The sequence below is a fragment of the Bufo gargarizans genome, chromosome 2 (assembly GCF_014858855.1).
Source record: "Bufo gargarizans isolate SCDJY-AF-19 chromosome 2, ASM1485885v1, whole genome shotgun sequence".
NCBI lineage: Eukaryota > Metazoa > Chordata > Amphibia > Anura > Bufonidae > Bufo > Bufo gargarizans.
This window is the reverse complement of record NC_058081.1, coordinates 46,203,670-46,492,027: the sequence shown is the minus strand read 5'-3', so window position 1 is coordinate 46,492,027 and position 288,358 is coordinate 46,203,670. Positions and strand designations below refer to the sequence as shown.

The 288,358-nt window shown below is 44.9% G+C and overlaps 2 protein-coding genes across 2 annotated transcripts; both read left to right on the top strand.

Moving 5' to 3' along the window:
- The first annotated feature begins 81,303 nt into the window (after positions 1-81,303).
- On the top strand, positions 81,304-128,112 carry FKBP8 (FKBP prolyl isomerase 8). The gene is made up of 9 exons (XM_044278873.1): positions 81,304-81,414; positions 90,604-90,938; positions 108,657-108,826; positions 110,066-110,154; positions 112,340-112,557; positions 115,772-115,944; positions 119,865-119,942; positions 120,952-121,083; positions 125,234-128,112. Exons 2-9 carry the CDS (start codon positions 90,635-90,637, stop codon positions 125,318-125,320), a joined length of 1,251 nt encoding a protein of 416 aa, XP_044134808.1. The 5' UTR covers positions 81,304-81,414; positions 90,604-90,634; the 3' UTR covers positions 125,321-128,112.
- A 21,843-nt stretch (positions 128,113-149,955) lies between these two features.
- ELL (elongation factor for RNA polymerase II) lies at positions 149,956-264,958 on the top strand. Its single transcript, XM_044278872.1, has 12 exons — positions 149,956-150,140; positions 180,220-180,267; positions 183,573-183,694; positions 198,742-198,905; positions 205,705-205,958; positions 239,289-239,413; positions 242,961-243,057; positions 253,182-253,644; positions 258,141-258,207; positions 258,297-258,468; positions 258,807-258,851; positions 264,431-264,958. The coding sequence occupies exons 1-12, from the start codon at positions 150,012-150,014 to the stop codon at positions 264,545-264,547; spliced, it is 1,803 nt and encodes a 600-aa protein (XP_044134807.1). The 5' UTR covers positions 149,956-150,011; the 3' UTR covers positions 264,548-264,958.
- The last annotated feature ends 23,400 nt before the right edge of the window (positions 264,959-288,358 follow it).

Sequence of the window (288,358 nt, the reverse complement as noted above, 5' to 3'; positions counted from 1 at the left end):
AGCTCGGTCCCGGGTCTGTGCTTATGTGCCGAGCTCGGTCCCGGGTCTGTGCTTATGTGCCGAGCTCGGTCCCGGGTCTGTGCTTATGTGCCGAGCTCGGTCCCGGGTCTGTGCTTATGTGCCGAGCTCGGTCCCGGGTCTGTGCTTATGTGCCGAGCTCGGTCCCGGGTCTGTGCTTATGTGCCGAGCTCGGTCCCGGGTCTGTCCTTATGTGCCGAGCTCGGTCCCGGGTCTGTCCTTATGTGCCGAGCTCGGTCCCGGGTCTGTAGTTATGTGCTGAGCTCGGTCCCGGGTCTGTAGTTATGTGCTGAGCTCGGTCCCGGGTCTGTAGTTATGTACTGAGCTCGGTCCCGGGTCTGTAGTTATGTGCTGAGCTCGGTCCCGGGTCTGTAGTTATGTGCTGAGCTCGGTCCCGGGTCTGTAGTTATGTACCGAGCTCGGTCCCGGGTCTGTAGTTATGTGCTGAGCTCGGTCCCGGGTCTGTAGTTATGTGCTGAGCTCGGTCCCGGGTCTGTAGTTATGTGCTGAGCTCGGTCCCGGGTCTGTAGTTATATGCTGTGCTCGGTCACGGGTCTGTAGTTATGTGCTGAGCTCGGTCCCGGGTCTGTAGTTTTGTGCTGAGCTCGGTCCCGGGTCTGTAGTTATGTGCTGAGCTCGGTCCCGGGTCTGTAGTTATGTGCTGAGCTCGGTCCCGGGTCTGTAGTTATGTGCTGAGCTCGGTCCCGGGTCTGTAGTTATGTGCCGAGCTCCGTCCCGGGTCTGTCCTTATGTGCCGAGCTCGGTCCCGGGTCTGTCCTTATGTGCCGAGCTCGGTCCTGGGTCTGTCCTTATGTGCCGAGCTCGGTCCCGGGTCTGTCCTTATGTGCCGAGCTCGGTCCCGGGTCTGTAGTTATGTGCTGAGCTCGGTCCTGGGTCTGTAGTTATATGCTGAGCTCGGTCACGGGTCTGTAGTTATGTACTGAGCTCGGTCCCGGGTCTGTAGTTATGTACTGAGCTCGGTCACGGGTCTGTAGTTATGTACTGAGCTCGGTCACGGGTCTGTAGTTATGTACTAAGCTCGGTCCCGGGTCTGTAGTTATGTACTTAGCTCGGTCACGGGTCTGTAGTTATGTGCTGAGCTCAGTCTTGGGTCTGTAGTTATGTGCTGAGCTCGGTCCCGGGTCTGTAGTTATATGCTGTGCTCGGTCCCAGGCCTGTAGTTATGTACTGAGCTCGGTCACGGGTCTGTAGTTATGTGCTGAGCTCGGTCCCGGGTCTGTAGTTATGTGCTGAGCTCGGTCCCGGGTCTGTAGTTATGTGCTGAGCTCGGTCCCGGGTCTGTAGTTATGTGCTGAGCTCGGTCCCGGGTCTGTAGTTATGTGCTGAGCTCGGTCCCGGGTCTGTAGTTATGTGCTGAGCTCGGTCCCGGGTCTGTAGTTATGTGCTGAGCTCGGTCCCGGGTCTGTAGTTATGTGCTGAGCTCGGTCCCGGGTCTGTAGTTATGTACTGAGCTCGGTCCCGGGTCTGTAGTTATGTGCTGAGCTCGGTCCCGGGTCTGTAGTTATGTGCTGAGCTCGGTCCCGGGTCTGTAGTTATGTACCGAGCTCGGTCCCGGGTCTGTAGTTATGTGCTGAGCTCGGTCCCGGGTCTGTAGTTATGTGCTGAGCTCGGTCCCGGGTCTGTAGTTATGTGCTGAGCTCAGTCTTGGGTCTGTAGTTATGGGTCCGGTCTGTAGTTATATGCTGTGCTCGGTCACGGGTCTGTAGTTATGTGCTGAGCTCGGTCCCGGGTCTGTAGTTTGTGCTGAGCTCGGTCCCGGGTCTGTAGTTATGTGCTGAGCTCGGTCCCGGGTCTGTAGTTATGTGCTGAGCTCGGTCCCGGGTCTGTAGTTATGTGCTGAGCTCGGTCCCGGGTCTGTAGTTATGTGCTGAGCTCGGTCCCGGGTCTGTAGTTATGTGCTGAGCTCGGTCCCGGGTCTGTAGTTATGTGCTGAGCTCGGTCCCGGGTCTGTAGTTATGTGCTGAGCTCGGTCCCGGGTCTGTAGTTATGTACTGAGCTCGGTCCCGGGTCTGTAGTTATGTGCTGAGCTCGGTCCCGGGTCTGTAGTTATGTGCTGAGCTCGGTCCCGGGTCTGTAGTTATGTGCTGAGCTCGGTCCCGGGTCTGTAGTTATGTACTGAGCTCGGTCCCGGGTCTGTAGTTATGTGCTGAGCTCGGTCCCGGGTCTGTAGTTATGTGCTGAGCTGGTTCTCGGGCTGTATATATGTTATAAGCTTTGGGGGACGTTTATCAAATTAGATTTGTGGCTTAAAAAAGTTGCAAGTCATGGTGAGTGCTGCATTTTCTGCAACATTTGGTGTTGAAAGACAGTTTTCAAAGTGATCTTTCTGTAAGTGAAATTTGACCTGGATTATGGCACATTTACTATGTGAGAGTTTTGCAACCCCCTGGTATACGTTTACACATATAGGTGTCAACCACATTACACCCACGCCAAATATCTGGTTAAGGTGCACCAGTTCATAAATTTGTTGCAGGCACACAAAGCTAAATCTGTTCTAGTGGCACAGCAGATCCACATCTGCATCGTAACTATTCGCTCAGTCCATTGATAATGCTGGCCCACCCAAGCTGGGACTACCTGCCACTTACTGGCCTCTCTGTTGCACAAGCAGTGAACAATTCCCAGTAAGGTGCGCATGCGCTTTAGGTTGAAAGATGCCACTGCCCACAGTTGTGGGTATTGTAGAACGCATGCCTATATTGTATGTATTATCTGTGCGTGTGATCCAAAATGAGGTGAGAGCCATTTGACATGACTTAAAGTTGCTGACAGACTCTTTTCAAAGGGATTCTGCCAGCAGATTTGTACCTATGAAACTGGCTGACCTGTTACATGTGCACTTGGCAGCTGAAGGCATCTGTGTTGGCCCCATGTTCACATGTGCCTGCATTGCTGAGAATGTTTTTAAAAGTTTTAATATATACAAATAAGCCTCTAGGAGCAATGGGGCGTTACTGTTACATACCTCCCAGCTTTTGAAAATCACAAAGAGGGACAATATGTGCGGTGCGCATCACGCAAACATTTTTCCATACTAGGCCACGCCTCTAACTCCGCCTAAAGCATCATTACTGACTCCATCACAACTGCATCGGTTAGGTGAGTGTAAGTTCCTTTTTTACAACATGTGGAGCCCCTGGGACAATTTTTTTTCTTTTGCTTTAATATTCATTTAAATATTAGCACATACATCATTGGATTGTTGATATTTTAAGGTCCAAATAACACAAAAGAATAAAGTTATGATATAATATACAGGTAAAACCATAAAGACACTTTAGTAAGCAGCAATTTAGTCAATTTAATAATGCAGATTTTTGCATTGATTCCTCAGGAAAAAGAGGGACATTTAATAATTGAAGAGGGCAGAGGGACCTGGGTCAAAAAGAGGGATTGTCCCTCCAAAAGAGGCATGCTGTTACACCTAGAGGCTCAGTTCTCTCTGCACCTACTGCATCCTCTGCACCTTAATTGACTGGGCCAACCAGTGTAAACATGGTCATGCTTGGCTCTGACTTCTCCTTGAAAGTGCAGAGGGCACATCAGTTGCAGAGAGAGTAGAGACTCTAGTAGTAAGGGCTCATGCCACCATTTTTTTTTTTTTAAATCCTCTAGAAATGTCTATATTTTTTGCAGGACCATGGAACGGACATACGGATGTGGACAGCATGTGGTGTACTGCACTTGTGAGTAGGGATGAGCGAACTCGAACTGTATAGTTCGGGTTCGTACCGAATTTTGGGGTGTCCGTGACACGGACCCGAACCCGGACATTTTCGTAAAAGTCCGGGTTCGGGTTCGGTGTTCGTCGCTTTCTTCGCGCTTTTGTGACGCTTTCTTGGCGCTTTTTGAAAGGCTGCAAAGCAGCCAATCAACAAGCGTCATACTACTTGCCCCAAGAGGCCATCACAGCCATGCCTACTATTGGCATGGCTGTGATTGGCCAGAGCACCATGTGACCCAGCCTCTATTTAAGCTGGAGTCACATAGCGCCGCCCGTCACTCTGCTCTGATTAGCGTAGGGAGAGGTTGCGGCTGCGACAGTAGGGCGAGATTAGGCAGATTAACTCCTCCAAAGGACTTGATTAACTGATCGATCTGCAGCTGTGGATCATTGAGCTGCTGATCCTCAATTGCTCACTGTTTTTAGGCTGCACAGACCGTTTGTCAGTCACATTTTTCTGGGGTGATCGGCGGCCATTTTGTGTCTTGTGGTGCGCCAGCACAAGCTGCGACCAAGTGCATTTAACCCTCAATGGTGTGGTTGTTTTTTGGCTAAAGCCTACATCAGGGTGAAGCTGTCACACCAAGTGCATTTAACCAGCAATAGTCTGTTCATTTTTTGGCCATATACAAAATCAGGGGCAAGCTGCGCCTGTCACCAAGTGCATTTAACCCTCAATGGTGTGGTTGTTTTTTGGCTAAAGCCTACATCAGGGTGAAGCTGTCACACCAAGTGCATTTAACCAGCAATAGTCTGTTCATTTTTTGGCCATATACTAAATCAGGGGCAAGCTGCGCCTGTCACCAAGTGCATTTAACCCTCAATGGTGTGGTTGTTTTTTGGCTAAAGCCTACATCAGGGTGAAGCTGTCACACCAAGTGCATTTAACCAGCAATAGTCTGTTTATTTTTTGGCCATATCCCAGTCTAATTCTGTCACTAAATCCATACCGGTCACCCAGCGCCTAAATACTAGGCCTCAAATTTATATCCCGCTAAATCTGTCCTTAGTGCTGTAGCTGGGCGAGTTATTTAGTGTCCGTTCAAGCACATTTCTTGTTCTGGGTTGAAATACAATTCCCAATTTAGCAATTTCATAATTTAGTGGTTTCTGCTATATCAGAGCTATTTGAAATCTATCCCTAAAAGGGTATATAATATTCAAGGTGCACATTGGGTCATTCAGAATAACTTCACACACACCCGCTACTGTGTATTTCCAAGTCTAATTCTGGCACTAAACCCATACCTGTCACCCAGCGCCTAAATACTAGGCCTCAAATTTATATCCCGCTAAATCTGTCCTTAGTGCTGTAGCTGGGCGAGTTATTTAGTGTCCGTTCAAGCACATTTCTTGTTCTGGGTTGAAATACAATTCCCAATTTAGCAATTTCATAATTTAGTGGTTTCTGCTATATCAGAGCTATTTGAAATCTATCCCTAAAAGGGTATATAATATTCAAGGTGCACATTGGGTCATTCAGAATAACTTCACACACACCCGCTACTGTGTATTTCCAAGTCTAATTCTGGCACTAAACCCATACCTGTCACCCAGCGCCTAAATACTAGGCCTCAAATTTATATCCCGCTAAATCTGTCCCTAGTGCTGTAGCTGGGCGAGTTATTTAGTGTCCGTTCAAGCACATTTCTTGTTCTGGGTTGAAATACAATTCCCAATTTAGCAATTTCATAATTTAGTGGTTTCTGCTATATCAGAGCTATTTGAAATCTATCCCTAAAAGGGTATATAATATTCAAGGTGCACATTGGGTCATTCAGAATAACTTCACACACACCCGCTACTGTGTATTTCCAAGTCTAATTCTGTCACTAAACCCATACCTGTCACCCAGCGCCTAAATACTAGGCCTCAAATTTATATCCCGCTAAATCTGTCCCTAGTGCTGTAGCTGGGCGAGTTATTTAGTGTCCGTTCAAGCACATTTCTTGTTCTGGGTTGAAATACAATTCCCAATTTAGCAATTTCATAATTTAGTGGTTTCTGCTATATCAGAGCTATTTGAAATCTATCCCTAAAAGGGTATATAATATTCAAGGTGCACATTGGGTCATTCAGAATAACTTCACACACACCCGCTACTGTGTATTTCCAAGTCTAATTCTGTCACTAAACCCATACCTGTCACCCAGCGCCTAAATACTAGGCCTCAAATTTATATCCCGCTAAATCTGTCCCTAGTGCTGTAGCTGGGCGAGTTATTTAGTGTCCGTTCAAGCACATTTCTTGTTCTGGGTTGAAATACAATTCCCAATTTAGCAATTTCATAATTTAGTGGTTTCTGCTATATCAGAGCTATTTGAAATCTATCCCTAAAAGGGTATATAATATTCAAGGTGCACATTGGGTCATTCAGAATAACTTCACACACACCCGCTACTGTGTATTTCCAAGTCTAATTCTGGCACTAAACCCATACCTGTCACCCAGCGCCTAAATACTAGGCCTCAAATTTATATCCCGCTAAATCTGTCCCTAGTGCTGTAGCTGGGCGAGTTATTTAGTGTCCGTTCAAGCACATTTCTTGTTCTGGGTTGAAATACAATTCCCAATTTAGCAATTTCATAATTTAGTGGTTTCTGCTATATCAGAGCTATTTGAAATCTATCCCTAAAAGGGTATATAATATTCAAGGTGCACATTGGGTCATTCAGAATAACTTCACACACACCCGCTACTGTGTATTTCCAAGTCTAATTCTGTCACTAAACCCATACCTGTCACCCAGCGCCTAAATACTAGGCCTCAAATTTATATCCCGCTAAATCTGTCCCTAGTGCTGTAGCTGGGCGAGTTATTTAGTGTCCGTTCAAGCACATTTCTTGTTCTGGGTTGAAATACAATTCCCAATTTAGCAATTTCATAATTTAGTGGTTTCTGCTATATCAGAGCTATTTGAAATCTATCCCTAAAAGGGTATATAATATTCAAGGTGCACATTGGGTCATTCAGAATAACTTCACACACACCCGCTACTGTGTATTTCCAAGTCTAATTCTGGCACTAAACCCATACCTGTCACCCAGCGCCTAAATACTAGGCCTCAAATTTATATCCCGCTAAATCTGTCCTTAGTGCTGTAGCTGGGCGAGTTATTTAGTGTCCGTTCAAGCACATTTCTTGTTCTGGGTTGAAATACAATTCCCAATTTAGCAATTTCATAATTTAGTGGTTTCTGCTATATCAGAGCTATTTGAAATCTATCCCTAAAAGGGTATATAATATTCAAGGTGCACATTGGGTCATTCAGAATAACTTCACACACACCCGCTACTGTGTATTTCCAAGTCTAATTCTGGCACTAAACCCATACCTGTCACCCAGCGCCTAAATACTAGGCCTCAAATTTATATCCCGCTAAATCTGTCCTTAGTGCTGTAGCTGGGCGAGTTATTTAGTGTCCGTTCAAGCACATTTCTTGTTCTGGGTTGAAATACAATTCCCAATTTAGCAATTTCATAATTTAGTGGTTTCTGCTATATCAGAGCTATTTGAAATCTATCCCTAAAAGGGTATATAATATTCAAGGTGCACATTGGGTCATTCAGAATAACTTCACACACACCCGCTACTGTGTATTTCCAAGTCTAATTCTGGCACTAAACCCATACCTGTCACCCAGCGCCTAAATACTAGGCCTCAAATTTATATCCCGCTAAATCTGTCCCTAGTGCTGTAGCTGGGCGAGTTATTTAGTGTCCGTTCAAGCACATTTCTTGTTCTGGGTTGAAATACAATTCCCAATTTAGCAATTTCATAATTTAGTGGTTTCTGCTATATCAGAGCTATTTGAAATCTATCCCTAAAAGGGTATATAATATTCAAGGTGCACATTGGGTCATTCAGAATAACTTCACACACACCCGCTACTGTGTATTTCCAAGTCTAATTCTGTCACTAAACCCATACCTGTCACCCAGCGCCTAAATACTAGGCCTCAAATTTATATCCCGCTAAATCTGTCCCTAGTGCTGTAGCTGGGCGAGTTATTTAGTGTCCGTTCAAGCACATTTCTTGTTCTGGGTTGAAATACAATTCCCAATTTAGCAATTTCATAATTTAGTGGTTTCTGCTATATCAGAGCTATTTGAAATCTATCCCTAAAAGGGTATATAATATTCAAGGTGCACATTGGGTCATTCAGAATAACTTCACACACACCCGCTACTGTGTATTTCCAAGTCTAATTCTGTCACTAAACCCATACCTGTCACCCAGCGCCTAAATACTAGGCCTCAAATTTATATCCCGCTAAATCTGTCCCTAGTGCTGTAGCTGGGCGAGTTATTTAGTGTCCGTTCAAGCACATTTCTTGTTCTGGGTTGAAATACAATTCCCAATTTAGCAATTTCATAATTTAGTGGTTTCTGCTATATCAGAGCTATTTGAAATCTATCCCTAAAAGGGTATATAATATTCAAGGTGCACATTGGGTCATTCAGAATAACTTCACACACACCCGCTACTGTGTATTTCCAAGTCTAATTCTGTCACTAAACCCATACCTGTCACCCAGCGCCTAAATACTAGGCCTCAAATTTATATCCCGCTAAATCTGTCCCTAGTGCTGTAGCTGGGCGAGTTATTTAGTGTCCGTTCAAGCACATTTCTTGTTCTGGGTTGAAATACAATTCCCAATTTAGCAATTTCATAATTTAGTGGTTTCTGCTATATCAGAGCTATTTGAAATCTATCCCTAAAAGGGTATATAATATTCAAGGTGCACATTGGGTCATTCAGAATAACTTCACACACACCCGCTACTGTGTATTTCCAAGTCTAATTCTGGCACTAAACCCATACCTGTCACCCAGCGCCTAAATACTAGGCCTCAAATTTATATCCCGCTAAATCTGTCCTTAGTGCTGTAGCTGGGCGAGTTATTTAGTGTCCGTTCAAGCACATTTCTTGTTCTGGGTTGAAATACAATTCCCAATTTAGCAATTTCATAATTTAGTGGTTTCTGCTATATCAGAGCTATTTGAAATCTATCCCTAAAAGGGTATATAATATTCAAGGTGCACATAGGGTCATTCAGAATAACTTCACACACACCGCTTACTGTGCATTTCCAAGTCTAATTCTGTCACTAAATCCATACCGGTCACCCAGCGCCTAAATACTAGGCCTCAAATTTATATCCAGCTAAATCTGTCCCTAGTGCTGTAGCTGGGCGAGTTATTTAGTGTCCGTCAAAGCACATTTTTTGTTCTGGGTTGAAATACAATTCCCAATTTAGCAATTTCATAATTTAGTCGTTTCTGCTATATCAGAGCTATTTGAAATCTATCCCTAAAAGGGTAGATCATATTGAAGGTGCACATAGGGTCATTCAGAATAACTTCACACACACGCTTCTGTGCATTTCCAAGTCTAATTCTGTCACTAAATCCATACCGGTCACCCAGCGCCTAAATACTAGGCCTCAAATTTATATCCCGCTGAATTTGAATACAATACATTGGGCCAAATAATATATTTGTTGTTGTGGTGAACCATAACAATGAGAAAAACATCTAGTAAGGGACGCGGACGTGGACATGGTCGTGGTGGTGTTAGTGGACCCTCTGGTGCTGGGAGAGGACGTGGCCGTTCTGCCACATCCACACGTCCTAGTGTACCAACTACCTCAGGTCCCAGTAGCCGCCAGAATTTACAGCGATATATGGTGGGGCCCAATGCCGTTCTAAGGATGGTAAGGCCTGAGCAGGTACAGGCATTAGTCAATTGGGTGGCCGACAGTGGATCCAGCACGTTCACATTATCTCCCACCCAGTCTTCTGCAGAAAGCGCACAGATGGCGCCTGAAAACCAACCCCATCAGTCTGTCACATCACCCCCATGCATACCAGGGAAACTGTCTCAGCCTCAAGTTATGCAGCAGTCTCTTATGCTGTTTGAAGACTCCGCTGGCAGGGTTTCCCAAGGGCATCCACCTAGCCCTTCCCCAGCGGTGAAAGACATAGAATGCACTGACGCACAACCACTTATGTTTCCTGATGATGAGGACATGGGAATACCACCTCAGCATGTCTCTGATGATGACGAAACACAGGTGCCAACTGCTGCGTCTTTCTGCAGTGTGCAGACTGAACAGGAGGTCAGGGATCAAGACTGGGTGGAAGACGATGCAGGGGACGATGAGGTCCTAGACCCCACATGGAATGAAGGTCGTGCCACTGACTTTCACAGTTCGGAGGAAGAGGCAGTGGTGAGACCGAGCCAACAGCGTAGCAAAAGAGGGAGCAGTGGGCAAAAGCAGAACACCCGCCGCCAAGAGACTCCGCCTGCTACTGACCGCCGCCATCTGGGACCGAGCACCCCAAAGGCAGCTTCAAGGAGTTCCCTGGCATGGCACTTCTTCAAACAATGTGCTGACGACAAGACCCGAGTGGTTTGCACGCTGTGCCATCAGAGCCTGAAGCGAGGCATTAACGTTCTGAACCTGAGCACAACCTGCATGACCAGGCACCTGCATGCAAAGCATGAACTGCAGTGGAGTAAACACCTTAAAACCAAGGAAGTCACTCAGGCTCCCCCTGCTACCTCTTCTGCTGCTGCCGCCTCGGCCTATTCTGCTGCTGCCGCCTCGGCCTCTTCCTCCGCCTCTGGAGGAACGTTGGCACCTGCCGCCCAGCAAACAGGGGATGTACCACCAACACCACCACCACCACCTCCGTCACCAAGCGTCTCAACCATGTCACACGCCAGCGTTCAGCTCTCCATCTCACAAACATTTGATAGAAAGCGTAAATTCCCACCTAGCCACCCTCGATCCCTGGCCCTGAATGCCAGCATTTCTAAACTACTGGCCTATGAAATGCTGTCATTTAGGCTGGTGGACACAGACAGCTTCAAACAGCTCATGTCGCTTGCTGTCCCACAGTATGTTGTTCCCAGCCGGCACTACTTCTCCAAGAGAGCCGTGCCTTCCCTGCACAACCAAGTATCCGATAAAATCAAGTGTGCACTGCGCAACGCCATCTGTGGCAAGGTCCACCTAACCACAGATACGTGGACCAGTAAGCACGGCCAGGGACGCTATATCTCCCTAACTGCACACTGGGTAAATGTAGTGGCAGCTGGGCCCCAGGCGGAGAGCTGTTTGGCGCACGTCCTTCCGCCGCCAAGGATCGCAGGGCAACATTCTTTGCCTCCTGTTGCCACCTCCTCCTTCTCGGCTTCCTCCTCCTCTTCTTCCACCTGCTCATCCAGTCAGCCACACACCTTCACCACCAACTTCAGCACAGCCCGGGGTAAACGTCAGCAGGCCATTCTGAAACTCATATGTTTGGGGGACAGGCCCCACACCGCACAGGAGTTGTGGCGGGGTATAGAACAACAGACCGACGAGTGGTTGCTGCCGGTGAGCCTCAAGCCCGGCCTGGTGGTGTGTGATAATGGGCGAAATCTCGTTGCAGCTCTGGGACTAGCCAATTTGACGCACATCCCTTGCTTGGCGCATGTGCTGAATTTGGTGGTGCAGAAGTTCATTCACAACTACCCCGACATGTCAGAGCTGCTGCATAAAGTGCGGGCCGTCTGTTCGCGCTTCCGGCGTTCACATCCTGCTGCTGCTCGCCTGTCTGCGCTACAGCGTAACTTCGGCCTTCCCGCTCACCGCCTCATATGCGACGTGCCCACCAGGTGGAACTCCACCTTGCACATGCTGGACAGACTGTGCGAGCAGCAGCAGGCCATAGTGGAGTTTCAGCTGCAGCACGCACGGGTCAGTCGCACTACAGAACAGCACCACTTCACCACCAATGACTGGGCCTCCATGCGAGACCTGTGTGCCCTGTTGCGCTGTTTCGAGTACTCCACCAACATGGCCAGTGGCGATGACACCGTTATCAGCGTTACAATACCACTTCTATGTCTCCTTGAGAAAACACTTAGGGCGATGATGGAAGAGGAGGTGGCCCAGGAGGAGGAGGAGGAGGAGGAGGAGGAAGAGGGGTCATTTTTAGCACTTTCAGGCCAGTCTCTTCGAAGTGACTCAGAGGGAGGTTTTTGGCAACAGCAGAGGCCAGGTACAAATGTGGCCAGCCAGGGCCCACTACTGGAGGACGAGGAGGACGAGGATGAGGAGGAGGTGGAGGAGGATGAGGATGAAGCATGGTCACAGCGGGGTGGCACCCAACGCAGCTCGGGTCCATCACTGGTGCGTGGCTGGGGGGAAAGGCAGGACGATGACGATACGCCTCCCACAGAGGACAGCTTGTCCTTACCCCTGGGCAGCCTGGCACACATGAGCGACTACATGCTGCAGTGCCTGCGCAACGACAGCAGAGTTGCCCACATTTTAACCTGTGCGGACTACTGGGTTGCCACCCTGCTGGATCCACGCTACAAAGACAATGTGCCCACCTTACTTCCTGCACTGGAGCGTGATAGGAAGATGCGCGAGTACAAGCGCACGTTGGTAGACGCGCTACTGAGAGCATTCCCAAATGTCACAGGGGAACAAGTGGAAGCCCAAGGCCAAGGCAGAGGAGGAGCAAGAGGTCGCCAAGGCAGCTGTGTCACGGCCAGCTCCTCTGAGGGCAGGGTTAGCATGGCAGAGATGTGGAAAACTTTTGTCAACACGCCACAGCTAACTGCACCACCACCTGATACGCAACGTGTTAGCAGGAGGCAACATTTAACTAACATGGTGGAACAGTACGTGTGCACACCCCTCCACGTACTGACTGATGGTTCGGCCCCATTCAACTTCTGGGTCTCTAAATTGTCCACGTGGCCAGAGCTAGCCTTTTATGCCTTGGAGGTGCTGGCCTGCCCGGCAGCCAGCGTTTTGTCTGAACGTGTATTCAGCACGGCAGGGGGCGTCATTACAGACAAACGCAGCCGCCTGTCTACAGCCAATGTGGACAAGCTGACGTTCATAAAAATGAACCAGGCATGGATCCCACAGGACCTGTCCGTCCCTTGTCCAGATTAGACATTAACTACCTCCCCATAACCATATATTATTGGACTCCAGGGCACTTCCTCATTCAATCCTATTTTTATTTTCATTTTACCATTATATTGCGAGGCTACCCAAAGTTGAATGAACCTCTCCTCTGCCTGTGTGCTAGGCCTAAATATATGCCAATGAACTGTTGCAGTGGTGGCTGACGTGAAGCCTCATTCTCTGCTATGACATGCAGACTGATTCTCTGCTGACATGAAGACAGATTCTCTGTTACGGGACCTCTCTGCTCTGCCTGTGTGCTAGGCCTAAATATATGCCAATGGACTGTTGCAGTGGTGGGTGACGTGAAGCCTCATTCTCTGCTATGACATGCAGACTGATTCTCTGCTGACATGAAGCCAGATTGTCTGTTACGGGACCTCTCTGCTCTGCCTGTGTGCTAGGCCTACATATATGCCAATGGACTGTTGCAGTGGTGGCTGACGTGAAGCCTGATTCTCTGCTATGACATGCAGACTGATTCTCTGCTGACATGAAGCCAGATTGTCTGTTACGGGACCTCTCTGCTCTGCCTGTGTGCTAGGCCTAAATATATGCCAATGGACTGTTGCAGTGGTGGGTGACGTGAAGCCTCATTCTCTGCTATGACATGCAGACTGATTCTCTGCTGACATGAAGACAGATTCTCTGTTACGGGACCTCCCTCCTCTGCCTGGGTGCTGGGCCTAAATATATGCCAATGGACTGTTGCAGTGGTGGCTGACATGAAGCCTGATTCTCTGCTATGACATGCAGACTAATTCTCTGCTGACATGAAGCCAGATTGTCTGTTACGGGACCTCTCTCCTCTGCCTGGGTGCTGGGCCTAAATTTATGACAATGGACTGTTGCAGTGGTGGCTGACGTGAAGCCTGATTCTCTGCTATGACATGCAGACTGATTCTCTGCTGACATGAAGCCAGATTGTCTGTTACGGGACCTCTCTGCTCTGCCTGTGTGCTAGGCCTAAATATATGCCAATGGACTGTTGCAGTGGTGGCTGACGTGAAGCCTCATTCTCTGCTATGACATGCAGACTGATTCTCTGCTGACATGAAGCCAGATTGTCTGTTACGGGACCTCTCTGCTCTGCCTGTGTGCTAGGCCTAAATACAGACGTGGACAAAATTGTTGGTACCCTTTGGTCAATGAAAGAAAAAGTCACAATGGTCACAGAAATAACTTTAATCTGACAAAAGTAATAATAAATTAAAATTCTATAAATGTTAACCAATGAAAGTCAGACATTGTTTTTCAACCATGCTTCAACAGAATTATGTAAAAAAATAAACTCATGAAACAGGCATGGACAAAAATGATGGTACCCCTAACTTAATATTTTGTTGCGCAACCTTTTGAGGCAATCACTGCAATCAAACGCTTCCTGTAACTGTCAATGAGACATCTGCACCTCTCAGCAGGTATTTTGGCCCACTCCTCATGAGCAAACTGCTCCAGTTGTGTCCGGTTTGAAGGGTGCCTTTTCCAGACTGCATGTTTCAGCTCCTTCCAAAGATGCTCAATAGGATTGAGGTCAGGGCTCATAGAAGGCCACTTTAGAATAGTCCAATTTTTTCCTCTTAGCCATTCTTGGGTGTTTTTAGCGGTGTGTTTTGGGTCATTGTCCTGTTGCAAGACCCATGACCTGCGACTGAGACCAAGCTTTCTGACACTGGCTAGTACATTTCTCTCTAGAATTCCTTGATAGTCTTGAGATTTCATTGTACCCTGCACAGATTCAAGACACCCTGTGCCAGACGCAGCAAAGCAGCCCCAGAACATAACAGAGCCTCCTCCATGTTTCACAGTAGGGACAGTGTTCTTTTCTTGATATGCTTCATTTTTTCGTCTGTGAACATACAGCTGATGTGCCTTGGCAAAAACTTCGATTTTTGTCTCATCTGTCCACAGGACATTCTCCCAGAAGCTTTGTGGCTTGTCAACATGTAGTTTGGCATATTCCAGTCTTGCTTTTTTATGATTCGTTTTCAACAATGGTGTCCTCCTTGGTCGTCTCCCATGTAGTCCACTTTGGCTCAAACAACGACGGATGGTGCGATCTGACACTGATGTTCCTTGAGCATGAAGTTCACCTTGAATCTCTTTAGAAGTCTTTCTAGGCTCTTTTGTTACCATTCGGATTATCCGTCTCTTAGATTTGTCATCAATTTTCCTCCTGCGGCCACGTCCAGGGAGGTTGGCTACAGTCCCATGGATCTTAAACTTATGAATAATATGTGCAACTGTACTCACAGGAACATCTAGTTGCTTGGAGATGGTCTTATAGCCTTTACCTTTAACATGCTTGTCTATAATTTTCTTTCTGATCTCTTGAGACAGCTCTTTCCTTTGCTTCCTCTGGTCCATGTCGAGTGTGGTACACACCATATCACCAAACAACACAGTGATTACCTGGAGCCATATATATAGGCCCAATGGCTGATTACAAGGTTGTAGACACCTGTGATGCTAATTAGTGGACACACCTTGAATTAACATGTCCCTTTGGTCACATTATGTTCTGTGTTTTCTAGGGGTACCATCATTTTTGTCCATGCCTGTTTCATGAGTTTATTTTTTTACATAATTCTGTTGAAGCATGGTTGAAAAACAATGTCTGACTTTCATTGGTTAACATTTATAGAATTTTAATTTATTATTACTTTTGTCAGATTAAAGTTATTTCTGTGACCATTGTGACTTTTTCTTTCATTGACCAAAGGGTACCAACAATTTTGTCCACGTCTGTATATGCCAATGGACTGTTGCAGTGGTGGGTGACGTGAAGCCTCATTCTCTGCTATGACATGCAGACTGATTCTCTGCTGACATGAAGCCAGATTGTCTGTTACGGGACCTCTCTGCTCTGCCTGTGTGCTAGGCCTAAATATATGCCAATGGACTGTTGCAGTGGTGGGTGACGTGAAGCCTCATTCTCTGCTATGACATGCAGACTGATTCTCTGCTGACATGAAGACAGATTCTCTGTTACGGGACCTCCCTCCTCTGCCTGGGTGCTGGGCCTAAATATATGCCAATGGACTGTTGCAGTGGTGGCTGACATGAAGCCTGATTCTCTGCTATGACATGCAGACTAATTCTCTGCTGACATGAAGCCAGATTGTCTGTTACGGGACCTCTCTCCTCTGCCTGGGTGCTGGGCCTAAATTTATGACAATGGACTGTTGCAGTGGTGGCTGACGTGAAGCCTGATTCTCTGCTATGACATGCAGACTGATTCTCTGCTGACATGAAGCCAGATTGTCTGTTACGGGACCTCTCTGCTCTGCCTGTGTGCTAGGCCTAAATATATGCCAATGGACTGTTGCAGTGGTGGCTGACGTGAAGCCTCATTCTCTGCTATGACATGCAGACTGATTCTCTGCTGACATGAAGCCAGATTGTCTGTTACGGGACCTCTCTGCTCTGCCTGTGTGCTAGGCCTAAATATATGCCAATGGACTGTTGCAGTGGTGGGTGACGTGAAGCCTCATTCTCTGCTATGACATGCAGACTGATTCTCTGCTGACATGAAGCCAGATTCTCTGTTACGGGACCTCTCTCCTCTGCCTGTGTGTGTGCTGGGCCTAAATATATGCCAATGGACTGTTGCAGTGGTGGCTGACGTGAAGCCTGATTCTCTGCTATGACATGCAGACTGATTCTCTGCTGACATGAAGCCAGATTGTCTGTTACGGGACCTCTCTCCTCTGCCTGTGTGTGTGCTGGGCCTAAATATATGCCAATGGACTGTTGCAGTGGTGGCTGACGTGAAGCCTCATTCTCTGCTATGACATGCAGACTAATTCTCTGCTGACATGAAGACAGATTCTCTGTTACGGGACCTCTCTGCTCTGCCTGTGTGCTAGGCCTAAATATATGCCAATGGACTGTTGCAGTGGTGGGTGACGTGAAGCCTCATTCTCTGCTATGACATGCAGACTGATTCTCTGCTGACATGAAGCCAGATTCTCTGTTACGGGACCTCTCTCCTCTGCCTGTGTGTGTGCTGGGCCTAAATATATGCCAATGGACTGTTGCAGTGGTGGCTGACGTGAAGCCTCATTCTCTGCTATGACATGCAGACTAATTCTCTGCTGACATGAAGACAGATTCTCTGTTACGGGACCTCCCTCCTCTGCCTGGGTGCTGGGCCTAAATATATGCCAATGGACTGTTGCAGTGGTGGCTGACGTGAAGCCTCATTCTCTGCTATGACATGCAGACTAATTCTCTGCTGACATGAAGACAGATTCTCTGTTACGGGACCTCTCTCCTCTGCCTGGGTGCCGGGGCCTAAATATCTGAGAATGGACTGTTCCAGTGGTGGGTGACGGGAAGCCAGATTCTCTGCTATGGAACCTCTCTCCAATTGATTTTGGTTAATTTTTATTTATTTAATTTTTATTTTAATTCATTTCCCTATCCACATTTGTTTGCAGGGGATTTACCTACATGTTGCTGCCTTTTGCAGCCCTCTAGCTCTTTCCTGGGCTGTTTTACAGCCTTTTTAGTGCCGAAAAGTTCGGGTCCCCATTGACTTCAATGGGGTTCGGGTTCGGGACGAAGTTCGGATCGGGTTCGGATCCCGAACCCGAACATTTCCGGGATGTTCGGCCGAACTTCTCGAACCCGAACATCCAGGTGTTCGCTCAACTCTACTTGTGAGCCCTCATTTGCATATGTTATAAAGATCGTTTTTGATGGTTTTATAAGTCCAGGATTGATGCCAGAGGTAATGTTTTTATTAACTGTAAGCATGCTAGGGAGCTGTGGGAAGGGTTAAAAAAGTGAAATGCTGATGACAGACTCCCTTTAAGAACAATAGATATATAATACGAGATTTTTATTTTTTTTTTACAGCCAGTGAATAATGAATTTCAAAAAATAGAAAATGTTCTATTTTGTCTGTTTTCACCAACCAACAGCACCCATACAATTGAAGGGGACCGTTTTTAACGTCCGTTTTTTCAGAAAGGAATTAGTGAAAAATTACCGGTAATCTAATTACCGGAAATGTTTAGTTGCAGTTATTGCTGCACAAGGGGGTCACACCGGAAACTGAAAGCAAAGGTTCACATACTTTTGCCACTCGCAGACATATGATATTGGATTAATTTCCTCAATAAATAAAATTAACAAGTCTAATTTTTTTTATTATTTTTATGACAATTTGATGTAGTTTTAGGTCAAATTGATACATAAATATATAAAATTCTGAAAGCACCACTGTATATGTAGATGGCAGTGTAGTTTATGTGGATTATCCATGCGGATTTCGCAGTGTTTGCTCACCAAATCAATGCCAAAGTCTGCATGTTACTTGCAGACTGTGTTGCAGAATTGCCCCAGATTTAGCTCTAGCAATGAAAAGGGTGAAATCTGCACAAATAATTGACATGCTCTGGATATCAAGATCTGCATCACAGGTCAATTTCCACACTGAAAATGTCTGTACTGTGTAGAGGAAATTTAAAAAATCTCCTCTATATAGCGGGTAGCAGTGGCGTACCGCCAATATAGGCAGACCACGCAGCTGCTATGGGACCTGTGGTGAGGGGGGGCCCGGAGCGCATGGAAGGCCCCGCCTCCTGCAGACTTACGATCACTAGTACGCTACACTACTAGCTAATATAGGACTACAAGTTAATATGAGGCTTACTTGTCTTCCATCCTGGGCCCTTCCCCTGTGCTCAGGGCCCCCCTCCCCCATTGTGAGCACAGCATGCTCTAAAGTCTCTCCCTCCCTGCTGCCGCTGTGTCTTCTGTCTGCTGGGCTTTACTGCAAACTGGCCAATCAGTATCGCTCGCAGCAGGAGCAGCGCAGCAGGCTCAGCAGTTGTGCAGGCGGGTGCGGAAGTTGTAAACTCCGGTCACGTGCTGCCTGCTCTGTCAAGCACCCACCAGACCGGAGAACGGACTGAACACAGCCCAGGCGCCCAGCTTTACCACCGCTGGCCCAGCAACACTGACTTTCCCCTGTTGTGTGCCACTGCCACCTGTCCACAGCCACTCAGCAGTGAACAGTGAGTGACTGTAAAAAGAAACGTTCATAGGGGGATTCTTGGTGGGGAGAAGACAGTGGGCAGCAGCAAGCAGAGTTCCTGCGGGGGTGGGGGGGACACTGTTGTGTATATGGCTCATAGAGGACTTAGGACAGTTTGCTCCAGCCCCCCCTCCATGAACTCTGCTTGCTGATGAATTGCTCATATAGAGGACAGCGTGCCCAGAAGCCTATCCAGCAACGTGGGGGACAGCCAATACCAGGCCGCAATGAGAATGAGCCTCCCTCGCGGATAACGCTAGGGATGTCCATTACCATCACGGTCTGCTATTGGCTGCCCCCCCCCCCCCCCGCCCCCCCAAAAAAAACAACGTTTTTTTAAACGTTTGGGTATACTTGAACTTCTTAAGTCAGGGATGTCCAAATTTCTGCCCTCCAGCTGGTGCAAAACCAGCTTGCAAAACACTTGAATGCCCTGTCTTGTAGTTGCAATAGATGTAGGGCCGCTGTTTGAACATTCCTGCTTTCATTAGGTTTTTTGTTTTTACGTTATCATATTTCTTCCGTATCTTCCTTGAGCCATAAATGGGGGGGTGGGGTGGCAGGGGAGGAGCCAGGGCAGGTGCTGGGATGGGCCAGGGGTGAGTAGTGGGCATAGTTAGGGGGCCCAATTCAGATTCTTGCTATGATTTCTATGTACGCCCCTGGCTGGTACTGTAATATTTTCTGCATACAGATCTGTTTATAATATGCACTGTATGCATGTGGCCAATGGGTTTCCCCCATTTGAGGTCTGAGTTTTACAGAGCTGCCATCAGAAATTTCAAGCCCCCCGGGGTCTTTTTCACAGCTGTAACTTTTTTTTTGTGTCAGGCCAATTTGGTTAAATAAAGGAAAGAAAGAAAAAAAAAGTGTGACATTTTTATTCACACCATAAATTATGCATTCACTATATTGTACTGATTATTATGATTACAGGGATACCAAATACTGTTTTATGATAGGTAATAAGAATTTTACCAAAACATTTTTGAATCCAGAGGGAAAACAAACCAGGCTGGTGTAGTGAGCTGCATTTATATTTATATAAGCAGATATATAACGCGAGTTTGACCGCGACGCGTGGTTGATTAAGTGTGTGGTTGCGTAAGTGTGTGACTTAAGATTAACCCCTTAAGGACACAGCCTTATTTCACCTTAAGGACCAGGCCATTTTTTGCAAATCTGACCAGTGTCACTTTAAGTGGTGAAAACTTGAAAACGCTTTAACTTATCCAGGTCATTCGGAGATAGTTTTTTCGTCACATATTGTACTTCATGACACTGGCAAAATGAAGTAAAAAAATTATTATTTTTTGCGTAAAAAAATACCTAATTTACAAAAAAAATTGAAAAATTAGCAAATTTCAAAGTTTCAGTTTCTCTACTTCTGTAATACATAGTAATACCCCCAAAACTTGTGATGACTTTACATTCCCCATATGTCTACTTCATGTTTGAATTATTTTGGGAATGAAATTAAATTTTTTGGGGATGTTACAAGGCTTAGAAGTTTAGAAGCAAATCTTGAAATTTTTCAGAAATTTACAAAAACCCAATTTTTAGGGACCACTACAGCTCTGAAGTCACTTTGCGAGGCTTACATAATAGAAACCACCCATAAATGACCCATTCTATAAACTACACCCCTCAAGGTATTCAAAACTGATTTGACAAACTTCGTTAACCCTTTAGGTGTTGCACAAGAGTTATTGGCAAATGGGGATGAAATTTGAGAATTTCATTTTTTTGCCTAATTTTCCATTTTAACCCATTTTTTCCACTAATAAAGCAAGGGTTAACAGCCAAACAAGACTGTATCTTTATTGCCCTGACTCTGCCGTTTACAGAAACACCCAATATGTGGCCGTAAACTACTGTACGGCCACACAGCGGGGCATAGAGTGAAAGGTGCGCCGTTTGGATTTTGGAAGCCAGATTTTGCTGGACTGGTTTTTTGACACCATGTCCCATTTGAAGCCCCCTGATGCACCCCTAGAGTAGAAACTCTATCTAAGAAACTACACCCCTCAAGGTATTCAAAACTGATTTTACAAACGTTGTTAACCCTTTAGGTGTTGCACAAGATTTAATGGAAAATAGAGATACAATTTCCAAATTTCACTTTTTTGGCAGATTTTCCATTTTAATATTTTTTTTCCAGTTACAAAGCAAAGGTTAACAGCCAAACAAAACTCATTATTTATGGCCCTGATTCTGTAGTTTACATAAACACCCCATATGTGATCGTAAAATGCTGTACGGGCACACAGCAGGGCGCAGAAGGAAAGGAATGCCATATGGTTTTTGGAAGGCAGATTTTGCTGGACTGTTTTTTTTAAACCATGTCCCATTTGAAGCCCCCCTGATGCACCCCAAGAGTAGAAATTCCAGAAAAGTGACCCCATTTTAGAAACTACGGGATAGGGTGGCAGTTTTGTTGGTACTAGTTTAGGGTACATATGATTTTTGGTTGCTCTATATTACACTTTTTGTGCTGCAAGGTAACAAGAAATAGCTTTTTTGGCACTGTTTTTTTTTTTGCTATTTAAAACATTCATCTGACAGGTTAGATCATGTGGTAATTTCATAGAGCAGGTTGTCATGGACACGGTGATACCTAATATGTATACAATTTTTTTAATTTATGTAAGTTTTACCCAATGATTTCATTTTTAAAACAAAAAAAGTTTTAGTGTCTCCATAGTCTAAGAGCCATAGTTTTTTCAGTTTTTAGGCGATTATCTAAAATAGGGTCTAATTTTTTGCAGGATGAGATGACGGTTTGATTGGCACTATTTTGGGGTGCATATGAATTTTTTATCGCTTGCTATTACACTTTTTGTGACGTAAGATGACAAAAAACTGCTTTTTTTACACCGTTTTTATTTTAATTTTATTACGGTGGTCACCTGAGGGGTTAGGTCACGTGATATTTTTATAGAGCTGGTCGATACGGACGCGGCGATACCTAATATGCATACTTTTTTTTAATTTATGTAAGTTTTACACAATGATTTCATTTTTTAAACCAAAAAAAGATGTTTTAGTGTTTCCATAGTCTAAGAGCCATAGTTTTTTTAGTTTTTGGGCGATTATCTTAAGTAGGGTCTCATTTTTTGAGGGATGAGATGACGGTTTGATTGTTACAATTTTGGCGTACATGCGACTTTTTTGATCACTTTTATTACCTTTTTTGGGGAAGTAAGGTGGGCAAAATTTCAATTTCATCATAGTTTTTTATTTTTTATTTTTATGGCGTTCACCGTTAGGGTAAAGTAACATGACCATTTTATATATCAGGTCATTACGGAGGCGGCGATACCAAACATGTGTAGGGAATTTTATTTTTTTCATTTTTAATCAGTGATAAATGTGTTTTTTGATTTTTTTACTTTTTTTTTCACTTTTTTTGACCCAGACCCACTTGGTTCTTGAAGATCCAGTGGGTCTGATGTCTGTATAATACAGTACTGTACTCTATATAGGGTATTGCACTGTATTTTACTTACACTGAACAGATCTGTTCAGCACCATGGACAGCAGGACGCCTGAGAAGGCGTCCTGTTGCCATGGGAACCTTCCCCGTCTGCCACAACTTCGCAGATGGGGAAGGGTGAGGACGGGGCTTCGGGGGGCTGTCTGGGTGCTCTCTCCCTCTCCCATCGGGGGCCTGCTATGGCACAGCAGCCCCCCGATCGGAGAGGGAGGGAGCTCCCTGAACTGTTAACCTTTTCCATACAGCGGTCCGTACGGACCGCTATATGGAAAGGGTTAAACGGCTGACATCGCATCACCGATGTCAGCCGTTTATACCAGGGTGTCAGAAATGTGCTGACACCCTGGTATACCCACTGTACACCAACGATTATTCAATGGGAGGCGGGCGGGGGATCGCGATCCCGCCTGCCGCACCGCCCGCCTCCCACACCGCCTGCACCGCCCGCAACCCCCCCTGCACCTCCCATTGGGCTAAAATCATTCAGAGGTGCAGGGGGGTTGATAAATATATATTTTCGCCACACTAAAGTTTCTGATCGCCGCGGTCAGGGACCGCAGGGATCAGAAACTGCAGAAATCACAACAAACCGCAGGTCTGAATTGACCTGCGGTTTGTTGCGATCGCGGACATGGGGGGTCACGGGGCCCCTCCCCCATCCCGCGCATTTAGCCGAGGTGCCTGCTCAATGATTTGAGCAGGCACCTTGTTCCGATCACAGCCAGCCGGGCGGCAGTGATCGGAACAACACATGACGTACCGGTACGTCATGTGTCCTTAAGGACTCGGGAAACATGCCGTACCGGTACGTCATGTGTCCTTAAGGGGTTAAGTGAAGGAGTATCTTAGAGCTAAATTATTTGTGGACATTGATGAGTGGCTGTATTTGACCTGATTTTGTGCTGTGATAACACTTTTTTTTTCCTTCTCCAGGGGTTGCACAGGTGAGTAACTAGGGTGTGGCTGTCTAATTAGGGTGTGGCTGTCTATTTAGGAGACTAGAAAAATTCTGTAGTGAGAGCAGCACAGCCTTTTTGAATCCAGAGGGAAAACAAACCTGGCTGGTGTAGTGAGCTGCATTTATATTTATATAAGCAGATATATAACACGAGTTTGACCGCGACGCGTGGTTGATTAAGTGTGTGGTTGCGTAAGTGTGTGACTTAAGATTAAGTGAAGGAGTTTCTGAGAGCTATATTATTTGTGGACATTGATGAGTGGCTGTATTTGACTGTATTGTGTGCTGTGATAACACTTTTTTTTTCCTTCTCCAGGGGTTGCACAGGTGAGTAATTAGGGTGTGGCTGTCTAATTAGGGTGTGGCTGTCTATTTAGGAGACTAGAAAAATTCTGTAGTGAGAGCAGCACAGCCTTTTTGAATCCAGAGGGAAAACAAACCAGGCTGGTGTAGTGAGCTGCATTAATATTTATATAAACAGATATATAACGCGAGTTTGACCGCGACGCCTGGTTGATTAAGTGTGTGGTTGCGTAAGTGTGTGACTTAAGATTAAGTGACTTTAGATTCAGGGACTTCAGTGGGGGACTGTAATTAGCCAGTTTCTTAGTACTACATTATAGTGTATTTTTCGCTTTTGTGGTGTAATCCCCATTTAGTGTCATGGTCTTACCTCCTTTCTGTTCCCTTCGTTTGACATGTGCTGGCGGCCATCTTGGTTTCTGGGTTTTCTTGTAGCCTCCCACCCTGCGGCTCCTCCTTCCCACTGGGAGGAGCTGGATGCCTAGCTCATATATATAGGAGGTCTGTGGCTTCAGTTCCTTGCTTGGTCCTCCTGTGTTCACATGCTTCCAAGACTGCTGCTGCTTCTGGTTCCTGATCCTGGCCTCGTCTGACTACCCCGTTGGTTCCTGATTCCGGCTTCGTCTGACTACCCCGTTGGTTCCTGATTCCGGCTTCGTCTGACTACCCCGTTGGTTCCTGTTCCTGGCTTCGTCTGACTACCCTTCTGGTTCCTGACCTCTGTCTCCGCAAGACCCTGCTTCGGTTTAGCCATCCGTTCGGACTTTGCTACGGCTTGCTCTTCAATAAAACCTTCTTATTTTCCACTTATCTCTTGTTGTACGTCTGGTTCATGGTTCCATGACATTAGGACCAAGCCATGAATTCTGACGGTACAGGGCCACCCTCGCTACCTACGCTGGTTGCCAGACTTGATCAGCAGGATCACCTGTTGGGTCGGTTCGCTGTGGCGTTGCAAACCCTGCTTGAACGCACGGCTCATTTAGCTTCCGTTGCCGATGGGTCGGTTGTCGCTCCTGGGCCCGCTCCTACTGCCGCTCCGGTTGTTGCGCCAGAGTCTACCCTGACACCTGTTGCTGCGCCTGTGGTGTTTCAGGGTATGACCGGTTCTGCCCCCCTTCCACAGCGCTTTGGGGGAGAGCCAACTCAGTGCCGAGGTTTCCTTAACCAGGTGGGCATTTACTTCGAGTTGCTGCCACATGCCTTTCCTACTGAGAGATCAAGGGTGGGCTTCTTGATCTCGCTGCTCTCGGACAAGGCCTTGGCCTGGGCCAGCCCTTTATGGGAGAACAACAATCCGGTGGTTGCCGAGTTTTCCGGTTTTGTTGCTTCTCTTCGGAAGGTATTCGATGTGCCGGCTCGTGCTGCCTCTGCTGCGAAGCTCCTTATGTCCATCAGACAGGGTTCACGATCCGTAGCTGAATACGCCATTGAGTTTCGTACCCTGGCAGCAGAGGTGGGCTGGAATAATGAGGCTCTGGTCGCTGCTTTCTCTCATGGTCTCTCGGATGCCTTGAAGGATGAGGTTGCAGCTAAGGACCTACCAGTGGAGCTCGAGTCTCTTATTTCTTTCCTGATTTTGATTGACACCAGACTCAGGGAGAGACCTTCCTTTAAGGAGAGCCTGCGGAGGTCTCCTAACAGATTGGCGCCTACGTTTGCTGTCCCACCCGTGCCTCCCTCTCCTCCCACGCCTCCTGGGGATGACTTGTCTGGGGGTGAACCCATGCAGCGGGGGTTTGCTCGCCTGTCTGAGGGGGAGAGGGTACTCCGGAGACGCGAGGGCCGATGCATGTACTGTGGTCTCGGTGGGCATTTTCGGTTGGCATGTCCGAACCGTCCGGGAGAACGCTCGCACCTGAGGTCCTGTCGGGGGCAGATCTTGGGTGGAGTCTCCTCGTCCCCGGTTTCCCGTGTTGACAAACCACTGATCACGGTTGTCCTCTCCTGGGTCGGGGGCTCGGTGACGACCCAGGCGTTGGTGGACTCTGGTGCTGGTGGTTTGTTCATTGATAGAGTGTTCGTTGCCGCCAATTCCATTCCTCTGCAGCCTCGAGGTTCCCCACTGGCTCTTGAGGCGATAGACGGCAGACCCCTTCTGCCGCCACACGTGACTCATGAGACCCTTCCAGTGGGGATGGCCATTGGTGCCGTTCACAGAGAGTCGGTCTGTCTCCAGGTTATTTCGTCTCCACACTACTCGGTGGTCTTGGGGTACCCCTGGCTCCAGAAGCATAATCCGACTTTCGATTGGAGATCGGTCGAGATCCTCTCGTGGTCACCGCAGTGTGGGGCTAGTTGCATCCATGGGCCTGTCAAGTTGCTGTGTACTTCCTCTGACTCTCTGTTGCCTCCTGAATACGAAGAGTACCGGGATGTATTCGATAAGGTGCGTGCGGTTGCCCTACCTCCGCACCGCCCATACGATTGTGCCATAGAGTTACAATCCGGTGCCGTTCCTCCTCGTGGCAAAGTCTATCCACTGTCAGTAGCGGAGAATGAGGCCATGGAGGAGTACGTGAGGGAGGCGCTTTCACGCGGACACATTCGCAAATCCTCGTCCCCGGCAGGGGCTGGATTTTTCTTTGTGAAAAAGAAGGGCGGCGAGTTGAGGCCTTGCATCGATTACAGGGGTCTCAATCGCATCACGATCAAGAACGCTTACCCGATACCCTTGATTTCCGAGCTGTTCGATCGCCTCAAAGGGGCCACGGTCTTTACCAAACTCGACCTGAGGGCGGCATATAACCTGGTAAGGATCAAGGCGGGCGATGAGTGGAAGACCGCGTTTAACACCAGGACCGGTCATTATGAATCCTTGGTTATGCCCTTTGGGTTGTGCAATGCGCCCGCAGTCTTCCAGGAATTCATCAACGATGTTTTCCGTGACCTGTTGCAGCAGTGTGTGGTGGTCTATTTGGATGACATCTTGGTATATTCTGCATCCATGGAGGCCCACATTCTGGATGTCAGACGAGTGTTGCAACGCTTACGAGAGAACAAGCTGTTCGGTAAGCTTGAGAAATGCGAATTTCACCGATCCCAGGTAACCTTCTTAGGTTACATCATTTCCGCTGAGGGGTTCTCCATGGATCCTGAGAAGGTTTCGGCTGTCTTACAGTGGCCCCAGCCCAGTGGGCTTCGTGCCCTGCAGCGCTTTTTGGGCTTCGCCAATTATTATCGGAAGTTCATCAGGGACTTTTCCATGCTAGCCAAGCCTCTCACGGATCTGACCAGGAAGGGCAGTAATCCTCAGGTCTGGCCGCTCGAGGCCATCCGAGCTTTTGAGGCTCTAAAGTCCGCCTTTGTGTCGGCTCCGATTCTGTCGCATCCCAACCCTGGGTTGCCTTTTGTCCTCGAGGTGGACGCGTCTGAGACGGGAGTAGGCGCCCTCCTGTCTCAGCGTAGAACACCAGAGGGTCCTCTGCTTCCTTGTGGGTTTTACTCCCGGAAACTGTCTTCCGCGGAGTGCAACTATCAGATTGGTGACAGGGAGTTATTGGCCATCGTGCAGGCCCTTAAAGAATGGAGGCACTTGCTCGAGGGCTCGGTGGTTCCGGTTCTCATCCTGACGGACCACAAGAATCTGACCTACCTCTCTGAGGCCAAGAGATTGACACCACGTCAGGCCAGATGGGCTCTGTTCTTGTCACGTTTTAATTACGTGGTCTCCTACCTACCCGGCTCCAAGAACATCAGAGCGGATGCCTTATCACGGCAGTACTCCAAGCTGTCCGGGGAGGAGTCGATTCCGACTACGGTCATACCCCCGAATCAGATCCTGGCCGCTATTCGCACCAGCCTGACTTCTCCTCTGGGTGAGCAGATTTTGGCGGCTCAATCTGGTGCTCCCTCTGGGAGACCCAACGGCAGATGTTTTGTGCCTGAGGAGTTGCGCACTCGGTTGTTGCGAACCTACCATAACTCCAAGGCCGCGGGGCACCCTGGAAAGAATCAGCTGTCCTGGGCGGTTTCACGTCTGTTCTGGTGGCCTTCTCTACGTTCCGACATCGCCGCATATGTAGCGGCATGCTCCGTTTGTGCCCAGAGTAAGTCCCCTCGGCACCTTCCGTTGGGCCTTTTGCAACCCATAGCCACCGGGGAGCGTCCATGGTCACACCTGGGGATGGATTTCATTGTGGACCTCCCTGCATCCCGAGGCCATACGGTCATTCTCATGATTGTGGATCGGTTTTCCAAAATGTGCCACTGTGTTCCTCTCAAGAAGTTACCCTCTGCACAAGAGTTGGCCTCGATTTTTGCCAGGGAGGTCTTCCGGTTGCACGGTTTGCCCAAGGAGATTGTGTCGGATCGGGGGAGTCAGTTTGTGTCCAGGTTCTGGCGCGCCTTTTGCTCCCAGTTGGGGATTCATCTCTCTTTCTCCTCGGCCTACCACCCTCAGTCCAATGGGGCCGCAGAACGATCCAATCAGGCCTTGGAGCAATTCCTTCGTTGCTATGTCTCCGATCACCACGACAATTGGGTTGACCTCCTGCCTTGGGCTGAGTTTGCCAGGAACACGGCGGTGAACTCTTCCTCTGGGACGTCTCCCTTCATGGCCAATTATGGGTTCCAACCTGCCGTGTTACCGGAGGTATTCTCTCCCCAGGATATTCCGGCTGTGGAGGATCACCTTTCCGTCCTACGTGCTTCTTGGGTACAGATCCAGAGGTCCCTTGAGGTCTCTGCGCAGCGCCAGAAACTCCAGGCTGATCGCAGACGAGCGCCCGCTCCTTCCTACCAGGTCGGAGACCGCGTATGGTTGTCCACCCGCAACCTCAACCTTCGAGTGCCCACTCCCAAGCTGGCGCCTCGCTTTGTTGGTCCCTTCCGAGTGCTTCGCAGGGTAAACCCGGTAGCCTATGCCCTTGCGCTTCCTCCTGGCATGCGGATCTCCAACGTGTTTCATGTCTCCCTGTTGAAGCCACTGGTGTGTAATCGTTTCACTTCCTCGATTCCTCGGCCTCGTCCGGTCCAAGTGGGCAATCGTGAGGAGTATGAGGTGAGCAATATCCTGGACTCACGCCTGGTCCGCGGCCGGGTGCAGTTTTTGGTCCATTGGCGTGGTTATGGTCCAGAGGAGCGTTCCTGGGTTCCCTCCGCAGATGTCCATGCTCCTGTCTTGCTCCGAGCCTTCCACGCACGCTTCCCTCAGAAACCGTTCCTTACTCCGCGGAGGAGGGGCCCTTGAGGGGGAGGTACTGTCATGGTCTTACCTCCTTGCTGTTCCCTTCGTTTGACATGTGCTGGCGGCCATCTTGGTTTCTGGGTTTTCTTGTAGCCTCCCACCCTGCGGCTCCTCCTTCCCACTGGGAGGAGCTGGATGCCTAGCTCATATATATAGGAGGTCTGTGGCTTCAGTTCCTTGCTTGGTCCTCCTGTGTTCACATGCTTCCAAGACTGCTGCTGCTTCTGGTTCCTGATCCTGGCCTCGTCTGACTACCCCGTTGGTTCCTGATTCCGGCTTCGTCTGACTACCCCGTTGGTTCCTGATTCCGGCTTCGTCTGACTACCCCGTTGGTTCCTGTTCCTGGCTTCGTCTGACTACCCTTCTGGTTCCTGACCTCTGTCTCCGCAAGACCCTGCTTCGGTTTAGCCATCCGTTCGGACTTTGCTACGGCTTGCTCTTCAATAAAACCTTCTTATTTTCCACTTATCTCTTGTTGTACGTCTGGTTCATGGTTCCATGACATTTAGTATGTGTTGCACAATTGACAACGCAGTCCAGTGCACATCTTGCATGATGTATGCAGTCCTGGAACAGCCATTCGAGGGTGTATATCTTTGTTCAAGATGTGAGCAAATTACCCGTTTGGAATCGCAAATCGAGTCTCTAAATGGGCAAGTTGCAACACTGAGAGGCATTGACAATTTGCAAAAGAGTTTGCTTCTTATCGAGCAAGCGCTCTTTGGGGTAGATGAGGGGGGAGGGTGACAGAGAGGAGGCTGAGGAAAGTGAGGTAGCTAGCTGGGTAACAGTTAGAAAGCGGGGTAGAGGGAAGAGTGCCAGGGAGGCACACCCCAACAAGTTTGCACGTTTGGCAGATGAAGGGGATGTCTGTTCATGGACAGCACTGCTGCAGCCGGACACTGCATCTGCCAGTCAGGGGAATTTCAACTCCAGGAAGCAGGGAACCAGGAGAGCAGGGCAGGCCAGACAGGTGCTGGTAGTGAGAGAATCCATTATTAGGGGAACAGATAGGGCAATCTGTCACAAAGACCGTGATCGCCGAACAGTGTGCTGTCTTCCTGGTGCTAGCGTTTGACACATCGCGGATCGGGTTGACAGATTACTGGGAGGGGCTGGAGAAGATCCTGCGGTCATGGTCCATATCTGAACCAATGACAAAGTTAGGGGTAGGTGGAGAGTCCTTAAAAATGATTTCAGGGATTTAGGTCAAAAGCTTAGGGCAAGGACCTCAAAGGTAGTATTTTCCAAAATACTACCTGTACCACGGGCCACACAAGAAAGGCAGCAGGAGATTAGGGAGATTAACAAGTGGCTAAAGAACTGGTGTAGGAAGGAGGGGTTTGGGTTCCTGGAGAACTGACTTCTCTATTGGCTACAAGCTCTATCGTAGGGACGGGCTGCACCTCAGTGGGGAAGGGGCAGCTGTGTTGGGGAAGAAGATGGCTAGAAGGTTGGAGGAGTGTGTAACGGACTGTTTCAGCAAACAAGGGGTTAAAATCCGTTTAGGCGATATGCCCCTTTCCGGGAGACAGGCACAGCTACTGCAGAACACCAACCTCCCGAACTGGATACAAAATAGCACTCCAAACTGGAACCTCACAAATAGCTGCCGGCAGACGAACAGGAAAAGCGTATCAGTCAGCTGATATGGCAATCAGTCTCCAACAGCATACAGGGAATCCCCCCAATAACGAGACAAGGCTCCGTCTTGAGGGTCAAACAGTGGTCTGACTGTACTTCAAGTACAGCCTCTTTTATTGATAAAAAACAAACATAGTACTGCCCACAGGGTTTTGAAATCCAACCAATCAGTAATTCACAACACACACAATGTAAATACAGCAACCAATCGTTCCCGCCCCCTAGAGGACCAGAAGGGAAACTGCGACACAGGACAGATACAACATATCCCCACAATGCATCATGGTTTCCTCCTCTGTCCCAGAGACAACCAAAGGCAATCCAATTATCTCTCAGGACAAAGGGGAGATCACCAATACACATGTGGAGACAACAGGACAGACATCACCATTTAAACACACAATGGCACACCCCCACAGCAAACACAGACATTTAACATATCCCCAGATAGCTCAAGTCTGAGTGCATATCATTAGGTGAATGGCACTCAGAATACACAAATACAATAATATTAGCTATCTGGGTGCCCTCACATAACATACAATTTAACCGAACGCATAATAACATAAAATACAATTCTACAGACAGATTTAAGCTGTGCGGCCGGTCTGTTTTCTCCTTTAAAGTTACTATGGGCCATAATCCTGAGGCAAGAGGCTTTTAAACAGCCCTCTCCAAAACCCAGTGGCGAGGTTGGTTTCGCCACACATCTCCCCCCCCCAGGGAAGACTAACCAGATACCTGACCTTACGCCGGTCGGTACCTGAGTTAGTCTGGCAGCCCACCCACAACCCAATACTGGACCTGTTGAATTTAGTAGGCTGTCTCTGTCCAGTGAATCCACCAAGGTTATATTGGTAGCTGGTACTCCCGGTCTCTGAGTTTCTCCCTGGCTTGGAGTGGAGGTTGCTTTGTGGGCAGGGATCAGCGGGACTCTGCCCTGGTGCCAGCACTACCACGGAAGAAGCCTGGTTGGAGTCTGGTTGTTGGAGGGAGAAACCGACTGTCTCCCCTTTGGCTAAACAGCCCTGTTGCTGGGGGGCAGGACCGACTGTCCCTACCCCCTGTGCTGTAAGTGCAGAGACCACGGCCCCATCTGCCCTGTTGTGGGGCTTACTGTCTCCCCCTGGTGCGTTAAGCTGCAGCTGGGGAGAGGTGGTAACGAGCTCCTCTCCCATACATACTTCCAGCCGCTGGGGAGGGCGACCGACCGCCTCCGCTCCCAATACAGTGTCCTGCTGCTGGGGAAAGGAGACTGGGTTCTCTATTCCCTGTAGGACACTCTGCCGCTGGGGGACAGGACCGACTGTCTCTGCCCCCTGTAACTCCGCCTGCCGCTGGGGAATGGAGACTAGGCTCCCAATTCCCAAAAAATCATGCTGCTGCTGGGGGGCAGGAACAACTACCTCTGCCCCCTGTAACTCAGCCTGCCACTGGGGAATGGAGACTAGGCTCCCAATTCCCTGCAGGACCGGTGGAGAGACCTCGGTCCCATCTCCACCGGCCACCTGGGGTTCTTCCCAGTAAACATCCACAATATCCTCCCAGCTGAAGGGCTCTGGACCTGGGTCTGACTTCTTGCTGTCCTGCTGAGCCTTCCCAATGGAGTGGAAGAGATCTCGGTAGTCCTGCTCCAGTTCCCACTCCAGGGTTGCTAGGTGAGCCAGGTCTTGCTCTACCTCATGGGGGTCATCCCACTCATGCCTAGCCTCCCTCTCATAGAAAATGTCCTGAAGTCTGGACTGTGCAGGGCTCCCGAAGTCAGGCTCTGCAAAGGACTCCCATAACAAGCCAGGACCATCAAACTCCTCTCCCTCTGGCTTGTCATGCTCAGCTGTCCAGGGTATAAACTGTGCCACATACCACCAAAGCGCCTGATAGGCATCCTCCAGCCATAGCTCCTGCCATACCCTGTGCTCTAGTTCCTTCACCCATTCCTCCAGGGGCTGCTCTCCCAGGAAGGGCATCCGCAGGGCCACTTGCTTCTGCAACCGCTGCTCTTCACTGGGGAGACTCTCACCCCGCTGGTATTGTACATTATCCAGGGCCTGGTACCAGATGCCTTTCCTTAATGCATCCCGGCCATCCAGGTCCTCCTCCTCGTATAACACTGCTGGTTCCATCCTGGTGCTTTTAGGGTCGCTGTACTGGGACATGCGTTGCCCTTAAATTGTAGAATCCACAGAAATGGTGTCTCTTGTAGCTGTCCTTCTGGCTGTAGGAACGATCCCGCTGCTTGCCACCAATGTAACGGTGTGTGGCGAAACCAACCTCGCCACGGTGTTTTGGAGGGGGCTGTTTACCAGCCTCCTGCCCTGGGATTATGGTCCCTTAAGTTATTGGGTCTTAAGGCACTTGGGATGGAGCCCTCTGTCCCTGGATTGCATCCTCTGCCTTACTTTCTTGGATGAAGCACATGGTGAGAACAATAGATAGCGGCCATTTTAACTCACAGACACTGTTCTGACTTTTCAACACGGTGCTATCTTGCCTGTATTTGGTGCACAGAGACATCATTCAGTAGTTTAAAACTACCAAACAGGGGACACATTTATTAGTGACTATTTTCTGTATAACTTGTATATTTTCAGTGTAACTGTATCTTCCAAACTACTGAACGGATGTGGGTGAATTTTGGACATGTGGTTCACCCAGATCCCCCGGTTCCGAGGATATATTGGTTATGGGGTTATTGCATGTTTTGGGATTCCTGTGATATGTTTTATAAAACTGTATTTCTCTGCCTTTGATAATTATATTCGCCCTTGTGTTCAAATAATCATCATCGGCAGAGGGGAGGATTTTGTGTGGGTGTGTTTCTATTGTCCCATTGTGTGTTTGAATGGTGATGTCTGTCCTGTTGTCTCCACATGTGTATTGGTGATCTCCCTTTTGTCCTGAGAGATAATTGGATTGTCTTCGGTCGTCTCCGGGACAGAGGGGAGGAAACCATGATGCATTGTGGGGATGTGTTGCATCTGTTCTGTATTTGCAAAACTGTATTAAAAACCAGGCTGAGTGTGCCAGCACATCAGAGCACTGCTTGACCCTCAACACGGAGCCTTGTCTCGTTATTGGGGGGATTCCCTGTATGCTGTTGGAGACTGATTGCCAGGAGTGTAAGCTGACTGATACGCTTTTCCTGTTCGTCTGCTGGCAGCTATCCGCGAGGTTCCAGTTTGGAGTGCTATTTTGTATCCAGTTCGGGAGGTTGGTGTTCTGCAGTAGCTGTGCCTGTCTCTCGGAAAGGGGCATATCGCCTAAACTGATTTTAACCCCTTGTCTGCTGAAACGGTCTGTTACAGAGTGTTTAAACTAGGGACTGGGGGGGAGGGAAATTACATTATAGGAGGGGAAGATAGTGCAGATAGAGACCGGGGGCAAGGTAGTAGGACTGGGGGAGGAATGGAAGGAGGGACTAGAACAGTTCAGAAGGAAAGGTCTAGGGTAAAAAATACACATAAACCTCTTAATTGTATGTATACTAATGCCAGAAGCCTGACAAAACTGGGGAACTTGAATTAGTGATGTGTGAGGAGGACTATGAAAGTGGGAATAACTGAGACATGGCTGGATGATAGCTATGACTGGGCAGTTAATGTACAAGGTTACAGTCTGTTTAGAAAGGATCATCAAAACCGGCGAGGGGGATGGGTCTGCCTTTATGTAAAGTCCTGTCTAAAGCCCACACTCTGTGAAGATATAAGTGAGGGACATGAACATGTGGAGTCACTGTGGGTAGAGATACATGGAGCTAAAAACAATAATAAATTACTAATAGGAGTTTACTATAAACCACCTAATATACCAGAGTCTACAGAAAATCTACTACTAAATGAGATAGACAAGGCGGCTAATCATAATGAGGTGGTTATTATGGGGGACTTCAACTACCCAGATATAGACTGGGAAACTGAAACTTGTATATCTCATAAAGGAAACAGGTTCTTGGCAATAACCAAAGACAATTAACTCTCCCAACTGGTTCAGGACCCGACTAGAGGGACGGCCATACTGGACTTAGTATTAACCAATAGGTGTCACGGAAGGTGTACAGAAAACTAGAAGACACAAATGAAGATCCGACTGAATTGATCCAAAACTAAGGAACAGGAGGGTAAGCCCTGTAAGAGCCCTAGCTCTCTCCCTTACTGCTCAGCCTATGCAAAAATCTCAATGGTAGAAAATTGCATATCCTCGTTCCTCGACTGTATGCACCTGAACACCCTATAATAGTGAGGGGACACGACCACCGGCTCCATACACTTAATACGAATATGTATCCCAATCATTAGCCATGCATATTCAGCGGTCTTAAGGCATTTCCGGACTTTATACACCTTATGTAAACCCCACTAAGGGTTAAGATTATTCGCCACACATTCGGACGGGCTCTGGTATTCTCTGAGCCGTTCTGGCAGGTTCGTTGCATAGGCTGATATAGCGCTTGGCCAGGATGCGCTGTGTGCCGGGTCACGTGGCGACGCGGCTACGTTTCCTTGGGAGGCGGGCTGGAACGCACGTTTGCGTTCCACCCCTCCTCCTGATGAATGCGGCGTCTCCATGATGTCCTCGGCGTACATCATCGGGCACAAGCGCTCGATAAATGAGTATCAGCTGAAGCATACTAATTAAAGGTGTAGCTGCATGAGGGGTATAAAGGGGGAGCCATGGCCTCACTCACATTAACCTCCTGACGAAGCTGAGGCGAAACGCGCGTCGGGGTTCCTTCCAGCCCTGTGTTCGGTGCTTCCACCCTCCATCATGTCTGTGGGTATGTTCACGTCCCCAGTGGATATCTTTTGTGTGGGAGTTTGATTGTACAGCCTGGTATCCTTGATTTATTGTATATGGGCAGACTGCATCTAGATGTATCTGATGAATGTCATGTGACTTTGTGCTCCATTGTATCATCATTTTTTGCTGTATTTTTTCACACTATAACCTCTCCCTGGGTTGTGCAGTGAGTTGAATATCACAGACACTTGTAGTGGATGTTTACTGACACTCTCTACTGGTGAATCACCTCACTGCACATCACACTGACATGTTTTTCACCTGCTTGGTGGGTGTTTGAGGCACCGACGGGGGGGACTATTGTTTCCAGTCTGTTTTGCTGATTATTCTCCATAGCATATCTGTGTAAAAAATATTTTATGAATTTTGGTGATCCATTGATGATCTAATAAAGTATTTATATTTCTACTGGGCATTCTATGGTTGTTTTTATAGCAGCATTTATAGGTTTAATTGATTGGTTCTCTGGTTGCCCTTATTTACGGTATTATAGTGAGGCCTCCTTTTTTCGGTTCTAACTTAATACGAATACGGAGGGAGTCAGGGTCACCTAGGATCAAGCCCACAGGAAAACAGAAATAAAGAAAACAGACTTATCTTGTGGATGCAGTAGTAACAGCTTCTAGCATCAGCACACTCCAGGAAGTTGTATAAACCGCAAAGTGATGCAGTATGGGAAGGGATTTAAAGGGATGCAATCAGTTCAACTACATGACAGCTGAGAGAGGCTAACGAGATGAGAAAATGAAAGCAAAACAAAAGGAACCTCAAGCAGGAGGTTCTGAAGAACATCTGTCAGAGCTTCTCAGATGTCTGGTGGTGACAATAGGCCTGTTAGAACAACAGATGTGCAGGTTGGGGGACACCTGGGAAATAGTGACCATAATGTAATAACCTTCTAATTATCATTCAAAAGAGCGTTTCTACAGGGAGGAACAAAAATACCAAACTTCAAAAAAGCTAAATTTAGCCAACTAAGAGAGGCCATAGGCCTAACTAACTGGGACAAAGTTCTCAAAAATAAAAATACAGCCACAAAATGGGATATCTTTAAAAGCATACTAAAATCTCATTGTGAGAGGTACATACTGTATGGGAATAAAAGGTTAAGGAACAAAAAGAAACCAATGTGGATAAACAGAACTGTAAAGAAAGCAATAAATGACAAAAATAAAGCATATAAAACACTAAAACAGGAGGGTAGCACGGAAGCACTGAAAAACTATAAGGAAAAAAATAGAACATGTAAAAAACAAATAAAAGCGGCCAAACTAGAGACCGAGAGATTAATTGCCAAAGAGAGTAAAACTAACCCTAAAATGTTCTTGAATTATATAAATGTTAAAAAGTATAAATCAATGTATTCACTGAGGAAAATAAACTGTCATATGAAATGCTGAATGTAATAATAAATTCCCCATTAAAAGTGTCCTGTCTGACCCAGGAAGAAGTACAACAGCGACTTAAAAAGATTAAAATAGGCAAATCGCCAGGACCGGATGGCATACACCCCCGTATCCTAAGGGAATTAAGTAATGTCATAGCTAGACCCTTATTTCTGATATTTGCAGACTCTATACTGACAGGGAATCTCCCACAGGATTGGCTTCATGAGGGATCGGTCATGCCAAACTAATTTAATCAGTTTCTATGAGGAGGGAAGTTCTAGACTTGACAGCGGCGAATCAATGGATGTCGTATATCTGGACTTCTCCAAAGCATTTGACACTGTACCACATAAAAGGTTAGTATATAAAATGAGAATGCTCGGACTGGGAGAAAACGTCTGTATGTGGGTAAGTAACTGGCTGAGGGATAGAAAACAGAGGGTGGTTATTAGTGGTACACACTCAGATTGGGTCACTGTCACTAGTGGAGTACCTCAGGGGTCAGTATTGGGCCCTATTCTCTTCAATATATTTATTAATGAACTTGTAGAAGGCTTGCATAGTAAAATATAAATTTTCGCAGATGACACTAAACTGTGTAAAGTAATTAACACTGATGAGGACAGTATACTACTACAGAGCGATCTAGATAGACCGGAGGCTTGGGCAGATAAGTGGCAGATGAGGTTTAACACTGACAATGTAAAGTTATGTACATGGCAAGGAATAATGCAAGTCACCCGTACATACTAAATGGTAAAACACTCGGTAACACTGACATGGAAAAGGATCTAGGAATTTTAATAAACAGCAAACTAAGCTGAAAAAAACAGTGTCAGGCAGCTGCTGCCAAGGCCAGTAAGATAATGGGTTGTATCAAAAGGGGCATAGATGCCCGTGATGAGAACATAGTCCTACCACTTTACAAATCATTAGTCAGACCACACATGGAGTACAGTGTACAGTTCTGGGCTCCTGTGAACAAGGCAGACATAGCATAGCTGGAGAGGGTCCAGAGGAGGGCAACTAAAGTAATAACTGGAATGGGGCAACTACAATACCCTGAAAGATTATCAAAATTAGGGTTATTCACTTTAGAAAAAAGACGACTGAGGGGAGATCTAATTAATATGTATAAATATATCAGGGGACAGTACAGAGATCTATCCCATCATCTATTCATTCCCAGGACTGTGACTGTGACGAGGGGACATCCTCTGCGTCTGGAGGAAAGAAGGTTTGTACACAAACATAGAAGAGGATTCTTTACGGTAAGAGCAGTGAGACTATGGAACTCTCTGTCTGAGGAGGTGGTGATGGCGAGTACAATAAAGGAATTCAAGAGGGGCCTGGATGTATTTCTGGAGCGTAATAATATTACAGGCTATAGCTACTAGAGAGAGATCGTTGATCCAGGGAGTTATTCTGATTGCCTGATTGGAGTCGGGAAGGAAATTTGTATTCCCCTAAAGTGAGGAAAATTGGCTTCTTCTCACAGGGTTTTTTATTTTATTTTTGCCTTCCTCTGGGTCAACTTGCAGGATAACAGGCCGAACTGGATGGACAGATGTCTTTTTTCGGCCTTATGTACTATGTTACTTATTGTAATGGTTTTTGCTCCGTTATTTTTTTTTTTTCTAATATTAACTTTGAAGAAAAAAAATTACTTTGCAGCTTTTCTTTTACCATAAAAGAAAAGCTAAAAAGTAAAAATTCTATTTTTCTGTCATAGCCTTGGATCCCAGACCTTCTGCAAGGCAGGTATTAAGCTTACCACTACACTGTAGAGCCACATTACAGATTTGTACCTATGTATCCCAAAATATCAATATAAACTATAGCAAAAAGTGAGCCTTTAGGACACATTCACATCTGTGTTCAGAGAAGGCTGTTCCGGCACAGCTGCCTTATCCCCATTGACTATAAATGGAATCTGTGGCGATGTGGCCGCTTCCAGGCAGAAATGCCGGCTTTCAGCTAGACAAAAAGTCATGCATGCAGGCAGGCTCAGACTGGCCCACCGGGGAGGCGGGGGATTGCTCGTTGGGCCCCCAGTCTCCTGCGCCCAGAGATAAGATGGAGGAGTAATTATTTCTCCTTTCTCTTTCCCTAACCCTAACTCTGCCTTAGGACCCCCAATGCCTTTGCTTTAGGTGAACCCCTATTAGTGCCACAGCTCCAGATGCCCCCCCAATGCCCCCACTCTAAATGCACCCCTAATATTGTCTCTTCTCCAGTTGCCCCCTAATACCTCTGATCCAAGATCACCACTATTACCCTGCCTCAGGCGACCCTAATGCCTCTGCTTTAGGTGCACCCCCATAAATACCCTAGCTCCAGATGCCCCCACTCTAAAAGGCACCGCTAATATTGTCTCTTCACCCGTTACCCCTGCTCCATTATCCCCACTATTATCCTGCCTCAGGTGGCACTAATGCCTCTGTTTCAGTTATGACCCTCCATTTGTGCCCTTTGCTCACGTTGCTCCTCTAGAACCTTTGCTTGGGCTTTGTTAAAGGTTATGACCTGCAAAGGGGGTTGGACTTATGACTGAAAATGTCTGTACAGTGCGTCACATTCTCCAGTATTGACAAGTATGGTTTATATGGTGGTAGTGATGATATTTCGTATTTACAGGCATCACTGCTGCCATGTAAAGAGATACTGGTGGAGTGGTGGAGGATTTAAAGGGGTTGTCCAGGTTTTCAAGTTATCTTCTCCACATCATAGGGCATTAATATATGATTAGTTGGGTCCGATTCTGTTCCCCCTTTTTGATGGTGTGGCATGCAACACACATGGCCTGCTGCTCCATTTATTCTCTTTGGGACCACTGGAAATAGCCAGAACTATACTCTGCCATCTCCAGCAACCCCATAGAGAATGGATGGAGAGGCAGGGCATATGCTCGACTTGCCACTCAGCCAAGAAGGGGGATCAGTGTGGATTCCAGCGTTCAGACCCCAACGGATCACTTAGTTTGACACATATTTTAGGACAGATTTAAATTTTATTTTATTTTTTGCATCCAAATAAAACCTTTAACCCCTTCTACCCCATGTGTCACTTTATGTGGTAATAGCTTTGGAACACTTTTATTTATCCAAGCCATTCTGAGATTGTTTTCACGTGACACATTGCACTTCATAAATTTGAGTAAAAATATTTCACCTTTACTTATGAAAAAATCCCAAATTTACCAAAAATTTTGAAAAATTAGCAATTTTAAAAATTAAAATTGTTATGCTTTTAAAACTTTCTGATACCTCATAAAATATTTATTACTTAAGATTCACCATCACCATATGTCTGCTTTATTTTGGCATCATTTTGTAAATGTTATTTTTTTTTTTTTAGGGTGTTAGAAGGCTTAGAATTTTAGAAGCAATTCTTAAAATTTCCAAAACCCACTTTTTAAAGACCAGTTCAGGTCTGAAGTCACTTTATGGGGCTTACATAGTGAAAACCCCCCATAAATTACCCCATTGTAGAAACTACACCCTCCAAGTTACTTAAAACCGATTTTACAAACTTTGTTAACCCTTTAGGTGTTCCACAAGAATTAAAGGAAAATGGCAGATTTTTGGGCAGATTTTCTATTTTAATCCATTTTTTCTTTAGGACATCGAGGGTTAACAGCCAAACAAAACTCTATATTTATTACCCTGATTCTGACGTTTACAAACACCCCACATGTGGTCGTAAACTGCTGTTCGGGCACACGGCAGGGCACAGAAGAAAAGGAGCGCCATATGGTTTTTGGAAGGCAGATTTTGCAGGACTGGTATTTAGATGCTATGTCCCATTTAAAGCCCCCCTGATGCACCCTTACAATAGAAACTCCCAAAAAGTGACCCCATTTTGGAAACTAGGGAATAAGTTGCCAGTTTTATTGGTACCAAAAAATGTCTGTTTTGGCACCATTTTTAATCTTTTACAACATTCATCTGACAGGGTAGATCATGTGCTATTTTTATAGAGCAGGTTGTTACGGACGCAATGATATCAAATATGTCTACTTTCTTTGTTTGTTTTACATAATAAAGCATTTTTGAAAAAAAATGTATGTTTTTGTGTCTCCATTTTCTGAACGCCTTATTTTTTTATTTGTATGCCGATCATCTTGTGCAGGGGCTCGTTTTTTGCAAGAAGAGTTGATGTTTTTATTGATACCATTTTTGGGTACATATGATTTTTTGATCATTCATTATTACACTTTATGGGGCAAGGGGATTGTCTTAGGGGCTAATTTTTTGTGGGATGAGGTGACGGTTTGATTGGTACTATTTTCGAGGGCATATGCCTTTTTGATTGCTCGGTGTTGCACTTTATGTGATGTTAGGTGACAAAAAAAGTCTTTTTTGGCACTGTGTTTATTTTTAATTTTTTACGGTGTTCATCTGAGGGGTTAGGTCATGTGATATTTTCATAGAGCTGGTTGTTATGGACACGGCTACTTTTCTTAAATTTATTTCACTTTAACACAATAATAGCATATTTGAAACAATAAAATAATGTTTTAATGTCTCCATGTTCTGAGAGCTATAGTTTTTCTTATTTTTTTAGCTATTTTCTTATGTAGGGGCTAATTTTCTGCGGGATGAGGTGTCTGTTTCATTGGTACCATTTTGTGGGACATATGCCTTTTTGATCGCTTGGTGTTGCACTTTTTGTTATGTAAGGTGACAAAAATGGCTTTTTTTATTTACACATTTTTTTTATGGTGTTTATTAAACGGGGTGGATCATGTGAAATATTTATAGAGCCGGTTGTTAGGGACGCGGTGATACCTAATATGTGTGTTTTTTCCTTTTTTTTAATATTTTTTTTGTTATAAAATCAGGGGGAAAGGGGCATGGCCTGGCTATGGTGGTGTGAGCATGCACTAGTGTGGAGCTCCCACCACGAGGCTGAGAAACTATCTGCCAACTCATTTTACAGAGGCACCTCCTCAGCAGGGATGCAGAGCGGACAGAGCGGCTTGGGCCGCTATTTTTCAGCGGGAGCCGAGCCAGCAGGACCGGCGGCAGGCTGCAACCCAGGAGCTGCGCCATTCCACCCGGGTCAGCAGCTTCCACACACTACGCCACCAACAGAAGCAAACACCACAGCGGCGTTGCAGACATCCACACCAAAGGGCACAACCAAAGCCCCTCTTATATCCAGCCCACCGATTCCACAGACTTCTCTGCCTCAGCGTCCCACAATGAGGTAGTCTCCATCTTGGAATACCAGCCCGAATCTGCTAGCACACCAAGGTATGGAGAAAATGCTCAATCACAAAGAATTAGTAGAGGGGGGCCACCCAGAAGAGCAGTGGGACTAGAAAGAACATATGAAATTACTCCCTACAAGACAAGAGATGGAGAAATTTATTGAGAGGTTAGAACACTCTGTGGGGGATTAGCTCTTCTTTGGGGGTCATTCTCACAGGTTACTTCACCAGACACGGATATAATGTCCAAACAGTGCATTTATTGTGCAACACCAGCAACAACAAAATGACAAAATAATAAACACTCGCCCGTCCAGGCTCTAACTGAACAAATAGATCCCTGACTCCCCTAAGTCCCTGTTCACACCCTGTGAACACATGCGGCTTTCTGAGCCAATGTCCCACAGCCTCCTGGCTGTACAGAGCACAGTACGCCCACTGTCTCCAGTCCAGTGTCTCTTGGGGAATCGTGGTCTCTCAGCCCTCCTGGCTTGGACCACACTGACAGAGCCTCCAGGCCTCTGTCCACAGGTAACACACTCCCCCTTGCTGACACCCTGGGAGGTGCTCTGTGCCAGCCTGATTACTTCCAGCTGGTCTCGCCTGTGGGTTGAGATCTGGTGACTGTGGGGGCCATTTTAGTACAGTGAACTCATTGTCATGTTCAAGAAACCAATTTGAAATGATTCGAGCTTTGTGACATGGTGCATTATCCTGCTGGAAGTAGCCATCAGAGGATGGGTACATGGTGGTCATGAAGGGATGGACATGGTCAGAAACAATGCTCAGGTAGCCTGTGGCATTTAAACGATGGCCAATTGGCACTAAGGGGCCTAAAGTTTGCCCAGAAAACATCCCCCACACCATTACACCACCACCACCAGCCTGCACAGTGGTAACAAGGCATGATGGATGCATGTTCTCATTCTGTTTACGCCAAATTCGGACTCTACCATTTGAATGTCTCAACAGAAATCGAGACTCATCAGACCAGGCAACATTTTTCCAGTCTTCAACAGTCCAATTTTGGTGAGCTCGTGCAAATTGTAGCCTCTTTTTCCTATTTGTAGTGGAGATGAGTGGTACCTGGTGGGGTCTTCTGCTGTTGTAGCCCATCTGCCTCAAGGTTGTGCGTGTTGTGGCTTCACAAATGCTTTGCTGCATACCTCGGTTGTAACAAGTGGTTATTTCAGTCAACTTTGCTCTTCTATCAGCTTGAATCAGTCGGCCCATTCTCTGACCTCTAGCATCAACAAGGCATTTTCGCCCACAGGACTGCCGCATACTGGATGTTTTTCCCTTTTCACACCATTCTTTGTAAACCCTAGAAATGGTTGTGTGTGAAAATCCCAGTAACTGAGCAGATTGTGAAATACTCAGACCGGCCCGTCTGGCACCAACAACCATGCCACGCTCAAAATTGCTTAAATCACCTTTCTTTCCCATTCTGACATTCAGTTTGGAGTTCAGGAGATTGTCTTGACCAGGACCACAACCCTACATGCATTGAAGCAACTGCCATGTGATTGGTTGACTAGATAATCGCATTAATGAGGAATAGAACAGGTGTTCCTAATAATGGTGAGTGTATGTGTGTATATATATATATATATATATGCAGAGAATCGGACAGCACTCCAAGACTTGAAAAAAGTAAATCTTTATTCACCCATGTGAAAAATAATTGCAACGTTTCAGCTCACAATCGAGCCTTTCTCAAGCCTTGAGAAAGGCTCGATTGTGAGCTGAAACGTTGCAATTATTTTTCACATGGGTGAATAAAGATTTACTTTTTTCAAGTCTTGGAGTGCTGTCCGATTCTCTGCATATATTAGAAGGTGAAAAGCTCATTCCTTTGGACATAGCACCTGAGCCAACAGACTGGTGCCGCCAAATCTCCTTTTCTGCTATATATATATATATATATATATATATGGGCCTATAACTGCCCATGTATGCCCCAGGTTTATAATGAGTATATGTGTATATAGATGCGCCCCAAGTATCTATATACATATATATATACTTAAATGCGGCCAATTTTATGCCTCCAGGTGGCGGCGACTTTAAAGGCTAAGGGATCAATAGATCTGAGGCCTTTTGTTGAGTTTCCCCAGCTTATCAGCCTAGTTACTATGCTCTCCCCCACCTTGTGTTTGTGACATGGCTGGGCATGTGGTGCTGCTAGACTCAGGGGGCCAACTGGGAGTCCTGAGTGTAGGCATACATCACAGTCACACTATGATGTCACATCCCTGAGGAGGGGGGAGGTGAGCTGTTTCTGAGGCTGATATATGAGCCCCAAGCCAGGAACAGGGGGCTCTTGGAACAGGACGACTAACAGAGATACATGGGAGAGAGCAGCTTCATCACGTTCCCCTGGAGAAGGCCTAGTAACCCTGGAAGGGCTAAGTATACCCCTGCAGCAGTAACCCTTCACTCATGCCCTGATTAACCCCTACCTGTCTAGCCCCTATCTACCCCTCACATACCCCCTATATCCCCAACAATAGTAACCCCTTCCCTGCCACCAACACATCAATCCCTATCCCTGCAGGCCCTGTCCTACATTACCCCTTTTACCCCTGCTTTACCCCTGTAACCCTGTGTCTGTGGCCTGCATTCACCCTTGCAGTGCCACCGTTAACCCTTCGTTCATAGGGATAGTTTAGAGGCAGGTTGGGTGGGCTGCTAATGAATGTATGTATGTAAGTGTATTGTATAGTTAGTTTGTGGGTGGAACTTGGGATTGTATAGTATATTTAGTGCTGTATTTATGGTGCTGTATTGTGTGTATTGTGTACTGTAGGTGATAATAAATATCTTGTATTATACCTACTGTGTAACGTGTGGTTATTAACGGTAGCTAGCTCAGTTAGGCGCTTGCAGCTAGTTTAGTGATTAGCGTAAGGCAAAGTGAAAGTATTATTCCTTATTTAAGGTATGAACAGGCGGAGTCATCGGTAGACGGCTCCTCCTATTTATGAATATTAATTAATGATATTTGCATAAATATTGGTAATTAATATTCCCCCTTTACAGCAACAAGAGTTTTTGCGGTTTCCACCGTAAGAAAAGGGTAGATTCTGGCTATATTCTTGAGGTGCAGATGACAAGAGCGTGTAAGTGATTGAATATGGGGAACAAAGGAAAGATCAGAGTCAAATATAGCCCCAAGACAGTGGGCATATTGCACAGGAGTTAAGATAGTGCTGCAGACCGAAATTGAAATATCAAGTTTAGGTGGGTTAGTAGCTGGGGGAAAGACAAGAAGTTCAGTTTTTGAGAGGTTCAGTTTTAGATACAGAGAGGACATGATATTAGAGACAGTTGCCAGACAATTACGGGTGTTTTGGAGTAAAGCAGGGGTGATGTCAGGGGATGAAGTGTATAGTTGGGGGTCGTCAGCATAGAGGTGGTATTGAAAGCCAAATCTAATGATAGTCTATCCGATGGGGTCTGTATAGAGGGAAAAGAGTAGAGGACCTAGTACTGAGCCCTGAGGAACGCCATCATCAAGAGGAAGAGAATAAGAGCCAGCAAATGATACACTAAAGGAGCGGCCAGAGCGATAGGAAGAGAACCAAGAGAGAACAGTGTCCTTAAAGGGACACTGACAGGCCCAATAAGCATAATTAAGCTATATATATGCATGCACAGGTCTTCCAATGTGCATTAAAAACATATAGGTATAACCCCTGTCCACCTTATGAATACAGTAAACTCATGTTTTATAACCTGAAGTAATCGCTTTTCTTTCTGCCCAAGGGGCGGCGTTTCAGCTCCACCTGCGCCCAGCCAGCCGCCCCCCAACCGCCGTTTTGAAGCGCTGCCCATCTCATCAATATTCACTTCGCTGGGCGGCTTCTGCTGTCCCCGACTGTCCGAGATCCGGCGCATGCCCAATAGAAAGGTATGGGTGCCGGGCGCATGCGCAGAAGCTGAAAGTGAGTCCGATGCCTATAGCTTTCTATTGGGTATGCGCCAGATCTCGGAAGGTCAGGGACAGCAGAAGCTGCCCAGCGAAGTGAATATTGATGAGCTGGGCGGCGCTTCAAAGCGGCGGTTGGGGGGCGGCTGGCTGGGCGCAAGTGGAGCTGAAACGCCGCCCCTTGGGCAGAAAGAAATGTGATTACTTCAGGTTATAAAACATGAGTTATTTACTTATATGTTTTTAATACACATTAGAAGACCTGTGCATGCATACAGTACAGACCAAAAGTTTGGACACACCTTCTCATTCAAAGAGTTTTCTTTATTTTCATGACTATGAAAATTGTAGCTTCACACTGAAGGCATCAAAACTATGAATTAACACATGTGGAATTATATACATAACAAAAAAGTGTGAAACAACTGAAAATATGTCATATTCTAGGTTCTTCAAAGTAGCCACCTTTTGCTTTGATTACTGCTTTGCACACTCTTGGCATTCGCTTGATGAGCTTCAAGAGGTAGTCACCTGAAATGACAACCTGTTCCTTCTGGATACGGAGGAACAGGAGTCTCACTGGCCAAGCTGCAAGGAATGGGGGAACAAATACAACATATAGATATGGCAGGAGAACTAAAGCAGTTCCAAACCTACCTGCCACAGCCACGCTGACTGGAACCCATGCATGACTACTGATGTCCACAAAACACTAAGGGACACAGCACACATCACATATCACACAGGTAACCAGGACATTCATAGTTGCAATAAACAGATAAACCATAAAGACATGATCTAACACCAGACATAAGGTTTATGACCACCAGGGTTGCCCTCACTGGCAGATGGTAAATAACCAGGAGGATGTCTCCAGCACTGCATGGCTGAAGAACCCCTCAGCTTCAGGTCTCCACAGAGACTATATAGCCCAAAGTGGCCACACCCACACACAGACACACCCAGTGCACACACACTGAGGGAGTTAACCCTTCCTTAACCAGGGAGTGTAGTAAAACCACATAAAGGGGAATAAACAAACAAACTCTCACTGCAGCTGTTACCGTCGACAACGACATGCGTGGCAAACGTGTCCTGGGAGCCGGCCAGAAGGCCGAGACACTGCCACCACATGTACAAACACCACACGTTGCCACGGGCAGCCACAGGCGAAGGGAAGCTGTCAGAGTGCACACAAAACATAAAACACAGTGCACACCAGACATACAGAGTGCACACCCACACAAACCAAAAGGCAACCGCACACATACCTGTTGTCCGCGGCAACCGCACTTGAGGCAAACAGCAAAGTGCCCCCAGCTGCGGTTGACACAACACCAGACCACGGGCAACTGTATGCGGCTCCCAAGGAGTCACGGCCATAAACATGGTCGTGACACTCCCACCCCTCAAAGCCCCCCCACCAAAGAAAAAAAAGGGAAACTGGTGAGGGACTCAACAAGGGGATGGGAGAAAGGGAATCAGCGTCAGTACCTGCGAGTCTCACCAGGACTGCTGCCGGACCCTGGAACAACACACAGGAACCTGGATCCGACTGCCAGCCTCTGGAACAACACACAGGAACCAGAGACCAGCAAAGAAACAGCCTGAGGAGACCGCACTGACACTGCGTCCCACTCTCTATTAACGTCCCCACTACAGTCGCTGTCAACAGACACTCCTACCCAGCACACAGCTGGAACACTAACGGAATGCTGCCAGCAGACGACCAGAGATAGGAACATAGAGAGGGACGAGGGATCACCAACACGGACACGGAAGGTAAGGTGGCGGGGAATAAGCCACCAACCGCGCCGTTAACGGTGATCCCCAAAACGCTCTCCCTCCGGAGAACGCGCATGCAGGCCAAAAGCAGATGGCACTGCATGCTGCACCCTCTTTCGAAGGTACCTGAGGGCTAGCAGGGACTTCAAGGTTCCGGAGTATGAGCCCTCCTACCACCAGGGTCGGCTCATACAGCTAGGAGTCAGGGTCAGATTAGGGATGCGATTAGGAGGTGACCTGCTGCCTAATTCTCTGTCCTGGCCTTGCAGCGACTCCATCTTCTGACACCGCACGGCTGAGGGTTTTCCCCATCCTCAGCCATGACAGTATGACCACCAGGGTTGCCCTCACTGGCAGATGGTAAATAACCAGGAGGATGTCTCCAGCACTGCATGGCTGAAGAACCCCTCAGCTTCAGGTCTTCACAGAGACTATATAGCCCAAAGTGGCCACACCCACACACAGACACACCCAGTGCACACACACTGAGGGAGTTAACCCTTCCTTAACCAGGGAGTGTAGTGAAACTACATAAAGGGGAATAAACAAACTCTCACTGCAGTTGTTACCGTCGACAATGACATGCGTGGCAAACGTGTCCTGGGAGCCGGCCAGAAGCCGAGACACTGCCACCACATGTACAAACACCACACGTTGCCACGGGCAGCCACAGGCGAAGGGAAGCTGTCAGAGTGCACACAAAACATAAAACACAGTGCACACCAGACATACAGAGTGCATACAAACACCCACACAAACCAAAGGCAACCGCACACATACCTGTTGTCCGCGGCAACTGCACTTGAGGCAAACAGCAAAGTGCCCCCAGCTGCGGTTGACACAACACCAGACCGCGGGCAACTGTATGCGGCTCCCAAGGAGTCACGGCCATAAACATGGTCGTGACAACAACAAGCAGAAGAAACTTGTTTGGGCTAAAGAACACAAGGAATGGATTAGACCAGTGGAAATCTGTGCTTTGGTCTGATGAATCCAAATTTGAGATGTTTGGTTCCAACCACTGTGTCTTTGTGCGACGCAGAAAAGGTGAACAGATGGACTCTATATGCCTGGTTCCCCCCCGTGAAGCATGGAGAAGGAGGTGTGATGGTGTGGGGGTGCTTTGCTGGTGACACTGTTGGGGATTTATTCAAAATTGAAGACATACCGAACCAGCATGGCTACCACAGCATCTTGCAGCGGCATGCTATTCCATCCGGTTTGCGTTTAGTTGGACCATCATTTATTTTTCAACAGGACAATGACCCCAAACACACCTCCAGGCTGTGTAAGGGCTATTTGACCATGAAGGAGAGTGATGGGGTGCTGCGCCAGATGACCTGGCCTCCACAGTCACCGGACCTGAACCCAATCGAGATGGTTTGTGGTGAGCTGGACCGCAGAGTGAAGGCAAAAGGCTAACAAGTGCTAAGCATCTCTGGGAACTCCTTCAAGACTGTTGGAAGACCATTTCAGGTGACTACCTCTTAAAGCTCATCAAGAGAATGCCAAGAGTGTGCAAAGCAGTAATCAAAGCAAAAGGTGGCTACTTTGAAGAACCTAGAATATGACATATTTTCAGTTGTTTCACACTTTTTTGTTATGTATATAATTCCACATGTGTTAATTCATAGTTTTGATGCCTTCAGTGTGAATCTACAATTTTCATAGTCATGAAAATAAAGAAAACTCTTTGAGTGAGAAGGTGTGTCCAAACTTTTGGTCTGTACTGTATATATAGCTAATTATGCTTATTGGGCCTGTCAGTGTCCCTTTAAGGCCAATTGAGTGGAGCATGGTGAGAAGGAGTTTATGGTCTACGGTATCAAACGCTGCAGAGAGATCCAGCAGAATCAGTAGAGAATAGTCACCATTTCTTTTTGCTGTTAGGAGATCGCTAGACACTTTAGTAAGGGCAGTTTCTGTCGAGTGAAGAGGGCAAAAGGCAGACTGTAAGGGGTCAAGAAGAGAGTTTGCAGAGAGATAGCTTATTAAGCGAGAGTAGACAAGACGTTCAAGGAGTTTAAAGATGAAGGGGAGGTTAGAAACAGGTCGATAGTTAGCAGCACAGGTCGGGTCAAGAGATGGTTTCTTTAGTAGTGGGGTTATAATAGAGTGTTTAAAAGAGGAGGGAAAGATACCAGAAGAGAGAGAGAGAGGTTAACATTTTTATTTAGGCGAGTGATGACAGCCAAGGACAGGGACTGGAGGAGGTGTGATGGAATAGGATCACTGCTACAGGTCGTGGGTCGAGAAGAAGAGAGAAGCCTGGAGACTTTTTCCTCTGTTATAGGGTCAAAAGAGGAAATAGAGCATGTGGAGGAATTGGAGGGAGGAGGATTGAAATTATTTGGGGACTGGGAGATTATTTCCTGCCGGATACTGCCAATCTTGTCTCTGAAGTAAGTGGCCATGCCATCAGCGCAGAGGTCAGTGACAGGTTCTGGAACTTTAGGACTTAGAAGGGAATGAAAAGTGTCAAAGAGTCATTTTGGGTTATTTGAGTGAGGAGATGAGAGAGGTGAAGTACTTTTGTTTGGCAATGTTGAGAGCCGAATTGTATGTTTTGAGCATAAATTTATAATGTAGGAAGTCTGCTGATATTCGCAATTTTCTCCATAAGTGTTCTGCACATCTGGAGCAGCACTGGAAAAAACGTGTTTCAGGTGTGTGCCAGGATTGCTGTGTTCTGTGTCGAGAGGGTCGGATGTATATTGGAGCTACTTCATCTAGGGTGGTTTTGAGGGTCTGATTGTAATGGTTGGCAGCCAAGTCTGGACAGGGGAGGGAAGTGATTGGGGTATAAGCTAGTTGTAGGGTGTTAATAAGTTACTGCCAGTTAATGGAGTGTAGGTTTCTGTAAAGTGTGAAAAGTAGGATTGCCATGAGAAAAGTGAGAGTTCTTTATGGTAAATTGTGGTCAGAAAGGGGAAAGAATAAGTCACTAAAGTTTGAGACTGAGCAGTGACGGAAGAATACTAGATCAAGTATATTGCCCTGTTCGTGCGTGGCAGAGGAAGTAAGTTGTGATAGGCCAAGAGAGGAGGTTAAAGAAAGAAAGTGAGCTTCTGATGGGGAGGTAGGATCATCAGTGGGGATATTAAAATCACCCATAATAAGAGAGAATAAGAGGGCTCCCAGAATCCACCAAAACAGAAGATCTGATCCCTATACTACAAGGTCTATTCAGCACCATCTTGGAGAAACCAGTTTCGGATCATCTGGAGATAGACAGAGCCCACAGAACCCTGGTGCCTATTAACCCAGACCCTGCCAAACCTATGGACGTAATTTGCCGTCTTCATTACTATGCAGTCAAAGAGGAGATCATGAAAAAGGCTTGCAGCTTCTCGACCATTGACTTTAATGGGCTACTTTAACAATCCTTTAAGACCTGTCGCAAGCTACCTTAGCCCAAAGGAGAGCCCTCAAGCCTTTATTAGACCTCCTTAGAGCGAATGATATTCCTTACACATGGGGGTTCCCGTTTCACTTAATAGTACGCAGAAATGGCCACCGCATAGAACTGCGAGATCCGGAGGATTTGAATACATTCCTCACTGCGTTGGAACTTCCCATAATCCAACTACCAGAATGGCAGACTATGCCTCCACTTCCCTCGCGCTTGTTGCTATGCAGATCTAGGAGTGACCATCAAAAGTGCAACAACTTATCCCACTCTACCTTCAGCTGAAGAGCATAATGGAAGAAGTCAATGTAAAGTCAAGGACTCTGCACTGACAAGAATAGGGACTACAAGCCTATGCAAGATCGTAGACTGAATTGTTGTGAAAGTCCCTCTCTGTCCAAATATCCCACCTACCAACGTTATATGTTCTTCATGATATTATGTTTCTCTAGACAGACCCCACTGCTGTGTTTCAGACATATGAGGGTGCGCTGGCACCTTGGTGGCTTAGACCTTGATAGAATTTAATAAATAGTGTCTCACTGACTGGGTAGATAGAGACACGGTGCTCACTCCACAACACACCCTATATCGCTAGAAGTGAAATAGGAAATATAATGATTGGAGGGCACACAAATATCCTGTGCTACATGGACTACTGTATATGTACTTTCGCATAAAATGTATTAAAACATATAAAAACAAATGTAAAATAACAACATCCAATCGGTACTTGGGCAATGACACCGTCCTAATAAAAGGGCAATGGAAGTGTCTAAGTATCCTGATATCTACAAACACGGTGGTACTAAGATGTTACGGTGGTACTTGTTATCATAGCAGAGTGGGTAGGAACAGTTAAACTTATATGTAGGATGAAAGCAATATTTGTAAATATCTCCTGGTGATCTTCTTATTATATCGCTGTATACCAAACGCGTTTCGGAACTTAAACGTTCCTTCAGTGGTCAACCACTGAAGAAGGAACATTTAAAGCGTTGATCGAAGTCTGACCACTTCCTTATCAACTGCCCTAGCGAAGGTTGGTGACAGCTATTACAGATCCTGATTTTCAGATGGAGAATCAATTGCTTTGGAAACAGAATTATCTGAGAAAGCAATCATCCATTTCATTTCATGGCCCCTCATTAAGAAAGAGAATAAAGACTCCCATTGCTTCCTTCCAATTAAGTTTTTGATTAACTCTCAGTGGATATCCACCTCTGCTATGGTGGACTCTGGGGCTAGTGGCAATTTCATGGACCTTGCTCAAAGGCATGGGGTTAAATTTCTGAAAAAACTCTCACAAGTGGTAATGGAGACCGTAGATGGATCTCGACTGAGCTCAGGGCCAGTGGATCAAGAGACGGAACCACTTGAAATCAATATATCACCCCATCACAGTCAAGTCCTATTGTTTCTATTGATCTCTTCTCCACATTTCCCTGTTATTCTAGGCCAGGGGTGCACAACGTTTCCTGGTTGGAGGCCACTGTCACCACCAGACATCTGAGAAGCTCTGACAGATGTTCTTCAGAACCTCCTCCTTGAGGTTCCTTTTGTTTTGCTTTCGTTTTCTCATCTCGTTAGCCTCTCTCTGCTGTCATGTAGTTGCACTGATTGCATCCCTTTAAATCCCTTCCCATACTGCATCACTTTGCGGTTTATACAACTTCCTGGAGTGTGTGCATGCTGGATGCTACTATTGAGTCTTCTACAGATAAGTTTTGTTCATTCATTTGTGTTTTCCTGTTTGCTGGATCCCAGGTGACCCTGACTCCCTCCGTATCAAGTGTAGGGAGCCGGTGGTCATGTCCCCTCACTATTATAGGGTGTTCAGGTGTTATACAGTCGAGGAACGAGGATATGCGATCATCTACCATTGAGATTTTTGCATAGGCTGAGCAGTTAGGGAGAGAGCCAGGTCTGTTGCAGGGCTCTCCCTTTGGTTCTTTAGTTTTGGATCCAGTCAGTCGGATCTTCATTTTGTGTCTTCTAGTTTTCTGTACACCTTCCGTGACAGCCACATTGCCAGAATGAACCAATGACGAGGGCCGAAATTAAAATTTAAAGGTGTATTAACAACTGAAATATTGTAGTTATCGCATATTGAACACACATTATATACCATTAATGTCTAGTTACACTTCCAGGACTCCCATCTAATGGCAGAAATACATGTAAGCAGCCACAAGACATAGGCATACATGTCTGTTACCAGATGGTTGGGGGCCGCACAGAATGGTATCAAGGGCCGCAGGTTGTGCACCCCTGTTCTAGAACCATGTAATCAAAGAAATAAGCTTTTCCAGCGGAGGATTTACTTCGACAGTTCAGTCTGAACAAGGCTCAGAAAATCCGGCTCAAGCTAATAAGGTAATAGAGTTACCCTCTGTATATAAGGAATTTGTGGACGTTTGCAATAAACAAAATGCGGACAAGCTCCCCCCACACCAACCCTACAATTGTCCCATAGAATTGCTTCCTAGTGGATCTATACCTTTTTTAAACATCTACCCTTTGGCAGGCCTTGAACTAAAAGCCCTCCAGGATGACATAGAAGAAAATCGGGCTGAGGGGTTTATCTACCCATCTTTCTCACCGGCGGGGGCTCCTATATTCTTTGTTAAGAAGAAGGATAGTTCTCTAAGACCTTGCATTGATTACCGAGAACTTAACAAAATTACAATCAAAAACAGTTATCCTCTACCATTGATCCCCCAGTTTTTGGAGCGAGTGCGACATGCAACATTTTTTACCAAGTTAGACCTGCGAGGCGCCTATAACCTGGTCCGTATCAGATCTGGAGATGAATGGAAGACAGCTTTTAGGTCACGTTACGGACATTTCGAATATCTTGTTATGCCTTTTGGTCTTTGCAATGCTCCGCACCTTTCAACATCTCGTCAATGATATCTTCAGAGATCTTCTGGACTAGTTTGTAGTCATCTATTTGGATGATATCTTGATCTTCTCCAACTCTATGGAAGAATATCAGAGACATGTGAGACTCATTTTGGAACGTCTAAGAAAGAATCCTCTTTACATTAAGATTGAAAATGTGAATTTCATCAAACTGAGATCCAATTCCTTGGCTATATAATTTCACCTCATGGTCTACACATGGACTCTAGCAAGATTAAAGCGACAGTAGACTGGCCTACTCCCAGGAGCATAAAAGATGTTCAACGTTTCATAGGTTTTGCCAATTTTTATAGACGCTTCATTAAGAATTTCTCAGAAATAATTACTCCTATTACACAGTTGACTAAGAAAAAAAATGTCTTTGCCTGGTCTCCCCAAACACAGGAATCCTTTTGTCTCCTAAAGTCCAAGTTCAGTACAGCCCCTGTATTAGTTCATCCCGACCCAGAACTCGCCTTCACTGTGGAAGTAGATGCTTCAGACTGTGCTATAGGGGCTATTCTGTCCCAAGGAACAGGAGACAAGGGTTTATTGTATCCATGTGCTTTTTTTCTCCCAACGTTTATCCCCTGCTGAGAAGAATTATGATGTGGGGAATAAAGAACTGTTAGCTATCATTGCAGCTTTTAAGGAATGGAGACATCATCTTCTAAGAACCTTACAGCAAATAATAGTTCTGACTGATCACCGTAATTTGGAATTCGTTAGATCTGCCAAATGTTTATCTCCTCGCCAAGCTCGTTGGAGTCTCTTCCTCAATAAATTCAAGTTTGTAATCTCGTACAGGCTCGGTTCCCGTAACGGCAAGGCAGATGCTCTATCTAGAATCTTTTCCAATGATTCCACTTCTACGATTCCGCTCAAGAATATTGTTCCGGAGTCTAATTTTGTGGGAGTAATCCATAATAAGGACTTGCTTGAAGAGATAAAAGAGACCTATGACACTGACTCCTTGCTGTCTAAACAACCTGATGATGTGCATTTAATGCTTAAGAACAAGGTGTGGACCCATGGGCAGCAGGTATATATACCCAAAGCAATAAGACTGACACAGTAATTTTTATCCCGTTTATTTTGGCGGCCTAATTATCAACAGGATGTAAGAAAATATGTCATGTCATGTGATGTTTGTGCTAGATGCAAGACTCCACGTTCTTCACCCATGGGTTTATTACAGCCTTTTTTGGTTTCCTCTTGTCCCTGGGGTTCTATTTCCATGGACTTTATCGTAGATCTACCTATCTCTAAGGGAAAAAATAAAATTCTGGTAGTAGTTGACCAGTTCACCAAGTCTGCACATTTTATTCCATGTACCGGCCTACCTTCTGCCAAAGATACCGCTGACCTTGTAGTTCAGAATGTGTTTAGTTTTCTTGGAGTTCCTGATGAAGTTATCTCAGATTGTGGGGTGGAGTTTACAGCAAAATATTGGCATAGTTTTTGCACAGCACTTGAGATTGATATTAATCTATCAACTGCCTTTCACCCACAAACTAATGGACAAACTGAACGCACAAATCAGACTCTGGAACAGTATATTCGATGCTATATCTGTCATTTACAAGATAATTGGGTCGATCTGCTTTCTGTGGCTGAGTTCTCTTACAATAACTCCCAAAATGCCTCCACCAGGCAAACTCCTTTCTTTGCAAATCTGGGGTATCACCCAAATATTCTTCCCAAATTACCTATTCCAGCAGTCACTGAAAGGATCTCTGCATTACAGCAAAATTTAGAGCTACTAAAAGGAAAATTACAGAGTGCTCAAGAAAATTACAAGAAGGCGGCAGATAAATTTCGTAGCCCAGCACCAATCTTTACAATAGGGGCTAAAGTATGGCTTTCCACTTGAAATTTGAAACTTAAGGTTCCTTCACCCAAACTAGGACAGAAGTTTGTTGGGCCTTATAAGATTATTGGGATAATTAGTCCAGTAGCTGTTCGGCTCAAGCTCCCACGATCTATGAAGATTCATCCTGTTTTTCATGTGTCTCTACTAAAGCCTGCCGTGCCTAACCCTTTTCCAGAAAGTGTCCCTCCTCCTCCCAGTGCCATCGCTAGATGGGCAAGAACAGTTTGTTGTAGAGAAAATCTTGAACTCCAGAATTTTCAGAAACCATCTACAATTCCTCATTAAGTGTCAGGGTTATGGGTCTGACGAGAATTCTTGGGAACCAGTGAGTAATATTAATGCTCCCCGACTGATCAAACAGTTTCATCAAAGACATCCTGGGAGACCAAGCCAGGTCTCGTCCAGAGGCTGCTGTTGAGGTGGGAGTAATGTCAGGAATCATCCTGTTATGTCGGTTTAGTTCAGACTGTCTTGCCCTTAAGTTTCCCTCAGTTAAGATGGTGGATTGTGTCTCATCTGGGTGCCATCTTACTTCCTGTTTCATATATAAACCTCTCAAGCCTGTTACTTATTCCTTGAGTATTGTGTTTTAGCTCCTGCTTGTGCAGTCCTCTCGCCTGGAACTTGCTTTCTGGTTTGTTCCTTCTCCTTGCGGTTTACCCTGCTACTCCTGGACACCTGCCACTCGCTCGCTGGGTTTCCCCCTGACCTCTCGTCTAGATCCCTGCCTTTATCTGCATTCCTGCTACCTCCTGTTCAAGACTCCGGTGCCTCCTGTGTTTAGGCATTGTCCTTGCCATTGGATTCCAGCAGTATTCCACTAGTATCGTGACACATTGTGCCCTTCTCTATAGAAGGGATTTTTTTATACTATCCCTCTCCTTTTCTCTCTATCTTTTCTTTCTTTATCTTTCCTCCATACCTTCCTTGTTTTCTCACCACATCTCCCTAATTAGACCTCCTAGTTTAGGGAATCGCACCACCTACTTAGGCACTCATTGGCTCACACACACCACAAGACCCTTACAGGTTTTCTACGCTCATTCTTTCTTCTTATCCTCTGCTCATAACCCCAATCTCATTATGTTGCTAAGATGCCCAGGAGCCTTAGACATCCTTATCTTGTATTTTCTTTGTACTCGCTTCTCTACCTTTTAACCAAACTACTACCTTCCTATAGTTGATCACTCGTTGAGACAATAGCTCCACCTAGTGTCAAGCTTGCCTCATTCTTTCGTCACATATTGTACTTCATGACACTGCTAAAATTGGGTCAAAAAAGTTAATTTTTTTGCATAAAAAATACCATATTTACCAAAAATTTTGAAACATTAGCAAATTTCAAAGTTTCAGTTTCTCTACTTCTGTAATACATAGTAATAACCCAAAAATTGTGATGACTTTACATTCCCCATATGTCTACTTTATGTTTGTAGCATTTTGGGAATTATATTTTATTTTTGGGGGATGTTACAAGGCTTAGAAGTTTAGAAGCAAATTTAGAAATTTTTCAGAAATCTTCAAAATCCCACTTTTTATGGACCAGTTCAGGTTTGAAGTCATATTGTGAGGCTTAGATAATAGAACCCTCCAAAAAATGACCCCATTCTAGAAACTACACCCCTCAAGGTATTCAAAACAGTTTTTTTACAAACTTTGTTAACCCTTTAGGTCTTCCACAAGACTTCATGGCAAATGGACATAAAATTTAAGAAGTTAGAATTTTTGGAAATTTTCCATCTAAGAAAGTACACCCCTCAAGGTATTCAAAACTGGGTTTACAAACTTTGTTAACCCTTTAGGTGTTGCACAAGAGTTAATGGCAGATGGAGAAACAATTTAGACATTTCTATTTTCTGGAAAATTTTCCAATATAATCAATTTTTTCCAGGAATAAAACAAGGGTTAACTGCCACACAAAACTCAATATGGGTTGCCCTGATTCTGTAGTTTGCAGAAACACCCCATATGTGGTTGTAAACTACTGTTTGGCCAAACGGGAGGACATAGAAGGAGGGGAACACCATATGGGTTTTGCAAGGCAGATTTTGCAGGACTGGTTTTGTTTATACCATATGTCCCATTTGAAGCCCCCCGTTGCACCCCTAGAATAGAAATTTCAAAAAACACCCCTCAAGGTTTTCAAAACTGGGTTTACAAACTTTGTTAACTCTTTAGGTGTTCCACAAGAGTTAATGGCAGATTGAGAAACAATTTAGAAATTTCTATTTATTGGAAAATTTTCAAATATAATCAATTTTTTTCAGGAATAAAACAAGGGTTAACTGCCAAACAAAACTCAATATGGGTTGCCCTGATTCTGTAGTTTGCAGAAACACCCCATATGTGGTCGTAAACTACTGTTTGGCCAAACGGGAGGACATAGAAGGAGGGGAACACCATATGGGTTTTGCCAGGCAGATTTTGCAGGACTGGTTTTGTTTATACCAGGTCCCATTTGAAGCCCCCTGTTGCACCCCTAGAATAGAAATTTCTAAAAAGTGACTCTATATAAGAAAGTACACCCCTCAAGGTATTCAAAACTGGGTTTACAAACTTTGTTAACCCTTTAGGCGTTCCACAAGAGTTAATGGCAGATGGAGAAACAAATTTATATTTTTTGGAAAATTTTCCATTTTAACCCTTACTTTATTACTGGGAAAAATGGGTTAACAGCCAAACAAAACTCTAAATAGGTTGCCCTGATTCTGTAGTTTGCAGAAACACCCCATATGTGGTCGTAAACTACTATTTGGCTAAACGGCAGGACATAGAAGAAGGGGAACGCCATATGGTTTTTGGAAGGCAGATTTTGCTGGACTGGTTTATTTACACCATGTACCCTTTCAAGCCCCCTGATGCACCCCTAGAGTAGAAACTCCATAAAAGTGACCCCATCTAGGAAACTACGGGATAAGATGGTTGCTGTTTTCGGACTATTTTAGGGGTAAATATGATTTTTGGTTGCTCTATATTACACTTTTTTGAGCCAAGGTAACAAAAAATTAAAATTCTAAAATTGTTTCTACATTCGCTATTTAGTTTTGTGGAACACCTAAAGGGTTAACATAGTTTGTAAAGTAACTGTTGAATACCTTGAGGGGTGTAGTTTCTTAGATGGGGTCACTTTTTTGGAGTTTCTAGTCTAGGCTACATCGGGGGGGGGGGGGCTTCTAATGGGACATAGTGTAAAAAAAAAAAAAGTCCATCAAAATCTGCCTTCCAGAAATCATATGGAGTTCCCTTCGTTCTATGCCCTGCCATGCGGCTATATAGCCATATACGACCACATATGGGGTGTTTCTGCAAACTACAGAATCAGGGCAATAAATATTTTGTTTTGCTTGGCTGTTAACCCTTGCTTTATTACCAGAAAAAAGGATTCAAATCGAAATTTTGCCCAAAAATGGGTGTTTTGGCACAGTTTTTATTTTATATTTTTAACGCTGTTCATCTGAGGGGTTTGGTCAAATGTTATTTTTATAGGGCAGATTCTTACGGACACGGGGCTACTTAATATGTCTATATTTTCAAATTTATTAGGATTTTACACTGTATTATCATTTTAGGAACCCCCAAATTTTTTTTTGTATCTCCATAGCCTGGGAGCTACATTTTTTATTTATTTGTTAGGCGACTATCTAATGTAGAGGCTCGTTTTTTGCAGGATGGGATGGCGGTTTTATAGGCACTAATTGGGGGTGCAGATGACATTTTGATCGCTTGCTATTACACTTTTTCTCATGTTAGGTGACAAAAAAATTGCTTTTTTTCCACCTTTTTATTTTTATATTTTGTTAACGCTGTTCATCCGGGGGGGGGGGGGGGGGTTGGGTTAAATGTTATTTTTATAGAGACGATTTTTACGCACGCGACGATGCCCAATATGTATGGCTCTCAGACTTTGGAGACACTAAGCAGGCATCCTAAAACTGTGGCCCTCCAGATGTTGTAAAACTACAATTCCCACCATGCCCTGCTGATGGCTGTAGGTCATCTGGGCAAGCTGGGAGTTATAGTTTTACAACATCTGGAGGGCCGCAGTTTGAGGATGCCTGCTTTCCGTGTCTCCAAAGTCTGAAAGCCATAGTTTTTTATGTTCTCTAGTGGACTGTTGGGGATTATAAAAATGTAGTACTCCATGGAAGTGTGATACTCCCTGAAGCAATCGATAACGCAGAGGCCCGGATGATCGGGGCAAGTGTCACACTGAGTTGTGGTGTCCTTCCGTATCTCCCTCTTGTGACACACTCTGCATCTTTTTGGGGTTCGTCCCTTCTTTCCAGTATGGGGGGACCACACCTGGAAAGTGTTGGCCAGGGACGATCCGGGCGCCTCCAGTTCCCGAGGTACTCCGGCCTGCTCTTTCCTGGTCCGAAAAGATCAGGTCTTTGAGGACTGCCTCATAGAATTGGAGGAATATCCCTGTGCTGCCAGCGCTTCGGGATAGTACAAAAGAGTTGTACAAGGCAACCTGTACCAAGTAGACCGCAACTTTTTTGTACCATGCCCGGGTTTTGCGCATAGCATTATATGGCTTGAGGACTTGATCAGAGAGATCAACTCCTCCCATATACCGATTGTAGTCGACGATACAATCGGGCTTGAGGACCGTTGCCGCGGTACCTCGCAGAGACGGGGGTGGTGCTGTTACCGTGGATTGTGGTAACCTGACCAGCAACAGGTTTTCACTGGTAAGTGCGCGGGTCTCACCCCTGGGGATAGGTACCTGGAGGGGGTGGGCAGGGAGGCCGCGTTGATTTTTCCGCACGGTCCCACAAGCGAACGTGGATCTGGCGGCAAGGGACCTGAACAAGGGAATGCTGGTATAAAAGTTATCCACGTACAAGTGGTAACCCTTATCCAGTAGTGGGTACATAAGGTCCCACACGGGTTTCCCGCTAACACCCAGAGTGGGGGGACATTCTGGGGGTTGAATACTGGAATCTCGCCCCTCGTACACACGAAATTTGTAAGTGTACCCTGAGGTACTCTCACAAATTTTGTATAGCTTCACGCCATACCTCGCCCGCTTTGTGGGAAAGTATTGGCGGAAACTGAGTCTCCCCTTGAACGCAACGAGAGACTCATCAACCGCAACCTCCCTTCCAGGTAAATAGGCCTGCTCAAATTTTGCCCCAAAGTGATCGATGACCGGCCGTATCTTATACAGATGGTCATAGGCAGGATCACCTCTGAATAATGCAGACATTTCCGGATGGCCTCAAACCGGGGACGTGTCATGACCATACTGTAGAGTGGGGTCTGGTATAGGACCAGTATTGCCTGACACTGGGTTTTTGCACTAGACCCATATGCAGCACGAGGCCCCAAAATGTCCTCATCTCGGCTGCACTGACCGGCGTCCAGCCACCGGGTCTAGCCAAAAATGAGCCCGGGTTTTGAGCGACGAACTGTTGGGCGTACAGGTTCGTCTGCTCCACCATCAGATTCACCAATGGGTTACTGAAAAAAAACCTAAAAAAGTCAATTTCAGTAAACCCCACTGTGGGAATCTGGATTCCTGGATTGCCAGCAAAATCCGGAATCTCGGGCTAAGTTCATCGGCAGGGGGCTCCGGTGGGCTTATTTGCTGGGCCGGGAAACCAGTACGAACCCCAGGGCGGCTCGTACTAGGGTGGGCCACAGCAGCCCTAGCATGTGGGGCCCCTGGCTCCGCCTGGCAGTGTCTCCACCGCCTTGGGGGCTCATCGTCATCAGATGATGATAAGGAGGATGCGGATAGCAAAAGGAACGTGGGGTCATCCTCATTCTCACTGGGGCTCTCGGAGTCGGAGGCAATCTGGGCGTATGCCTCCTCAGCCGAGAACATCCGGCGGGCCATGGGTGTCTGTGCGTGTATATGTGCGTGTGTGGAAACCTTTATTCTATGTGTGTGTGTTGGGGCACGGGTGTTCGCGTACTAAAAAGTCCAAGCAAAAAAATGGGCAAGTGTTAGGAAAAAAGAAAGTACAAAGTTGCTGATCATCGGTGGGGCAGGCGATGTGCTAAAAAGCTGAAACAAAGAAAGTTATGAATAAAAGTGCTTTTTTTTTTCCTAACTAACTTTTCCCTTCTTTCACTGCCTAACAGTGCCTCTCCCTCACTGACCCTAACCTACCTGGATGGCGATGGGTGCAGGACGGTGATGGATGGCGATTAGGGGGACACAGGAGCTGGTGCTGGACGGTGCTGCAGGGTGCTCGTGCAGAACAGGAAGAGGAGGGGAGAGAGGAGCGCAAGAAGTTTGAATCTCGCACCTCTATCCCCTGCACCAATCAGCACCCTGGACAGCAGCATTCAGCACCAGGGCCAGCACCGCCTCTCCAAATGCACGGACTGTGATTGGTGGTGTGTAATCACGCCACCGATCACAGTCTTTTTCCGGTTCATCGGGTCACCAGAGACCTGAATGGACCGGAAACGCTGAAAACCGCAGGTCTGAATTGACCTGCGGTTTTCTGTAATCGCCGATACGGGGGGTCAAATGACCCCCCCTGCGTTGTTACAGGATGCCGGCTGAATGATTTTTAGCCGGCATCCTGTTCCGATTAACCCCCGCGGCGCCGGAATCGCGATTTAAAGCCATGACGTACCGGTACGTCATGGGTCCTTAAGGATTCGGGAAACATGCCGTACCGGTACGTCATGCGTCCCTAAGGGGTTAAAGAAAACCTGTCAGCTACATTTTCAGCAGTCTGTCCTGGCATTCAGTACTTTTAAGCCTGTTTCACATTTGGGTCACGTTCCGCCAGAGAGTAGCTTGCCAGAGCTCTCTTATCCGGCATGGAAGGGCCCCCGTATGCTATGGCATCCATGCAGCATGGCAAAAGATAGGACATGTCCCATACTCCACCGTATCATGCAGACCACAGACCTATTGAAGCCAATTGGTCTGCACCATGATGTGGTGTGCACACAGCCGGTATGTATGTTTTACAGATCCATCCTTTGAGGGTCACAATTTAAATACTCATGGTCGTGTGACTGCCCCCTAATAAAGTTGTGCAGCTTAACCTTTCACGCACGTACTGAGAGCTGTACATGGGGATGGTCAGGAAGAGCAGAGATAAAAGGGCACATGCACATGATCTTTTTTTTTTTTTTATATATTTTTTTCATGTCCGTTCCGTCTTTGCGGAACCATTTACTTCAATGATGCCACAAAAAACTGGAAATTACTCCATGTGCATTCTGTGTCTGCATGGCCGTTCCGCAAATAGAACATGTCCTATTAGTGTCCGCATTACAGACAAGGATAGGATTGTTCTATTATGGGCCGAAAGTTCAGTTAAATGCAGAAGGCACATGGCCGGTATCCGTGTTTTTTGGATTCACAATTGGCATTCCGTAAAACAGGCAATGGTCGTGTACATGAGCCCTAACTGTATAATATATGTTTACTATAATACAGTCCTGATCAAAAGTTTAAGACCACTTGAAAAATGGCAAAAAATCATACTTTACATTGTTGGATCTTAACAAGGTTCCAAGTAGAGCTTCAACATGCAACAAGAAGAAATGACAGTGAGACAAAACATTTTTTGAGCATTCAATTAATTGAAAATAACGATTAAACTGAAACATGCTGTTTTTCCGCTGATCCAAATTTTAGGACCACAATCCTTTAAAAGGCCAAATCTGTGCAAAGATGTGAATTCATTGTCATTTTCTGTCAGGTAGTCACACGTTGGGATGGCAAAAGGCAACAAAACTCTCCCTTTTTGAACATGGTCGGGTTGTTGAACTGCATAAGCAGGGACGCAGTAAGACAGTCATTTGGTATTTCTTAAATGATCCTGAGGGTTATGGAACAAAAAAGTAAAGTGGAAGACCCCCAAAAATTTAATCAGCACTGAGCCGGAGGATCCAATTGGCTGTCCGTCAAGACACTGGACGATCCTCGACCCAAATTAAGGCCCTTACTGGTGCTGACTGCAGCCCCATAACCATCAGACGGCATCTGAGACTGAAGGGCTTCAAAAACAAAAAACTTCTTCAAAGACCTCGTCTCCTTGAACGCCACGGAACTGCTTGTTTGGACTTTGCAAGAGAGCACCAAACATGGGACATTCAAAGGTGGAAGAAAGTTTTATTCTCTGATGAGAAAAAAATTTAACCTTGGTGGTCCTGATGGTTTCCAATGTTACTGGCATGACAAGCATATCCCACCTGAGATATTTTCTACGCGCCACAGTGGAGGGGGCGCCATAATGGTCTGGGGTGCTTTTTCCTTCAGTGGGACAATGGAGATTCAGGAAGTACAGGGGCGTCAAACGGTCGCTGGCTATGTCCAAATGTTGCAGAGAGCATTCCTCATGACTGAGAGCCCTCGTCTGTGTGGTAACGACTGGGTTTTTCAACAGGACAACGCTACAGTACACAATGCCCGCAGGACAAGGGACTTCTTCCAGGAGAATAACATCACTCTTTTGGCCCATCCTGCGTGTTCCCCTGATCTAAATCCAGTTGAGAACCTTTGGGGATGGATGGCAAGGGAAGTTTACAAAAATGGACAACAGTTCCAGACAGTAGATGGCCTTCGTGTGGCCGACTTCACCACTTGTAGAAATGTTCTCACTCACCTTATGGAAACGCTTGCATCAAGCATGCCGAAACGAATTTTTGAAGTGATAAACAATAACGGCGGAGCTACTCATTACTGAGTTCATGTTTGGAACCCCCCAGGGTTTAGTTTTTTTTTTTGGGAGGTGTGGTCCTAAACTTTTGATCAGCTAAAAAACAGCCTCTTTTAGTTTATTCGTTGTTTTCATTAAATTGAATGCTCAAAAAATGTTTGGACTCACTCACATTTCTTCTTGTTGCATGTTGAAGCTCTACTTGGAACCTTGTTAAGATCCAGCCATGCTAAATATGATTTTTTGCCATTTTTCAAGTGGTCTTAAACTTTTGATCAGGACTGTAATATATGTTTTGTTTAATCTTTTCCAACAAAACTGTATATCAATCTGCTCAGCTCCTCCTGCTCTAGAACATGCTGCCTGCAGATTGCACTGCGTTTTGGGGTGACAGGGACTCTTTAACCCCTTAAGGACACAGCCTTATTACACCTTAGGACCAGGCCATTTTTTGCAAATCTGACCAGTGTCACTTTAAGTGCTGATAACTTTAAAACGCTTTGACTTATCCAGGCCGTTCTGACATTGTTTTTTCGTCACATATTGTACTTCATGACACTAGTAAAATTTAGTCCAAAAAATTATTTTTTTTGCACCAAAAAATACCTAATTTAACAAAAATTTTGAAAAATTAGCAAATTTCAAAGTTTCAGTTTCTCTACTTCTGTAATACATAGTAATACCCCCAAAAATTGTGATGACTTTACATTCCCCATATGTCTACTTCATGTTTGTAGCATTTTGGGAATGATATTTTATTTTTTGGGGATGTTATAAGGCTTAGAATTTTAGAAGCAAATCTTGAAATTTTTCAGAAATTCACAAAAACTCAATATTTAGGGACCAGTTCAGGTCTGAAGTCACTTTGCGAGGCTTACATAATAGAAACCACCCAAAAATGACCCCATCTAAGAAACTACACCCCTCAAGTTGTTCAAAACTGATTTTACATACGTTGTTAACCCTTTAGGTGTTGCACAAGAGTTATTTGCAAATGGGGATGAAATTTGAGAATTTCATTTTTTTGTCTAATATTTCATTTTTACCCATTTTTTCCACTAACCAAGCGAGGGTTAACAGCCAAACAAGACTGTATCTTTATTGCCCTGACTCTGCCGTTTACAGAAACACCCAATATGTGGCCGTAAACTACTGTACGGCCACACAGCGGGGCGTAGAGTGAAAGGTGCGCCGTATGGTTTTTGGAAAGCTGATTTTTATGGACTGGTTTATTTACACCATGTCCCATTTGAAGCCCCCTCATGCACCCCTGGAGTAGAAACTCCCTAAAAGTGACCCCATCTAAGAAACGACACCCCTCAAGGTATTCAAAACTGATTTTACATACGTCGTTAACCCTTTAGGTGTTGCACAAGAGTTATTGGCAAATGGGGATGAAATTTGAAAATTTAATTTTTTTGCCTTATTTTCCATTTTAACCCATGTTTTCCACTAATAAATCAAGGGTTAACAGCCAAACAAGACTGTATCTTTATTGTCCTGACTCTGCCGTTTACAGAAACACCCAATATGTGGCCGTAAACTACTGTACGGCCACACAGCGGGGCGTAGAGTGAAAGGTGCGCCGTATGGTTTTTGGAAGGCTGATTTTTATGGACTGGTTTATTTACACCATGTCCCATTTGAAGCCCCCTCATGCACCCCTGGAGTAGAAACTCCCTAAAAGTGACCCCATCTAAGAAACTAAACCCCTCAAGGTATTCAAAACTGATTTTACATACGTCGTTAACCCTTTAGGTGTTGCACAAGAGTTATTGGCAAATGGGGATGAAATTTGAAAATTTAATTTTTTTGCCTTATTTTCCATTTTAACCCATGTTTTCCACTAATAAATCAAGGGTTAACAGCCAAACAAGACTGTATCTTTATTGTCTTGACTCTGCCGTTTACAGAAACACCCAATATGTGGCCGTAAACTACTGTACGGCCACACAGCAGGGCGTAGAGTGAAAGGTGCGCCGTTTGGTTTTTGGAGGGCTGATTTTTATGGACCGGTTTATTTACACCGTGTCCTGTTTCAACCCCCCTGATGCACCCCTGGAGTCGAAACTCCCTAAAAGTGACCCCATTTTGGAAACTACGGGATAAGGTGGCATTTTTTGGGGGAGTATTTTTAGGGTAAATATGATTTTTGGTTGCTCTATATTACATTTTTGTGAGGCAAGGTTACCAAAAATTGAAATTATGAACTGTTGAGGAACACCTAAAGGGTTAATAAAGTTTGTATAATCAGTTTTGAATACCTTGAGGGGTGTAGTTTCTTAGATGGGGTCACTTTTAGGGAGTTTTTACTCTAGGGGGGCATCAGGGGGGCTTCAAAAGGGGCATGGTGTCAATAAAAAAGGCCATCAAAATCGGCCTTCCAGAAACCATGTCGGTCCTTTCCTTTTGCGGCCTCCCTTTTACTGATACAGCAGTTTACGACCACAAATGTGGCATTTCTGTAAACTGCAGAATCAGGGTAATAAATATTAACTTTTGTTTGGTTGTTAACCCTTGTTTTGTTACCGGAAAAAACGGACTGAAATGGAAAAGTGGCAAAAATAGCGGTTTTGGCACCGTTTTTTTTTTTTAACCGTGTTAATCTGGGTAGTTAGGTCATGGGATATTGTTATAGAGGAGATTCTTACGGACGCGGCAATATCTAATAAGTCTACTTTTTTTACAATTATTTAGGTTTTTGACTATATTATCTTTTTTGATACAATTTTTTTTTGGGTATCTCTAAAGTCTAAGTGTCATTTTTTTATTTTCTTTTATCCAATTATCTTATGTGGGGGGCTCATTTTTTGCGGGATGAGCGGACGGTTTTATTGGCACTATTTTGGGGGCTATATGACTTTGTTATCGCTTGCTATAAAACTTTTTGTTATGTAAGGTGACAAAAAATATATTTTTTTGCACCTTTTTTTTTTTTTTTTGACTGCCTTAATCTGGGGGGTTGGGTCATGGGGTATTTTTATAGAGGAGATTCTTACGGACGTGGCGATACCTAATAAGTCTACTTTTTTACAATTATTTAGGTTTTAGACTATATTATCCTTTTTGATACCCTAAAAAAAAAAATTGTATCTCTAAAGTCTAAGGGCCGCTTCACACGAGCGGATGCCGTGCGTGGCATCCGCTCCGTGAAAGAGTGCCAAGACCCGCTGCAGACTGCAGAGGCACGGAGCGGTAACATGACTGTTAATGCTCCGTGCCTCTCTGTGATCTCTTTACTACGAAATCACAGTTGTCACTGTGATTTCGTAGTAAAGAGATCACAGAGAGGCACGGAGCATTAACAGTCATGTTACCGCTCCGTGCCTCTGCAGTCTGCAGCGGGTCTTGGCACTCTTTCACGGAGCGGATGCCACGCACGGCATCCGCTCGTGTGAAGCGGCCCTAAGAGTAATTTTCTATTTTTTTATTTTATCCGATTATCTTATGTGGGGGCTCATTTTTTGCGGGATGAGACGACGGTTTTATTGGCACTATTTTGGGGGCTATTTGACTTTTTGATCGCTTGCTATTAAACTTTTTATTATGTAAGGTGACAAAAAAAACACTTTTTTGCACCTTTTTTTTTTTTTTCTGGACCGTGTTAATCTGGGGGGTTAGGTCATGGGGCATTTTTATAGAGGAGATTATTACCGACGCGGCAATACCTAATATGTCTACTTTTAATAAATTATTTTAGTTTTTTTGGGTGTCTCAAGTCTGAGAACCATTTTTTTTTTTTTATCCGATGTCAGTGCTAAATTGGGATATAAATTTAGTACTCCATGGAAGTGTGATACTCCCTGAAGCAACCGTCAATGCAGAGGCCCGGATGATCGGGGCATGTGTCGCACTGAGTAGTGGTGTCCTTCCGTATCCCCCTCCTGCGACACACTCTGCACTTTTTTTGGGTTCGTCCCTTCTTTCCAGTATGGGGGACCACACCTGGAAAGTGTTGGCCAGGGACGATCCGGGCGCCTACAGTTCCCAAGGTACTCCGGCCTGCTCTTTCCCGGTCCGAAAAGATCAGGGCCTTGAGGACTGCCTCATAGAACTGGAGGAATGTCCCTGTGCTGCCAGCGCTTCGGGATAGTACAAAAGAGTTGTACATGGCAACCTGCACCAAGTAGACCGCAACTTTTTTGTACCATGCCCGGGTTTTGCGCATGGCGTTATATGGCTTGAGGACTTGATCCGAGAGATCAACTCCTCCCATATACCGATTGTAGGCGACGATACAATCGGGCTTGAGGACCGTTGCCGCGGTACCTCGCACAGGGACAGGGGTGATGCCGTTACCATGAATTGTGGACAGCATAAGGACATCCCTCTTGTCCTTATACCTGACCAGCAACAGGTTTCCAGTGGTAAGGGCACGGGTCTCACCCCTGGGGATAGGTACCTGGAGGGGTGGGCAGGGAGGCCGCGTTGATTTTTCCGCACGGTCCCACAAGCGGACGTGGATCTGGCGGCAAGGGACTGGAACAAGGGGATACTGGTATAAAAGTTATCCACGTACAGGTGGTAACCCTTATCCAGCAGTGGGTACATAAGGTCCCACACAAGTTTCCCGGTAACACCCAGAGTGGGGGGACATTCTGGGGGTTGAATCCGGGAATCTCACCCCTCGTACACACGAAATTTGTAAGTGTACCCTGAGGTACTCTCACAAATTTTGTATAGCTTCACGCCATACCTCGCCCGCTTGGAAGGCACATACTGGTGGAAAATGAGTCTCCCCTTGAACGCAATGAGAGACTCATCAACCACGACCTCCCTTCCAGGTACATAGGCCTCCATGAATTTGGCCCCAAAGTGATCGATGACCGGCCATAGCCTGGCCAAAAAGGAGCCCGGGTGTTGAGCGACGAACTGTTGGGCGTACAGATTCGTCTGCTCCACCATCAGATTTACCAGTGGGTCACTGAAAAAATGACAAAAAAAGTCCTATTCAGTGTAGCCCACTGGAAATCTGGATTCCTGATTGGCCTACAAAATGAGGAATCACGGGCTCGTATCGCTCTGGGCTACACCAGACTAGTTCACCGGCAGGGTGCTCCGGTGGATTTAACTGGTGGGCCGGGAAACCAGTACGAGCCCCAGAGCTGCTCGTACTAGTGTGGGCCACAGGGTCCCTAACATGGCGATCCCCTTGCTCCGCCTGGCAGCGTCTCCGCCGCCTTGGGGGCTCATCATCATCGCTAGATGATGAGGAGGATGCGGATGATGACAGGAATCTGGGGTCATCCTCATCCTCACTGGGACTCTCAGAGTCGGAGGCAAGCTGGGCGTATGCCTCCTCGGCCGAGAACGTCCGGCGGGCCATAGGGGAGTGTGTGTCTGCGTGTGTATGTGTGTGTGTAAATCTTTATTTGGTGTGCGTGTGTGTGGGGGCACGGGTGTTCACGAACTCACCCTAAAACTAACAGAAAAAAAAAACTAACAAAAAAAGGGCAAAAAATGTGGGGAAAAAAAAAATTCAAAACCGCTCAAAGTTGATCACCGTCCGAAGTTGATCAGCGGTGGGGTGTGCAATGCGCTAACAGTGGCCGGACGCTAAGTGCCGGCCACAGTCAGCGTACACAAAAAAAATAAAAAAGCACCCCAAAAAAGGTGGGGGGGCAAGTGGCAGCACCCCTGGGGGTCTAGGGTCACACAGCTGTGCTGTGGACCCCAGACACCCTAACTGGGGTGATGCAGTAAAAGTTCAAAAAACTACCTTTCCCTTTTTTTCCCTGCCTAACCCAAACTTTCCCTAGCTGTCCCTATGTACCTGATGGGGAGGTGCTGGTGGCAGAGATCAGGTCCTGGGGGCATAGATCGGGTGCAGGCAGCGGTGGCAGTAGACACGTGCAGGCAGCTCCTCTCTCCTCCGGCTCCGGAACACAAAAGGAGGAGGAGAGGAGCGCCTGCCTCTTTTGAATCTGCCGCCGGACCGCCCACAGACCAATCAGAAAGCGATCCTGAGTGGTGATGTCACCATCACCACTCAGGATCGCTGGATGGTGATTGGTGGAGTGAAATCACACCACCATCACCATCCTGTTCCGGGTTATCGGGTCTTCAGAGACCCGAATAACCCGGAAATGCAGAAAACCGCAGGTCTGAATTGACCTGCGGTTTTCTGCGATCGCATACATGGGGGGGTCACCGGACCCCCCGACGCATTTGCCCCAAGTGCCTACTCAATGATTTGAGCAGGCACGGGGTTCCGATCGCCGCCGGCCGCGCGGCGGTGATTGAAAATACACAGGGCGTACATGTACGCCCTGTGTCCTTAAGTACCAGGGCACAAGGGCGTACCTGTACGCCCTGTGTCCTTAAAGGGTTAAGAAAAGGTAATTGTTAATAATTGTCCAGAGGCAAAGCTGTAAACACAGTAGAAACACAGTAAAAACTACCTGCAAATGGAGTCATAAAATGTGAGTACATAAACCAGAGGTTCAGGCAGATTATACAGTAACTCGGGTCAGCAGTTCATGGTAGACAAGGGAGAAAGCTTTCATTTGCAAATGGATTTTAAAGAGGACCTGACATCTCACCAAACAGGTCAGCTTTAGGCCACGTTCACATTTCCATGTCCGTTTGACGTCCATAAAAAAATCCATCCACATTCCATTCGTAAAGATGTCCTTGAAAGATTCTCCTTTGGTCTGTGTGTCTGTTTTTTTGTCCTCCTTGTGTCTTCCATGTTCTACAGACACTGCTCAGCTGAAAATTAATTTCCAGAGCATCTCCTACCAGTGGACAGGGAAAACTGGAGAAAACACTGATGTCAGCCATGTTGTGTCAGTGATTTTTCACCCACAGACTTCAAATGGACGTTTTTTGGTCTGCATCCAAGGACCAAAGTAGTGCATGATTTTTTTCACTTACCCATGGTCAGTAAAAAAAAAGAAATACTGGTGTGTGAGCAAACACATAAAAAATCAAGGGGGAAAATGCGAACTTAGGCCTTGTGAACAAGGCCTTAGTAACTACTTTTATTCACCATGAAATAAAAATTACGGAGTATCTATTCTTAAAACTCTAAGTGCCATTCCTCTATTATTCCTGATATAAGTTATGAAATAATTGCCAGTAGGAATAAAGGTCACATTGGTATTACCAGTTGGGAGTTTGTCTCTACATTAGGCCTCATGCACACGACCATTGTTTTGGTCCGCATCCGAGCATTTTTTTTGGTTGGCCAACAGCTGCCATTTGCACCAGAGATGCTAACGTATTAGGCTACATGCACACAAAAAAAAAAAGTCAGTTAAAAACAAACACACTGTCAGTTTTTCATGGCCATTTTTCATCAGTGTGTGCATCCATGTTCTGGGCGTGTGTCCGTTTTTACTGTCCATTTTGCATCAGTTTCGGACATGAAAAATTGATGAATTTGATTAGCAGTTATTTGTAGACCCACCCTTCTGAGAACACCCACAGGATGGTAGGCCCCCAGCTAAAATAATGTCCCCCATAGTCTAGGAATGTTTTCTTTTTTGCTGCCCCCAGCTTTAATAATACCCCCCATGTAGTCCCCCAGCTAAAATAATTTCCCCTATAGTGTAGGAATGTCTCCCACGGAGTAAATTTTTTTTTTTATAGTACTCCCAGCTTTAATAATGCTCCCATGTAGGCCCCCAGCTAAAATAATGTCCCTCATAGGCCCCTTTCACACAAGCGAGTTTTCCACGCGGGTGCAATGCGTGACGTGAACGCATAGCACCCACACTGAATCCTGACCCATTTATTTCAATGAGTCTGTGTACATGAGGTGTTTTTTTTCACGCATCAGTTCTGCGTTGCGTGAAAAACGCAGCATGTTCTATATGCTGTGATTTTCACCCAGCCCTGGCTCCATAGAAGTGAATAGGGCTGCATGAGAAACGCATCTCATCTGCAAGCAAATGCAATGCGTTTTTTTTACTGATGGTTGCTAAGAGATACTGTTTGTAAGGCCCCTTTCACACGAGCGAGTATTCCGCGCGGGTGCGATGCGTGAGTTGAACGCATTGCACCCGCACTGAATCTTGACCCATTCATTTCTATGGGGCTGTGCACATGAGCGGTGATTTTCACGCATCACTTGTGCGTTGCGTGAAAATCTCAGCATGTTCCTCTTTGTGCGTTGCGGTGTGATAATCCACACAATGCAGGCCCCATAGAAGTGAATGGGGTTGCGTGAAAATCGCAAGCATCCGCAAGCAAGTGCGGATGCAGTGCGATTTTCACGCATGGGTTCTAGGTGACAGTCTATTCACTGTATTATTTTCCCTTATAACATGGTTATAAGGGAAAATAATAGCATTATGACTACAGAATGCATAGTATAATAGTGCTGGAAGGGTTAAAAAAATAAAAAAGTTAACTCACCTTATCCTCTTGATCGCGTAGTTCCCGGTCTGTTCTTTACTAGCTGTGGGCTAAAGGACCTGTGGTGATGTCAGATCACATGCTCCATCACCACGGTGATGGACCATGTGATTGGAGCATGTGATCTGATGTCACCACAGGTCATTTAGCCCACAGCTAGTAAAGAACAGACCGGGAACTACGCGATCAACAGGATAAGGTGAGTTAACTTTTTTATTTTTTTAACCCTTCCAGCACTATTATACTATGCATTCTGTAGTCAGAATGCTATTATTTTCCCTTATAACCATGTTATAAGGGAAAATAATACAATCTTCAGAACATCAATCCCAAGCCCGACCTTCTGTGAAGAAGTTCGGGTTTGGGTACCAAACATGCGCGATTTTTCTCACGCGAGTGCAAAACGCATTACAATGTTTTGCACTCGCGCGGAAAAATCGTGCATTTTCCCGCAACGCACCCGCCTCTTATCCGGGCAAAAAACATGACGCCCGTGTGAAAGAGGCCTAAACATTCTGCTTTTTATCCCGCGCGTGTAAAACGCATCAAAAAACATTGCACCCACGTGGAAAAAACGGAACAACTGAACACGATCGCAGATAAAACTGACTGAACTTGCTTGCAAAATGCTGCAAGTTTCACTGAACGCACCCTGAACGCATCCGGAGCCAATCCGTCACACTCGTGTGAAAGAGGCCATAGTGTTTGATTTTATTTTTACCGCCCCCAAGCTTTAATAGTGCCCCCAATGTAGGGCCCCATCTTAAATAATTTCCCTCATGGTTTAAATAATGCCCCATAATGGCCCACCACAGTTTTATTTAAAAAAAACACCAAACAAAAAAAAAACACTCACCTTTATCCACTTGCTCGCGCTATCACAGTCTCTTCTCTCTTCACTGAACAGGACCTGCTGAAGGACCTGCGATGTGCGTCACCACGCATATCGCAGGTCCTTCGGCAGGTCCTGCTCAGTGAAGAGAGAAGAGACTGCGGTAGCGTGAGCAAGTGGATAAAGGTGAGTGTTTTTTTTGTTTGTTTTTTGTAAAATCACCAAAAAAAAATAAAACAGTGGTGGGCCATTATAGGGGCCTTATTTAAACCATGGGGGAAATGGGGCCCTACATTGGGGGCATTATTAAAGCTTGGATGAGGTGAGTTTTTTTTTAAACCCCTAAATGGCCATATATATTAAATGGACTCGTTTTTAACGCCCGTTAGACGGGTGCACTCCTGTCAATCGGCCGTTAAAAACGGTCCCAGTGATTTAAATGGGGTCCATCTGGCCGTGGAAACGGACAAAAAAAAGACATGGGGATGGACGCTATTCACTGGCTGTTAAAAGAACGACCATGTCAATAGCCCCATAGACTTTTATTGGTGCTAAAAATGGCCGTGTGATGACCGTTACTTAAACGGACGTCACACGGCCCTTATTTATTCACTGTCATGTGCATTAGGCCTTACTTGGCAGTTTCCTTGAAGGGTTTATCCTGAAAAAAGATAATGATTAAAGATGAGCTAATTTCATATTTTGAAATTCGTTCACGCTTCGTTTGGTGGTAAAAGGTGAATTGCGTTATGGATTTTGTTACCACGGACCATAACGCAATTCTATGACAGAATGCATTTAATGAAATTTGTTCACGCTTCCTTTGGTGGTAAAAGCAGACTTGGATTCTGTTTCCACGGACCATAGACTTCTATTATGATGGAATGAATAACGGAATTCCTCTAAAGGCATTCCGTTATGCATTCCATCATAGAATTGCGTTATGGTCCGTAATAACGGAATTAACACCAAACGAAGCATTAACAAATTATCTAAAATTAAATTCGCTCATCTCTAATAATGATGACTTTTCCTCAGGATAGGTCATCATGATCACATCAGCAGGGGTTCAAGTCCCAGCATTCCTGCCAATCAGCTGTTTTAGGGAGCCGCTGTGGTCACCCCTACTCTAACAGACTCCAAGGACAGCTCCGTACATCGTATAGTGCCACTGCTTGGTATTACATTGACTTGAATTGGGCTAAGCTGCAAATGGGCCATGTGATGATGTACAGTGATATCACTGGCTTAGGAAGTTTCTGCAGCGCTCAAGGCCTCTTCCAATAGCTGATCGGCGGGGGTCCCGGGGGTCGCACCCCCACAGATCTAATACCGATAACCTATCCTGAGTGTAAGTCATAAATATGTTTTCCTGGATAACCCTCTTAATGTGAAAAAGTAAAGTCTTTATAGAAAAATACTGTGATTTCTTAATAATATGTGCAGGAGGTTGTTATAGAAGCGGATGTGGATCCACTGTATCACTGAACAGATTGACTTAGGGCTACTTCAAAGTGCCCCTCTTCCAGCCTGGTCTTTACCTTTTAACCCCTTCTCAGAGATTTCAACTGCGCTGTAGGGGAACCACCAGGCTGCTACCTCTAGTAGTATCCCCCAATGTAGGCCCACATCTAAAAAAATGTCCCCCATAGTGTAGGAATTATTTTTTTAATGTCCCCAGCTCAGTGACTGCTGACCCACAAGGGATCAGGCAAAAAAAATAATTTGGGGGTCATTTACACAGACCAGCTTTTTAGGCTGGTGTATGTGTCAGCCTATGCTGACAGAGAAGGCACCTAATTACAGCCTGCAGTCCATTAAACTGCAGTAAAAACGACTCCAGCCCATGTTTTTGCTCCTCTTTTTTCTGTCTGTTTCCAGGTGTATAAGATAGTAAATGTGTTGGGGCCAAAGTCCCGAGCTGTCCCTTGCCACGCCCCATCGCTCCCTCGCCACTCAAGTGGCGAGGATGGCAGAAAAATGCCTGGGCAACAAATTCCCTAGTGGAGGGGGCAGCTTTATCCCTCTCGGCACTTCATATCAGAGGTGTGGACAATTGGAAGGCCGATTTTCTAAACCGTCGATCTCTGGATCAGAGGGAATGGTCTCTAAACCCTTCTGTTTTCAGCAAGATTGTCAAGTTATGGGGGATGCCTGAAGTAGATCTTTTTGCCACCAGGGAGAACAGGAAGGTAAAAAGATTCTACTCCCTGTCTCCCAGGGATCGACCAGATGCGATAAGACGCTTTGCTTCAACCTTGGAGTCAGGGTCTATTATATGCCTTCCCTCCACTTCAGTTAATACTGAGAGTTCTCAAGAAGGTCAGGGAAGACAAAGCCAGAATCATCATGATTGCTCCCTTCTGGCCACGTCGAGTGTGGTTCTATTGGCTGAGAGTGATGTCAGTAGCAGGTCCTTCCGAAGATCCTAGATCTTCTTTTTCAGGGTCCTATTGTCCACCCACCTGTGAAAAGGCTCCATTTGACGGCGTGGCTTTTGAACTGCGCCTTTTACCAGATTGAGGCCTTTCTGAATCGGTGGTTACTACCATGCTGTTAAGTAGGAAGCAAGTGACTACTAATATCTATGCTAGAACTTGGATTACCTTTTTTACGTTTCTAGGAGTCCCTCCTTGCACATCCTACCCTCTTCAGTTAAGTCAAATCTTGGATTTTCTTCAGAGAGGTGTGGAGAAGGGCCTAGCACTAAGTACTATCAAGGTCCAGGTGGCCGCTCTCAGTGTTTTATTCGATTACAGATGGCGTGTCATCCTTGGATTATAAGGTTTTTGTAAATCAATATCTAGGAGTCTCCATGCCAGGAATTTCAAAGCTCCTTCTTGGGATCTTAATCTGGTGTTAAGGGCCTTGGTTAAACCTCCCTTTAGTCCTGTAGACTCTCAGCCAATTAAGTTCCTGACCTTAAAATCTATTTTTTTGGTAGCTATTACATCAGCCAGGAGAACTGGTGAGCTTCAGTCTCTTTCCATTAGCCCTCCATATACGATTTTCCAAGATGATTGTGTCAGTCTTAGGCGAGACCCAGCATTTTTACCCAAAGTAGTATCGGAGTTCCATAGAAGTCAGGAAGTGATTGTTCCTTCCTTCTATGAGAATCTGAGGAACGAGGAAGAGGCAGATTTCCATTCTTTGGATGTTAGAGAATGTGTCCTACGGTACCTAGAGCCTACAAAAGGTTGGAGGAAGTCCTCTTCATTGTTTATCTTATTTTCAGGCCAGAATAAGGGGAAATCAGCTAGTAAAAGTACTTTAGCCCTTTGGATCAAACAGGCTATTTTTTGGGCATATCTTTCTATGCAGGAACCTGTCCCATCTGGCTGGTCGGCCCATTCTACAAGAGCAGTAGCAACTTCCTGGGCAGAAAAGGCAGAGGTTTCTATACAAGACATTTGAAGAGCAGCAACATGGTTGTAATGACCGGCGTCATGCACAGGGAGGGAAAAGGGAAAGCCCTGCCCAAGGGAGAGGGAAAGATGGTGACCCCTGACTCACCTTGCGGCTGGCACCTGACTGCCCTGACGTCCCTAGACGGGTTCCTCACCCGTGCGGCGATCACGTGTCTAAACCTTGGCTTTCCCTAAAATGAGCCCTAGATAGTGGACGGGCCGGTGGGATCGCTAGTCCGCACCACTGACACTAAGAGGGAAACACCAGGGAGAGGACAGACAATACAGACAAACACATAAACCCAGGTGGGTGACCACAGCAGACCACAAAGATCCAACAGGGATCCGGAGGGAAACGTTCTGGACCAACAACCAGAGAACGCAGCAACAGTGGGTCAGTATAGAAGTCCAGGCAGGAAGCTCTATATCTGGCAACCAGAGAAGTGTGAGAGGGCTGCGACTTCCTGACCCCGGGTATAACGGAGTCAGGCGTGGTTCTTGACACCCTCGTGACAGTGGTCTTCTGCTTCTACCTTCAGGCTCTGGGCCCCCCCCCCCCCCCCTAATTTTTCACTCTCTGGTATATCACCTGATGCTGTCATAGGACGATGGGATAAATGATCATTACGTACCGGTAATGTTGTTTTCTTGAGTCCATGACAGCACCACTTTAATTCCCCCCCCCCGTTTCCTTTCCACCTTACTCTTCCATTCTGTTCTTTTTGGTGTTGGATCCTGCATCACTGGGCTGGGTGTGCAGTAAAAAAAAAAAAATAATAATAATAACTATAATACTAAATTCGGATAATGACCGAAACGACGAGATGGAGCTGGTCCGGATGTACTGAAGATGTCACTTGTCTCGTCTATAAAAACCACTGAGGAGAAGGGGCGTCTGTGAAGATTTATACCTGTGGGTTTCCTGTCCTGGGAGGTGGATCCCTCTCTCCTGGTGCTGTCATGGACTCCAGAAAACAACATTACCGGTACGTAATTATCTTTTTATTTTTTTTGTGACTTGACAATGCTGCTGCAAGTAACTGTTAAAGGGCTTGCCTGGTTTCACGATATTGCTGCCCTTTTCTTCAGGATAGGTCATCAACATCAGATTGGTCTGACTCCTGGCACACCCACTGGTCATCTGTTTGAATGGGCTGTGGCACTGCATCCTCTTCAGTATTTACCTGCTCGCAATCCACACAGCAGTGGCGGTGCAGGGTAAGTATACAGCTATAGGTCCCATATAATTGAGTAAGCTGTAATTACCCCGTACTGCCAATACAAAGCAGATGGTGTACAGATAAACACGCAGTGCGCACATAAGTGCTGCAGCCCATTCAGAAAGCTGATTAGTGAGGGTGCCTAGAATCCTGAGGATATCTCAAAATCATGAAGCCAGCAGCAGCGCAATACAGGGGTTCACACTGATATATCAATGGCTCACTAAGCAGGCATTTAAAAGTTCCATTCTACAAGTAGTTAATTGTACAGTCGTTTACTACTCCTCGGCACACAGCAATTTGCTGGTGTGGACGATGATCCATGACTGTGTGTAGCCGCTGTCTGGGGGTCATCTGCAGAGTGAATGACCTCTCAAGAATCCTGCTTGCTCCAGCACCTCGGCCTTGCCCTGTAAATGTAAAAAAATGCCCATGGTATAGAGAACCAGGCAAAGGAAGACAATGTAACTGAAGTAATAACACACAAAGATGGGTACTGTTTATGTCTTTTATTGAGCACATTGAGTAATCCTGTACGGTAAAGGAAGATGTTAATGACTTCTCCAAGAGCTTGGCTGAAGGGTGCTTCAATCATGGAGGTGAGATTGGTAGTGTGGGTTTCACTTGTGCTTTGCTCATTACATAAAGTCGCACAAATGTTAGGCTGGTGACTCGTGTTTGCCGCTGTCCCATGCAGGCGCAGACATCGCTCCACTCTCCATGTGTGTATTGGGACTAGTGCTTCGTGAACTTCCTTTCAGCGCTGTGAGAGTTAATCCTTGCTCCTTGTCCAGCCACAGCCACATTTACACGGACCGATCTTCAGGCCGATTACCTATAAATGCTCATTCCCAATAATCGTCCCGTGTAAAGGTGTCGCAGGTCCCCCGATGAATAAGCGAAACGCTCGTTCAATGGGTGAAATGATCTGAGGTGCGGCCATCTCAATCATTCTTCCTGGACAGCAGATGCCATGGGGGGCAGTACTGGTAGTGGATGTAGCGCCGGTAGTGGATGTAGTACTGGTAGTGGATGTAGTACTGGTAGTGGATGTAGTGCTGGTAGGGGATGTAGTACTAGTAGTGGATGTAGCGCTGGTAGTGGATGTAGTGCTGGTAGTGGATGTAGTGCTGGTAGGGGATGTAGTACTAGTAGTGGATGTAGCGCCGGTAGTGGATGTAGTGCTGGTAGTGGATGTAGTACTGGTAGTGGATGTAGTGCTGGTAGGGGATGTAGTACTAGTAGTGGATGTAGCGCTGGTAGTGGATGTAGTGCTGGTAGTGGATGTAGTGCTGGTAGGGGATGTAGTACTAGTAGTGGATGTAGCGCCGGTAGTGGATGTAGTGCTGGTAGTGGATGTAGTACTGGTAGTGGATGTAGCGCCGGTAGTGGATGTAGTGCTGGTAGTGGATGTAGTGCTGGTAGTGGATGTAGTGCTGGTAGGGGATGTAGTACTAGTAGTGGATGTAGCGCCGGTAGTGGATGTAGTGCTGGTAGTGGATGTAGTGCTGGTAGTGGATGTAGCGCCGGTAGTGGATGTAGTGCTGGTAGTGGATGTAGTACTGGTAGTGGATGTAGCGCCGGTAGTGGATGTAGTACTAGTAGTGGATGTAGTACTGGTAGTGGATGTAGTACTGGTAGTGGATGTAGTACTGGTAGTGGATGTAGTGCTGGTAGGGGATGTAGTACTAGTAGTGGATGTAGCGCCGGTAGTGGATGTAGCGCCGGTAGTGGATGTAGTGCTGGTAGTGGATGTAGTACTGGTAGTGGATGTAGCGCCGGTAGTGGATGTAGTACTGGTAGTGGATGTAGTACTGGTAGTGGATGTAGTACTGGTAGTGGATGTAGTGCTGGTAGGGGATGTAGTACTAGTAGTGGATGTAGCGCCGGTAGTGGATGTAGTGCTGGTAGTGGATGTAGTACTGGTAGTGGATGTAGTGTCGGTAGTGGATGTAGTACTGGTAGTGGATGTAGTACTAGTAGTGGATGTAGTACTGGTAGTGGATGTAGCGCCGGTAGTGGATGTAGTGCTGGTAGTGGATGTAGTGCTGGTAGGGGATGTAGTGTCGGTAGTGGATGTAGTACTAGTAGTGGATGTAGTACTGGTAGTGGATGTAGCGCCGGTAGTGGATGTAGTACTGGTAGTGGATGTAGCGCCGGTAGTGGATGTAGTGCTGGTAAAATATTTTTTTAAAGGTTTGCATTCCATCAGCTGTGGCCGTGATTGCACACTATAGTAAAAGTGTCAGCCTCTCTGGTGGCTGGAACTGCGTAAAGGCAGAAATTTTTTCCTATTAGTGTGCAAGCAGGGCCACTGCTGCTGGTCTGCAGGGAGGTTGTAACCATGGAAACAAAGAGCGTATAATGTGATGGAAAAATGAGCAAAGCCAGCAATGGAAGCAATATGGACAATCACAATACATTAGTAAATGCCTGGTAGTAACTTTTTCTACATGATAAATGCCATTTGCATTACCCGGCTATCCACCTGCGTAATGGGCGGGCTTTAGCACTGCCTTGCCTGGCTAGGGCATCACTAAAGCTGGCCCATCAGTGCTGGTGACGTCACTGAATACACTGCTGGCCGGAGGCCTCCGACTAGCGGTGTGTGACAATATAAACAAAAAAGCCCTTGCCCTGCGCTGGAGAGCATCAGGTCCAAAGATCCTGTCAGGGGGCCTGCCTGGGTGAAAATAGGGACATGTCCGGGTTCAGCTCTGAACGCAGACAACCCATTTAACCCTTTAAAAAAAACAGTTACCTTATTCAAATTAGTAAAAAGTGTCCATCTGCCCACTTTGATGCCAGCTTGTAGCCACCTGTTTAGGCAAGGCTGAACTCAACTGAATTTCATATTGGACATCACCCTCTGTAGGTTGGCAGCATAAGATCAGGGGCCCACAGTCATTTAACCCTTTCAATCGCATTCTTTGTAGCCCATTTTATGCTGCTTATGACTGATTTCACCTCAGGACAGTTCAGTGCAATGTATTTCATTATTCAGATAAGGTCTCCTCATAATTCATAAAAAACAAAACACAACAAAACAACTTCAGCCCCGTCTACATTATGGGAAAACGCAGCAGACGTGCCCTTCTATGCAGGGCCGTACACAGCCCAGGGATGTGACCTGACTGGCCAATCAGGAGGCGAGGCGACACGGCCAATCACGGCGCTGTTTACATCCTGTTACCGGAAGGGCTGCACGGTTCAGGTGGGAGCCGCAGGTGTCATCTCTAGTTGCTCGGTGACAGGGCGAGCGTTAGCTGCAGGTAGGATACGGTAACCGGAGGGGGAGGGTGCGGTGACGGGGCTGTATTACTATGCAGAGCTGTCATGGTGTTACACAAGGACAGAGAGCCTTGCGTGGCGGTGCTCACTTACCTGCTGTCAGGGGCCAGTTGCGGGGGTCTGACCGCATGGCTTCTCAGTCATCTGTGGTCAGGGGAATGGAGCCATTTTAACTCAAGTGGCTCAAGTGGCGAGGATGGCAGAAAAATGCCTGGGCAACAAATTCCCTAGTGGAGGGGGCAGCTTTATCCCTCTCGGCACTTCATATCAGAGGTGTGGACAATTGGAAGGCCGATTTTCTAAACCGTCGATCTCTGGATCAGAGGGAATGGTCTCTAAACCCTTCTGTTTTCAGCAAGATTGTCAAGTTATGGGGGATGCCTGAAGTAGATCTTTTTGCCACCAGGGAGAACAGGAAGGTAAAAAGATTCTACTCCCTGTCTCCCAGGGATCGACCAGATGCGATAGACGCTTTGCTTCAACCTTGGAGTCAGGGTCTATTATATGCCTTCCCTCCACTTCAGTTAATACTGAGAGTTCTCAAGAAGGTCAGGGAAGACAAAGCCAGAATCATCATGATTGCTCCCTTCAGGAGGAGTGCAGAGATGGCAGTGCCCTGTATCATATGGGTCCTTGTATAGTGGCAGCCTTCTTCAGGGCTGTGCCTATCCTCTGCACATGGACAGGGCCAGCAGCATCAACAGCTGATCTTCTGATATTGCCCCCATTTCTACCTCAGATCCTGTCAGGCGGACAGAACAAACCGGCATGCTCAGATTTGCACATTCACACAGTTGCTCTTGCTATTCAGTGCACCTCCTGACACTCAAAACCTAGAGGAAACCAAATAATCCCCAGGATCCTCCTGCGATAAACAGGTATTTACCTCACAGATCCCACTTAAGGGCCCTGTTAACCTGGCTGCAGCCGAAGAAAGTGACTGCAGCAGCCAATCAATGGCCTTGTCGGGTGCACTGCTGAGACCAATGATTGGCTGCAGCGGTGACATGATGTAGAGTAAGGTAAGGTAAGTAGAGTCTGACCAGGAGAACCAGCGCAGTGGCGTGGGATCTGGCAAGCAAGTACTTGCCTGTTCTTTGCATCAGGTGGATGCTCCTGAAACCGGACAATCCCTTTAAATATACACTAGTCTGCTATTTGAAATGTAATATTTCATCTGTTTCATCAGCTTATTGCCAGATTTGAAAAGTGGCGAGAGAAGTCAAAAGGTGTGCGGCCCTTTTTACATTAACCACTTTTTTACTTGTAAATGAGCACCATATTCTTAATTTTAAATGCAGTACGACCAAATAGTTTTCATCTTTGTTTTTTTTGTTTTTTTACTGATGTTTTAAAACATTATATAATTTTATAATTATATAATTAGAATTAAATAATTTTTTATTTTCTATCTATCTGAAAAAAAAAAACCTTAAAGGGGTTGTCTTTGTTCGGGGGCATTGTGGCCTGACCTCCCCATGTCACCAGACCTGGAGGGAAGTATACTTACCTGCTTCCCACTACTGGGTGTCAGTGCCTTTTGATCCCGAGATCTGAGTATGAACGTCTGGTTTGACAGGGCTGAGGTGTGCCGCTGCAGCCAGTAGTGACATGTCTCCCAATTCGTCACAAGACCCATTGCACTATTTTTTTCCTCTAAAAGACTGCATACCTGAAGGAACGGACCTGTTATTTATTTTTTATTTTTTTTATCAGTGAAGTGAAAGACAGATTTATACCTTGTATGCATTAATGGGTCAGCAGGGAGCATACAGTTGTGTAGCTCTAAGCTGCAATGTCGCCCTCCGCCTGGAGCCATGAAGGGGCTAGGGAGTAGGGCTATGTACAGTACACAACCCCCCATCTGACTCCCCCATACACATGGATGCTTGACCAAGTATGCATGTATTGTGAATGGGGAGAGAGGGGAGTAAGCCTATGGCAGTGACATGTTGAAGTCCAACTGCCTGATTCTCCTCTCCCCAGCCGTCTGCCATCGAGGGGCAGTCAGGAGGCGTGCGCCGTACATGTTGGATAGACTGCCGGTGACCTGATATCAGCGTGTTTTTTTTATGTTAGGCGTATTTCTGGAGCTGAGTGCGATGCAAAGGTTATTTGCGTAGCAATCTGCGACTTTTCCACGCTCACGCCAGGTCTATAGAAAGTCGGTGGGGAAGGTGACAGGCCGGGAGACCTGTCTCATTTGTTATTTTCTACGCCTGTTTTAGCCGTAGAAAATAGCCTAAATGTACGCCAGCTGGAGCGCACTGCGTCATTGGTTGATCTATACCAGTGTATTACTGTATTGCGGCGGCAACCAATGACGCTGTGCTCTCCTGCTCTCGGCAGGAATCCAGCACGTGGTTCGACGACCGCTCACGGCTGTGAAACACAGCCGTGTGCATTCGGCCTTATATTTAGACTGGATGCGGCGAAGTTCTGTAGAGGCCGGCACCTCATCGCTTTGGTGGGTCCACCACCTGCTTATAGGGGATATTAGAGGCTGGTCTTAATAAATGACCCCCTACTGTCTATGGCTAACTTTAGAAGTGTTCGTATGATTTGCTGATAAACATTTCACTAGAAAATGTAAGAACAGGATCTCTGAAGCAAAAAAGAACAGAGTGGTCTCTACTGTCATGTTGTGGCCACCTATAACCTAAGTGTCTAGCGTCAGGTGGATGTGCTGGAGATGTATACATTTAAAGGGAATCTGTCACCAGTGACCTCCCCATAGACACATAGCTGTAGTTCCCATGATTAAAATGCTGTTTTGTTGACCCCGAGGCTCTGTTCCAGAGTTATGAAGGCTTTTCTTAATATGCAAATTAGACCTTTGGTGCAATAAAGGTGTCACCATTGCTCTTTCTGCACCCAAGCTCCACTCCCTTCTGTGGCCAGCCCCTCCTTCACTGCTTTGCCACTGCCTGGCCCTGTCAATCAAAGTCAGGTCGGCAGAACATAAAGGGGCTTTCCGAGATGTTAATACTGATGTGCTATCCTCTGGATATCCTCACAGTAGTGCCGCGGTCTTCTCTACTATTCACGTTCATGTGGCCAGCTCAGCCCCATAGAAGTGAATGTGGCGAAGCGCAATACCAAGCAGAGCTGCTATGCAATGTACAGCGCTGTGCTTGGTAAGCTGCGAGAAGGCCGTGGCGCTCATAGAAGTGCTGGTGTCTTCTCAAACAGCTGATCGGCGGGGGTCCCAGGTGTTGGGTCCCCACCAATCAGATACTGATGACTAGTGTTGAGTGAATCGGGTTCCTTTAAAAACTTCGTTTATAGAGTGTGTTCCATACAGCAGTAAAATGTATGGGCTCCACTGAGGCCTTCTTGAGCAAATCGGGCTCAGACTGCTCTATCTGAGGCCTTCTTGAGCAAATCGGGCTCAGACTGCTCTATCTGAACCTAATTCATTTATGATATGCGCTCCGTACCTCAGTAAAATGTATGGGCTCCACTGAGGCCGCCTTCTAGTCACAAGTAATGTGAGACTTTCTTAGTCTCGTGCCTGTGACATTACAGTTTGGTTCCGCGCATACATTACCGTTTCAAAATCCAAAGCCAAACTTGGGTTTGTGCCTCATTAACGAAACAGAGTTTTGCTTTGGATTTTGAAACAGTAATGTATGCGCAGAACCGAACTGTAACCTCACAGGCACGAGACTAAGCAAGTCTCACATTACTTGTGACTAGAAGAAGGCCTCAGTGGAGCCCATACATTTTACTGAGGTACGGAGCGCATATCATAAATGAATTAGGTTCAGATAGAGCAGTCTGAGCCCGATTTGCTCAACACTACTGATGACCTTTCCAGAGAATAGGTCATCAGTGTAAAAATCTCGGAAAACCCTGTTAAGCCACCCGTACAAATTCAGTGATCGTTCAGCTCTCTCTCCTGGCTCCTCCATACATGTATTCGGCTCGGTTGAGCGTGCATGTGTATTCTATAGGAAAAGCTCAGGAAACCGCTGCCACACACTTCTGCTAGTAGCTCATCGCCTGGGAGAACTAAAGGATCTTGTTTCCCCTGAAATCATCTGTTGGGGAAGATGTTGGACCCCCACTGATCTGATATCAGTGACTTATACGGAGGAGTCCCAGAAAACTCCTTCAGATAAATAATCTATTATATTAATATTAATGGTCCTTAAAGGGTTTCTGTCATGGGAAAAATCGTTATGTAGCTGACTGACATGTGCTAATGTCAGCAGTACATAACAGTGTGTTTGTTAACTGCCTGCCGCCGTTCTCTTAAGGGCTCTTTCACACCTGCGTTCTTGTCTTCCGGCATAGAGTTCCGTCATCGGGGCTCTATGCCAGAAGAATCCTGATCAGTTTTATCCTAATGCATTTTATCCAATGGAGTGAAATCCGTTCAGGATGCATCAGGATGTCTTCAGTTCCGGAACGGAACGTTTTTTGGCCGGAGAAAATACCGCAGCATGCTGCGCTTTTTGCTCCGGCCAAAAATCCTGAACACTTGCCGCAAGGCCGGATCCGGAATTAATGCCCATTGAAAGGCATTGATCCGGATCCGGCCTTAAGCTAAACGTCGTTTCGGCGCATTGCCGGATACGACGTTTAGCTTTTTCTGAATGGTTACCATGGCTGCCGGGACGCTAAAGTCCTGGCAGCCATGGTAAAGTGTAGTGGGGAGCAGTATACTTACCGTCCGTGCGGCTCCCGGGGCGCTCCAAAGTGACGTCAGGGCGCCCCACGCGCATGGATGACGTGATCACATGGCACGTCATCCATGCGCATGGGGCGCTCTGACGTCATTCTGGAGCGCCCCGGGAGCCGCACGGACTGTAAGTATACTGCTCCCCCGCTCCCCGCTCCTACTATGGCAACCAGGACTTTAATAGCGTCCTGGCTGCCATAGTAACACTGAAAGCATTTTGAACACCGATCCGTCTTCAAATGCTTTCAGTACACTTGCTTTTTTCCGGATCCGGCGTGTAATTCCGGCAAGTGGAGTACACGCCGGATCCGGACAACGCAAGTGTGAAAGAGGCCTTAAAAACTGACTTTTATAATATGCTAATGAGCCTCTAGGTGCTATGAGGGCATTGCTGCAGCACCTAAAGGCTCGGTCTACTCACCTTTTGGCACGCCCACTTGATTGACGTCTTCTCCGCATCGTCCTCATAATCCCGCGCCTGCGCCGTCCCGTTTAGTATTCGGCGCAGTGAGTGAAGGATGCTCGGCTGCTGCCAGGCAGGCCTGCCGGGGAGGCCTGTGACGTAATCGGTGCAGTGAGGAAGCTGGCAGCAGTCGAGCATCCTTCACTCACTGCACCTGCGCCGAATACTAAAGGGGATTATGGCGCGGGATTATGAGGATGATGCGGAGAAGAAGGATGTCAATCAAGTGGACGTGGTCGTGCCAAAAGACTAATAGACCGAGCCTCTAGGTGCTGCATTAACACCCTCATAGCACCTGGAGGCTTCATTAGCATATTATAAAAGGCTGTTTTTTAAGAGAACGGGGGCATGCAGGGAGTTAACAAACACACTGTTATGTACTGCTGACATTAGCACATCGCTAATGTCAGTCAGCTACATAACGATTTTTCCCATGACAGAAACCCTTTAAGGCCAAAATTTATTATGTCACCAAGGGGTTAAAAATCTAATAGTGTCCCCTGAGTTGTGCGCCAACAAGATTTACTGCAGACACACGATGAAAATCTGAAATAAAAAAAGGGACATTTTTGGGAAGGTTTTTCCAATTTTAAGGTGACTGTTAGGAGGTTAAGGGCTTCCGTTTTGTATTGTCATAGAATTCCGTTTCGTTATACATAACAGGATTCCTCCAAATGTGACCACGGCATCTGATCAGTCCGGAAGCGGAAGTCGCGTGCTTCCGGTCCGGTAACTGCGTTTCCCGGCTGAGATCGGGGAACCTGTTACTTGGCTGAAATACACTGAAGCCTCAAGCAGGCTTCGGTGCCTATTTTAGGAATATACCAATATAGGCCACTAGATGGCAGCATTGTATTGTAGAAAAAATAGGTGGTAGGACAGCACCACTTACTTGGATCAACTCAAAAGGTTTTGCGGCGGTGCTCGTGGCGTCAGGTCTCGGCCTCAGAGACCCCCAAAATACCATGTAAAGATGAAGAAGGTCACGGCACTCCAAAAGCTTCCTTATTCAATGTTCTTTATTGCACCAATGACAGCAGCAACGTTTCGACAATATAGTCTTTATCAAGCTACATAAAAAGCTTGATAAAGACTATATTGTCGAAACGTTGCTGCTGTCATTGGTGCAATAAAGAACATTGAATAAGGAAGCTTTTGGAGTGCCGTGACCTTCTTCATCTTTACATAGCATTGTATTGTTATATTCCAAATGAAGTGTTCAATTATGTTTTTTTAGCCATCAGTGAACACAATGGGCAATCTAATGATTAGGTAACTTTAAAAATATAACGTTTTTACAAATAAAAAAAACATAAGTTCGAAAATGCCCATTCTATTCAAATATAACAATATTAAGGGCTTATGGCAAATGGCGTAACAGGAAAAAAAATTGCCATTTTTTGTCACTTCAACTACCCAAATTGGTATTACTGAAAAGAGATTGTCCCACAAAAAAATGAGCCCTCACACAGCCCTGTACACATAACTACAAAAAAGTTATAGGGGTCAGAATATGGTTATAAAATGTATTTGTTTTTCCTCAAAGGTTTTGCATTTTTTTTCAGTATTAAAACTTAAAGGGGTTGGCCACCATAAGTATAAAAAACAATAAAGTGCCCCAGACAATAACTAAAGCCAAGAGGAATTTGTATCATGAGAGATATACTGTGTATATATTATTTTTCTACTGCATTTAGCATAGCATGCTTCCATTAATGAGAGGCTGTGTGTGCATCACAGCAAGCGTCTCCAGAGGAGCAGTCACATGACATCTCTGCCTACTTGTGATGCCATAGTGACAACAGCACATTAGGTGTCATTTCATCAGTGTTTTAGCATACCTCCCAACTTTAGAATAGAAGGAAGAGGGACACTACGTGCCCAAGGCTAGCTATATATATATACACACACAGTACAGACCAAAAGTTTGGACACACCTTCTCATTCAGAGTTTTCTTTATTTTCATGACTATGAAAATTGTAGATTCACACTGAAGGCATCAAAACTATGAATTAACACATCTGGAATTATATACATAACAAAAAAGTGTGAAACAACTGAAAATGTCATATTCTAGGTTCTTCAAAGTAGCCACCTTTTGCTTTGATTACTGCTTTGCACACTCTTGGCATTCTCTTGATGAGCTTCAAGAGGTAGTCACCTGAAATGGTCTTCCAACAGTCTTGAAGGAGTTCCCAGAGATGCTTAGCACTTGTTGGCCCTTTTGCCTTCACTCTGCGGTCCAGCTCACCCCAAACCATCTCGATTGGGTTCAGGTCTGGTGACTGTGGAGGCCAGGTCATCTGGCGCAGCACCCCATCACTCTCCTTCATGGTCAAATAGCCCTTACACAGCCTGGAGGTGTGTTTGGGGTCATTGTCCTGTTGAAAAATTAAATGATGGTCCAACTAAACGCAGTTGTTTCACAGTTTTTTATTATGTATATAATTCCACATGTGTTAATTCATAGTTTTGTTGCCTTCAGTGTGAATCTACAATTTTCATAGTCATGAAAATAAAGAAAACTCTTTGAATGAGAAGGTGTGTCCAAACTTTTGGTCTGTACTGTGTGTGTGTGTATATATATATATATATATATATATATATATATATATATATATAATTCCAAAAAGCAGGCAGCACTCCAAGGTAAAGGTGTGTGTGTATGTATGTATGTATATATATATATATATATATATATATATATATATATATATATATATATATATATATATATATATATATATATACCCGCACAAAATCAAAGTCCTTGCTGGCTAGATGTCCTGCCTTCCCTTTTGCTTGCAGGGGTATGCAACTGTAAATGGCGCTGTTAGAAAGTACAACTTGTCCCTCAAAAAATAAGCCCTCAAAGGCTATGTGAATGGAAAAATAAAAAAGTTAGGACTGTGGGAAGTCGGGGAGTGAAAAACGCTAAATGAAAAAATGGCCCGGTCCTGAAAGGGTTAATAGGACATAGAAGACAAGCCCTTTAACCATATATATTATCAAGTTTAGAGTGGCGAGGCTGTGTTTGCTGTGGTGTCTTATGACTCGGGTGACAGTTGTCTTATAATCCATTTCATTCTTCCACTGATGAGTTTTTTTTACTTTCCTGGAGAAAATAGAACAGCATGCTACGTTAAACCGGATGTGAAAGAATTAAGGCATGTGAGAATTGAGCTTGTTTTATTTTTGCTTTTTATATACACCTACATAAAAGAAGCTTTATGACTGCTGAGGTTTTTTTTTTTTTTTTTTTTTTTTTTGTTTTGTTTTTTTTTTTACAGGTAAGTTACTTTTTTATATTTTATTTCATCCATAGACATCGTCACTCAAGGACCCGCAGACAGTGGACCCATCTCTATTTTGCTACCAAATGTGTGACTTAAAGCTGCCTATACAGTGGGATTGTCCAAAATTAGAAAAACATGGCCTGTTTGAGAAAGTAGCCATGTTTTTCAAATTCTAGACTACCCCTTTAATGGTTCACTGACATGCTGTGGCAGCAGAGCACCCAAAAACATATTTTTTTTTAATAAAAATACTTAGGTGGCATATTACAGCACCATGCAACCCCCCCAGGTGTATAGAGTGGTATTGGGGTACGGCATGATACGGTCGGGCTGTTTGTAAATTAGCCCTCAGCTTCCTTACAATTAACTAACGAAGACCGCACTGTATGATCAGTCTTCATTGTTAATGGCCACAAGGTGTATTTTTACTATTCTGGAAAAAATGTAGTACAATCTGTGTGTGCTGACATACTGCTGTGTCATTACATAGGAGTGTGGCAGCAAGGTACAGTGAAGAGTCCTAAATACTCATACTCGTCCCTGGAGTTGAGTGGTACTCGAGCATGGACGCTGTTAACACTTTTCGGAGTTTACAGCACTGACAGATGCGTGGTAGGGGTATGGACAGAGAGTGCGCAATACATACAAAACTGCATTTGAAACAGTTTGAAAAAACTGACAGACTTGCGTAAGTGATTGATAACCACTTGCGTGTTGTTTTAGGTGATTTATTCTTCCTATCTACATCCAGAGGATGGCTTCTGCAGAGGAACCTGTGCCCAATGTGGAGGACTCTCCAGTACATGAAGATGGGTGTGACAGTGCTTCAGTATCAGAGAATGACTCCAAACCAAGAGACAGGACTTCCCTTGTGGACAGTACAGAGGAGTTTGAGATAATAGACAGCACTGGGGAAGATGATGATGACTTGAGTGATCTTCCACTTTTGGAATCCGTAGTGAATGAGGGATCAGGCAAAACACAGACTGAATCAAGTGAACAGAAAGAAAATGGTGCGGACGGAAAAGAGCCAGAAGAAGAGTGGCTAGATATTCTAGGTAAGCTGGCAGATCCCCTGTAACCTTTAAATCCGTTTATTTTGTATACATGTGCGCAACACGTTGGCACAGTCCTGACAATAAAGTGTAGCACCACCTATATCTGAATGTCGGTTGCTGTAAAATATAGTTCTGTGCAAAAGGCAGGCTGAAAAATAGACAGCGCTACAGCCTGGGAGAAGGAACGCCCAGGGTGAAACAGGGCAGACTCCGCCTAGTAGAACCTAAGCGAACGGAGCGGCGCCCAGGAATAATAGTGAGATCCCTAGGCGCTGCTCTATGTAGCCTGATAATTATATTACAATGTTTGGACCGATGAAAGGTCCTCTTTAAGGAACATCTGTCAGCGTGATCTGCCTGTTAGGGTTGATCATGCTGATGAAACAATACCTTTGCCTTGTCTATAGGTATAACCGTTGCAGAGATATGTGTTTTTAGGAATGTGCAAATTAGTTGGTTCAAGCTCAAAGGAGCCAGCCGGAGCTCTTGGAGCACCAATTTCAAGGGGAAGAGAGTGTGTCCAGATCAGAGAGGTGTCAAAGACCATAAATCAGGAAATTCTAGCACTCCAAAGGTCCAAATGCAGTGTTATAGCATAGTGTGGATACTGGCACCATTTTTCTACCTACTCTGCTAGAGCGGCAATTAGGGATGAGCAAATCGACTTGGGATAAAACATCTGAAGTCGATTTGCATAAAACTTTGTCAATACTGTAAAGTATTATACTGTATTGGCTCCAATGAGCAAAAGTTATTACTTCGCAAAGTCTCTTGAGACTTCGCATTATAACTTCAGAAATTGATTTATACTGTAAAAAACCTTTTACCGAAATCTGGTTCGGTTCAAAGTGGTACCCGAGTTCGGGAAAAGTTTTTTTTTTTACAGTAGAAATCAATTTCTGAAGTTATTATGCGAAGTCTCAAGAGACTTTGCGAAGTAATAACTTTTGCTTATTGGAGCCAATGCATTCTAATACTGTACGGAGCGCTCGCTCCGTACAGTATTGAAACAAAGTTTTATGCAAATCGACTTAAGATGTTTCATCTGAAGTCGATTCGCTCATCCCTAGCGGCAATAGTTAGATGAAGGTCCTTCCGGACAGAAACATCACATGTGCACCGCATTTAAATAAAGTCTTGATTTGCATTTGGACCTTTGTAATTTCCTGATTTATGCTTTGGGGTGTCCCTATTCTAAGCACCTATTAGAAAATGTGTAGTACCCCAAGACATCTATCATAGTTCTCCAAGATGTTTGGAACAACCTCCCTGCCGAGTTCCTTCTAAAACTATGTACAAGTGTACCTAGAAGAACTGATGCACAAAGTCACACCAAATATTGATTGGATTTACATTTCTATTTTGTTAACTGATTAAAATAAACTATTATCATTTCTATTTTTAAAGCATTCTTACTTTGCAGCAATATTTCCATGCCTGCCTAAAACTTTTGCGCGGTACTGTACATCCACCGGACTAGCCATGAGACAAAAGGTGATATACATGATTTCAAATGTTTCATCCATAAGGTAGTATTTACATGTAGGTTTTTCTATTTTGTTTGACATTTGTATGAGACCTACATAGAGCATAGCCAAAGACCTAGCACTGCCAACAATTCTTTATTTTTCATCAGTTTAACTTAATTGTCAATTTTATCTGAGCTGCTGGGTGGAGATTAGCTGTTATGTTACAGTCCTGATCAAAAGTTTAAGACCACTTGAAAAATGGCAAAAAATCATATTTAGCATGGCTGGATATTAACAAGGTTCCAAATAGAGCTTCAACATGCAACAAGAATGAAAACAACGAATAAACTGAAACAGGCTGTTTTTCAGCTGATCAAAAGTTTAGGACCACACCTCCAAAAAAAAAAAACTAAACCCCCCCCCCCCCCCCCCAAAAACAGAAATCCAACTTCCAAACAAGAACTCGGTAATGAGTAGCTGGTATTGTTTACCACTTCAAAAATTCATTTCGGCATGCTTGATGCAAGCGTTTCCATGAGGTGAGTGGGAACATTTTCCAAGTGGTGAAGACGGCCGCACGAAGGCCATCTACTGTGTGGAACTGTTGTCCATTTTTGTAAACTTCCCTTACCATCCATCCCCAAAGGTTCTCAATTGGATTTAGATCAGGGGAACATGCAGGATGGGAGAAAAGAGTGATGTTATTCTCCTGGAAGAAGTCCCTTGTCCTGCGGGCATTGTGTACTGTAGCGTTGTCCTGTTGAAAAACCCAGTCATTACCATACAGACGAGGGCACTCAGTCATGAGGAATGCTCTCTGCAACATCTGGACATAGCCAGCGGCCATTTGACGCCCCTGCACTTCCTGAAGCTCCCTTGTTCCACTGAAGGAAAAAGCACCTCAGACCATTATGGCGCCCCCTCCACTGTGGCGCATAGAAAACATCTCAGGGGGGATCTGCTTGTCATGCCAGTAACGTTGGAAACCATCAGGACCATCAAGGTTAAATTTTTTCTCATCAGAGAATAAAACTTTCTTCCACCTTTTGAATGTCCCATGTCTGGTGCTCTCTTCCAAAGTCCAAACGAGCAGTTCTGTGGCGTTCAAGGAGACGAGGTCTTTGAAGAAATTTTTGGTTTTTTAAGCCCTTCAGTCTCAGATGCAGTCTGATGGTTATGGTGCTGCAGTCAGCACCAGGAAGGGCCTTAATTTGGGTCGAGGATCGTCCAGTGTCTTGATGGACAGCCAATTGGATCCTCCGGGTCAGTGCTGATGAATTTGTTTTGGGTCTTCCACTTGACTTTTTTGTTCCATAACCCTCGGGATCATTTAAGAATTTACTGCATACCACCTCAGCAGCGATGGCGCACTGTGAGAGACCCTGCTTATGCAGTTCAACAACCCGACCACGTTCAAAAAGGGAGAGTTTTTTTTGCCTTTGCCATCACAACGTGTGACTACCTGACAGAAAATGACAATGAATCCACATCTTTGCACAGATTTGGCCTTTTAAAGGCATGTGGTCCTGAACTTTTGATCAGCTGAAAAACAGCCTGTTTCAGTTTATTTGTTGTTTTCATTAAATTGAATGCTCAAAAAATGTTTTGTCTCACTCCAATTTCTTCTTGTTGCATGTTAAAGCTCTACTTGGAACCTTGTTAAGATCTAGCTATGCTAAATATGATTTTTTTGCCATTTTTCAAGTGGTCTTAAACTTTTGATCAGGACTGTATTTCTCATAAACTGCAAACGTAGAGAAGAGGAGATCCTGTTCCCCTATCTGTCACACTTAGAAGCATTAGCAGCATGGGGAACGTTATACAGTAGTACTGAGTAGTGTAGCTGTGAATCCAGCACTAGGGTGAGGTAGAACACTTACCTGTCCCTCTCTCACTGCAACTCACTTCCTCCCCTCTCTATGGACTTCTGTGGACAGCAGTTGTAACCTCGTGTTCCACATTCATCTCAGCTCCATTCATAGCAGATTGTAGCTTGAGGGTGAATGATCAGCTCCGGAGGGAGAGGTGGTTTGGGGGGATAGGATAAGGTGTCAAATGGCGAATCGCATGTATTTATTAATTTGTTTGTTATGTTGAAGGTGCAGGAAAAATAATTTAGTCGTTCAGACATGGCCATAATTGTTCTATTTTTTTTTTTTATTGTTTATATACTTTAATATGTAAAATTGGGAAAAGGGTGTGATTTTGAAATTTTTGAAATTTTTTACTTTTTACTCAGTAATTTATAGGCCCTAAGGGGGCTATAACCTGCAATCTTCTGATCGCTTGTCCTATAGACCATAATTTAGAGCTATTATGGTCTATGCCTGCCTGTGAAACTGTGCCTCGTGCACAACTTTACAGGCAGGTTACAAGGACAGTTCTAGGAAGCTTCAGCAGGCCCCAGGCTGTCATGTTAAATGATCGGAGCTCCCCGACTGTGGAGGCACAGATCTAGGGTTGTAGCGGGTATCGAACTATCGATACCCAATCAATACTTTTGTACCGGTATCGATTCGATACCGGGATTTGACATTTACCGATAGTAGGCTGCGCTGCTATCAGAGAACATGTCACGCACTGCTCTCAGCGTGCGCCATGTTCTCAGCAGCACAGGGGAGAAGGAGTCTTTCCCTCCATCCCCCCTGTGCCGCTGCTGCTGCCAATATGAAGAGAGAGGAGGGGGGGGGGGGAGGGGCTGTGGCCACTGCGCCACCAATGATGATAACTCGCTCATTAATACAAATATAGGCAGCAGGTGCCAGAGGCAGAATCACATAGCCAGCACCCGACCTCTATGACAGGGCGCTGCGATCCGCTGCAGTTAACCCCTCAGGTGCGGCACCTGAGGGGTTAACTGCCGCAGATCGCAGTGCCCTGTCATAGAGGTCGGGTGCCGGCTATGTGATTCTGCCGCCGGCACCCGCCTCCTGTATTTTTATTAAAAGGTTACTTATCTTCATTGGTGGCACAGTGCGCCCCCCCCCCCTTCCCCCAGTACTAAAATCTTTGGTGGCGCAATGCGCCCCCCCACAACCGCCCAGTATTCCCCAGTAGTTTTATGTTTTTTTGCGTGGTATCGAATGGTACCGAGTATCGCAATACTTTTTTATGGTATCACAACAACCCTACTCAGATCCGAAGGCAGAGGGAGCCGCCCTCCTCTGCTTAACTCCACAGATGCTGTGATCGCTATTGAACGCAGCATCTGAGGGGTTAAAAGACCGGTTTCGCATCCTCACCAATCCTGGTCATTGCGGACGGGTACCTGCTGTATAATACAGCTGACACCCGCCGCTTATGAAGTGGGCTTAGCACAGTTGCCTCTTCCATACAAGCCATTGCGCATAATGTCATACATGTACAGCATTATGCATTAAGGGGTTAATAGTTGGTTTGAGGATTGACTTTAGCAAAATGAAAACATGATAATTTATCTTCTCTTATAGTGTTCTCTTGATAGTGTTCCCAGAACTCTGATCACTGTTAGGGTTCTTACACATATGAAGTCGGATCTGGCATTTTATTTTTATCTGTAAGGCTGGGTTCCCATCACGTTTTTGTCTGCCATTTAATGTATACAAGAAACATATACATTAAACGGATGCCATATAGTGGCATCCGTCACCATAGAATCCCATTAAAAAGAAAAAAAATATGTATTCATTAGCGTATATGTTTTTTACTGGACTCTGCAGGATGGAAAAAGCATAGTGTACTAGGCTTTTATATCGCTTTTTTTCCAAATGTATGTGTTAAACAGGGTGAAAGAGTGACGTAGCTGGTGTAGATTTAAGTTTCTAGTGCATGGAGGGCCAGAAATGTGCATAATATGTATAAGGCTACTTTCACACATTTGCGTTTTGGGCTGATCCGTCTTGGATCTGCAAAAAACTGACCCGTTACAATAATACAACCGTATCCATCCGTCATGAATGGATCCGTTTGTATTATCTGTAACATAGCCAAGATGGATCCGTCACGGATCCGTTTTCTATTGTGCCAGATTGTGTCAGAGAAAACGGATCCGTCCTGGCACACAATGTAAGTCAATGGGGAGGGATCCGTTTTCTCTGACACAATCTGGCACGTTTGGTTCAGTTTCGCCTCCAGAGTGGAATGGAGACGGAACGGAGGCAAACTGATGCATTCTGAGCGGATCCTTTTCCATTCAGAATGCATTAGGGCAAAACTGTTCCGTTTTGGACTGTTTGTGGGAGCCCATGACTGATCTCGCAAACGGAAAGCCAAAACGCCAGTGTGAAAGTAGCCTTACTTACAAAGAGTCATCTGCCTCTCACTAAATGAGGTGCATCTCACTCCAGCGCACAGCATAGGAAACGCCAGCACCTGGATCTGAATACTTTAGTAATTGCATTTCATAAAAAAAATGTTGTATAGCCAGTGAGCTATTCAGTAACTGTATCTGCATAGCGCCACCTGCTGTTTGTTCTTTTCCTTATTTTTGTCCGTCTCACTGAGCTGGTTGAACGTGCTCAGTTAAAATCTTCAACTGCCACCAGCCTTATGTTCTGTTCGAATCTGTGGCAGTTATAGGGAGAAAGCTGCAGTAGAAAGGACATGCCCCCTGAGCTGTCAGGCTGAAGATAATCTAGCAGAGCAATTTGGGTGCTGAATGTGGAGATCTCTGGACCCATGTGTGGCACAGGGCTGGTTCTAGCCTTGTTAGAATGGCCATGTATAGTGTTGAGCGAACTTCTGTTTTCAAGTTCGGCGTACAAAGGTTCAGGTTATCTAAGAATTCCGTTATGGATTCCGCTACCACGGACCATAATTCTTGGATAACCCCAACCTTGTACGCCGAACTTGAAAACAAAAGCTCGCTTATCCCTAGTCATGTACTATATGATGTCTGATTTTTCATTTTTTACATCAATCGTATCATCAATAACCCCTGTCTGCAGAATTGCCCATTCCAGCACTGGAACTGCACGTTAGTAGGTGGACTGCCCTTCACAAAGCTCAGTGGGTGAAGAAGACCATGTGCTGATCTAACTACTGTATGTGCAGAAGATCATGGCACCGGGTACACTGTAGTATCGAGGCTCCTGCTAGTGGGAAAATGCCTGGAGCTGAGTGTCCATGTCTGGGAACCATATTCTTAAACCAACTCCTTTTCTGCAGTCTATTATTCTTGAAGAGATTTCCTAATGAAGCGGAGTTAAATAATGCACAAACGCCCTACACTGCAGGTGAGGTGATCCCGAGACACCGGAGGGAGTAGCAGTCAATGATTATTTCCATTCAGAAAGCTATTAATAGTCAGCCTGCCAGGAGTCTCAGCACTGAGCACTGATGTTGGGAATATATTAGCTGTCACCCCAGTAAAATATAGGAGACCCACAGGAAGCCATTACAGGCAGCCAGTGTGACGGGTGGAGGTGATTTACGAGATGTAGGACTAATCCGGCCGGCCAGGGAGGACAGACGTCATTTGCAGGATATGGGGAAATGGTGAATATTTAAGGACAGGTGAAGTGAATGGCTTTAAATCTCCTTATTAAGCACAGGTGGAATAACAACGCTGAGGTTTGGGGATCCCTGTGCTGGGAGCTCATTAGCGGCACCACCAGGATTTGCCAGGAGACGTGGAATTATGTATGATCCAGTGTTCTAGTGCTGAATAGTCCAAGCTGACATCCCCATTTACTGCACATGGACATGGCATCCCATTACAAGCCACCGGTGTATTAAGTATCATTTATATGTAATGAGTCAGGGACATTGTGTGCTGCTGGAGTCTGGTTATATAGCCCTGGTGTAAGGTGGAGAAATAATCAGTTCATCTGTAAGGAACTGGCAGTGATCTAATGTTGATAGTCACAGGAGATGTGGGTCTAGACCAGTGACGGCGAAGCTTTTACAGACCGAGTGCCCAAACTGGAACCCAAAACCCACTTATCTATCGTGAAGTGACAACACTGCAATTTACCCTGAATACTACAGTCCAATCTAGTATATCTTTATCATTTAGCTATAATTGCCTGCCTGCATTCAGTGTGCTGCCTGTGCTGTTCATAGTACACCCTGCACTGATGAATGGCAGGAAAAGTCAAAGGCATATTGGTACACAATAGACTTTTTCCAGGGTGTGGGTGCCCACAGAGAGGGCTCTGAGTGCTGCCTCTGGAACCCGTGCCATAGGTTCGCAACCACTGGTCTAGATGGATGCAGGACAACGCAGCACATACATGAGCAGTTCATTCAAGCAGACCACTGTTCTAGTTAGGACAGATTTTTGGTTGCAAATATAATTGTGTAATACTCACTCATGGTCACACACTTACCTGTCTGCTCTACTGCGGCGAGTCTAGCCGCAATATGGCGGGTGCACAGGCATCACTCTGTTGGTACACAATTAGCCCTGCTGGCAGTAGGGCTGCCTGTTCTATCAGGAAGCTAGGATGCCAGATCAATGAGGATCTGTGCCAGCATCACATTCCTCCCCAGGCAAGCTATTTAAACAGGCAGCTATTGGCAGCAGGCGTCTGTGATTTGTATTCTGTGCCCCACTAGATAGCCGTGTCTTTGCTACTAAGGATCACTGAGCTTTGCTTCGGATTACTGATTTTGTCTCTGACTTGACCTCCTGGTATTTGACTCTGCTAGTTTGTGCCCCTGTCTTTGCCTGCTGACCTGTTCTCCTGGTTTCTCTTTGTTGTGTATTTGTATCCGATTTTGGATATTGATCCAGTCATCATTTTGCCAGTCTAGTTTCTACCTATTCCTGACTCCTTACTCTTTGACGATTTGGTTTGGGCCCCTGCACTTAGTTTGGAAGGGACTGCCGTCCAGTTGTGTGCCATCACTTAGGACTGATTATGTGAATAGGTAGGGACAGTGGTGCGGGTGGAGGCCAGTTCTGCCCTGTTCACCACCCTTTCATGACAACTCAATGCTTGACACCATTTATTTTTCTTTAGATATTGACAGAACTTTTAATACACAATGAGAAAATCCATTAAAGGAATGCTCTGACCAATTCACCTAGTGCATAGTTGTTGCTAACCTGTAGAAGGTGGATCTTTTACTTAGTACTTACCCGTCCCTGGCTCCACTGATATCGCCGTTCACACTGTGCTCTCACTAGCTGAAGGCTCTTGTGACTGGCTCCTGACCAGATGTGGCCTCTTCTTTTCCTGTCCAGCTGCATTAGAGTAAAAAGAGGCTGTATCCAGTTCGAGCTGGACAGAAGAGCCTTCAGCTTGTGTGAGCGCAGTGTGGATGGCGATATCAGTGGAGCCAGGGACGGGTAAGTACTGTCTGAAAGATCTGCCTTCCACAGGTTAGTAACAATGCATTAGATGAAATGGCAAATCACTTTAATCCTGTAGATAGCGTAATCAGACAGTCTAGATCTGTACCAGATTTATCACGGTGGCTTAGGTTGGATGATAAAAAATGTGGTTCAGGGATAGCCACTTTTTTATGGCTCTATACCACCGATCGGCTTATTACTTGTGACAGAATTTTATGCCAGTACAGTTTTGGCATAAAATGAAGTATGCTAGACCAATCCCAGTATGCCACAATCTCTTGTTGGCTAGATGTCCAAACATTTTGGTGCTACTTAAACGTCTATGCATTCACATTAGTTGAAGGGGTTGTCTGGTTTCAAGAGAAAATCGGACAACTTATTGGCTTGATCCGTAATAAAGATGGATAGATGATTACTTAGGCTGAGTTCATGTTATAGGAGAAGGAGAATGGAAAGAACGGATTCGGCACATAACTGAGCCGAACGGAACCTAAGGACCCCATAGAGTCCAGTGATGGCTAACCTTGGCACTCCAGCTGTGGTAACACTATGACTCCCAGCATGCTCCATTTATTTCTATAGAGTTCTAAGAGCAGCCAAGCAAGCAGGGCATCTTGGGAGTTGTAGTTTTACCACAGCTGGAGTGCCAAAGTTAGCCATCACTGCCATAGACTATAATGGGGTCCGTTAGGTTTCCGCTCAGAGGAAGATTCCTGCTTGCACGACTTTTGTCTCCGCTTCAAAAATCTTCCTCCAAGCGGAACCCTAACAGATCCCATTATAGTCTATGGGCTCCATTCGGCTCAGTTATGTGCCGAATACGTCCTTTTCACGGAAAGGCTGAACGCTGCTATTAATTCAGCCTTACCTTGCAGGTCCTGTGCTTCTGCTCAAGTTGTCCTTGTAGGACTTTATTTTCCTGTATGCAGCAGTGATGTCAGCAGCATGTAACTGCTGCAGCCAATCACTGGCCTCAGCGATGGATTGAAGAAGCGAGTGATTGGACGCAGTGGTCACTTGTTGATGGGATGTCACTGCTCAGCTGGGAAAACACAGCCGTGCCTGGAGAACCAGAGTGCTGGCATGGGATCTGCCAGGTACGTAATCATGTATTCTTTATTACAGGTCTCGATCCCCTTAGTTGTCCAGCTTCCGCTTGAAACTGGACAACTCCTTAAATGTACGCCAATGTCTTTATTACGGGGTACAAAAAAGTTTGAAAACATTTTCCATATCATTAAACAGTGCAATAGTACTGAGACACGTCCTGAATATGCTATTTTCTGTAATTCTGTTGGCAGATTACTTGTCCAATTTTCCTGACTGTATCTTGTCATCTGAGACCTGTGTTTATGATTCATCTAGATTTTACCAAGAACAGAAATGGGATTTATGTTGGCTAAATTCAACAGATGGCACATGGAGAAAGTGTTTCTTTGTTTTGTTCTTTTTTTAATATTTTATTTTCTATAAATATGTATGTTTAGATATTATTAATATTTTAGATTTTTGTTTTAGAGTGTGTAGAATTTTTTTTGTTCATTTTTTATTTATTTTTTTAATCTACATAATGGTATTTTCACCACAGTCCAAGAAGAGGACTGACGTTACCTTACCGCTAAGTTGCTTTTACTCTTGGTTTCTGACAGTCCAGCATTGAGCTCAATAACGGAGTGACAACTCGTCACTAGGTGCCCGCTGTCTACTCACCACAGTTGTTTTATTGAGGTTGTCAGGCAGTATATGTTTAGCATCAAGTCTATTTCATAGGGCTCAGCTTGAAGCTAAATTACCATCTTTCTGCTGTATTTACTATATGTAAATATCATTATTTTTTTTACGAAAGTGACAAAATTATCAGCATTTCCCCCATTTTATTCAAATACATTTAATATTTTACATTTAGCCAAGCATCTAAACTGATTGAAAAAAATGTGACCTGTAATGGTCGATGCTGTAAGACTGGAGGTATGTAGCCCCCCTACCTATTTGACTTCTACAGAAAAAAAATATGATTCATCGACTTGATCCCAAAAATGTACTCCAAGAAAAATGTCAACTTGTGTAGGAGACCAAGATTTATATCAAGTTAGAGGCTGCATTTGGAAGACGGTAGGTGGGAGTGCAAGCCCCTCATACCACAAACGTGTCATTTTTAACGCCAGATTTGGTGAACTGTATATCCCGTTGGTTACGTGAGTGGATGGCTTTCCTGCTATGCGTCCTGAGTGATATTACACAAGTGGCAATGCAGGACATTCAGTGTATTGTGGATGGGAATTGTCTATCATCGTGAGTTATGAAGAACAGACTGGAAACTCTATCACGCAGGGTGTAAGCACATTCATCCTGTACCTGGTCTCTAAGGTCCAGCAATAAGCTACCAAGACTCTGGGATACATTGCAGTCTGCATAGAGTACTAACACAGAAATGTGATCCCAACACAGGGGACTGGAAACCACACATACTGATTTTCCCAATTTCAGCCGCTATGGTCTGTTGTGTCCCCCACTGGGCCTTAAGAGTATTACATTGTTTCTTTTTACCATGTATACATATGTGTTTGGGCTGTAAAATATGTGTGTACCTGTATATATGTATACCAGTTTTATTTACGCTACATGCTTATTTTTAAAGGTGCAAAATATATTTTAATGTGAAACAAGCAATAATTAAGACAAAAACAGCTTAAGTACCACTAATGCCTCATGCACAAAGCTGTTGTCATGTCCGCAATATACGGGCACCCGCCGTTTGTGCACCGTGTCATGGATGCGAACCCATTCACTTTAATGGGTTCGCAATCCAGAAGTTATGGTGTGGAACTGGGGCACGGAAGCACTATGGAGGGCTTTGGTGGGTTTCTGTCCGTGCATCCGCACTGTAAAAAAGTATTGCAAGTGAATGGGTCCTCATACGACAGGCACATGGTCTGTGTCCGTGCATTACGGTCCGCAGCATGGGCACTGCCCAACAATGGCAGTGTGCATGAGGCCTAAGAGCTCTTTCATACGAGCGGATGCGGTAATACGCAGCGTGAAAGAGAGCAGAGACACGGAGCAGTAACATGATTGATAATGCTCCGTGCCTCTCTGTGACCTTTTTACTACAAAATCACAATAGGATAAAGATACTTTGATTTTGTAGTAAAAAAGATCACAGAGAGGCAAACAGCATTATCAATCATGTTAATGCTCTGTGTCTCTGCTGTCCGTAATGGGGCTTGGCTCTCTTTCACGCACGCAGTGGATTACACGCACGGTATCCGCTCGTGTGAAAGAGCCCTAAGAGTCAATACTTTGTGGAGCCACCTTTTGCAGCAATTATACAGATGCAAGTCTCCTGGGATATGTCTCTATTACCTAAGCACATCTAGACACTGGATTAGAGCCCATTCTGTTAGAAGGGTTGGCTCACCTGAAGCAAACACTGTCTTTGCTTTGTAAATCAATGCCTCCATTGTGCTGAAGTAACAGATTTAATGATTATACAGATTAATGGTTCTGTGCAATGAGGCTATTGCCACTGCCCTCTGTGTACAAAAGATCCCCTCTTTCAACCAGCCAACCTTTCTCTCCAGATGCTGATTGACCGGGCCAGGCATTAGATACTTCATCTTGCCTGGCCCGCTCTTCTTGCACAAAAGCAATGCGTAGTAGATTCTGGAGTCTTTGCTGGGATGAAAACAAGTCTACTGCACATGCGCTGATGTGTAATCGCATGGCGACTGCACATGAAGACAGAGTCCGGGACATCAACACAATTTTAACATTTTTGGCTCTATACACCGCCACAATGAATTTAAAATGAAACAAAGAAGATGTGCTTTAACTGCAGACTGTCAGCTTTAATTTGAGGGTACTTACATCCAAATCAGGTGAACGGTGTAGGAATTACAACAGTTTGCATATGTGCCTCTCACTTGTTAAGGAACCTTATCCTTATCCCAATTACAATGAGCAGATAAAAGGTCCAGAGTTCATTTGGAATCTGTTGCTGTCAACTCTCAAGATGAGATCCAAAGAGCTGCCACTATCAGTGAAGCAAGCCATCATTGGGCTGAAAAAACTAAACAAACCCATCGGAGAGATAGCAAAAACATTAGCAGTGGCCAAAACAACTGTTTGGAACATCCTTAAAAAGAAGGAACGCATCGGTGAGCTCAGCAACACCAAAGGACCTGGAAGACCACAGAAAACAACTGTGGTGGATGACCAAAGACTTCTTTCCCTGGTGAAGAAAACACCCTTCACAAAAGTTGGCCAGATCAAGAACACTCTCCAGGGGGGGGTAGGTGTATGTGTATCAAAGTCAACAATCGAGAGAAGACTTCACCAGAGTGAATACAGCGGGTTCACCACAAGATGTAAACCATTGGGGAACCTCAAAAACAGGAAGGCCAGATTAGAGTTTGTCAAACGACATCTAAAAAAGCCTTCACAGTTCTGGAACAACATCCTATGGACAGATGAGACCAAGATCAACTTGTACCAGAGTGATGGGAAGAGAAGAGTATGGAGAAGGAAAGGAACTGCTCATGATCCTAAGCATACCACCTCATCAGTAAAGCATGGTGGTGGTAGTGTCATGGCGTGGGCATGTATGGCTGCTAATGGAACTGGTTCTCTTGTATTTATTGATGATGTGACTTCTGACAAAAGCAGCAGGATGAATTGTTTCGGGCAATATTAGCTGCTCATATTCAGCCAAATGCTTCAGAACTCATTGGACGGCGCTTCACAGTGCAGATGGACAATGACCCAAAGGATACTGCAAAAGCAACCAAAGAGTTTTTTAAGAGAAAGAAGTGGAATGTTATGCAATGGCCAAGTCAATCTCCTGACCTGATTCATACACAGAGGTCAGCAGCAGTGCCCTGGGTGTACAAAACTAATATGCATGATTTTATTAAAGTTTTTTTTGCCATCCATTTACAAAGCAAATACATTTATTTATTTTTTTTTATTTTTTTTATTCAGGTGAGCTTAAGAACATGGTCTTGGTTTATTAGAGCTGCCCCTGATGACAGATGTCCTTTGGTTATTTAGACCAGACATTATTTAGAGGTTTCATAGCAAAGGGGGTAAATTATATATACTTTTCAGTAGTTATTAAAGTAAGTCATTTTTTTCACTCCATTATAACAATTAGGAATCAAGGTAGTAATGCAACAAAACAGGAAAAACACCAAGTGGGGAGGGAGTGAATAAGTACGTGTGTTTGTATGGATATTAATTTATAGGGTCTCAATAGGCTCCTCTTTGCCATTGTCCACGACATGAGACCAATATAATATTTAGTCCATAATTTACATAGCTTAACCCCTTAAGGACATAGGACGTACCGGTACGCCCTATTTCCCGAGTCCTTAAGGACCAAGGACGTACCGGTACGTCCTGACTTTAAAATCGGCATTCCGGCGCCGCAGGGGTTAATTTGAACAGGATGCCGGCTGAAATCATTCAGCCGGCATCCTGTTAAAACGCCAGGGGGGGTCATGTGACCCCCCCGTGTCGGCGATCGCAGCAAACCGCAGGTCAATTCAGACCTGCGGTTTGCTGCGCTTTTTGCAGTTTCTGATCTGGGATCAGAAACTTTAGAGTGTCTAAAATCAATATAGTACACCCCCCCCCCCTGCACCCCTGCATGATTTGATGGCAGCGGGTGGTGCAGGGGGGGTGTCGCAGGCGGTGGGGGCGTTGCGGGAGGCGGGCGGTGCGGCAGGCGGGATCGCGATCCCCCGCCCGCCTCCCATTGAATAATCGTTGGTGTACAGTGGGTATACCAGGGTGCCAGCACATTGCTGGCACCCTGGTATAAACGGCTGACATCGTTGATGCGATGTCAGCCGTTTAACCCTTTCCATACAGCGGTCCGTACGGACCGCTGTATGGAAAAGGTTAACAGTAAAAGGGAGCTCCCTCCCTCTCCGATCGGGGGGCTGCTGTGCCTTTGCAGCCCCCCGATGGGAGAGGGAGAGAGCCCCCAGACAGCCCCCCGAAGCCCCGTCCTCACCCTTCCCCGTCTGCGCAGTTCTGACCATAACTGAGCAGACGGGGAAGGTTCCCATGACAACAGGACGCCTGCTCAGGCGTCCTGCTGTCCATGGTGCTGAACAGATCTATGCTGAAAGCATAGATCTGTTCAGTGTAAGTAAAATACAGTTACAGATACCTATATAGGTTCTGTACTGTATTTTACAGACATCAGACCCACTGGATCTTCAAGAACCAAGTGGGTCTGGGTCAAAAAAAAAAAAAAAAAGTGAAAAAAGTTAAGATAAAAAAAAAAAACATTTATCACTGAATAAAAATTAAAAAAAATAAAATAAACTACACATATTAGGTATCGCCGCGTCCGTAACGACCTGATCTATAAAACGGTCATGTTACTTTCCCCGCACAGTGAACGCCATAAAAATAAAAAAATAAAAACTATGAGAAAATTGAAATTTTGCCCACCTTACTTCCCAAAAAAGGTAATAAAAGTGATCAAAAAAGTCGCATGTACGCCAAAATAGTACCAATCAAACCGTCATCTCATCCCGCAAAAAATTTGACCCTACTCAAGATAATCGCCCAAAAACTGAAAAAACTATGGCTCTTAGACTATGGAAACACTAAAACATAATTTTTTTTGTTTCAAAAATAAAATCATTGTGTAAAACCTACATAAATAAAAATAAAGTATACATATTAGGTATTGCCGCGTCCGTATCGACCGGCTCTATATAAATATCATATGACCTAACCCCTCAGGTGACCACCATAAAAAATAAAAAAAATAAATTGTGCAAAAAAAAGCTATTTTTTGCCATCTTACGTCACAAAAAGTGAAATAGCAAGCGATCAAAAAGTCATATGCACCCCAAAATAGTGCCAATCAAACTGTCATCTCATCCCGCAAAAAATTAGACCCTACTCAAGATAATCGCCCAAAAACTGAAAAAACTATGGCTCTCAGACTATGGAGACACTAAACAATTTTTTGGTTTTAAAAATGAAGTTATTGTATAAAACTTACATAAATAAAAAAAATTGTATACATATTAGGTATCGCTGCGTCCGTGACAACCTGCTCTATAAAATTACCACGTGATCTAACCTGTCAGATGAATGTTGTAAATAACAAAAAAAAAAAACGTGCCAAAAAAGCTATTTCTTGTTACCTTGCCGCACAAAAAGTGTAATATAGAGCAACCAAAAATCATATCTACCCTGAACTAGTACCAACAATACTGCCACCCTATTCCGTACTTTCTAAAATGGGGTCACTTTTTTGGAGTTTCTACTCTAGGGGTGCATCAGGGGGGCTTCAAATAGGACATGGTGTCAAAAAAACCAGTCCAGCAAAATCTGCCTTCCAAAAACCGTATGGCATTCCTTTCCTTCTGCTCCCTGCCGTGTGCCCGTACAGCGGTCTACAACCACATATGAGGTGTTTCTGTAAACTACAGAATCAGGGCCATAAATAATGAGTTTTGTTTGGCTGTTAACCCTTGCTTTGTAACTGGAAAAAAAATATTAAAATGGAAAATCTGCCAAAAAAGTTAAATTTTGAAATTGTATCTCTATTTTCCATTAAATCTTGTGCAACACCTAAAGGGTTAACAAAGTTTGTAAAATCAGTTTGAATACCTTGAGGGGTGTAGTTTCTTAGATGGGGTAACTTTTATGGAGTTTCTACTCTAGGGGTGCATCAGGGGGGCTTCAAATGGGACATGGTGTCAAAAAACCAGTCCAGCAAAATCTGCCTTCCAAAAACCGTATGGCATTCCTTTCCTTCTGCGCCCTGCCGTGTGCCCGTACAGCGGTCTACAGCCACATATGAGGTGTTTCTGTAAACTACAGAATCAGGGCCATAAATAATGAGTTTTGTTTGGCTGTTAACCCTTGCTTTGTAACTGGAAAAAAAATATTAAAATGGAAAATCTGCCAAAAAAGTGAAATTTTGAAATTGTATCTCTATTTTCCATTAAATCTTGTGCAACACCTAAAGGGTTAACAAAGTTTGTAAAATCAGTTTTGAATACCTTGAGGGGTGTAGTTTCTTAGATGGGGTCACTTTTATGGAGTTTCTACTCTAGGGGTGCATCAGGGGGCTTCAAATGGGACATGGTGTCAAAAAAACTGTCCAGCAAAATCTGGCTTCCAAAAACCATCCGGCGCACCTTTCACTCTACGCCCCGCTGTGTGGCCGTACAGTAGTTTACGGCCACATATGGGGTGTTTCTGTAAACGGCAGAGTCAGGGCAATAAAGATACAGTCTTTTTTGGCTGTTAACCCTTGCTTTGTTAGTGGAAAAAATGGGTTAAAATTGAAAATTAGGCAAAAAAATGAAATTCTCAAATTTCATCCCCATTTGCCAATAACTCTTGTGCAACACCTAAAGGGTTAACAGAGTTTGTAAAATCAGTTTTGAATACCTTGAGGGGTGTAGTTTATAGAATGGGGTCATTTTTGGGCGGTTTCTATTATGTAAGCCTTGCAAAGTGACTTCAGAGCTGTAGTGGTCCCTAAAAATTGGGTTTTTGTAAATTTCTGAAAAATTTCAAGATTTGCTTCTAAACTTCTAAGCCTTGTAACATCCCCAAAAAATAAAATATCATTCCCAAAATAATTCAAACATGAAGTAGACATATGGGGAATGTAAAGTCATCACAATTTTTGGGGGTATTACAGAAGTAGAGAAACTGAAACTTTGAAATTTGCTAATTTTTCCAAATTTTTGGTAAATTAGGTATTTTATTATGCAAAAAAATTAATTTTTTTGACTTTATTTTACCAGTGTCATGAAGTACAATATGTGACGAAAAAACAATCTCAGAATGGCCTGTATAAGTAAAAGCGTTTTAAAGTTATCAGCACTTAAAGTGACACTGGTCAGATTTGCAAAAAATGGCCTGGTCCTTAAGGTGAAAATGAGCCTGGTCCTTAAGGGGTTAATATATATATTTTTTCAACTACAGGTAATGGGCTTCTAAAAAAGAAAGTATTGACTCCAGGCAAGGGTCCTGAAAACAGACCACGAAAGGGGCAAGATGTCACTGTGCGATTGAAGACCTCCCTAGAAGATGGCAGTGTTGTAGAAGACACTGGTTCCTTCACTTTCACTTTGGGAGATGGTGATGTGATCCAGGTAATCTAGTTTGTAGATTCATACATGGTGTTAAAGGGGTTCTCTGGGATTTTCATATTGAGGTTCCCACTTACAACATCCCCCCCCCCCCCACCCATTAGAAGTTTGAAGAGGCCATGGCACTCACTGGAGCTCTTATGAGAGCTGCAGCCTCCTCGCAACTTCCCAAGCACAGCGCTGATCATTTCATAGTGGTTGTGATTTAGTATTGCAGCCTAGGCCCCTACATTTGAATAGTGACGTCGCATGGCCTAGTAAGAGGCCCAAGTGCTCATGAAGTGCTGCGGCCTCTTCATACAGGTGATCGTCGGGATCCCGGGAGTCAGACCCTGGTGATCTTATATTGATTACCAATCCTGAGGATAGGCCATCATCAAAATCCCAGAAAACCCCTTTAAAGGTGGCAGTGGGCAAGACAGTTGACATTACAAGGATTGGGCTTTGTCCATACAGGTGTCAAGGCTTACAGTTTAACTGGAGCATAAGTTATCCCTTTGGATTAGAATTAGGATTTTCTTTTTTAGAGCAACATGCTGATGGAAAAGAGTTAACACATCGTAAAATGAGAACTGCCTAGTGGATTGTGTAATTACTTGCCTCTTGAATAGATCCTTTGGTGTGCCTGCCAACCATGGCTGCTTTGTCATAGACATCTTGACATGATACAATTTTGAACCTGGATGCGATAATTTGGCCAGCCTGAGAACACATAGCCAGAGTTAACTTCATATTTACTATTAATATGAATACTATCAAAGTTTCAGAAGAGTGTGAATGGATTCGTGGTTACGCATGCACATCTCAGCTATCGGTGGAGGTGCCAGGGCTAGCAGTGATATCTGGAGACTGCCCACTCTCCTGGTGAGTGGTTACATAGTCGCTGAGGATACAGAGGGAACATACACTGTCTGTGCTCACCGTGTACAGTGTAGAGATGGCAGCAACATTGGGCACAATATATAGATGGGCAGTTTTAGGCCTTTATAGGAGGGAGGCAGTCAGGACAGCAGTGTCTTCAGGACTTTACCATGCTGAACTATGAATACAGACTGTCCTTACCAACGATCATTTAGAGAATAGACTGCTAATTTATTTTCGAAAACATTTCATATCACTGCCCGTACACTTTAGAAAAAGAAATTACAGTTATGCTTTAGGGCCACAAATGCTCCAGTTGAGAAGTAGTTAAAATTGGACTTTTAATAATGATCTGGCAATTCTTTATATGTGTCTTTCTAGGCTCTGGACCTTTGCGTGCAGCTTATGGGGACTGAGGAAACTGTACTTATTGATGCCAACTCTAAATATTGCTATGGGAAGGAAGGCAGGTGGGTATCTGGTAATTGACTGGAATACAGTAGTCTGTACAGTCCATTTCATATAAGGCTGGGGTTACATGGCGACTTTGCCCACAACAAGCACCACATGACTAAAGATATGTAGTAGAGTCGGACTGTGGCAACTTGCAGGCCACCATGCTACTCCATGCACTTGTGATACAGCTAGTGCTACTCGGCGATCTTTGGTCACATGGTGCTTGTTGCACCCAAAGTTGCCTTGTTGCTCCAATGTAAAAGTAGATTTAGTTAATAAAAATAGTAGAACAAAAAAACACTTTTGGCATGGCCATCATTTTTTTCATACGAGAAGTCCAGTTAAAAATAGCTGACCTGCATGCAGTAGTTGACTTTCACACAGTTGTGGCTCATGCACGCTGCCGTCGTTTCAGTCTGCATCTGATTCGCGTTTTTTGCAGATCAAATGTGAACCCATTCATCTCATTGAGGCCGCAAAAGATGAGAATGGCACACCCGTGTGCTGTCCGCATCAGTATGTCCGATCCGCAGCCCCATAAAAAAATAGAACTTGTCCTATTCTTGTTGTGGATCTGCGATTTTGTGGCCGTGTGCAGGAATCATTACAGTTTGACCTGAATGGTTGTCATTGCTGCCTTCCGCTGCATCACATGCTGTCCATCAGGTATGATTTGATGTTGTTGGCCTCTGACTGGAGGTTTACCTAATATCCATCATTTATTGAATTGATACTTAAGGGCTCATTCAGACAAGTTATGTTCACGTCCAGGTGCTGTTTGTAGGGCAGACCGCACTAAGATTTAACACCGATCCATTCTAGCCAGTGGGCCAATTCCCAAAGGTTTCGTTTTTTTCCTCCACGGTCCGTGCAGAGAGGGTTGCAGCATGCACCTTTCCCTGCAAAATTCACTCATTCACGTGAATGGGTCTGAGAGAAAACAGACGTCAGTGTACATTCCATTTAAAGGGTATTCTGATATTTTTTTTTATTTCATGATTCCCTCCCCAACCTTAATGTGAATCACAACTTTTCCATTGATAATTATTACATGCCTACCAGGCTAGTGCTGCTCTCCTGGTCAAATGTTTCTCCAGGCACTTCCTCTGTACATTGTGCTCGGTATCCTAACCTGGTTACAACCCACAATGAATGTGTCAGTCATCACTGACGACTTGCTCTCCTGCCCACCTGCTGATGACTGACAGGCTTCTACCTAGTTTTCTCCCTTTCTCTCTAGGAGAGAACTGCCAACCATCAGCAGATGGGTGAGTGCAGGAGATTATGAATAACCAGGACTCTTCTCAGGGAGATCTGACTCTTCTCAAGGCCTGGGCTGCAATGATTATGATGCTGGTTCTCAGCAATCACTTACTTTTACCTGATGAGCGACACATCGCTGAAATCAGCATTTCTATCACTACTTTATACTGCCATCAGTGGGGTCAGCATAAAGTTAATGACAGGTTCTGTTTAAAGGGGTCATGCAGGTAGTGTATATTGAGGATAGGTCTCAATATGTACCACTGTCATAACCCCTTAAAGTACCAGTAACTTTTTCCCCTCTTTCTTTTTTTCTTCAATTAAGCTGTATGAGACCTTGAATTTTGCAGAACAATATTATTTTTATTTTTATTTATTTTTTAACAAACCGTTTTGAGGTACATATAGTGTATTAAATAACTTTTTTAACTTTAATTTTGTGGGATTCATTTTTATGATGTTTACTGTGTGGTATAAATAACATGATAACTTTATTGTGTGAGAAACTACAATTATTAGGATGCCAAATTCATATTCTTTTTAGTTTTCTCCCTGCAGGCGGTCAACTGCCCCCCTCCTCCTCCTCCAGGATGGCTGAGATCACAGCCAGCTGAAGGAAGGGGGGGGGGGGGGGGGGGGCTGCTTTAACTCTTCTTATCTTGGACTAGGGATTTGGTCCTGGTCTTGTTTGAAAGCTGACAATACCATAATGACAGTGTTATCGCCTTGACATTGGGAAATCACGAGATATGAGGTGTTAAAGCAGCCCTCACTTTGCTACCCGGGCTCTGCTTGGCCTGAACTTTTAAAGGGTTCAAAACTCACTTGTTTATGGGGCAGAACATGGGCATGTTTCATGTCGCTCATTCAAGGGAGCCTAACAATAATGATACAATTATTTATCTATATGCAAAAAAGTATTTTATTGTCTTCAAGGAGTCCAGATATCTTGCCCAATGCCAACCTTGTCCTTGAGGTGACTCTGCTTGATGTTAAAGATGGTCCAGACTTGGAGCTCCTGACTGGGCAGGAAAAGTTGGTCTTGGCTAATAAGAAGCGGGAACGTGGAAATTTCTATTACCAGCAAGCAGACTATGTGTTTGCTATAAACTCTTATGATATCGCCCTGAAGATTGTTAACTCCAGCTCCAAAGGTGTGTATGTGTAGTCTGAGGAGGTTCTATAACATGACCCACATGTTCTCTGCATACCTGCTGTTTACATACATTCGGGAGATCCTGAAGTGAGTGGCTTCAGATAACCAGCTTTAAAAAAAAAAGTGTGATCTTGAATAGGGATGAGCGAATTAACTTCGGATGAAACAACATCCAAAGTCGATTCGCATAACACTTTGTTTGAATACTGGTATTAGAATGTATTGGCTCAGATGAGATGAGCGGAAGTTATTACTTTGCGAAGTCTCATGAGAGTTCGGGTAATAACTTGAAAAATTAATTTCTACTGTTAAAAATCTTTTCCCGAACTCTGGTTCGGTTATTATGCGAAATCTCACGAGTAGAGATGAGCGAACTTCTGTTTTAAGTTCGGCGTCTAAAGTTCGGGTTTGGATTAGCGGAGAATCCCGATCTGGAACCAGATATGGATTCCGACTTCCGTTGTGGTCCGTGGTAGCGGAATCAATAATCGGCCATTATTGATTCCGCTACCACGCACCACAACGGAAGTCGGAATCCATATCCGGTTCCAGATCGGGATTCTCCGCTAATCCAAACCCGAACTTTAGACGCCGAACTTAAAACAGAAGTTCGCTCATCTCTACTCACGAGACTTCGTGAAGTAATAACTTTGGCTCATAGGAGCCAATAAATTCTAATACTGTAAGGAGCGCTCGCTCAGTACAGTATTCAAACAAAGTTTTATGCGAATCGACTTCGGATCTTCCATCCGAAGTCGATTTTGCTCATCCTTAATCTCGAACTTAAAAGTAAGAGAAAAAGTAAGGAAAGACACATTTGTCGTTTGTAACAAATGAATTAATAAACTATGAGTACTGATTAGGGAGGTCAAACCAGTGTAAGATCTGCGCTCCAGATTTCCAAGAGTAAAGGCATGATTCAGGAGGTGGGTAATCTAAAATATAAAGTTTAATGATAATGCAGATAAAACAAAGAAAATTCCTAGATAAAGTGTGCAATGACAAACCTTGGGATAGAAAATGTTGATAAACCCTAGGAATCACCTAGGTGTCTATCCCAAATGAAAAATACAAAGATACACTAGAATAGTGCGCGGCGGCACCAGTAACCAATTGTCCTACCGGTACCGCGGGACAGGATGCGGATCGTTCACCACCGACAGTACTCCGATCGAGGCTTCTCCATATATGTAGACAGATGAAAAAGTGATGTCAGGCAGTGATACACATATGTGCAGGGTCCCTGTAAAGGCCCTATGGCTGACTGACAATAATTACCCTAATACTAGATGTAGGTAGCAGCCTGACCACAGGGCACTCGTCCTTACAAGGACGACCCCGTCCGGAACCTGTCCCTTTAAAAGAATATGCTATATGTCCCTAAAGGATCTAAAAAGAACTCCCTACACGCATGTTTCACTGCCTGAAAGAGACTATGGAACATGCAGTTATACAATTCAGGGAAAACTGCACCTGGGGCGTCCCAGGTGCAGTTTTCCCTGTATTGTATAACTGCATGTTCCATAGTCTCTTCATCTATAGAGACCGCCCTAGGAGGTGTCCACCATCTGGCTATACCTCCATCACTGGCCGACGTACCTAGTCAGGCTGGTCTCTAGGGATTAAGGGCTTATCTAACACCTATCCCTAGTACTTTTTCCCTCATCTCCCCTGATGAACTGTTTTATATTTTTTTCAGGCAGTGAAACATGCGTGTAGGGAGTTCTTTTTAGATCCTTTAGGGACATATAGCATATTCTTTTAAAGGGACAGGTTCCGGACGGGGTCGTCCTTGTAAGGACGAGTGCCCTGTGGTCAGGCTGCTACCTACATCTAGTATTAGGGTAATCATTGTCAGTCAGCCATAGGGCCTTTACAGGGACCCTGCACATATGTGTATCACTGCCTGACATCACTTTTTCATCTGTCTACATATATGGAGAAGCCTCGATCGGAGTACTGTCGGTGGTGAACGATCCATATCCTGTCCCGCGGTACCAGTAGGACAATTGGTTACTGGTGCCGCCGCGCACTATTCTAGTGTATCTTTGTATTTTTCATTTGGGATAGACACCTAGGTGATTCCTAGGGTTTATCAACATTTTCTATCCCAAGGTTTGTCATTGCACACTTTATCTAGGAATTTTCTTTGTTTTATCTGCATTATCATTAAACGTTATATTTTAGATTACCCACCTCCTGAATCAATTGTAACAAATGAAGACAAAAACTTAGTTTCCAACTGATTTGACAAATCTTACGTGATGTCTGAGGAGTTTTTTCGCAGCTTGCATACTTTAAGTACCTGGTATACGGTCGCTAAAGAGGTTGTGCCAAGTTTGGACGTTATCCACTATCCACAGGGCGCCCATTCTGAAGAGTTCCATTTTGCCGATCTGAAGGAGGGATAGGTTAAATTCATTTTCTATGGGACGCCGGAAATAGCTGAGTGCTGTACTCTGCTATCTTTGACAGTCCCAAAGAGAATGAATAGACCAGCAGGGCGCATGCTCAACCTGCCCCTCCATTAGATTATGGGAATGGGACCCCCGGTGGTGGTTCTAGTGGTCAGACCCCCAAATATCTTTGAAGTTATCCCCTATCCTGTTGCATGGCCAGCATACTCACCGGACCTGTCACCCATTGAGCATGTTTGGGATGCTCTTGATTTGGTGTATACGACAGCGTGTTCCAGTTCTTGCAACTTCGCACAGCTATTGAAGAGGAGTGGACCAACATTCCACAGGCCACAATCAACAACCTGATCAACTCTATGCGACGGAGATGTGTTGCACTGCATGAGGCAAATGGTGGCCACACTAGATACTGACAGTGCAATAGTCATGCTGTCTAATCAGCACCTTGATATGCCACACCTGTGAGGTGGCATGGATTATCTTGTCAAAGGAGAAGTGCTCACTAACTCAGATTTAGACAGATTTGTGAACAATATTTTAGAGTAATGGGTCTTTTGTGTATGTAGCTCATGCAAAATGGGAGCAAAACCGAAAGTGTTGCGTTTATATTTTTGTTTAGTGTAGAAATAATTCTTTTCTCTGATAAGATATATTATAAAGTTCCTTATTTTCACATTTTACAGTTTTATTCAAAATTGTGGGAAAAGTTAATCACTATTAAAGTAATGGTTTTGAAAGCTTTTCTTCCATTTCAGAATGACTCTTGTCGTCTTGTCCCTCATTACTTTCTTGTAGTTGATTTCACACCTGAAGAGGAGGAGGAATTATTGGATGTTAAAATGAAGTGTCTGAATAACCTGGCAGCTTCACAGCTAAAGCTAGACCACTTTGAGGCTGCCCTGAAGTCCTGTAACATGGTGCTGGAGCAGCAGCCAGAAAATATTAAGGCCTTGTTCAGGAAGGGAAAGGTAAAAGAAATTCAGGAGATCTTACTTCACTTTATCCTGAAGTTGAGACTGACCATCAGATAATCTACCATTTCTATTGATTTGCCCTTGCTTTCCAGCGTAACAGTAATGGATTGTATTCTATATGTTGTTGTACTAGGAGCACAGAGCAGGAGATAATATAATTTAAAGGGAAAAAAAAACTTTTCTTTTTAAACGTCCTTCTGTTCCCCTGCCACTCTGATCCCTGCTAGGAGTGCAGCAGTGAAGTACCCTTTATTTATTTTTTATGCTGATATAATATTGCTTTTTACCAGCTCACATACTGACTTGCGCTACTGGGGGATTTTGAGGACAATATGACATTGTATGGATTCAGTTTGTGGGACAGGATGTGCCCCAAACAACACATCCAGTGCATTGCAAAAATATTCACCCCCCTTGACTTTTTTCCTATTTTGTTACATTACAGCCTTAAGTTCAATGTTTTGTTAATCTGAATTTTGTGTGATGGATCAGAACACAATATTCTAAGTTGGTGAAGTGAAATAAGAAAAATTATATAAATAAAAAAAAACTATTGTTTAGAAATAGAAAACAGAAAATTGTTATGTGCCTATTTATTCACCCCCTTTGTTAGGAAGCCCATAAAAAGCTCTGGTGCAACTAATTACCTTCAGAAGTCACATAATTAGTGAAATGATGTCTACCTGTGTGCAATCTAAGTGTCACATAATCTGTCATTACATATACACACCTTTTTTGAAAGGCCCCAGATGCTGCAACATCTAAGAGGCATCACTAACCAAACACTGCCATGAAGACCAAGGAACTCTCCAAACAAGTAAGGGACAATGTTGTTGAGAAGTACAAGTCAGGGTTAGGTTATAAAAAAAATATCCAAATCTTTGGTAATCCCCAGGAGCACCGTAAAATTGATCTCAACTAAATGGAAAGAACATGGCACAACAGCAAACCTGCCAAGAGATGGCCGCCCACCAAAACTCACGGACCGGGCAAGGAGGGCATTAATCAGAGAGGCAGCACAGAGAGCTAAGGTAACCCTGGAGGAGCTACAGAGTTCCACAGCAGAGACTGTAATATCTGTACATAGGACGACAATAAGCTGTACGCTCCATAGAATTGGGTTTTATTGCAGAGTGGCCAGAAGAAAGCCATCACTTTCAGCTAAGAACAAAAAGGCACGTTGTGAGTTTGTGGAAGGCATGTGGGAGAATCCCAAAATGTATGGAGGAAGGTGCTCTGGTCTGATGAGACTAAAATGTAACTTTTCAGCCATCAAAGAAAACACTATGTCTGGCGCAAACCGAATACATCACATCACCCAAAGAGCACCATCCCAATGAAACATGGTGGTGGCAGCATCATGCTGTGGGGATGTTTTTCAGCAGCCGGGACTGGGAAACTGGTCAGAGTTGAGGGAAAGATGGATGGTGCTAAATACAGGGATATTCTGGAGCAAAACCTGTACCACTCTGTGCGTGATCTGAGGCTGGGACGGAGGTTCACCTTCCAGCAGGACAATGACCCCAAACACACTGCGAAAGCAACACTTGAGTGGTTTAAGTGGAAACATGTAAATGTGTTGGAATGGCCTAGTCAAAGCCCAGATCTCAATCCAATAGAAAATCTGTGGTCAGACTTAAAGAGAACCTGTCATCAACTTTATGCCTCAGATACTAACGGCAGAATAAATTAGAGACCAATGAATTGATTTTCAGCGGTCTGTCATTTATAAGTTAAAAGTAAGTGGTTGCCGAGAACCAACATCACAATCATTGCAGACTGGGCCTGGAAAAGAGTCCCAGACACCTGAGAAGAGTCATGGTTATTCATGAATTCCTGCTCTCCTGCTGATGACTGACAGTCTTCTACCTAGTTTTCTCCCTTTCTCTCTAGTAGAGAACTGCCAACCATCAGCAGATGGGTGAGTGCAGGAGATTATGAATAACCAGGACTCTTCTCAGGTAGATTTGACTCTTCTCAAGGCCTGGGCTGCAATGATTATAATGCTGGTTCTCAGTAACCACTTACTTTTAGCTGATGAGCGACACACCACTGAAATCAGCATTTCTGTCACTACTTTATACTGCTCTTAGTGGGGTCAGCATTAAGTTGATGACAGGTTCCCTTTTAAAGATTGCTGTTCACAAGTGCTAACCATCCAACTTCAAGGAGCTGGAGCAGTTTTGCAAGGAGGAATGGGCAAAAATCCCAGTGGTAAGATGTGGTAAGCGACTTGGAGCTGTGATTGCCGCAAAAGGTGACTTAACGGGGGTGAATAGTTATGCACATTGACTGTTATTTTGTCCTATTTGTTGTTTGCTTGACAATAAAAAAAAAAAAATATAAAAAATCTTCATGGGCTGTTCTGTAAATTACATGGTCATGTTCTGTAAATTAAATGATGCAAATTCTCAAACAATCCATGTTCATTCCAGGTTTTGAGGCACCAAAGTACGAAATAAGTCAAGGGGTGAATGCTTTTGCAAGGTTATATTTGTTGTGTTTCTGCATTTCTTAAAAGTTCCACTAGATGTCTCCCTAGCACAGACAGAACCCACGTTTCTGTCCTATTTAGCTTTTTTCAAAGGTTTTTGTAGTGTATACCTCAGAGTTCAGGTATAATATTTTAATTGGAAGTATTCAGTTTTAAAACTTGAAGGTTTTCATCGATAAACCTAAAAATGCCCATTTATTAACACCTTAAGGGCCCGCCAATTTCAGTTTTTTCCGCCCCTTCTTCCAAGACCCATAACTTTTATACTTTTCCATTCACACAGAATTCACACCGAGCTCTAGTTTTTATTGCTACTATTTTGGGGTACCTGTGGCTTTTTAATCACTTTTCATTCAATTTTCTGGAAGGAGAAAGATGACCAAAAAATTGTGGAATATTCACTACACTACAATTCACTACACAGGAAAAACATTTATATATTTTAATAGGACATCTTCGGACCTGTCATTGACTATTATGTTTATTTTTATATGTAAAATTGGAAATTAATACTTTTGTAGGTTTTCTTTTTTTAAATATATATTTTTAAAACTTTATTTTTTTTCACAGTCATTTTTAGTTCTTTTAGGGGACTTTTAAATGCAATCTTCTGATTGCTTGTACCATAGACTGAAATACAATACTATTGCAGTCTATGGGATTTTTACTGGTGGTCTGTCGTGCCCCAGACATGGCTTACAGGCAGCTCAATATGATAGCGCTGGGTGCTATGAGGTCCCAGGCTGTCATAGCAATGGGACAAACTAGTAAAGTGCACTCAATTCAAAGATGTCCCTGGTGCCAATCATGGGCTGTTAGGCCGTCATCCAAGTAATAAAGTATTGAGGCACTCAGGTTGAACATTTTGCAATTAAAGTATAGCTTTATTTCATATTATCTGCATCATCCATTTTCCTAGTGGTACATATCAATAGCAGAATATTTCTGACTGGACGTTTCAGTCACGGTGGACCTTCATCAGCAGTCATATTATCTGTAGGGTGGGTAGAGGCATTCCTAGGTCACTGGATGCAAGATATTACAGCAATGGGACAAAGGCCTGCAATTTTGCAGCCAGGGCTCTGATCAGTGGGCAGAAGGAGGCCTCTCTGTCTAATCCTACATATGCAATGGTCACTACTGACAGGGGCATATGAGGCAGTAAATCACCAGGATTATGCTGACTTATTATTTAGTATTACTGCAGAGGGGTGCAAAGGTGTGAATAGGTTAGAAATTGCCAACATTTGTATATGTTTAAATTTTGCAGTGCTATAGACTATGTTTATGTAGCTAGCCTTCTACACTAATATATATATATATATATATATATATATATATATATATATCTCTATATCCAAGTTAACTGAGGAGCAGTATATGTGTACTAAGGCTTTATCATCCATTTCTTTATCTGCAGGTCCTGGCCCAGCAAGGAGAATACACAGAGGCTATAGCCATCCTAAGAGAAGCATTGAAATTAGAGCCAACTAATAAGGTATTTTAATTCAGTCTGTCACCATTACATTCATTGGTAAACCAAGCACAATATCTTGTAAGGATAGCGAAGATGAATGTAATAATATATATAGATCATTTCAAAGTAGAAGAATATTTATTTGTAGCAGCTCATAATTTAATTCTATGGCTATGGGAAATTTCAATCTCTTAGGGCTGATTTGCATGAACATATATATATTTTTTTTTCTGTGTCTGCTCTTTCTTTTGCGGCTCGTATGCGGAACCATTCACTTCAATGGGGCTGAAAAAATGGAAATTACTACTTGTGCATTCCGTGTCCGCATGACCGTTCCGCCCCCCCAAAAAAATTGTTGTCCTATTTATTGTCCGCATTAGGAACAAGAATAAGACCATTCTATTAGGGGTCAGCCCTTCCATTCCACAAAATGTGTAATACACATGGCCATTATCCATGTTCTGCGGATCCACAATTTGCAGATCGCAAAACGGCCAATGGTTGTGTGCATGAGCCCTAACCCCTATAATCCTATATGGCTATGTGAAGGGAAGTACCTGACGGGCACTATTATTAATAGTGGCACTGGAAGAATTGCTAATGGTATTACAATGATGATGCTGTTAATGTATACCTGTATATCACCTGTAGCCATGTGGGGATTCCTCATAAAACACAAACACACACATCGGCATGTGTGAATACATCAGTGACAAATTTTCTATGGATACTGTGCCTTGGAATTTAGGATAAAACGTAACTTTTATTTACATGGAGTTTTTTTAATCATGTAAATAAAGTTGCATTTTATCCTAAATTCCAAGGCGCTGGATCCATTGAAAATTTGTCACTGAAGTCTCTCGTGACCCCAGATCCGGGGGATTCATCCGTGCTGCCTTCCCTTCACATTACGGAAGTGTCTGGACTACGCAAATTTAGGGTGAGCTGTGCAGAACTTTTTAGTTTTTTTTCATGTGTTAATACATCCTTACTGGGCAGTGGGGATGTTTCATGTATGTATTTCTTCCAGACAATCCACGCCGAGCTTTCCAAGTTGGTGAAGAAACATGCAGACCAGAAGAACGTAGAAACTGCCATGTACAAGAAGATGCTGGGAAATGTGAGCACTTCCACCAGCAAGCCCACCCGAAAGTCTTCTTGGGTAATGAGCAACCCTGCTTAATGATGTCTGTTCTAGGCACTGCTCTCATCAGAGAAAACTATTTAAATTAATGGGAACCAAGGAAGCGATTCATTCACCCCCATTAAAGGAAGGAGTGGTTTACTGTGAAATATTTCAGCATTTTAGAGAGAGAATAGTTTTAAAAATGTTCCACGTGGTCAACAAACTGCCTGGCACAATTATAGAGAATCTCTTGACAGGCTCCCTTTTAAGTATGAACACTGCAGGTCCAGCTTTTGAAACCTTACATGTGTACTTTAGTAAATACATTATATTAATGATTTAACAATTATGTAGCATATTTCCCCATGAGTCTTCCTCTGTCTCTGGGTTCCAGCTCGGTCAATTCCCTGCCAGATCTGCAGGTCCTGACTCTCCCCCGGTCAACATCCTGTTTGTTGCGGTCCCGCTGCAGTGGTGATGTGTCACCTATGCGTCAAGTCGCTGAGTCACGTGATGCATGGGAGACACCGCTGTGGCCAGTCATTGGTTGCAGCAGTGACGTGACCTGCGTAAAACAGGATGTTGACTCAGAGAGACCCATGACCTGCAGAACTGGTGGGGCAACGTTAATCCAGTACCCAGAGGCACCCTTTAAGGGCTTCTCCCACCTAATACATGTGGACAGGTATTAAGTGTTTGCAGGCCTCCACTGAGGCGCTAGGCTGTTAGTCACTTCCATCTAGTGAGTGCACTGGTCGGGCAGAACAAGTGAATGAACCTGGTTGGATTTTATGAAGTCGCCCGCTAAGGATACATTATGGTTATGCTGCCATAGTTCTGTCATTTTATTTTGGTTGATATGTGACCCAGTCATATTTCTGTCAGTGCACCAGTTATTTCTTAATTTGCACACATCTATCACAGCACTTGATTTTTGTTAACTCTAAGATGAAGTACTGTTTGTTTTGGGCCGAGCTGTCTTCTGTGTCATGTACTGTATGCAGGAAAGGATCTATAGTTCTTCTCCATTATCTGCCAAATGTGTACATACCAGGCAATATGAGGCATGAGCTTTGTAACTAAGGAAATGTCCAGTCTTTCCATGTGTAGAAGTGCAGGCAAGCAGAGGTGTGCACTCCCACTCACATTTTTTTAATGTGAATCATTTTGGAAGCATGCACAAAAAAGGCTAAAAAAAAAGTTCACTGCTGCATGGAGGTGTATACTAAAGAGGTAGTCCTGGATTTTACTATTGATAGCCTATCCTTAAGATAGGAGATCAATATCAGATTGGCAGGGATCCAGCACCCCCACAGATCAGCTATTCTTCAGTAGCCGCAGCATTGAACTACACAGCTCCATCCAGTGCACAATGGGGCTGTGCATTTCTGGTGCTGGAGCTACCCCAAAACTGCTGATTGGCAGGTATGCGGAGTGTCAAACTGCCAGAATCCCAAATCTTGGACTACCCCCCTTTAAAGGGAACCTGTCATCAACTTTATGCTGCCCATACTAACGGCAGAATAAAGTAGAGACAGGTGAGTTGATTTCAGCGGTCTGTCATTTAAAAGTGAGTGGTTGCCGAGAACCAACATCACAATGATTGCCGACTGGGCCTGGAAAAGAGTCACGGCCACCTGAGAAGAGTCCTGGCTATTTATGATTCCTGCCCACCTGCTGATGACTGACAGGCTTCTACCTAGTTTTCTCCCTTTCTCTCTAGGAGAGAACTGCCAACCATCAGCAGGAGATTAGGAATAACCAGGACTCTTCTCAGGGAGATTTGACTCTTCTCAAGGCCTGGGCTGCAATGATTATGCTGCTGGTTCTCAGCAATCACTTACTTTTACCTGATGAGCGACACACTGCTGGATTCAGCATTTCTATCACTACTTTATACTGCCATCAGTGAGATCAGCAGAAAGTTGATGACAGGTTCCCTTTAATATCTAATTGCAGCAGTGAACCTTTAAAGAATAGGGGGACACAGCGGGACGCAGGAGCGAAATTTAAAAAATCAGGCAGGGTGGCAGCATCAGCCGTGGGTACCCAGCAAATAAAGGTATTTATCTCAATAAAAAAAACATGAAAGGTCCTCTTTAATAACTTTAACAACTAATGTGCATAGATGTGCTAAATTATGTGGCTATATACTTCCCAGTGAATATCTGCTTAGGCAACAATTGGTAAGTAGTAGCTTGTATTCTCTCTCTTACCCAGATGCCTGTATTTGTGAGTTATCCACACCCTTCTGGTTCTAAGCTGTGTCATGTGACTCACACACTGACTCTCCAACTGATGTGTGGTGTGGACAGGAAGTCAGAGAAACTGACTTCCTGTCCACACATAAGTCACTGATAAAAAGTTAACCCTTCATGACAATTTACATCATCAACCTTTCTAATGGGCCAGCATAGTGATTGTGCTTCATCAAAGGGGTTGTACCAAATATATGGCCACACACGACTCAATATAGATTATATAGTTTATCTCAGCCAGAATAACACACACACGTAATCCAAAGCAGAGAAAATTCTTGGTTGTGAATACATTTATAGTGGCAATGAAACATTTTCCATAGCATACTACACAATTTACAGATGCACACTTTAGCTATTGGTAGTTTTCAGCAGATTATGAATGCTTGTATGGTTTTTATTCCCTAATTACTCAGCCCTGGAATCTAATCTTATGTTCCTAGTGTAGAATCCATAGGATGTGCAGGAATGGTGTTTGACTGTCATAGATCTTCCATTGCTGGTGGCTTCATAGAGGAATCATACACCAGTCCTAAATTATTATTTTCTGCACAGAACTTTGTCCAGATATTACACAATGCGGTAATATTGCATCCTAAGGCTATCCAACCAGCAGGGATCCATTGTTAGATCCAGCATGTTTAACATTATAAAATCCATATCCCTATGGTGGAGGATGGTGAGTGTGTGCAGAAGGATGACACAGGAACTACAGTGACATGTGAAAGGGTCTAAACAATCACGTACAGTGCAAGTTTCTTTCATTCTGTGTCCAATAATGTAGAGGGCACTGGTTACCGAACTGCTGTATCATGTGGAATTTAAAAGGGATTGTCCACCATTTTTCAGATCTTCCAGAGTGTCTGGACCTGCGATGGTGGTCATACTTACATGGTCCCTCTGCTGGGTTGTGGCTCCATCACTTCGCCACCTGCTCTGCAGCTCCTGGGTGTGCCCGCATCAACATCCTGTTTGACATGGGTCATGTGACCACTGCCTCCAATTACTGACCTGCTCCCTTTGTGCCATGTCAAATGGTCCTGTGATGCAAGAAGAGCTGGTCACTGCTGCGGCCAGCGATTGGCGGCAGTGGCACCAAACAGGATGTTTACATCAAGGGATCAGAGAGAAGCAGCCAAGGCTGGGGAGTGAAGGAGCTGTGACCCTGTGCCGGGAAGCAGGTTAGTATACTTCTCTGACAGGTGCACAACCCCTTTAAAGTGTTATTTTGTACAAACTAGTGATTAGGTGATAAACCTTAGATCGGTGTGGGTCTGCCCATTGGGATCTCCCCAGTCATCAGCATAGATGACCCAGAACCTGATCCCCTCCAGCTATATGATTGTGGCATGGAGGTCAAGCATGTGTCTGCTATCCAACTGCTCATATAGTATTTACATACAGTGGATTTTCCATGCAGAATATCACCACGCGTACTGAAATCTGCCTTCCGTTATTTTTGGTTGGACTTCTGCGCTGTGGTGTGGGCTTTTCTGCTTGTGGATTTAAAATCCGTCTTGTGGTGGAAAAGGGTGACAGGACCCTTTTTGACAGGTGGCCACACATGGATTAGCCCCACTGATTGGAATCTGTGGCAGGACACAAGGGTCAGGCTTTATGCCGCTGTGTTACACATATGCTTAGTGTTTGAATGGTAGCAGCATAGATTCCTGTCCTTTTTTTTTACATTTTAATTTGGCCTTTCTTCTGAAGGTTCTCTAACCCTACGAATGTTGTATGTACTTTTCGGTTACCATTTTATAATCTAGCATTTATTATGTTGTTGGATTAAAAGGACGTTACTGTTTGTGGTAAAATCCATTTTTTTTTTTTACATTTTTAGACTTATGATTGTAATTTGGCTGCTGTATGAGCAGAGAAAACATTTGTCATCAGATATACTGAAATAATTGTTTTCTTTCCCACAGTCTATTTCCTGGAAGTGGCTTTTCGGCGCTACAGCCATAGCAATAGGAGGTGTAGCCCTTTCTGTTGTGATAGCGGCCCGCAATTAAGGTGGCATCCTTTGATTGAGGACAGAAGCCATTTTCTGTACTGCGAAGATCTAGAGGCATCAAAATTTCTCCTACCTTCACTCTGAAAGAAACTCTCTTTAAGGTGCCGTGTGCAATCGATAAAGATATTCTATGTGATACTTAGAAACTATTTTTCTGAACTAATGCCTTCTCGTGTGTCGCCTGTCAATTACTGTGAAACAGTGCAGCTTCATCACAGAGTGCTTGAGAAGCTACAGACCTGGGATGAACTCCATACAGTGCTTGATGTACCTGGAGAATGAGGAGGATGTTCTTGTTCTGTATATTTAGTGAAATGTTTATTCCAAATTCTTCAGAGGATTGTTTCCGCCAAAGAATGTTGAGGTCGGTCTGTGGTGGCGGCAGGAGCTGATCCATAGCTACGTTCTGCCCAAGAGACTCTGCACTGCATCGTAAGGCATCTTCACAATCAAGTCATTTTGGTAGTTGTTGCACAGTCATTGAAATAGAAGACCCTGCAGGTTACAAGCTGGACCTCCAGGTAATATAGGTGGCCCCAGTACGTAGTGCTCTCTCTGAATATTCAAGATTATTTTGGAAATGAAAGCTAGATGTATATTTATTAAAGAAAGTTTAATAATGGCCTCTGCATGCAACCTCAGATGGAACGGATTGTGAATCTAAGGTTTTCCTTAGTTGATAGTACTTTAATGGGACCATCCGCCCTGCGATTCTAGAAAACCCTGTGGGACCACATTCCATTAACCCTATCAGTCTGCATTGTTTGCATCTGTTGACATACTAGTATGGATTTGGCATTGCCATATTTAAAAAAATATAAATCCTTCTGGTGAGTCTTCAGCCCAAGGGTCAGTGATTCCAGGCCATTAAAATAATTGGATTCGCACAGGGGCATGGTGCCATTTGGTGAACTTTTAAAGGGAATGTGTCGTAAGCATTTAGACCACCAAACCACCACCCTCCTGTTATCTAGGCCAGTTCACAATGATAAGCTTCTATATTAGGAATCGGCAACTTCCGACACTCCAGCTGTTCTGAAACTACAACTCCCTGAATTCTCATTTCACTTCTATGGACGTTACAAGAACAGCCGTGCATGCTGTTCTACTGTATATTCTGGCAGATTTGGTATAACTGAGAAAAAGAATGTGTAACAGTGTATTCAAATCCCAGTAAGGAGTCATGAAGGTGAAGTCGTTTTGGCCAGTCCCACTCCTTATGTGACTGACATCCCTCAAGTTGGGATATATTATTACAAGCCATTTCTCCTGGAATCTGGCACTGTACTGACCTCAGCTTCATCTGCACATGCCTCAGGTGCTGCTGGAGGTGGCTTGTGATGAGGTACCTGGTATGTGGGACATCACTCAAGCCACTGACTACTCTGGAGAGCGGCTTGACCCTATGACGCCTTCCAGACATTTGATTACAGCGTTCAAAGTTCTTTTTCTGTGTTAAGGTGAATCTGCCAGAATATAGAAGATTAGAGGGGTTGTGTCACTAATATAAATGTACCCCACCCAACAGATATATCACTGTCCTATCAGATATATCACTGTTATTTCATTTTCCCTAAATACCTTTATTCTAAAGTTATTAGCCTATCAGTTTTGATTTCAGTTGCTGTTGGTTACGTCCTGTAGTGGAGCCTTGTAATACAGGACGCACATGCTCACAGCACTTCTTTTCCTTCCCTGCAATAACCACTCCTCTATATGCAGGGTCAGGGATGGATGGACAGACGGACAATAGATTGACATAATGATGGACATTAGCACACGTTGCATCTGGTATAAATGCAGTTGAGCATTTTGAATATGTGGAACGGTTAGTGTCACATGTCCTGCTGATGTGAGGACACATCTCACTGCCCTAAGGCATGATGGGACAGCAATCACATTGACAAACCAGAAAGTAGGATGCAAGCCTGGGGGGAAAGAGAAAACTGCAAGTGAGGTACATTTAAAAAAAAAAAAAACAATCCAAGTAGGAATGGAAGCTAGAGTATTTGGTGAAAATAAACTTTAGAGTGAAAAGTAGTTTGTGAACACCCCCTTTAAATACTGAGAAAATAGGTGATAATCCTGAGCGCTGCACGATGTGCCTGATGAAGTCGGTGGTTCGCCGGCGAAATGTGTCACACTGTGTACATTACAGTGCATGTTTTATTGTTCAAATAAAGGTTTTTATTTACACAGTGCTCTAGAATATCGCCTATTTTATCAGTGTTTGGCCTGTTTCAGCCAGGCTGTGGAAGTCCCTTGGAGGTGAAGAGCTGTAGTCTGTAGAGAAAGAATATTTGCTGTGCCCACCCCACAGATATGCCACATCTCCTGCACATATCCATCCGGTAGATGCAACTGATTTGTTTTATTGGTGTTGTCTTGTGTCCTATCTGTTTTCAGAATATAGAAGACTTTCATTGTGAACTTGTCAAAGTCCTGGATAACACATGGTTAGTGGTTTGGGAACCTACATGCTAGTGACATGTTCCCTTTAAATTCCTGTATAGAGAACACATCACCAGCAGGGCGGCTTAGTTGTACCAATAAGAAAGTGTTAATGTACAGACAATGCTGGCCCTAAGATGAGGGGTGTAGTTCAGGTTCTATAGGTCCTCTAGGCAAGTTGCCTACATTGCCTAGATCTAGTAATATTTGGGGACAGAACCTGCTGATTGTGGGGTTGTATTGTAATCAAGACCATTTTAGAGATTATATATGTTAATTAAGTTAAATATATTGTTTTCATTTTACTGGTTAATAAACCTGATTACATTGTTTGATTTATTCATAGTCTGTGACATATTATTCCAAGACTTATTGTGCTAATAATTTCAGAATGTCTTCTGGGAATGTATAGTGTTCAGCTATGGCCAGGGGCGGACTGGGAAAGAATACTAAAAGCAGCCCCGTTTTGTAGGCGGGTCCAAATTGATGGAAGGCAAGGAGAGCAATACTATATTGTGGCACATTATACCGCCCCAACAGAGCCAAATACCACAGTCAATCACAAAATACTGCTAGCAGCACAAAATACGGTACATCTCCAAAAACTTCCACTGGCCAGCCGTAAGGAGGGCCCAGGCGGCCCCCTGGATATCAGCCCACTTGGAAATTTCCCTGTAAGTTCTATGGTCAATCCGCCCCTGGCTATGGCTAGTTTCACGTCTGCGGCTGTCCTTTCCTAAAGCCTACCGGAGTTATCCAGATCAGGCAAAAACTACTGCCAGCCGCAGATGTGAAACTAGCCTTCTTTTATAGTTCTTACTGATGATCTATCCGCTTCTGATCGGCGGGGGTCCGACACCCGGGACCCCCGCCGATCAGCTTTTTGAGAAGGCAGTGGCTCTCCAGCAGCGCCGCGGCCTTCTCACTGTTTACCGCCGTCCCACTGACGTCACGACTAGTATAAACTAGCATGGGCGGGGCTAAGCTCCATTCAAGTGAACAGAGCTTAGCCCCGCCCACGCTAGTTGATACTAGTTGTGACGTCAGTGGGTCGGCGGTAAACAGTGAGAAGGCCGCGGCGCTGCTGGAGCGCCACTGCCTTCTCAAACAGCTGATCGGCGGGGGTCCTGGGTGTCAGCCCCCTGCCGATCAGAAGCTGATGATCTATCCAGAGGATAGATCATCAGTTAAAACAAAGTGCAGAACCCCTTTAAGAACTATAAAAGAAGGCTAGTTTTACATCTGCGGCTGGCAGTAGTTTTTGTCCAAGTGATTCCCGACATCCCAGAGGATAGATCATCAGTAAAAACAAAGTGCAGAACCCATTTAAGATTAGCTACTGTTAAAGGCTGTGGCTTCCCTTCTAGAAATGTAATTTTTTGGGCCCAGACAGACAACGGTTTGCTTGGAAATTATTCACTGTAAGGGATGATAGATTTCTATAAAGAGCATATATCTCTCCCAGTATATTACAGCAGGCTCTTATAATCCCTCACTCTCCATAGAGATCGATTAATGGAATACGCTCAGCATTTTTTTGCTGTAAAACAGTATAGGATGGAGCAGAGGCACAGTAATGTCCATAATTGTCTGCACGTAGGGGGTGAATTGCCAGATGAAACTACTTTATGCATTAGAGCGGTTATTTTATTACATAATGTTACGGTGTACTTTCCCTAGGGATTGGAGCGTTGCTGAGTGCTGCTGTGCAGGAAAACTGTAAGGTTATGTTCACATAGGATGAGGCTGCTGCAGATTTTTCATAGAAGAAAATCGGAGGTGTTTTTCCAGAATTCCACAGGTGCAGAATTCATAATGGAAAAACTCCTGTTTTGCTGCAGGTTTTATACTTTGCATTGCACAAGATAACACGACATGCTACAGAGGAGAGATGAGCAAATCGATTCATTCATCAAAACAGACTCCCCTTTGATTAACATCTCTCCTGGGCCCTGTACCTTTGTCCTGAGTAGCAGCGCATGCGCAAAGGGGGTGCTGCTGCCACAGCCGCACAGATGCTGACTATCCATGTGCTTGGAAGTGTAGCAGTTTATGCACAGTTGGCATTTGCACTGCTCCGGTAGAAGCAGCAGAGCCTCCGAGTAATGCTGCAGGTTGACAGGTCCAGGTGAGACGTCCAGCCCTGTCCATCAAGAGGGAGCTTCTTGAGCAGCAGGAACAGTCTTCCGCTACTCAAGAAGTATTTGAACACATCGATTCACTGATCTCTACTACAGAGTTTAAGACAGGTATCCTCAAACTGCAGCTCTCCAGCTGTTGTAAAACTACAACTCCCACAATGCCCTGCTGTAGGCTGATATGTGTAGGCTGTTCGGGCATGCTGGGAGTTGTAGTTTTGCAACGGCTGGAGGGCCGCAGTTTGAGGATGCCTGGTTTGAGATCTGCACTGCAGGTCAATTTATATACATTTTTCGCAGCAGATTTTTCCAGAGTGTGAATGAAGTTTTCTAAAATCCCTCCGCCTTGCTGGTACTGTAATATGCTGTGGATTTTTCATGTGCGAATCCACAGCATATACTCCACATGCACACATACCCTCAAGGTGCTGCAGCAACTATACTGGCATTTTGGCCCCTCATTCTGAGGATTGCTGGGGGGCCTGGTCATCATATTCCTATGATCGACAAGTGATATACGTGCAAAATACTTGAAAAAGTGGTAAAATCTGTTGTAATGTTAAACGAAAGCACACAGTGAAGTAGATCAAGAAGTGTATTTTTTTATTCAGATCATGGCAATACATGGCATATTTTTGCCCAACCTGCAACATTATTAAACTAGCATACCATCAACAATAAAAAATGCACTGACTAGAGAGTGGAGGTAAACGGAACTGATTTATTAAATAAGTACCAAATACAACTTAACTTAAACTTTTAAGAGCCCAGTCATAAACTCAGACTCCAATATAAATATATACATATCTAAATCTCAGAGTCCATTCCATCACGGGACGACTATCCTTACTTCACCCAACATCAATCACGGCCCCACATACTTGCCATACATAAGGGTGGGCGGGAGGGGCACACAGGATCCGGCTCCACAGGCAGGTTCAAATCAAAGACAAGCCCAGCCTGCGGAGCACGGACAGTTATAGTCCCCTCAGCCTCCCATTAAACCAATCAGCTGCCGTCTCCAGGGCTCCGCTAACCTTCCCCTGGGCTATCATAGGCCAAAATTCCCACCAATTGTAGGGTGCTCACCGGGCAGAATTATTCTTCTGCCCAGTGATCCCACAAAAGCGGGAAACCCTTTTCCCGCCAAAAATTGCCTCCCAATAACTAACTATCTCCGGGCAGACAATCCCACAGGACACACAGCCATCAGGCAAATGCCAGTATGGCCATGTGTCCCCCTCCATAATGTCCGGGGGCCCCTCAGTACAACAGGCAGAGTATCAGGTCACATCAGAATTGCCCTTTGGGCTTGAATAGTGTCACCATAGCCTGCATCTGTGATAAATTCTGTAATTTGTATAAATGGTCAGGCAGTGGATTAGCTGCAAGTTCCATCCAGGAAATCCACAAAGTTGCAATAACGATGCATGTGAATGGGGTTGCAAAAACTGTAAACGTTTAAAAATCTGCAGCATGCCCTATTTGCTTTCAGATGTTGCTCACTGCTAGTGTTACATATGACATGGACAGGAAACTGTTAAAGCAGTTATCATCCTCATGAGCTAGAGAAATCACATCCCTTTTCAATTGCCTTGTAGGTGGCATCAACAGTATACATGTGCCATTTACAGCAGCAGGTCTGAAGTTACTTAAGCCTGTATTATGGCCCAGAGCTGTATTCGCAACTCTGCTGGTTGTCACTGGAAACAGCGTAAAAGCTTGTCAAAGTAAAAAATATCTTTGTGCTGTGTTAGCCAGTAAATAGAAAATTTTAGATTCTTTAGTTGATACCTTTTAATGACTAACTGAGAAGATGTTTACTAGAGATGAGCGAATTGATACTAAGGAATTTAAAGAGGGGGGCAAATCAACAGACAACCATGGCACACCAACCTGACCAAAAAACTCCAGGACTGCTGAGCGGCGATGGAAGAAATGCCATTCTAAGGATCACTTCACTACATATAAGCAATCACTCCTCATATTCAAATCCTCACTCGCTGATGCAAAACAGGCCTACTTCTCATCCCTCATATCTTCCCTGTTCCACAGCCCTAAACAACTTTTTAGCACTTTTAACTCCCTTCTCCGTCACCCAGTGCCCCCATCCTCTCCTTTCATCTCAGCTGAGGACTTTGCCACATACTTCAAACAAAAGATAGTTGACATTTGAGAAAGCGTCACTGCATAGTCCACAAGACTCTCTACACAACTGCTCAGTCCTATTCTCCCAAAACCCGCTTCTCCACCACTACAGAAGAAAAACTCTCCATTCTACTCTCTAGATCACATCTCACCACCTGTGCACTTGACCCAATTCCATCCCACCTCATCCCTAACCCCACCACAGTTTTTATTCCAGCCCTAACTCATTTCTTCAACCTATCACTAACCTCTGGTGTCTTCCCCTCTTGTTTTAAACATGCTACCATTACATCCATCCTCAAAAAGCCTTCACTTGACCCATTTTCTTTGTCCAGTTATTTCCCCATATCACTTCTTCCATATGCCTCAAAGCTACTTGAGCAACATGTCCATTCTGAACTGTCCTCTCCTCCCTCTTTGACCGACTACAATCTGGCTTCCGACCACACCACTGAACTGCCCTTACCAAAGTCACCAATGACCTACTAACAGCCAAAACCAAAAAACATTACTCTGTCCTCCTTCTTCTCCTTGAGCTGTACTCTCCCTTTGACACTGTTGACCACTCCCTTCTGTTACAAACTCTCTCATCTCTTGGCATCACTGACCTGGCCCTCTCCTGGATCACATCATACCTCACAGACTGGACGTTTAGCATCTCACACCACCTCCTCGTCTCATTCTCTCTCTGTTGGTGTCCCGCAAGGCTCTGTCCTAGGTCTTCTGCTCTTCTCTATCTACACTTTCGGCTCGTGACAGCACATAGAGTCCCATGGCTTTAAGTATCACTTTTATGCTGACAAAACACAAGTCTACCTCTCTGGTCCAGACATCACCGCCTTACTATACAGAATCCCACAATGCCTATCTCCCATATCCTTCTCCTCTCGCTTTTTAAAACCTAACATGGATATAACAGAATTCATCATCTTTCCCCCATCTTGCTCAACCCCCCCAACAGACCTATCTATCATAATCAATGGCTGCACACTCTCCCCAGTAAACAAAGTCTGCTGCCTTGGCGTGACCTTGGATTCTGCCCTGTCCTTCCAACCGCACATCCTAGCCCTTTCTACCTCCTGCCGCCTTCAACTCAAAAACCTCTCCCGCATCCGCACTTTCCTCAACTTTTGAGTCTGCGAAAATGCTTGTACATGCCCTCATCATCTCCCGCCTAGACTACTGCAACATTCTCCTATCTAGCACTCTTGCACCCGTCCAATCTATCCTCAACTCTGCTGCCTGACTAATCCACCTCTCGCCCTGTTATCCCTCTGCCAATCCCTTCACTGACTCCCCATTGCCCAGCGAATTCAGTTCAAAATACTAACCAATACATACATGGCTGTCCACAACCTGTCCCCTCCCTACATCTCTGAGCTACTTTCCCTATACATCCCCCCCCCAACAAGCAATCTCCGATCCTCACAAGACCTCCTCTCCTCTTATCACCTCCTCCAACAATTGCCTCCAAGATTTCTCCCGTGCATCCCCATCCTCTGGAACTCGCTACCCCAACATATCGGACTCTCACCTACATGGAATCCTTCAAAAGAAATAAAAAAAAACACCTCTTCAGACAAGCCTTCAACCAGTGACCCTGCTGCCTCTATACCACCATGATCAGCTTTACACTCTCCTACTGTGTCCTTCTCTCATACCATGTAGATTGTAAGCCCTCACGGGCAGGGCCCTCTCTCCTTCTGTACCAGTTTGTAACTCGTCTTTGGCTTTGTTTCTCATAATAGCTCTACTTGGAATAGAAAGGAACTGTACAAAAAAGATGGTTTGCATCTTTCTCTCAAAGGAACAAATGTACTTGGTGAACAACTCCAAGAATTTGCGAAAGAGTATTTAAACTAGGAAGGGGGGGCAAAAGAGTGAAAATAAAAGTCCAATTGCCCCCCGAAACAATGCCAGAACAGGTCAGAAGCACAGAGGGTAAGAAATGATAAGCTCCGAGTCCTCTCTACAAATGCTCGCAGTTTAGGTAAAAAAATCAATGAACTTGGGTCAATAATGGCATCTGAGAATGTAGATTTAGTGGCTGTTACGGAGACATGGTTTAATGAAAGAAATGACTGGGACATAACCATACCAGGGTACTCTTTATACAGAAGATACAGAGAAGGCAAGAAAGGAGGAGGAGTGGCCCTGTATGTGAAAGATAGCATTAAATCTAACCTAATACAAGTTGGTGAGGCCAACATAGAGTCAGTTTGGGTTACGTTGCAGTTTGCTAATCATGCAGTAACTCGTGTAGGTGTGATATATAGACCACCTGATCAAGTTAAAGAACTAGATGATCTACTAGTTGAAGAAATAGCTAAAATGACAATGAAAGGAGAAGTTATCATTATGGGAGATTTCAATCTTCCAGATATAAACTGGAAAACCAAAATAGCAAGTTCTACCAGGAGTACAGATATTCTAAATTCCCTACTGGGGTTATCCCTACAACAAATGGTTGAGGAGCCAACCCGGAGGGAGGCCATTTTGGATTTGATATTCACAAATGGGGATTCGGTATATGATGTCATTGTAGGCGAAACCTTGGGATCTAGTGATCACCAGTCAGTGTGGTTTAATATAAGAACTGTGAAAGAGTCCCACCACACAAAAACAAAAGTTTTAGATTTTAGAAAAACAGACTTTTCAAAAATGAAATTAGTCATAAATGAGTCCTTATCAGACTGGAATGGATTACATGGAGTCCAGGAGAAATGGGACTACTTAAAAGGTGCATTATTGAAGGCAACAGAAAATTGCATTAGACTTGTCAATAAAAGCAAAAAAAGGAAGAGACCACTGTGGTACTCAGCAGAAGTGGCCCAAATCATTAAAAATAAAAAGCTAGCATTTTGTAATTATAAAAAAAACCAGAGCAATGAAGATAAGGAAATCTACAAGATTAGGCAGAAAGAGGCCAAGCAAGTTATAAGAACTTCCAAAGCTCAGGCAGAAGAAAAACGAGCTCAGTCTATGAAAAAAGGGAAAGACATTCTTCAGATATATAAATGAAAAAAGGAAATTAAAACAAGGAATAACTAAATTAAAAATAAAGGACGGAAGGTATGTAGAAGAGAATAAAGGGCTAGCCGACTGCCTTAATGAATACTTCTGTTCAGTTTTTACAAAAGAAAAAGAAGGACCTCCACTAGAAAGGATGACTATTAAATCGTTTGATGCATGTGTCTTTACAGAGGAAGATGTTCTAAGTTTGCTGTCTAAAGTGAAGACAAATAAGTCACAGGGGCCTGATGAGATACACCCAAAATTATTAAAAGAGCTTAGTGGTGAGCTGGCAAAACCGTTAACAGATTTATTTAACCAATCATTAGTAACAGGAGTCGTCCCGGAAGATTGGAAATTGGCAAATGTCGTGCCCATTCACAAGAAAGGTAGTAGGGAGGAATCGAGCAACTATAGACCAGTGAGTCTGACATCAATAGTAGGCAAATTAATGGAAACCCTATTAAAGGATAGGATTGTGGAACATCTAAAATCCCATGGATTGCAAGATGAAAAACAGCATGGGTTTACTTCAGGGAGATCATGTCAAACAAATCTTATAGATTTTTTTGACTGGGTGACTAAAATAATAGACGGTGGAGGTGCAGTAGACATCGCATATCTAGATTTTAGTAAGGCTTTTGACACTGTCCCACATAGAAGACTTATCAATAAACTGCAGTCATTGAACATGGACTCCCATATTGTTGAGTGGATTAGGCAGTGGCTGAGTGACAGACAACAGGGGGTTGTAGTCAATGGAGAACATTCAAAACAAGGTCATGTTACCAGTGGGATTCCACAGGGATCTGTACTGGGACCAATTTTGTTTAATATCTTCATAAGTGATATTGCAAAAGGCCTCGATGGTAAGGTTTGTCTTTTTGCTGATGACACAAAGATATGTAACAGGGTTGATGTTCCTGGAGGGAAACACCAAATGGTAAAGGATTTAGGAAAACTAGAAGAATGGTCAGAACTCTGGCAACTGAAATTTAATGTGGATAAGTGCAAGATAATGCACCTGGGGCGTAAAAACCCAAGGGCAGAATATAGAATATTTGACACAGTCCTGACCTCATAGATATGATAGAAACTTTTAAATACATAAAGGGAATCAACTCTGTAAAGGAGGAGAGCATATTTAAAAGAAGAAAAACTACCACAAGAGGACACAGTTTTAAATTAGAGGGGCAAAGGTTTAAAAGTAATATAAGGAAGTATTACTTTACTGAGAGAGTAGTGGATGCATGGAATAGCCTTCCTGCAGAAGTTGTAGCTGCAAATACAGTGAAGGAGTTTAAGCATGCATGGGATAGGCATAAGGCCATCCTTCATATAAGATAGGGCAAGGGGCTATTCATAGTATTCAGTATATTGGGCAGACTAGATGGGCCAAATGGTTCTTATCTGCTGACACATTCTATGTTTCTACACATTCTATGTCTTGTTAATGCTTAGTTCAATTGTCTGTATTATGTATGTATACCTCTTTTCATATGTACAGCACTATGGAATGATTTAGCGCTTTAATAATAAATAATAATAATAATATGCCCTCAATGTCTAATAGGTGTAAGCCCCAGAGAAGTGAATGGAGCGGTGGCTGCGCTTCATTGGTGAGCTTCCCAGTCATTTCAATAGGACTCCTGAAAACAGCTGAGCGTGCTATTTTCGGCACTCTTGTAGGAGTGATTGGAGGGTGGCCATGCATGCATACCCTCCGGCACTATGCGAGCTCTGTTCCTATCACTTCTGGGACCCGCACCTATCGGACATTGGGGGCATATCCTAGCAATATACCCCCAATGTCCAAGATGGGAATATCTCTTTATTGTTTTCAAGAGACTCCCCACTCCCTTTGATTGACAGGGCTAGATGTGTCACCAGTCAGTCTTGTGCATGTGCTGTTGCTTTGAGTATTGACGAAAGAACCTGGTGCTTCTACCTAAGCAGCGCAGATACTGACTGTGCACACACTGTTGATGTCTGGGTACACGTGGAGGTTGAGCGATTCTGTCTGAAGCCGCTGCCTGGTGGTAGATTGACAGAGCGGGCAAGATTTCTGGCCCTATCAATTAAAGTGCAGTCCCTATGGCTGTGTGAACGGAAAAATAAAGGTATGGCTCCTGAAAGGATGGTAGTAAAAAATTTAAATGCAAAAATTGAAAATCGGCCCGTCTGTAAGGGGTTAATAAACTCCTAATAGCTGTTCGCTTTTTTTTTTTTTTTTTTTTTTTTTTTTTTCTCTCCCCCCTTCTCCGGGCTTTTAATATTGATGACCTACCCTCAGGATGGGTCATCAATATAAGATCGGCAGGGGTCCAACAACTGCGCCGACCAACTTTATGAGGAGACGCACCGTAGGCATGTGCTGTCTCCTGTCTTTCTGCTGCTGGTATGTCTATAGGAAATAAACGGTGAACTGCACGCGCTGTCTCTACATACAGCTGATCAGCGGGGGTGTTGGACCCCCACCAGTCTGATATTGATGACTTTTTCTAAGGATAGGTCATCAATATTAAAAGCCCGGAGAACCCCTTTAATACTTCACTTGTTGCAGACATAGCAATACAAATTACATTCACTAAGGAGGAAAACTTTTTCTATCTTCTTATCTTATTGTGTTTTTTTTTTTCCTTTTTAATTTAAAGGGAACCTGTCACCAGTTTTATGGTGTCCTAACTAAGTGCAACATAAATAAGTGACTGATTCTCTTAGCAAAATGGTGGGTCACTTTCTTTAATTGACCCAGTCAATCTACCAACATCTTGTATTGAAAAGCTCCAGCTGATAATGATGAGTACTGAATATTCATGAGCTCCTGACCTGCTGCTGATTGACAGTTTTTTTCCATATGAATCAGCAGCAGGTGGGCAGGGGAGTGGCTGTAGCTGTGACTTAAAAAAACGCTGGACTCAATGACATCACACTGGACTCAAATCGGCTCATTAGCATGCGGCATCTTTGTGTGTATATTATGAGGTAACCATCTGTCACACCAGTAAGTGAATACATCTAAGGTACTTTTTAGTAGTTAATGATTGTATATAATTAGTTAGATTGTAATCAAATATTAACATGACAGGTTCCCTTTAAAGTCCATGAAGTGACTTGAACATCTGAACTCCTGATCGCTGGTGTAACTTGAGGGACCAGTGTATAATATCAATTGGTTCCAGGAAGGCCATTGTATAAACCATTGTATGTTGAGTAATCGGTTCCATGGCCCCAAAATGTCATCCAAGATGAGAGAAAATTATGATTTAAGAAAAATAAGCAGAGGCTAAGACAGATAAAACAAGTCCTTACATATAACAGTCAGGAATAGCTGATAACTAGCATCTAATCCAGCTATTTCACCAGAGAAGGGGCCTTGATCGGTTACATATGAGTCTGAGGAATTGTATGTTGAGTCTGGTTTCAACTTACGATGGGTGAGAAAGACCATTGTATGTTGAGAATATTGTATTCTGAGGCCATTGTATCTTAAGGGAGCACTGTAATAGACTGCAATACTTCTGTACAGCAGTGAATTATATCTGTCGTTATTACATTAACAGCTTATTAGACCAATCTGCTTCTGCAGATGAAAGGCCCATGGGCCACTGTTAGCCCTCTGGCTGCCATGACAACTACTGCAAAAAAAGGGGCAGAAAAGGAGAGAAGGCGCTCATAGGGTGAGTATGTCTATTAGCAGTGCTCTTTTGTGGTGACGGTCATGTGCTCACCTTTTTTGGTTGCACCAAATTGGGTGCAACCACAATTTAGGCAAAAAAGGGTTGGTGGTTGGTGCAGTCGAACTCGTCCAATGACCTGGGGGCGAGAGCCAAGTTGCCCGTCAGGTAGGTATCTGGTAGAAGGTAAGCTAGACCAGGGAGGTCCAGCTTGACTGCTTCGGGAAGGCACGTGGAGCGTTCGCTATGTGTCGTCCCGAAGCGGTCGAGCTGAGGCTGCAGCTTGCTACTTAACCCCTTAAGGACTCAGCCCTATTTCACCTTAAGGACTTGGCCATTTTTTGCAAATCTGCACACCAGTGACACTGGGAAAATGAAGTTAAAAAAAAATCATTTTTATTTATAAAAAAAATTCCAAATTTACCAAAAATTTGTAAAAAAAATTGCACATTTCCAAGTTTCAATTTCTCTACTTCTATAATACATATTAATACCTCCAAAAATGGTTTATTACTTTATATTCCCCATATGTCTACTTCATGTTTGGATCATTTTGGGAATGATATTTTATTTTTGGGGGATGTTACAAGGCTTAGAAGTTTAGAAGCAAATTTTCAAAAATCCAATTTTTAGGGACCAGTTCAGGTCTGAAGTCACTTTGCGAGGCTTACATAATAGGAACCACCCAAAAATGACCACATTCTAGAAACTACACCCCTCAAGGTATTCAAAACTTTGTTAACCCTTTAGGTGTTCCACAAGAATTAATGGAAAATAGAGATACAATTTCAAATTTTCACTTTTTTGGCAGATTTTCCATTTAAATTTTTTTTTTTCCAGTTACAAAGAAAGGCTTAACAGCCAAACAAAACTCCAATATTTATGGTCCTGATTCTGTAGTTTACAGAAACACCCCATATGTGGTCGTAAACCGCTGTAACGGGCACATGGCAGGGCGCAGAAGGAAAGGAATGACATACGGTTTTTGGAAGGCAGATTTTTCTGGACAGTTTTTTTTTTTTTTTTTTTTTTTTTTTTTTTTTTTTTTTTAACACCATGTCCCATTTGAAGACCCCCTGATGCACCCCTAGAGTAGAAACTCCAAAATGTGGCCCCATTTTAGAAACTACGGGATAGGTTGGCAGTATTGTTGGTACTAGTTTAGGGTACATATGATTTTTGGTTGCTCTATATGACACTTTTTGTGAGGCAAGGTAACAAGAAATAGCTGTTTTGGCACCGTTTTTATTTTTTGTTATTTACAACATTCATCTGACAGGTTAGATCATGTGATATTTTTATAGACCAGGTTGTCACGGATGCGGCGATACCTAATATGTATACATTTTTTTATTTATGTAAGTTTTACACAATGATTTCATTTTTGAAGCAAAAAAAAAATCATGTTTTAGTTTCTATAGTCTGGGAGCCATAATTTTTTCAGGTTTTTGGCGATTACCTTGGGTAGGGTTTGATTTTTGCGGGATGAGATGACTGTTTTATTGGCACTATTTTGGGGTGCGTGTGACTTTTTGATCGCTTGCTATTACACTTTTTGTGATGTAAGGTGACAAAAAATTGTTTATTTAGCACAGTTTTTATTTTTTACGGTGTTCATCTAAGGGGTTAGGTCATGTGATATTTTTATAGAGCCGGTCGATACGAACACGGCGATACCAAATATGTATACTTTTTTTTGTATTAGTTTTACACAATAACAGCTTTTTTAAAACAAAAAAAATGGTGTTTTAGTGTCTCCATATTCTGAGCCATAGTTTTTTTTTTTTTTGGGCGATTGTCTCAGGGGCTCATTTTTTGCGGGATGAGGTGACTGTTAGATTGGTACTATTTTTGTGGGCAAACGCCTTTTTGATCTCTTGCTGTTGTACTTTTTGTGATGTAAGGTGACAAAAAAATGGTTTATTTAGCACAGTTTTTTTATTTTTTCCGGTGTTCATCTGAGGGGTTAGGTCATGTGATATGTTTATAGAGCCGGTCGAAACAGACACGGCGATACCAAATATATGTATACCCCCCCTTCCCCCCTATTTTTTACCAATTGTTTTTTAACTTTATTTGAGGAAAATGAAGTTTTTATTTATTTTTACTTGAAACTTTTAATTTTTGGGGAGGAAACTTTTTATTTTTCAACTTTTTTTTTCACTTTATTTTTTGTCCCACTTTTAGACTTGAACTTTGGGGGGTATATTCCTTTACAATGCATTCCAATGCTTCTGTATTGGAATGCATTGGCTGTATGAGTAATGCAGTGAGTATTACTCATACAGCTTCCGGGGCCTGTGAGATCCAGGGGGCTGGATCTCACAGGCTCTTCACCGGAAGGCAGCGCGATGCCTTCCTTAGACATCGCTCTGCCTTCCATGCCATTGGGTCCCCCCCCCCTCCCCCCACAGCTGCATGGGGACCCGATGGCACCGCCCGATCGCCGCCGCAAACCGCAGGTCTGAATTGACCTGCGGTTTGCGGCGATCGCCGATACGGGGGGGGGGGGCGTTGTGACAGGATGCCTGCTGAATGATTTCAGCGGGCATCCTGTCGCAACCCCCGCCGCGCCGCAATGTAAATTTAAACTTAGGACGTACCGATACGCCCTAAGTCCTTAAGGGGTTAAAGACTTGAGAAAAGGGTCATGCACCCCGAAACGCGTCGTCTACTACTAAAAGAAGATCAATAATACCCCTGGTTGTGACTGTGCCCTTTGTCGTCCAAAAACCTGCTGGACCTCCCTGGTCTAGCTTACCTTCTACCCGATGACAACCACTGGATATCGCAGAGGGAGGTAATGAGGTACAAAGGAAGCAACCTAGCATATGATCAGACACCCACCGAGCTTGCTCTATACACTCCTCGCGTATCTGTGACGTACATGTACAGTCGTGGCCAAAAGTTTTGAGAATGACACAAATATTAGTTTTCACAAAGTTTGCTGCTAAACTGCTTTTAGATCTTTGTTTCAGTTGTTTCTGTGATGTAGTGAAATATAATTACACGCACGTCATACGTTTCAAAGGCTTTTATCAACAATTACATGACATTTATGCAAAGAGTCAGTATTTGCAGTGGGTTTTTGTTTGTCCACCCGCCTCTTGAGGATTGACCACAAGTTCTCAATGGGATTAAGATCTGGGGAGTTTCCAGGCCATGGACCCAAAATGTCAATGTTTTGGTCCCCAGGCCACTTAGTTATCACTTTTGCCTTATGGCACGGCGCTCCATCGTGCTGGAAAATGCATTGTTCTTCACCAAACTGTTGTTGAATAGTTGGAAGAAGTTGCTGTTGGAGGGTGTTTTGGTACCATTCTTTATTCATGGCTGTGTTTTTGGGCAAAATTGTGAGTGAGCCCACTCCCTTGGATGAGAAGCAACCCCACACGTGAATGGTCTCAGGATGCTTTACTGTTGGCAAGAGACAGGACTGATGGTAGCGCTCACCTTTTCTTCTCCGGACAAGCCTTTTTCCTGATGCCCCAAACAATCGGAAAGAGGCTTCATCGGAGAATATGACTTTGCCCAGTCCTCAGCAGTCCATTCCCCATATTTTCTGCAGAAGATCAATCTGTCCCTGATGGTTTTTTTTGGAGAGAAGTGGCTTCTTTGCTGCCCTTCTTGACACCAGGCCATCTTCCAAAAGTCTTCGCCTCACTGTGCGTGCAGATGCGCTCACACCTGCCTGCTGCCATTCCTGAGCAAGCTCTGCACTGGTGGTACTCCGATCCCGCAGCTGAATCCTCTTTAGGAGACTATCCTGGCGCTTGCTGCACTTTCTTGGACGCCCTGAAGCCTTCTGAACAAGAATTGAACCTCTTTCCTTGAAGTTCTTGATGATCCTATAAATTGTTGATTGAGGTGCAATCTTAGTAGCCACAATATCCTTGCCTGTGAAGCCATTTTTATGGAACGCAATGATGGCTGTACACGTTTCTTTGCAGGTCACCATGGTTAACAATGGAAGAACAATGATTTCAAGCATCACCCTCCTTTTAACAGGTCAAGTCTGCCATTTTAACCCAATCAGCCTGACATAATGATCTCCAGCCTTGTGCTCGTCAACATTCTCACCTGAGTTAACAAGACGATTACTGAATTGATCTCAGCAGGTCCTTTAATGACAGCAATGAAATGCAGTGGAAAGGTTTTTTGGGGATTAAGTTAATTTTCATGGCAAAGAAGGACTATGCAATTCATCTGATAACTCTTCATAACATTCTGGAGTATATGCAAATTGCTATTATAAAAACTTAAGCAGCAACTTTTCCAATTTCCAATATTTATGTAATTCTCAAAACTTTTGGCCACGACTGTACATCACGTTGTACAAAGGGATAAACCTCTTTGCATGCCACACTGTACATGTAGGAGGAGCTGAGCCCATGTCTTCAATTTCAGTCTAGCGCGTTATTGGAAGAAGACAAGGGCACTGTCCTAAATTTAAAAGTGCGGTCTAAATTTGAAATGGTTTAAAAAAAAAAAAAAGTTCTAATAACTGTCCCACCGCAGCCCCTCCATTTTCCCTGCTGGGCTTTGTTCTTCTGACTGCAATGTTGACATGCCCATATACTACATGTAGCCTCTGCAATCAATCAGTGGGTGGTCTCCTGTCATATACTGCTTATGCTAGTAACTAGCTGCAGTAGTCACATGCCATTATATGTATTAGTGGCAAGCGCATGGATTTATGGAAGCCTCTTTGAAGGGGAATTAAACGGAATTAAACAGAATTTCACTCGCAGAAAATTTTGCAACAAAAACTGCTTCACAACCTTTAACGTGCATGTATGGCTGAGGTCCATGAGCCCGTTGCATACGTGGTGGGTAACAGCTGATACCGGGTTGAAATTACCAGGATCATAGATAATTCTTAATACAAGTCAATAAACCGCTGAGATGCTGCGGTCAATAGCGACTGCTGCATCTAATGGGTTAGATAGAGGAATGGGGCTCCTTCTGTTTTCCAGTTGGAGCCCCCACGCTGAAATCACGGGGCTCCTATCCGTTGCTATGGCAACCCGGGGTCTCCTGAAGGCTCTCATGCCTACCATAGCAGACTGCCTCTTAAAATCCCATAGACTGCAATAGTATTCTATTGCCGTTTAGGGTAAAAGCGCTCAGAAGATCACATATTCAAGTCAAGCCCCCTTTTCCAGTGTTACACACAAAAATAAAAATTGGTATCACTGAGGCCTAAAATGTCTAAATTATTCATATATTTAACATACATGGTGAACGCTGTGACAGGCAAAAAAATAAAAATGGCCGACTTGCAGGGTTTTGAAAAGAAAGCAGTTTTTACTCTACAATTTTGGGGTAACTATAGAAGCTGATGTAGATTTCTATTGTACTGTATACCAGTTTTTTTTTATGGACACATGGGTCACCTTGTTAGGCCATGTAGCCTTGTTCCTCCGACTTTTCTGAAAAGGTTCTTTGTGAAAACAAAGTTTTGACTTTCTGGCACCAAATCTCTGCCACAGGGATTGATAAGTTTCCTCCATTCACTCCAAACTGAATGTTACTAAAAAGTATATAAAAAAAGACAGTAAGAAGAGAGATATTTACCTGAATTTCTACAAGGGAATATATGAAACTAATGTGGATTACACCTCAAAAATTGGTGACAAATACATCTTAAGTAGACCATGGTGGCTGGAGGTGAAACTGTATGTCTGTAAGGTTCTTGTTAGATTTACACAGTCTAGTTATTCTTGCCAGTGATTGGGTGCAGCAGTCATGTGGATGTACGCAATGTCATCACTGCAGGACAACAAAACAAAGGCCAGCAGGGACTAGTAGAGCGGTGGAGGATTTAAAAAGTTAATTTATCACCCCCCCCCCCCCCCTTTTTTTTTTTTTTTTATCCAAATCCCTGGATAACCCTTTTGGGATCCAATCCAATGTGGGTGCTCTGAAAAAGAGAAAAAAACAAATGCATTAAGGCCCCCTTCACACGGGCATCGCGGATGAGGGCCTGATGTGATGTAGGTGCATTCAAGGAAAATCATGCGAGTAGGCACGCAATTTCAGTCAGTTTTGAATGTGGTTCCCAGACCCGAACCCGGACTTCTTCACTGAAGTTCGGGTTTGGTGTTATGTAGATTTTATTATTTTCCATTATAGCATGGTTATAATGGAAAATAATAGCATTCCTTAATACAGAATGCTAAGTATAATGTCAATTGAGGGTTAAAAAATAATAAAAACATAACTCACCTCATCCACTTGATCACGCAGCCAGATCCTTTTCTTTGTTCTTCTTGAAGGATCTGCAAAAGGACCTTCGCTGACGTCATCGCAGGTCCTGCTGAATGAAGATAGAAGGACCTTTGAAATGGGTTCTCCAGAAATGAGGACATTTTATCAATTGCCCTGGCCTGCCTCCAGAAACAAGAGTCATATTAACCTCTTCTATGCAGCCTCTTCCGGTCCCTATAGTTTTTACAACTATCAGTCCATGGACATGTCCACAAGCTCTGCTGCAGCCTATAACTGCCTTTAGTGGTGATGTTGCCACAAGGGCACGTTGCAGTTGAAGACAGTTATTAGCTGTAGCGGAGCATGTATCCATGCTCATGCACCACCAGATTAAAAACTGTGTGGACCTGAAGATGGACACACCAGAGTCAGCATGGTGGACCGAAGTGGTGTGGAGGCAGGCTTGCGGGTATTAGATAAAATGTCCTTATTCCCGAAGAACTCCTTTAAGGGACAAAATGAGGTTAATATATGACCCCCATTTTAACACAATTGACATTGAATGGAGCGGCTGTGCCAATACTTGACTGCTACTGAATTATAAAATAATTCATATTACACCCCAAACCATATCTAAATTTGATTAGTGCCAAATATAGTTGGTTTGGTCTGTAAGTTGTATGGTACCTTCACACATGGCTTTATACCAATCAATTTTGAAACTTTTATATAACCAAGCAATTGAGAATGTTTTTTTTTTGTGACGCATCGTACTTCATGTTAGTGGTAAACTGCTCTATGGGCACACCACATGGCTCAGAAAGGAAGGAGAACATGTGGCTTTTGAAGAGCAGCTTTTGCTGGAATAGTTTTTGTTACATTTGAAGAGACCCTGAGCTACCCCTACAGTGGAAATCCCCAAGAAGTTACACCCTTTTGGAGCCCACAAGGTATTTATCTAGCGGTGCAGTGAGCCTGCAGCGTTTTGCTGTCCGCTTGATGAAACTGAGCCAAACGGATCCATCCTAACACACAATGTAAGTCAATGGAGACGGATCCCTTTTCTCTAACACAATCTAGCACAATAGAAAACTGATCCGTTCAATGGTGTTCGTGACGGATCCATCTTGGCTATGTTACATTTAATGCAAACGGATCCGTTCATGACGGATGCATGCGGTTGTATTATTGTAACGGATCAGTTTTTGCAGATACATGATGGATCCGTGAGTAAAAGTAGCCTTAGGCTCATATTTGCTCAAAGCAGTCGAAGATTTAATTTTCTGACTTTCAGAAACCTCTGTGTTGACGTATACCCCCATGCTTCAAATGACCCAGTGACATGATGTATGATGACATCACTGCAGTGGCCATGTGACCCACGTCTAACTGGATGGTGACATGTGGAGATCTGAGCAATAAGTCTAAACTATAAGCTATTCAGAGCAACAGCACAGGCGTGAGGCTGACAGGGCCAGGAGAGAGGTCCAGCCTGTCAATCAAGGGGTCCAAAGAGAAGTGGTGCTGAAACAAAGCTGAGCCGAAGAGGGCGGCCTCCTTTTCTAGTTTCTATACCTTCTGGCCATTATTCTGAGTTACGGCTTATGCACACAGATGTATTTCATATAGATGTTCCATATATATTCCGCCCATATGCGGAACCATTCACTTCAATGGGGCAGCAAAAAATAAAATGGAAATGACTCAGTGTGCATTCCGTAAAACAATAGAACATGTTCTATTATTGTACATATTATGGACAGGACAGTTCTATTAAGGTCTGGCTGATCAACAAAATGCGAAGTGCACTTGGCCAGTATCTGTATTTTTCGGATTGCAAGACAACAACGGTGGTGTGCATGAGCCCTTAACCACCTCAGCTCCCCTAGCTTAAACACCCTTAATGACCAGGCCACTTTTTACAATTCTGCACTACACTACTTTCACCGTTTATTGCTCGGTAATACAACTTACCACCCAAATGAATTTTACCTCCTTTTCTTCTCACTAATAGAGATTTCATTTGGTGGTTTTTCATTGCTGCTGAAATTTTGATATTTTTTTGTTATTATTATACTGTTTAAATTGATGTAAGTTATATGTATGGACAATGTAACCTCACAAAGTTGTAACAATTTATAATAAGTGTAACTTGTCAGCTTGGGAGGAATATGCTGGGTGTGGTTCTATTGTCCCATTGTGTGTTTAAATGGTGATGTCTGTCCTGTTGTCTCCACATGTGTATTGGCGATCTCCCCTTTGTCCTGAGAGATAATTGGATTGCCCTCGGTTGTCTCTGGGACAGAGAGGAGGAAACCATGATGCATTGTGGGGATGTGTTGTATCTGTTCTGTGTCGCAGTCTCCCTTCTGGTCCTCTAGGGGGCGGGAACGATTGGTTGCTGTACTTGCATTGTGTGTGTTGTAAGATATTGATTGGTTGGATTTCAAAACCCTGTGGGCAGTACTATGTTTGTTTTTTACAAATAAAAGAGGCTGTATCTGAAGTACTGCTGACCCTCAACACGGAGCCTTGTCTCGTTATTGGGGGGATTCCCTGTATGCTGTTGGAGACTGATTGCCAGGAGTGTAAGCCGATTGTCTGCTTTTCCTGTTCGTCTGCTTTTCCTGTTCGTCTGCCGGCAGCTATTCGCGAGGTTCCAGTTTGGAGTGCTATTTTGTATCCACTTCGGGAGTTTGGTGTTCTGCAGTAGCTGTGCCTGTCTCTCAGAAAGGGGCATATCGCCTAAACGGATTTTAACCCCTTGTCTGCTGAAACGGTCCGTTACACTGATCACTTACAGATACTATAACAGTTATATATGCTGATTAGCGATACGCTAATCAGTGACTGCGGTGGGCTGGGCGCTAAACGATCGCTAACTACCTAACCAAGGGGCCTAAACTATCCTAAAACTATCAGTCAATACCAGTGGGAAAAAAAAGTGACAGTTTACACTGATCACTTTTTTTCCCTTTTCACTAGGTGATTGACAAGGGTGATCAAGGGGTTAATTGGGGTGATGGGGGGTGATCTGGGGCTAAGTGTAGTTTTTGGTGTGTAATCACTGTGATGTCTGCTCCTCTGCTGGAACCAACCGACCAAAAGGACCAGCAGAGAAGCCATTTAACACCTTATATTTATAAATATGTGTTAGATGGCTTCTGATTAGATTTTTTTTAAATCCTCAGCCTGCCAGCAACGATCATTGGCTGGCAGGCTGATGACGAAATTGTGCTTTAACTTTTGACGGCCTGCGATGCGCATGCCGGCTCTGACTGAAATCTCGCGTCTCGCGAGATGACGCGCCTGCGCGTCCAGGAGGAATTACAGGGCAGCCGCAAAGACGCATCCCTGCGTGCGGCGGTCCTGAGGAGGTTAAAGAGGACCTTTCACCGATTATGACCATGTGAACTAAGAATACAGACATATAGAGCGGCGCCCGGGGATCTCACTGCACTTACTATTATCCCTGGGTGCCGCTGCGTTCTCCCATTATGCCCTCCGGTATCTTCGGTCACAAAGTTATGGTAGGCGGAGTCTGCCCGTGTTCTGCTGGGCTTTGAGCTCTGCAACGCGATTGGCCAGCGCTACAGCAGAACAAGGGCAGACTCCGCCTACCATAACTTAGTGACTGAAATCTCCGCCTACTATAACTTAGTGACCGGAGATACCGGAGGGCATAGCGGGAGAACGGAGCAGCGCCCAGGGATAATAGTAAGTGCAGTGAGATCCCCGGGCGCCGCTCTCCATGTCTGTATACTTAGTTCACATTCATAATCGGTGAAAGGTCCTCTTTAAGCAGGCATGTCCAAACTGTGGCAGCTGGAGGGCTGCACTTTGGACATGCCTGTCTTTAAGGCAGGCATCCTCAAACTGCGGCCCTCCAGCTGTTGTAAAACTACAACTCCCACAATGCCCTTCTGTAGGCTGTTTGGGCATACTGGAAGTTTTCCAACAGCTGGAGGGCCGCAGTTTGAGGATGCCTGCCTTAAGGGCACTTTCCCACGGGCAGATCCCGTACGGGTAATACGCAGCGTGAAAGAGAGCCAAGCCCCTGTTCTGGACAGCAGAGACACGGAGCAGTAACATGATTGATAATGCTCTGTGCCTCTCTGTGACCTTTTTACTACAAAATCACAGTGACAACTTTGTCGCATTGTGATTTTGTAGTAAAAAGGTCACAGAGAGGCACAGAGCATTATCAATCATGTTACTGCTCCATGTCTCTGCTGTCCAGAACGGGGCTTGGCTCTCTTTCACGCAGCTGATTACCCGCACGGCATCCCCCTGTGTGAAAGAGCCCTAAGGGTACTTTCACACTAGCGTTTTTCTTTTCCAGCATAGAGTTCCGTCCTAGGGGCTCAACACCGGAAAAGACTGATCAGTTTTATCCGAATACATTCTGAATGGAAAGCAATCCGTTCAGGATGCATCAGTTCAGTCCCTCTTACGTTTTTTGGCCAGAGAAAATACCGCAGCATGCTGCAGTTTTCTCTCCGGCCAAAAATCCTGAACACTTGCCGGAAAGCCGGATCCGGCATTAATTTCCATTTAAATGTATTAATGCCAGATCCGGCCCGAAGTGTTCTGGCAAAACGAAAAAAAATAAAATAAAATACCGGATCTGTTTTTCTGGGTGACAACCGAAATGACGGATCCAGAATTGCAATGCATTTGCGAGACGAATCCGCATCCGTTTCAGGCAACAGAACTGCCTGCTGGAATCCTCTGCTGCAAGTGTGAAAGTACCCTAAGGGTGGACATATTGGAATATAGGACATATTAGAAGCTACACTACTGATGCCCTGTTCAGTCTACGTATGAAACTCATTCTATACGTCTCTACAATGGCAGGCCAAATGAAATCTAGGGGGCCTGAGAGAAGCAGCCCTCCAGGACCACCACCTTTATCCTCAATGTACGCCATTTGAATCTCGGCTCCCCCCCCCCCCCCCCCCGTGGTCATGTGATCGCGGCCACGTGACTCGTGACGTCAGGTCCTTCTAGGGGATGGGAACGAGCCGCTACCGTGGGGAATGGTGTTGTTAAGATGGCGGCGCTGCAGGAGGAGCGGAGTTACGGGCTGTCCTGCGGGAGGGTCGGAGGAAGGGTGTCCGTCTTCCACGTGAAGCTCACCGACAGCGCCCTACGGGCCTTTGAAAGCTACCAGAAGAGCCAGGTACACGGGCAGGTGGCGGGCAGGACTGGGGTGACCTCTTGTTGGGGTGCCTTGCTGTCTGGACTGTGACACTCTGCTCATGTTTGGGACGGTTGGGGGGTGACTGACATGTGCCCAGGGTTGTGGGGCCTTCACCTGACTCAACTTCAGGCAGAAAGCTGGTTCGCAAGTGCCTGCAGGAGTTGGGTGACCTCCTTATAAGGAGGCGCCGTCATCTCTCCTTCCAGCCCCCCTCAGAGGGATGCACCCCAATGTGGTGGCCACTTTCCCCTCACTTCAACTTTTCATCAGCTCAGGTAGGTTGTCATGTGCCCTTGCCCCCTATATAGTGGCAGTGCCAGCCAGGTGCTGCTGCCTGGTCCTTATATGGTGTGCCCCAGACCTGGCCAACTTGTTTGTCACTTTTGTGGTGCAGGGCCATAGTGCGGGCTGATTCTGTAGTTGGCCCTCGTTAACCCCTTGTGCAGATTGTTGGCTTTTATTCCAGGTTTTGCTTCTTGTGGCTCTTGTAGATGGCTGAGGGATAAGGGTGGCCTGTGACTCATTAGCTAGTGGCAGATACGGGGTGTGATATGGGCCCGTGGCTTTTGTTTTTCACTTGGGCCTGCTTCGTCCTTCCTGTATTGAGGTGTAGGGGACCACCGTGTACCATCATAGGCTTGGGGTTAATTCCTGTTCCTGGCATTGTGTAGTAGTGGGTCATAACACCTTTATGCAATTTACCTTTTTAGTTTTTGAAGTTCTTCCCAGGTGACTAAGAGCAGCGGGCAGCGCCTTTAACATTTGGCGTCATGCTTATTAATAGGCCGAAAAGCAATAAAACAAGAAGCATTACTTATAAATCACCCGCCGCTACTCCTGACTGTAGTGATGATGTGACTGCTGAAGCTAGGGATTGGCCACAGCTGCCACCTTGTCATTCGGACATGCAGCCACATAAGGACCGGTGGGGTGTAGTGGCGCTGGATTTAACAGGCAAGTAATGCAGCTTTTTATTTCTTGGGTTTCCTCCCTTTGCTGCATTTTTTTCTGAACTTGGAAAAGCCCTTTAAATAGGACCTGTCACCTCTCCTGACATGTTTTTGGTAACTACTGGCACTCCCCAAGTAAAACTAGTTCTGGAGCATCTATTCTAATGACTGCATGTTGTGCCGTTCCGGGGGGTGTCGCTCCACAGTCGGACATTATCCAATCAGAACTGCTAATGTTACTGCGGGGACCCCCCCAAACTGGTAACACCCATCTAGATCTTTTTTGCAAACTTCTGGCAATTCATTCAGATCCTCATACTAGGGCTGGGTGCTCATGGGAAAAAATTCTTCATGGATGATTATCAGCTATAATGTCAAATTTTTTGTTTCTTAATAAATTAACTAAAAACCATGTCCATGTTCCTCGGGGTCTTTAGAAGCGGGATCGTGTTCTCCCAGGTTTCAGTTTCTATTCTGGATTGGGTACATTAGGTTTACACAGGAGTCGGATATCCTGACATGGCTGGGCAGGTGCCACTAACTTTCCATTCTAGGTGTTATGGAGTTCACATAGTTTAGGGAGAGCTGTCACCCCCGTTTCAGTAGAGCAGCCGCTCAACACTCATCCCTCCACAGCCCTGACCATTAAATTGTAATTGGCAAAGTCAGGCCCCATAAGCTGCACGTAGAACGAGGGGTGGCATTGGGTTAGGGGACATCTCTGCTGGTTAACCCCATAGGCCCTCCAATAACTTAAGGGTATGGTCATCCTGCCAGTGGGGGGGGGGGGGGGAGAGAGAGAGTCTGGGCTAATGGCTGTGCAGTGTTAGGACAGCAGAGAATAAGAGAAAATACAAGGTAGTGATTGGCACTGCCAGTGTGATAGTCACCAGACTACCATTGTAAATACCCAGCTGCATTACAGGGATGTCAGTGGACCCAGTGACACACTACAAACACATTCAGGTGATCACCAGGACTGATGCAAGGCACCTCTGCCCACAGATCAAGCCTTGGTTTGACTGGCATTACTTATAGCACACTTCACGTCTCCTCCTGATCCCCTGTCCTGGGCAGGGGTAAGGGAGAAGCTGTCTCTTACTCCTTAGAAGAGGAAGTGCCCGGGGCAGGTCACCTGACTGTGCCCACCATCTATGCATCACCCCCACTTGTCAGCAGCACTGGGGCACACTGATACCAGGGGAAGCAGCAGCAAGACACACTGGGAGCTTCCTCCAACCCCTAGGCGCCCAATGCTTCTTCCCAGAGGTCGCACTACATTTTTCCAGAAGAGTAAAATTTGCAGGAATTCAGATACATAAAACATAGGCCTAGACTTGTTCACATCTGCATTGGAGCCTCTGTTGAAGATTCTGTCAAAAAGGGCAGACAAAAAAACCTTGTATGAAGGACTTTTTTTGTCTGGTAAAAAGAGAACGGAAACTGAACGGACTCCATCATAGTTGGCGGAGTCTGTTCAGTTAGGCCAGGTTCACATCACGTTTTTGTCATACATTTAATGTACACACACAAAACTTATATATGTTACCATGGTTGATCTTCCCCGTACTTTACCACTTGGCTATAATAGCCGGCCCACGTACATCACACGCTGCGTGTGTGATGTATGCATGCCTGTGATGTGTGTGGCGCGGCATGTGATGTATGCATGCCTGTGATGTGTGTGGCGCGGCGTGTGATGATCACACACTGCATTACATACATTACACCCTGCGCTGTCACCTTCTTCTGCAGGTCCATCTTGGTGTCTGGGCTGTAGGCTTCAGCTCCTCCGCCATGCTTCTCAGGTCCTTGCGCACGCAGCACTCCTTGCTTCAGCCACCTCCAGGAGCTGGCCCTTCTCCTTCCAGCTTCCCCTGCTGCAGGGTGCTTTATCGCTCCAGCGCCCGCCCAAACTAACAAATAGCAAAGCTCCTTGCTGTACGGAGCTTAGCTATTGGTTATTACAGGCAGCATCGCTGCGCTGCCTGTACCGTTCACAGCGCGCCCTGCACTGATGAAAAGCAGGGAAAAGTCTAAGGCGTTTTGGTACGCCTCAGACTTTTTCCAGGGAGTAAAATGGCCTGAACAGGCGTCTGGCACTTATACAGGTGTTATTGTGACCTCTGCTTCTTCCTATTGCCTGCTGCATCCCAGCTCCTCATGACTGCAGCCACCGCTCGGGTCATCACACCTTGGACACTGGGAACTTGGCCCTTACCCGCTTTGTGCCAGGTCACTTCAGTCTGTGCCATTAATCCTGGACGGCATGGACTTTATACAGGCTGCGCTGATACTACGCGGAAGAAAAAAAAAAATTGGTCTGACTTTATATGGGAAAATTAATCAAATGAATTTGATTTATTGCCCAGCCCTCCTCCTAGCAGGAATAAGAGGAATGGCACAACCTAGTCATAAGAATAGAGGCTCCAGAGTTATTACATACCCACTTATGCATTTTAGTAACTTATCTTTATTTGAAATTTCACAAATTTCCCTCTCTTCTGGCATCGTTTTCATGAGGCCAGATGTCCAGTAGTTCTGTCGCCTTACTGATAGACGAAAAGTAATTCTGAGGGTACTTTCACATTAGCGTTTTTCTTTTCCGGCATAGAGTTCCGTCACAGGGGCTCTATACCAGAAAAGAACTGATCACTTTTATCCCCATGCATTCTGAATGGAGAGTAATCCGTTCAGGATGTCTTCAGTTCAGTTGTTTTGACTGATCAGACAAAAGAGAAAACCGCAGCATGCTACGGTTTTATCTCCGGCGAAAAAAACCCTGAAGATTTTCCATAGGAATGTATTGGTGCATTCAAAATGCCAGAATGCAGGATCCTGATCAGTCTGAAAAAATTGCATGCGTTTGCATACAGTTTGCCTGATCAGGCAGTCAGTTCAGGCAACGGAACTGCCAGCCGGAATCAAACAACGCAAGTGTGAAAGTACCCTAATGCGGCGGACTGAAGGGGGAGTGGCATAGACACTAACTGGACCTGAGCCAACCCCTATGTTCACCTAATTAGATGACGTCTTGAAAAGAGGGAAAGCAATCTATTTCAAATTAAGGTATATTACATAAAATGTACCGTATGTGGGTAAAGGGATGCATTTGTAATCACTGGAATAACCCTTTAAAAAAAAAACAAAAAAACAAATCCATACTGACCACACTGATCCCTCATCACTCCCATTCCGATGCCTCTATATTCAGCAGCGGCCGGGGGTCAGTGTAAGCTTTTTCTTCTTTTTAACCCAGTGTGAGCCATATAGAAAAACTTCTGCAGGACAATCCCTTTAAGTGTACCTGCACACAGATGCAGGCTTGGACAAAGAAATTCCATATGGATTCTCGTGCGGATTTCTGTGCGTTTCCGCACAAAATCCACGCTAAAATTTTTGCGTTGCAAAGGTTACAATCTGCATGAAAGATGCCACGTCCAATTGACAGGCTGCAGATTTCTAAATCGACACGGCAAGTCGGTTTCGACGGCACCTAAGGAAAAAAAAAGCAGGGTGTGCGTGTGATTTGTGTAATCTCCTTCAGGCCTCATGCACACTGCCGTGTTTCACAGCCGTGTGCGGGCCGTGGAACCGCGGCCTGGATACCTCCTGAGAGCAGGAGCGCACGGCGTCACTGGTTGCTATGACGCCGTGCGCTCCCTGCTGCCGGCACAGTACAGTAATACACTGGTATAGATCATATTGTGAAACACGGCCGTGTGCATGGGGCCTCACTTTGTTGGGACTTTATTACACTGCAGTTTTTCCATTCCCATTCACTTCAGTGGGGCCGCACAAGATGAGGACAGCACTCCCAGGGCTCCAGACAAAAAAATATATCAAGGAGCCATTGGCTCCTAACCTGAAAAAGTTAGTCGCCAAATTTAAAATACATATCATTACGGTATAATAAGTAAAAGACATGTCTTACCTAGGGTTGTCCCGATAACAAAATTATAACTCTATTTTGATACTTGATACCATGTGAAAAAAAATAAAACGCCCAAAAAGCTGTGTGCATTCCACATTTTATGGAACGTCTGGACCGTAATAGAACAGTCCGATCCTAAGTTTTGTCGGGACAAAGTGACAAAAAAAATGGCAAATTGCACTTTTTTTTTTTTTTTTTTTTCTGTTACGGCGTTCAGTTATAGAAAACCCTGAGATCCGCCGGGTTAATAGCGGCATATTGCAGCGCGCAGTCAGAGGCTGGGTGCCGGGTATGGGATATGGCCGGCACCCGCAGCCTGCGTTTGTATTCAGGTATAAACGATATTGATTGGTGGCGCAGTGGCCACAGCCCCTCCCCTCCTATCAGTCCATTGGTGGCAGCAGCGCTACAGGGTGGAGGGACTGCCTTCTTATCCTCTGTGCTGCTGAGAACATGGCATGCGCTGACAACAGTGCGTGCCATGTCAGTCTTGTGTGTGAAAGCGTCAGAGCAGTGAAGGGTCTAGGCGCAAATGGCAAGAAGACTACAAAGTCTTGTCGCCATTTTGCAATTCTAAGTCGCATTGGCAACCATTTTGGTCGCCATCTGGAGCCCTGACTCCATGTGCTGTCCGCATCCATTGCTCCGTTCCGTGGTCCGCATAAAAGATATAACTGCCTACAAAACGGACAAGAATAGGACGGGTTATATCAATGGCTGTCCATGCCCTTCCGCAAATTGCGGAATCCACACGGATGCCATCTGTGTTTTGCGGACCGCAAAACGCATAACAGATATGTGCATGAAGCCTAAGGGTCTTGCAGTGCAGAATTTTAAATCCACAATATGGCAATTTATGCTGGTAGGTTTCCATCACAGATTTCACCCTTTGCAATACAGAAGGTGAAATCTGAAGCAAAATTATTGGCAGCAGAAAAGGTTTGCCACTGTACTCTTGCACTGTCCAGTCAGGGCTGACAGCTTCAGAACCTAAAGTCTGTTTCAGCAGCACAGATAGATGCATTTCTGACAGAAGCAGGGGGTGTCTCCCTTCTGCCAGCACTGTATCCAGCGTCCTCTCTTCCCTTACTTCCCACTATGTACACACACGCACACTTCCTTTCAGCCATCTTCTGAATCTGTTATCAGGGATGGATCTTGCCTGACAACAAGCACTTAAGGACCCATTTGTGTCACATCTGTCCGGGACTTAAAGACATCATGCTGATCGGGCAGTTGGGGGGGGGGGCAGGCATTCACTGATAGCCGCACCCCTGCTGTATGGGCCAGCATCAGTGAAAACACAGATGCCGGCGCATTAACCCTTGATGTGTCGCGGTCAGCGCTGACCGCGGCACGTGCAATGTCTGTAGAGGGAGGGAGCTGCCATTGGATCCCCGCGCTGCTGTGACGAGGACCCGATGCTTTCCTTAGGCATTGTGGCTGCCTTCCGTGAGAGCCTATGACTGGCATGTCCAAACTGCGGCCCTCCATCTGTTGCAAAACTACAACTCCCAGCATGCCCTAATAGCTGTAAGCTACCCAGGCATGCTGGGAGTTGTAGTTTTGCAACAGCTGGAGGGCCGCAGTTTGGACATGCCTGGCATATGAAAAACAGCCCCCTGGATCTCACAGGCAGGAAGCTGTAAGTTGAAGTCCAGGAGTGGGACAAAAAATAAACTGGAAAAAGAAGTAAAAAAAAGTTTCAAGTAAAAAAAATAAAAAAAAATGCAAAAAAAACTCGTCCTTTTCCCAAAATAAAGTGAAAAAAATAAGTAAAAAATAAAAAAACACATATTAGGTATCGAGGTGGGCACCGTCAAGAAAATAAAATAAAACTGCAAAATAAACATTTTTTTTTGTCACCTTAGGCTACTTTCACACTAGCGCTTGATCGGATCCGTTCTGAACGGATCCGATCATATTAATGCAGACGGAGGCTCCGTTCAGTACGGATCCGTCTGCATTAATAACTTAGAAAATTTTCTAAGTGCGCAAGATGCCTGAGCGGATCCGTTCAGACTTTCAATGTAAAGTCAATGGGGGACGGATCCGCTTGTTTTTGTCTCAAAAATGCTTTTGTGTTAAATGTAAAAAATAAAAAATAAAATTGACAAATTGGGTCCGTAACAACCTGCTCTATAAAAATATCACATGAACTAAACCCTCAGGTGAACACTGTAAAAAATAAAATGGTGTCAAAAAATCCATATTTTGTCACCTTACATCACATAAAGTGATTAAAAAGTCATATGCACCCCAAAATAGTACCAAACAGTCATCTGGCTTTCAGAATATGGAGACACTAAAAAAAAATGCTTTATTATGTAAAACTAAAACAAACAACCCCAAAAAATATACATATTTGGTATTGTCGCATCCATAACAACCTGCTCTGTGAAAATACCACATGATCTAACCGGTCAGATGAACGTTGTAATTAACAAAAAAATGTAAACTGTGCCAAAACAGCTATTTTTTGCATCACAAATAGTGTAATATAGAACAACCAAAAATCATATGTACCCTAAAATATTACCAACAAAACTGCCACCTTATCCCGTAGTTTCCAAAATGGGGTCTTTTTTTTTATTTTTTTTATTTTTTACGTTTCTACTCTAGGGGTGCATCAGTTTTTAAAAAAGTGACATGGCAACTTAAAATGGCGTTCCTTTCTTTCTGCCCCCTGCCGTGTGCCCGTACAGCAGTTTACAACCACACATGGGGTGTTTCTGTAAACTACAGAATCGGGGTAGTAAATATTCAGTTTTGTTTGGCTGTTAACCCTTGATTTGTTACTAGAAAAAATGGATTAAAGTGAAATTCTGAAATGTCGTTTACATTTTTCTTTAATTCTTGTGGAACACCTAAAGTGTTAAGAAAGCTTGTAAAATCAGTTTTGAATACCTTTGAATACCCTATTATGTAAGGGTACTTTCTCACTAGCATTTTTCTTTTCCGGTATTGAGTTCCGTCCTAGGGGCTCCATACCAGAAAAAACTGATCAGTTTTATCCTAATGCATTCTGAATGGAGAGCAATCCGTTCAGGATGCATCAGTATGTCTTTTTGACTGATCAGGACGGCGATAATACCGCAGCATGCTGCAGTTTTCTCTCCGGCCAAAATTTCTGAACACTTTCCTTATTAACGAATCAGTTCTTCCGGTCCGCGCATGCGCAGACCTTTAACCCCTTATGGACTGGGCTCATTTTCACCTTAAGAACCAGGCCATTTTTTGCAAATCTGACCAGTGTCACTTTGTGTGTGAATAACTTTAAAATGCTTTTACTTATCCAGGCCATTCTGAGATTGGTTTTTCATCACATATTGTACTTCATGACACTGGTAAAATGGAGTCAAATAATACATTGTTATTTATAAAAATAAATTTACACAAAATGTTGAAAGATTTGCTAATTTCCAAATTGCAATATCTCTACTTTTATAATACATAGGTTAACAGCAAAACAAAACTCAATATTTATGGCCCTGATTCTGTAGTTTGCAGAAACACCCCATATGTGGTCGTAAACTGCTGTACGGGCACACGGCAGGGCGCAGAAGGAAAGGAATGACATATGGTTTTTGGAAGGCAGATTTTGCTGGACTGGTATTTTGACACCATGTCCCATTTGAGGCCCCCCGATGCACCCCTAAAGTAGAAACTCCAAAAAAGTGACCCCATTTTAGAAACTACACCCCTCAAGGTATACAAAACTGATTTTTACAAACTTTGTTAACCCTTTTATTTAAGTTTTACACAATTTATTTCATTTTTGAAACAAAAAAAAAAACATGTTTTAGTGTCTCCATAGTCCGAGAGCCATAGTTTTCTTTTCAGTTTTTGGGCGATTATCTTGGGTAGGGTATGATTTTTGCGGGATGAGATGACAGTTTAAATAGCACTATTTTGGGGTGCGTATGACTTCTTGATTGCTTGCTATTGCACTTTTTATGATGTAAGGTGAAAAATATTATTTTTTTTTTTTTTCGGTATTCACCTGAGGGGTTAGGTCATGTTTTTATAGAGCAGGTTATTACGGATGCGGTTATCTGTGTAGTGCATTATTTTTATTTTTTTAATCAGTGATAAATGTATGTATTTATTTTTTGACCCAGACCCACTTGGTTCTTGAAGATCCAGTGGGTCTGATGTCTGTATAATACAGTACACTCTGTAGTGTACTGTATTTTCACTTTACACTTAGTCTGATCAGACTTCAGCACCATGGGAAGCCTGTGAAGGTGTCCGGTTGCCAAGGTAACCATATTTTATTTATTTTTCCCAAAGTGTTTTAATGCGTTTTGCACGTGCGTGAGAAAAATCGGCATGTTTTGTACCCGAACCCGGACTTCTTCACAGAAGTTTGGGTTCAGTATTCTGTAAATTTTATTATTTTCCCTTATAACAATGAAAATAAAATTAACTCGATCAATTGGAGGAGGTGAGTTAATTTATTTTTTAACCCTTCAATTGACCTTCTACTTAGCATTCTGTATTAAATAATGCTATTATTTTCCCTTATAACCATGTTACAAGAGAAAATTATACTGTGAATAGACTTTCATCTTGGCAACCATGCGTGAAAATCGCACCGCATCCGCACTTCCTTGCAGATGTTTCCGTTTTTTCACACAGCCCTATTCACTTCTGTAGGGCCTGCGTTGCGTGAAAAACGCACAATATAGAGCATGCGGTGATTTTCACGCATGTGCACAGCCCCATAGAAATGAATGGGTCCGGATTCAGTGCGGGTGCAATTCGTTCAGAATTCTCGCCTGTGTGAACCCAGCCTTAAATGGGTTTTGTCACTTCAGTGAATGGCATTTATCATGTAGAGAAAGTTATTACAAGGCACTTATACACTCACCTAAAGAATTATTAGGAACACCTGTTCTATTTCTCATTAATGCGATTATCTAGTCAACCAATCACATGGCAGTTGCTTCAATGCATGTAGGGTTGTGGTCCTGGTCAAGACAATCTCCTGAACTCCAAACTGAATGTCAGAATGGGAAAGAAAGATGGGCTACAACAGCAGAAGACCCCACCGGGTACCACTCATCTCCACTACAAATAGGAAAAAGAGGCTACAATTTGCACGAGCTCACAAAATTGGACTGTTGAAGACTGGAAAAATGTTGCCTAGTCTGATGAGTCTCGATTTCTGTTGAGACATTCAAATGGTAGAGTCCGAATTTGGCGTAAACAGAATGAGAACATGCATCTATCATGCCTTGTTACTACTGTGCAGGCTGGTGGTGGTGGTGTAATGGTGTGGGGGATGTTTTATGGGCCCACTTTAGGCCCCTTAGTGCCAATTGGCCATCGTTTAAATGCAACAGGCTACCTGAGCATTGTTTCTGACCATGTCCATCCCTTCATGACCACCATGTACCCATCCTCTGATGGCTACTTCCAGCAGGATAATGCACCATGTCACAAAGCTCGAATCATTTCAAATTGGTTTCTTGAACATGACAATGAGTTCACTATACTAAAATGGCCCCCACAGTCACCAGATCTCAACCCAATAGAGCATCTTGGGATGTGGTGGAACGGGAGCTTTGTGCCCTGGATGTGCATCTCTCAAATCTCCATCAACTGCAAGATGCTATCCTATCAATATGGGCCAACATTTCTAAAGAATGCTATCAGCACCTTGTTGAATCAATGCCATGTAGAATTAAGGCAGTTCTGAAGGCAAAAGGGGGCTCAACACCGTATTAGTATGGTGTTCCTAATAATTCTTTAGGTGAGTGTATATTGTTATCCATATTGCTTCCTTTGCTGTTTGTCTCCATGGTTACGACAAACCTGCAATCCATTAATGGTGGTCGTGCTTGCACACCATAGGGAAAAGCATCTCAGTTTCTCTGTTCGCCGGGACTGTGGGGGCGCACATAGGCTGACGCTATTTCCTATAGTGTGCAAGTTCGGCCACTGCTGATGGATTGCAGGGTGGTCGTAACCGTGTAAACGAGGCGGTATTTGAACTTGCCGATGGAAAAAAATGGCTGTGGCGGGATGCTAGGACTGAGACTGGGAAATGATTCCATCTAGGCAAAATAAATCCTGTAGTTTCCCATGATGCCCCATGTGCTCATAGTCTACATGCTGCTGCTGGAGGGTATTGTGGGTCATGGAAAGTTAGTTGGGTAACACAGACTAGAAATATACTTCACAGGGGTGTTTGTCATCTTCCTTGTCATTGTGCACTTTTCCTGCATCCTCAGTTAAAAAAAAATAAAAAATTATTTAACACATTTTTCATTCTGTCAGTCTAGGAATTGAGCCAAAACCTCTAGCTCTGTTAGATTATGGCATGACTCAGACATGTTGTTGTAAATCCAATTGCTGGAAATTGGGGGATGGGCTTTCCAACCTATGTCTGTCTCTGTAATGTTCCGTCTACCATCTCTGTATGATGAGATTTTCTTTGTACCGTTTCTTAAGAAACTACTTAGGCTACTTTCACACTTGCGCTTGATCGGATCCGTTCTGAACAGATCCGATCATATTAATGCAGACGGAGGCTCCGTTCAGTACGGATCCGTCTGCATTAATAACTTAGAAAAATTTCGCAAGTGCGCAAGTAGCCTGAGCGGATCCGTTCAGACTTTCAATGTAAAGTCAATGGGGGACGGATCCGCTTGAAGATTGAGCCATATGGTGACATCTTCAAGCGGATCCGTTCCCATTGACTTACATTGTAAGTCTGAACGGATCCGCACGCCTCCGCACGGCCAGGCGGACAGCTGAACGCTGCAAGCAGCGTTCAGCTGTCCGCCTGTCCGTGCGGAGGCGAGCGGAGGCTGAACGCCGCCAGACTGATGCAGTCTGAGCGGATCCGCTCCATTCAGACTGCATCAGGGCTGGACGGAGGCGTTCGGGTCCGCTCGTGAGCTCCTTCAAACGGAGCTCACGAACGGACCTATGAACGCTAGTGTGAAAGTAGCCTTAAAGGGAGTCTATTCTAGCCATTAGTGTACGCAAATAAGTAGCAGCAAATTAGATTAAAAAAATAAAAAATCCACAGAGTAAATTGACCTGCAGTGCAGATCTTCAAGGGTTTTCCAGTGTAGATGTTAACATGTACAGAAGTGTAATTCTTAAGTCTAACGTGTTACTTATGTGTGCTGTATCTGAAGATTGGAACTCTGTTCACATGACTCCGTCCAGAGCTCAGGCAATTTTACTCCCTGGAAAAAGTCTAAGGTGTACCAATGCGCCTTAGACTTTTCCCCCACATTCATCAGCGCAGTGAGAGCTGTGAATGGCACAAGCAGTGCAGCGATGCTGCCTGTGCCTAAAATAACCAATAGCAAAGCTCCTTACAGCAAGGAGTATTGTTATTGGTTGGGTATTGTGGCGCCAGAGCAATATAGGTCAGGTCAGGCAGGGGAAGCTGGCGGGAGATCGGAGGAGGAGGGGCCGGCTCCCAGGAGTGTCTGTAGTAAGGAGAGCGGGGTGTACTGGCCAAGGACCCTGGCAAACATGACAAGGCTGCTGGAAATCATGTGACTGGTCTGAGAGAAGAGCTGCCCCTATGACCCAGAAGGCAGTGTTGTGGCGGTGAAAAGCCCTCCCTGTCAGTCTTCAAGTAAGTGATTATTATTTTTTCCCCCTCCTGTCACCCCACAGGGAAGAAGCTGAACAGACAATGCTGACTATGATGGTATCTGTTCAGTTTCCGTTCTGGGTCCTGTCTTTTTACCAGACAAAAAAGTGCTGCATATAAGGCTTTTTTGCCTGGTCTTTCAACAGAATCTGCAACACAGGCTCCAAACGCAGCCTCCAACACAGATGTGAGCAAGTATAGGCCTATGTATTATGTATTTTAACCACCTCCCGACCGCCGTACGCGTATATGCGTCCGGGAGGTGGTTGCTTTATTCCTCCTGGACGCATATACGCGTCTTCTCGCGAGACGCGAGATTTCCTGTGATGCGCGCGCGCTCACAGGAACAGAAGGTAAGCGAGTGGATCTCCAGCCTGCCAGCGGCGATCGCTCGCTGGCAGGCTGGAGATCCGAATTTTTTAACCCCTAACAGGTATATTAGACGCTGTTTTCATAACAGCGTCTAATATACCTCCTACCTGGTCCTCTGGTGGTCCCTTTTGTTAGGATCGACCACCAGAGGACTCAGGTAGGTCAGTACAGTCCCACCAAACATCACACTACACTACACCCCCCCCCCCCCCCCGGTCACTTATTAACCCCTTATAAACCCCTGATCACCCCATATAAACTCCCTGATCACCCCCCTGTCATTGATCACCGCCCTGTCATTGATCACCCCCCCTGTCAGGCTCCGTTCAGACGTCCGCATGATTTTTACGGATCCGATCCATGTATCCATGGATGCGTAAAAATCATGCGGACGTCTGAATGGAGCCTTACAGGGGGGTGATCAATGACAGGCGGGTGATCACCCATATACACTCCCTGATCACCCCCCTGTCAGGCTCCATTCAGACGTCCGCATGATTTTTACGGATCCGATCCATGTATCCATGGATCCGTAAAAATCATGCGGACGTCTGAATGGAGCCTTACAGGGGGGTGATCAATGACAGGCGGGTGATCACCCATATACACTCCCTGATCACCCCCTGATCACCCCCTGTCATTGATCACCGCCCTGTCAGGCTCCATTCAGACGTCCGCATGATTTTTACGGATCCGATCCATGTATCCATGGATCCGTAAAAATCATGCGGACGTCTGAATGGAGCCTTACAGGGGGGTGATCAATGACAGGCGGGTGATCACCCATATACACTCCCTGATCACCCCCCTGTCATTGATCACCCCCCTGTCATTGATCACCCCCCTGTCAGGCTCCATTCAGACGTCCGCATGATTTTTACGGATCCGATCCATGTATCCATGGATCCGTAAAAATCATGCGGACGTCTGAATGGAGCCTTACAGGGGGGGGTGATCAGTGACAGGGGGGTGATCACCCTGATTACCCTGATCACCCCCTGTCATTGATAACCCCCCTGTAAGGCTCCATTCAGACGTCCGCATGCGTTCTGTGGATCCGATCCATGGATCCGTAAAAAATCATGCGGATGTCTGAATGGAGCCTTACAGGGGGGGTGATCAGTGACAGGGGGGTGATTACCCTGATCACCCCCTGTCATTGATAACCCCCCTGTAAGGCTCCATTCAGACGTCCGCATGCGTTTTGTGGATCCGATCCATGTATCCATGGATCCGTAAAAAATCATGCGGATGTCTGAATGGAGCCTTAAAGGGGGGGTGATCAGTGACAGGGGGGTGATCACCCTGATCACCACCTGTCATTGATAACCCCCCTGTAAGGCTCCATTCAGACGTCCGCATGCGTTCTGTGGATCCGATCCATGTATCCATGGATCCGTAAAAAATCATGCGGATGTCTGAATGGAGCCTTACAGGGGGGGTGATCAGTGACAGGGGGGTGATCACCCTGATTACCCTGATCACCCCCTGTCATTGATAACCCCCCTGTAAGGCTCCATTCAGACGTCCGCATGCGTTCTGTGGATCGATCCATGTATCCATGGATCCGTAAAAATCATGCGGACGTCTGAATGGAGCCTTACAGGGGGGGTGATCAGTGACAGGGGGGTGATCACCCTGATTACCCTGATCACCCCCTGTCATTGATAACCCCCCTGTAAGGCTCCATTCAGACATCCGCATGCGTTCTGTGGATCCTATCCATGGATCCGTAAAAATCATGCGGACGTCTGAATGGAGCCTTACAGGGGGGGTGATCAATGACAGGGGGGTGATCAGGGAGTCTATATGGGTGATCACCCCCCTGTCATTGATCACCCCCCTGTCATTGATCACTCCCCCCCTGGTAAGGCTCCATTCAGCCATTTTTTTTGGCACAAGTTAGTGGACATTTTTTGTTTGTTTTTGTTTTTTCTTACAAAGTCTCATATTCCACTAACTTGTGTCAAAAAATAAAATCTCACATGGACGCACCATACCCCTCACGGAATCCAAATGCGTAAACATTTTTAGACATTTATATTCCAGACTTCTCACGCTTTAGGGCCCCTAAAAAGCCAGGGCAGTATAAATACCCCACATGTGACCCCATTTCGGAAAGAAGACACCCCAAGGTATTCCGTGAGGGGCATATTGAGTCCATGAAAGTTAGCGGAAAGTGAGACTTTGTGAGAAAAAAAAGAAAAAAAATCAATATCCGCTAACTTATGCAAAAAAAAAAAAAATTCTAGGAACTCGCCATGCCCCTCATTGAATACCTTGGGGTGTCTTCTTTCCAAAGTGGGGTCACATGTGGGGTATTTATACTGCCCTGGCTTTTTAGGGGCCCGAAAGTGTGAGAAGAAGTCTGGGATCCAAATGTATAAAAATGCCCTCCTAAAAGGAATTTGGGCCCCTTTGCGCATCTAGGCTGCAAAAAAGTGTGACACATGTGGTATCGCCGTACTCAGGAGAAGTTGGGGAATGTGTTTTGGGGTGTCATTTTACATATACCCATGCTGGGTGAGAAAAATATCTTGGTCAAATGCCAACTTTGTATAAAAAAATGGGAAAAGTTGTCTTTTGCCAAGATATTTCTCTCACCCAGCATGGGTATATGTAAAATGACCCCCCAAAACACATTGCCCAACTTCTCCTGAGTACGGCGATACCAGATGTGTGACACTTTTTTGCAGCCAAGGTGGGCAAAGGGGCACCTTTCGGATTTCGCAGGCCATTTTTTACACATTTTGATTTCAAGGTACTTCTCACACATTTGGGCCCCTAAATTGCCAGGGCAGTATAACTACGCCACAAGTGACCCCATTTTGGAAAGAAGACACCCCAAGGTATTCTGTGAGGGGCATGGCGAGTTCCTAGAATTTTTTATTTTTTGTCGCAAGTTAGTGGAATATGAGACTTTGTAAGGAAAAAAGAGAAAAAAAAAAAAAATCATCATTTTCCGCTAACTTGTGACAAAAAATAAAAAATTCTAGGAACTCGCAGTGCCCCTCACGGAATACCTTAGGGTGTCTTCTTTCCAAAATGGGGTCACTTGTGGTGTAGTTATACTGCCCTGGCAATTTAGGGGCCCAAATGTGTGAGAAGAACTTTGCAATCAAAATGTGTAAAAAATGCCCTGCAAAATCCGAAAGGTGCACTTTGGAATATGTGCCCCTTTGCCCACCTTGGCAGCAAAAAAGTGTGACACATGTGGTATCGCCGTACTCGGGAGAAGTTGGGGAATGTGTTTTGGGGTGTCATTTTACATATACCCATGCTGGGTGAGAAAAATATCTTGGTCAAATGCCAACTTTGTATAAAAAAAATGGGAAAAGTTGTCTTTTGCCAAGATATTTCTCTGACCCAGCATGGGTATATGTAAAATGACACCGCAAAACACATTCCCCAACTTCTCCTGAGTACGGCGATACCACATGTGTGACACTTTTTTGCAGCATAGGTGGGCAAAGGGGCACATATTCCAAAGTGCACCTTTCGGATTTCGCAGGCCATTTTTTACACATTTTGATTGATTGCAAAGTTCTTCTCACACATTTGGGCCCCTAAATTGCCAGCGCAGTATAACTACCCCACAAGTGACCCCATTTTGGAAAGAAGACACCCCAAGGTATTCTGTGAGGGGCATGGTGAGTTCCTAGAATTTTTTATTTTTTGTCGCAAGTTAGTGGAATATGAGACTTTGTAAGAAAAAATAATAAAAAATAAAAAAAATCATCATCATTTTCCGCTAACTTGTGACAAAAAATAAAAAGTTCTATGAACTCACTATGCCCATCAACGAATACCTTAGGGTCTCTACTTTCCGAAATGGGGTCATTTGTGGGGTTTTTCTACTGTTTGGGCATTGTAGAACCTCAGGAATCATGACAGGTGCTCAGAAAATCAGAGCCGTTTCAAAAAGCGGAAATTCACATTTTTGTACCATAGTTTGTAAATGCTATAACTTTTACCCAAACCATTTTTTTTTTTTGCCCAAACATTTTTTTTTTTTTATCAAAGACATGTAGAACTATAAATTTAGCGAAAAATTTATATATGGATGTCTTTTTTTTTTGCAAAATTTCACAGCTGAAAGTGAAAAATGTCATTTTTTTGCAAAAAAATCGTTACATTTTGATTAATAACAAAAAAAGTAAAAATGTCAGCAGCAATAAAATACCACCAAATGAAAGCTCCATTAGTGAGAAGAAAAGGAGGTAAAATTCATTTGGGTGGTAAGTTGCATGACCGAGCGATAAACGGTGAAAGTAGTGTAGTGCCGAAGTGTAAAAAGTGGCCTGGTCATGAAGGGGGTTTCACCTAGCGGGGCTGAAGTGGTTAATTACCATAACTTCTGTACTCCTCTTCGGGTAAAAATACTCCTCAAAAATAGTCAGGAGTATTTTTACTCTTCTGGAAAAAATGTAGTGCGACCTCTGACTCCGTCCATTGAAGAACATGAAGCAGGTGCCAATGTCATGTCCACTTCTCTTCTCCTTTCTTCCAGTCCAGAGGGTGTCACCACTGTAGGTGGTCAGTAGGGGTATGGCGTTTACAAAGGGTTCATAGCCATGGCTGGCAGAAAAATTCTGGCATCACCTACTGACCACCCATGGTGGTAACACACCCTGGGGCAGAAGAGAGAAGGGGAAGTCACATTGGTGGAAGCATTATCTTGTTTACTGGATCACCAAACACAGACCACACAGGTAAGTAGAGTATATGAGAAATGACACTTCTATACACATTAAAATTATTTACCTATTCTTATATTAGACTGGAAAATCCATCTGCAGCATGTTGTTATCCGCAGTACAATCTGCGTCTTGTAGCCGTACCCCAACTTCCACACTACAGCTTATAACGCAACAAAATGCTCCTCCTCAATGCACTGCTTGCACGGGTGCTACATTGTTGATGATCACATTCCTCCTAGTGCCTTGAGGTGGACATGGCTCCTATTAAATTACACTCTTCCTTCAGGTTTCCTATCCTTTAGTTTAGTGAGGTTTGTGGTGTATCACAGACTCTGCATGGACGTAATGACCCCCTCTTTATGGCCGGTCTTAGATGGTGGGTTCTGATTAGAAAGCTGCTCTATGTATTCTTCCCATAGTTTTACATAGGATTTATTTAGCTGTCGCTCTGGTGAGAACCTGCAGACTGGCATTTAGCTTCCTGTCGTGTGGTGTAGACAGTCCGTCTTAGGCCATGTCTCAGACAATAATGACAGCATTTTCTGCACAACCAAAGCTTCCATTAGACGATTTTGCGGCAGCATTTTAGATGGGCTGTATTTTTATTTCCGCTGGACTGCATATTCTCTATCTGACTCTTTGACATTTGACGTCGCTGCAGACAACGTGATCCTAAGGTTTCCATGTTTGCAGGTGTATAAAGTTTGGCATCTGCAAGTGTGAGGCTAGTAATGAGACATGCATGTATTGGGTATCTCTTGTGGGTTATGGGTTTTATTTTGTCTTGTATACAGTGTTCCCTCTAAGCCTTTGCAGTTGTTGAGCAGAGCAGTTAGGTAGCTGGGCGATACGTTGTGAACGGTAGGTAATCTGTTTGAGGGTGCCTTCCCATGTGGCAATCATCATTTAAAGGGGTATTTGCATCTCTCACTTTTCCTTGAATATGCTATAAAAGTCCAATACATTTGGGCTCTACCTTGAGAACGGAGCTTATTGCAGTGTATGGAGCGCTGGCTTCACTTGGGTGGCTCTCTCCAAGTAAACTTCTATGCGACTGTAGGACCTGCATCTACTGGACTCCTGTAAATATGCTTTAAATATTTTACCACAGATAAGTCATAACTCTCTAAGTACAGATAATATAGTAGATGTCACCTGCAGTCCTATGTAACACCGCCGATAACACAGCAAGACCACTGAGTGCGAATATTGGAATAGATGATAAAAAAAAGCAGCCCAAGTAGGGATATTTATTTTAACACGAAGCCATATCTCTAAAGCCTTTTATTAGATAGGCAGATCATCCAGGCCATTGCTAGGGAGGGGAGCGTTCCTTCCCAGCAATTTTCTGCTCGTCAGCGAAAGAGACATCTCCTATTACATGCAACAATCTCCTCCTCAGTATAGGGAGGAGTGATCCTTATGCCAGCGCTCGTCCCCATACTGAATCATTTTTTGCCAACAGCAGACCGCGATTAGTCACTAGGATCTGCCGCCGGCAAATATTTTCTAATCCATTTAAAGATTGGGATTGCCCAATGAATAAGCGTTTGCTTGTTTATAGCATAATCAGTGGCATAATTACACTGCCAGATCATCGCTTGTTGGTGATAATCTGTCAGACTATTGCCAGTCTAATACACCCTTAAAGGGGTTGGCTACTTTCTTGTTAATGTTCACCAATTTATTTGTGAGATTACTATTTGGCACTTACTAATGCTGCCTTTGACATTCTTCACCATTTTCTGTATTTCATAAGATATGCCTCCTTGTTTACAAAGTATTTTCTGCTGTCCACACAGAGGTCCTGTCCATAAAATGGCTGCTGATGGAGGGTCATGTGACCAGGTAAATCACCTCCATGTGATATCCCCTTCATTCAAGCACATTGCACCTGCACTAAAATTCCAACAAAACTTCAGCTGGCAGGTGCAGTCTTTTTTTTTTGTATGGAGGCGATATGACATGGAGGTGATTTGCCTGGTCACATGACCTTCCATCAGCAGCCGTTTAATAGACATGACCAGGCACAATGAAGGGACATCATCATGTCTGCTGCGCTGAGCACAGGGATTGGGAAATCCTCATCATTCCCCAGCCGTGGTGCTCTGTTGTTCAGCCCTGAAGGCATGATTAGAGTGCCAACAGTTGAATTAGTGAAGCAGTATGTGAACGGCTCCCTGCTACACCATTGAACTCCATTATCTTAGTTTCCTAAGGATGAAAAGATGCTTGAGTGGTATATGCCACAGCTGTTCCAGGACATGGGACAGCTATCAAACCCCAGAACTATCTCGCTTCTCGCTGGATCTGGGATAATTGGGGGTGGGGGGGGGGGTATGGATGGTACCTGCAGTCCTATGTAACGTCAGATAAGATATGTACAGATAAGGTAAATATTACTGCAGTCCAGTGCAGGACTCACACCTGGTGCCGCCTTATTGCTGTGCTGCTGCTGTGAAGGCAAGAACGAGGAGGTGGCACCAGCTTTGAGCTCTGCACAAAATGTCCTGACGCTATGAACACTAGTCCGAGGTTGGACTTGCGGCGGTGAGGGAGGGGGGGCATTGTAGAAGCTGTACAGCCAAGCAGCTCAGAGGGAACACTGCTTGTAGGAACTTGACTCGGTCCATAGGCCTGGCTTCCAGAAGCAGTTCCTGATACCTCTTCCTTTCTTCTAATTGCCACGATTTTATATATGTTCAGTGAGCAGATGGTCTACCGGCCAGTAATAAAGTATTCATGATGAGTATTTTTAGCACTGAACTGTGTAGATGATTACTGCAAGCTTCTATGCCGTTTATTCCTATTGTTTCAGGATCTGATGTTGTACTTTGGCAGAGGTGAAGACCATACATGGCCCATTTTGCATCCCTCTTAATAGGTGATGAGGCCCAAAGTCCCTGTGGCCCAAAAAAAAGATAATGTGGTGTTCCGCTGGGAATCCAGCATCAAGTGTTCAATTAACCTATAGTGCCACCTAATTTCTGTATAGTACATCTCCATCCCTACTTTTATTAAAAATTCCCAGCTGCACAAGATTTCTGCTCTTGTCGTCCTTGATCCTGATCTGGCATGCACTTGGCGGCATCACTGACATATAAACGATGAGTAATTCTTTACAACCAGCAGAGCAAAACAACGAGCCTGATGGGAGTCCTGCTTCTGATGTCAGACACTTGCATCACTAGACTGGAAGGTGAGGAATGCAGGAAGGGTTTCTGTGAATCCGTCACCATAGAGTTCCATTTTAAACCCCTTTTTTATCCCTTTTTTTCTTGCAATATATCTCTTAACCCCTTAAGGACCAGGCTCATTTTCACCTTAAGGACCAGGCCATTTTTTGCAAATCTGACCAGTGTCACTTTAAGTGCTCATAACTTTAAAACGCTTCGACTTACCCAGGCCGTTCTGAGATTGTTTTTTCGTCACATATTGTACTTCATGACACTGCTAAAATTGGGTCAAAAAAGTTAATTTTTTTGCATAAAAAAATACATTTTTTACCAAAAATTTTGAAAAATTAGAAAATTTCAAAGTTTCAGTTTCTCTACTTCTGTAATACATAGTAATACCCCCAAAAATTGTGATGACTTTACATTCCCCATATGTCTACTTCATGTTTGTAGCATTTTGGGAATGATATTTTATTTTTTGGGGATGTTACAAGGCTTAGAAGTTTAGAAGCAAATTTTGAAATTTTTGAGAAATCTTCAAAATCCCACTTTTTATGGACCAGTTCAGGTTTGCAGTCATATTGTGAGGCTTAGATAATAGAAACCTCCCAAAAATGACCCCATTCTAGAAACTACACCCCTCAAGGTATTCAAAACTGTTTTTTCAAACTTCATTAACCCTTTAGGTCTTCCACAAGAGTTGATGGCAGATGGAGAAACAATTTTGAAATTTCTATTTTTTGGAAAATTTTCCAATATAATCAATTTTTTCCAGGAGTAAAACAAGGGTTAACTGCCAAACAACACTCAAAATGGGTTGCCCTGATTCTGTAGTTTGCAGAAACACCCCATATGTGGTTGTAAACTACTGTTTGGCCGAACGGTAGCACATAGAAGGAGGGGAACACCATATGGGTTTTGGAAGGCAGATTTTGCAGGACTGGTTTTGTTTATACCATGTCCCATTTGAAGCCCCCTGTTGCACCCCTAGAATAGAAATTTCAAAAAAGTGACTCCATCTAAGAAAGTACACCCCTCAAGGTATTCAAAACTGGGTTTACAAACTTTGTTAACCCTTTAGGTGTTCCACAAGAGTTAATGGCAGATGGAGAAACAATTTTGAAATTTCTATTTTTTGGAAAATTTTCCAATATAATCAATTTTTTCCAGGAGTAAAACAAGGGTTAACTGCCAAACAACACTCAAAATGGGTTGCCCTGATTCTGTAGTTTGCAAAAACACCCCATATGTGGTCGTAAACTACTGTTTGGCCGAACGGTAGCACATAGAAGGAGGGGAACACCATATGGGTTTTGGAAGGCAGATTTTGCAGGACTGGTTTTGTTTATACCATGTCCCATTTGAAGCCCCCTGTTGCACCCCTAGAATAGAAATTTCAAAAAAGTGACTCCATCTAAGAAAGTACACCCCTCAAGGTATTCAAAACTGGGTTTACAAACTTTGTTAACCCTTTAGGTGTTCCACAAGAGTTAATGGCAGATGGAGAAACAATTTAGAAATTTCTATTTTTTGGAAAATTTTCCAATATAATCAGTTTTTTCCAGGAGTAAAACAAGGGTTAACTGCCAAACAAAACTCAAAATGGGTTGCCCTGATTCTGTAGTTTGCAAAAACACCCCAAATGTGGTCGTAAACTACTGTTTGGCTAAACGGCAGGACATAGAAGAAGGGGAACGCCATACGGTTTTTGGAAGGCAGATTTTGCTGGACTGGTTTATTTACACCATGTACCCTTTCAAGCCCCCTGATGCACCCCTAGAGTAGAAACTCCATAAAAGTGACCCCATCTAGGAAACTACGGGATAAGGTGGTTGTTGTTTTGGGACAATTTTTGGGGTAAATTAGATTTTTGGTTGCTCTATATTACTCTTTTTTGAGGCAATGTAACAAAAAAATTTAATTCTAAAATTGTTTCTACATTCGCTATTTAGTTTTGTGGAACACCTAAAGGGTTAACATAGTTTGTAAAGTAATTTTTGAATACCTTGAGGGGTGTAGTTTCTTAGATGGGGTCACTTTTTTGGAGTTTCTAGTCTAGGCTACATCAGGGGGGGGCTTCTAATGGGACATGGTGTAAAAAAAAAAAACTGTCCATCAAAATCTGCCTTCCAGAAACCGTATGGAGTTCCCTTCGTTCTATGCCCTGCCGTGCGGCTATATAGCCATTTACGACCACATATGGGGTGTTTCTGCAAACTACATAATTGGGGCAATAAATGTTTAGTTTTGTTTGGCTGTTAACCCTTGCTTTATTACCGGCAAAATGGATTTAAATTTAAATTTTGCCCAAAAATAGGTGTTTTGGCACCGTTTTTATTTTATATTTTTAACACCGTTCATCCGAGGCGTTTGGTAAAAAGTTATTTTTATAGCGACGACTTTTACGCACGCGACGATGCCCAATATGTATGGCTCTCAGACTTTGGAGACACTAAGCAGGCATCCTAAAACTGCGGCCCTCCAGATGTTGTAAAACTACAATTCCCACCATGCCCTGATGATGGCTGTAGGTTGTCTGGGCATGCTGGGAGTTATAGTTTTACAACATCTGGAGGGCCGCAGTTTGAGGATGCCTGCACTAAAACTAATATTTTTTGGGGAAAGAAAAATTGTTTTCGTGTCTCCAAAGTCTGAGAGCCATAGTGTTTTATGTTCTCTAGTGAACTGTTGGGGATTATAAAAATTTAGTACTCCATGGAAGTGTGATACTCCCTGAAGCAATCGATAATGCAGAGGCCCGGATGATCGGGGCACGTGTCACATTGAGTTGTGGTGTCCTTCCGTATCCCCCTCTTGTGACACACTCTGCACTTTTTTTGGGTTCGTCCCTTCTTTCCAGTATGGGGGACCACACCTGGAAAGTGTTGGCCAGGGACGATCCGGGCGCCTCCAGTTCCCGAGGTACTCCGGCCTGCTCTTTCCCGGTCCGAAAAGATCAGGTCTTTGAGGACTGCCTCATAGAATTGGAGGAATGTCCCTGTGCTGCCAGCGCTTCGGGATAGTACAAAAGAGTTGTACATGGCAACCTGCACCATGTAGACCGCAACTTTTTTGTACCATGCCCGGGTTTTGCGCATGGCGTTATATGGCGTGAGGACTTGATCAGAGAGATCAACTCCTCCCATATACCGATTGTAGTCGACGATACAATCGGGCTTGAGGACCGTTGCCGCGGTACCTCGCACAGGGACTGGGGTGGTGCTGTTACCGTGGATTGTGGACAGCATAAGGACATCCCTCTTGTCCTTATACCTGACCAGCAACAGGTTTCCACTGGTAAGTGCACGGGTCTCACCCCTGGGGATAGGTACCTGGAGGGGGTAGGCAGGGAGGCCGCGTTGATTTTTCCGCACGGTCCCACAAGCGAACGTGGATCTGGCGGCAAGGGACCTGAACAAGGGAATGCTGGTATAAAAGTTGTCCACGTACAAGTGGTAACCCTTATCCAGCAGTGGGTACATAAGGTCCCACACGAGTTTCCCGGTAACACCCAGAGTGGGGGGACATTCTGGTGGTTGAATCCGGGAATCTCGCCCCTCGTACACACGAAATTTGTAAGTGTACCCTGAGGTACTCTCACAAATTTTGTATAGCTTCACGCCATACCTCGCCCGCTTTGTGGGAATGTATTGGCGGAAACTGAGTCTCCCCTTGAACACAACGAGAGACTCATCAACCGCGACCTCCCTTCCAGGTACGTAGGCCTGCTGAAATGTGGCCCCAAAGTGATCGATGACCGGCCGTATCTTGTACAGCCGGTCATAGGCAGGATCACCTCGGGGTGGACATGCTGCATTATCGGAATAATGCAGACATTTCCGGATGGCCTCAAACCGGTGACGTATCATGACCATACTGTACAGTGGGGTCTGGTACAGGACGTCCCCACTCCAGTATTGCCTGACACTGGGTTTTTGGACTAGACCCATATGCAGCACGAGGCCCCAAAATGTCCTCATTTCGGCTGCACTGACCGGCGTCCAGCCACCGGGTCTAGCCAAAACTGGCAGGGGGGGTCTGGGGTCTGAAAGTTGAAAAAAAAAAGTTTGGAATAAATGTGCTTTTTTTTTTTTTTTTTTTTCTAACTTTTCCCTTCTATCCCTGCCTAAAGGTGCCTCTCCCTCACTGACCCTAACCTACCTGGGTGGCGATGGGTGCAGGAGGGTGATGGATGCCGATTTAGGGGGACACAGGAGCTGGTGCTGGACGATGCTGCACGGTCAGGGTGCTGGACAGGAAGAGGAGGGGAGAGAGGAGCGCAGGAAGTTTGAATCTCGCGCCTCTCTCCCCTGCACCAATCAGCACCCTGGACAGCGGCGTTCAGCACCAGGGCCAGCTCCGCCTCTGCAAATCCTCGGACTGCGATTGGTGGTGTAAAATTACGCCACCGATCGCAGTCTTTTTCCGGTTCATCGGGTCACAGGACACCCGAATGGACCGGAAACGCAGAAAACCGCAGGTCTGAATTGACCTGCGGTTTTCTGCGATCGCCGATACGGGGGGGTCCAATGACCCCCCCCTGCGTTGTTACGGGATGCCGGCTGAATGATTTCAGCCGAAATCCCGTTTCGATTAACCCCCGCGGCGCCGGAATTCAGATTTTAAGTCAGGGCGTACCGGTACGTCCTCGGTCCTTAAGGACTCGGGAAATAGGGCGTACCGGTACGTCCTCGGTCCTTAAGGGGTTAAAGTGGCTCTTGTCTCCAGGAGAAACCCTAATGAACCAGATATACTTCCTGTTAGGGCTCATCATGCTGATTAAAACAATACCTTTCTTTTGTCTGTATGCTAAATAGCTTCATTTTTATTCATATGCAAATAAGTTCAAGCACGAGAAGGTGGGGCTGAGTCATTCGAGCACTGCTTTATAACACGCCCTGTACTCTGCACAATCCCCCTCCCCTTGATTGACAGGGCAAGACATGATGAGGGCAGAGCTGTGTCCTAGTATCTACATATCATTTATACACTATGTACTATAGTTTCACTACACTGAGATCTACGCAGAAAGTTAATATACGTATTACTGCTTACTTCACAGGCATAATATATGATTAGAACAATACCAGTCATATGTGTTAGCTTATAAGCATAGCAAAAAAATGCATCTCTGTGGTAATGCCATAGTGTGGTGGTAAATGTATGGTTTTGCATGTAGAGATCCCATGTTTGAATCCTGGGATAGGCTTCAGGTTTTTTTTTCTTTTTTTTTTTTTTTTTTTTTTTTTTTCTTCCACATTTAACCCATAATAAGTCTTATTAGGGTAATTTATAAAGCTGAAATAGGCCTATATTAGGAGCATTTCAGGCGCAACGCCAGGCTTAAAGTGGTTGGGGAAAGGGGACGGGCCAATAGGCCCATCTCCTTTACTATTTTCTGTGCCTGTTTCAGGCGTAGAAAAAGGTCTAAATGTAAGCTTGCTAGAAAGGACCGCCTACGCTTCTTCATAACTTCGGCAATCCACCGCTAGCTTAGGGCTTTATTAAGACTGGCAAAACCATACACTTATCACCACTTTATAGCATTACCACACAGAGATGCCTGTTTTTTTCTATGCTTATAAGCTAACACATATTACTGGTGTCTTTATAACCATATATTGTGGTTGTGAATAAAGCAGTAATATGTATATTAGCTTTCTGAGCATATCTCAATGTGGTGAAGCTATAGTACATAGTGTATATGATATGTAGAAGCCAAGGCACAGCACTGCCCTCAGCATGCTGATGTCTAGCCCTGTCAATCAAGGGAAGGGGGGAGTGTGCAGAGCACAGGGAATGTTACATAGAGCTCAAAGGATTCAGCCCTTCCTCCTGTTGCTCCAACTTATCATTTGCATATTAATAAAAATGCAGAAGTCTCTGCAGCTATTTAGCATACAGACAAAAGAAAGGTATAGTCTTGTTTAATCCTACTGACAGAGCCCTTAGTTTTAATGCACTTGTAAGGCAGACTTTTGTCTTTTAACACGTTTTAGAAACGTCTCTGGATTTTATTGGGAGCAGCGCTGAAACAAAATTATCTTTAATAGCGCTTGCGGAAATCCATATGATTACCACCAAAATAACCATATGACAGTCTTAGCATGTTAGTTTACCCCCATGGTAACTGCACGCTGGCGAGATTTTTATAACTGCAAATCCAGAGTATTTTAATGCAATAATGTGGATTTCATCCCTTTACATTGAAAAGTGCGAAATCCATGATGGTAATCTGCAGCAGAAATTGAAATGCAGTGGATTTAATCTGTAGCACAGGTACACTGGTTTTGGTACAGAAAATTGCTGCAGCGTGAACGTCACATTTTTTTTAAATCTCATCTATGTGGCTGGTTCTGTATAAGGCTACATTTACACGACCATAAGTTGGGGATCCACAAAACACTGATACCGGCAGGTAGTGTTCCTCGATTGCAGGCAAGAATAGGACATGCTGTATATTTTTGCGGGACCGCATAATAGAACTACGGATGCGGACAGCACACTGTGCTGTCCGCATCCATTGCAGCCCCATAGAAATTAATGGGTGTGAATGGACCCTTATTTACTCTAAGGCCCCTTTCACACGAGCGAGTGCAATGCGTAATGTGAACGCATAGCACCCGCACTGAATTCTGAGCCATTCATTTCAATGGGTCTGTGTACATGAGTGTGAACATCAGTTCTGCATTGTGTGAAAATTGCAGCATGTTCTATATTCTGCGTTTTTCACGCAGCTCTGGCCCCATAAAAGTGAATGGGGCTTCAGTGAAAAACGCATTGCATCCACAAGCAAGTATGGATGCAATGCGATTTTCACTGATGGTTGCTAAGAGATGTTTGTAAACCTTCAGTTTTTTTGATCACGAGCGTGAAAAACGCATCAAAACGCATTGCACCCGGCGGAAACAAGTGAACAACTGAACGGAATTGCAGACAAAACTGACTGAACTTGCTTCCAAAATGGTACAAATTTCACTGAGCGCATCCGGAGCCTATCCTTCACGCTCGTGCGAAAGAAGACTAACGCTGGGTTCACACCTGAGCGTTCTGAAACGAGCGCTCTGTATGCGCGATTGTACGGGCGTTTACAATCGCGCATACAGAGACTGGCGTTCACACATTGTCGCGCGTTCCCGAATTTCTATGTGCGGGAACGCGCGACAAACGCCCAAAAAAAAGCTCAAGCACTTGTTTGAGTGTCGGGCGTTTTACAGCGCGATCGTACGCGCTGTAAAACGCCCAGGTGAGAACCATTCCTATAGGGAATCATTGGTTCTTGCCTGTTGTGCGTTTTACAGCGCGTAGGAACGCGCTGTAAAACGCTCAGGTGTGAACCCAGCGTTAGAGTTCCATATCCTAGGTAGTTGTGGTTTAAGGTGTGAGTTTCAGACAAATCTTTACCACTAGTGAGCAGAATTATCTTGGTTTGCCCCTTTTAGGCTTCTTTCACACTCTCGTTTTGTGCCGATCCGTTCAGATAATACAACAGTCTGCATCTGTTCAGAACAGATCAGTTTGTATCATCTTTAACACAGCCAAGATGGATCCGTCTTGACCCCCATTGAAAGTCAAAAGACGGATCAGTTTCCTATTGTGTCTGTGAAAACAGATCAGTCCCCTTTGACTTGCATTATGTGTCAGGACGAATCCGTTTGGCTCAGTTTCATCAGACGGACCTCAAAACGCTGCAAGCAGCATTTTGGTGTCTGTCTCCAGAGCAGAATGGAGACTGAACTGATGCATTCTGAACGGATCCTTTTCTATTTAGAATGCATTAGGGCAAAACAGATCCGTTTTGGACCGCTTGTGAGGGCCCTGAACAGATCTCACAAACAGAAAGCCAAAACGCCATTGTGAAAGTAGACTTGGTTTGTGTGATGGAGATCCAAATGCCTCCATTCCAGTTTGAGTTGTATGTTCTCATTCCATTCATGAGGTTTATCACGCCTCAACTTGGCACTTACACAGGAGCCACGGTGTGTCCTGTTTCTCTCTAGAATGTTTCACTTCCTCAAACATGCAATTCTGGTGCCGATTACCTCTTGGGGTTTTCGGTAAATCTTTCTAGGGCTTTACTGGGGAAATCTCAACAGGTGGCTTTTGAAGCAGATGGCTCTTGCAGTGGTCTCTGGGGAACCCTCAATATTGTCCTCCAGCTTATACTAATATGGAGGTCAGGCACTATGGGAAAATTGGATATATCATACTTGCATTTTTTTTTCTCTAAGCTTATGATGTTTGAAGTGCCTTCATTTTCTGGAGATAGTCCTGATAAGGGTACTTTAACACTAGCGTTTTTTTCTTCCGGCATAGCGTTCCATCCAAGGGGCTCTATACCGGAAAAGAACTCATCCGTTTTATCCCCATGCATTCTGAATGGAGAGCATCCCGTTCAGGATGTCTTCAGTTCAATCTTTTTGACTGTTCAGGACAGAGATAATACTGCAGCATGCTACGGTTTTATCTCCGGCCAAAAATCCGGAACACTTGCAGGAATGCCGGATCCGGCATTTTATTCCATAGGAATGTATTAGTGCCACATCGGCATTCAAAATACCACAATGCCGGATTCATCCTTCCGCTCTGCGCGTGTGCAGCCCGATACAAATGTGAAAAAAATAAATGCCGGATACGTTTTTCCGGATGACACTGGAAAGACGGGTCCGGCATTTCAATGCATTTATAAGATTGATCAGGATCCTGATCATTCTTACAAATGCCATCACTGGGCTCGGCTCATGCCTAGTGACACTTTTGAGGCTGTTTCCCTCGGCAACTTTATTATCGCACAGGCTCAGGCAGTCGTCGGTACTGCGCCTGTGCGAGATTTCTGTCAGCCGAAAGGAAGAAACCTAGGGGAGTAGCTGGAATGTATTATTTGATGTAGCAGAGGGGGCGGCGCTGTTCACCTCGGCTGTCGAAGGATATTTCTTGATGAGGAGGTGTGCTTGGGCTGGAAATTAAGGTGGGAAGGACCGCCCCTCTGTCTTCTGTTTACATTAAGTTGGGAGACAAAAGACCGATGCTAGGGCTCATCTAAGGGAGCAGTGGAAAGGGACAGGGGACATTAATGAAAGCTGTTATAAGGTAATTCAAGATCTTTTGGCAATCATTGACAGTTTAACTCGGGTATACATGCCTAGCTCTAAGTTATCCTTTAAGTGAAGCTTTGGCCGGACAAAAAGCCATGCATTCAGCACCGTTCCTCTGCCAGATCAGGTAAACGCGTATGTGAATCGGCCCTAACATGTACTTCATTGGTTGGTTTCCTGTAATAACTCTTTACCTTTCCCTTTCAGGACTCCAAAAGTTTAAAGCCATCTATTCGATTTCAAGGTAACAAAGGGGTAAGATTAATTTCTTTTTTTCATGATAAACCTTTAATGTAAATTATATTGTGGATAACATTGGGTTATGAATATATATGGTCTTGTGAATCTGTTGTGAGACCATTTGTCCTCTTCTGATATGTCAGGTTTTCATGGATACCTTCCAGCCCCAAATTGGCTCTATCTGAATCATTTGAGGAGCAGGCTTGGATGTGGATCCACCCAAGGTCTCCATGACCTCACAGAGCCTGATAATATTTTTAGCAGTAGTGCAGCTCCAGATTTTGAACCCCCCCCCCCCCAATATCTTTCAGCTCACAGCAATTCAATGTGTATGATTGATATCGTAATGGTAACACAGTGTTGAGCGAATCGAGCTTCTGATCCTAGGTCCAAAGTCAATTTGCTCCAAAACTCGTTTTATTGCTGTATGTAGACCTCTACAGCATTAAAATGTATAGGATCCGACAACGTTAAGTCGGTTATCACCAAAGTCTTGGTAACTTCGGCCACCGATTGACAGTAGTGTGGGTGTGAATAATAATTCTAGGATTGTATATAGATAGAAGTTTACTCTAGTGATCATAACCATCTTCCAGTACTTATAGTTGATCCTTTCAAAGGAATTTGATTTGCATAACTAAAAAGAACGAAACCAGCAAGTGGTCCTCTTGATTTTAATCATGCTGCTGCTGGTGTTTCCCTTTTCATATTATGTGAATCATACGCAGTACCAGTCCTCTACTACTGTTCAGGTAGATATGGTGTTTTAGTGCCATAACAAAATATTAAATTATAGTAAATGGGCTTTTAAATCTTTGTTCACATTATAGCGGATATCTTGGGCCTAGCAGGCCCCACAAGCACACCTTATTAAACATAACAAGAGTGTTTCACACGAGAGAGTCCATTGCTGGAATCGCGCTTCATCTGTGAGCAAGATCCTCCATTCTGGACCTGCTGACCGGCATTATCATAATTTATAATGCTGTGTGCATGCTTGACTTTTGCAGAATCATACTGTCAGCTTTATGTCAGTATTATTCTGTATAAGGAAGATCAAGCCGGTTCACACATGGTGTGGTTCCTGCAATGGACTTGCTCTTGTAAAACAGCCCTAAGAGAGAGTTTATAATATACTTGCCTTCAGGGTGGCCAGTCACGTGACGCTACTCTTCTGCAAATCTTTTTTTTTTTTTTTTTTTTTTTTTTTTTTTTTTTTTACACCAGGTTTCTGGCCTGGATTATGGATGTGACATCACTACCTCTGTGGACAGGGCCCAGGCATGTTCCCCTCCCTGGCACTTGCACAAGTGAGGTGGATTCAGGAGAACTGCATGTGCACCAAGGAGAGGAATAGCTCTCTCTGTCCAGGGTGGAAATGATGTCCTGTCCATAACCCAGGCCGGAAACCTTGTGAAGGACGGGATATCGGTGGAAGCAGAATTTTCATAAGGGTAGCATCATGTGAATGAATTCCTGAGCAGCCAATTCATGGAACTTGGGGACAGTAAGTATTTAACAATATTTCTTGTAATGGTGAGTTATGATGGCTTGTTTTGTCCAGTGAGCAATCATTAGGAGAAATTAAATGGCCGCCATCCTATTAGTGCACACAAAACCTGTACTAATCACACAGGAGCACAATTTACTTCACACCATTGAGCTAAAGAGCTGCCTCATCCTCCTCTCCTACTTATCAGGGATTATGATATGGAATACTGCTGATAAGACCTTCATGTTTCCCCATGAACTCAATTCCCAGAGATTCAGTTGAAGTGCAGAGAGGACGGACAAGACAGACTGTGGTAATGGAGACTGCGTACAAGTGCTGCTGCTCATTAGCCTCCTACCACTCTCCTCTCTGTATTTCATGTCTCCTCATGAACTCCTTCAGCTGAATCTCTGTAGGAATGTCATATTAAACTGTATTTAGATTCATAATCCCTGAGAAGTAGAGCAGAGAGGTGTCCCGACTGCAGTCATTTTATGGGAGATTCATTGTAGTCCTTTGGAGCCCTGCCACCTTCAGGCCTTTAAAGGAAGCATTGCTGCGTCACCCTGGGCTTCTATATCTGAATACCCCAACAAGTAATGGGAGATGGGGCCTATCTTTTAGGCTGTTTCTGGAAAATAGCTGCCATCATGAAAACCGCCATATTGGGTCAAGGGCAAAACTGTAGTATATCAAAGCAGACCAGAATTTTCTATTAAATCGATATTTGCAACTCTTGTGGTTCAAAAGTTATCAACAAAAAAAGTTGAAATCTTCAACGTTCTGTGTTCAGCACCAAGGACAACACATTGAACACATGAAATAGCTGTGTTGTTGTTTAAAACTTTCTGTGTTGATAATGTGATCTAAAAATGAATCCAGCCAGTATTAACTTTCTCTACATGATAAATTCCATTTGCTGAGGTGAGACAACCCTTTTAAGTCAGCATCAGACACGTGTATTACAAATGGCTCATGGTTCTAGCAAGTAAAGGAGGGCAGACATTGTACTAGGTTGAAACTAATGCCATTTATGCAAAAGAAAGAGGTTATCCCATGTAAACTCTTACTATGCAGTAAAAAGAGCGTTTCAAATGAAGTATTATTGCGTCCTGGCAGGATGTTTACATGCAGAACTTCCTGTTTTCCTCAGCTTCCTGTTGGGTTGAGCATGCTTTGCTCTATAATGTTTCACAGGGCTTTTTCCACTGGCCTTTTCTCTCTACAGTAATCGTGCTCCCCTCTCCATGTTAGCCATGCAGAGCAAGCGCTCTGAAACATTAAAGAGCAAAGCATGCTGGGTTTGGTTAGAAAACCAAGCAGTAAGTTGATGAAAACAGGAAGGTGCCTGCAAATCCTGGTAGGCCACAGAGATGCTGAGAAAAGGGGATGGAATGTGCTGTCATGACTAATCATTATAAGGGGCAACAATATGTCATTTTGGGGTAAAGACATTTTTTTTCATGAAACTGGAGAGTTCCTTTTAAAGGGGTCATTTAAAACGGCCACCATCAACTTGTCTTATGAATGTGAGCAGGACTAGTTGCCTTCACTACACACGCTCTGGCACTTAAATATTCTACACATTGGTGAGTGTTCTTGTCGGCTCCTCAGCCATGATGGCAGATCATAGGCAGGATCACATAATTACCATCTATTGTAGAGCAGTGTAGTGAGGTCCCACCTCCACACCTACCCTACACAGCTCTGCAAGTTCAGGCCACTAGTCCGACTTACAATTATAGGACAGGTTGCTGGCAGTCATTTTAAATCCTTCCTGGATCACCCCTTTTAATGTCAAATTCTGAAACATTTGCTTCCTTCACAGCAAATTGCCATCCCGCGACCAGACTGCCCTACGGAAGTGCGAACTTTCACGTTCTATCTATCAAACGTTGGCAGGGATAGTCCTCAAGGGAGCTTTGATTGCATCCAACAGTATGTTCAGAGGTGAGCTTTTCCCACTCTGTAACAATTTGTGGCATATTTGTGTTGTCATAATCATTGGCCATCTTCTCCTAAGGCAGCTCCGATAACGGGAAATACCTCATTATCTTCTCTTTTCAATATCTTGGATTGTTCTGGGTTATAATATACATAAAAAGCCAGAAGAGGACTGAGTAGTCATCAATAGTTCAATGTCTAATCCATGGCACATGTGAGATTAGTATTTTCTTAAGGTGGTTGATTTATTCTGGTATAGATAGTATGACAATGCTCAGATTTGTATGGCATATTAAGAAAAAAAATCTTTAAAAGATACCGTATGTTTTGGTCCACAGAGCCCTTTCATAGCGGGTGTGCCAACCTGGAGTTATCCAGAATGGCTCCACATAATTTACACACATTACACATTTTCTGCTGAACGTCCTTTTGGACTGAAAGATTTGGTATCTGCTACATTTTTCTTTCGTATAATGCCATATTATACAGGCCTTATCTGGATAGTATCTATATATAAATCTTGCCACCTCTGAATACTAACCTCGTGTATGCCGTTGATTCTAGCTACTGAGCTATGTAAAACAAATCTAAATACGTTATGGCACACTAGGTACAGGGCCTGTTACATCAGCTTTGTGTTTCTTTAGGGTATGCCCACACTCGGCTAAAATGCTGTAGACTTGGCGCTGTGAATTTACAAATCTGCAGCATTTTACACTACCAGCCAAGTGGGAATTTAATGGGATGCTTCAGTCAGAAGACTCATTGGGGGGAGACTTATTTAGCTAGAAAATTTGTGTTAAAAAGTTGCAAACTGCATGTTCGTAACTTTTTTAAATGTTACTAAAAAATAAAAAAGCCACAAGTGATGGTATGTACGATGCCCTCGCCATATTTCCAAAAAGGGGAGTCGAAAGGGTGGTAAGGAGCATGGCAAGCGGCCGCAACAAATTTATCTTCATTTACACCAGTTTTCTGGAGCAAACGAAGCCAGAAATCTACAGCAGCTCAGAGCTTCCAGAGATGTCTGTTTAGGCACATGGACTGCTGGAGGAAGCGTCTAATTTATGACAAAACCTTCACCAGCAGCGAAGGGGGTATCAAGAATGGCTCGGAAAGCGCGGGGCTTGATAAATCTTCTCAGCTGTTTTTAGTCTCTGCAGTACTGAGCCATTGAAAATTAAATACAATCTGTAGCAGTCAGCAAAAAGATTATTAAACTCTTATAGAGCTAGGTATTCCATTTACTGCTGCTGTGAGGGAGATATTTAGGTGGTCATTTATCAAATTGATGTAAAGGAAAACTGGTTTATTAGCCCATCCTAACCAATCAGTTTCCACCTTTAAAGGGACTCTGTCACCACTTTCTAACCCCCACTTTTAAAACTATAGTTCTGTCCATGGAGCCCCTGTGATTACAATGGTGTTGTTATATGCGAAATCTGCTGGCTCGTTTTGATAAAAAAAAACTTTTATCTAACCTGTCAATCATGAGGATAAGGTGCCCAGGGCGTTTCTCCTGGTTTGAACATGCCGCCCGCCGCCGCCGTTGGTGCCCAGCTCCTCCTCTGATCCTTTCAGCGCCGCCTGAATGTGAAGAAATACGCCTCCGGCTCTCCTACAGCCCCCCCTCCTTTTCTAAAATCTCGCGCGTGCGCACAGGCCTGTGCCTGATGCGCCCGTGCGGACTTTTCGATTCAGCCTCATTGAGCGAAGTGCGCATGCGCACTTCGCTCAACCTCCCGATAATGCGAACACTGCCGCACGCGCGGGATCTTAGAAAAGAAGGAGGGGGGACTGAGGGAGAGCCGGAGGCGTATTTCTTCACATTCAGGCAGAGCAGGAGCTGGGCACCAACGGCGGCGGGCGGCATGTTCAGACCAGGCGAAACGCCCTGGGCACCTTATCCTCATGATTGACAGGTTAGATAAAAAAAATTATCAAAAAGAGCCAGCAGATTTCGCATATAACAACACCATTGTAATCACAAGGGCTCCATGGACAGAACAATAGTTTTAAAAGTGGGGGTTAGAAAGTGGTGACAGAGTCCCTTTAATTTTTCAAGGCTCCTTTGGAAAATGAAAGGTGGTTACTGATTGGTTGCAACGGGCAACTAAGCCAGTTTTCCTTTACACCAGTTTGATAAATTTCCCCGGTTATCGCCTAGCATAATAGTAGATTAAATTAGGATGACCATATGGCAGCTGTATTGTTCCCCTGATAGGCCTACATAAAGATGCCCACAAGGAGCATTGTATTTTATCATTGTAATGTGCGAGTCTGTAAATGAGTTGCTCATCCCCTTCCCTCTGCTCACCCATGAATGGTCTGAGAAGGTCAAACGAGGGTGTTTGTTGTGCTAAAGTCCAAACAAACAATTTCAAATTATTGAATTGCATTTTTGGTCACCTGTCTCTCACCAAAAATTAAATAAAAAGCAATCAAAAATCATACATACCCCAAAAATGGTACCAATAAAAACTGTCTTGCCACAAACATAAGCACTCGCACAGCTCCGTAGACAAAAATATAAAGTTATGGGTGTCAGAGTATGGAGATACAAAGAGACTTATAGTAAGGACTAGATAAATTTGGTATCACTGTAAAAGGGCTGACCCACAGAATAAGTTCATCATGTCATTTTTAGTACATAATGAACACCATAAAAACAAAACATGTCGAAATTTTAGTTTTTTAGTTTCACCCCCACTAAGATTTTTTTTTTCTTTCCAGTTTTTTCAATGCAAGATATGGTAAATAAAAGCATTCCATTAAAAGCATACACCTTACAACATTCAAAGTACTACAAAAATAAGTGGTCTATGTGAATGGAAAAGTAAACACACCAGGCAGCATTTACCCAGGAATGTTGCAGGAACTTACTGGGGTGTGGGGGACAAGTAAGAACCAAACTAGTGCCATCCAGGAAGAATTAAAAGTTGAAAATTAGTATTTAAACTGTACATTGATATATGACTTTATATTAAAGGGGTTATCCAGGCTCCTCTGGATGAGTCATCAAAAACTTAAACTTTTTAAGTCACGACTGTCATTTTGAAAAGGGTCGGGGTTTGGGCAAGGGCAACAGCGCCACACGTTCATCGTTATTTATGCCGGGAACTTGTGTAAATTATGACTGAAATGTATGCTAACTACAAGCTGGTGCACAGACTGCGGAGGGAGTCATTTAATTTGACACTGTCTGCACCTCATCGTAAATTACCGTATTTTTCGCCCTATAAGACGCACCTACGTCTTAGAGAAAGACATTAGGAAAAAAAAAAAATTCATTACACCTCAGGTCAGACCACCAATCAGATCCCCAATGTTAATCAGACCTCAGCTGACAGCAGACCTCAGATCAGAGCCCTCAGCCATATGTGTGATCAGCCTCAGATCACAAAATAAATAAACCACTTATCTCTCCTGCTCCTGGATGCCGCCGGCTGTGCTGTGAACTGGTGCCCACAGCATGAGGTCACAGAGCGCCCTAACGCTGTGTGGAGCCACTGCACAGCTGACAGCCGAGGACCAGTGAGCGCTTCCTGGTCCTCCAGTGCGGTATTGCCCCATAAGTGCGTCTTATGGGGCGAAAAATGCGGTAGATGCCTCCTCAGACTGGGCAGACTGTAGCACACGCCGGTCTTGATTAATCAGGGCCGAAGAGTCCAGATTGCTACTTTTTATGTTAAAATAAGTGATCAAAAAGTCACTCTCCAAAATGATATCAATAAAAACTAGTCTCACAAAAAATCTCACACACAGCTCTATAGACAGAACTATAAATAATTATGAGGGTCAGAATATGGCAATACAAAGAAAAAACTTCTTTTTTTTTTTTTCGTTATTAAAACACAAGAAAACTCATTGTGGTATTGCTTTTATGGTATTGAACCAGAGAATATAAGGGTAGCAGGTCAATTTTGCTACACAGGGAACGCAGGAAAAGCAAAGTCAATTAAACTGTGGCAGAATTGCGTTTGTCTTCCAGCTTCCCACTACATCTTATGCAACAGTAAATTGTGCCATTAGAGCATTAAATACAAATTGTTCTGCAAAAACAAATGGAAAAATAAAGCTATTACTCCGGGAATGCAGTGGATTAAAAACAGAACCTCAACACCCTGAAGGGGTTAAATTTGTAATCTGTGAGGTTTCAACTGGTGCGTACACTTGCAGAGGACCACTATAACATCCTGTTCACTCTGTGGAAGTGCTGCTCTAAAAAGATAATTGTAGAATTGCACCTGGAAATGTGCTCTCTGCCTGGGATTTTTAAATTGCTCCCTCTAAGACTAATTTCACATGATCAGCACTGGTCACACAAAAACAATTGACACAGGTTACAATACATATTCAAAACCAAGGGGACCGATGGTGAACTGCCGGTACATATATATATAAATAAAGTGCATGTGCATAAATATTTCCGATTGGCTGTCGGTTAAGGGATATGTAGTATCCACAAATTATAGCTCATAAACTACCCAAAAATTTCCTACATGCATTATTTATCAGCATTTGCCACAAAGTGAGCATGATAATACACACCACATTTATCATAGCTGAAGCAGTAGGATAGTTGGAGTTGTAACCAGCACATAAGAAGAAAAATACTGACCACTCGATTCAAATATACCGTGCAGCAACACCACCGGTCCACTCCCCAACTCACGTTTCGTGTACAGCTTTTTCAAGGGGTACTGGTTGGTCCGGTGAGAGTGATGCCCTAAATAGGTCAGGTGGCTGAATCTATTGCTGGACTATCGTTCAATTACACCATTGTAGCTCACCTGAGCATTATCACGTGGCGAGTACTCAACTGACGGCGCCCCCGGCCCACCACAATAACCACCGCACCGCAGGTGACGCCACGCCGGTCCAGAATAGGACGGTCACGCACTTCCTGCGTGACAATCGGCATCCGAGATCGGCCGGCGGCGCATGCACGGACCGTCGGGCGCACCATAGTCGCCATGTTGGATCAGGGCTTATGGATCGGCCACCATTACATGTAATTCAAAATCTGATGGGTATACAGAAATCGTGGCGATTTTCGAATACAACATATATACAGAGATATTACATCCCAAAACACAGATCATATTCATGTTAACAAAAACGCACATAAATTCTCAGTCCACCTGAGCAAAGTACACGGCACATTGAGTTGCCCCATCAGTTGTTATGAAAAAGGATATATGTTTTTTATTTTGGATTGATTTTTAACCGCCTCCGGACCGCCTAACGCAGATCTGCGGTCCGGAGGTGGCAGCTGTGCGCTCAACGACGCATCATCTCGCGATAGCGGCAGGCTGGAGATGTGATTTTTTTATTTATTTTTTTTTATTTTTTTTCTACCCCCTAACAGGTATATAAGACGCTGTTTTGATAACAGCGTCTAATATACCTGCTACCTGGTCCTCTGGTGGTCCCTTTTGTTTGGATCGACCACCAGAGGACACAGGTAGCTGTGTAAAGTAGCACCAAACACCACCTACACTACACCCCCCCCCCCCCCCCACCCCCCCGGGTCATCTGTCATTGATCACCCCCCTGTAAGGCTCCATTCAGACGTCCGTATGATTTTTACGGATACATGGATCTGATCCGCAAAACACATACGGAAGTCTGAATGGAGCCTTACAGGGGGGTGATCACCCATATAGACTTCCTGATCACCCCCCGTCATTGATCACCCCCCTGTAAGGCTCCATTCAGACGTCTGTATGCGTTTTGCGGATCCGATCCATGTATCCGTGGATCCGTAAAAATCATACAGATGTCTGAATGGAGCCTTACAGGGGGGTGATCACCCCATATAGACTCCCTGATCACCCCCCTGTCATTGATCACCCCCTGTAAGGCTCCATTCAGACATTTTTTTTGGGCCCAAGTTAGCGGAAATTGTTTTTTTTTTTTTTTTTTTTTTTTTTTCTTAAGTCTCATATTCTACTAACTTGTGTCAAAAAATAAAAAATTCTAGGAACTCTCCATGCCCCTCACGGAATACCTTAGGTGCCTTCTTTCCAAAATGGGGTCACTTGTGGGGTAGTTATACTGCCCTGGCAATTTAGAGGCCCTAATGTGTGGTAAGTAGTTTGAAATTAAAATCTGTAAAAAATGGCTGGTGAAATCCTAAAGGTGCTCTTTGGAATGTGTGCCCCTAGGCTGCAAAAAAGTGTCACACATGTGGTATCGCCGTACTCAGGAGAAGTTGGGGAATGTGTTTTGGGGATTGATTTTACATATACCCATGCTGGGTGAGGGAAATATCTTGGCAAAAGACATTTCCCATTTTTTTTTTTATACAAAGTTGGCATTTGACCAAGATATTTCTCTCACCCAGCATGGGTATATGTAAAATGACACCCCAAAACACATTCCCCAACTTCTCCTGAGTACGGCGATACCAGATGTGTGACACTTTTTTGCAGCCTAGGTGGGCAAAGGGGCACACATTCCAAAGAGCACCTTTCGGATTTCACCGGTCATTTTTTACAGATTTTGATTGCAAACTACTTCTCACGCATATGGGCCCCTAAAATGCCAGGGCAGTAGAACCACCCCACAAGTGACCCCATTTTGGAAAGAAGACACCTCCAGGGTATTCCGTGAGGGGCATGGCGAGTTCCTAGAATTTTTTATTTTTTGTGACAAGTTAGTGGAATATGAGACTTTGTAAGAATAAAATAAAAAATAAATCATAATTTCTCGCCCATTTTCCTTGGGGGACACAGACCTTGGGTATAGCTCAGCTCCCTAGGAGGCGTGACACTAAGTAAAACTGTTAAGCCCCTCCTCCATCAGCTATACCCTCAGCCTGGAGATAGAGGCTACCAGTTTTAGCTTAGTGTCCAAGGAGGCAAGACACTCCCTGCTACTGCAGGGCTGTTTTCTCCTTGTTGTAATTTTTTCTCTAATTTGTTATTTTATTTTTGTTTTTTTCCTAGGGATACCAGAGACGCATTGGCCTCTCTGCTCTCCCGGGGTGAGCTGCGCCAGTGCCAACTATCTGCACTGCTGCCTCCCCCACAGAAGCAATAGGGGATCTGGGCAGCAATGGCTCCCCTACATCCCGCCAGCTAGGGGGTCGCCCGCACGCAAAGCCCCTCTCCCAGCTTCCTGCCACTGCGGTGCCAGTAGCTGAAGGGGCGACCCTGCTGGAAGGAACTGAGGGTGAAGACAGGTAAGATGGCTTTTCCAGCCCATACCCTGTCCCTATTTGCACTGGGTTTGGGGGGGCACCCGTGGTCGTCATTTGAGCGCTCTGTAGATCTCCCCATCTGCGGCTGCTTCCGCTCCCCAATGGATTCCCCACGCTGTTTATTGGGCCCGGATTACTCTCCTGACATCCTTCTCCCTCCCCGCCGCCGCCGCTCCGTGCGTGATCGGGGGGCGGGGCTTAGGCCCGACATCGGCGGTTCGGGCTCGGCGGGGGACATTGTGACAGAGGAGGCTCGGTGAGGTCACCCACCTGGCCGCGCACTTGGGCCTGCGGGCCTTATTCTACGGACATAAACCTGAGAGTCACGGCAGCAGGGGGCGTGCTCTTTTTTCGCGCGCGCGCGCGTCATTGGGGGCGGGGTTACGTTCTCCTTCACAGGAGACATTCAAACGTGTAGGGGGCGGAGCTTCTTCCCGCGCCTCTGCTGAGGTTTTTTGCCGCGCTTCCTCACTCCGTTCTGGAAGCTGAGCCACGTGGGAGACTCCTGGTGCATAGATTGCGTTCTGGGACGCACGCTCTCTGCTGTTGCTGCCTTTCTGCAGCTGTTGATCTGGACTTCACTCCTGACGTTCTTCTGACACTGGTAGGACAGTTAACCCTCTCCTAACCCTCCTGGTCATAGCTGCTGCAGCCCCTTGTGGTCTCTGTATCAGGGTACGACCACTCTTTCAACATGTCAGATCCCACGGGTGCCCCCAAACCCTGGTACCATGCCTGTACCGCCTGCAAGGAACTTTTTCCGCGTGGGCAATCTGAGCCGCATTGCCTTGCATGTCAGGCCCCGGTGCAGGGCCCGCTTTCTGCTGCGCCCCCCGGTGCCTCTGAACCCCCTGACTGGGCTAGGTCTCTGTCTCAGGCGGTGGAAAGCCTTACACACGTAGTGGGCCGTCTCGTGGATAGACCGCCTCTCCCGCAGGCTGCCACAATCCCTGTCGCACCCGCTGGGACTACCGTTTCTGCCGCCCCCACTGATTCCCTGCCTCCCAGCGAATCTTCCAGGGCCCGGCATATTCAGAAACGTTCAAGGGTTGAGCGCACATCTTCTCCAGATGCTTCGCTCTCTCCGCCATGCGTGCGAGCTCAGTCAAGTCTATCCTCTCAAAGGGATACGCCTTCTGAGGGAGAACTGGCGGATTCGGACGTGGACATGGACTCAGAGCTTCCGTCCAAATTGGCGTCCGCGGTGGGGCATCTTATCACTAGCATCCGTGATACCTTTCACATACACGATGACCCCCCCAGCTCTGAACAGGCCGGCGTGTCCTTTCTTCGCCCCAGACAGGCCTCCAAGGTCTTTCCCATCCACGCTGATTTTTCTTCTGTGGTGTCCAAGGCTTGGACCCGGCCTAACGTCCGCTTTGTTACACCCAAAAAGCTGGACATTTGTTATCCCTTTCCAGCGGATTCTGTGACCACGTGGACGTCCCCGCCTAAGGTTGATCCTCCCGTGGCTCGCCTGTCCAAAAGCACTACTATTCCTGTACAAGACGGATCTTCCCTCCAGTCTGCTGAGGACCGTCGTACGGAATCCCTCTCCAAGGCCATATTTACTGCCTCTGGTTCGGCCCTTAGACCGGTCTTTGCCTCCGCCTGGGCTGGTAAAGCGGTCTCTGAATGGGGTTTGCAACTGGAACGGGAGTTAGGGTCGGACGTCCCTCTACAGGACCTCCGTTCCTTAGCCCAACTAATTGTCCAGGCCGGAAAATTTGTCTGTGAGGCCTCTCTTGATGCGGGTGCCCTCATTGCCCGTTCCTCTGCCCTGGCAGTTTCTGTCAGGAGGGAACTCTGGCTGAAGGTTTGGGCGGCGGACGCCGCTTCCAAACGCTCTTTGGCTGGCCTACCATTCACGGGTTCCCGCTTGTTCGGAACCCGTCTGGACGAACTTATATCTGAGGCCACAGGTGGGAAGAGTACTCTCCTCCCCCAGTCCAGGCCGAGGGGCGCCCCCCGTGGTCGCGCTGGTTCGTCCCGTTTTCGGTCCTTTCGCAAGCCCACCGGGTCTAGACCCGCGGCCGGTTCTTCTTCCTCTGGCCCAGCCCAGGATAGACGCAAGAAGCCGTTTTTTTCGGACGCAATCTACCTGGCGCAAGCCCCAGCCCACACGGGCTCCCACAGGCCAGCAGCCCTCTGCCTGAAGGTGCGCCCCCACCCACCCGGGTGGGGGGCCGCCTTCTACTGTTCAGGAACGTATGGCGGGCCCACATCTCAGACGCATGGGCGCTCGAGATTGTATCTTGCGGATACAAGATCGAATTTGCGTCCATTCCGCCAGACCGTTTCTTCCGGTCCCGTCCTCCGCGGGATCCCGTACGAGCGGCCGCCTTCTTCACGGCCATTCGCTCTCTAATGGACAAGGGTGTCGTCGCCCCCGTGCCTCCGTCGGAAAGGTTCAGGGGGTTCTACTCGAACCTCTTTGTGGTTCCCAAGAAGGAAGGCTCAGTGCGACAGATCTTGGACCTAAAGCGCCTGAACCGGTTTCTCCGACTGCAGAGATTCCGGATGGAGTCTCTCAGGTCCGCAGTGGCCTCCCTGGAAAGAGGGGATTTCATGGCCTCAATCGACGTTCAGGATGCATATCTCCACGTTCCGGTTGCTCCATGTCATCACCGCTTCCTGCGCTTCGCGGTAGGGGACGATCACTTCCAATTCGTCGCCCTTCCCTTTGGTCTGGCGACGGCTCCTCGAGTATTCACCAAGGTCCTGGCCCCTGTCTTGGCCCTTCTGCGTTCAAGAAGTGTTTTTCTTCTCCCTTACTTGGACGACATCTTGGTCAAGGCACCCTCCTTCTCTCAGGCATCCGGCAGTGTGGGACTCACTCTGGAGACCCTGACGCGGTTCGGTTGGATCATCAACCACCCCAAGTCTTCTCTTACCCCCTCCAGACGGCTGATCTTCCTGGGGATGCTCCTGGATACGGAGTTGGCGGAGGTCCGCCTCCCGTCGGACAAGCGTCTGGCCCTTTGCGGGTCTGTTCGCAGTCTCCTCCGTCATCACCGCCCTTCCCTCAGATCCAGCATGCGGTTGTTGGGGAAGATGGTTGCCTGTTTCGAAGCGGTGCCGTTCGCACAATTCCGATCCCGCACCTTTCAGAGGGCAATTCTGTCGGCCTGGGACAAATCACCGAGGAGTCTGGACAGGACCTTTCTTCTGCCTCCCCTGGCTCGGGCTTCCCTCAGCTGGTGGTTGCATATCCCTCTACGGGGGAGGTCCTTCCTCCCACTGAACTGGCTGGTGATTACCACCGATGCCAGCTTACGGGGGTGGGGGGGGGTTTTCCCTCCCCGGTCCGTCCAGGGCGTCTGGTCTCTATCGGAGTCCAGACTTCCAATCAATATTCTGGAACTGAGGGCGATTCTTCTGTCCCTCAGACACTGGACCCATCTACTGCGGGGCCACCCTGTTCGGATCCAATCGGACAATGCCACGGCTGTGGCATACATAAACCATCAGGGAGGCACTCGCAGCGCTGCAGCGATGCAAGAGGTGACCCTCATTCTCCTCTGGGCGGAGGCGCATGTGCCGGCCTTATCCGCGATTTACATCCCGGGGGTGGACAACTGGGCGGCGGATTTCCTGAGCCGGTCCACCATCGACCCGGGAGAATGGTCCCTGCACCCAGAGGTGTTCGAAGCCCTTTGTCTTCGCTGGGGTCGCCCCGACGTGGACCTCATGGCTTCCAAATTCAACCACAAGGTCCCCCGATACCTGGCCAGGGCGCGGGACCCGAAGGCGTACGGCGCCGACGCGCTCGTCCTTCCGTGGCGCGACTTCTCCCTTCTGTACGTCTTTCCTCCTTTCCCCCTCCTGCCACGGGCTCTTCGGAGGATCGCGGCAGAGGGCGTTCCCGCGATTCTGATCGCCCCGGATTGGCCCCGCCGGTCTTGGTACGCCGACCTAATGTTGCTGTTGGCAGACGCACCGTGGCCACTGCCCTCCAGGGAAGACCTTCTCTCTCAGGGACCGATCTTCCACGAGCATTTAGGCTCGCTACGTTTGACGGCGTGGCTATTGAGACCGCCGTCTTAACGCGACGGGGTTTCTCCGCGGACGTAGTCCGCACCATGATCCGTGCTCGTAAGCCCGTGTCCTCTAGGATCTACTATCGGGTTTGGAGGTCCTATCTGGGGTTCTGTGAGTCCCGGAGCATCCCACCTCTCCGGTTTTCTCTTCCCACGATCCTGTCCTTCCTCCAGTCGGGTCTGGACCTGGGGCTGAGCCTCAGTTCTCTGAAGGGACAGATTTCGGCGCTGTCTATTCTTCTCCAGCGTCCCCTGGCCCCTCTGGGGCCAATTAAGACCTTCTTACAAGGGGTGGCTCACTCTGTTCCGCCGTACCGCCCTCCAGTTCCATCCTGGGACCTGAATGTGGTGCTCTCGGCGCTCCAATCAGCCCCCTTCGAGCCTTTACGGGAGGTCTCCCTTCGCCTTCTGTCCTGCAAGGTCATTTTTCTTGTGGCCATCACATCTCTCCGACGGGTGTCGGAGTTAGCGGCTCTTTCTTGCTCCGAACCTTTCCTGATCTTCCACCAGGATAAGGTTGTGCTTCGGCCTGTCCCGTCCTTCCTGCCAAAGGTGGTCTCCGCCTTTCACATCAATGAGGACATCGTCCTTCCGTCGCTCTGTCCCTCTCCTTCCCACCCCAGAGAACGGGAACTGCACCGTCTGGATGTGGTCAGGGCGTTGAAGATTTATCTGGAGGTCACCGGATCCTTTCGGCGCACGGACTCCCTGTTTGTGGTTCCGGAGGGTTCGCGCAAGGGTTTGGCGGTCTCCAAGGTGGCTATTGCCCGTTTCATTAAACTGGCGGTGTCTGAGGCTTATCGAGCCAAGGGTAGAGCTCCGCCTTTCAGCGTCACTGCTCATTCCACCAGAGCAGTCGGAGCTTCCTGGGCGCAGAGGCATCGGGCCTCGGCTGAACAGTTGTGCAAAGCAGCCACTTGGTCCTCTCTGCACACTTTCACAAGGTTCTATAGAGTGCATACGCATGCATCAGCGGATGCTGCTTTGGGCCGCCTGGTTTTGCAGGCAGCGGTTTCCTGATGCTCCGGTGGTGGTCCGCCTTGGGTTTGTGGTCCCTCCCTTCTTGGACTGCTCTTGAACGTCCCAAGGTCTGTGTCCCCCAAGGAAAATGGGCGAGAAAAGGAGATTTTTGTATAACTTACCAGTTAAATCTCTTTCTCGCTCTTCCTTGGGGGACACAGCACCCACCCTTCTGTGTTTTGTTACAGGGTTGTGGTCTGGCGCCCCGTTGGGTTGCTGGCTGGTTGTTTCCGTTATTGGTTGTTTTCCTTTCACTACTTGGACACGCAACTGGTAGCCTCTATCTCCAGGCTGAGGGTATAGCTGATGGAGGAGGGGCTTAACAGTTTTACTTAGTGTCACGCCTCCTAGGGAGCTGAGCTATACCCAAGGTCTGTGTCCCCCAAGGAAGAGCGAGAAAGAGATTTAACTGGTAAGTTATACAAAAATCTCCTTTTTCCGCTAACTTGTGACAAAAAATAAAAAGTTCTATGAACTCACTATGCCCATCAGTGAATACCTTAGGGTGTCTACTTTCCGAAATGGGGTCATTTGTAGGGTGTTTGTACTGTCTGGGCATTGTAGAACCTCAGGAAACATGACAGGTGCTCAGAAAGTCAGAGCTTCTTCAAAAAGCGGAAATTCACATTTTTGTACCATAGTTTGTAAACGCTATAACTTTTACCCAAACATTTTTTTTAAATCAAAGACATGTAGAACAATAAATTTAGTGAAAAATGTATATATGGATGTCGTTTTTTTTGCAAAATTTTACAACTTAAAGTGAAAAATGTCATTTTTTTTGCAAAAAAATCGTAAAATTTCGATTAATAACAAAAAAATTAAAAATGTCAGCAGCAATGAAAAACCACCAAATGAAATCTCTATTAGTGAGAAGAAAAGGAGGTAAAATTCATTTTGGTGGTAAGTTGCATGACCGAGCAATAAACGGTGAAAGTAGTGTAGTGCAGAAGTGTAAAAAGTGGCCTGGTCATTAAGGTGGTTTTAGCTAGCGGGGTTGAAGTGGTTAATATATATGTATACATATATGTATATGTTAATGTAGTGCAGGGATCTGAGGCGCAATTGCGCTATACAGGTACCACATACTACATAAAGATAGTAGTCATATACACTGGATTATGCAGACCAAATACTGGTCCTCTGACTTGAACTCACAGCCTCATGATGATTTATGATGCTGTGAGTTCCTGCCTGACTGTGGATCTGCTGTACTGTGCTTGCATAATGTCCTGATTACAGTACCGGAGACCGGCTGTCGAGCAGGAACTCTCAGCATTGTAAATTATGATGCTATGATTTTGGTCCAGGACACGCCAGCATTACACGGAGCATGTTTCCCAGACTGAACATACTTGTGTAAATTGGCCTTAAAGGGGTTTTCTGAAAATAATTAACTATTAACTGAAGGCCTGTAGCCTGCATCCCCTTCTGGGAGATTCCTAGGTACCTGCTCCCTTCCATGCAGGTTCTGACCACTGGGACCTGTTCCTCCATCTTCGTCCTAGGTATGTACATGGTCTTCTGTGCAGCTATTGCCTAAGCCACATGTCATCACTGAAGTAGTCATTTGCTCCAGCAGCTCAGGTGACCAGAAGAAGACAAGCTGGGGATCAGAAGATGGAGGAATGGGAGCCAGTTAGAAGGACCATAGTGGTAGTTAAGTATGAATCGGTTAGTAGGTGATGCTGGTTTGCGTGACTTCACCACTGCAGCCAGGTAAACTAATCCCAACTGGGAGAACTGGAATATTGTTGCAGGATCTGCTAAGTAAAGATCATTTCTTCATTGCAAGTGGACTCTGTATTGTAAGTTTTCCTCCTGAAACCAGATAACCATTTAAATCGCGAATGTGATGTCCTAAATGACTGTGGCTTAGAGATTCAGTAGGGGAACGCACAATATATTGTCCACAGTTCTTTCATTCTCCCTTTTTTGGAAACTCAGTGTGGGTAGGTATAGTAATGGTGACTAGTCTGTTTGCTCCTGGAGATTTTGGATGTGTGGTTTACATTGACATTGGGCTCCGAGAACTGAGCAGCATTTGGGGGCTGGAAAACCAGCCCTTGGTTTTTTAATTGGCAGCACTCACTGGGTTAAGTGAGGTCAGGTCCTCTTAGTATTGTTGCAGCTTCATTTGGTGGGCCTTATGGCATGCTCTGTGCCCCTTGCGTGGATTCATGGAAGGTCCCACAGTGCTCATTGATGTTGCTAACAACTTGTTTACCTGGATCTGCACTTGGGAGTCTTCTAACCCCCCGTGTCTTACAGAAATAACTTTCTCTTCAGTTTGAGCTGTAAGCACGCATCAGATGGGAAATATGTGGCCCACCGCATTGATACTCCGAGTCGCTCATTTGCTTTTGTGATCTGAGTATTTTTAGTGAACAGTTAAGCTTTTCTGTCAGCAGAAAGCCCTTTTTATAACCTATTTCACAGTTTTTAAAATAAACTTCATGTTTGTCCTCCATAGCTGCGGTAGAATGAATAGGCAGGTTTAAGAAACAATTATCCTCATTTTTGTCCAATATTCCAGTAAGGCAACATCATGTAGACTTCAATATTTGAAACGTCCTCCTAGTTTATTCAACACCACGTGTCCACATGTCATTTCATCTCTATACTGGGACTTTCTCAAGGAACAAAGGTTTTTGCATGCCATTGATGCGGTGCTGGTACAGATGTACTTGACCTGATGCCTCACATGCTGCTTGACGTTTAACCTGATACTCGGAATAAATGGTGTGTGTAATATATATATTTATTTATACCTTTTACTCCTTTAGCAATGGAAATGTAAAGCTTGACTGTCTGGGCAGCATCCAGGATAAAATCACGGTGTGTGCTACAGACGATTCCTATCAGAAGGCACGACAGAGCATGGCCCAAGCCGAGGAGGAGAACAAAAGTAGAAGTGCCATAGTCATAAAAATGGGTGGTCGGTATGGAGGTATGGCGGTTGTTACCACTTTATTTCTTACTTGCCTTCTTGTATGGTCTCTTAAAGAGGATTTCCCATTTTAGAAAGTTATGGAAGATTGCTAGGGTATGCCTTTACTTTGTGATCAGTGGGGGTTTGACTACAGGTGTCTCGCCTATCCTGGCCAATCAAATGTTTCTACAACAAAATTCAAGGGCAAGTGCTCTGTAAGGCTACTTTCACACTAGCGTTCGGGTGTCCGCTTGTGAGCTCCGTTTGAAGGGGCTCACAAGCGGACCCGAACGCATCTGTACTGCCCTAATGCATTCTGAGTGGACGCGGATCCGCTCAGAATGCATTAGTCTGGCAGCATTCAGCCTCCGCGCCGCTCAGCAGGCGGACACCTGACCGCTGCTTGCAGCGTTCGGGTGTCCGCCTGGCCGTGCGGAGGCAAGCGGATCCGTCCAGACTTACAATGTAAGTCAAAGGGGACGGATCCGTTTGAAGATGACACACTATGGTTCAATCTTCAAACGGATCCGTCCCACATTGACTTTACATTGAAAGTCTGGACGGATCCGTCTGAGGCTACTTTCACACTTAGAATTTTTTTTACATTATAATGCAGACGGATCCGTACTGAACGGAGCCACCGTCTGCATTATATGAGCGGATCCGTCTCAGACGGATCCGCTCTGAACGCAAGTGTGAAAGTAGCCTAACTTGCTACTATTTTATAGAAAAAGACCTTCCCCACATGTTGCCTTGAGGTTTGGAAATCGCATGGTACACTATTTTGTAGAATTAAGATTTTCTTTCAGTGGAACTATGTGCCGAGTTCACACTATGCAAAACAGTAACGTCTCTACTATACGTTGCTTTGTCCAATGCAGATTTGGAGAGGAAGCATAATCCAGGCATCCATGACACCCAGATGGGGAAGCCTGATTTATCTTTCTGGAGAACATATTCAATGGTTTTATTGTACAGTGGAAGTGTTCTTTACACACTGCAGCCAATACCTGGCATAGTGCCTTCAGACTCCGCTAAAAGTAGACTTTGCTGAAGGCATTTCTCTCCATCCATAGTTATAAACCTCCTTATGTGAAGAATAAATGTTAATGTGATCTTGTCACAATCCCTAAATTTGTGTTGTACACATGGCTAGATGAGCTCACCACCTCTGTCATGTTTATGGGACTGAGTATTCAATTGGCCTGGATTCTAGTAGTGTGACCTCACCCCACAAGTATCTGAGCAAGCTCTGCACATGCCAGATGACATCACTGAACTGTGCTGCTTGGCTCTTTGCCTACATTTGTGCTGTGCATAGTACTCAACTATGCTACATTTCTTGGCTCCAGGGAACTGGATGGTTACCAAGCTGCTAGTCCGGGAGTGAACACGTAGTAATTACACAGTAGTTGTATTACATGAAGTCCTTCTTTTTGCTTATATTAAAGAGGTTATCCCATCTTAGACAATGGGGGCATATCGCTAGGATATGCCCCCATTGTCTGATAGGTGCGGGTTCCACCTCTGGGACCCGCACCTACAAGGAGAACGGAGTGGAGAAAGTTGAGGAGGGTGCACTGCGCATGCCTGGCCGCCCTCCAATTATTTTTATGGAGCCGCCGAAAATAGCCGAGCGCTGGCTCTATTTCCGTCGGCCCCATAGAAATGAATGGGAGCGGTGGCCGCGCATGCGCGGTGCGCTCCCATTCACTTCACTTCAATGGGAGAGGCGGGGAGCTGCGCCTGGTGGTGGACGGACCCCGGGAAACCCAGCCACAACTCTCCCCGACTGCGTTCTCCTTGTAGGTGCGAGTCCCACCTCTGGGACCCGCACCTATCAGATAATAGGAGCATATCCTAGTGATATGCCCCCATTGTCTAAGATGGGATAACCCCTTTTAAGTGTACTCTGTAAATCAAGGCATTGTTTTTTGTCCTTAGAAGGGTTTTTCAAGATTTTAATACTGATGACCTATGCTCTGGATTGGTCATCAGTATCTGATCGGTGAGGGTCCAAGTCGAGGAGTTGGAGGCAATTTTGGGTACCTGGAGTTGGAGTTGGCAAAAATATCCCGACTCCTACAAAATTTTAATTGAAATACATTTTTTTTTTTTTTTTTTTTTTTAAATGCAAGTTTAAATGTCCCAATTCACAAAAAGTTATAATTAATGACTTCTTTACTTTAAGAATAAAGGCCAATGCATGCCGTGAGTCAAGTTACCGCGAAACGAACACGTTTAGTGACCGAGAAGAAGCATGCTTTACATATGCTTCACTATATGGCACGCAAAGTTAAGGAGCGGCAATACTTATACTTTCCGTTGTGTTGTGTTCCGCTCTTACAGGGAACGCAACGCCCATGGTTAACCTAGCCTCACTGATAACTGATTATGGGCTCTTTCACACCTGCGTTCTTGTCTTCCGGCATAGAGTTCCGTCGTCGGCACAGGCTCTATGCCTGAAGAATCCTGATGAGTTTTATCCTAATGCATTCTGAATGGAGTGAAATCCGTTCAGGATGCATCAGGATGTCTTCAGTTCCGGACCGGAACGTTTTTTGGCCGGAGAAAATACCGCAGCATGCTGCGCTTTTTGCTCCGGCCAAAAATCCTGAAGACTTGCCGCAAGGCCGGATCCGGAATTAATGCCCATTGAAAGGCATTAATCCGGATCCGGCCTTAAGCTAAACGTTGTTTTGGCGCATTGCTGGATCCGACGTTTAGCTTTTTCTGAATGGTTACCATGGCTGCCGGGACGCTAAAGTCCTGGCAGCCATGGTAAAGTGTAGTGGGGAGCAGTATACTTACCGTCCGTGCGGCTCCCGGGGCGCTCCAGAGTGATGTCAGGGCGCCCCACGCGCATGGATGACGTGATCGCATGGCACGCCATCCATGCGCATGGGGTGCTCTGACGTCATTCTGGAGCGCCCCGGGAGCCGCACGGACGGTAAGTATACTGCGCCCCACTACTACTATGGCAACCAGGACTTTAATAGCGTCCTGGCTGCCATAGAAACGCTGAAAGCATTTTGAAGACGGATCAACTGCTTTCAGTTCACTTGCGTTTTTCCGGATCCGGCGTGTAATTCCGGCAAGTGGAGTACACACCGGATACGGACAACGCAAGTGTGAAAGAGGCCTAAGTAAATATGTTTTTTTTGCAGGACTAGAGACCAGGGCTGTGGAGTTGGAGGCAATTTTGGGTACCTGGAGTCGAAGTCGGCAAAAATACTCCGACAACTACTAAATTTAAATTGGAATAAGAAAAAAGCTAGTTTAAATGTCCCAATTCACTAAAAGTTATAATTAAAGGGAATTTGTAACCGTCTTTTAGCATAAAGTGCCTGATTTCCTGCAGTGGTATTCTTACTTTATTTCGTTTTGATAAAAAAAAAGCTCTCTTTCTGATTATGCTAATGAAGTAAACTCAGATTGTTAGCTTAAACTTTAAACATGACTATGGGATTCTACTAGGGAAATCATGTTTAACAATAAATGCCCCTTCCTGGATCCTCCCACTGCCCTATCTTCAGCAGAAGATCAGCACACAAAGGAGAAGGCAGCAGCACCATTTTTGAACTGGTAACGTTCCTGTTCCTGATGTTTATGCCTGCTGCTGCTGCTATCCAGCCACTTGATAAAAAAAAATAAAAAATTGGTTGTTTTCATTGTGTTTGTCTTTTGCTTAGGCTGGGTTCACACGGGCGTGACGGATTTGTTCAGGATGCGCCCCGGGTGTATTGCGCCAAACCCACGCGAGTAGGTACCCAATTGCAGTCAGTTTTGAGTTACTTTGTTCAGTTTTTATCGTGCGGGTGCAATGTGTTTTGCACGCGCGTGACAAAAAACTGACTGTGGTACCCAGACCCGAACTTCTTCACAGAAGTTCAGGTTTGGGTTCGGTGCTGTGTAGATGGACTATGTGGTGTGATGTCGCCACAGGTCCTTTAGCCAGCAGCTCATGATTAAAGAAGTAAAGAGACCGGCAACTACGCGATCAAGAGGAGGAGGCGAGTTAGTTATTTTGTATTTTTTAACCCTCAATTGACCACCTACTAAGCTTTCTGTATTAAAGAATGCTATTATTTTCCCTTATAACCATGGTATAAGGGAAAATAATACAGTGAATAGACTGTCATCTTAGCAACCATACGTGAAAATCGCACCGCATCCGCACTTGATTGCGGATGCTTGCGATTTTCACTCAGCCCCATTGACTTCTGTGGAGCCTGCATTGCGTCATAAACTCACAATATAGAGCATGCTGCGATTTTCACGCAACGCATAAGTGATGCGTGAAAATCACCGCTCATGTGCACAGCCCCATAGAAATGAATGGGTCCTCACGCATTGCATCCGTGTGGAAATCTCGCCCGTGTGAACTTGGCCTTAAACTGTTCAATACAGTAGACTGTTGGCTTCCTAGCCAGTAGTTCTGTGGTAATGACATTTATGTTGCCTTTCTTTCCTTCAAGGAATGTATAAAATACATTTGCATATTAAATACAGAGGAGTCTGAGTCAGGGAGTCGCAAGTACCAAAAACTGAGAAGTCGGAGCATTTATCTACAGACTCCACAGCCCTGGGCCCGACACCCATACCCCTGCCGATCAACTGTTTGAGAAGGCCTGTGAGCGCTGCGGCCTTCTCTGTGCTTGCAAATTACAACATTGTATAGCGGCTGTGCTTCATATCGCAACTCAGCCCCATTCACTTCAATGGGTCTGAGCTGCGCCCTAGACCATTTGACCGATGAACGTGTCGTCACTCGGCCTAGGGAAACTAGTGAGAAGGCCATGGCACTACTGAAAGTATCTCTGAAAACCCCTTTAATCACAATTATCTGATCCTAGGTCTTTCATATCAGGCTTGACACTAAAGAATTTCTAGACTGTATTCTGAGAATGGCAGGAATTCATCTTCTCTAAAGAAGAATAAACCCATATGTTGATGTGCTCTTTTTAACTTCAGGTGTGTTCCGGTGTCTCCTTATGGCATATGTTACAACTTTAGGATTCAAGGGCAGTTCCAAAAACTAGTGCAACTGCAATGCAGCAGGTGTGAACCCACTGTCACTGAATGCATTAAACTTAAGATTACGTCTAAGGGCGTTATCTAAGTGACCCCCCTGGAATTTCCCCCTTTCATCGCTATAACAGGAGCTGGTTTCTGCTGCGGTGGAACAACCAGGCTGCTACCAATTGGAGTCTCCATTCAGTGACAGCTGACCCAGGCGGGTCAGAAGACTCTATTTGGTGGCACAAAAGGGGACAGGCAGAGTGGTCGTCGGTGGACAAGGCAATATCTTGGCTGGCAGCGTACCTTCCGTTCGGTAGGCAAGACAGCACAGGGTTAGTACAGTTATATATGCATGATGGCCTCCTGTGCCCCCATAGTTAAGCCATGGGAGATCCATCGCCCCATCCATTGTCAGATATTCTCAATGGTGGAGAGATATGATCTGATGAGTTGGCCAAGGGAAATCCTGAAGAGCACTGTGTGTAGTGCAGGCAGGTTGGGTTTTGTCGGCTGTTAGCCTGTTGGAACACCACGTCTCCTAACGGTGAAAAAAAGCAGTAGGACTGGTTACACAATGTTCTGCACATACTGAAGGCTGATCAGTGTTCCCTTCATGAATGCTGGATGTGAACAGAAGTGGTAGCTGGTGCCACACACTAGAACACCTGGTGTTAGACCTGTGTGTCTCCACACTATGTATGATGGCAGTAGGCACACTCCTGCCACCTGGAAACTCTGATGCAGCAGTCATTGGTAACACAGTAGAACCTGCTTTTATCACTGAACATTGTTAACATTGGTGGTCGCATCACATCAGGTCTGGAGAGCACCTACTGCCATCATGCATAGTGTAGAGACACACAGGACCAGCACTAGGCGTGATGGTGTGGGGCACCATTAGCTGCTGTTTTGTCTGGTATTCATTGAGGGAACACTGACCAACCTTCAGAATGTCCAGGATGTTCTTTAACTAGTCCTAATGCCTTTTTTGACCTGGGAGATATGGCGTTCCAACAAGTTAATGCCCACACTACACAAAGTATTCTTTAGGTTCTCCAGCAGCTCCCCTGGCCAGCTCGATCACCAGATCTCTCCGCCATGTGGAATGTCTGCCACTGGATGAGGCAACGGATCTCCCATGCACAGTGGCTAACAACCACCCTAGCTAAACTAAGGGTCCAAGTTGAAAGAGCTTGGAATGACATACCACATGAGAATATCCAGCATCTAAACATTGCTGCAGAGCGGGTACACACCTTTTATGACAATGGTTTAAGGAATGTGACCACAAACGTTCAAGGTCTTAACTTGGCCTCCATATGAATCATATTTTAATCCAATTGAGCACCTGTGCGATGTTTTATAAAAAGAAAAATAATCAATGGGGACCAAACCTTACAATTTACAGGATCTGCTGATGGTGTTTGTACCAAATACCACATGGTACGTTCAGATTTTTGTGAAATCCATGCCTCATCTGGTCAGAGCTGTTTTGGCCGCTCAAGGGGGACCTTTTCAATATTGAGTAGGTGGGTTTAATGTTATGGCTGACTAGTAGATGTGCATTAGGAGTTGTCTGGTAAGCGCTAAAGAAAGAAATACATTTGTCACTCGAATGTTTTCAATTTTGGCTGTCATACCCCCTCTTGGACAGTCATGTGACCTGTAAGAGTCTACAATTTCCTCAAATTGTCCCATTTGCCAATCGTGTGATCTTCATGGCCCACCCCATCCCTATTGAGATGTTGTCCACACTTCCATGGGTTTTATTTTGATATTTTTTTTATCCTTACAGGCAAAAAGGTTCAAGTCCGAAAACCTGCCCCAGGGGTTCCAGATGCTTTCTTATCTCGAAAGAAGCCAACACCAGTCAACATGGCCAGCGCAATAAAGAAAAGCACTAACGCTGTAACTCAGCGACCCTTCAAAGATAGGGTCATGCACTTATTGGCTCTCAAACCATACAAGAAGCCCGAACTTATTCTGCGCCTGCAGAAGGATGGTCTGTCTGTGCAGGATAAGGATTCCCTGGATAGCATCCTGCAACAGGTCAGTGTATACCAACTTAACCCTTTACATTCTTGCAGGATGGCACTTCAGTAGTCCTGGACATATCTCATATGTCCTTGCTACCGATAACTGGGTTTTGGGCTGTGTAGTGGCTAAGAGATATCATCCAGAGCTTGTTTTAAAGCTGACGATTTAAGCTTTGAAGCAGGATGAGGATCACATCTATCGTGTTACTACCATTAGAAATGCATCTCGATGAGAGCTGCATGTACTTGCTCTCACTCCACACCTGATTTTTAAAAGCTGTATCTTTTTCTGTGTTGACTATTTTTGTAATCGAGTATTCTATCGATTAATCCAACGATTAATAGAGTACTCTATTAACAAAAAAGTAATTAAAATAAAGTTTTTCAGTGCCACCAGCTTGCATCCCCCACAGTACCACAATCTCCCACTCCTAGCCATGTCTCCAGCGTCGGTGAAATAAAATACTTCTCCTGTAGGGGTGCTGCTCCACAGCTTTTCCATCTTCATGCGCTGCACTGTCGTCCTGACGTCGCACAGCGTCAGATCATAGTGCACGTAAGCACGCGATATGTCCTGACGATGTGTCAGGAGGAAAGTGCAGTGTGGGCCGGCGGGTGACCATGGAGCGCTGATTAATAGCAATCGCTTTACTTGCGCTCCGTGGGCATATGACACAAGCGCACCATTTTTTGGTCGTATTACTCGATTCAATTGGGTAATCGTTTCAGCCCTAGTCTTCAATATTAGATTGATACCTCTAGTTGCTGCACGACCTAAGATATTCCAGATTGCATGCAAAAGTTGGTTGGCACTTTTTGGTATTCCTTTAGCACAGGTAGCAGTGAGTGTAGATGTGTGGTATGATGTCACATATTGCATTTTTTTGAAGACTATATTTTATTTTTATAAGGACTCTACTAAAGTATGCATTTTTGTTGGTAATTTGAACTTTCATCCAATTTTTGCTTACAGTCTCGGTGGTTATGTGTATGAATGTATACTGTGAACTCAGAAAAGGTATATTTAGGTAATATGACATGTATTTGCCATGTACAGTAAACCTTTTTTAATGCATTTGTGGATGATGGCAGTATTGTATGGTCTTTGTTTCAGTGTTTTTAAAACACAGACTGTTGTATAGTGGACTGTAACCACAATTGTAAAAAGTAATGTTTAGCTAATAGAATAAACTGTAGGGAAGAGGTGAGGAAGATGCTGCATTTTCTGAGCTGCCCAATCACCAGTGCAAGATGTAGGCCATGGGGGAGGTCGGGGGAACCCGGAGACCCATATCTGTTATCTAGCAGACTTGGGTCCAGAAAACTCATATATTCTTTCACAGTCTCATAGACCAGGGATCAGCAACCTCCAGCACTCCAGCTGTTGGGAAACTACAACTCCCAGAATCCTCCTGTCTCTTCTGTGGGAGTTACAAGAACAGTCGAGTGAGTTTGCATGCTGGGAGTTGTAGTTTCACAGCAGCTGGAGTGCCAAAGGTTGCTGATCCCTGCCATAGACCATGGTCTATCATACTTTAGACATCTAGAAAGTCTGTCTGTTCTAGCAGCTGAGGAACATCAAACGCATATATTGCCCTATGCATAATACGAAATTGCACATCCCTCCAAAACTCGCATGTGAATTGCCTACGGACTAGTTTCCATCCTTCCGAGAATTTGGAACCCACATCATCTATTCCCAATTGAACAGCCCACCCTTTGGAAAAGGATGTGCAATCACGGGCAAAGAATTATTTTCTAAGAAAAGAATATATCCCAAAGACTGAGAAGTTAGCAGAGTGTAACGCTAGTAATAAGTCCTTGTCATTATAAACTACCTTTCAACTAACGTCAAGCAGATATGATCTGTAGGAGCTGAAGCTAGTTAGTGTGACTTAACTTGTTTATCAATGTCAGTTCATCTGTAGTATACCACCTATGCAACTGTGGATGCATAAGATGAGCCACCTCTCCATTGAGCAAATGGCGCACTGTGCATGCCTTGCCAAAATTCTGGATGACTCCTAAGAGGCAAATAGATTATACGTTAGGGTTTCCAAATAAGTTTCTTTCGGATGACATACCAGGTAAGAATGGTGTCTCTTAAAAGTAAGAGTGGAAGTATCCTGGGAGAGAGAGTATATAAGGGAGCACAAAGGTCCCAGGGGGGGCATAGATCGGACTCCAGGTCATAAAAGGAAGAACAACTCAATCTCTTGACCAAATCAATTACATGTCTGAACAAACAGGTCAGATTATAAGTGTGTACAGCAGGGAGGTTCAAACCCCCTTCCCTAACAGGGACTAACAGTTTTAGTAGTGATATTCAAGGCCTTTTGCCTTGCCAAATAAAATATGTTATTGCCTTTTCTCGCCCAGTTTCCTTGGGGGACACAGAAGACCTTGGGTATAGCTCATCTCCATAGGAGGCGTGACACTAAGTGAAAACTGATAAGCCCCTCCTCCACAGCTATACCCTCAGCCTGGAGAGAGAGGCTGCCAGTTTTTGCTTAGTGTCCAAGGAGGCAAGACACTCCCTGCTCTGCAGGGCTGTTTTCTCCTTTGTTGTTTTTTTTTTTAATTTTTGATTTTTACTTTTTCTTTTCTTTTTGTTCCAGAATACGGGACAACAGACGCACTAGACCTCTCTGTTTCTCCCGGGGTTGAGCTGCGCCAGTGCCGGTCATCCGCACTGCTGCCTCCCCCACAGAAGGCAAGGTGGACCAGGGCAGCCCTGCTCCCCTGCATCCCGCCAGCGTAAGGGTCGTCCGCACGCCAAGTCCCTCTTCCAGCGTCCTGCCACTACGGTGCCAGTAGCTGAAGGGGCGACCCTGCTGGAACGGACCGAGGGTGAAGACGGCTGTGGTGAGAGAGTGGCTTCTCCAGCCCTACGACCCCCTCCCCCCCCACCCCGGTCTCCTGCTTGACTGACCCCCATGCTGGTCTGGCCATCCTGCCGGGGGTTCTGAGCTCCCTCTCCCCCCCCCCTCCACTATAGGTGCATCCACTGAGGGGTTATGCTGGCGTCCCTATCATGCCGCCCAGGGAGCTGCCTCTCTCCTTGCAGGGTCCCCCATCCCCTCCCCCTATCGCCTTACCGGTGCGCAGGCATCCCTCCTTTGGGACGGCTCAGGGCCAGGGCCCTCTCCTGACTGCTGCGGCGTAGGGCCCTTGTTTCCGGCCCGCGGGGTGGGCACCCGCGGCCGGCATGACTGCGGTTTTCCAGCAGACCCCGGCCGACCGCAGGTGCTCTCAGAGAGGCTGTCTTCCGGTCGGTCGGGCGCCGCAAGAAGATTCTATCCCGGGCTCCTTCCTGGGCTCCCTGACTCTCCGGCCCGCGGGGTGGGCTCCCGCGGCCGGTATTATGCATGCGCCGCTCCGCTCCCTCCAGATCCCGGCCGGTACCTCCGGGCACCGCAAAATTTAGGCCCCAGCTTCGCGGCCTACTAGGCCGCAATATTCCGGCCTCGATTGGAGGGGGCGGGCATTCACAGGCGCGAGTTCTTCCCGCCGGAGGTCCCCCCGCCCCCAGGGGATCGCTGCACCGCCCTCAGGTCCGATCTGTATTAACCTTTTGGATGCCGACGGCTCCCATCTGGAGGAGACCCTAGGATGGCTAGCCTCTCAGTGAGGCTGTGCTCTTATATGGTGGCCCCTTTCTGCCTCAAAGAGGCTGTGTTTTTACAATAATAAATAGAAAAAATAAAAATACTAATAATGAAGTGTGTGTATATGTGTGTGTGTGTGTGTGTATATATATATATATATATATATATATATATTAAATATCTGTATTTTATGTTGGCTGCGCAGGATACTGCAGCCTGACATTTGAGCGCTGGCCGTATGCCTGCCCCTATTCCATAGGTGGCATGTTGCGCTCCGTGGCACTGGCCAGGTATACATGTTCCCCTTCTAGGCGGACCCTTGCCTTCTCCTGGGGTACGGCGCTGGCCAGGTGCAGGCCGCCTTTTCTATAGGCAGAATTTGTCGCCCTCTCCAGTCGCGGTGCTGGCCATGTGCATGACCCCCCCATTATAGGCGGCATACTGCACTCTCTCTGGCTGCGGGCTGGCCTTGTGCATGACCCCCTTCTGTAGGCGGAATACTGCCTTTTTACCGCATACGATGCTGACCATGTGCACGACCCCCTTCCATAGGCGGAACGCTGCACTCTCGCTGGATTTGCTACGGCCATATGCGTGACCCCCTTCCATAGGCGGGACGCTGCACTCTCGCTGGGTTCGCTACGGCCATATGCATGACCTCCTTCCATAGGCGGGATGCTGCACTCTCGCTGGGTTCGCTACGGCCTTATGCATGACCTCCTTCCATAGGTGGTATGTTGCACTCTCTCTGGCTTCGCTGCTGGTCATACGCATGACCTCCGTCCAATGGAGGACTGCTGCGCTCTCTCTCTCTGGATTCGCTGCCGGCCATATGCATGACCTCCGTCCATAGGCAGAACGCTGCACTCTCGCTGGATTCGCTGCCGGCCATATGCATGAGCCGGCCATGTGCATGACCTCCTTCCATAGGCGGAATGCTGCACTTTCTGGATTCGCGGCCGGCCATACGCATGACCTCCGTCCATAGGCGGAATGCTGCACTCTCTCTGGATTTGCTGCCGGCCATGTGCATGAACTCCTTCCATAGGTGGATTGCTGCACTATCACTGGATTCGCTGCCGGCCATGTGCACGACCCCTTCCTTGGGTGGTGTGCTGCACTCACTGGAATCGCTGCCAGCAATGAGCATGTATCCTTTCCTCAGGCGGCATACGCACAACGCCACTGACTGTGGTTGTTTTCTCGCCAGTGCGTTGCTGGCCATGTGCATGTCCCGCATCCTTGGCGGGGTGCTTGCATTTTTGCTGGATGCGATGACGGCCGTGTGCATTACCCCGCCCCTTTCTGGGTGGAATACTGCTCTTTCGCCGGATGTGTTGCGGGCCATACACGGCCCTCCTCATCCATGGGCGAAGATTTGCACCGTCACGTGACCCATGGCTGTCCTTGATATGCTGTGCGGGACTATTGCATGTTCTCCTTCATTGTGGAGTAGTTGCACTCTCACAGTATTCGGTGTTAGGTGGGTTATTGCGCACTCGCTTAATGCTAGGATAACCCCGTGCATGTCCCCCTTTCACTGGGCGGACCTCCTGCGTTCCCGCTGGGTACTGTGCGGCCATGTGCATGGTCACCTTCTGGGCAAACTATGGTATGTTCTACTTCTCTGAAGTTGTTACTGGCCTTGGGCATCCCCCCTTTGGGACGGGCCTTTGCATTCTTACCAGCTGCAGTGTTGCCAGGTACATTTCCCCCTTTTCTGGGGGGCCTGCCTGCGTTTCCATCGCATGCCATACTGATGTCTTGTGCATAACTCCCTTTCAGGTTGCACTTTGCACTTCCGTTGATACTGTTGGACTCTGTGGCTGATCCCCTTCACTGGGTGACTATTTTTTTGCAGTGAGCGGAATTTTCTGGTGCGCTCTGTCCGTTGTTTGGGCCGTGTATGCCTTCTCCTCCCATAGGTGGGTTGGCCTTCTCACTGCTTACGGGGCTGCTCGTACGTATGCCTCACTTCCTCCTGCGACATAACCTTTTTCTCTTGGGTTGTGGTGCTTGTCACGGGCCTTGCACTCTTCTATAAAGAGATCATTCTGTCCACCTGTATAACCCTTGGGTGCTGTCATACAAACATTTAAAAGAATGCCATTGTATTCAAAGGTGTATTCTTTAGATATGAGTAGATGGGCTCTACTTGCTCTCTACTTCGCCGAGCTGGGTGGTGCTCGTTCTCTGGTTTGGCCTGTATATTGTGGTCCCGTTGTGTCGGCATCCACCATGTCCGTTGGCCTTTCCACCTGGGGAGTGTTCGTGGTTCTTTGATACGTACCCTTTCGTTCTCCCGTGCACTCGCTTCCTGGCGCAAGTGGTCACTGGGTCCAGTGTGCCGTTTGCAGTGCCACTCGATTTCTGCATTGGCTCTGGCGGGACTGCTGTTCCCTCGCCTACTACTGTTTCCTCCTCTTCGGGTGTCGTGCAGTATGAGTTTTTTCTTTTGGCGCCCCCTCTGCGCTTCAGGCTGGTCCGCTACCGGGTTCGGGCCGCTTTTCTCGGGATGGTCACCCAACTTTTCTTGGGTGCTCGCTTACCCAGGTCCGTAGGACCTCCACCTTGGGTTCTTCACGGTATTCGCCTTCTGCGTGGCTGTGAACCGGGCGTCTCAGTGAGCGGGGTTCTGCCTTTGAGCTGTCCTATGGCTCCCCTGTTGCCCACTCCTCCTTTCGGTTGGAGGGTGTTATGCCGGCCTCTGTCTCGACTGCCTTTTCTCGCCGGCTCTGCTTGGTTCGGCTCGGCTCCCTCCGATGTGGCTTTTGCCCCCGCTGCGCTTCAGTGGCGGTTCCTTCGCTGCCCTCCCCTCTGGGGAGAGCTTGGTTGTTCATGTGGGTGGTTCTGATGTTCCTCTTGGCCTCGTACTGTCTCCCTTGTTCACTCTGGCTGTAACTTGGGAGGACTCCCATTCGGTCGAGATTGTCATTAGATCTCCCACTCCGGGACTGTAGGACGTCTTCCTGTGGTGGCTACATCGACATGGACTTTAGCCTGTCTTGTCCTGGCGGTTGCTGGGCGGACCCTTCGGTTCCTTTCCGTCTGTCCTTCTGCTCCCCCACTCCGGGTGGTTACAGGACAATGTTGCTCGGGGGCCGACGGGTCCAGTTTTGCCGACCGTTCTGCCTGTGTTACTCGTCTGCGCCTGTTCGCATTGGGTTTTTTCCTGCTTGCCCAGGCGACTCTAGTGGGCTCGCTAGTGTTCGCTCCTGGCCGTGTTTTGTCCAGGATCTGTTGTAGGACTTAGGGGTTTTACCGGGGGTTCTGTGGGAAGCTGGGCGTTCCCCCACTCTGCCTTTCTCTCTCCATGGTTCTGTCTTTCTCCAGTCCGACCTAGATCTGGGACTGGGAAGCTGTTGCTTGAAGTGTCAAGTGTCAGCGCTGTCCTTCCCCTTTCAGCGTTCCCCGGCCCTCTGGGCCTGTCAGGACCCTCTTCCGTGGAGCGGCTTGGGGTTCCCTTGTACTGCCCCTGGGTACCGCCCTGGGCATTGCATACTGGGCTCTTGGCACTCCAATCTTTCCCTTGGAGCCGTTACAGAAGTTCTCTCTACTCCTTCTGTCCTGTACGGTTATGTTTCCGTAGCCGTCGTGTCTCTGGCGGGTGCCTGGGTGGCGGCCCTTCTTGTTCCGAGCCTTCTCTTTCCTCAGGACAGGGCTGTTCTCCATCCCGTCTCTTCCTTCCTTCTGAAGGTGGTGTTTGTCTTTCATTTTAACGAGGCTTTCGTCCTCCCCTTCCCACCCCCGGGAACGGACACTTCACCGATTTGGGAGTTGTTTGGGCCTTGCGGTTTTTACTTGGAGATCTCCGACTCTTGTCGACGTTCGGTCTCTTGGTTTTCCAGGACGTCCGCGCAAAGGGTTGGTGGCTTTCCTCCGCTTTCTCACAGTGGTTATTGCTGTGGTTACCGCACCAAGGGCAGGGTTCTGCTTTTGGTGTCACCGTTCATTTCACCAGAGCGGTCGGTGCCTCCTGGGCCGGAGGCATTTGGCTTCGGCCATGCGTCTGGCGAGGCGGTCACTGGTCTTCCTTGCAGCGTTCTACAGGGTGCATACTCTGGCTTCGGCAGATGCTGCCTTGGGCCGCCTGGTCTGCGGGCGACGGTTTCTTGATTACTTCGGGTGCTTCGCCTTGGTGCTGTGGTCCCTCCCCCTTTTGGACTGCTTTTGAACGTCCCAAGGTCTTCTGTGTCCCCCAAGGAAACTGGGCGAGAAAACGAGATTTTTGTATAACTTACCAGTAAAATCTTTCTCGCTCTTTCCTTGGGGGACACAGCACCCACCCATTCTTTGTTTTTTCTCTGCACGGTTTCCGAGTTGTTTTACCCGTTGGGTAGTTGGCTTGTTGGTTCCACTTTTGGACTTTGCCTTTTTTCACTACTTGGACACGCAACTGGCAGCCTCTCTCTCCAGGCTGAGGGTATAGCTGTGGAGGAGGGGCTTATCAGTTTTCACTTAGTGTCACGCCTCCTATGGAGATGAGCTATACCCAAGGTCTTCTGTGTCCCCCAAGGAAAGAGCGAGAAAGAGATTTTACTGGTAAGTTATACAAAAATATTGTTTTTCAGTTTTATCACATCTGAGTGACGCAGTAGCAGAGGGATAGTCTGGAGGGGGTATAATAGTTTGGATATACACATCATTTTTATTACGTGGCATCTTGCCATCAAATTGAGAGGGAGATTTTTCCAGAGGTTCAGATCTTGAAGAATTTTAGAGATAAGTTTAGCCTATATAATTCATCATGTGTACAAGCAATCCTAATACCCAAATAGAGACTGTGATAAGTAGCCACTGGAATCCACATGTATGCGAAGTCTTGACTCAGTCCATGGCTTTTTGGGTCTAAGTATAAGATAGCGCACTTAGACATGTTAATTTTGAAGCCTGAGAAAGTGCCAAAATCAGACCGTGCCTGAAGGTCTTCCTGAGGTCCCCTTGCACATCTGACATGAACAATCTGATATCAGCAAATAAGACGGACAGGGATTTATTTTTCAGTCGAATACCTTTTTAAAAACCTTATGTTGCTCAAGAAAACGAGCTAGGAGCCCTATTTCCAAGTTGAAAAGAAGAGGCGATAATGGACACCCCTGCCTTTGTACCTCTATGCAGCAGAAAAGATGAAGACCAAAATCCTAAAGTATAAACCTTTGCTTGTGGGCTGGCAAATAAGCCTTTTAAGAATGGGCGGAAGGCCCCAGGAAATATATAGGTTTCAAGGGTGCACTTTCTTTTATAGCCTATGTCTTTTTTTTAAAAACGTCAGATTTTTAACCACTTTAACCCCGCTAGTTGAAACCCCCTTAATGACCAGGCCACTTTTTACACTTCTGCACTACACTACTTTCACTGTTTATTGCTCGGTCATGCAACTTACCACCCAAATGAATTTTACCTCCTTTTCTTCTCACTAATAGAACTTTCATTTGGTGGTATTTCATTGCTGCTGACATTTTGACTTTTTTTTGTTATTAATCGAAATTTAACGATTTTTTTGCAAAAAAAATGACACTTTTCACTTTCAGCTGTAAAATTTAGCAAAAAAAACAACATCCATATATAAATTTTTCGCTAAATTTATCGTCTTTGATAAAAAAAAGAATGTTTGGGCAAAAAAAAAATATGGTTTGGGTAAAAGTTATAGCGTTTACAAACTATGGTACAAAAATGTGAATTTCCGCTTTTTGAAGCAGCTCTGACTTTGAGCACATGTCATGTTTCCTGAGGTTCTACAATGCCCAGACAGTAGAAAACCCCCACAAATGACCCCATTTCAGAAAGTAGACACCCTAAGGTATTCGCTGATGGGCATAGTGAGTTCATAGAACTTTTTTATTTTTTGTCACAAGTTAGCGGAAAATGATGATGATTTTATTTATTTTTTTCTTACGAAGTCTCATATTCCACTAACTTGCGACAAAAAAATAATAATTCTAGGAACTCGCCATGCGCCTCACGGAATACCTTGGGGTGTCTTCTTTCCAAAATGGGGTCACTTGTGGCGTAGTTATACTGCCCTGGCCATTTAGGGGCCCATATGTGTGAGAAGTAGTTTGCAATCAAAATCTGTAAAAAATGACCGGTGAAATCCAAAAGGTGCACTTTGGAATGTGGGTCCCTTTGCCCACCTAGGCTGCAAAAAAGTGTCACACATCTGGTATCGCCGTACTCGGGAGAAGTTGGGGAATGTGTTTTGGGGTGTCATTTTACATATACCCATGCTGAGTGAGAGAAATATCTTGGCAAAAGACAACTTTTCCCAATTCTTTTATACAAAGTTGGCATTTGACCAAGATATTTCTCTCACCCAGCATGGGTATATGTAAAATGACACCCCAAAACACATTCCCCAGCTTCTCCTGAGTACGGCGATACCACATGTGTGACACTTTTTTGCAGTCTAGATGCGCAAAGGTGCCCAAATTCCTTTTAGGAGGGCATTTTTAGATATTTGGATCCCAGACTTCTTCTCACGCTTTAGGGCCCCTAAAAAGCCAGGGCAGTATAAATACCCCACATGTGACCCCACTTTGGAAAGAAGACACCCCAAGGTATTCAATGAGGGGCCTGGCGAGTTCATTGAATTTTTTATTTTTTTGCATAAGTTAGCGGAAATTTTTTTTGTTTGTTTTTTCTCACAAAGTCTCACTTTCCGCTAACTTGGGAGAAAAATTTAAATCTTTTATGGACTCAATATGCTCCTCAGCCAATACCTTGGGGTGTCTTCTTTCCAAAATGGGGTCAGTTGTGGGGTGTTTGTACTGCCCTGGCATTTGAGGGTCTCCGCAATCATTACATGTATGGCCAGCATTAGGAGTTTCTGCTATTCTCCTTATATTGAGCATACAGGTAATGAGATTTTTTTTTTTTTCCGTTCAGCCTCTGGGCTGAAAGAAAAAATGAACGGCACAGATTTCTTCATTCGCATCGATCAATGTGGATGAAAAAAAATCTCTGCCAAAAAAAAAATCTCTGCCAGGACATAGGAGCTCCGCCCAACATCTATACCCACTTAGCTCGTATGCCCTGGCAAACCAGATTTCTCCATTCACATCAATCGATGTGGATGAATAAATCATTGCCGGGAATTATTATATTTTTTTTTATATACAAAGTGTTTGCCAAAGCATAGGAACGCCGCCTCCTCCTCAGCTCGTATGCCTTGGCAAACGTATCTTTTACTGCAGAGTAGAAATCTCGTCTTGCAGCGCCACATACACCGACTTGCGTGTAATCTGACAGCAGCGCAATGCTTCTGTCAGAATGCACATCAGTGCTGCAGCTAGTCGATCGGTTGGTCCACCTGGAAGGTAAAAAAAAAGAAAAAACCAGGCCGCAACGCAATAATTTCATTAACTTTGGAACAGAACATATAAACTTTAACTTTTTGAACTAAACATAAACCTTTTTCCTTACTGGTGTGTTTTTTTTTTTTTTTTTTTTTTACCTTTATAGAACAAACCTCTCCTTCCCCATGGGTCAATGTGCAAAGCGCAAATCGCCCAAAGATGTGGCGAAGTGCGTTATGCACTTTGTCCCAGGTGAAAGGAGACGTTTGCAGCAGCTGTATGTGAATGGGCCCTAATAGCCCTGTGTGCCTGTCCTGGTGAGATGTGATCCCTATGCTAGGTGTACCTGTGTGTGTGGTACTTCCGGAAACACTCCCCTAAGCATAGGGCAGGGTGGTCAGGACAGAAATAGCGGGTGTCACGCTTTATTCCACTCCTGCTACAGACACGACATCTTTTTCGGGGTGGCGGTTGGGTTGAGGTACCAGCAACGACATTGGGGAAATGTCGCTCGTGTAGACGGCTAACTACACTGGTGGATGGGGCCACGGAACCTCCTGGGTACAGGAGGTTCTCGATGATCTCTTCCTGAAATTTGAGGAAGGATCCAGTTCTCCCAGCCTTACTGTAGAGAACAAAACTATTATACAGAGCCAATTTAATTAAATATACAGACACCTTCTTATACCAGCGTCTGGTTCTGCGGGAAACTAAATACGGAGACAACATCTGGTCATTGAAGTCCACCCCTCCCATGTGAAGGTTATAGTCGAGGACTGAGAGGGGCTTTTCAATGACACGGGTTGCTCGCTCAATTTGGATTGTCGTGTCTGCGTGAATGGAGGAGAGCATGTAAACGTCACGCTTGTCTCTCCATTTCACCGCGAGCAGTTCTTCGTTACACAAGGCAGCCCTCTGCCCCCTTGCAAGACGGGTGCTAACGAGTCATTGGGGGAAGCCCGCGCGACTAGTTCGCGCTGTGCCACAGGCGCCAATCCGTTCTAGAAACAAATGCCTAAAGAGGGCCACACTTGAAATTGTCCACATAAAGATGGTACCCCTTGCCGAATAAGGGTGACACCAAGTCCCAGACTGTCTTCCCACTGCTCCCCAGGTAGTCAGGGCAACCGACCGGCTCCAGGGTCTGATCTTTTCCCTCATAGACACGAAATTTGTGGGTATAGCCTGTGGCCCTTTCACAGAGCTTATACAATTTGACCCCATACCGGGCGCGCTTGCTTGGGATGTATTGTTTGAAGCCAAGGCGCCAGGTGAAATGTATTAGGGACTCGTCTACGCAGATGTTTTGCTCTGGGGTATACAAATCTGCAAATTTCTGGTTGAAATGGTCTATGAGGGGCCGAATTTTGTGGAGCCGGTCAAAAGCTGGATGGCCTCTGGGACGGAAGGTGGTGTTGTCTCTCTAAAGTGCAGGAAACGCAGGATGGTCTCAAATCGTGTCCTGGACATAGCAGCAGAGAACATGGGCATGTGATGAATTGGGTTCGTGGATCAATATGACTGCAATTCATGCTTTTTAGTTAGACCCATGTTGAGGAGAAGGCCCAAAAAAATGTAATTTTGGAAACTTGGACTGGTTTCCACCAGAAAGGCTGGGCATAAAAGCTTCCCGGGTTGGCGGTTATAAATTGTGTGGCATACCGATTTGTTTCTGCCACAACTAAGTCTAAGAGCTCCGCAGTCAAGAACAGCTCAAAAAATCCCAGGGCCGAACCGATCTGAGCTGTCTCAACCCGAACTCCAGACTGGGCGGTGAAAGGGGGAACTACAGGTGCGGCTGAAGTTGGGGACTGCCAATCAGGGTTTGCCAGCACCTCAGGGATTCTAGGGGCTCTACGGGCACGTCTTTGCGGTGGCTGAAACGGGGTAACTACTGCACGTGCCACCGTACCAGCTTCAACTGCCCTTCTGGTGCTCGCTACTTCACCATGTTCTACGGCAGTGCTGGTACTAGGTCCAGTAAGGGCTGCGCTGCTGGTGTATGCCTCACCACGTAATCCGACGGCACCAGCCCCACTCTGCTGCTCTTGAAGCGGATCCTGCGCAACCTGTGGTCTAGCGACACGGGGCCGGGTACGCCAGGTGCTATCAGGGACCTCAGCCTCCTCGTCCGAACTTTGGGTCAGAGAGCCACTGCTTTCTACAGGTTCATATTCTGACCCGCTAGATTCATCAGATGAGGGTTCCCATTCCTCATCCGACTGGGTCAGAAGCCTGTAGGCCTCTTCAGAAGAATACCCCCTGTTTGACATTTGGGCAACTAAATTTAGGGGTATTCCCTGAGACTACCCAAAAAAAAAGCAAGCCTGTCTTACAAATGGGAGGCTAGCGAAGTACCGGAGGCCGCTGCGGTTGATAAAAAAAATATCAAAACAGATTTTTTTTATCACCACAGCGCGTGTAAAGTGAATGTGCAGTGATCCAAAAAAAAAAAATTTTTTGTCACTGCGGTGGGGCTGGCGTGGGTGAACGCACGTGTGGGCGACCGATCAGGCCTGATCGGGCAAACACTGCGTTTTGGGTGGAGGGCGAACTAAAGTGACACTAATACAATTATAGATCTGACCGTGATCAGTTTTGATCACTTCCAGATACTATAAAAGTACAAATGCTGATTAGCGATACGCTAATCAGCGAATAAGGGACTGCGGTGCGGTGGGCTGGGCGCTAACTGATCCCTAAACTACCTAACCAAGGGGCCTAAACTATCCTAAAACCTAACGGTCAATACCAGTGGAAAAAAAAAAGTGACAGTTTGCACTGATCACTTTTTTCCTTTCACTAGTGATTGACAGGGGCGATCAAAGGGGTGATCAAAGGGTTAGTTGGGGTGCAGGGGGGTGATCTGGGGCTAGTATGTGGTTTTTGGTGTACTCACTGTGAAGCCTGCTCCTCTGCTGGATCCAACCGACGAAAAGGACCAGCAGAGGAGCAGGGCAGCCATATAACAGATCATATTTACTAATATAATCTGCTATGTGGCTTCTGATTGGATTTTTTAAAAATCAGCAACCTGCCAGCCGCGATCATTGGCTGGCAGGTTGCTGACGAAATGCTCCTTTAACTTTTGCCGGCCCGCGACCGAAATCTCGCGTCTCGCGAGATGACGCACGGATGCGTCCAGGAGGAGTAAATCAACCACCTTCCGGACGCATCCGTGCGTTAGGCGGTCGGGAGGTGGTTAAAGGGAGTCTGTCACCACATTTGAGCATATTAGACTGATCAAATAGCGTTATATGTGCCACCGAGAACTTAAAAACTGTACCTTTGTTGTATCTAATGGAGTTTTCTTTCAGCCAAAAATGAACTTTTAAGATTCTGTAAATGCGCCCTCTCAAGTGCCCAGGGCGGCGTCTCAATCGTCCGAGCCCCAGGCAGCACCTCCTCAACGGCTCATACCCCCACCCTCCGTGTGCCTCTGCCCGCCTGTTTACTCTTCTATCTCCTTTTCCACTGCGGCTGAGCGGTCAAATTCGTAGCGGGCGCAGTGGAAACGGACTCCCTTTATTCTGGTGACTTTATAAAGATATGTGCATATAAATGTAGGCCTAAATGGTATGTGTGAACTCTGCACACGTTGAACCTTTTATTTTTAGGACGTGTGGTTCATATAACTTTCTGCTTGGGTCACACTTTTACCCTCAACTTTTATACAGTTTTTATTAAAAATTACATTTTGACATAAAGTTGCATAGAGGTGGCATTTTGACAATGTGCTAGTATGATTTTTTTTATTTCGTAGTTTGTACATGTCAAATGCACCTGTATGGAAATTGCCCTGGCTACCAGATGTGCAAAATGTCCAAATACCCCTGGCAGTGAAAGGTTAATAAAGTTATGCAGAGCCACATTTGTCATACAGATATGCCACTTCTGCCAGTTTTCTGGTATGAAAAAAGACTGAAATCTACACCAGCCAGGGGAATGAGGTACAGGTCAAAAGCACACGTGGCCTTACACTGCAATGTAGCTTCATAGTTTAACCCCTTAGATACTCGGCCCATTTTTGGTTTTGCATTTAAATTTTTTTTCCTCCCCACATTCCAATGGCCACACTGACTGTGTTATGTAAGCAGGAGACTGAGGAAAGTTGCTAAGGCTCAAAATGGGCCACTTTACAGCTAATTGTCTTATAGAAATGTATGATTTCAGTAATTAAAGTATGTTACAAAAATGGTCAGTAGCACTGACACTATACATTACACAAATAAAAATAAAACGGCAGTTACAATTCAATTTACAATGTCTTTTATTGGAAAATGGGGGGGGGGGAAGGTGGGGGGGGGGGAATTTGTGGAACCCCTACAATTCCACCAAGGTTTTTGGGGGTTTAGTAGTCATGGTATTCACCGTTCACAAAAAATGACATGATGTCCTTATTTGGCATTACATGATGTCCTTATTGGTATCCATGAATACATGGATACCAAACTTGTCAATGCAAAAATCGAGGTTCTTTGCATTGACATTTTCTGACAGCCATAGTTCAGACATTTTTGGTTGCAGCAATTTTTATTTATTTGTGTATTTTTTATATGTAGCATTGGGAAAGGGGTGATTTTTTTTTTAACATATACTGTATATGTTAAAAGTTTGGACACCTTCTCATTCAAAGAGTTTTCTTTATTTTCATGACTATGAAAATTGTAGATTCACACTGAAGGCATCAAAACTATGAATTAACACATGTGGAATTATATACATAAAAAAGTGTGAAACAACTTAAAATATGTCATATTTTAGGTTCTTCAAAGTAGCCACCTTTTGCTTTGATTACTGCTTTGCACACTTTTGGCATTCTCTTGATGAGCTTCAAGAGGTAGTCACCTGAAATGGTCTTCCAACAGTCTTGAAGGAGTTCCCAGAGATGCTTGGCACTTGTTGGCCCTTTTGCCTTCACTCTGAGGTCCAGCTCACCCCAAACCATCTCGATTGGGTTCTGGTCCGGTGACTGGAGGCCAGGTCATCTGGCGCAGCACCCCATCACTCTCCTTCATGGTCAAATTGCCCTTACACAGCCTGGAGCTGTGTTTGGGGTCATTGTCCTGTTGATGGTCCAACTAAACGCAAACCGGATGGAATAGCATGCCGCTGCAAGATGCTGTGGTAGCCATGCTGGTTCGGTATGCCTTCAATTTTGAATAAATCCCCAACAGTGTCACAAGCAAAGCACCCCCACACCATCACACCTCCTCCTTCATGCTTCACGGTGGGAACCAGGCATGTAGAGTCCATCCGTTCACCTTTTCTGCGTCGCACAAAGACACGGTGGTTGGAACCAAAGTTCTCAAATTTGGACTCATCAGACCAAAGCACAGATTTCCACTGGTCTAATGTCCATTCCTTGTATTCTTTAGCCCAAACAAGTCTCTTCTGGTTGTTGCTTGTCCTTAGCAGTGGTTTCCTAGCAGATATTCTACCATGAAGACCTGATTCACACAGTCTCCTCTTAACAGTTGTTCTAGAGATGTGTCTGCTGCTAGAACTCTGTGTGGCATTGACCTGGTCTCTAATCTGAGCTGCTGTTAACCTGCGATTTCTGAGGCTGGTGACTCGGATGAACTTATCCTCCGCAGCAGAGGTGACTCTTGGTCTTCCTTTCCTGGGGCGGTCCGCATGTGAGCCAGTTTCTTTGTAGCGCTTGATGGTTTTTGTGACTGCACTTGGGGACACTTTCAAAGTTTTCCCCATTTTTCGGACTGACTGACCTTCATTTCTTAAACTAATGATGGCCACTCGTTTTCTTTACTTAGCTGCTTTTTTCTTGCCATAATACAAATTCTAACAGTCTATTCAGTAGGACTATCAGCTGTGTATCCACCTGACTTCTCCAACGCAACTGATGGTCCCAACCCCATTTATAAGGCAAGAAATCCCACTTATTAAACCTGACAGGGCACACCTGTGAAATTAAAACCATTTCAGGTGACTACCTCTTGAAGCTCATCAAGAGAATGCCAAGAGTGTGCAAAGCAGTAATCAAAGCAAAAGGTGGCTACTTTGAAGAACCTAGAATGACATATTTCCATATCCTCACCACGACGGCCATACAAGGAGATTGACCCCTGACCTCTGTAGGGGCAGGAAGCAGAGAGAGGTTTAAATGCTCCCCTCCCACCACCAAACACCAGTGTTTCCTGTCCCTACAGAGGACAAGGGCGGAGAAAGGTCTCCGCAGGCAGCTGCCGTGGAGATGAAGGTCCAGAAGTGGGAGTCGCGTACCTGCTTTAGCGGGCCCCCTTCCCTGTCAGCCCGCGGTCCCGTACTAACGCCGGACAGGGAGGGGAAGGGAGAGACTCGCCTCCGGTTTCATCTGGAGCCTGCTCCCGGTGCATGGAATGTCCGCTGGTTCATTGAAACCATGCCGGCTTGTGCGCCCAGCGCCTTGCGGCGCTATATAAATTCGTCACTTCCGGGTAGCCAGGACGTTTCCGGAAGTGACGCGGACGGAGGGGGCCGGTTTCAGGAGGCGGGAGAATTCAAATAGATTCTCCTACCGCAGCGTCCTGCGGTGAGCACATACCTTATTCTGGGCTGTATTTCAGGATGTCTGCATCGGACCATACCGAGGCCTCTACTCTACCGTCCATAAGTTCCCCATAGGGGAGAGTTTTTTTTCTTCCTCTCTCACCGGGGCTTATTATTAATGAGGGTTTCGCTTGGCTTTTCCAGACTGCAAAAGATCCTCTGAGAAAACCCAAGAAGTCATTAAAGTGTGTTTCTTGCCTCAAACAACTTCCTGATGACTACCCTAAGAAACTATGCAGGGATTGTATTGCTAAAATTGTCCGGGAGGAACAACCGTCCCTCATGGACAAGATTAAGTCCATGATGCAGGAAGAGATTAAATCCTCTTTCGCGACTTTTTCCTCTCTTCAAAGAGAGAAACCTGTGGAGCGGCCCTGTCCTGTGGTCTCAGAGCCCCCCGCTAAACGCCACAAATCGGACGATGATGTTTCATCCGACTCTGAGGTTTATGGGGGTTCAGCTTCCTCCTCTAAACATATGGAGGATGAAGACAAGCTCTCTGAGCAGAACAGAAGGAAATTTTATTTCTCCTCGGAGGATATGCCCGAGCTCTTAAAAGCCGTCAGAGCTACGATGGGAGTAGAGGAGGTGCCTTCTATGCCATCAGTACAGGATGAAATGTTTGGTGGTCTCAGGGTAAAGAAGGCCAGAGTCTTCCCCATTAACGACAACATCAAAGGGATGATTTTGGATGAATGGGCAGATCCGGAGAAGCGGCTAGGTGTCGCCAGATCTTTCCAAAACCGGCTTCTCTTTGATCAGGAAGAAGCTAAAACATTTAATACCATCCCTAAGATTGACGCCCAGGTAGCTAGGGTCAATAAAAAAAACAGCCTACCATTTGAGGATGCTTCTCAGCTCAGAGATCCACTGGATAGAAAGGCCGACGGCCTACTGAGAAGATCCTGGGAAGCGGCTATGTTCACGCTTAAATCGAACATAGCGGCCACATCAGTCGCTAGATCTATGTTCATCTGGCTCTCTGAGTTAGAGAATAGGGCCTCCAACGATTCCTCAACAAATGAGATTGTGAGCGCCATTCCCCTGTTAAAATCCGCTACAGCTTTTTTGACAGACGCCTCCGCGGAGTCGGTACGGTTTTCAGCAAAGGATGCGGGTCTGTCCAATGCAGCTCGCCGGGCCTTGTGGGTGAAGTGCTGGTCGGGGGACAAAGTATCAAAGTCCAGATGATGTGGTATCCCTTTTTCTGGAGAGTATATCTTCGGACCTGAACTAGAGAAAATCCTAGAAAGGGCCTCCGATAAAAAGAAGGGTTTTCCAGAGGAAAAGGTCTATAAAAGGAAGTATCCCTTTCGTGCCCCTTCCAACCAAGGTAGTCAATACACTGGTAAAGGCAAGTCGGGCCGTTTCAGTTACCCCAAGGGGGGGAGAGGTAGGGCTCCCGCTTCTGTCCCCCAAAAAGGAAATGGAAACCAATGACATCGGGGTGGGGGGGGAGATTGAGGATGTTTTTTCCCCGCTGGGAGGAAATATCCTCAAACTCCTGGGCTCTGAGGATTGTAAGGTCGGGTTACAGAATACAGTTCTCGGATTCTCCCCCAAAGAGGTTTCTAGTCACCAAGGTGGCAATCCCAGACTCCAATCATCCCATTTACGTGGGCATCCGGGAATTACTCGCAAAAGGGGTAGTGATGGAAGTACCTCAATCCGAAAGGGGAGGGGGTTTCTATTCAAACCTCTTCCTAGTGAAGGAGGGTTCCTACCGCACTATGATAAACTTAAAGCGCCTGAACAGATACATCACCTACCAGAAATTCAGGATGGAGACCCTAAGATCTAGAGTCCCTTTGCTCCAGAGCAATTCAGTAATGTGCTTGGTCGATCTGACCGACGCCTACTATCATGTACCAATACATCCCAGCTCTCAGCGGTTCTTAAGGTTCGCGGTCAGAGACAATCAGGGCAAGATTCTTCATTACCAATTCACCTCTCTCCCCTTCGGCATATCTTCAGCCCCTCGAGTTTTTACAAAGCTAATGATCGAGGTAGTGGCTTTTCCGTACTTAGACGACTTCCTGATTTCAAACAGCTCCGCTCATCTCCTGCTGAGAGATCTAAGTTTCTTCCGTCAGACCCTAGAGGGTCTGGGTTGGTTGATCAACATAAAAAAATCTCAGTTGGATCCGACTTAAAAGATCCAGTTCCTGGGGGTTATTCTGGATTCCCAGAAACAGATAACCTGCTTACCTCAGAGCAAGATACAGGACATCCAGAGGAAGATCTCCATCTTCAACTCAAGGAATCTCTATTCCATCAGAGACTCAATGAGTCTACTGGGGATCCTCACATCCTGCATTCCGTCCGTTCAGTGGTGTCAGATCCACTTTCGAACCCTTCAGATGTGGATCCTCAGGGTTTGGGACAGAAGAGAATCTTCCTTAGACCAAAAGGTGATCATCCCTCAAAGAGTAAAGACCTCCCTTCTTTGGTGGAAGGACAAGCTAAAAATCTCCAAGGGGGTGCAGTGGTCAAGGAATCCCTATGCCCAGATCACCACAGACGCAAGCCAGTACGGTTAGGGAGCAAAGGTCGGAGAAGCTTATTACCAGGGAGTCTGGCCAAAATCTTTCAGCCTTCAGTCATCAAATCTCCGAGAATTGATGGCAGTCTGGAAAACTCTAAAGCAGGCAAAGATTCATCTTCAGGGCCATCACGTAAGAGTCCTGTCAGACAATACGACAGTGATAAGATATTTAAACCATCAGGGAGGCACAGGTTCGGGCAGCCTACTGGAATTGTCGACAAAAATATTCGCCTGGGCCGAAGCGAACGTCCAGTCAGTGTCTGCAGTCCACCTGAAGGGGTCTCTAAATGTGGAGGCAGACTACCTAAGCCGGGCAAGAATAGATCACTCGGAATGGTCCTTAAACGAGGAGGTCTTCCGGATGATAGTGGACAAGTGGGGGAGTCCTACAATAGATCTCTTTGCCACTCGAGTAAACTTAAAGTTACTAGTTTTTTGTTCCCTACACCCCAGAGACAGCCCGAGGTTTCTGGACGCCTTCTCTTTCAGATGGAACCGAAGTCTCCATTATGCTTTCCCTCCTCTTCCCTTAATACCGAGGGTGGTACAGAAGATCATACAAGACAGTACTTCAGTCATACTGGTGACACCCTACTGGCCAAAGAGGAGCTGGTTCCCAATCCTGTGGAACCTTGCCAGCGAAGGTCCTTGGATTCTGCCAAAGAGACGAGACATACTGCACCAAGGTCCGATCCTACACCCGGACCCGGACTTCCTCAACCTAGCAGCCTGGATCCTGAGACCCAGATCCTAAAGCGTCAGGGTCTATCAGATGCAGTAATCTCAACCCTAAAGGCTTCCAAAAAGAAGGTGACCTTTTCAATTTACCTAAAAATCTGGAAGCGTTTCTGCTCATGGTCAGGTTCGCCTTCACCGAAGACCTCTGCCCCAAACATCCAAATGATTCTGGGTTTTCTACAAAGGGGTTTCGACATGGGATTAAGACCGTCCACACTCAGGGTACAAATATCAGCCCTTAGTTGCTTTTACGACACCGAGCTGGCAAGCCATAGGTGGATAAAACGCTTCATGAAGGCAACAACAAGGCTACATCCGACCCTAAGACCTCATGTACCCTCCTGGGATCTGGACATTGTCCTTAGGGGACTATCTCATCCTCCGTTTGAGCCTCTGAGTGACTGCTCCTTGAAGCACAGATCCTACAAAACTGCATTCCTGGTTGCCATCACCTCAGCCAGAAGAATAAGTGAATTACAGGCTCTTTCAATTAGAGAACCTTACCTACAGGTCCTGGATGACAGGATAGTCCTAAGACTAGACCCGTGTTTTCTACCAAAGGTAGTCTCGAAATTTCATAAGGACCAGGAGATCACCCTTCCTTCCTTATTTAACAACCCATCTAATGATTGGGAATCTACCCTTCATTCACTTGATGTCAGACGGGCAGTACTGGATTATTTAGAGATCACTAAAGACTTTAGGAAATCAGATTGCCTCTTTATCCAGTTTGGAGGAAGAAACAAGGGTCAGAAAGTTTCCAAGTCCTCCATTGCCAGATGGATCAAAGCTACCATCACTTCCTGTTATTCCTTACAGAATCTTTCTGGCCCGGGCAATATCAAAGCCCACTCTACCAGGGCAATGTCTTCTTCTCAGGCAGAAAGAGCGGGTGTCTCCCTAGAGGAGATCTGTAAGGCTGCCACTTGGTCCAGTATCCATACCTTTGCCAAACATTATAGGTTGGACCTTTTTTAAAAAGACTGATATGGCCTTCGGACAAAAAGTCCTTCAGTCTGTGTCCCACCCATAGATTCATATTTGATATACCTCCTTGTATGGCCGTTGTGGTGATGATATGGAAAGCCGGAATTAGTACTTACCGGTAATTCATTTTCCATGAGATCACCACGACGGCCCGTATTTCCCTCCCTATTGTTTACCCGGGGGTTGACATGATGTAATATCTTCTCCTGTTTATTTATTTTTTCACGTGTGTATACACCACCCTTTACTCTGATATTTTGGAAGCACTGGTGTTTGGTGGTGGGAGGGGAGCATTTAAACCTTTCTCTGCTTCCTGCCCCTACAGAGGTCAGGGGTCAATCTCCTTGTATGGCCGTCGTGGTGATCTCATGGAAAATGAATTACCGGTAAGTACTAATTCCGGCTTTTCAGTTGTTTCACACTTTTTTGTTATGTATATAATTCCACATATGTTAATTCGTAGTTTTGATGCCTTCAGTGTGAATCTACAATTTTCGCAATCATGAAAATAAAGAAAACTCTTTGAATGAGAAGGTGTGTCCAAACTTTTTTTTTTATAATAACTTTTAACTCCCTTAGGGGGCTAGAACCTGGGATCTTTTGAGCAGGGAGCTTACCATGACAGGCTTGGGAAGCTTCAGAAGCTTCCAGGCTTCCATGGTAACCGATCTGAGGCTTCCATGGTAACTGATCTGAGCCCTTTGATTTCACTGCAATCGGAAGGCAGAGGCAACCGCAAACCTCACCTTACCTGCCTTACCTCACAGATGCTGCGATCATTGTTGAATGTGGCATCTGAGAGCTTAAATGACAGGGCTCAGTGTGATCGCCATTCCCCTACATTGCAGCCGGTTTATTATAAAGCCAGCACCAGCGCATATGGAGCAGGCTCACTGCAGCAGCCAGCTCCATATGCTACCTCAGCCTTCGTGACATACTGTTATGTAATGGTGGCTGAAGGGGTTAAATCAGTCTGCAGACATAAAGTAATGCTGCACAGTTTGCCGAAGAATCTGTTTATACCATCTCCAATTCGGGGCACAAACTATAACAATGATCTTTCGGCTATGGTTACCCTGCCATAGGCTGCCAACTGATTCTTCCAGGTGGAACTTTGTGTGAGCAGGGTCTTTATCATCCCTTCAGGGTGCCTTCACACATGGCTGAAGAATCCACCAGAAATTATGCAGGTGTGGGTTTTTACGAAGGGGTGGATTTTTACTCTGCGGATCAGGTTGTGATTTTTGATGCGGCTTTCTGTGCGGGTCACATCCCCCATTGGAATGAATAGAGACATTCACAGCATCATTATTAATGCTGTATCTTATTTTATTTTTTTTGCGCGTATTTTCTGGTCACTTTTTACCCTGCATGTGAAGGCAACCTTTATAGTAGAGTTACATTGCTTTGGGCTACAGTGTAGCAGTACCTGGAGCAGTCACGAGATGGAATAGACAGTTTGCCACACTGAAAAATGTAGAATTCTGTACTTAGATTGCAGATTTAGGGCTCATTCAGACGGCCGTATGCTGTCCGCAGAAATGCGGATCCGTTTTTTGGCAGATTAGATGGTGCCCTATTCATTTCTATGGGGCCCTTTTCTTCCATTCCATGGCTCAGCAAAACAAATTAAACATGTCCTATTCAAATCTTAGAGAGGGCTCACCAGCTGCTCAAGAGTGGTATGGGTGCACCTGCAAGAGGATTCGCCCAATCCTCTAAAACAATTGAAAAAGCAGATAAAGTAGTAGGGCACACCACCACTTGATACCACACGGAGAGTTAATATATAAATTATTTATTCCTAGAGGTTGTAACATATAATATTATTAAACACACTTAAAATACTAAATTCTTAAAACTTAATATCCTTAAAATATGTCATCCAGTGATAGGTAAATAAAGTATTATGATAAGAAGCAGTCTCTCTTGGGAGTTAATGAACTCAAACAATGTCTCTGACGGGAGTAAAGTAATTAATCAAGTAGGATTGTTGAGAGGATAGTTACTTAAGTCATGTGTGGTTTTAAATAACCACTAGCCAAAATTGCAACAGTGCCGCTATAATTTCACTGCCTGCTTGCAGACATGGACCGGAATGATTTACTCACTGTTTCAGGTGATACCGGATTTATTTTTCTCACTCGTGGCGTCCCACGTATAGTGAAGATGATGTAGGTTGCGATACGATGCGGTTTAACTTGTTGCGGTAATGTTGAGTAGATTTTCGGGATTCTCGGTGGTCATATATCGCTATGCTGTTCTAGAGAGAGTCTGGTAACCCTTATCTTCAATGCGGTTTAGTTCAAGTCCGCAGGTATCCAGCGATCTCAAAGTAAAACAGCAGGTATCCAGCTTTTCTTGGTATCAAAGCGAAAAGACACCGATCCCTTTCTTAAAGCGCTTTATGTCCTCAGGTTCCGTGCTTGTTTCTCATGGGATTAATTACCATACGCGTTTCGGAGTATACTACAGCTCCTTCAGTGGTTTATTATTTATTTTTAACTTTTTATTTAAAAATGACCTTTCATCAGAAAATAGTGTGTTAAATATATGTTTATGGGGCTGCTCTCACTGATTTTTTTTCCAAAGTGCACCTTTTGGATTTCGCAGGCCATTTTTTTACACATTTTGATTTGCAAAGTACTTCTCACACATATGGGCCCCTAAATTGCCAGGGCAGTATAACTACGCCACAAGTGACCCCATTTTGGAAAGAAGACACCCCAAGGTATTCTGTGAGTGGCATGGTGAGTTCCTAGAATTTTTTATTTTTTGTCGCAAGTTAGTGGAATATGAGACTTTGTAAGGAAAAAAATAAAAATAAAAAATCATCATCATTTTCCGCTAACTTGTGACAAAAAATAAAAAGTTCTATGAACTCACTATGCCCATCAGCGAATACCTTAGGGTGTCTACTTTCCGAAATGGGGTCATTTGTGGGGGTTTTCTACTGTCTGGGCATTGTAGAACCTCAGGAAACATGACAGGTGCTCAGAAAATCAGAGCTGTTTCAAAAAGCGGAAATTCACATTTTTGTACCATAGTGTGTAAACGCTATAACTTTTACCCAAACCATTTTTTTTTTATTTTTGCCTATTTTTTTTTTTTTTTTATCAAAGACATGTAGAACAATAAATTTGGCGAAATTTTTATTTTTTTTTCGCAAAATTTTACAGCTGAAAGTGAAAAATGTCATTTGTTTGCAAAAAAATCGTTACATTTTGATTAATAACAAAAAAAGTAAAAATGTCAGCAGCAATGAAATACCACCAAATGAAAGCTCTATTAGTGAGAAGAAAAGGAGGTAAAATTCATTTGGGTGGTAAGTTGCATGACCGAGCGATAAACGGTGAAAGGAGTGTAGTGCCGAAGTGTAAAAAGTGCTCTGGTCATGAAGGGGGTTTCAGCTAGCGGGGCTGAAGTGGTTAATAACTATTTTCCCCCTTAGGGGCTAGAACGCTTGTCCTATTCACCCTTACGCTGGGTTCAGACCTGAGCGTTCTGAAACGAGCGCTCTGTATGCGCGATTGTACGGGCGTTTACAATCGCGCATACAGAGACTGGCGTTCACACATTGTCGCACGTTCCCGAATTTCTATGTGCGGGAACGCGCGACAAACGCCCAAAAAAAAGCTCAAGCACTTGTTTGAGCATCGGGCGTTTTACAGTGCGATCGTACGCGCTGTAAAACGCCCAGGTGAGAACCATTCCCATAGGGAATCATTGGTTCTTGCCTGTTGTGCGTTTTACAGCGCGTAGGAATGCGCTGTAAAACGCTCAGGTGTGAACCCAGCGTTATAGAGCTCTATCAGGGTGAATAGGATCTTACACTCTCCCTGCTGTCCTGTGCTTTGTGCAGCACCTGAGGGGTTAACTGCCGCTGATCGCAGCTCCCTGTCATAGAGGCCGGGTGCCAGCTATGTGATTCTGCAGCCGGCACCTGCCTCCTGTATCAGTATTAATGGGTGCCTTATTGCTGGCAGCAGCGGGGAGGGAGAGAGAGAGAGAGAGAGACTGCTCCCCTGTGCTGCTGAGGGGACATGGCACGCGCTGAGAGCAGCACGCTCCATGTTCTCTGATACTAGGCTGCGCAGCCTAGTATTGGTAAGAGGCAAATCCCAGTATCAAATCGATACCGGTACAAAAGTAACGATTAGTTATTGATAATTCGATACCCAGTGCAACGTTATGTCAATTATGGGACGGCCTCTTTAAGGTGACCTAAAAGCAGCTCCATTACCGTGCATGTTTGTCATTTTTCTCAAAGTTGCTGTCTGCCAACTCCACTGCCGCTCATATTTTTGGTGGAGGGTTGGGGCATTTGAAGGAATTTTTGATTGGTCATCCTTACCAGGAACTAACTGATGTTTTCTGCGTGTGGCCATTAACATTAAGTTGTAGGAAAATACAGGGTCAGGTTTATACAGGGTGGGCCATGAAAAACAAAACCCTGTTTCCCGTGTGGTTTGTACAGAATAATGGAAGCGTGATATTGTTGCCCATTACAGGAGATGCTGCAAGTGGTTTCCACCAGCAGCTCTACAAAGTTGTGCCATGTTCAGTAACTCCATTTTCACACAGTGCATTCTTCTTAGAAGTCTGCACAGGGACACGTGCCATGTATGGCAAATTACATTATCACGCTGAGAGAAACTGTACTGGCACTCATGGTCGGTTAACTGTGGATACCATTGCTAGCATGTGGCCATATACATGGCTCTGCTCACATATTAGAGCCACTATCCGCGCACCCATTGCTGCTCACCAATTGCAGATTTTCAGATCATGAAGTGGCCTATTCTGTAAATTAGTTCACTTGGTTAAATTGAACCACGCTTCATCAGATATAATGTATTGCAAGGGTCCAAAGGTCTGTCTACATTAATTTCCAGTAGGCATTTGCAGTACGCCCCTCTCTTCTGATTATTCCCTTCTCATGGATGTCTAACAATGATGGGCATCCAAAAACATCATTGTCTGTCTTCCTTTTCTTTCTTTCATTTTTTTTTTTTTTTTTATTTCTTTTTTTGTGGGCATCAGTCCCTAATCCAATAAGGTCACTTCTGCACAAGCTATGTATACTGCTTTTTGGTGCAGGAAGTTCCACAAATTGACCAGCAAGCCATCCTGTGTTGCTTTGAATGGGCTTGCTAGTACAAAGGCCTCCACAATTGTAACACTTGGTTATCTCGAATATTACATGTTGGATACACGCACAACATTACTGCCCTCTTAAAAAAAATAAAAAATAAAATAAATACTTGTGAGGAATATGGATTCATATTTACTGTCCTCACACCCACCATTTGCTGAAAGATGGCAGAGGAAATCAAGCTCCACAGAGGGGGCTCTGCTTCAAAGCCAGTTAGTAGAAAACTCCTAGCAGGCCACCTTTTGTTACATTTCACACCTCCAGTGAGACAGCCTGACCACTGCAGGATAAACCCCCAGCAGTAGGTATCAGCCCTTACCAGGATCAATGCTACCTCCCAGACATGTTGGCACCTACATCTCATAAGGAATTATGAATCGCCCGGCGCAAACCGGATAAATATTAATGTCCCAGTGGCCACGCGGAGCGTGCCCATGTTCTTGGTTTGATAGTGGGATGCCAAGGAAGGGAGATATACAGTCAGGTCCATAAATATTGGGACATCAGCACAATTCTAACATTTTTGGCTCTATACACCACCACAATGGATTTGAAATGAAACAAGCAAGATGTGCTTTAACTGCAGACTGTCCACTTTAATTTGAGGGTATTTACATCCAAATCAGGTGAACGTTGTCTAAATTGCAACAGTTTGCATATGTGCCTCCTCCTTGTTAAGGGACCGAAAGTAATGGGACAGAATAATAATCCTAAATCAAACTTTCACTTTTTAATACTTGGTTGCAAATCCTTTGCAGTCAATTACAGCCTGAAGTCTGGAACGCATAGACAGCACCAGACTCTGGGTTTCATCCCTGGTGATGCTCTGCCAGGCCTCTACTGCAACTGTCTTCAATTCCTGCTTGTTCTTGGGGCATTTTCCCCTGAGTTTTTTCTTCAGCAAGTGAAATGCATGCTCAATCGGATTCAGGTAAAGTGATGGACTTGGCCATTGCATAGAATTCCACTTATTTCCCTTTAAAAACTCTTTGGTTGCTTTTGCAGTATGCTTTGGGTCATTGTCCATTCTGCAATGTGAAGCGCCGTCCAGTAAGTTCTGAAGCATTTGGCTGAATATGAGCAGATAATATTGCCCGAAACTCTTTAAAATTCATCCTGCTGCTTTTGTCAGCAGTCACATCATCAATAAATACAAGAGAACCTTGCTTCACTGATGAGGTGGTATGCTTAGGATCATGAGCAGTTCCTTTCCTTCTCCATACTCTTCTCTTCCCATCACTCTGGTACAAGTTGATCTTGGTCTCATCTGTCCATAGGAGGTTGTTCCAGAACTGTGAAGGCTTTTTATATGTCGTTTGGCAAACTCTAATCTGGCCTCCCTGTTTTTTAGGCTCACCAATGGTTTAGAGCTTGTGGTGAACCCTCTGTATTCACTCTGAAGTCTTCTCTTGATTGTTAACTTTGACACACATACACCTACCTCCCGGAGAGTGTTCTTGATCTGACCAACTGTTGTGAAGGGTGTTTTCTTCACCAGGGAAAGAATTCTTCGGTCATCCACCACAGTTGTTTTCGGTGGTCTTCCGGGTCTTTTGGTGTTGCTGAGCTCATCGGTGCGTTCATTCTTTTTAAGAATGTTCCAAACAGTTGTTTTGGAAACGCCTAATGTTTTTGCTATCTCTGATGGGTTTGTTGTGTTTTTTCAGCCCAACGATGGCTTGCTCCACTGATAGTGACAGCTCTTTGGATCTCATCTTGAGAGTTGACAGCAACAGATTCCAAATGCAAATAGCACACTTGAAATGAACTCTGGACCTTTTTATCTGCTCATTGTAATTGGGATAATGAGGGAATAACACACACCTGGTCATGGAACAGCTGAGAAGCCAATTGTCCCATTACTTTTGGTCCCTTAACAAGTGGGAGGCACATATGAAAACTGTTGTAATTTCTACACCATTCACCTGATTTGGATGTAAATACCCACAAATTAAAGCTTGACAGTCTGCAGTTAAAGCACATTTTGTTCATTTCAAATTCATTGTGGTGGTGTATAGAACTCAAAATGTTAGAATTGTGTTGATGTCACAATATTTATGGACCTGACTGTACATATCTCCCCACAGAAACTAACTATAACAGTACGATATTTGGGCTCTACTTGTAGCCGGAACCCAAACGGATCCTTTGGTCCCAGAACCAGCTCCCTGTGACCTTCTGGACTGGAGCTATGAACCCTAAAGAGTTTTGTGGGTCATTTTGCAGCCAGCGGGAGCGGAGGTGCCGACTACAGCTTAATAGGCTTGTGCCAGGAAGCGGGGCGTGTCTTTTCTTTTGAAGAAGGGTCACATCGTGTAATGTGTTTAGGGGGACCCAGGAGCTAGCTGAGATCACTGCCCTTCATGTGACTACAGCAAAGAACACACCACAACCCAAAGGAACTTTCATCTTACCCACTAACTGACTTTTACTCTGCTTAAGGCACCCTACACACGAACGTGTGCACCCCGTTGCTGTATTGCGGACCGCATTTGCGGATCCGCAATACACGGGTGCCGTTCCGGAAGCACGGAACGGAACCCTACGGAAGCACTGCGGAGTGCTTCCATGGGGTTTTGTCCCGTACTTCCGTTCCGCCGAAAGATAGGACATGTTCCATCTTTTTGCAGAACTTCTGTATGGGTCCGCGATCCAATGTGGTTGCCCCACAAACTGTGTTCGTGCATTGCGGCCCACATTTTGTGGCCCACAGCATGACCACAGGGTGCACGCGTTCGTGTGCAGGGGGCCTAACCCTGTTGTACCCATATAACCTGTATCTTTTAAACGCAGACCGCTGTATATATTCTGTGTATATTGTGTTTATATCTAGTGTGCCCTTAAGGCGATTTGAATATATAATTTAATCTTGTGCTATCTTGTATCTCGATCACGAATTCCCAAGTGCGTGTTTTGGCCTAGTTATTAGCTACCCCGGGTTGGTTTCGCACCCTATATAATCCCGTTAGCGAACCGGGCTTATATCAAACGAGAAGCTGGTGGCAGATACCCAGACTGAGACAGCGCTGTTTTCACTGCGGCAGTGAAAAGGTTCTCTCAGCTTGTTGCCTCTCTGTGCCCGCGTGGACAGGAGGGGTGTGTGTGTGTGTGTGTGTGTGTGTGTGTGTGTGTGTAAACTGCATCAAGCAGGCCTTGCCTGCTCCTTTGGAGGGCGTAAAGTCACGTTTTTGGTAACCCGTGACCATGCCGCGGCTCGTGAGCGCGACTTCAAGCGGTCACGAGGTGTGGTATTTGTAACAATACTCTTCGACTGGCATTGAAGGATATGGTGGGCATCATTCATTTCTTAAACTGTTCTGGTAAAATGAAAGCAGAGTGCGTATTGGTTGTCATGGGCAAAAAAGACAGAAACCTGTACTGATGTGGAATGAAGGCTGTTAGATAAGCAGAATGAGCACAGGGCAGGAACATTCCATTCCACACCACTCCTTTGCCTGTGCTCCCTGCTAAGGCCTGATATAGCCCGTCTATGCCAGGCTTTAGGAGACCAGCGCTGGTACAGGCAGGAGCAGTGATGTGCTGTTGGTCGCTGCATCTAAAGGGTTAAATGAGGGGGTTCGCCGGGATCTCCCTTCCCAGTAATAGCATCCGGGTGCCAGCTGTATGATGGTCGGCACCCACCATGTATGGTGCGGGCTCACCACGACAGCCTGCTTTATACAAATGCAGGGGCATAATGCCGAACATGTATGGCATTGTGTATTAAGGGGTGAAAGCTTGCATTCGCTCCAGGGCCTAATGTCTGTGATCGACGATAACGCAGATTGCAGACGTTTAACCCTTCAGATGCGCTGTGGTCATATGTAACCATGCCATCTGAGAGCTGAAACCCAGGAGTGCGCCCCCCAGGCTCCCTTGCTGAGATGATGTCAGTACTGCAATAGAATATACTGATATTTTTTTTTTATTGGGGGGGGGCCCTAAACAATGTAAAGAAAAGTGGAAAAAGTTTTAAAATATAAAAATATTTATATCGTGAACAGCGTATTAAAGAATAGTGTCAAAATGGCCCCTTCACCTTTTTTTTCATTGCTTCACTTCTTAAAAAAATTTAAATAAAAAAAATTATCAAAAAGTCTTGCATACCCCAAAATGGAATCGGTAAAAGCTACAGATTGTCCCACAAAAAATCGGTCAAAATATGGCAATAAAAATAAATTGTTTTTTATTTATTTTTTCCAGTATAAAAACACGAAAAATTATACGAAGATAGTATAATTGTAATCTTACTGACCTAGAGAATGAAGGGAACTGGTCAGGTTTACTGCATGGGGAATGCAAAACCCATAAAACTGAAGTAGATTTTTTTTTTCCCCCCAGCTTCCCAGTACAACTTGTCCCATAAAAACAAACCTTCATGTGGATATGCGAGCGCAAAAAGTGACTGCTTTGGGAAGGCAGGGAGCGAAAAATTAAAACGCAGAAAATCAGTAATGAACTGGTTAAATACATCTGAATTTGGTTGATTCATGGATGGATTTCTGCTAGCCCCGTTCAGATAAATGTGAATTGACCCAAACTGTCACAGATGGAGTTAATTGATTTGGTTCAATTAATCACATAATCAGTGCAGCAGGTTTTTGAAATCCATTTTAGCTGTGCTCCTACAGCAGGGGTACTCAACTGGCGGACTGCGGTCCGAATCCGGTTGGACAGCGCTACAGCCAGGGAGAAGGAATGCTCAGGGAGAAACGGGACAGACTCCTCCCAGTATAACCAAGTCAGCGAAAATACCGGGGGACATAGCGGGAGAACGGAGTGGTGACCGGAATAATGGTAAGTGCAGTGAGATCCCGGGGCGCCGCTCTACACAGTCTGATGGTTATCTTACAATGTTTGTACCGATGAAAGGTCCACTTTAAACAAGTATCAGTAAGTCCTATGTACCCCAAAATGGTACAAATGAAAAAAAATACATTTTCATCCTGTTCACACAAGCCCGCATAAGTCTACAAGTATGGAAAATAGAATAAGTTATAGCTCTTACAATGCTGCAATGTAAACAATATATAATTTTTTTATTTATTTTTTAAAGGGATGTGATATTGTGCAAAAGTAGTAAAAAATAAAAATTACTGTACATATTTGCTCTTGCCATAATCGTACTGACCCATGGTATAAGGGCTGTTTCACACGAGCGCATGCTGGGTGTGACATCCACTGCGTGAATGAGAGCCAAGACCTGCTGCTGACAGCAGAAGCACGGAGCATTAACATGATTGATAATGCTCTTTGCCTCTCTGTTACCTTTTTACTACAAAATCAGTGACAACTTTCTTATTGTGATTTTGTAGTAAAAAGATCACAGACAGGCAATCATGTTAATTCTCCATGCTTCTGCTGTCCGCAGCAGGTCTTGGCTCTCATTCACGCAGCGGATGTCGCGCACGGCATCCACTCGTGTGAAACAGCCTTAAGAATTTTATGCTGGTTTTACCATGCAGTAAATGCCATAAGGGAAGGAGCTCCATATGGAGGCCAGATTTTGCTTGAATGGTTTTAGGGTGCCATTTTGTGTTTTGAAGAGATCCTGAGGTACCCAAACACTAGAAACCCTTAAAAAAATGTTTTAGAAACTCCACCCCTCGAGGAATTTATTGATGGGGGTAGCGAACATTTTTAACTCACTGGTGTTTCCCAAAAAATAAATGTGTAGTTGCGGGTGAAAATTGTAAATTCTACAAATTTCTGCCATTTTAATGCCCGATATGTTGTGCCCAGATGTAGTAGAGTTAACAGTCACACTTGGTGAGTTATTCACATCTACCGAAGTTAATGTTTTGTGACTAACTCACATTTGAACAGACCCTGGTGTACCCCTACAGTGGAAACCCCTCAGAAGTGATCGCTCTTGGAGACTATACCCTTCAAGTCATTTTTAGAGTTGTGCAGTGAGCATTCTGACTCCACAGTTGTTTTCCAGAAGTGAATATGTAGTGGATGGTGAAAAGTGAATATGTAAGATGAGTGTACTATAGCAGAGAGAAATAAGGTAAAATTACAGGGCATGTGAAGGATAAAACGATTTCACAGTGATAGTGTATTTTTGTATCCCTACATTCTGCACCTATTTTGGATCCTGCCCTTGCTTGCTGTGGCTCCACTAGGTAAATGTTGCTCTGGTACAAAACACTAAGCACAAAAACAATCAGTGATGTGCCTCACTAATCAGTGCTCAGCGTAAGCAGGATGCACTGGTACAGAAATTTTACTACAGTAAAAATCTGCACTAAAACTAGCTGCAATTTATATAGAGATTTATAATAGAAACATGTTATATATTCGTACAGAAAACTATATATAAACTTGCTACAGTAAATTTCTGCACTAAAACTACCTGAAATCTAAAAGTTTGGTGCACAGCAAAAAAAAAAAAATACCTGGTCTTAATCTTGTGGTTCTTTTTTTTTTTTTTTTTTTTTTTTTTTTTTTTTTTTTCTTTTAGGTAGCGATTCTGAGTTCCAAAGACTGCACTTGCACCTTGAAAGACTGTCTGTATAAGGAGGTGCAGAAGGACTGGCCTGGTTACTCTGAAGGAGACCAGCAGCTGCTGAAAAGGATTCTTGTCCGGTAAATTCTATATTTTTAGATCCAGCGCTCGCGTATTATCCGTTTCAAGCCTCAGTCGCACGTCCGTATACAAATCCGTAAAAAGGTGGTTAGTAATGCCTCCGTGAAGGGTCTGCACACATACTTGGAACACTGACGTTTGAGGCTTTATATGTAGCTTTTGTTTTTTATTCGCTTAGATTTAAAGGGAATCTGTCACCTCCCCCAATCCCTCCGAAGTACTAAAATATATGTGTAGACCACCTGCCACAGACTCATTTTATGTCAATTCTTACATCCTTTTCACCTCTGTGCCCAAAAAGCAGAGGACTTCTCCAGGAGTCCTCTCCAATATGTGTGCATGCACAGGAGTCCTCTGAATGCATTCCATGGCTGGCTTGTGGGCACACAGCAGGAGAATGGAGGTGCATGTCAGCAGCAGGTGTCCTTTATAGTATGCACTCTCCCTATGGTAATTTGCGTAAATATACATATTTATGGCATTTTCGATTTGGGAAAGATGGCTGCACTGTAAGGGCCCATTCACAGGTCCACTAGTGTTTTGCGGTCTGCAAATTGCAGATCTGCAAAACATAGACACCAGCCATGTGATAGAAATGCCTATTCTTGTCCATGGCTGCGGACAAGAATAGGACATGCTCTATCTTTTCTGCGGGGCTGCGGAACAGAACTACGCATGCGGATAGCACACTGTGTGCATTTTTTGCAGCCCCATTGAAATAAATGGGTCCGCACGATTGTGAAACAGATACTGACCCATTCATAAGGACGTGTGACTGGACACTAACTGTCATTTCAGAAAAATGTTTGACCTGTTATGGAGACGTTAGATGTTTTGGTCGTTGAGGGTCTCTGTGCTCCATCAATTACTGAAATTAGGGGTCTCTGCAGCCAGACCCAGCACACCACACTATCACTTGGCAAACTTTCTAAACTCTTCAAGTTGTATGCATTGTATTGACTTTTTGACTGACCATAGAAGTGCTGAGTGGTAGTTCTCTACCCTTTCCAAATAGGACGCGTTCTGCTAATTCTCCCTTTTGGTAATTTCAGGTCACTTTCTGAACAGGTGTTGGATTTATAGAATTTAGTTGTAATTTGTGGTTGCTCACTTTTCCCGTGAGCCAAAATCCAGTCACATTTTATTTCATGTGACAGACTAAATCAGAATGGACAACTGAACACTCTTGTACGGAGCCAGAGCACTCCAGGGGTACACAATCCTGAATATTCTTCCGGCTATTATGAAGATTTAGGTCTGCTTAGTAGATGGGAATTTCTTTGCAGTCACTAGTAGTGTATTAAGAAGAGAGTGCACTGAAATTCCATAATTTATTTTGCAGTTTATTTTCTATGCTATGTTTTGAAAATTCTTCATTAGACTGAAATTAAAGGGATTGTCCGTACTTGGAGCTGACACCCCTATTATCTGGACCTGTGCCCCATAACATAAAAAAAGCAGGCTCATCTGCCCATGGTCCCACCACTGCTCCATTCCTAGCTGCTCCCGCTCCCCTTGGGACCAAGAAGCGCCTGGGTAATCACATCAGCTTGAACATTGTCACAGCTGGCAAGTTCCATTGAAGCCTAGGTGACCACTGAGGCCTATGATTGGCCACAGCAGTCATAGGACCCTGCAGGGGGCGTGAACAGAGCAGCAGCAGGTCTGCAGCCAGGTTAGCCTTCTTGTTTATGTTCCTGGAGCACGGATCTAGATGGATTATGTTCCCTGTAGCTGGAGAGCTGCTGTCATTGTAGGCACTGACCATTGCATAGCTTTTCTTCCAGTCTGAAGCATGAATCAGACCTGTAAGAAAACTGATGGCTGCAATGATTGGCCCGTTTATAGTACTGCTTCAAGATACAGTACAGACCAAAAGTTTGGACACACCTTCTCATTCAAAGAGTTTTCTTTATTTTCACGACTATGAAAATTGTAGATTCACACTGAAGGCATCAAAACTACGAATTAACACATGTGGAATTATATACATAACAAAACTGTGAAACAACTGAAAATGTTATAATTAAAAGTTTCTTCAAAGTAGCCACCTTTTGCTTTGATTATTGCTTTGCACACTCTTGGCATTCTCTTGATGAGCTTCAAGAGGTAGTCACCTGAAATGGTCTTCACTTCACAGGTGTGCCCTGTCAGGTTTAATAAGTGGGATTTCTTGCCTTATAAATGGGGTTGGGACCATCAGTTGCGTTTTGGAGAAGTCAGGTGGATACACAGCTGATAGTCCTACTGCATAGACTGTTAGAATTTGTATTATGGCAAGAAAAAAGCAGCCAAGTAAAGAAAAACGAGTGGCCATCATTACTTTAAGAAATGAAGGTCAGTCAGGCCGAAAAATTGGGAAAACTTTGAAAGTGTCCCCAAGTGCAGTCACAAAAACCACCAAGCGCTACAAAGAAACTGACTCACATGTGGACCGCCCCAGGAAAGGAAGACCAAGAGTCACCTCTGCTGTGGAGGATAAGTTCATCCGAGTCACCAGCCTCAGAAATCGCAGGTTAACAGCAGCTCAGATTAGAGACCAGGTCAATGCCACACAGAGTTCTAGCAGCAGACACATCTCTAGAACAACTGTTAAGAGGAGACTGTGTGAATCAGGCCTTCATGGTAGAATATCTGCTAGGAAACCACTGCTAAGGACAGACGGCAAGCAGAAGAGACTTGTTTGGGCTAAAGAACACAAGGAATGGACATTAGACCAGTGGAAATCTGTGCTTTGGTCTGAGTCCAAATTTGAGATCTTTGGTTCCAACCACGGTGTCTTTGTGCGACGCAGAAAAGGTGAACAGATGGACTCTACGTGCCTGGTTCCCACCGTGAAGCATGGAGGAGGAGGTGTGGGGGTGCTTTGCTGGTGACACTGTTGGGGATTTATTCAAAATTGAAGGCATACTTGCAGCGGCATGGTATTCCATCCGGTTTGTGTTTAGTTGGACCATCATTAATTTTTCAACAGGACAATGACCCCAAACACACCTCCAGGCTGTGTAAGGGCTATTTGACCATGAAGGAGAGTGATGGAGTACTGCGCCAGAAGACCTGGCCTCCACAGTCACCGGACCTGAAACCAATCGAGATGGTTTGGGGTGAGCTGGACCGCAGAGTGAAGGCAAAAGGGCCAACAAGTGCTAAGCATCTCTGGGAACTCCTTCAAGACTGTTGGAAGACCATTTCAGGTGACTACCTCTTGAAGCTCATCAAGAGAATGCCAAGAATGTGCAAAGCAGTAATCAAAGCAAAAGGTGGCTACTTTGAAGAACCTAGAATTACATAGTTTCAGTTGTTTCACACTTTTTTTGTTATGCATATAATTCCACATGTTAATTCATAGTTTGGATGCCTTCAGTGTGAATCTACAAGAAAACTCTTGAATGAGAAGTTTCCAAACTTTTGGTCTGTACTGTATGTGTTCCCACAATCAAGTGTTCACATCTGATTGGGGCTCATCTTCCAGTCTGTGCCTAACATTTTTTATACCGTGTAGCAGTCTTGCTGTGTCCCGACACTTAATCGTGTTTGTTTCCTTAGGAAGCTCTGCCAGCCACCGAATCCTGGATCAGGTGGAGACAGTGCACCTCTGAGCCCCCCCAAAGACAATGTGAATTCCGCTACTCCCTTTCCTCAGGTAAGAGTTAACTCTTTCATGTTGTGTCCATGTAGGTGAACACTATTCAGGAATTACGGTAAATATTGATCAGGACAGGTCTTTCTTTGGCAGCAAAATTGTGTGAAATTGTGGCTGATTCTCCTAACTGTGTCTCCAACACAGATATGAACCGAGCGTTGGGCTGTGCTCACATCTGCGTCAGAGGCTCAATTACAGATTCTGTGTTTTTTTTAATTTTTTTTTTAACAATTCTGCAAGTTTGTTTGCGGTTCATTTATCTGCAAGTTCTGCCTGTCAAAGGTGATGTATAAGGGAGGAGCTAACCTAGCTGAGGACATGCTACATACAGAGCCTTGGAGGAAAGCAGGGAATGAAGGGGGGGTATTTATCAAAAGTAGTGTAAAGGAAACCTGGCTTAGTTTCCAATAGCAGCCAGTCAGGTTCCATTTTTCATATTTATTTATTTTTAAATTTTGGGAAAATGAAGTGGGGGTTTTCCTTTTTAAAGTTTTCTTTTACTTCAGTTTTGATTTATGAGGCACATGACCGCTCAGGACAGTGATTGGCTGCATTGGTCACATGACTTATCCAGGCATGTCACTGCTGCTGTTTGTAAAGAAACAGCTGCAGGAGAACTGGACCGGCACGGAAACTAGCAGCGCTGGAGAATGTGGAGAGAGTAAGATTTTTTTTATTTTTTGTCATTTTAGAAGTTGTCTGAGATTTTTAATTATCTCCCCAAAAAAAAACTTTTAATTGGGGTACATCAGGTGCTACCTGTCCATTGTATGGTGGATCAGACCGTTATTTTTTTTTTGAGGAGGCATTGTTGACCAGAGCCTTAGACTGAATGCAATCTGAAGGGCTTCCTTATTATCAGTGGCAAATTTACCATAGAAGGCAGATACCCCAATGCTATGCAGCCCGTGGTGGGGGGTCACACATCTTCTGCTCCCCGATATAAGATATGAGAGAGAAGAGAACGGCGTCTTATAGAGCAAAAAATATGGTATGTCCATGCAAGATTTTCCTTTTCAATAAATTAGTAACGATTTTGAACATTCTGTTTTCACTTTCTCAATATGGGGTACTGGTACTGAATGATGGGGGGGGGGGGGGGGGGGACGACGTTACAAAACTGTAAACCGTTAAATGGCTTCTGTACTGTCACACTAGCGTTTTTGCTGGATCCATCAGGGTTCAGCAAAAAACGCTTCCGTTACTGATAATACAGCCATCTACATCCGTTACAAACGGATCCGATTGTATTTAACATACCCAGGACGGATCGGTCATGAACTCCATTGAAAGTCAATGGGGGAGACGAATCCGGTTTATATTGTCAGAGAAAATGGATCTGTCCCCATTGACTTGCATTGTAAGTCATGACTGATCCGTCTTGCTCTGCATCCCATGACTGAAAGAAAACCGCAGCATGCTGCAGTTTGCTCTCCAGTATGAGAACGGAACAGAATGCTTTCCGTTCTGTTCAGTTTTTTTGTCCCCATTCATTTTCATTTCATTGTCATTGTGAAGTGTTTTTCTCCAGTATTGAGATCCTACGACAGATCTCAATACCGGAAAATAGAAATACTAGTGGGAAAGTATCCTTACAGGTACAGATCTGTGCTTCTGAACTTCAATGCTCAGTCAGAATCGCAGGATACAGCACTAAGTAGCTTTTTATTTAGGACTTGGTAGCTTTTGTTGCCGGGGTGAGGGCACTAGTAAGAGCCCTAGTATTTTAATAGGTGTGCTAGTAGCTGTTAGCAGGATATGAATCATCCTAGGATTGCAGAGCTTCAGTGCAGTCTGATTCAGCTTCCTGTTGAGCCTGGCTTATTTCAAGTTATCTGCATCTGTTGTCGGATATGATGGTTCTTGTTTGTTTTTTTAGTTGGAAAGCCCCACGTCCAATTGCAACATTTTTTATGGGACACAAACCCTATTATTATTTCTCGTTCTTTTTTCCATTGGGGGACACAGACCATGGGTATAGCTTAGAGGTATTAGTAGGAGGGACACAATGCAAATGAAAGAGCTCCTCCTCCTCGGGCTATACCCCCCGACTCCACCAGGAGGAACTCAGTCTTTGCTTAGTGTCTGGTGAAGGAGGTTGACACTCTCTGATTCTACTCCTTTTTGTTATTTTTATTCTAGATGGGGACACAGGTCGGCATGGCGCCTTCCTGGTCCCCCGTGGAGTGCCCGCCGCCGTCTTTGGGACGTTGCCTGGCTGCCTCCATTTCCCCCCAAGAAGATAAGTGGATCCGGGCTCGACCTGTTAGCTCCGGCATCCCACCAGCTGCTGGGACGCCTGCTGCCTACCCTCCTCCAGAGCACTGTTCTCCTGGATTGGAGTCAGAAGTCTGAAGAGGCGCATCCCTGCTGGTCTGGACATCGAGGGAGCATGCTGAGCAGATAAGTATTGCCCAGTCCCTCCCCCTCCCTCTGTGTCTGTTTGTCTGTGGCTACCTGGGTGAGCTTGAAGAAGGATCCTAATGGGGCACTTTCTTCATTTTGGCACTGGAGTACTGGCATCTCTTCCCCCTTAAACTGTGGGCTTCAGCGCTTCTCTCGTCGGGCCTTGGCTGCTGCGCTCTCTCAGCGCCCGCCGGCAGGCCGCTCCTCCATGGCCTCGTTAACCCCTGCTGCACCACGTGAGGGGAGTCGTGGTGTTTGTTTAAATCGCGCGCGCGCTTATTTTCGTGCATATTTTCGCGCGTGCGCTTATTTTCGCGCATATTTTCGCGCGTGCGCTTATTTCCACGCATATTTTCAGCGCGCGCGCTTATTTTCGTGCGCCCTTGTTTCGCGCGCTTTTTCGCGCCATAATGACGCGTTCGGGGGGGCGGAGCCTCGGCATGCCGCTCTGACTCTCCTTACACCGGAGACTCTGTTTGCTCACGGCCGTGCAGCTCCTCATCACTCTACTCCGTTTTGTGCCAGGCAAGCTGGTAGCTCAGTGGTAATGCTGCTGCTGCCCCATGTCCAGGCTTTCTGAGTTCAAAGCCCCTTTCAGCCTTCAAAAATTGTTTACATTATTCTAGATGGGGACACAGGTCGGCATGGCGCCTTCCTGGTCCCCCGTGGAATGCCCGCCGCCGTCCTTGGACGCTGCCTGGCTGCCTCCATTGCCCCCCAAAGAAGACAAGTGGATCCGGGCTCGACCTGCAGCTCCGGTATCCCACCAGCTACTGGGTCTCCTGCTGCCACCCTCCACCAGAACACTGCACTCCTGGACAAGGAGTCAGAAGCCTGAAGAGGTGCATCCCTGCTGGTCCTGGAGTCGAGGGAGAAGATCTGCAGGAGCAGATAAGTATTACCTGCATCCCTGCCTTACCCCCCTCCTCCACGTCCCTGGGAGCCTGCGGTCCCCGCTTGGGCATCTGCCATGTCCAGCGCGGCCGCTAAATTGGTCTTAGTCGCCAAGGCAACCATGTCCTTTAATCCTGTGGCGCTAACGACTCCATCTCTCTCAGTGGTCCCCACAGTGGGTGACTGACTACGAAGAGGCAGCGTGAGCGGCAGCATCCCACCTCGGATGTCTCCGTCTCTCTACCCCCCTCACCTCGCCTGTGGCGCTTTCGGACTGCTCTTCCCCCTCCCTAGGGAGAGTAATCCGAAGGGGAATTATCCGGCTCGGACGAGCCAGGTCCTTTTTGGACTATAGGGCATTTTCAAATCCTGTGACGCCAACCACCTCTCTAAGTGGTTTTCCACAGAAGACGCCCGACTACTAACAGGGAGCCTGAGCAGCAGCATCTCTCCTCGGATGGCTCCGGCTCCCCCCCCCCCCCCCCTCTCGTCTAGAGGCGCGTTCGGGCGACTCTTCCCTTCCTTAGGGAGCGCAAGTCTGAAGGAGAATTTCCGGCTCTGATTAGGTCATGGAGCGGGACCCCTCGCCTAAGCTCTCCACCAGGGTGGCTGACTTAGTGGCGACTGTCCGAGACACCTTTATTCTCCAAGGGGATTCTCCTCCTTCCACTGGTCAGGAGTTCCCCCTTTTTCCGTCCAGGCAGTCGGAGACTACCATGTTCCCGGTCCATGAGGGATTTTTCCGCGGTCATGTCCAGGGCCTGGGGTAGTCTTAATAAGGTTCTCAACCACCCAGCGCATGAATATACTTTCCTTTCCCTGCTGACGGCGAGGAGAGGTGTCTCCTCCCCCTAAGGTGGATCCTCCGGTGGCCGGATTAGCCAATTATATAGCCCTTCCTGTCTTAGTCAGTTCCTCTTTCCAGGATGCTGTAGACAGACGCATAGACTCTCTTCCAGGTCCTTTTTTCGCTGGCAGCGCGTCCCTGTGACCTACCTTTCACTCAGCAGGGGTAGCCAGTGCTCTCTCGATGTGGTTACAGCACCACCACCAGGAACTGGCGGTACGAGATGCGGCTACTAACGCACTGGAGTTGGTTCTCCAGATGTCTCAGGCTTCTAAGATTCTTTGCGAAGCTTCTAGGGACATTGTTTCCCTCTTTGCCCGCAGGTTGGCCATCTGTCACTCAGTGCGAAGAGATCTGATTGAAGGTGTGGGACGCTGACGCCTCCACCAAGCGTTCCCTTGCTAATCTCCCCTTTGGGGTTTCCAGACCTTATGGGGATCAGCTGGACGAGTTCATCTCTGCATGCCTTTTGCCGTTTCTCATCTGGTAGGCCGTCGCCTGCTTCCTCCGCCGGGGGTCTCAGGTCGCCCGCAAAGAGGCCTTCCTTTACACCAGCCTTCCCGGCACTAGAGGGCCCAGTCAGCCCGCCCTGCTGCTCCTAGGCCTATCACATGTCCCGATTGCGGAATCCCACCATCGATTCCTGCGCTTCGCCATTAAGGGTCGACACTGTCAGTTTGTCGCCCTTCCTTCGGGTTGGCGACCACCCCGCGGGTCCTTGCCACGGTCCTGGACCGCTCATGGCGCTTCTTCGTACCAGGGGCATTCCTTTGCTGCCCTATCGGGACGATATCCGGATAGAGGCCCCCCTCTCTACCGCAGACCAAGGACAGCGTCCGGATCACTGTTCAGACTCTGGAACGGTTCGGCTGGCTGGTAACTTTCCCAAACTCCTGCCTCTTCCCGTCCCAGAGGCTCTCCTTCCGGAGGATGATTTTGGACACCTCGGCTGCCAAAGTATTCTGCCAGCCTTCAAGTCCTCCCAGATCCAGGGGGCAGTGTCGCATCTGCTGCGCTCCCCGTGCCTCTCCATTCGGGAATACTTGCAGGTCCTGGGTCTTATGGTAGCCTCTTTCGAGGCCTTCCATATGCCCAGTTTCACACTCGCCTGGCGCAACAGGAGATCCTTTACCTTTCAGCGGGTTCGGGCAGCTCTCCCTTGGTGGCTGTTCCCGATGAACCTGAGGTCGGGGAGTTCCTTTCTCTCATTCTCCTGGACGATCGTCACCACCGATGCCAGCATCCTGGGTTGGGGGGGCGTTTTCCAGTCTCGCACGGTTCAAGGGATTTGGTCGGCGGCAGAGTCTCGCCTTCCAATCAACTTTCTGGAACTGAGGGCGATTTTTTTTTCCGCTCTCTCTCTCCTATTGGACCTCTCTCCTTGCGGGCCTCCCAGTGCGGGTTCAAACGGGCAATGCCGCGGCCGTGGCCTATATCGACCATCAGGGCGGGACCCGCAGCCGGATGGTGATGCAGGAGGTGAAGAGAATTCTGACGTGGGCGGAGACGCACGTTCCGGTGTTGTCAGCAGTTTACATTCCAGGAGTGGACAACTGGACAGCGGACTTTCTAAGCCACAACAAGGTGGATCCAAGCGAGTGGTCTCTGCATCCAGAAGGGTTCGAAGAAATCTGCCACAGATGGGACCGTCCGGATGTGGACTTAATTGCGTCCGGGTTCAACAACAAGATCCCAGTGGTCCTGGCTCGCGCCCGAGATCCGAAGGCGTACGGATGGATGCGCAGGTGTCTCCGTGGCAGGACTTCAGCCTCCTCTGTTTTCCTCTCCTACCAAAGGGTCTACGCCAGTTCGAGGCGGAAGGGAATCCGACCGTTCTCATCACCCCAGAGTGGCCTCGCCGCGCGTAGTTTTTCGGACGTGGCTCGGTTGCTGGCGGACGCCCCATGGCCTCTTCCCGACAGACAAGACCTACTGTCTCAGGGCCGGTTCTTCCACCGGAATTTACGGTCTCTTCGTTTACCGGCGTGACTGTTGAAACCGCCATCCTGATGAAGATGGGGTTCTCGGATTCAGTGGTTAGGACCATGATCAGTCCGGGGAAGTCTTCTTCCTCCCGGATTTACTATCGTACCTGGATGGCCTTCCTGTCCTTTTGTGAGGGTTCAGGGTTCCCTCCCCTTCGTTTTTCCATCTTGATCTTCAGGTTTCGGCGCGGGCCGTCAGAGGTCCCTTGCTCTTAAGGGTCCGGTGGTGACCTTTCTTCAGGGGGTTGCGCATTCGGTTCCCCGTATGTTCCCCCTTTGTCTCCTTGGGATCTCAATTTGGTTCTGCGCGCTCTGCAGTCGGCCCCCTTCGAGCCTTTGAGGAGGGTCTCTCTGACTGTTCTCATCTGGACTTCCTTGTGACCATAGCTTCTGATACAGCTACATAGCGTAGTGATTAAAGTTCTGGGCTATTATGCAGTGGCTGTGAGTTCACATCCCATCACGAGCTTTTAAGTCAGACTGGTGTCGAAGCTGGCCGCTCTTTCCTGTCAGGAGCCTTTCTGGTTTTCCACCAGGATTAAGTTGTGCTCCGTCCAGTCCCCTTCTTTTTGCCCAGGGTGGTCTCTCCCTTCCACCTTGATGAGGATCTTGTCCTGCCTTCCTTTTGTCCTTCTCCGGCTAACCCCAAGGAACGCACTCTGCATTCCCTGGATGTTGTACGGGTCCTGAAGGTGTATCTCGCGGCTACTGCTTCCGTCCGCCGTTCTTGGCGCTCTGGATCTGCTTGGCTATTTCCGCGGCTTGTCGCGCTTGTGGTGGAGTTCCCCCGGCTAGGATTGCCGCTCACTCCACTAGGGCGGTGGGGGCTTCCTGGGCAAGACGCAATCGTGCCTCTGCGTCTCAGCTGTGTACGGCGGCCACCTGGTCGTCCTTGCATACCGTTGCAAATTTTTGTCAGTTGCATTCACTGGCTTCGGCTGATGCGGCTTTGGCCGCAGGGTTTTGCAGGCTGTGGTTCCTGTTTGACCGTTGGGCGTTCCTCCTGGCGGTGCTGATGTTTTTTCCCACCCCATGGACTGCTTTTGGACGTCCCATGGTCTGTGTCCCCCAATGGAAAAAAGTACGAGAAAAGGAGATTTTTGTGAAACTCACCTGTAAAATCTTTTCTCGTCTTTTCCATTGGGGGACACAGCTCCCACCCATTATTCCTGTTGCAGGAGGGGTCTTTAGTTCAGTTTTTCTGTTTCTGGTTGGACCTTATGGCTTGGTCCGATGGTTTCCATGATTTTTTCTTGCTCCTTCTCCTACTGCTTGTGCAACGCCTGAGTTCCTCCTGGTGGAGTCGGGGGGGTATAGCCCGAGGAGGAGGAGCTCTTTCATTTGCATAGTGTCCCTCCTACTAATACCTCTAAGCTATACCCATGGTCTGTGTCCCCCAATGGAAAAGACGAGAAAAAGATTTTACAGGTAAGTTTCACAAAAATCTCCTTTTCTAACAAACTTGCAATGTTCAAATCTGTGAAATTATCAGAGCCTCCAACGCAAATATGGACAAAGCCTAACTTTGCTGATTGCAATCTATTGCTCCCAGCCTTTAAAAGCTGAGGAGAGACTGGCTGGAGAAAACGTCTTACATTTCTCCAATCCTGTACCATTCACACACACAAATGTGTTGCTGGGACTCTCTAATGTGTATGTAGAGGAAGATAAGAATTGGTCATGTTGGATTTCAACACTTTTTTGATCCTTTTATTAATGCGAGATAAGCCACCATCAGGTGTCTGGCAGCAGTTTCTTCCAATTTCTCCAGAATACGTGCATGCTTGCATCTATGACCCGGGAGGGATAGCTATTGGCCAAACGCTCATTCAGATGGCAGCTTTATAAAATGTATAGCCAGCTTTAGTGTATTTTTTTGTTGGCTCTCTTGATGGGCTATTGTACATAAATTTTATTATTTTTTTTTCTCAGTAGGTTTTATATTGAAAAACTGCATTTTTTTTTTTTTTTTCCTGTAACTAATTTCATCAACCCTCCCCAAATCCCTTGCTGTGAAGCACTTTACATAGTTGCTTTTATGAGTTTGCCATATTCCGTTTAATGGCTACTAGCTGAATACGATCTCTATACACATGTATGCTCCATGGGACCTAAAGTGCATGTGTTTTTTTCAGCAGGGAGAAAAGCCATTGCCAGACAACTGCAATGAGAACAAAGGGTAGTTTGTCCGGAAATCCAACAGCCCAATCATTCCTACCCCTATATCTGTAACGTAATTTGTATATGAAGACTTTAAAGGGGTTGTGTCACTTCAGCAAGTGTCATTTATTTTGTAGAGAAAGTTAATACAAGGCACTTACTAATGTATTGTGATTGTCCATATTGTCTACGTTGCTGGCTGGATTCATTTTTCCATCACATTATACACTGCACATATCCGGGGGTTATGACCACCTTTGCAGCACAGACACGAGGAAGCCTATATGGGAGCTGCTGTGCTTGAGTGCCTATGTGAGCTCCCACAGTCCTGACCACCAAAGAGGCTGGCTTTTGCAAGCACGACCACCTCATATCTGAGCTGCAGCGGTGGTTGTAACCCCCGGGTTACCGATTGGAAAAATGAATGAAGCCAGCAAAGGAAGCAGTATGGACAGTTGTAATACATTAGTAAGTGCCTTCTACAGGTAAAACTCGAAAAACCTAGAATATTGTGCAATAGTTCATTAATGCAAATTAAAAGGAAATGCAGCTTAAAATTAGAATTTTGTGAAAAGGTTCAATATTCTAGGCTCAAAGTGTCACACTCTAGTCAGCTAATTAATCCATACCCCCTGAGCAAATGGTACCTCAAAATTGTGACTTTAGGGTTTCATAAGCTATAAGCATCCAAATTATAACAAATAAAGGCTTGAAATATCTCGCTTTGCATGTAATGAGTCTATCTAATATGTTAGTTTCACCTTTTAAGTTGGATTACTGAAATAAATCAAGTTTGCACGATATTCAAATTTTTCGAGTTTCATCTCTATTAACATTCTCTACTTAACTTACTTAAGTGACGCAACCCCTTTAATTTTGGATGGACATAATGTCCTATGACTTTTGCTCAGAATATACTGAGGGTATATTAATAAGGTTGGCAGCCAAATGACAAGAATGCACGTGCACAGGGCTAACTTGACACTGGCATGGAAACGCCAGAGCAGACGCTGTACTTAAATCTCTTCAACAGAAAGAGATTATAAAACCGGGTGAACATTAGATTTCCATTTTCAAATATTGACATGTGCAGAGTTTACAGTTCAACAAAAACTTTTTCATTTCTACCTTTGTTTAAATATGTATGACAGTGACGTTGCAAGCACAGTGGTTAGGAGCAAGAAGGGGTTTAAGGCAGTCAGTTGTGTACTCGCTCCTCTATGTGGAAGACTGGAGAAATCCATATAATCATACAAAGGCATGCTGTGTATGGACATTTCAGGTGCCTTCAATGGCTGTTGGGGTATACTTCCACATTGACATTACAGTACATTATAGTTTAAGAATAATTTAGAAAAGTAATATATAAAAGAAAATTAAAGCTATATTTTGCAAAATGCAGATGAAATATTTCAGAGACCTGCTTGTGAGCCCAATGTTATTACTTGATGTTTCTTCCATTACAATTATAGTGCCTGTAGTAGTTCGGTCTACCATAATGCAACCTGCACTGCTCAACATGTCTTTTCAGATGTCCTCCTTTATCTGTCCACAAGAAAACATTTGTTGCTTTTTTCCCTACTGTGATGGGGCTTGTGTAATGCTTAGGCAGTGCCCTCTAGTGGCAATCTGCATGCTGTAAACACTTCCCTTTTTGTTTTGCAGACCCTGGAAGCTGTTGGTGTACAATAATCTTCCTTTTAGATAGAATGACTTGCTGCTGATTAATATACTGGTGTATATCGAATATACTGTTACATTATATCCATAATTTTGTCATCAGTGAATGGCTGGCTGAATACTGTTTTTGTTTATTTTTTGTTTGCCCTCAGAAACGACCTCAACAAAATCCAGAATTCATCGACCCTTTAGCCAGCAAGAAGCCACGTATTTCCCACTTTGCACACAAATCACAGGCTACCTTCAATGGAAAGCTGAATTCTTCCAATGGAAAGGATTCACCAGCTCCCCCAGTGTTGCCTCCAAGTGTGGATCCAGTCAGTTCAAGTTCCCACTTACCGCCACCCCATGAACCTCTTTCAGATTCCAGCACTGACACACAACAGAAAGACTGTGAGGGCCAAGAAGTCTCTGAGAGGCTAGGACACCCTCTAAAGACAGACTGCCCCAGTAAGGCCAAACAGAACTGTAACCCAGCACGTGCAAAGCCCAAAAAGAAATCGCGAAAGCACAAGGAGCGAGATCGAACCAAGGAGAAGGGCACTGATGAAAAACAAAACTGTCGCTTGGGCAAAAGCTCCGGCTTACTCACTGGCTCTCCTGAAGTGGTGCTTGGTAAGTACGATTGACAGTACACACATAAACGATAGGTGAGCAGGGCCAAATTAAGGTAAAAACAGAACACCATTTTTATGGAAGGGGTATACTCTCATTGCAAATAATGCAAGCTAAGCCCACTTCTATTTTAGGCGAGAGTGGTGTAAAAAGTGAAATATAATTTCTGCAAGCCTAGCATTTTTTTTTTATTTTTTGACAATTTTTTTTGCCAAAATTTTAGTTTTGCGACTTTATGCCAAAGAACTGTAGGAAAGTTGATGATAAATTCAACCGCCCATATATTAATGGATTGGGGGTGTAATTTTATGTTTTCAAGTTCATCTATCAAAACATATCTTATGAATGGAAAGACCTCCAAAACAGACCTTGTGGAAATTAAAATGGTTCCAAATATGTAGGACAACCTACTTTAACAGGCAGCTGTTTGAGAGAGTCAATATATGCTATTGGCTATTTGTGACGAAGACTGATGCAAACAATGGAATTCTTACCATATATTGCCTATATAGATGTTTAGACTTCAAATTGTTCGACCACTTATTTCTCCCTAGTGTACAAATGTTTCCCAAACCCCCCTCAAGGAGCTGAAATAGCTCATGTCCTAAAGGGAACATGTCATAAACTGCCCATACTAACTGCGGCATAAATTAGAGACGGGTGAGATGATTTCAGCGGTCTGTCATTTATAAGTTAAAAGTAAGTGGTTGCCGAGAACCAACATCACAATCATTGCAGACTGGGCCTGGAAAAGAGTCACTGCTATCTGAGCAGAGTCATGGTTATTTCTGAATCCTGCCCACCTGCTGATGATTTACAGTCTTCTACCTAGTTTTCTCCCTTTCTATCTAGGTGAGAACTGCCAACCATCATGATGGATGAGTGCAGGAGATTAGGAATAACCAGGACTCTTCTCAGGTAGATTTGACTCTTCTCGAGGCCTGGGCTGCAATGGTTATTGTAAGGCAATTTGGACCCTTTGCTTATGGCATACCTGATACCAGATCCTGAACAGTATTTCTTAGTGCACTTTATCTATCTGCGGTGATGTGGACTCCCGAAGTCACTTATAATCTCCTTAGGCTCCCTTAGCCTTGGCTGTGTCCCTGGTGACCTACCGAAATCTTAAGTAGATGGTTCAACTTACTTGGGTCTAGACGTGGCCAGTGCCCTGGGATCAGACTGAGGACAAAATTGATGTCTTTCACACCGGAACCGAGGATGACCCTCTCAACCCCGGGCACGAACCCCCAAAGCTGTAAGGCAATTTGGGCCCTTTGCTTATGGCATCCCTGATACCAGATTTTCGGTGGTCAGCTTGAATTAAGTCTTTTTTGGCGCCAGGAGAATGAATCGGATTTAACACCAAAACACGTGTCTTGTTCAAATTCACTCTAATTTTATTGCCCCTCAGTTCAGCCTTTTAAAGAAGCAGTGAGTACAATTTACATAGTAACATCATTAACCAATCATGTGTAGACACATATATGCTTAGTATGCATTAAGCCGGGATGACCTTATAAGGTGTGACTGTTTTTTACTAAGGAATTTAAGGGTCTCTAGAAACCGTCCACAGACAGAGGAAGTCTCTCAAATTCCACAGAGGGGGAATTTGAAACAGTGCATGGACTAGATGATTTCACAATATACATTGTTAAAGCAGACAAAATGGAGTTACATACAGGTCCTTCTAAAAAAAATTAGCATATTGTGATAAAGTTCATTATTTTCTGTAATGTACTGATAAACATTAGACTTTCATATATTTTAGATTCATCACACACCAACTGAAGTAGTTCAAGCCTTTTATTTTAATATTGATGATTTTGGCATACAGCTCATGAAAACCCCAAATTCCTATCTAAAAAAATTAGCATATCATGAAAAGGTTCTCTAAACAAGCTATTAACCTAATCATCTGAATCAACTAATTAACTCTAAACACCTGCAAAAGATTCCTGAGGCTTTTAAAAACTCCCAGCCTGGTTCATTACTCAAAACCGCAATCATGGGTAAGACTGCCGACCTGACTGCTGTCCAGAAGGCCATCATTGACACCCTGAAGCAAGAGGGTAAGACACAGAAAGAAATTTCTGAACGAATAGGCTGTTCCCAGAGTGCTGTATCAAGGCACCTCAGTGGGAAGTCTGTGGGAAGGAAAAAGTGTGGCAGAAAACGCTGCACAACGAGAAGAGGTGGCCGGACCCTGAGGAAGATTGTGGAGAAGGACCGATTCCAGACCTTGGGGGACCTGCGGAAGCAGTGGACTGAGTCTGGAGTAGAAACATCCAGAGTCACCGTGTAAAGGCGTGTGCAGGAAATGGGCTACAGGTGGCGCATTCCCCAGGTCAAGCCACTTTTGAACCAGAAACAGCGGCAGAAGCGCCTGACCTGGGCTACAGAGAAGCAGCACTGGACTGTTGCTCAGTGGTCCAATGTACTTTTTTCGGATGAAAGCAAATTTTGCATGTCATTCGGAAATCAAGGTGCCAGAGTCTGGAGGAAGTCTGGGGAGAGGGAAATGCCAAAATGCCTGAAGTCCAGTGTCAAGTACCCACAGTCAGTGATGGTCTGGGGTGCCATGTCAGCTGCTGGTGTTGGTCCACTGTGTTTTATTTTGGAGCACTTCATGCTTCCATCTGCTGAAAAGCTTTATGGAGATGAAGATTTCATTTTTCAGCACGACCTGGCACCTGCTCACAGTGCCAAAACCACTGGTAAATGGTTTACTGACCATGGTATTACTGTGCTCAATTGGCCTGCCAACTCTCCTGACCTGAACCCCATAGAGAATCTGTGGGATATTGGGAAGAGAAAAGTTGAGAGACGCAAGACCCAACACTCTGGATGAGCTTAAGGCCGCTATCGAAGCATCCTGGGCCTCCATAACACCTCAGCAGTGCCACAGGCTGATTGCCTCCATGCCACGCCGCATTGAAGCAGTCATTTCTGCAAAAGGATTCCCGACCAAGTATTGAGTGCATAACTGAACATTAATTATTTGAAGGTTGACTTTTTTTGTATTAAAAACACTTCTTTTATTGGTCGGATGCAATATGCTAATTTTTTTAGATAGGAAATTTGGGTTTTCATGAGCTGTATGCCAAAATCATCAATATTAAAACAATAAAAGGCTTGAACTACTTCAGTTGGTGTGTAATGAATCTAAAATATATGAAAGTCTAATGTTTATCAGTACATTACAGAAAATAATGAACTTTATCACAATATGCAAATTTTTTTAGAAGGACCTGTATATCCCTTCAGTTATGATGCTGGTTCTTGGCAACCACTTACTTTTACCTGATGAGTGACACATTGCTGAAATCGGCATTTGTCACTACTTTATACTGCCTTCAGTGGGGTCAGCATAAAGTTCATGATAGGTTCCCTATAAGGATTTCACAGAGAACATATTGTTTTAGTGCAGTATTAAGGAGATCCTCAATACATGACCTGTTGCCGCTCCTTGAGGGCTGGAAACACTGCTTTGGATTGTGTATCATTTTATAAATCTAAATGTGTGACCAGGACTCTGAGGACTATGAAGCATTTTAGGGCTTTTATCACTTTTGTGAGTGCGTTTATGAATATGATCATTTGGAAATGTGGATTCAGGTTTAGTATTCTAGACGTGCATTTGCCATAATGCAGTCATTATTTAATGGCAGTCTTGAAATACCCTAATAAAGCAGAGTCTCTCCTGTTTGGCTGACGTCCTGTGAACTGCGGGTTTTCATAATCTCCTATCAAATCCCTCCTGGTAGCCTTCAAGTCCCTCTCCTTTAAATCTATCTCCACTTTGCTTGTTCCTCCGTATAGCCCATGTATATAGTGGTGGTGAAGATATAATTTCTGCCCCAAGAGATGAGAAGGGTACTCGTATACCAAGGCCATACAACGATCTGCAGTTATAAAACTTCCCTGACTCACACAGTCTATATTATATAAGTGTGCAGAATCTGCAGTGTATCCTATGTGATGCAGCTTCCCACGGATATCACTGCTATGTGCTTAAACCAATCACAAGCAGGAGAGACTGACTGAAGGTGCATCACATAGGAATACACTGAAAACACACAAATGCCACTTCAACTTAAATCTGGTATACACATGGCATACAAAAGAGCCTGTGCTGCACCTTATATATACTACATGTCCGTTCCTGGTAACCGGATGTCTGAGGCAGCGCTCATGCTCCCATTGCCAGCTTGTACAATTGAAGGCACATCACTTAGAGTTGCAGAGAAAGCTGGAACTAAGAGGCCATTAGTCAGACATCCAGTGGGGAGAGCATGGATCTTGTGAATGTCACCACGGTGCCCCTTTTTGATGTTACAGCTCACATAAGCAGGGTTTTTATTTGGATGCATCTTGGACATCCTTTATTCTGTACAGTCTTGTTTGATTTGTGGCCTTATCTTGCAAGATCATGCATTTGAACATTATTTGGCTAATAAGGAGGAAACTTTTTTTTATTTTTATCCTGTTTCTAGATTTTAATGGGACATGCAGTAATTCCAGTATTCCAACATCTACATCCGAGATGCCAGATTATATCCTGTGAGTATATTAACTATCACTGCCATAATTGTATAGTTTAAATTCACGCTATTCAGTCCTGATGTCTCGTTCTATCTGTAATGTCTCAGGAAATATGCAGCGATCTCATCGCTGGAACAGCGGCAGATTTACAAAAATGACTTCAACGAAGAATATAATGAATACAGAGACTTACATGCAAGGATAGAGAGGATAACCAGCAGATTTACACAGCTCGACGCCCAGCTGAAACAGCTGAGTCCGGGTTCTGAGGAGTACAAGGTAATATCGCTGGCTTATGTGTCAAGATTTCCAGCAAGAGAAGCCGCTGTATGGTGATCTATGGCAAGGACGAGAGCTAATTGTTGCATGTCTTAGAAAACCTGTATATAACACGTACATATCAGTGAACCTATGTGTGTATTAGGCAATTGCTGTAAACTATTGCTTAATACATTTCTAATGCTCGAAAGATGGCATGCTGATGTGATGCATTTTTATTTTTTTTGGTAGTAAAAAAGAATGTGACCACTAGGGGTCAGCAAACAGCTTGCAATGTATAGTCACTTCTTTACTGCTTCATAGTATTTTTTGTCGTTTTGCTTTTGTTTTTTGTTTAGACCATCCACGATCAAATCTTACAAGAGTACCGTAAAATTAAAAAAGTAAGTAGTTTTCCAAATCATAAAGATGTACATAGAATTTTTAAACCTGTAAATTATGCACTAGATTGCAGTCAGCTGACAGTTATAACTCCCAAATCCTTCATATGTATGTACACTTGGCTCAGCCAAGTATGCATGTCCTGAACAGAGAGAGCCACTGCCGCACACCTTTGCCACTGGTTTATCTCCCAAGAAGCAAAAGGATTGGGCAGTTGAAATCCATAATCTACCATTGTGGTAAAGTGTTGAGGTTCCCATACACATTATATGGTTGGCTAGTCCAGCCTATCCCAGCTGGTTCCACTAACATTTATGTAATCTTTGCAGCCAGCTTTAGTTTGTGTCAAGGTGAAAAGACTGAAATCTATTTATATGTAGTTAATTTCTTTTATTCTATCCATTATCAGTAATTCTGTATTATTTGAGCACACTAGAAAAGTTTGGTAGAATTTACTTGTAATGATGAGGATTCTTGAGGAAGACTAACGTGCTACAGCCTCTATTTGGTGCTGTCTGCTCAATGGTATGGTGAAATTTAGGATTTACATAGTTTATTTGGATTGACACGAGCTGGATTAGCAAAAAAAATATATTAAAGGATTTTCTCTGTATATCAGTTTCCATCTATATGTACATATCTGTCATCACGATACTATCCTGTCGGCGAAGCTGAAGGGAAAGGGTGGGCGGGTTTATCGGCAACGCTGGAGGGCGTACTGTATGAGAGGAGAGAGAGGCGTTCTTTGGCTCTGTAGGGAGGGGGGGTGCGTTCCTGGGCACCTTTTGTATGACAATAACGCCCCTCTGGGCACCTTACTGCCTCATTAGCATAAGGATAAAAGTGGATTTTTATGAAGATATAAAGCGAGCTCCAAGGGAAGACCTATGGAAAGAAGGTATGAAGAACTGTAAGGACATACTTTTGGTTTAGTATTGATTATACAGGTGACAGTTTCCCTTTAATGGTTCTGCGCATCCTGCTGCATGACGCACAGAGTGGTAGTGAATTGCTGCCAATGTTAAAATATGTTGCATCTGAACTTTTGAGCCTTGCTCGTAGCTCCAAAATAAAATGCAAGTAAATCTGTAACATTATACATGCAGTCCTGTCTGTAGGCAGCTGGATATAAAGCAGGAGCTGCTGAGCAGGTTGATGTATAGTTTGTGGATAAATATTCAGTGTAATTTATACATTATGCCTGTTACAATAACGGGCGCTAAAATTGTCCGGCATGCACACCACGCTCCGGCCGATCAACGCCGTCTGTACAGACCGCGGCGAAGGCGCACTGGTTGGATGGCAGGGGAGCTGTGGCCTGCCCATAGGGTGACACACTGCAGGGAAACTTTTGTGTGTAGCGTTGTGTCCGTGTGGAGCGCAGTGTCCTGATTGGACGCCACGCATGCGCAGTGCAAAACTGGTGAGACCCACACACGGACACAGGACACTCACACAGGGATTTTATAATTATAGATTTAGCTGCGCTGTCTTTGCAATGGTCAGTCCAACTTGGTGATTGACAGCCTTCTTTATGTACTTGCTAGTAAAGATAACACTCAATCACTGAGTAGGGACACCCTATGGACTCCTAATCCCAGAATGAGTAGTAGAGGATTAAAGGGGGTTTCTGGTTTCGTGCATGATCTGTCCAATATGCTGTCTGTATCAGCAGCCTCCATCTGAGTTGATGAGAATACCTGTATTTACTTGCTCTGATGCTCCCTCTGGTCACACTGTAAACTCGCAGCTCAAGGGCATTTTTTCTTTTTTCATTCAGTTGGTGACATGCTGGGCTTTTCATCACTCTACTAAGCAGAGACTCTCGCCTAGCACTGAGCCTGGTGACATCACTGGCATAGCTCAGGTGCTCATAAGGTCGTTTCACATAAGGGGATGACTAGAGGGAGGACTTGGGGGCGAGATATTACTCTGCAGACTCGCGCTCCCTTGTGGGACCCATAAAGCAGAGCGACAGGAAATGACAGAAGGAGGACACAGCGATGTAAGAAAGCCCAGTGGCAGGGACCCGCTAGAGTCCCAGAGGACAGCGAAAATGCTTGGAAATCCTTCAGGGGAACTGTACATCAATAAGGATAGGTGTAAATAAAAATGTATATTAACCCAGAAAACCCCTTTAAATTAATAAGGTACAGGTTATACTGAGTCTTAACCACAAAACTACATATCAATCTGCTCACATCCTCCTGCTCTATAACATGGCACATGCAGAGCAGCATCATATTCAAAAGGGAATCCTTCACCAGGATCTGGAATTTTTATGAGGTATACATAAGTATTACTGCAGATAGAGTCCAGATTTTTATTTTTCACATGCCCTCGTTCCCAGCTGTTAGAGCTGAAAGCTGCTGTGAAATACCGTATTTTTCGCTTTATAAGATGCACCTAGGTTTTTGAGGAGCAAAATAAGAAAAAAAATATTTTGAACCAAAAGGTGTGCTTTTGGTGGGTTTTGAACTAATGGGTGGTCTGTAAATGGCACTATTATAGGGGATCTGTGGGTGCCGCACTGTTATGGGGTGGATCTGTGGGTGCCGCACTGTTATGGGGTGGATCTGTGGGTGCCGCACTGTTATGGGGTGGATCTGTGGGTGCCGCACTGTTATGGGGTGGATCTGTGGGTGCCGCACAGTTATGGGGGCATCTTATCCCCCCTTCCTAAATAATTGTCCCTGTGTAAATAGTGACCCCCAATACAACAGGCCTCGCGCACAGCAGTCTTCATATGTAAAGCGTAGTAATTTAATCCTTAACCAGTGGGTTAGCTTTGTTAAAGTAGCGCAATCCTCTGTAGTAGTAGTACTTACTATCAAACTACTGTAGGAGGCCGTCTAGAAACGGAACGTCTAGGGCTGCAACGATTAATCGATGTAATCGATAATAATCGATAACTGGATTAGTTGTCGACGAATCCAGTTATCGAATAATCGCCGATTCGTTGCTTTGCGGGCGGGCGCCGGGCGGTTTACTTTAAGTCGCTGCATCTTTATTTTACCTTACAATTGTGACGCTCCAGTAACAACTACAGGCAGAGAGGAGGGCGGCGTAACGTCACTTACTCACGTGACGCACCTGCTCCGCCTCCTTCATTCATAAAGTGGGGGGAGCAGGTGCGTCACGTGAGTAAGTGACGTTACGCCGCCCTCCTCTCTGCCTGTTAGTTGTTACTGGAGCGTCACGATTGTAAGGTAAAATAAAGATGCAGTAGGTGATTAGTCTGCTGTGAGCAGCAGGGCCGGCGCTGCTATGGAGAGGGGGATCTGTCTATGGCACCGCTATGGGGAGGATCTGTCTATGGCACCGCTATGGGGAGGGGGGAGGATCTGTCTATGGCACCGCTATGGGGAGGGGGGAGGATCTGTCTATGGCACTGCTATGGGGAGGGGGGATATATGCACTGTTATGGGGAAAGGAATCTGTGCACAGATCCCCCTCTCCATAGCAGCGCCACCCACAGATCCCCCTCTCCATAGCAGCGCCACCCACAGATCCCCCTCTCCATAGCAGCGCCACCCACAGATCCCCCTCTCCATAGCAGCGCCACCCACAGATCCCCCTCTTTATAGCAGCGCCACCCACAGATCCCCCTCTCCATAGCAGCGCCACCCACAGATCCCCCTCTCTATAGCAGCGCCACCCACAGATCCCCCTCTCCATAGCAGCGCCACCCACAGATCCCCCCCTCTCCATAGCAGCGCCACCCACAGATCCCCCCCTCTCCATAGCAGCGCCACCCACAGATCCCCCCTCTCCATAGCAGCGCCACCCACAGATCCCCCCCCTCTCCAGAACAGCGCCACCCACAGATCCCCCCTCTCCAGAACAGCGCCACCCACAGATCCCCCCTCTCCAGAACAGCGCCACCCACAGATCCCCCCTCTCCATAGCGGCGCCACCCACAGATCCCCCCTCTCCATAGCGGCGCCACCCACAGATCCCCCTCTCCATAGCGGCGCCACCCACAGATCCCCCCTCTCCATAGCGGCGCCACCCACAGATCCCCCCTCTCCATAGCGGCGCCACCCACAGATCCCCCCTCTCCATAGCGGCGCCACCCACAGATCCCCCCTCTCCATAGCGGCGCCACCCACAGATCCCCCCTCTCCATAGCGGCGCCACCCACAGATCCCCCCTCTCCATAGCGGCGCCACCCACAGATCCCCCCTCTCCATAGCGGCGCCACCCACAGATCCCCCCTCTCCATAACAGTGCCATCCACAATTTATTTTAATATGGCCTTTGAACATAAGTTTTCAGGTGAAATCATATAAACCGCTTTGTTTTGTAATTTTGTCGTTTTTCTCGATTAATCGTATATTCAAATAATCGTTAGCTGCAGCCCTAGTAACGTCACTCACTCACGCACCTGCTCCTCCCACTTTATTAATGAAGCAGGCGTGTGACGGAGTGAGTGACGTTACGCTGCCGGACGGCCTGCTACAGTAGTTTGATAGTGAGTACTACTACAGAGGATTGCGCTACTTTAACAAAGCTAACCCACTGGGTTAAGGATTAAATGACTACACTTTACATATGAAGACTGCTGTGCATGTCAGAATGTTTCATACATCTCCAAGTGTTATAATCTGGGTGGCCCTCCTATATCTGCTTACCATTCTGTTGAGTTACAGCTTACTACCTGAAGGCTTCATTGTTTGCCGTGCACATTATTTTTGAGCTGTGCCTATTTTAGAACAGTATTTGTTGTGAAAATGATTCTGCTAGAAATGTTACATGTATTTACATGGTGCAATAATTTCTGGCAGGTTTTTGGGAAGGATGTCCCTGTAAATGCTCCTTCCCGACAATCTGCCCGTCTAAAGGTGAAGCCGATCATCCAGTGAGCAAGCAAAACACTCGTTCATCAGGGGCAGCTAAATTACTGGTATCATTTCTGGGCAGCAGATCGTGCCGTCTAAACAGCGATCTGCTGCCAGAAACAATGTAGCTGTAGTGACTGCTCTTCATACTGTGGAGGTGATCACTGCATGTAAATGCAGAGCTGCTCCAGTTAACATGCAGCCAACTCTGGGGACGGAACGCATCCTTGGTAGGTGTAAATGCACCTTTAAGGTGGATTTAGATTTGCAGACGAGCAGCAGATTCACCTCTGCGATAAGAGGAAAAGCAGTTACTATGACGATCACAGCTGCACTGTTCCTGGGCAGCAGATCTCAGGTAAGATAGCACGATCTTCTTTCTAGAAACGATTATTTAGGTGCCTGCACCACCTACTGTTTCACCTGCTGAACAAGCAATTAGTTTGTACATCGGGTGATCGGCTGCACCTTTTGACGGGCAGATTGTCAGGAAGGAGTGTTTGCAGGAATGTTTCTCCCAATAATCTGCCCAATTATCTGGGCGTGTAAATCCATCTTTAGTCTACATCTCCAGTCTCCTACCTGCAAGCAGGTGGTCAGGGAATATTGAGAGTTGTAGTTTTGCACAGCTGCATAGTAATAGCGTAATAGCAGTCCATAAGGCATCAATAGTCATTCTTACAAAAGGTTATTGTAGCTTCTTACTCATTTTGGAATTTGTTTCCCTTTTCTTCTTACAGTCAAATCCAAAATACAGTGAAGAGAAGAACAGATGTGAATATCTCCATAATAAACTGGCTCACATAAAGAAACTGATTGCACAGTATGACCAACAGCAGTTTCAGTCTTGGCATTAATGCCCACATCCAGGTAGCAGCATCTTTGCACCTGGGTATGTGACTATTTTTTTTGTTCATTTTTTCCCCCTCTGTTCTGATACCTTTTCTCCTGCCAGCACCAGTGAAAGTATTTGCCGTAAGGAGCAGTCAGACTTTTGGTTAAATTTATGGAAGTCTTTCTTCTGCCAAACCAAGTAGTGGAATCTGCACTTGGTGTGGACATTTTCTCCATAAATGCGTTTTAAGTACAATTTTAATATATATATTTTTATTTTTTTTGTCCCATGCCCTTTTCTTTTTCTTCATCCCTTTTTAACATTTTTGTTGGACTAATGAGAAATATACAAATGCCAAAAGAAGATATGCTATTTTTATTTCCTGAATTATTGCTGGAATCCAATAATAAACCAATTAATACTGTTGAATGTATGCTGCGATTTCCAAGTGTGGTTCATATACAAGGGCTATACCCCAAATCCTTCATGTAAGTAATTCTGACATGTTGTGTAGGGATTTGTTCATATCTTGTAAACCCACCCCACGGTTCGAGTGTTATATGGTTGAGATTTTCCCTCCCTGCATGTAATGTAGTCCTTTTACTACTCTATTAGTGTCAGCAGTAAAAAACTTTAAAATCCAAGTGACTGAAGACTGACTATACCATAAAGCCCCGCATCAGGCCTCTTGCCCACGGCTGTATGCCCTCCGAGATATACGGTCCGTGAGCGGGCCATATTTCCCGCAGCAGCATTGATCGTGCGCTTGGGAGTGCACAGCATCCTAGATTAGTGATGCTGTGCACGTCGGGCCGCCTGCGGGACCATACTGTTCAGTTGACTGTGAAAATAGCATTAAATCCTATGAACTAAAAAAAATTACAGCCCATATATTATGCAATTGGGAATTATGCCTTATCTGGAGCACTCTGCATGGGGGGGGGCTCCATTCAGGAGCATCTGTGGGCTTGTTTGTGTGAAGCAGTACATAGACTGTGTGACTTTGCATTCACTGGGGCTGAGCTAGAATATGAGGCTCGTGGATGGGAGTGGTGCTGTGTGGTGTGGGAAAAAAACAGGTCCTTTTTTTTCTAATCTCCTACAACGCCTTTAAGGCATCTGTGTTCAAGACATTTTGTCCTAGCTTCTGTACTTTCAAATCACTTTCCCTGAGATGTGTATGGAGGCTTCTGTGCCAGTTAGGGAGATTTGCACCTTTGCCTCCCTTTTCCCCATTTACAAGAGACCATTTGTGTGTGTTATAGACTGAAAAATAAAGACCATGACTTGAATGGACCTGGGATACTGGACAATGCCTTCAACAAGCTTGAGAACCTACTGAAATGTTTTGGCAATGTGTGCCTGTTTGTAATATGCCCTTCCTTCTTATGTAGTCATTTAGACCCCGCTAGCTTTCCGTCTGATAAATTTGCATCTCCACCCCAGTTTTATTATACAAAGCAGAGAAAATGTATGTGTGTATATATGTATATATGTGTATATGTATATATATATATATATATATATATATATATATATATATATATATATAATAAGAATATGTCGTGAGCAGCAGTGAAGATGGCATACACATTAGACAGAAGTAGATTGATGGTCAAATAATTGCTGAATGAAATATTGTTATACCGAGGCAGCCATCCATGTTCAGTGACCTGGACTTTGAGAAATGAAAATTTGTGTAACAGCCGACTGCACCGTACACAAAGACTAGTAACGATCAGAAAAACATTTTGAGTCTGTCATGGGTTATCTAAAATTATTTTTTCATTGCTAAATTTCACCTACATTTTTGCTAAAATGGTCTACTGTGATCAAGTTTAATGTGTGTGGCCACGCTAAAGGAATCCGTTAGGCTCCCATATACATTATTGTATGTTTTAGTCACCGATGTGAAGCTTTTGTCTGATAGGCAAGAGAAAGATCTTTGTAGACGAAAGATCTTTTTTTGAAAGAACATTCTCAGGAATATTGTTAGTCATTTGCCCAGTGTATTTGAACATGTAAGGACTAAAATGTTTATGGCCGTGAAGCAGTCATTCACCACATAATTAGATCAATCTTGAACCGATTTCTATTTGTGTAAAAACCCTTTTACTGGCTGAGCAAGTGTTTGTATGAAGGCTCGTTAGCAATTATCTGCCAGTGTTAAGGTGCCGCTTATTACCTGATGAACAAGCGAAACTCTCATTCATCAGTTGATTGTTTGTGCGTTCACCTGAATCATTGTTTGCCGGAAGCAGATTGTGCCGTCTAAACCCACTCTGTTGCCGGCATACATTGATTCTGTATTTGGACGAGCGATGGCATTAGTGATCTCTCCTCCCCATACTGTGGAGGAGATTGATGCATGTAATAGCATCCGTCTTTCCATCTGACAAGCATGGTGCTTACTTCACGACAATCGTCTGCTAAACCTAGCAGTGTAAAGGGGCCTTATGTCTGCCATAGCGCACTACAATTTCTAATCCATTGATGTCCAAAAATATTCAACACCAATGTAATCTCATTGCTTCCCTTTTTATGAGACTGGTTAGAAGGGAAATAAATCCTTCCATGTAACATAACCTACTTGGGACCTCAGTAATAGGCTGACTGACCTCTGTCTGATTGCATCTCGCCTTCCTTTCAACATGATAACAATACCTTGGTATCATGTTATGGTTTTTAGGCAGTAGTTTAGAACTGCATTACCACACTAGGACTTGTAAAAGAAGTGTGCATGTGGCTATCAACATATATGATCTCTTTTTTGGCGCTAAAGAGATTAGGTCCTTTTGGTCCTAATCCGGATATATGGTTTATTAAAGCTTAGTCTCTTGTGTCCTAAATTTGTGACATGACAGGTGCAGGTCATACAGCACTCTATACTGGTTTCTTTATTCCGTTTCTTGTGTATTTTTTACTAAAATGTATAAATACAAGCAAAAGTGTAAAGTACAGTTATGAAAAATGAAGGCTGTATTTAATGCTGCTTTTTACCGCAGTTTTTCTGTGTTTAGATAAACCAGTAGTCAATAGAAAATTATCTGTGTGCCTATAGGAAAATATAGTAATGCTCTTATGTATATAGCAGCTCCATACTGGATTACAATATTTCCTGGTATGCACTTTATTGCCATTACCGATCCATTTAGAAATCATGACCCATCTGCAGTGGCAACTTCTTATCTCTCTAACACCAAAATGTGTACATTTGTCAGTTAATACCCTTTGTTGTGCTCTCCGTCTCTGAGGTTATGGTAGTGGCATAAGGGCTCTTTCAGAAGAAGACCTCATATGGATGGGCGTCCATGTGCAGTCCATTTTTCTTGCAGACCCTTAACTTAAAGACTGCAAGGCCTTTTACATGAGCCGATGAGCATTTGTATCAATCTTTGTTCCTGATAATTTGCCTATGTAAAACGTGCCGGCAATCAGACGATGAACAAGCAAACGCTTGTTCGTCAGGTGATCATATTGTACTGCTGTGTAAAGTACCACAAAACACTACACTACACTACCCCCCCCCCCCCCCTTTCACTTATTAACCCCTGATCACCCCATATAGACTCCCTGATCACCCCCCTGTGATTTTTTTCTTTTTTCTTTTTTCTTTTTTTTTCTTACAAAGTCTCATATTCCACTAACTTGTGACAAAAAATAAAAAATTCTTGGAACTCCCCATGCCCCTCACGGAATACCTTGGGGTGTCTTCTTTCCAAAATGGGGTCACTTGTGGCGTAATTATACTGCCCTGGCCATTTAGAGGCCCATACGTGTGAGAAGTAGTTTGCAATCAAAATCTGTAAAAAATGACCGGTGAAATCCGAAAGGTGCACTTTGGAATGTGGGTCCCTTTGCCCACCTAGGCTGCAAAAAAGTGTCACACATCTGGTATAGCCGTACTCAGGAGAAGTTGGGGAATGTGTTTTGGGGGTGTCATTTTACATATACCTATGCTGGGTGAGAGAAATATCTTGGCAAAAGACAACTTTTCCAATTTTTTTTATACAAAGTTGGCATTTGACCAAGATATTTATCTTACCCAGCATGGGTATATGTAAAATGACACCCCAAAACACATTGCCCAACTTCTCCTGAGTACGGCGATACCACATGTGTGACACTTTTTTGCAGCCAAGGTGGGCAAAGGGGCACATATTCCAAAGTGCACCTTTCGGATTTCGCAGGCCATTTTTTACACATTTTGATTGCAAAGTACTTCTCACACATTTGGGCCCCTAAATTGCCAGGGCAGTATAACTACGCCACAAGTGACCCCATTTTGGAAAGAAGACACCCCAAGGTATTCCGTGAGGGGCATGGCAAGTTCCTAGAATTTTTTATTTTTTGTCGCAAGTTAGTGGAATATGAGACTTTGTAAGGGGGGAAAAAAAAAATAATCATTTTCCGCTAACTTGTGACAAAAAATAAAAAGTTCTATGAACTCACTATGCCCATCAGCGAATACCTTAGGGTGTCTACTTTCCGAAATGGGGTCATTTGTGGGGGTTTTCTACTGTCTGGGCATTGTAGAACCTCAGGAAACATGACAGGTGCTCAGAAAGTCAGAGCTGCTTCAAAAAGCAGAAATTCACATTTTTGTACCATAGTTTGTAAACGCTATAACTTTTACCCAAACTTATTTTTTGCCCAAACATTTTTTTTTTATCAAAGACATGTAGAACAATAAATTTAGCGAAAAATTTATATATGGATGTCGTTTTTTTTTTTGCAAAATTTTACAGCTGAAAGTGAAAAATTTTTTTTTTTTTTGCAAAAAAATTGTTACATTTCGATTAATAACAAAAAAAAAGTAAAAATGTCAGCAGCAATGAAATACCACCAAATGAAAGCTCTATTAGTGAGAAGAAAAGGAGGTAAAATTCATTTGGGTGGTAAGTTGCATGACCGAGCAATAAACGGTGAAAGTAGTGTAGTGCAGAAGTGTAAAAAGTGGCCTGGTCATTAAGGGGGTTTCAGCTAGGGGGGTTGAAGTGGTTAATACTGTGTAACTACATTTTATATGTTGTGATGTATATCCTGTTCATTTGCACTGTATTTGCGAGACTCTGTGAAAAGGGTTAATGAATACTGAGAGACTTCTGGGACTTTGAAAGAGAAGCTTATAATTTTCTACAGCTACCATATGGTGAAAAGAACATGTTTTGGAGGGAAAAAGCCAGACTTGTTTCCCACCAAAACCAAACAGTGACTTTTTGAATGTCTGGTTTTAGCTATGTTATGTCTGGTAACTTGTTTTTGTCTGGGAAAACTGCTGTGTCATTGCCATTGAATATCATTGGAGCTCTAATGTAAGCACATTGTAACTGCTTGTGCTGAGTTTCTCCACTCCACCCCTCCCACTAGAAGGTTCTAGTCTAGCTAGAAATTGTATATAAGGAGAGCAGTTAGGAAACACTGCTTGGAGGTAGAACTCATGTCAGTCTGCATGAGTGACCAGAAAATGACTCTCAGATGGGGTCACTGAGCCACAAACCATGGGTCATCAGACCTGTAAACCTGGACTACTGAGCTACAGACCCTAGGCCTCCAGCCTTTGATCAGGGTACCAGCATTCTGAGAGAGGGACAGCTAGCTTTCTTCAGCATCAAACCCTTTTGCCAGGAAGGAGACTGGAGAAGCCAGCCCTATGCCTTGCCTATATTATTTTGCCCCTGAATTCCTCCAGTAAAGAAGCACCCTGGTTTACTGCAAATGCTGACTCTCTGGATTTTTTCCCATTGGGGTGCACCACACCTTAACATCCCTTTCGGAGAGCAGCAACACGTGACACCTCGATGGGTAGCGTTGGGGCCACCCCATACCTGGCCACTGCACCTACTCTACACCCAGACATAAGCATTACCCGTCTAAATGAGCTCTCTGCCCTCTTTCTTTTCTATGTGCATAATCGTGTGTGTGTGTGTGTGTGTGTGTTTTGTTTTTGTTGCACCACAAAAATTGCTGCAGACAGAGTGCACCAGTGCTAGGTCACGATTTGGGCAACAATCCCAATTCAGTTTACATTTTTAAGTGGTTTCTGGTTGATATGGGCTATAGCAGTGATGCCCATAAGCATGACATTGGAATGCCACAAGTAATCACTAGCCACAGAGCTGATGTAATAAATAACAGTACCAGACTGTAGTAGTCGGTGATCTACTTGATTCAATGGTCCTGTTTAATGGCATGTCACTGCTTACAGTGTAATTTGTCATTCATTTTTTTTTTTTCTAATGTGTAGTATATACTTTAATTGGCAATGCTCCCTGTCTTCTGTTTAATTAACTGTGGATACATGCTACACACTGACTACTGCTGCCCTCACTGCTTCACTCCATATAGACAGTGAGAGCAGCAGCAGTCGGTGTGGAACGTATCTCCATAGTTAACCCTTAAAGGGGTTATGTCATCTGAGACAATGGGACATATCACTAGGATATGCCACAATTATTAGGTGTGGGGTGGAGCCCCCTGGAACCCGCACCTATATCAAACGGAGCGGGCCAAAGTGGTGGCTGGGGGACTCCAGTCCAGCCACCACCAAGCACTCTCCCGATGGAGGTGAATGGGAGCGCACCGTGCATGACCAGCCATCACTCCAGTTCACTTCTATACTACCGACAGAAATGGCCAAGCCAATGCTTGGCAATTTTCAGCTGCCCTATAGAAATGAATAGAGGGCGGCTGCGCTTGCGAAGTGCGCCGTCTATCACTTTCGTGGCTCAGTTCTCGATATGGGTGCGTTTTATATATATATATATATATATATATATATATATATATATATATATATATATATATATACATATATATTTTATACATACATACATACACACATACATACATACATACATACATACATACATACATACATACATACATACACACACACCCAGCCTTGCCAAAGCCATAACTTTAATTTTTCCATTCACATGGATGTGCACTTCAGTTCCACAGCCCCTTAAAAAAGAGAGAACATCTATTCTAGAAATAGGCATTTCTATCATAGTGCAAGATGCTCAGATCTGCAAAATGCGGAACACACACTGCCAGTATCCATGTTTTGTGGGTCTGCAAAAATGAATATGGTCATGTGAATGAGCCCTAACACTAAGCTCCTATTGAGCCCTACCACATGCAGGGGCTCCATGGGAACTAATGTGTGGCAACCTCATGTCATTCAAGAGGACCAAAGCTGCCACAAACTATATCCCATAGATGGATGCAAGTTATTTGTACCTGAAGAAGGGGTATATCCCCGAAACGCGTTGTACCGCTTGCTCAATAAAAGAACCCCTAATCTAAACCAACCACTGGGTGGTTTTTGCGCCTTGGGACATTCCTACTCTTTACTGAACTACTGGCTTTCTGAGGGATTCCAGGCATCCCTGATCTATCCCGGGCTGCATACCATCCGCCATGAGGGGATTTTGCTAACCTGATATATGCCTACATTAATGTTGTGCCTAATTTAGCACAGCTCCACAAGGTGAGCCTCCATTTTTGCAGATATTACTTATTTTCTATTCAAGAGTATATTACCCTATGGTGCGCCATTTTTTGTTGTACAGTTGAACAAAGCCTGTCATAATTGCGCATGCTCCCGGTTTTTATCTTCACAGATGCTGTAGTCTTTTTTAACCATGGCATCTGGGGGGTTAAACTTGTGCAATTGACATTATCGTCGGTTGCATACATTAGCCCCAAGTTTCTGTTAAAAACAGCAGGCACCAGACAGCTATGACGGCCGCTGCGCTCGTGAGCAGGCTACATATTTAAAGACCCAGCCGCCAACATATATATATTTGTAAGGCGATCAGGAAAAGGTTAAGTAAACAGAAGACAGGGAGCATTGCAAAGGCACAAAATGGGCCACTTTAGAATTTTCAGTGTTAAACTGGCTGACATTAGTGATGTGCTAATGTCAGCTGCACCTAACTATGCTATTCTTGTGATGATTCATGCCCCAGTTACTGCAAGATTTCTTACTTTAATAATATGCAAATTAGCCTCTAGGAGCAGGGGGGCATTGCTCCTGCTCCTAGAGGCTCTGGTTCTCCCACCTCATTACATGAGCTCCAAGTCTTGATTGACAGGGCGTAGGCACAGTGAGGCAGCTGGCGATCGTCCTTCCCTCACCGCTTCTACTGAACGGCGCAAGATTTCTCCAGCACACAGGGGCGGCAGGAGAATGCGAACGCTGCCTGGCGTTGTCAATAAAGACTTGGAGGGCGTGTAATGAGGTGGGAGACCCTGAGCCTCTAGGAGCAACGCCCTCCCCCTGCTTCCTAGAGGCTAATTTGCATATTATTAAAGTAAGAAATCTGCAGTAACTGGGACATGAATCATCACAAGAATAGCATAGTTAGGTGCAGCTGACATTAACACATCACTAATGTCAGCCAGTTTAGTACTGAAAATTCTAGTGATAGAAACCCTTTAAATGACCGCAAACCCAGGTATGTGGTGGACTGTGAACTGCATCCTTCATATTAGCCATACTGATGGCTTTTAGATTTCACACCCCTCTGGGGTGGCAGGGGATTATACAGTGTGTGCTTCTTTATTTATTATTTTGCTGAGCCCAGGGGCATTAAATAATTTCTTGAAGCAAGCCTATACTCATGTGAATACAATATCTAAATGAATGTGAGGAATTTCAAGTCGGTAAATGGGAGCATTTTGGAGATTAGTGGTTTGTGTTCATCAATGCGGAATTAGAAATAAATATTGCAGTGTCAGCCTGCCTTCTGCATTTTGCAACCTGTGCATTGTACTATTAATACTAGCAGAGGATTCTTGAGAGGCAGTGGAAATTTCCTCTGTCTCATGAGACTTAGCTGCTAGTCCTGGAAATTTCCACTGTCGAATGAGACACAGCTACTAGTCCAGGAAATTTCCACTAGCATCCTCTATCTGTCAGCTGCTAGATTCTTCACCCCTAACAACTGTATCACAATGCTCTGGAATGTAATTCATAAGCAGGCACCGTTCCTCCCAGAGCTTCTTATTAGCATCGTTTTACTTTGAGACTAAAATAAGACAATTGTAGTTTTAGAATTGGATTCTGGGAGTATAAAGGATTATGTAATAAATCATTCACTCACACGCTGCCACATGATGCTGATAATCCTTTTGACAATGTGCTACCCTTGATGAGGATTTATAGGATACTGAAACATTGCATGTGATGCTACACTATTATCTTCTGGATGTAAAAATAAACAACAACAAAAAACATACTGATTTATTTTCCATCAGTATGTAAAAATGAACACCATCCACCCATTTATTTATTTTTTTGCATCATATCTGAACTATGTGTGTGGTGGACTTTGGTATACAGTGTATTTGGGCCTTTAACCCTTGGAGCACACTGATGATAGAAATTTTGGGTGCAAATATGATTACAAACTCACTTTAACATCTAACTTTGTATGAACTTTATCTGTCACTTTTACACATTGTGTGGTATTATACAGTGCACAGTTCATATCTCATCCTTATCACCATACATTTTCTGAAAGTACCTACAGTATCTCGCAAAAGTGAGTACACCTCTCACATTTTTGGAAGTTTATTATATCTTTGTATAGGACAACACTAAATATGACACTTTGATACAATGTAAAGTAGTCAGTGCAAAGCATGTATAACAGTGTAAATTTGTTGTGCCCTCCCTCCCACTCCTTTAATCTCTGCAGCAATGCTGGCCGCACCCATACGTCTATTTTGAAAAGACATGCACTCAACTTCTTTGGTCGACCATGGCGAGGCCTGTTCTGAGTGGAGCCTGTCTTAAACCGCTGTTTAGTCTTGGCCACAGTTTCAGGGTGTTGGCAATACTCTTATAGCATCGGCCATCTTTATGTAGAGCAACAATTCACTTTTTTCAGAGCCTCAGAGAGTTCTTTGCCATGAGGTGCAATGTTGAACTTTGTGACCAGTGTGAGAGCGATAACACCAAATGTAACAAACCTGCTCTTCGTTCACACCCGAGACATTGTAACTCTAATGAGTCAAATGACACCGGGGAGGGAAAATGGCTAACTGGGCACAATCTGGCCATTTTCACTTAGGTGGGTACTTGCTTTTTTTTGCCAACAATTTTGACATTAATGACTGTGTGTTTAGAAATTAATTTACAAGCTGTACACTGACTACTTTACATTGTATCAAAGTGTGATATCGTCAGTGTTGTCCTATGAATCTCCCATAGGCTGCAGTGTTAAATCAATGCAGTCTATGGGAGAAGTGATCAGGCGACCACATGTTAAAGTCCCCTAGGGGAAATTATGGAAGCAGTCATTAGTATGCAGGAGGAAGGGAGCTTTGTAGAAAGCACTTCACTGGCTGTACTCACCCTCCCTGGTCTTCCGGGCCCCGCTCAGCACTGTCCTGACTGCGCACAATGTTAGGACGCAGTGCACGTAGGCGTGCACTACAGTGTCGAGTCACAGTGCAGTACTGACTTGGGAGCAGTGAGTCTTGGATCTGCAGTGTGGCAGCGGCGTCCACAGAAAGCGATGTAAGTGTTTTGTTTTTTTGTTTGTTGTTTTGTTATGTCTGATCTGAGGCTGATAGAGGTTGGGGGCGTGTCTGATCTGAGGCTGATGCAGTTTGGGGGTCTAATTTTGGAGCCTGATCTGAGGTCTAATTTGTATCGACTGGTGCGTGCCATGGATCTACTTTTTTGGTATTTGCTGGCTCTATCATGAGCATCATCTTTTCCACTGAGCACCACTGATATCACCTACCTTAAGAGCCACTATGGGCCAAGACAACATATAGAAGTGCCGGCTATTTTGTTTCTTTATATAACATTTATCACGTTCTCCCATATAGTGAATGCCAAAAGTGAAAAATCAAAATAGCCAATTTGCCGCCTTTTTGTTGCTTCACTTCAATGAAAACTATACCTTGCCCTACAAAAAAAAAAAAAAAGAAAAACTCACAGCTTTGCCAATGTAAATATAAAAAAAATGAAGGGTGGCAGAATATGGTGATGAAAACAACAATTTCTCATTTTTTTATATTTTTTTTTTTGTAATTGAAATAGTTGTTGCTTGTTGAACACTTGGACCCAGATGCTTATGCCAACTCTGATGCAGACCGCTTCTCTGACTCGAACACAGCAAGTGCAGCATGGGATTTTTGTCAAAGTATCCCGCTCGTTTCTGAAGCAAACTCTTTCCCAAGCCCTCTTTCCAGTTATGAAGGAACTGGGAGACGTTAAAAATGAGGTGAAGCACACTGAGAGTAGAAGCTCTGGAAAACAACCAAGCCGCCATTATAGTTGCTGGAAAAGAACTGCGCAGCTTAGACTCTCAACACTGCATTTTCATTAATAGAGGACCAGGAACATCACAGCCGCCAGAAAAATCTATACGGATTATTGGAATTCCAGAGTCAACAACTCAATCAAATACCTGCCACGGCTGCTGCCATATTTGCAGAGCTGAGCAGGCGGTTGCCATTAGAACAAATCCACAGATCACTGAGGCCAGTACTGAAACTAAACGAGCCATGAGGGATGTGGTCTGTGGCTTGCTTAGTTATCTTGACATGACATGACGCGCTCCTCAAATTCTCAAGTGAAAAGAGGGACATGCAATTTGATTGGCAGGGTTCACTTTACCAGGACCCGGCTCCTACCTTCAATAAGCAAAGGCTTATACGTCCATTTACCGACCACCAAGTCTAGCAATATTGCTTTCAAGTGGAGCTAATCCCTGATCGGGTACTATGATGGCTACTATCACATGTACTACGTTTAATGTGAGGGGCATGAATATCCCGCAAAAGAGATCGCATTTTATACGTCTTTTGAAGAATTCCAAAACAGATGTTTGCTTCTTTCAAGAAACACATTTTAAAGCTGGGCATATACAATCACTGCCTAGTACATATTTTAAGTGGTGCTTTCACAGTTCATACTTGGGTGCGCTTAGGTCTGCGAGTGTTGCAATCAGTAAGCATATGCCTTTGTTCATATTCTTTCGAAGGCAGACTCAGAAGGGTGCTTTATATAGGTGAAGGGCAAGATAAGAGTATAGTCACGTTTGCAAGTCTATATGCTCCTAATAAAGTTCAACAACAATGACTCTAATGTACATTGGCATGTTTTCACCAATTTGCAGAAGATAATCAAATAGTGGGTGGAAATGTCAATGTGGCCCTGTCACCTCCTATTTTGGACACATCCACAGGTATGTCTGCACATTCTAGAGAATGGTAAAATATGCCGGCTTACTGGATTCTTGATTGCGCAATCTATCCTCATGAGATGTCTCGTTTTTCTCCTGGATTAGGTCTTCATCTCTGAGAGACACATTGATTCGATCCAGGAAGTGAATATTGAACCAATTACAGTGTCAGATCATTCACCTGTTTCTCTTGGTGCTTTTCTAAATTTGCCATCTAGACAGTGGTTGGTGCTTGAATAAAACACTCTTCAGGATTTGAAGTCTCTGCACCAAAAACTGACCCTATTTCTTTATAGAGAACTTGCCCTCAGATACCTCACAAATAACTGTCTGGGTAACACATAAGGTGGTTATGAGGAGGGAGCTCATTTCGCTAGGTTATAGGATCAAAAAAAGACAGACATACACCATTCTTGACTTTCTCAGCATAGAAATGCTCCACATGAGGACAAAAACCTTACAAGCCCTCCAGAAGTTGGTGCAATTGAGGCAACAGTTGAAAGATTCTCAATATAAGTTATGTTAAAACCTACCAGTACTCTATGTTAAGATTTTATGCACGTGGGGACAACGGTAATAAACTCATGTCATTCCTCTTAAAGCAAAGACAGGACACCACATACATATTCTCTATTAAATAGTCATCGGGGATAATATCAAAAACTAAAGATATTGCTTAAGCCAATTGCAAGAGGAAGTGGCAGCAATCATTAACTTTATGCCAATAGAAAAGAGTCTTGCCTTATGGTTTCCCAGTGGGCTACTATAAAAAGTTCTTGCCCATATTGCTACCTCTGCTCACAGACTGGTGCAGGGTTCTCATGTCGGGCTCCTCTTTATATAAACAAACTCTTAAGGCCATTGTCACCATACTCCCAAAAGAATGAAATGATTTGGAGCAATGTGTCAGTTATCGTCCCATTTCTCTTTTAAATGTCACCAAAAGATATGGGTGAAACTTAAGACTGAGGTGGTCATTTATTAAGACCTCAATTTTAGACGCCAGTTTTTATAACCCCTATATCTGGCAGTCTAACCTGCTAATCTTCATAATCCTCCTCAAGCATTTCCCCATTTGTTTCACCTCCTCGAGAAATTTGGAACCCTTTCCAACTTCAAAATTAACTATTCTAAGTCAGAAGCACCTTTAATATTTCGGCTCCCTGGTGACCACACGGAGGACATCGACCCCTTTAAAATGGCAATCCCCACACACATCATATTTGGGGGTCAAAATCCCTGTCCATATAGGTCAAACATATAGGGGGCCATTTATTAAGATCAGAGTCAGTCATTTACAATCACTCAGGGTTCAGTATATTTTGTGAAGTATATCTTTTTCTTTTTCATTATGACCCTAGCATCTGTATTAGGCAAGTGTGCATATGCATTTCTGAGCTAATATTGAGCTTGTATTTTCATGTCTTAGTTTAAACTGCACTGGTGTAAGAATCATCAAATTTATTAAATTGCAAAGGCCTATTTTTCAGAAAAGAAGCAGGAGTGGTGGAATTTGGCCAAAAGTAGCATTTTTATTTTTTTTTTCACAAATAAAGCTTGTGCCAAAATTTGCACACTGGTTTACTGAAGTAAATGCAAGTTATCCCCAATTAGTGGTTAAACTGTTAGTGACTCTAGCCACACCTGTGTAGACCCACCCAATTTTAGATCCCATTGCCATATGTTTCAAGTAAAGATGAACGAATTAATGCTAAACTAACTGGATTCATTCAAACAAATACAAACCTATTCTGCTCTTCTTTGGACAAAATAGGAATTATTTTTAGGATATATTAAGGAGTTCAATCGGGGAAAGAGATTAAGGTAGTGAAAGATGGTCTGTTACTATCAGGTGTGTTGACTGGCAGGCTACTGTCGGCTCAACTTTTGGCAACTAATTTAGTCTGATTACTGGATAGCCATGCTTTTAGCCCTTTACTCTCAAAGCAAAATGGAGGAATGTTTTCCTCTTGCCGAAAGGGGTGCCGAATTACTGCCAGGAAACACTGTATGCAGCTTGCCGCATCTTTCATGCACAGCTGCCTGTATGTCTGACTCCTCTCCGCCTCCTGCAGTGTCACCCACCTCCCACTGTCTCTGCTACCACAGGCAACAGAAGCTGCAGCAGCCAGTATAACTGTTAACACCTATTTTTAATATTTCATCTGTTTTGTGTGGAATCACTGTAGCAAACACCAAACAAAATAAAGAGTACATCTTTATTTAAACATAATTGATAAAAGAATCACACTGATGGTATATTAAAATTCACAATCCAAAATGGAACCCACATGATTGGCCTTTAGTACCTAAATAATAGTCCAATGTCTCAAAGTTAAATGATATAGGTTGGTTAATATGAGCCCCCACTGTTATTTTAAAGGCTGCTACTGACCTGAGTACCCATTATTACGCTCAATTGGCATCACACAAAGTATTGCAGGGAAAGTCATTTAACATCCTTTATTGCCCATAACCACCAAAAATGTAAGATAGTAATATTATACCAGACCAAATGATCCAAAGAGCCACAGAATAGTCACCCCCGACATGCATTTCGCTCAGACCTTTTTCTAGGGGGTATATCTATCACCAGGTCTCCCTCTATTTTATATCTATATTGACCAATCACATGGCAGTTAACTCATATATTGCATAAATTACTAATTTATGTACCTGAATGTTCACAAATATGGCGCCATTGCGTGCATATACTCTGCGCCTCCCCCTCCCACGGGGTCCCACCCAAAAGCGTGCACGTCACTACGCTCAGTGATATAATAGGCTAACAGTTTCCTTATGCCCCCTCTCCTCAGGCCTGACCTTTAGACAAAAAAAAAAATTCAGAAGAGGGACATTCATGTTCTCTCTTGGCTCCCACAATCTTTCCTCCGGGCCAAATCCCTTCCAGTCTACCAAGTCCTAACTCTACTCCTCTTCATGCCCAGAATATCTTTATCTCGTAGATGTTCTCTTCACTGATAGGAGTATGCTTCTTGAAGAAGCGATTAAGGATGACCGGCTTAAACAGGGAGGCATGGAAAGAATTTGGTATCCAGAGAGGCAAGCAACTTTAAAGGGAACCTGTCATGTGGATATTTGATTATAATCTAGTTTATATACAATCATTAACTACTAAAAAGTACCTTAGAGGTATTCACTTACTGGTGTGACAGATGGTTACCTCATAATAAACGCACAAAGATGCCGCATGCTAATAAGCTGATTCGAGTCCGGCGTGATGTCATGGAGTCCAGCGTATATTTAATTCAGAGCTATAGCCACTCCCCTGCCCACCTGCTGCTGGTTCATATGGAAGCAAACTGCCACTCAGCAGCAGGTAGGCGGGGAGAGTAAGGAGCTCATGAATATTCAGGACTTGTAAACTGTACAGTCTGAGGAGCAGATGGATCCTGGCAGTGGAGTGAAATATGCTATTTTCGAGAACTGACCCACCACCACCCAAATAATGGTGCAACCAGAGGAAATGGGCAAGTCGTAATGAAGTCCATGGCTATCTATTACCAGGGAGCCAGAGGAAGCAGAAGGCCAGCTGGTCGTTGTTTGGGAGTCTTATTCTGTGCACATGAAGGGCAAGCATGGATGGCCACCAGTAACGTTGAGCGATGAATCTGAAAGTCTTTCACTGATCGACATGACTTGCCATTTTAAAGGAAATGCCCCAGAGAGAGACCCGCTTCCTGACTGATTCTGAAATTAAAGTCTTTCCTGGCAGAATCTCGGATAGCAATAATTTTGGCGGGATTGATGATATGCCAAGGAGTCTTTTCTTCTCAGCTAGAGCATCTGCCTTAACGTCCTTGTCTGAAGCATGAAAATGGAGGACAAAATCAAAACGAGCAAAGAACAGAGATATTCTGGCTTGGCAAAGGGTTAAGTCTCTGTGCAGACTACAGGTATGTGAGATTTTTGTGTTCGGTATAAATCCCCACTGGATAAGCCGCTCTTGCCATTCCTCGAGAGCCATTTTAGTTGCCAATAACTCTGTCACCAACCGAGTAATTGCGCTCAGGAGCAGAGAAGGCTTTAGAGAAGAAGCCACAGGTTCTTGTTTTTTCTTGAACAGATCAAAACACTGACAGAATCCATGGATGGCAGGCTTTTGAGTGTCCTTGCAAAGAAAGGTGGCTATATTGGTCACTGATTTGTTTTTGAATGTCAGAAATGTATATTTGTGAATGTTGAGATGTTATATTGGTTTCACTGGTAAAAATAAATAATTGAAATGGGTATATTTTTGTTTTTTGTTAAGTTGCCTAATAATTATGCACAGTAATAGTCACCTGCACACACAGATATCCCCCTAAAATAGCTAAAACTAAAAACTACTTCCAAAAATATTCAGCTTTGATATTAATGAGTTTTTTGGGTTCATTGAGAACATGGTTGTTGTTCAATAATAAAATTAATCCTCAAAAATACAACTTGCCTAATAATTCTGCACTCCCTGTATTGTGACCAGTGCGGCCTACCCTCTCCCCCCCCCCCATCCCCCCCCAATCATTGGTGGCAGCAGAGAGTACCAATCGGAGTCCCAGTTTAAATCGCTGGAGCTCCGATCGGTTACCATGGCAGCCAAGACGCTATTGCAGTCTTGGCTGCGATGGTTACTTAGCAATCTTAGCATTATACTTACCTGAAGAGCTGCGATGTCTGTGTCCGGCCGGGAGCTCCTCCTACTGGTAAGTGAAAGGTCTGTGCGGCGCATTGCCTATAGCACAGACCTGTCACTTACCAGTAGGAGGAGCTCCCGGCCGGACACAGACATCGCAGCTCTTCAGGTAAGTATAATGCTAAGATTGCTAAGTAACCATGGCAACCAAGACTGCAATAGCGTCTTGGCTGCCATGGTAACCGATCGGAGCCCCAGCCATTTAAACTGGGACTCCGATCGGTACTCTCCGCTGCCACCAATGATGGGGGGGGGGGGGGGGAGGGTTAGGCCGCACTGGTCACAATACAGGGAGTGCAGAATTATTAGGCAAGTTGTATTTTTGAGGATTAATTTTATTATTGAACAACAACCATGTTCTCAATGAACCCAAAAAACTCATTAATATCAAAGCTGAATATTTTTGGAAGTAGTTTTTAGTTTTAGCTATTTTAGGGGGATATCTGTGTGTGCAGGTGACTATTACTGTGCATAATTATTAGGCAACTTAACAAAAAACAAATATATACCCATTTCAATTATTTATTTTTACCAGTGAAACCAATATAACATCTCAACATTCACAAATATACATTTCTGACATTCAAAAACAAATCGGTGACCAATATAGCCACCTTTCTTTGCAAGGACACTCAAAAGCCTGCCATCCATGGATTCTGTCAGTGTTTTGATCTGTTCACCATCAACATTGCGTGCAGCAGCAACCACAGCCTCCCAGACACTGTTCAGAGAGGTGTACTGTTTTCCCTCCTTGTAAATCTCACATTTGATGATGGACCACAGGTTCTCAATGGGGTTCAGATCAGGTGAACAAGGAGGCCATGTCATTAGATTTTCTTCTTTTACACCCTTTCTTGCCAGCCACGCTGTGGAGTACTTGGACGCGTGTGATGGCGCATTGTCCTGCATGAAAATCATGTTTTTCTTGAAGGATGCAGACTTCTTCCTGTACCACTGCTTGAAGAAGGTGTCTTCCAGAAACTGGGAGTTGAGCTTGACTCCATCCTCAACCCGAAAAGGCCCCACAAGCTCATCTTTGATGATACCAGCCCAAACCAGTACTCCACCTCCACCTTGCTGGCGTCTGAGTCGGACTGGAGCTCTATGCCCTTTACCAATCCAGCCACGGGCCCATCCATCTGGCCCATCAAGACTCACTCTCATTTCATCAGTCCATAAAACCTTAGAAAAATCAGTCTTGAGATATTTCTTGGCCCAGTCTTGACGTTTCAGCTTGTGTGTCTTGTCCAGTGGTGGTCGTCTTTCAGCCTTTCTTACCTTGGCCATGTCTGAGTATTGCACACTTTGTGCTTTTGGGCACTCCACTGATGTTGCAGCTCTGAAATATGGCCAAACTGGTGGCAAGTGGCATCTTGGCAGCTGCACGCTTGACTTTTCTCAGTTCATGGGCAGTTATTTTGCGCCTTGGTTTTTCCACACGCTTCTTGCGACCCTGTTGACTATTTTGAATGAAACGCTTGATTGTTCGATGATCACACTTCAGAAGCTTTGCCATTTTGAGAGTGCTGCATCCCTCTGCAAGATATCTCACTATTTTTGACTTTTCTGAGCCTGTCAAGTCCTTCTTTTGACCCATTTTGCCAAAGGAAAGGAAGTTGCCTAATAATTATGCACACCTGATATAGGGTGTTGATGTCATTAGACCACACCCCTTCTCATTACAGAGATGCACATCACCTAATATGCTTAATTGGTAGTAGGCTTTCGAGCCTATACAGCTTGGAGTAAGACAACATGCATAAAGAGGATGATGTGGTCAAAATACTCATTTGCCTAATAATTCTGCACTCCCTGTACTTGGAATCCGCACTGGCCACCAATGAATATAGAGGGAGGGGGAGGCCGCACTGGTCATATTTAATGCTGGGGAGGGAGGGAGGGGGAGGCCGCACTGGTCATATTTAATACTGGGAATCCGCACTGGCCACAGATGAATATAGAGGGAGGGGGGCCGCACTGGTTACAATTAATACTGGGGAGGGAGGGGGGGCCGCACTGGCCACCAATAAGTTAAATACAGGAGGGGGGGTCTGCTGCCTGGCAGCAGGGGGCAGTCATGTACACAGTTCTCAGTATATTCTAACTTGAAGCGTCCCCATCACCATGGGAACGCTTCTGTGTTTAGAATATACTGTCGGATCTCAGTTTTCCGAAGTGAAAAATCAGATCTGAAATAAACAGTTATGCAGACGGATCCGTTCTGAACGGATGCAAGCGTTTGCATTATAAGAGCGAATCCGTCTGTGCAGACACCAGACGGATCCGCTCCTAACACAAGTGTGAAAGTAGCCTAAATCTGATCACTGTCTGTCCCCCGATGTGGGGCAAAAAGGAAGTTTGCTATATGTCGCTAGCTCTATTACACCAGCCGAAATGCTAATCTTTTCTCTCTGACAAGACAGGTTTTTTGTTTTTGTTTTTTATGTTGACTTTTACTGTGAATGACAAAAAGGGTTAATTCTGCCAGGATACTGTGATACCAGTGATTAATTGGCACAGAAGAAAACACCAAAAGTACACACAATCGCACTACTGTCCCTGCACTGATAAGTTACAACCTGTCCAGTTATTACCCTACTAATTTCTGCACTTGAGTCATACATAGTGTGTCATCAGGGGTATAGAACAAACATAAAAGTAAATGACATTAATTCTTATGAAAATGTGTTGAACTCTGAATCTCACTTCCTGCTGGGATTCATATCCCCACCTATCCCTTGAATAAAATTGATTGGCTCATGTTTTTTTTTTTTTTTCCAACTTAGTACATAAAAAGTACTGTAAGTCCCATCTCAGCATTGAAGGTGCGGCATATAGGTTGGCAGCATCCCAATCATATGGATTCCCTCTATTAACCTTCTCCTTACCAGATGAACTTCTAGGGGAGTTTTCGTTTATTTTAATACATGTCCAATAAATACAGTTTTTAATTGTTTTCTTTTGAGCTACTTATATTATACTAAACTTGCATAAAACTGCGCTGAAATAACCCCAGTGGACAAGGTCTAACACCACCTTCTCCACGTCCAAAGACAGTAGCATCTATGTGTGCCATCCTAACTGGGGGTGATGTACCAAAGAAGGTAAAATACTAGATAGGCGATTATCAATGATTTTCAAATACTGTTTTAAGTCCATATTCATCAGAGATATCGGCTGGAAGTTCCCCAGTTTGTCAGATTTCCTGGGTTTTGGTAATGTAATAATAATTGTGGACAAGATCTCTTTTGGGTTGATGTCAGACTATTGTATTGCATTAAAGTGGTATTCCGGTTGTGACCAGTTGTCCCTTTTCCACAGGATAGGGCATAACTATTAGGTTGGTAGTGCTCCTACTGCTGGGCCCCACATAGATTGCAGGAACAGTGGACCAGTACCCCCTTCAGCCAACTGAAAAGAATGGAGCAGCTGGTCACACATGCATATGGCCGCTCCTTTTATTTTTATGGGAGTTCTGGAGATGGTAGAGTACGGCTCCCGTAGAAATGAATGGAGTGGTCACACACACATATACAACTGGCCACTCCGTTCTTTTCAGGGGGGCTGCAGGGGGTACGGGCCCTTCTGATCGGGACCCATCAGTCTAATAGTTATAACTTGTAGCACAGGGGTTCTGCAGGGTCTTAAAAAAATCATGATTTTATTGATTAAAACCCTGGGATTTTCCATTTTTGTGTTTTCGTTTTTCACTCCCTGCCTTCCCATAGTCCTAACTTTTATTTTTCCATTCACATAGTCTTCTGAGGGCTTATTTTTTTGCAGGACAAGTTGTACTTTCTAATGGCACCATTTACGGTTGCATACTGTGTAGTAGGAAGCGGTAAAAAATTCCAAATGGGGTAGAATTGGGAAAAAATTAAATTCTGATAAAGGTTTGTTTTTGTTTATTTTTTACACTGTACACTAGACAGTAACATTGACCAGTTATCTTCATTCTCCAGGTCAGTACAAAATTAAAACCTTTGAGGAGGGGAAACCATATTCTGACCCCTATAACTTTTTGGGAGTTGTGTATGGGGGTATGTGAGGGCTCATTTTTTGTGGGACGATCTGTTCTTTTCAGTGATACCAATTTTAAGTGTGTGTGACTTTTTGATCACTTTTATTAAAAATTACATGGATCCGACATCACGACTGTACGAGTGGGGCTTCTGACAGAGGGGATCATGGGAGGCTTGGTCATTAGGTCAGAGGAAATCATTGAGAGAGTGGTCACATGACTGCACCCTCTATCTCCAGAGTGAGAGAGAAGTTGCTGTAGTACATTAGTAAGCTGCCAGCCCTGACAGGGGAAGCACAGGGAAAAGGAAACATTTATACCTGAAAAAACACTTCAAATCAAGATAATAAATATAGGGATAAAAATGTTCTCCAGGAATAAAAAAATAAATAAAATGAAAATACTTAAATATTACTTTATTATAAATATATGCCAAAATACCTTTCATTAGTTATAATGGCTTGTGTTGTCTGGGGAGCAATAATCAGGTGCAATAAAATGGCCACCGTTCTATTAATACACACAAAATCTGCACCAATCACAGAGCAGGACAAGTTACTTCACAACACTGAGGTAAAGAGCTGCCTCATCCTCCTCTCTGCCCTACTTGTCATGGATTATGTTCTTAATATGATCTTCAGCTTATTCTCTGGGGGATGTGGCTAATAAGCAGCAGCACTTGTATGTAGTCTCCATTACCACAGTCTGTTTTCTGCTGAGATTCAGCTGAAGATCTTATCAACTACAATTAGGTGTAATGGACGGTTTCAGCAGACAAGGGGTTAAAATCAGTTTAGGCGATATGCCCCTTTCTGAGAGACAGGCACAGTTACTGCAGAACACCAAACTCCCGAACTGGATGCAAAATAGCACTCCAAACTGGAACCTCGCGAATAGCTGCCAGCAGACGAACAGGAAAAGCATACAATCAGCTTACACTCCTGGCAATCAGTCTCTAACAGCATACAGGGAATCCCCCCAATAACGAGACAAGGCTCCGTGTTGAGGGTCAAGCAGTGGTCTGACGTGCTGGCACACCCAGCCTGGTTTTTATTAGTTGTTGCAAATACAGGACAAATACAACACATCCCCACAATGCATCATGGTTTCCTCCTCTCTGTCCCGGAGACAACCGAGGGCAATCCAATTATCTCTCAGGACAAAGGGAAGTCGCCAATACACATGTGGAGGCAACAGGACAGACATCACCATTTAAACACACAATGGGATAATAGAAACACACCCACACAAAATCCTCCCCTCTGCCGGTGATGATTATTGAACACACTGGCGAATATAATTATCAAAGGCAGAGAAATACAGTTTTATAAAACATATCACAGGAACCCCAAAACATGCAATAACCCCATAACCAATATATCCTTGGAACCGGGGCATCTGGGTGAACCACATATCCAAAATTCACCCACATCCGTTCAGTAGTTTGGAAGATACAGTTTTATGCCAGTTACACTGAAAATGTTATACAGAAAATAGTCACTAATAAATGTGTCCCCTGTTTGGTAGTTTCAAACTACTGAATGATGTCTCTGTGCACCAAATACAGGCAAGATAGCACCGTGTTGAAAAGTCAGAACAGTGTCTGCGAGTTAAAATGGCCGCTATCTATTGTTCTCACCATGTGCTCCATCCAAGCAAGTAAGGCAAATGATGCAATCCAGGGACAGAGGGCTCAGTCCCAAGTGCCTTAAGACCCAATAACTTAAGGGACCATAATCCCAGGGCAGGAGGCTGGCAAACAGCCCCCCTCCAAAACACTGTGGCGAGGTTGGTTTCGCCACATTAGGTAGGTATATATATATATTTATATTTATAGACACTGACACATTTTTTTATTTTATTATCTGTTTACTAAAACATATTCAAGTTATAGTTTATATAATGGACTTAGCCATAAAGTCCAGACTTTTAGCTTTCATTTGAGGGTATCCACATTAAAATTGGATGAAGGGTTTAGGAGTTTCAGCTCCTTTACATGTGGCACCCTGTTTTTAAAGGGACCAAAAATAATTGGACAATTGACTCCAAGGATGTTTCATGGGCAGGTGTGGGCAATTCCTTCATTTTTTCATTCTCAATTAAGCGCATAAATGACCGGGAGTTGATTTGAGGTGTGGTGCTTGCATTTTGAAGATTTTGCTGAGAAATAGAAATGCGGTCAAAGGAGCTCTCCATGCAGGTGAACAAAGCCATCCTTCATCTGCGAAAACAGAAAAAAAAACATCCGAGAAATTGCTACACTATTAGGAGTGGCAAAATCTATTGTTTGGTACATCCTGAGAAAGAAAGCACTGGTGACCTCAACAATGCAAAAAGACCTGGACGCCCACAGAACACAACAGTGGTGGATGATTGCAGAATAATTACCATGGTGAAGAGAAACCCCTTTACAACAGCCAACCAAGTGAACAACACTCTACAGGATATAGGTGTATCAATATCCAAATCTACCATAAAGAAAAGATTGCATGAAAGTAAATACAGAGGGTTCACTGCACGGTGCAAGCCACTCATAAGCCTCAAGAATAAGAAGGCTAGATTGGACACCTCTGGAAGAACATTCTTTGGACAAATGAAAGCAAGATCAACCTCTACCAGAATGATGGGAAATAAAAAAGTATGGTGAAGGCATGGTACAGCTCATGATCCAAAGCATACCACATCATCTGTAAAACATAGTGGAGGCAGTGTGGTGGCTTGGGCATGCATGGCTGCCAGTGGCACCCGGTCCTTAGTGTTTATTGATGATATGAAACGCCGACTGATTGGTCGGCGTTTCATAATACAGATGGACAATGACCCAAAACATATAGCCAAAGCAATCCAGGAGCTTATTAAAGCAAAGAAGTGGAATATTCTTGAATGGCCAAGTCGGTCACCGGATCT

Excerpts from the sequence above, each read along its gene's own strand:
- FKBP8 (XM_044278873.1), top strand. The coding sequence starts at position 90,635 with ATGGCTTCTGCAGAGGAACCTGTGCCCAATGTGGAGGACTCTCCAGTA. Across the intron at positions 90,939-108,656 it reads AGAGTGGCTAGATATTCTAG|GTAATGGGCTTCTAAAAAAG; the intron begins GTAAGCTGGCAG and ends TTTCAACTACAG. Across the intron at positions 112,558-115,771 it reads TGTTAACTCCAGCTCCAAAG|TTGATTTCACACCTGAAGAG; the intron begins GTGTGTATGTGT and ends ACTTTCTTGTAG.
- ELL (XM_044278872.1), top strand. The coding sequence starts at position 150,012 with ATGGCGGCGCTGCAGGAGGAGCGGAGTTACGGGCTGTCCTGCGGGAGG. Across the intron at positions 180,268-183,572 it reads GATTTCAAGGTAACAAAGGG|CAAATTGCCATCCCGCGACC; the intron begins GTAAGATTAATT and ends CTTCCTTCACAG. Across the intron at positions 258,208-258,296 it reads GAGATGCCAGATTATATCCT|GAAATATGCAGCGATCTCAT; the intron begins GTGAGTATATTA and ends GTAATGTCTCAG.